Source organism: Pteronotus mesoamericanus, unplaced genomic scaffold (genome assembly GCF_021234165.1).
Source record: "Pteronotus mesoamericanus isolate MK-2021 breed Mesoamerican mustached bat unplaced genomic scaffold, CSHL_Meso_final contig_25, whole genome shotgun sequence".
Classification (NCBI taxonomy): Eukaryota; Metazoa; Chordata; class Mammalia; order Chiroptera; family Mormoopidae; genus Pteronotus; species Pteronotus mesoamericanus.
The window spans coordinates 7,692,421-7,906,046 of NW_026555105.1; the positions used below are offsets into that span (position 1 = coordinate 7,692,421).

General features: G+C 42.4%; 5 protein-coding genes, 1 long non-coding RNA gene and 3 other non-coding genes across 14 annotated transcripts; 2 read left to right on the top strand and 7 right to left on the bottom strand.

Annotated features, from left to right (window-relative positions):
* Positions 1-19,099: 19,099 nt before the first annotated feature.
* LOC129070431 (somatomedin-B and thrombospondin type-1 domain-containing protein-like) lies at positions 19,100-34,974 on the bottom strand. The gene is made up of 5 exons (XM_054573378.1): positions 34,731-34,974; positions 27,933-28,127; positions 25,419-25,497; positions 22,761-22,937; positions 19,100-19,217 (listed from the first exon to the last, which is right to left on the bottom strand). Exons 1-5 carry the CDS (start codon positions 34,972-34,974, stop codon positions 19,100-19,102), a joined length of 813 nt encoding a protein of 270 aa, XP_054429353.1.
* Positions 34,975-50,332: 15,358 nt separating this feature from the next.
* On the bottom strand, positions 50,333-53,780 carry LOC129070629 (uncharacterized). The gene is made up of 5 exons (XR_008529140.1): positions 53,659-53,780; positions 53,209-53,324; positions 51,716-51,852; positions 51,334-51,411; positions 50,333-50,484 (listed from the first exon to the last, which is right to left on the bottom strand). It is a non-coding gene; the product is annotated as an uncharacterized LOC129070629 (long non-coding RNA).
* On the bottom strand, positions 51,557-51,649 carry LOC129070996 (small nucleolar SNORD12/SNORD106). Its single transcript, XR_008529166.1, has one exon. It is a non-coding gene; the product is annotated as a small nucleolar SNORD12/SNORD106 (small nucleolar RNA).
* LOC129070995 (small nucleolar SNORD12/SNORD106) lies at positions 51,926-52,016 on the bottom strand. The gene has a single exon (XR_008529165.1). It is a non-coding gene; the product is annotated as a small nucleolar SNORD12/SNORD106 (small nucleolar RNA).
* On the bottom strand, positions 53,397-53,486 carry LOC129070997 (small nucleolar SNORD12/SNORD106). Its single transcript, XR_008529167.1, has one exon. It is a non-coding gene; the product is annotated as a small nucleolar SNORD12/SNORD106 (small nucleolar RNA).
* Positions 53,781-53,922: 142 nt separating the features above from the next.
* On the top strand, positions 53,923-80,246 carry ZNFX1 (zinc finger NFX1-type containing 1). The gene is made up of 14 exons (XM_054573617.1): positions 53,923-54,349; positions 56,396-56,510; positions 59,328-61,130; positions 65,890-66,021; positions 67,347-67,495; positions 68,101-68,250; positions 69,535-69,649; positions 70,983-71,233; positions 72,746-72,885; positions 73,896-74,050; positions 74,423-74,568; positions 75,617-75,727; positions 76,054-76,149; positions 76,797-80,246. The coding sequence occupies exons 2-14, from the start codon at positions 56,450-56,452 to the stop codon at positions 79,236-79,238; spliced, it is 5,751 nt and encodes a 1,916-aa protein (XP_054429592.1). The 5' UTR covers positions 53,923-54,349; positions 56,396-56,449; the 3' UTR covers positions 79,239-80,246.
* Positions 80,247-81,320: 1,074 nt separating this feature from the next.
* On the bottom strand, positions 81,321-98,484 carry DDX27 (DEAD-box helicase 27). The gene is made up of 21 exons (XM_054573618.1): positions 98,313-98,484; positions 96,517-96,663; positions 94,924-94,983; positions 94,525-94,687; positions 93,881-93,927; positions 93,668-93,754; positions 92,867-92,972; positions 92,183-92,356; positions 91,378-91,528; positions 89,264-89,363; positions 88,971-89,112; positions 87,960-88,113; positions 87,051-87,132; positions 86,764-86,941; positions 85,222-85,328; positions 84,926-85,028; positions 83,230-83,324; positions 83,010-83,133; positions 82,404-82,491; positions 81,740-81,814; positions 81,321-81,478 (listed from the first exon to the last, which is right to left on the bottom strand). The coding sequence occupies exons 1-21, from the start codon at positions 98,403-98,405 to the stop codon at positions 81,460-81,462; spliced, it is 2,295 nt and encodes a 764-aa protein (XP_054429593.1). The 5' UTR covers positions 98,406-98,484; the 3' UTR covers positions 81,321-81,459.
* A 7,621-nt stretch (positions 98,485-106,105) lies between these two features.
* Positions 106,106-156,649, top strand: STAU1 (staufen double-stranded RNA binding protein 1). 6 transcript variants are annotated; one of them, XM_054573622.1, is made up of 14 exons: positions 106,106-106,333; positions 116,531-116,601; positions 125,024-125,148; positions 130,209-130,347; positions 131,495-131,660; positions 141,206-141,304; positions 146,479-146,691; positions 148,407-148,550; positions 150,763-150,909; positions 152,227-152,302; positions 152,527-152,846; positions 153,453-153,575; positions 154,318-154,403; positions 155,324-156,649. In XM_054573622.1, the coding sequence occupies exons 4-14, from the start codon at positions 130,247-130,249 to the stop codon at positions 155,337-155,339; spliced, it is 1,491 nt and encodes a 496-aa protein (XP_054429597.1). In that variant the 5' UTR covers positions 106,106-106,333; positions 116,531-116,601; positions 125,024-125,148; positions 130,209-130,246; the 3' UTR covers positions 155,340-156,649. The 6 variants fall into 6 exon arrangements, with proteins under 6 accessions (XP_054429597.1, XP_054429595.1, XP_054429599.1 ...); XM_054573625.1 differs by lacking the exons at positions 106,106-106,333; positions 116,531-116,601 and adding exons at positions 123,142-123,430; positions 126,967-127,027; XM_054573620.1 differs by lacking the exon at positions 125,024-125,148.
* A 5,032-nt stretch (positions 156,650-161,681) lies between these two features.
* On the bottom strand, positions 161,682-201,687 carry CSE1L (chromosome segregation 1 like). The gene is made up of 25 exons (XM_054573626.1): positions 201,579-201,687; positions 191,567-191,662; positions 188,524-188,666; positions 185,791-185,892; positions 185,570-185,715; positions 185,134-185,224; positions 183,090-183,197; positions 181,632-181,724; positions 179,655-179,822; positions 179,413-179,542; positions 177,776-177,841; positions 177,197-177,399; positions 176,725-176,809; positions 175,718-175,779; positions 171,759-171,895; positions 170,521-170,624; positions 168,842-168,939; positions 167,335-167,485; positions 166,982-167,190; positions 166,500-166,597; positions 166,312-166,397; positions 165,824-165,905; positions 164,096-164,242; positions 163,099-163,330; positions 161,682-162,271 (listed from the first exon to the last, which is right to left on the bottom strand). Exons 2-25 carry the CDS (start codon positions 191,649-191,651, stop codon positions 162,182-162,184), a joined length of 2,916 nt encoding a protein of 971 aa, XP_054429601.1. The 5' UTR covers positions 191,652-191,662; positions 201,579-201,687; the 3' UTR covers positions 161,682-162,181.
* Positions 201,688-213,626: the final 11,939 nt, after the last annotated feature.

A 213,626-nucleotide genomic window follows, 5' to 3' on the forward strand; every position in this document is an offset into this window, starting at 1 on the left:
TTTTTTTTTTCTGGCAAATAAATAGGATATCCCATTCAAACCCTTTGAAAGTCTGCGCCCAATGAAGTTAAATCCAGAAGGGTCAAAAGAGAGAGGCAGCTGTAATCCAGTTTCACGGCAAAACAAGGCTTCGGCTGCAACCAGGTGGAATGCCATCTCCCTCCTCTGTAGCCCTTCCCAAGGTCTGGATACTGCATTTTTCAAGAGCATCTGATAGATGCTCTACTTGATGCTCAAAATGGTCTAAGGTTCTGAAGCCCCCTTTAATTTGTGTATGGTGGTTTGGAGGAAGCAGTCTCCGGTGGTTTTATCACAAGGTAAGGCAGGATATGTTTGAATGGACAGACTGAGCAACTGCCAGTTTCCAAGATCCCACTTTGAGGCTCCTTCCTGCAGGAATGGCTTGAGTTAGTGGCTGCAATGATATGAAAATCCTGAAAAATGAAGGAAACTCCCGATTCTGTCCCATCAGGATGCTCTCGAGGCTCGTGCATGGATCACCCCATCCTGCTTGCCTCCCTGAGCTAATCCAGTTTGGAAAACAAGGAGGGAAACACAGGAGAAGATGCCCAAGAGAGTTGGACTTCTCCATGGCTTGGCTTATTGACCCTGGTCTTCACTGGGGCTTTGGGCTCTCGCTTAGATGACCTTGAACTCTGAGCTCAGTGTGCCTGGTGGATGGGGAAGAGAAAGGTCAGCAGCTGCTGGGCTGGCCGCTGGCCCCTTTTTCTTCAGACCTATCCTGGCTTTCACCCAAGGACAAGGTCTGGGAACACCATTTTCTGCACAAGGAACTCAGGGTTATCCCCCAGTGTATGCTTTTGGCACGTAGTGGTCACCCAACCTGTGTTTTTGAGTGAGTGTATGTGTAAATGATTGACTTCTGAGTGAATGATTGATGAGCGAATGTGAGTGAATAGAGGAGTTTATTTTTTCTTACCTGGCTTGAGGTATTGCTAACCAGGAAGGAAGGAGAATGGGGGCCCCTCCGATTAAAGCCTATAATAGCCCCACCAATGCCATCTGTTCTTTGACTCAAGCAGGGATCAAGATGGTGTCCACATTTGACACTTGCCTGCCCTAAGGGCCACAGCCTTCTCTGAACTGCACTTCCAGGGGACCGATGGGGCAGCCCCAGCCTCCTTCCTACTCGCCTACTCTGCATTTTCAGCCTCATGATCTAGTTTAGCACACACATAGCCCATGGGGCGACCACAGAGTGGCTTCCCAATGAGCAAAGCCAAGGGTTCAGAGTAGAGGCTTTCCCTGGTCTGGGACTTGCTGGGGGCAGGAATGTGGGAGCTGAAATCTGGAAACTGGATTGCATTCCCTGAGCCATGGGAGTCCAGCTGGAAAAGAGGGCCAGCCTGTCCTCCAGCTTTTAGAGCCAATGGTCTTCCTTGTCCCCAATACCCCCGTGGCAGCATGTGCCCGATCCCATTAGCTAAGGCCCTCCGACTGTCCCAGGAACCGTGGTGTGAGGTTGAGGTTTTTCTGCCAGCAAAGCCATTCTGATCGCCCCGCCCATGATGGGGGCCATGCCAAACACATTAGCCATAAATGACCAATGTCCTTAGCTGCTCTTTTCTCGGGGTCACGTTCTTGGGTCCTGTTCATCTCCGGTCAGTTGACGTCTCCAGTCCTTCCTGTAAAGATGAAAATGAGCATTCATAGACACAAACAAATACACACACACACACACACACACAAACTAAATAACAAAAAATCCAATGTCTTTTTATGCATGTGATGAGATGAAATTGTGACCTCCAGCTGCTGTCCTGTCTTGTAAAATACGTCCAAATGTTTAAGAATTTCTAAGCAAATGGTCCCTTAATGAAGTCTGCAGAGTTCAATAAAAAGGTATGGAGAAAATAAGCTTGGTGGCGCTTGTCTTATTTTCTGGAGGGCCTGGCAAGGCAGAGGTGGGAAGATCTGCGGGGGAGGCTGAATTAGGGAGCTTGGAAGGATCGCCCTGGCTCTTTCTCTTCACCTGAGTATGAAAATGTCATTGGCTTGTCACACCAATGTGCAAGAAGTGGTAACCCACCCCATGCTGTGCCCATGGACCAAAGCCCTGCTTTGGCCATTTGGCCCTCACGTCAGTGATAGCTGGGTATTCTTGGCCCTACTCTCTGTCTCATAAGGACGTCTCACAAGACCTACAGGGGCCATGCACTCAGCTCCCACAGTGCATCCCTTTCTCTGCTTCATTGTTCTCCATGACGCCCACCAGCTCTGAAACAATATATTTTACCTATTTATTCTGTTTATTGCTTATCTCCCTCCAATAGAACATAAATTCGGAAACTAAAAAGCAAAGAGAACAAGGACTGAAAAAAAGAAAACAGAATACTCATATTCAAGGACTGTGTGTGTGTGTGTTTGCTTTGTTTCGTTTTACCCCACACACATAGTAACATATCATATACACTGCTCTGCACTTTGCTTTTCTCATTTCATATTGTATATCTTGAAAATCATTCTGTATTAATACAAAGAGAACGTCCTCATTCTTTTGTAAGCCTACGCCATGTGTTGTTGTACACAGTAATTGTTAGTCGCTTACAGCTGAGGGTTCAGGTTGCTTCCCAACTTTTGCTGTACCAAACGGAGCTGAAATGAATGGCCTGTCAGTGGTTTCCATGGGCTCTGCCTTCAAAACAGATCTGGAATCTGCCCTTCTTGCCCCTCCACTGTCACAGCTCTGGGCCACACCATCACTCTTGACTGCCTACAGATTGCAGCGGCCTCCAGACCAGGCTCCCGGTTTCCTCCCTTTCAGACTCTTCTCCACACAATGGCCAGAGGGATTCTGTCAAACTGTCACTCTGATTATATCACTTCACCATCAAAGCCTTTCAAAGGCTTCCCATCACGTCTTGAATAAAATCCAAAGTCCTTGGCATAGTGTGCAAAGCCGTACATTCCTGGGCCCCTGCCTGCCTCCTCATTTGTACCTCCCCTGCTCTCCCCCGAGGGGACTCTGCTCTATTGTCACTGTCCTCCTCACTGTTCCTTAAACATGCCCCTTTGAGCTCACCTAATGCCACCCCTTTCCAGCCACCCTCCCAGACTCCTCTACCCTCTCTGATCTCCTGCCTCTTTACTCTTTACCTCCCTCCCTCCCCTTCAGACGCATTGACCACCAGTCAATTTTCCAATGCACCAAGCAAACTGCCACTGCAGGTCTCTGCTCTGACTGTCCCCTCTACCTGGAACATCCTTTCCAGGCTAGTCACATGGCTCACTCCATCACCTCCTTCAGGATCATCTTCTCAGCAACCTCTTTATCTGATAATCCTGTTTATAATAAAAACCTCCCACTCACCACACACAGATCTCACGATCCTTCCCCTTCTCCGTTTTACTGTTCTCCATAACACTTACCACTTTTTGACTTACTATATGGTATTTATTTTGTTTACTGTTTATCTCCCTCCAATAGAATGTAAATTCCTCTCTCCAGGAGAATATGAATCGAAAAACTGAAGAGCAAAGGACAAAGACTGGAAAAAAAAAGCCAGCATTTTCAAGGACTGTGGACAACTACAAAAGGGGTAACATAAGCATAGTTGGAACTCAAGAAACAGAAGAAAGAGAGAAAGGAACAACAAAAATATTTCATGCAATAATAACTAAGAATTTCAGCAAATTAATGTCAGGCAACAAACCACAGATCCAGGAAGCTCAGGAAACACTAAGCAGGAGAAATGCCAAAAAGACTATACCTCGGCAAATTACAAATCAAACTACAGAAAAATTTTAAAGGTAAGAAAAAAGCCCTGAAAGAAATCAAAAGAAAAAGAGGCCACCTATAGAGGAACAAAGATGAGAATTACATCCACCTTCTCCTCAAAAACCATGCAAGCAAGAAGGCAATGAAGTGAAACACTTATACTTAATGTAAGTGTTGAGAGAAAAAAACACCAACCTAGAATTCTGTACCCTGCACAATTATCCTTCAAAAGTGAAAGAGAAATAACAACTTTATCAGACAAACAAAAGTTGAAGGAATTTTTTGCCAGTATACCTGTCTTGCAAGAAATGTTAAAAGAAGTCTTTTAGAGAGAAGAATAATGATATAGGTCAGAAACTTGGATCTACATTTTAAAAAAAGGAAAACCATCAAAGAAGGAATAAGTGAAGGTAAAATAAAAACTCTTCTTTTTATTATTCTTAATTGATCTAACAAATAACAGTTTGTCCATAACAATACCAACAATGTATTCAATTATGTATGGTTTTGTATACATCTTACATATATAATGTGCATATGTTTATGTATGCTATATATAAGTGAACTGAATGACAGAAATGATGCAAAGGACAGGAGGGAGAAATTAGGATTCTTTTGTTATTACTAGGTACTCACACTACTCTTACTCATACTACTTCTTGAAGTGGTATAGTGTTGTTTGAAGGTGGACTTATATTAATTATAAATGGATATTGCAAACACTAGGGCAACCACAAAAAAAGGTGTTTAAAAAAGCATAATTAATAAGCTAAGAAAGGAGAGAAAATGGAATCATAAAATGCTCCATTAAAACCACAAAAGACATGCTCTGGCAGGTGTGGCTCAGTGGACTGAGTGCCAGCCTGTGAACTGAAAGGTCACCAGTTCAATTCCCAGTCAGGGCACATGTCTGGGCTGTGGGCAAGGCCCCCATTTGGGGGCATGGGAGAAGCAAACAATGTATCTCTCACACACTCATGTTTCTTTCCCTCTCTTTCTCCCTTCTCCTCTCTCTAAAAATAAATAAATAAAATCTTTAAAAAAACACTATTAAAAAACACAAAAGGCAGAAAAAAGAGGAGGACAAAAATACTGTAGGAACAAAGAGAAAAGGCAATAAATAAAAAACAGTAACAAGTATGGCAGATATTAATCCAATATTCAATAATTATTTTGAGTGTCAATGGTCTAAACACACCAATTAAGAGACAGATTGTTAGAGTGGATCAAAAAGCAAGACCCCCAGATGTGAGGGCGATCTGGCTGCGACATCTGTCACCCCATTGATCACCAGGGTTGATTCGGCTGATCTGGCTGGCTAGGCGGGTGTCCCCTTCCTCCCTCACCGATCCATGTGCGTCCCTCCTGAAGCTGCGCACTCGGTCGAAGAGGACGACCTTCCCAACTAGAGGAGAGGACCGGTCTTTGGTCAAGGGTATACGAGTAGCTGCGCTCCCCTGCTAGAACCTCCAAACAAGCTCTCAAAAAGCAAGACCCACCCTGACTGGTGTGGCTCAGTTGGTTGGGCATCATTCTGCAAAGCAAAAAAAGTTGCCATGTTTGTTCCCAGTCAGAACACATGCCTGGGTTTTGGATTCAGTCCCCATTGGATGTGGACGAGAAGCAACTGATTGATGTTTCTCTCTCACCTTGATGTTTCTCTCCCTCTCTTTTTCCCTCCCTTCTCCTCTCTCTAAAAATAAATGAACAAACAAATAAATAAATAAAAAGCAAGGCCCAATGCTATATGCACCGCCCCACACACACTACCATGGGCAGTGAGTGCAAGTCTTTGCAGATGGCTAGTGAGCACACATGGCAGGCTGGCCTAACTGCAAGACTGGAAGAAAGCACACACACTTGAGCATTCAGCACTGCCCTAGGGAAAGCCAATGGAATCTTAAGAACCTCAATCTTAAGAACCTCCCCACCCATAGGGAACAAGAAATGTGAAGCAGCTGTTTCCATAGAAAAGGTCTGAGAAAGCCTCTGAATCCCTGGCAGGACTGACAAGTAAAGGCATTTTTTCCAAAGGGCGTCATAAAGACTGGAGCGGTTAACTGCTTCTCCTAATGTGAACAGCAATGCAAGACCTCAGGGAACCGCTCCCCCCCCAAACAAAAATCAAGAAAACATGATACCACCAAAAGCATACAATAATTTTCATGTAACTGACCCCAGAGTTATGGAGAGGTCTACAATTTCCTGAAAAATAATTCAAAATAACTGTTTTAAGGAAGCTCGGTGAGCTATAAGAAAATGCAGAAAGACGAATCAGCAAAATCAGGAAAATAATACACAAACAAAATGAGAAGCTTGACAAAGAGATAGAAATCATAAAAAAAGAACTAAACAGAATTCTGGAACTAAAAAACATAATGAATGAAATTAAAATGCAATAAAGAGCATAAACAGGAGACTTAAACAATCCAGAGAAAGAATTTCTGAACTCAAAGACAGATCATTTGAAATTATCCATTCGGAGGAGAGCAAAGAAAAAAATAATGAAAAAGAGTGATGGAAGCCTATGTGAATTATGGGATATCATCACATGAAACAATTTATGCATTATGGGAGTCCCAGAAGGAAACAAGGAGAAAGGGCAGAAAGCTTATTTAAAGAAATGTGGCTGAGAACCTACCAAATATGGGGAAAAAGATAGACATCTAAGTTAATGAAGTTTATAGGTTACCGAACAGATTCAACCCAAAGAGATCTTCTCCAGCAAACATTATAATGAAACAGTCTAAAATTAAAGACAGAATTTTGAAAGCAGCAAGAGAGGGAAAACTTGTCAAGGATTAATATACAAAAGTCATCCTCTTTCTAACATACCAACAATAAACAAGTGAAATATGAAATTTAAAAAACACAGTATCACTTACATTAGTGTCCCCCAAGTTAAATAGCTATAAATCCAACAAATGTGTATAAGGTCTATCTGAGGAAAACTACAAAAGTATTATGGATGAAATTAAAGAACTAAATAAATAGAGAGATGTTCCATGCTTGTGGATATAAAGGCTTGATATTGTCAAGATATTGGTTGTTCCCAACTTGATCTAGGGATTCCACCAATCCCAGTCAAAATCCCAGCAAATTATTTTGTGAATATCAACAAAATGATTCTAAAATGTATGTGAATAGACAACACAATATTGAAGAAGAGCCAAGTTGAAGAATTGGTGCTTCCCAGCTTCAAGACTTCACTATAAAGCTACAATAATCCTTCATTCAGCACATATTGGCACCTACATGACAGCTTGGGTAAGCAATGCAATTCTGAGATAAATTAAGACATTCTTTCCCCCTTTTTTTCTTTCTATTTCCTTCCTTCCTTGCTTCCTTTCTTCCTTTTTTCCCTCCCCTTCTTCATTTTCCCGCATTCTTCATGCCTTTCTTCTGTCCATAAACATTTATTGAGAATCGCATGTGCTGTGGACGCCCAAGGCAGGCCAGTGAAGCCCACACACCCACTTCTCAGAATAATAAGAAGTGCATAAAATAAAACACAAAAGTTTATAAAGGAACCATATTCTATTGAAATTCAGTTATCAAAATATTTTAAAAGATGTGATATAACAATATATTATTTCCAAATTAAATAACAAGATCTAGCAGTGAGTATAGTAACCATAATTTCAAGCTAGAGGAGAGCATAAATGCTGTTTTGAGACATCCACAAAGGCTATAATGAGATACAAAATAATGTTTGATTTTTATTGGTGACAATGTCACAAGTACTGCTAATACTATTATGATTTGTTGCCTCTATTGATAACTGAAGGAAAGACTACATTTCAGCTAGAGGTCAGTGAAAATAAAGACACAGAATTTTGTCCCATCCAAGTTCACAGACCCAAAGCCCTGCATTAAGGGACTTAGAAATCTACTTTATGGATCATGACTAGCATGCTTTTAATGGATGAAAAATATAGACTACACTAGACCAGAATAAAATAGGTCAGCATGCATTGCTCATAATACCAGTGAGTACAGAATTATAAAACTTTCATTTCAGTTGCATGTGCATGCATGGATTTTACAGGCCATGGTGCAAAAGTACTTCCTGCAGTTCATGGTCAAAAATATCTGGGAAGCCATAGCCTGGGGGAAAGCAGACCCTGCACAGCCGCTGCCACATTGCAGGTGCAAAACTCCTTGTCCCCTCCCTCTGGGCCCCGCCAGCCTTGGTTGGCCCCTTCTGCCTACACACAAGTAGACACACAAGACTCAAGCTCAAAAAAGGCTGTGTTGTCGGTGGCTGCACAACTATTTCCGCCCTCCTCGGGGAGAGGGGCAGGTGTGGCAATGCCCATGTCCTGAGCTCATTGCCTCTCTAGGGGACATGCCCCTCCTGCTGGCCACATGTTCCCACAGCAAACGTTAGGAGAGCTGTTTGAGAAGAGCCAGCTGGCGGCATGTCTGGAGGTGTCACGCTGCAAAGGTTTGGAGCGTGGGCTAATTAAACTGCCTCTGATGAGGCATGGTAGTGACCTTAGACCAGGCAGGTATTTTTGTGCTTTTCTGTACGTGCGTGTGTTCTTCTTATTCCCAATCCTGGATGTCGAAGGAGAGAGTCCAATCAGAAAAACAGAAATTCTTAAGGGAATCTTCTCCCTGGTCTCTCCCAAGGTGGGAGGGAGTTCGACACTCTGCAGATGGGCTATGAGGGAACAAATGATTTGGTTGTCAGGTGTGTTGGCAATGAATCCTGTGTAATAGGAAATCGCTAATGGGGAGATATGGGCTTTGGGGGGATCTTAAGCTGCAGCTCAAGCCAGTGGTTCAGAAGGTAAACGTTGGTGCCTGCAGCATCTGAGTTCAAATTCTGACGACACTATCTCCTTGCTGTGTGACCTAGGACAAGCCATTTTCTCTCTCTGGTCTTTGGTTGTCTAGTCTGTAAAATGGGAAAATAATATCATCTACTTCAAGGGACTGCTGGAGGGTTTCAATGAAAAGGTAGAAAGTGCTGAGCCCAAGGCTTGGCATACAGTGAGCGCTCAGTAATGGTAGGTCTCATTGATACCATCACTATTATTTCCACTGTGGCTTGGTGCCTACATCTCTTCCTTAATGCAGATTTATTGTCCAGCCTGACCTTCTCACAATGCCAGAAATCACGGAGAACATAAAACCATACTGCTTAACATTTTATTTATTGTGTGCTGGTAGTAGTTCCGAGCACCTCTCACATGCTAATTAATTCTTAGCAGCAACCCTGTGAAATACAACCTATGAAATTATCATCATAAATTTAGCATCACCAACAACTCTGTGAAATTGTCATCATTCTCATCTTACAGATGGGCAACCATGTTATCTATTGCCTTATAACACATTACCCCAGCACTTTGTGACTTAAGACAACAATAAACATTTATTACCTCACCCAGTTTCTGTGGCTCAGGAATTTGGGGGTGACTTGGCTGCATGGTTCTGAGGAGAGACAGCCAAGGTTTCCACCAGGGCCATAGTCATTGGAGGCTTGACTGGGGCTGGCGGATCCCCTTCTAAGGTGGCTCCCTCACATGGCTGGAGGTTGACGTGAAACTGCTGGCGTGTGGCCTCAGTTCCTCACGAGATCCAGCCTCGGGTTTCTTCAGTGTCCTCCCAAGATGGCTGAGGGCTTCCCCCAGAGTGAGTGATCCAAGAGAATGACAGAAGCTGCAGTGTCTTTTTTTTTAATTTTTTTATTTTAATTCATTTTAGAGAAAAAGAGGAAGAGGAAGAAATGTTGACTTGTTCCACTTGTTTATGCATTCATTGGTTGATTCTTTTTTTTTAATCCTCACCCAAGGACGTGTTTCCATTGATTTGGCGGGGAGTGGGGGAGATGTGTGAGGGAGACATTGATCGATTGTCTCCCGTCATGCCCCAACCAGGGATCAAACCCTCAATCTAGGCATGTGCCCCGACCAGGAATCAAACCAGCAACCCTCTGGTGCATGGGATGACGCTCCAACCAACAGAGCCACGTGGTCAGGGCTCATTGTTTGATTCTTGCATGTGCCCTAACCAGGGATCAAACCTGCAACCTTGGCTTATTGAGCCAAGGCTCTAACCAACTGAGCTACCCAGCCAAGGCGCCACAATGTCTTTATCCCCTGACCTTTTTACTATGAAAACCTACACATAACACGAACTTTGCCATCTCTAGTCATTTTTAAAGTGTACAGTTCATGGTATTAAGACTCATACTTTTGTGCAAACATGGCCACCGGCTGTCTCCGGAAATTTTTCAACCTGCAAAACTGAAGCTCTGTACCCACCGAACACTGACTCCTCCCTCCGCACGTCCTCTGGCCAGCACCGTTCCACCCTCTGTCTCTATAACTTTGACTGATTGAGGTACCTCACATAAGTGGGGTCATGCAGTCTTTTGGGGACTAACTTCTTTCATTAAGCGTAATTTCCTCCAGGCGCATCCATGTTGTAGCATGCGTCAGAATTCCCTTCCTTTTTAAGGCAGAATAGTATTCTCTTGTCACAATGTCTTTGTATTACCCAGCCTTGGAAGTCCCACACACTGTCACTTCCCCAGCATCCTATTAGTCATACAGGTCAGTCCTATCCACTGTGAAGGGGGCGACACAGGGAGTGAATACGAGGAGGTGAAAACCACCGGGATCTGGCTTTGAGCCCAGCTACCACAGAGCTGAGTTCCCAGAGGTTTAGTAACTTAACCTCAGGTCACACACCAGGCAAGTGACAGACCTGGAATTGAACACAGATCACATGACACAAGTGCCATGCGGGACCACCCGACAGTCTCACCGCCCCTCAGTCCACACCTCGACACAGCTTCCACTGATGAAGGAAGCAGCACCCGGTGGGGTGGAGGCTCCCTCAGTGGAAGGTCAGGAGGCCTGGGTTGGAGTCTCCATTCTGGTACTAAGGCACCATGTGACCTCGGGGAAACCATTGCCCCTGTCTGAGCCTCAGTTTCCTTATTTGTCAGGCAGGGGCAATAGTAACTACTTCCTGTGATGCTGAGGTGAATAAAGAAAATTAATACAGCCTATAAAGCTTAGTCCACAGGCAGAGAGGCAGAAAGAATATATTTCCTTCCTGTAAGTTGCTCAAATATTCAGATATTGACTAGGTAATAATTTCTTATGGTACCAAGTGGAAAGGTAGGAAAGGGTCTGCAAGGAAGACCCTCCCTCTCACTCCATCCACCAGGCACCCAGTTTCCCTCTCCAAAGGCAACTCCTGTTACTGGTTTCTTGTTGAAATATCATATTTCTTTATTTTCTTAAACCAACCTAATTTTATTAAACCCCCCTAGCTGAGCTGGGAAGAATGTCGGCTCAGTCCTTCTTTGGGCTTGGGGTCCTGGCTCCCACCTGGCGCCAAGGCATGGAGGGTGGAGGGGGGCAGGACCTTCTAGCTGTCAATTATCTAACCACCTCAGTGACTTTGGGGACGCCCCTTGTTCCAGGCATGTAGAACCCTGGGAGCCAAGGGGAGGAGCTGGGATTTGAACCCGGGTCTGGAGCCCAAGCTCTGCAGCATTCCATTACTCCATGAAGTGCAGGGAGTGGGTCTTGGCAGCAGCAGGGAGAACATCAAAATTGCAAGCGTGCCATTGCCCAGCAGTGATGAATAGCGCTGCCTCTCATTGGAATAATATGGTTGACTTAAAATTTTAATTATGGATAATGTAAAGATATTAAAAATTCTTAAACTATAAAGTTAAAAATAAATAACTCTAGACATAGCTAAGGCACTGCAGAGGTTCTGCCGATCCCCTCCCCAATCAACGGCAAAATCAGGTTTCTTCTGGGCTCCCATCGCCTCCGGAGCCTGCTCCGTCACAGCCCGTCTGGCGCCAGGCTCTTACTTCCTGTGATTTGGGTGATCTGGTTAACCCAGCAGATATGGGAACCAGACAGCCTGGATTCAAATCCTGGCTCCTCTCCTTTCCATCTGTGTGACCTTGGGCAGGTCATTTCACTTCTCCGGCCTCTATGAACTGGTACTAGTAACAATAGTTCCAAAGACTATAGTGAGGATTAAATGTGTTGTCTCTTGTTAAGTTCTTGTCACATAGACGTTAGTCACTGTGGCTTGTCCCCTCTCTACCAGACTGTGAGCTCCATGCAGGCAACAACCTTATTTTATCTGTGTTCTGAGCACCCAGCACAGAACCTGGCATTTATTCCACAGGTACTTATTGAACACCTTCCCTGTGCCTGGTCCCAGGGAGATAAAGGTAAAGGAGACCTGGTCTGTGCTCTCATGGGGTTTATATTCTCATAGGGGACACAGCCAATAAATAAATAGGCAACTAAGTAAACAAGAAGACATAGGCTAGTGCTCAGCACTATGGAGAAAATGAAATGGGTGTTGATATAGGGGGAGTGAGGAGTGTTATTCTAGATGGGCAGTCAGGGAAGGCCCCCCAGAGGTGGGGATTGTGAGACAAGTTCTGATAGGAAGAAGCTAACCACAGGGAGATCTGGGGGAGCAAACTTTCAAGCAGAAGGCACACCAAGTGCAAAGGCCCTGAGGCAGAAACAGTCTCTGGGAGGCCAGCTTAGCTGGAGAGGATGAGTGAGGAGGAGAGAGGTGGGTAGGAGGTGAGAGATCAGCAGGAGCCCACCACACAGCGCCCTGTCAGGCAGGGTGAGCAACGTGGAGTTTTCGCTCCATTGGCAGGTTGAAGCCAGGGAGCTACATCGTCACATAATGAGAATGGCCCCAGCCCAAATCTAGAGCCCCTCCCCGTTTAAGGCAGAGTCCAAACTCAGCCTGGAGCAGCTCAGCCTGGAGCAGCTCAGCCTGCAGTCACTCCCATCCATTCTTGTCTCAGCTCTTTGCGAGCCAGACTCAAGCCCCCATTAATATAAATGAGGCCCTTGGCTGACTTGATTTCCAGATGAGTCCAGCCGCTCAAGATCTCTATTCCGGGAAATGTGAAATTTATATAATGAAAATTAAAAGAGAAACTGGGGAAGCAGCTCCTTAAGTGCCTTCTTCCTGGGTAAGTGAGCCAGGTCCGTGCAACTGGCAGGAGACAGATGAAGGCACCACCTGAGGCTGCAGGAGCCTGCAACCCCCCGGGGAGGCAGGAAGTGCCGTGGCTGTGGGCTGGGGAAAAATCCCATGACAATAGCAGCCTGTGCTCACTGCTACATGCCCAGCCCTATTTGAAGCACTTTACTTACACAAGTTCTCTCATTTAACCCACACAACCACCTGAGGGGGGAGGCACTACTCTTTTCCCCATTTTACAGATGGGGAAACTGAGGCTCATATGGGAGAAATTACTTGATCCAGGTCATACAGCAAAATAATGGCCAAAATGGGACCCAGGTCTTTACCCTCTTGTCCAGAGCTCAGACAATGTGGAATAGAAGAAAGGCTCTGGAGTCAAAGAAACCTGGGTTTGAATCCAAGCACCAACTACTGACCTGCTGCGTGGCCTTGAATAAGCCATTTACCTCCCTGAGGCTCAATTCCTTTATAATTATAGCCCTTTCTCCACAGTGTTTATCTCTGAATTACAGGAGATAATGCATAAATTATCTCAAGCACAGGATTGCAGATGACCTCTCAAACTGACTTATGAAAAAGGGAAAAAATGTAAACTCTTAGAATGTAATAGAAGATGGCAGAGGAGCAAGTGGAAGCTACACTAACCTCCTTCCAGGACCAAACTGGAATTACAATTATAGAAAAATCATCCTGAATAACCCTAGCTGGACACTACCTGGAGAGAAGCCTTATAACCAAGGACAGACAGAAGAAGCCACATCACCACAATGAGACCAGTAGGGAGTGCAGATAACGTAATAGTGTTAGGGTAATGGCTTCAGGTATGGCTGGATCCAGGAGCTCCAAAGATGTCAGTAGAGCTCAGTTTTTTCCCTCTCTCTTCATATAGTAGACCCTCACTAGGAGTTCCAGGGTTATATCGTTATTACAGCTAGAAATCTTGATTCAAAGAGAGCTTCTTTTTTCCAACAGAGCAGTAAAAATTCTAGGATTCACTCTGACTGGACCATTCTGGATCCTATGCTCATCCCATAACTCATCTCTATAGCCCATAGGAGCTGATTGGGCCACGTGGGTCACACACCCGCTGCTGGAGCTAGGGAAAGGCTGCAGAACACCCAGGTTGAACCACTTACGAACTCTAACACTGCAGGTGGAGAGAGTGAACATTGACAAGGGATGGGGCTTCAGGGGGCAGGAGGAAGTGACCTCATAGCCTCCTGCTCCTCCAGCTTCCCGCTCCTGGGGAGGTGGCTCTCAGACTTGAGGCCTGAACCTACGCACCAGGTGAGACTAAAAAACTAACAATAATATGTCCTAGATGCTTCCTGTATATTAACCTAATCTGCACACGCAAAAGAGAGGTTATTATGATCATCATCAATTCCATTTCACAGGTGGACTAAGGCAAAGAGCTACTTGTCCAAGGCCAAATGGCTGTTGAGTGGCAAAGCTGAAAGCATGCCTGGCAAAGCCATGACCCCAACTGCCAAGTCTGATGCTCGGAAATGAGCAAAGGGACTCAGCTCAAAGCCTCCAGGAGTGCTGGGCAGAAGCGCGTGCCTTATGCAGAGAGCTCCGCAACCCAGCGCCGGCCCATCATGGCGGCACCCGGGAATGTTAACCCACGAAGGCAAGATGTTCTAACTTTCCAAAACACATCAGAGTTTTGTGTGAACGCTCTTGATTTTCAAATGTGGACTCAGTTGTTTAATTTAAACATCAGGCCATCTGATAAATCATAGCATCATTCTAGATGTCTAGGCAGGGCCAGTGCAAACTAACAACTCAGGGTCCCTTGTTCAAAAATTATTAAGAATTTAAAGACAGTGGTTGCAGAGCATTATACCAAGCAGTTGCCCAGGGTGCACATCTGTGAAGCCAGCTCTGCCTCTAAAGATTCCTAAATACTTGTTGAATCAAATGAAAGGGAAGGAAAAAGGATGTGTATTCGGCATGTACTACACATCAGACACAGCTTTATATTAAAATGAGCAATAATTATTACCAAGCACTCATTATGCGCCGGCAGTGTATGTGCAAATACATTTAAATCTCATGGCGGCACTATCCTATTATCCCCATTTTCCAGAGGAGGAAACTGGGGTTTAGGGAAGTGCAGTCACTGGTTATTGCTAATACTTGACAGAATTGTCTGAGGCAGCCCGGTGAGGGAGCATAAACGGGAAGGACTGAAATAAGAGACAGAGGGAAAAGCAAGAGGGAAGGAAGCCACTCGAGCCTGACTCCCAAGCTGGGCTGCACTCTGGTCTCTGCCACGACCGTGTGGAATTTGGGGAGGCCACCGCACCCCCGAGAAGGGCCTGTGGCATTTCTGAATCATGGTGCCATCCGCCCTGGTTTGGCTCCTCTCCGGCGATCCAATTACTAAATGCAGCCGCATTCTTTAAAAATGTCTTTCCTCTTATGTAATGCAGTAGTGACAAACGCCAAACAGATGGTGCTATGACAAGCTTTTTAAAAGTTGATTAGGAGCTCATCTTTCAAAATTAATGTATGGGCATTTAAACGAGCTTCAGCCAGCCACAAAACTCCATCAAGATAAGTCACTTGATGAATTAATTGGCCGTGCCCACCTCCTCCCAGCCAGGGTTTGACACGAGTGACAGGTGGTCAAGTTGACTTGTGAGCAACAGTCAGAAGATACCCGGTTCAGATGGAGTGGAGAAATGTCTTGGGCCTCTCCAAAGCCCCAAAAGATGGAGCCTCTTCAATCTACTACCAAGACTTTTTTTTCATACTTTTACATAGTCTTCAAGAGAGCGGACCATCGCCCTCTCCTGCAGGAAAACGGGTTAGTCACATACTGTCAGATGTTGCCAGGGAGCTCTATCCCCCTCCTTTCTCAGCATTCAAGGATGAGATCATTTCATTCGGAGCCAATTATAGATGGAGAACACTGGGGATGTGCGAAGAAACCTCCTCAGAGGCCTCTCCTCCCATCATAACAGGCTGTACCATGCCAGGACGGGCAGGAACAGGAGGCTGGATGTCCGGTCCTAAGTTCAGCCATGGGGTTTGTGAAGGCCATGCATTCCTAAGCCATAGCTCGGATCTGTTAAGCTAGAATGCTGGGCCATTGGCTAAATGAAGTAGGCTGGCCTCAGAAGTTCAGAGCTAGATGAGTTTGCAGAGATCACCACTGTACAGATGGGGAAATGGGGGTCTCAGAGAGGGGAAGAGACTTGCTCATGGTCGCACGGCAAGTTGGTGGCAAAGCCAGATAGCTTGAAGGTAGCTCTTCCACCTCCCATGAGGAGGATGCCTGTTGTCCGGGACCTTCCCAGCCCCCATTCCTGCTGTTTCTGATACGAGCGCCCTGAGTTCTCCTTGGGGAACTATCTTTTTCCCATTCTTGGTCCATGTGGTTGAAGCTGAACTGACCACTCCCCGCTCCCCTACCTCCAGGATGAGCACCTGGCCCATCCCCAGACAATCAGAGCAGTCCATTCCCCGCTGCCTGGTTGGTTCAGGGAGGAGCCTGTGAGATGTGCCACGTCAATTAGCAGTAACCCCAGGACTTGAGCTGAGGCTGAGGCCATCAGAAATGAGATGCTCTCTTCCTCTTGGCAATGCTGGGCTGGCAGGAAGAAAACCTGGAGCTCCTGGTGGCCGCCTTTGCCACCATGAGACATCTTCCTGAAAGTGGAACCAATGCAGAGGAGAGCAGGGCCCAAGTGACATGACAGCGTCAAACTTTAAACCCCTGGATCCAGCTCTACCTGAAGTTGGATCTATCCTGGATATTTTAACTACATGAGTCAAAATTTTCCATTTTTTCTCAAGTTGGTTATGTTTCTGTCACCCACCCCCTAAAGGGTCTTGACTTGAGGGCCTTAGATGTGGGGCAAGGTTCCAGGGACATCACACTGCACACTCCCCACCTCCATCCTCACAATATTTCTGACCTTTTTTTTAAAGTACTTGCTGGATGAAGGTACCGCCCTGTCTACCGTAGATTCGCTGACTCTGCACAAGCTCCAGCAACACACTCCAGAGGGAGCACCCAAGGTAAATGTCACATTTCATAGCACCCAAGAGATGGCTGTACCTTCTCAGTACCCATAACTGTTCCCACCACAGCCTCTGTCTCCCTGTTCAGTCAAGAGCACAATCTTTGGAGTCCGGTTCGAATCCCAGCTCCAGCACTTCCTAATCATGACAGTTCATGCAAGTCACTGGACTTTCCTGAGCCTCAGTTTCCTTGTCTGTCAATGGGGGAAAGATCACCTACCTTACAGGGTCATTGAGGGTATTAAACCAGGCATTACTATTTAGGGGTGAAAAATGGTAGCTATGAGGGACTCCAAAAAGTATATACTACAGAGCCTGGGCAATTCAAACACTTATAGTCTGCTGAGGAAGACAACACATACACACATACAACGATTTCCACATAAAACGGCCTCCTGCGGCCAAAACAAGTATAGGCGCAGAGACAGGGAGAGCTGGCTTCCAGGGAGCCTGGCCGGGATGTGAGTCTGGCAGCCCCGGCGCTGGCCTCCCGGCCCATCTGCACCTTCTCCCCTTCACACCCCAGCACCTCGCCCCAGAGCAGCGTGCACAGGTGCTGCAGAAAAGCCTACCCAGTGACTCACTCATTCTCTGAGAAGCGAGCAGACAGCGATTCCCAGAAGTGCCCAGAGTCCTGATTTAGGAAGGAGGATCGAGTAGCAGCAACATTTGGGGCAGTTCCTGCCCAGCCCCAAGGACAGCTGAAAGATACACCCTTCCCCCCAACTCCGTGCTCCATGCTCCTGGGTCCAAAGGCAGGGGAAACTCAGCCGGCACATGCCTAGCAAGGTGCGGGAATGAGTCACAGCTCCCCCAAAGCTCTGTATCCATCACAGCGGTGCTTCCCCAAGTGGGGGATTTGATCTGAGGTGGTTTTACATCAACCCAGATGGAACGTGAAATAACCGACTACCAGATGGATGGACCTTGAAAACATTATGCTCAGTGAAAGAAACTAGGCATAGACCAGTTGTAGGATTCCATTTATATGAAATGTCCAGAATAGACAAATCCACAGTAACAGAAAGTAGATTAGGTGGTTGCCTAGGGCCGGAGAGGTCTGACCCGTGGGGAGCAACTCTTACTGGGTATGAGATTTACTTTAGTGGGGGGATAACAATTGTTCTAAAACTTGACCTTTATGATGGTTATACAATCTTATGAATATACTAAAAAGGACTGAATGGTACACTTTACATGAGTGAATGGTATGGTACGCAAACGGTATCTCAATAAAACCGTTAAAAATACATTAATAACAGTTGACTCCCAAGGGGAGAAAAATCAGCCCCTTTTCAAGTCTTGTGACTCTTCTAATTTGTCAGGGATCCAAGCTTCCATGAGATACCAGTGTGTCCTTACTATCTCTCACACATGTGCACATTTCTCATTTGAACAAGAAGAGAGTGGTTTACATGCTCAGCTCCTTGGGCAGGCAACAATGCCTAGCCACACTTGTTTGGTTTCTATTGTATTCATTTCTCAGATTGTCTTCTAATTATGGCAACTGATCATTCATCCATTCCTTCATTCATTCAACAAATATCTACTGAACATTATTGTGTGCCAGGCACTGTCCTAGGCACAGGGGACAGAGCAGGGAGTAAGACAGACCCAAACCCTGCCCTCATGGCGCTGATGTACTGCTAGTGTAGGGAATCTTAGCAGATGTAGTTGATGGGTTTCAAATCCCTGCTATGCCACTCATTAGCTGTGTGATCTCAGGCAAGTGGCTTCACCTCTCTGTACCTCAATTGCCTCACATGCAAAATGGGGATGCAATTGCACAAAACTTAGGATCCAATGAGCCAATATGTATAAAGAGCTGGAGCAGTGCTTGGGACACTGTAGGTACTTAATAAATGTTGGCTACTATTATTTTAGTTTCCAGTTTGATAAAACATTTCCTCTTTAAACACACGTATTCAAGATTGAGCTGTCTTTTAAAATAAATTTATTTAAGTACAAAAGGGGAGAGGAGTGGAGAGTCAATATGGTGTTAGTGTTCAGGTAAGGAGGACAGAGCAAAAACCGCGAGTGGTTGTTTAGAAGAGGACATTTGGGAAGACCTGAATTGGGACTTCCCAAGTATAGGGACATGTGAGTAAGGCTATGGCTCAGCTGGTACCGCGTGGACACATAAAGCTCTTTTCAGTGTCGACATAAGAACAAAGCTCGTTCCTTCGGCCTCAGAGTTGCAGGCTTCCCCTCGCTCCCTGGTCCTGCAGGGTCCCAAGCCCGGGTTGGGCGGGGGAGGGGTTCCCTGCCAGCCAGGGAGGCTTTGGGAAGAAGGGGTCTGGGTAGTGGGGGGTCGCAGCCCTAGATGAACACGAGGCTGTGGACCTCCGGACAGGAACAGTCCGGGAGCTGCCCGAGCCTCTCCCAGGTCCCTCGGCACCGGGGGTGGCCGGCCGCTCGCCACAGCAACAGCTGGTTCCTGCAAGAGATGGGGTGGGCTCGCTGGCACAGGAACCTCCAGGCTCCAGGGACCTGTGCCTGTGTGGCCCCTTGCTTCATGCAAAAAATACTTTAAGTCATAGTTTACATCAGCATTGTATAAAGATGCATATACTCCAAGCTGGATTCATTATCATCATGACTGTTACAGCTTTTTTTCTTGTAACTTTAAATTTTAAACATTGGAAATTTTCATGGGCCCTGAAAGTGGGCAGGCACTGGCCCTTGTGTCTGTTGCGTCTGATGGGGCACGGCGCTGAGTGGCCAAGTGCGCACCCCAAAGGCCATGCGGGCCCAACCAGGCTCAGTTCTCAGGGTCTGGTGAGGTGGCAAACCAGGAACGTCGCTTAGCCGCCCTGCACCCCTCTTCCTCCTGCTGGGAGGCAACGCGGTGGAGTCCTCGAGAACACAGGCCCTGGAATCAAGGCAGGTCATGTCCCAGCTCCTAGGAGCCCCTGCGATCCTTTCAATGGCCAGCAGAGGTATCTCCGCCTCTCTGGAACGCTGGGAGACTCTGTGCGATGCTGTGCACAGAGAAAATAAAAACAAGCACAGCGTAACAACTGACCACATCAGCTACAAGAGGGAAAGGTCTAACGCCACAAGGCAGCCACAGGGGCAAACTTTGCCAACCTCAGAGACAGCAAAAGAAGCCAATTCCAAAAGGCACACCCTGCATCATTCCATGCATGTAAAGTTTGGAGGGAAAAAGCAAAATTAAACTCTAGTGTTTAGGGATCCAAGTAAAGCTATTAAGAGAACTGTACAACGGATTGGTATGAAAGGGCCATGGTCTTCTTTATGGGGAGGGAGGGGCCGTGGTGGGGAGGGGCCAGGGGCTGGCCTGGTTCTCTTCCTTGCCTGGGTGTGTCTCCATTGCAAACATTTGTTAACCTATCCATATATGTTTTAGCCAATTCTCTGTAGGTATAATTTAAATCTTTGAAAAATGCAACATCATGACGATAATAACAAACACTACTTAAGCTCTTGTTAAGTGCTGGGCACTGTTCTAAGCTTCTGAGCACGGTGCCTGGCACACACGGGACTTCACCAATGACAGCGTTTAAAGTTACCGTTACTAGTGCCATCCTCATTCTATGATGTGGAGCTAATGTTTCTTGTCTCAAAAGGGCTTGAGAGGCCTGAAGGATATAAAGCACCTACCTGGTGCCCAGCACACCATAGGTGCGTGACCATGGCAGGTGTTCCTCCTGCTTGCCTCAAACTCAGAGACCTTTCTAAGGCTAACTAAACCCTCCTAAAATCCCCAAATGACAAGCTAATCCCTCCTGGGCCCGTGCCCTTTGCACGCCCGCCCTCAGCTGCCCTCGGAAAGAATCCAGCTGACGGCTCGTCTCTGTCCTCACTTTGATCCCCCGCCTCTGCCAGTCCTGCCTGGTGAGCTCATGCCCCAGTCAGCCCTTCCGCCACCTGTTGTGAGCCTGGGTGTGGTGGGAGCGGGGAGGGATGGCTCTCCCTGGCACAGCCCTGGCTCTGCTTTCCATTCTCACCCCCTCCCTGATGGAGCCAGGGGTTCCCGCCACCCTCATCTCAGCCTCACCAAAGTGCCATGTCCCTTATCCTAAAATATTTACATCCAAAGGAGAAATCTGGGATTAATTAGAGTTTTAGGGCTAGAAAGGCTTATCTAAAGATAGGAGGATAAACCAAGGCTCTAAGAACTGAGCATCTAGCCCAAGGAATGAATCTCTAATGGTAGAACCTCAGGTTTAAGTGGGAGAGAGATTGAACAGGGGCGGGCAGAGAGGGCCTCTCTAGAGTGTGATGATATTGTTTGCCATTTATTTACTGAGCACCTACTATGTGCCAAGTTCTTCACATCCATTATGTCTCATTTTCACAAGGTATGTATTATGATATCCAATTTTTGTTAGACATCACAAGAACAGTTTCCGCTATTAAGCATCTATGAGGGGCCAGGTGCTGTGCAAAGGGCATGGGATCCTTCCCACAACTCGAGTGATGGGGACTGTCAAGGTCAGGTGGAGGGCTGGCCCAGAGTCACACAGCTAGGAGGGGTTAGAGGTGGGGTTTGAACCTGGGTCTGTGAGGTCCCAATGCCTCTTGTTCATGTACATCTGTCTATAACATCCCGTTTGTCACTGGCACTCCCTGCTCTAGGTTTGCCGTGAGCAGGGCGCTCAAAATTAAAAGGAAAGAAACTAACATTCTTTAAGATGGGAGGAGAACTCCCTGGACAGACAGACCCCAGAGGGTGCTTTCACTCCTACCATGTAATAACCTCTGCACTGGGAAAGCACAGTCAGTGGAAACAGTCTAGACTAGGGTTTAGACTTGGCTCAGGGATCTGAAGAATGTAGGTTCAAATCCCATTGCTGCCACTTGCCAGGTGTACGATCTTGGGCATATCTTTGCAGCTTAGTCTCCTCATCTCAAAGGGAGGATCCATATCGGGTTCTTGGAATGTTTCAAGGGCATACTGTGTGTTCATGTGTCCTTACCTCCTTCCACGCTCCCCGCCGCTCACGCCACAATGGCCTCGCACTCCCACCGCCGGACCTTTGCACTTGCTGTTCCCTCTGCCTGGAACACCTTCCCCCAGGAATCCACATGGCTGCTCTCTCATTCCCTTCAGATCTCTTCCAATAGTACTGTCCTACTGTCACCTTCCTTAAAAGATAGTGACCGCCAGAACTCCCCCTCGTTGTGCTTTGTTTCTCTAACATTTATGTCTCATCTGACAAGTTACAAATGTATTTGCCTAATGTCTGTCTCTTCACAGCAGACTGTTGTTTCCATAAAAGAAGGGACCACATCTGCTTTGTTCACTGCATCTCCTCAGTGCCCAAAACATTGCCTGGCACATGCTCAATAATAAGGATTCAACAAATATTTATTGAATGAATGAATGAGTGAATGAATATGTGGATGGATGGATGGATGGATGAATATAAAGATCTTAGAAAAATGCTCGGCACATAGTGAGCACTCAAAACATATTAGCTGCTATTATAATTATATGCTAAGTGCTTTCTGAGATACCTGCCCTGGGGGGGCAGGCTAGGGGGCTGTCATAAGCCATATCTAGGTCAAATCCTGCTGTGTGACCGTGACTGAAGCACAATGCCTCTCTGAGCCTTGCTTTCCCCATCTATAAAATGAGAGTAACCAGACTTGGCTTTTAAAGGAATTCTGAGGATGCAACAATAACGCCAACTCCCTTTTCTGGAGCAATGCTAAGTCCTTGGCTTGCCCAATCTGGCTTATCCTTCCCCATTGTCCCATGGGGAGTTCCTCTTATTATCTGCATTTTCAGATGAGGACATTGAGGTTCGGAGAGGAGATGAGATTTGCCCTGGGTCACATGGCTGGAAGTGACAGGGGGTGCTCCTCCTCAGACACTGAGACCAGGACCTTTCTGGGCCTCGCTCTGCCCAGGGAGCAGCATCTCACTCCTGCGGCACCGCCATCTCTCAAGCAGCAGAGACGACCCGGGCTCTGCAAGTCACGCTTCCCACGCCCCAGTCCCACTGCTCACCCTCTGGCCCCGCCGCCATCCCCATAGCAACGTTGGCTCCTGGCATCCCGGGCCGGCCACTCACACTTCACACAGACCACGTGGCCCTGGGTCAGGTACTTCGTCCACTGGGCATGGGCTGCCCTCACCTGCCGGCAGCTCCCCGGAATGGGCCCCAGCCGGAACTGGACGCAGTACCTGCAGCCGCACAGGGAGACACCACCCCAAGCACCTGTGAGCATCTATGGCGCACCTACTGGGTGCTCAGCCCTATGCAGGCCCTGGCGGATGCAACTTCTCCCTGATACAGGAAACTCTGAGGCAACCCAATCTGCAAAAACAGGCTGCATCCAACAAGAGGCTTAGCCCCTGCTCTTTTACATTAACCCCACAGAGGGCTTCCATGTGTCAGGGCCTCTTCCAAGCACTGCACCCAAGACTGTTTGGTTCTCACCTGTCTCCCCACTGGAATGTCAGCCCCACAAAGGCAGGAATTTCTGTCTGGTCTGTTTACTGAGGTATCCAACTCCTAGAACAGTTCTGGCTCAATAAAAATGTGCTGAATGACTCATTTGATCCAATGGAATAGGGAAATCCTGCAGGGTGGGTGTTGGCCCTGTTTACAGATCAGGAAACTGAGGATCAGAGAGTTAATTTGCCTACGGTCACACAGCTAATAAGTGCTATAAACCCCAAAAGCCTAAATTGACATTCCTAAGGACTCCACTGGAGTTTACAAAAGATTCTATTTTATAGAAGAGATTCTCAATGAGAATTATTTAAAAAGGAAAGTTCCCACTCTGGGGTATTTGAAGAGTCAATTTGCCAAAATTTTACGTCTACCCAACTTTTCTACAAATGGCAGTAAATGGCTCCCCCTGCTGGAGGAGATGCAGCTTTACAAGGACTCAGGGGTGACAGCGTGGGGCTCAAGTTCCCTGGTGGCTGCAGCCTCCAGGAGGCCTAAAAAGTAGACAGTTTCCTCCTAGGACAGCCCAAAAGTTGTCCCCAGCCCCTTCATCTGAGCTGCCCTTAGAACTCCTCAGGAACCTGTCCCCTACCAGAAACCTGTGATAAGTAAGTGAAACTTGCATCTTCTCAATTCACTTTCTCTTCCCTTTTTGTAGTTTATTTAGGAAACTCTTGCCCTCACCCTATTTGGTCTTGGAGGGGCAATCAATCAGAGTGGCTGGTCCTGGCTGCCCACACCTGCCACTAGCCTGGGCACATGATTAAAGCTGACCAATCAGAGATCCTGCCCTCCCAGCCACAGTGATTGGTTCAAGGGTGGGCCAGGCATCCAAGTAGGACCAATTAAACTCTCCTCCAGAAATAACACACTAAGACCGGCAGGAAGGCCTCCTTCCCCGGGCATCGCTAAGCTGGGAGGATGTGAGGCTTCTGGTTCCCACGCTGGCCGCTGCAGGGAGCACGGCTGCTTGAGCATGAAGCCAACATATAGGTGGGGGGAAGGGGGGAGGAGAATAAATATGAGTGAATCCTGCCATTATTTGACTTGACTCCAGCCATGCTTGAAGTGACATTATTTCAAAACTTCCTTTCCAGTTATACTCATATAAAGCAATATTTCATTTCACCAGAGCCAGTTGGAGCAAAGTTTCTGTCACCAGCAATGAAACAAACCCTAATATAGCTCCTACTCCACCTCCATTGCCATTGCTTTTGTTCAGCCCTTATTCTTTCCATTGATATTTATCGAGTACCTGCCACGTGCCAGGCAGTGCCCTGGAAACCTGACCTCGTCACCGCCTTCCCAACACACTGGTCTGCCTCTGGTCCTCGCAATTCATGCTTCACAAGGTGCAGGGCCACCACCCGGGTCCGAACCACCTTCATCTCTCGCCTGGATCATTGCAGTAGCCTCCCCACTGGTCTCCTGATTCCCCCTTGCCTCTCTCTCCAAATATCACTCAAAGGGACCCCGCGAAAACTCCAGTGAGACCATGTTACTCCTCTGCTCAAAACCTCCATGACTCCCAGCTCTCGTGAGACAGTTGTCCGGCTTCTCACCACAGGCTGTGGGCCCCATGAGATCTGACCACACCCCTTCCATATATGTCTGACCTTATCTCCTGCATTCTCACTCTCCCTGCACTCGAGCCACACTGGTCTTGCTGAGCCTTGAACACACCAGGCATGCCCTGCCCCAGGACCTTTGCACTTCCTGGTCCCTTTCTCAACATGCTCTGACCTCAGGAAGCCTCCCCCAGATCTCAGTTCAAATATCGCCTCAGTGAGGATGTCGCTGGCACCCCCGCCCTCTCCCCTGCTTTATTTCTCTCCATAGCACTAAGCACCAGTGACATGCTCTTTGTTGATTGTGTGTCCCCTCCAACTAGACTGTTGACTCTGTGAGGACCAGTATTTCTGTCCTTTTTATTCCTTGCTGTTGCCCCAAGGCCTATCACAGTGCCTTTCGTATACTGGGCACTCAATAAACGAGTGAGTGAATGAATGGATGGATGGATGGGTGAATTTGAATGGAGACCAGTTATTAAGGACTTCAAAATTATGTTAATGAGCTTACAAATGTATCAGGACAAAAAGTGGGGAGATATTGAAGCTGCCAAAGTAAGAGAAAGACATGATGAAACTTTTCTTTCGAGGAAAATGTTCACCAATTTTAGTTTGACTTCAGGCTCATTAGCTTCTACTTACCCCACTGTCTCCTGCCCCTTGGGGACACCGCGCCTTCTCCGCTCTTTCCCATAGCTGCCTGTGGTTATCAGAGCAGGGACTGTGGGCCAAGGACAAAAGAGAGTTAGGTAGCTCAGCAACCCCCAGGCTGTGACACCACAGGAAGCTGGGTTAGGTCCTCCTGGCCTCCGAGTTTATATGGCAAGACCATGGGATCCTGGAATGGTCCCCACTAGCAACTTTTATAAGATGCCAAAGGCAGGAGGACCATATTTACCTCTGAGACGCAGGGCCTGGCACGGTGGGTCTCACAGGTTTTTCAAATGAATGATTTTTATAAATAGATGAGTAAAACAGTGGATAAAAGAGTTAATAACTGAGTGGATGGATGGATAGCTAAAAGGGAGAAAGAAAGAATGGAGGGTGATGGGTAAGTAAACAAGAAGACAGGAGGACAGAAAAAAAAGAAGAGACAGATGATGAATTGAAAGAGGGCAGATGGAGAGAAAACAGGTGGATGGACAGACGAATTAATAAAAAAGGGATCGGTAAATGAATGCGTGGGAAGATGTAAGGATGGAAGAAAGGAGGTACAGAGGAATGGGTAGATAAGTGAATTAATTATTGTGTTGAGGCAACTTCCAAGTCTCTTCCTTCCTAGAGCAGATTAAAAATAAAACACACATATACACACAGAGAAAGGTTGGTGATTCCTTAGGGGAAAAAAGTCCAGAGGAGTCCCTACTCCTCCCCATTCCCTGAGTGATGGAGGCAAGTCAAAGCTTTGGAGTTGGACTAATGCTCATGGCCTAGAAGAGGGCCACGCTGGGACATCCCAGGACCCTTTCCCTGTGGCTGCCACAGCGACCGGGCTTGGTCTTTGCAGTTTCCCTTCCCTCCTCTCTTTTAACATCCATGGCATTTCTTTTTGTGCAGCCTACAGCAGTGAGGAGAGCCCCAGAGAAGCCCGGGTTCTAGCCCCAGCGCTGCCTCTTAGAGCTGCGTGATCTTGGTCAAGTTACTGCACGTCTCTGAGTGCCAGTCTTCTCATAAGCAAAACAGGGATAACACCAGTACCTATATCATGGAACTATTGTCAGACTTAAATACGATGATTTATCGTGAGCCACATATCTTGGGCAAGTTTTGTGTCTCTCTGAGCATTGGTTTCCCCTTCTAAAAAATGGAAGTAGTATCACTGGCCTCACAGAGTTAAGGAACGTGGCCAAATGCTTGGCACATAGTAGGGAGGCAGTCAGGAAGGTCTTCCTGGGAAACTGACATCTGGGCTGGAAATGATGGGCCAGGGAAGGTTTGATGCAGGTGGTGGGGGAAAGGGAGAAGGATTTCAGGCCCAAGAAAGGACATTGCTACTCTCAGCACCCCATCGCCACCACCCCAGTCCAGCCACCATCACCTCTGAGCCCGACTACTGCAGGCACCTCTTTCCGATCTCCCTGCTGCCTTCTGATCCACTGTCCCCATGACGATCAGAATGATCCTTTAAAACGTGGGCAGGGGGAGGTAAGAGATGAGGTCACAGAAGGTGAGAGCCAGAACACATAGAGCTTATGGACCATATGAAGCAGCTGGGTTTCACCCTGAGGGTACTGGGTAGCTATTGGAGAATTGAACGCAGGAGGGAGACACCGTGGAAAGCTTTATGGTGCAGTTGTAGAATGACCTTCTTTCCCCAGCAGCCTTCAGCATGGGGAGAGATCAGAAGGGGACCGTTGAGCCCTACTGCCTGCTCTCCTACGCCTTCAGGAAAACCACTGCACTCTGTTGGTCAATTTCTTCAGCTGCAAAACTGCTATCACGTACTTTTCTGTAGGTGCATAAAAACCTTTTGTTCAGGTGTGTAATGTGGCCAACACCTGTCGTTTTGCCTGCCCTGCATCATTCAACCCAATTTTCCTTTGGAGAACACCCCTCCCCTACTCTCACTCAAATGGGACCAACCTCCCTCCCAGCTTCAAAGGGAGCACATGCCCAGGCTTGGCCAATCAGCATATTCCATTGCTCTGGACATATTGATAAGTTCAGCAGCAGACTCAGGTCAAGCTAATGAGATATCATCCAGGACATTTGTTGAAACTATGAGAAAGAGACCTTTTCTTCTAGCAGCTAGGTTGGATGGATGGAAGCCTGGAGCTATCAAAGACCATTCCCAGTTGGCCTGCGAATGAGGCCAGGCCAGAGGAAAACAACTGAGAGGTGGAGAGAGAGTCCTGGCCACATTGCTTGAGCCCCTGGATCCAGCCACACCGGAATGCAGCCACTGGAGTTTTAGTTACATGAGCCACACATTTTTGCACAAGTCAGTTTAAGTTGGATTATGTGCATGCAAAGCCATGACTCATTTACACTGGGAGGTGGAGCAGAGAGAAGACAAGATGTCTGGAGAACGTCAGAGAGTCTTTCCTCATTCACAACATCGGGAGAGGAAATCGGGGCTGAAGGAGGGCAGAGTCCCACCTCAAACGCAGACCCCCCACAGAATTGACAGTCGCCCCGGTGGCCGCCCCAACTCACACAAGGACTGTTGGCACTGCATTCCTTGGTGGCTCCGGTACTCCACGCAGCCAGCTCGCTCTTCCAGGTGGGGGCAGGGAGCACCCCCATTCCTTGGCTCCTGCAGGACATGCCTCCTGCGTACACGGTAGGAGACCTGACAGGGTTTGGCACAGCGACTCCAGCCACTCCACTCCGCCACGATGCAGGAGACGGCTGGAAGAGAAGGCAGCATCTCCAGGAGCAACGTGTATGGATTCGGGCTGGCCAGTGGGCAGATCTTCTCCACCTTCCCCAATAGCCGGACCCTCAAAAACACCAGGACTCTTGCAACCCTGAGTCCATGCCCTCCCCGAAAGTTTCTTTACGAGCATCACTGACACATCTACCCGCATCCCACGCTTTATCCTCCACCCTCCTTCTGGCGATCATTTAGGCCTTTCCTGTCACTCATTCCTTCAATAAACATTTCCTAAGCACTGAGGACAATTGATTTCACCTCTCTGTGCCTCCATTTCTTCCTTTGTCAAATAGGAATAAGAATAGGATGCACCTGATAGTGTGGCTTTGAGGGTTCAATCAGATTTGACATAGGAAGAATATGCTTGTGGCACATAGTAGGTGCCCAGTAAGTAGAGCCATTCCTCTGCAGCAACCACATGAACCACAGCTACACCACCAACAGCACAGAGTGGAAAGAAGCCTCTAACAGAAGCTATTTCTGGTGTGACATTCTCACATACTGTTTTAACAGCTACAAAACAGAGCTACATGGCATTTAAGAATTCACCCAGGTATTATATACAACATACATAGTTGATCCTCATTATTTACAGATTCTGTGTTTATGAATTTGCCTATTTGCTAAAATTTATTTGTAATCCCCAAATCAATCCTTGAGACGCTTTGCTGTCATTCACACACAGCAAAAATTTCCAGTCGCCCAAAGTGCACGTCCACGGCCCAAGACCAGTTCTGCCTAGTATGGAGACGGCAGATGGGTAGTGCAATGCAGAGCAAGAGGCTCCACTTCCGGGGCCAGCTGGATGGGGATTGTATCCCAGTTCACACACACATACACATACATACACACACGTACACACCGTCATGCACACATGAGGTGGCTCCTACTGTCAAAATTAACTCACTCATTCCCAAATATTTATCGAGCAACTACTGTGAGCCAGGAGACGCAGTGGTGAACAAGACAGATCAGTCCTCATGAAAAACACTTCCCAGCTATGAGCTAGGACATGAAAATGTGAGAAAAAGTACATCCTTGAACTGAGGGAATGAGGTCATTGTTATGCAAGCACAGTGTTGCTTCTGGCACCTCAGGAAGTCACATACCCCTTGGACAGATCTCCACTGGTAGCAGAGTTGAAATGTTCAGAGGAAGGAAGGAGGGAGGGAGGGAGGGAGGGAGGAAATCAAGCCTGACAACCTACCAATCATGATTGCTTTCATCATTCACCTAATAATGACATCCATTTTGTCCCTGGTGCTGGGCCAGGCAAATCACGTGCTCGACCTCACGTAATCGTCACAACCACCTCAGGAGACTGTGCTCCCGGATCCTCTTTGCGCTGTGCCCTCTGGGAAGCCTGTGATTCACAGAGGCTCCTTGACCCGCAGGTGCCAGTTGATTTCAGCACATGGGGGGCCCTGGCAGGGAGGAGAGTGTGACCCAGGCATTTGTTGCCCTGACCCCTTAACTCCACCTCAGTCCTAGTGACTGAGGGGCGACCCTCAGCCATGAATCCTGCTCTCACCAAGCTCCAATAACACCTTTTCCTCCTGTACCCCGTTGTGAATAGAGCCCTCATCAAATTCTCTTCCATTTAACTCTTCTGGGTGTACCATCTGTCACTTGCCAGGACCCCAGCTCCTCTATGTATGTGTACTATTGCCAAGTCATCGCACAGGAAGGCAAGTGGAGCTTGGGGGGCAGAATGTCTGAGTTGAGCCAAGGTGTTGGAGTCAGACAAACCTGGATTTAAACGACAGGCTCACAGGAGTGGTGCAGTGACAAATGCGAAGCACCGAGAGGGCTGTAAATGCTCAGTACAACAGCGGTCTTTATGCATTTAACAACTATTTAGGGCGTACTGTGTGCCAAGCACCAGACTGAGTGTCGGGAACACAGATGAGCAAAGCAGAAAATGCCCCTGCCCTGGAGGAGCTGACATTCTGCAGGAGAAACAGGCAATAGACAATACAACCTATGATGGAATTTTAACTAGCAACCCAGGCTCTGAGAAAAAACAACGCAGAGTAAGAACAGCAGGGGTTGGGTGCTGAGACACTGTTTTAGATGAAAGGGTCAAGGGAGGCCTCCAAGACAAAGAACATTTGAGGGGGTGAGGGAGGGAGCTGTGCAGGTACCTGGGGCGGGGGGGAGTGTTCCAGGCAGAATAAACAGGCAGTGCAAAGGCCCTGGGGCAGGGTCAAGGTTGGATGCTGGTGGGGCAGTGAGGAAGCCAGTGTGGCTGGCTCAGAACAAGCAGCAGAGAAAGTGGTAGGAGGTGATGTCAGAGAAGGAGAAGGCAGGGACAGCATACCAGGCTTTGATGATTATTATATGGACCAAAGGGGAGCACCGAAGTTCCACCCTGATTCCCTACCCTGCCCTGCCTGTCAGGCAGGTGAGAGATTTTGCAGAAAATTAGGCAGATGCTACCCTGCACATATTCTTTTCATGTTGCCGGCACCTGTGAAGTCGCCAAGCAGCATGTGTATGTGACATCCCCAGGGAACTGTCTAGGGTTGTAACCTCCGTACATTCATGTGGTTATTCATATCTTGTTGGCCTCCTCCACTCGTGTCCGTGCCACGGAGGCAAGGTCCTTGTTCCCTGCTGAATCCCAGCACCAAGCACAATACCTGCCACGTGAGTAAGTGAATACTGAATGAGCAAATCTTCCCTTACGCACAACAAAGGAAATATGACCACAAGTTGACATTGCTAAGAGATACCACCAGATGGCGGTGTTTCTCAAAACAAAAGCCATCCCACCTTTTTCTACAAAGAGGAGAAATTCTAGCTTATCAGTGCAGCTAAAAAAGAGGAGAGAGAAGAGGTGGCAGGTTTAAAGGTTGTTTGTTCAGCCCTAGAGACCCAGATAACATCGTGCCAGCTGAGCTTGCTGGAGCCAGACCGAATTTCTCATAGTCCCCTCGGATCTCTCCGCTGCGCTCTGACAAGCCCAAGCACACCAGGAAATGCCTGCCTAGACCATCCAAACCTCACCTTCTTCTCTGAACCTCATTTCCCAGCCCCCTGACCATCCATCCCCCTCACTGCCTACCAGAAGGACTTTTCTGGAATGCAATTCTGACCTGTCACCTGAAATCCTGGCGTGCTTCTCATATCCTATTGAAGTGATTCACAGGGTTTTTTTTTTGTTGTTGTTTTTGTTTTTTGTTTTTTTTGATAGTGGATTATAACCCAAGCCTAGTGGCTAAAAATCTAAGTTGTTCCCAAAACACACCCTCAGTCCCTCACAACTTCCTCCTCCTATTTAATGTCTCTCTCAGCACCTTCTACTTCCAGTTCCCAGAAACGCACGGCCTCCCACAGCTTAGTGGTGGGCAGCTGTCATTTCCACCCTCCCAGTCTCCTGCCCTCCTTCTTCTGATAACACTGCCTCAGTCTTCTTTGGAGGAACCAACCCTCCCCACACTCAGTCCACATGATTTGGATAGAATGACCTCACCCTCATTCCTGAGATGGGGCTTGTGACTCAAAAATGGTCAATTGGCATATTCTTTCTCCTGGGCTAAGTGATTGTCTGGATCATAAACGAGCATGTTGTAGCTCCAACAAATGGGGAAAGGGATGCTCTCATTCCACTAGGGACACCAGTTCAGAGCTACTAGGTACTACCTTCGCCAACATTTGGTGACAGCAGGCCTGAGAACAAAGGTAACCTGAGCAGAGCTGAAAGGTGGAAAGAGATAGAGCCCTGACAATATTCTTAGAGCCCCTGGATCCAGCCATGCCTTAAGCCCAGATCCATGCACTGGTTTTTAGTTTCCCAAGCCAATCAATTCCCTTGCCAACCTAAGTCAGTATGAGTCATGTCACAACCCCAAGAGAAGTGACTAGTGCAATGAATGTAGTAAGTGCACATAAGTAGGGGCATTGATGCTTACAGGGCTGAAGTGAGAATTAAAGAATTTAAAATACATGAAGACAATCAGTAGGGAATTTGAAAAATGTGAAGCAATGGTGTCCATCCTGTAAGGCCTTACTAGTCACTCCAGCTCCACCCTCTCCTGGCCTCCACCCCTCCTTCACTGATCATTTCCAAGCCTCATCTTGCTATCTTGCTCTGACTAAAATTCTTGCACAGCTACCCTGTCTCCCCAAAATAAACTGTGAGCTTGAGGCGGATCAGAGCCCCATCTTTTCAGCCTCCATGGCTTCTAGCTGAGCTTGGCACACAGCAGGTAGCCAGCAGTGCGACTGACCTGAATGGGGGCAATGCCAAGGGCTCGTCTTCCACCTGCAGACTCAAGTTTTCCTCCCCCAAATGCTTAAATCCCTCCTCCTCATGAGCAACCGTATACTATTGTGATCTGGAGCAAGACTGCTGGGGTTTGAATCCCAGATCTGCTGTTTAATAGCTTGCAACTCCGAGCAGGTCACTACCTCTCTGTGCCTCTGTTCCTCATCTGTAAAATGGACATGAAAACATTATTCCATGGAATTGTTATGAGGCTTAAAGGAGGCAATGTATTTAAAGCACTTAAAAGAGTACCTCCCTGGCACTTGATAAGTACTCAGTAAATGTTAGGGTTTTTGTTTTGTTTTGTTTTTAAGTCATCCTCAATATCTCTTTCTACCACAATTACTGAAGTCTGTCAACGCTCTCCCCTAAATCACTCATGAAAAACACATGCTTCTCTCCATCTCTTGCCTCCCAGCTGGTCACCATGTCCCCTCCTTCCCTGCTCCTCTGGGAGGTAGAAAAGTGAGCTTCTCCCTGGTCGATTAGTAAGATGGATGGCTCCAGCCAGCCCAGACAAGGGGGGACAGATCCTAGGTCTACTGCCTTTTTGACACCTTCCCAAAGGAGCAAAACAAAGAGGGACTGCAAACTTTGCAGGTCTTGGGCCCACCAGCCCAAGCTCTTTATAAAACAGAAAAGGCTGGGGGAGCTGATAACATCGTGTGATTCTGTGGATGGGGGAGGGTCAGACTGTGGGAAAGCGTCACTGATCCCTCTGCCTGGTTCCCTTCCTGTCCCCCCGCCCCCCCACCCCCACCCCCCGCGCCGAGCCTGGGCTAAGGCGGGGGAGCCCCTGTGGGTACAGCCCCACACTCTGAAGGACGCCATGGCCCCGCATGCCCTCTCTGTACAGAAAACAGATGAACATAAAAGTGTTTCCAAGACAGTCCATCTGCAAGTTTATTCCGGGGGAGTCTCATGTACTCCGATGTGGGGAGATACCACACCCAGATTACTTCTTCTTCTCACTGCTGCCTGAATTTCCACCGTTAGCAGGGCGCTAGAAGACACAGGATCCAACGAGGTTCAAAACCTGCTGGATCACCTGGGCTGGCCAAAGCCCTTTCCTCTACAAGCCCCGCTTTTCTCATCTGCTGAACAGGGATGTTATTACATGCAGGACTCCCAGAGTGCTGTGAGAAAGTAATCAGGTTTGATAAAACACCAACCCAGTTCTTGGGCACAGAATTGGTAAGTGATTGATAAATGTTAGAGGTCCCTTCCATTTTGAGTTTTTAAAAAGTGCCTCCTCTTTTCAATGTAAATTCCTGAAAGACTACTGATGTCTCGGGATAGAAGGGTCCAATCGCCGTGTCCCCCCAGCCCCCGCCACCCCCCCGCACCCGACAAAGGACAGTTTAGTCTTACCCACTTTACAACGGGACAGAATGTAGACTTTTGTCCCCAGTGTGAAAAACTTACTACTGAGATTTAAAGAAGACAATCCTCACTACTACTGACTAGACAAATCAGCCCCTGATTTCAGAGTCTGGTGGGTACCGCTCCGGCGGAGGGAGGCGTTACCTGCGTTCGGATCCGGCCCCTCCGCCCGCACTGGCCGCCCAAGGTTTAGTCTGTTCCTCGTCCCATCCCGTCCCCAGTGTCTCCGCCCCTGGTATCACCCAGCCCGTGCTTTTCGGCCCCTTTCGCGTTCCTCCACTCCAGGCCCTCTCCAGGCTTCAGCGGTTCCCTCGGCCTTCTCCACGCCCTCTCCCTTGGCCTCGTGAACCCCCTGCCCACAATGCCGAGCGTGCGCCCAGTCCTCCCTTGCGCCCCTCCCTGCCCCACGCCCTTCCCCCAGCTAGGACTGCCAGATAAAACACAGGACGCCCAGCTGGATTTGAATTTCGGAAAAATAATAACTTTTAATAGAAGTATGGCTCGCACAATATATAGGACGTACTTGTACTAAAAAACATATTGGTTGTTTATCTGAAATTCAAGTTTAACTGGGCATCCTGCATATTTATTTGCTAAGTCTGGCACCCTACCCCAACCCAAGTGCCCTCTCCTCCCTCGCAACCCTCCATGCCTCCCACGCGCCCCGTGTCCTTCGTCTCACCCGGGTGCCTGGCTGGCGGGCTTCTTCCACGAGCCCCCACCGTCGCGCCGACTCAAAGTCCCGGGCACAGTCCTTTCGCCCCTCCCGAGCAACTCTCCAAGCGTCCCTCTGCATTTCGCCCCAGGAGACTCACGCGCCCTGATCCACGCCCCGCGCATCCTTCGGTCGTCCACGGCATTCCCAAACCCCCGCTCCCCAAAGCGCCGAGCGCTCCGCCCGCACATCGTGCTCCCAGGAGCGCACCTGGGCAGGCCCGCGCGTAGTCGGCGCAGCAGTCCCGCACCGCCCTGCACGCCTGGTCGCAGAAGCAGCGCGGAGGCCCCGGGGCAGCGCAGGTCGGGTCACGGCCGGGGCAGCAGAGACCCAGCGCGGAGCAGCCCTGCCCAGGCCAGAGTGCGCCCAGCGGCCCCCGCGCCCGGGATACCGCGGCCACCGCGGCCAAGGAGAGTGCCAGGGGCAGGACCCGCGCGGCTCCGTGCGGGGCCATCGCCCGGCTGGAGCTGGGAACCCGACGCCCACAGGGGCCGACCCCAGCGGCCCGCCCCGTATTGGGGCGGAGGCTCCCCGCTCGACCCCTCCCCTACCTGCCACGGAACTGGTATCCACCTTCATTCCTCCCGTCCAAACGTTGCACAGCTAGTAGAGGTGAAGTATCAAGATAATGGTGATAATAAGCACAGCAACTTTGCAGGGTTCCCCCAGATTCCAGGGAAATGGAGGCGACACAGAAGTTCATCAAAGCAATATATAATAGTATAAAACAATCGTTTATTGATATAGCAATCATAGTAATAGTCACTATACCGTAAATGTATTTTTAAAAAACGCTTACTCGAGGAGATGTTTTTATTAATTTCAGAGAGAGGAAGGGCAGGGATGGAGAGAGAGAGAGACTGATGTGAGAGAGATGGGTTGCCTACCCTAGGCGCCCCAACCGAGGACGAAACCCGCAGCGTAGGTATGTGCCCTGACCAGAATCGAACTGGCAACCCCTGGTGCACGGGACTATGCTCCAACTGACCACTCGGCCGGGGCACTACACCCATAATTATAATAGCAATAATACCAATCATAGGTGCCACTATTATTAAAATAGTGATAATAGTCATAATAATTGCCAGGTAAGGACCCTGGCAGCCAAGCTGTGTACCAGGCTCAAGTATTAGCCAAACCTGAGTTCCTTGTACCTTTTTTTTTTTTTCTATTCCTACCATCTTGACTGCCATTTCCGGAATATTTCTCTTCAAATTGACTTATTTTTAAAATTTAAAGTGATTTATTATTTGTTACAAACTTGCATCACACAAGAGAATGAGAAGACAAGACACAGTCTGGGAGAAAGTAGTTGTAAAAGACACATCTGATAATGAATTGTTATTCAAACTATACAAAGAACTCTTAAAACTCAATAAGAAAACCAGCACTCCAATATAAAAATGGTCCAAACACCTAACCAGACACCTCACCAAAGAAGATACACAAATGGCAAATAAGCATAAGAAGAGATGCTCCACATCACACATCATCGGGGAAATGCAAATTAAGATAATGACATACCACTACTCGTGTGTTAGAACTGCCAAAATCTACAATACTGACACCACCAAATGCTGCCAAGGAGGTGGAGCAACAGGAGCTCCCATACATTGCTGGTAGAAATGCAAAATGATACAGCTCCTTTGGAGGGCAGTTTGGAAGGCTAAATAAACTACGATACCATCCAGCTATCGTGCTTCTTGATACTTACCCAAAGGAGTTGAAAACTTATGTCTGTACAAAAACCTGCACGTGATGTTTATAGCAGCTTTATTCATAGTTGCCAAAGCTTGAAAGCAACCAAGATGCCCCTAAGTGAGTGGATAAACTGTGGTGCATCTAGACAATGGCCGGCATGCCATTCAGCACTAAAGAGAAATGTGCTATCAAGCCATGAAAACACATGGAAGAATCTTCAGTGAATATGAGGAAGTGAAAGAATCCAATCTGAGAAGGCTACACGCTGTACAATTCCAAATATAAGACATTCTGGAAAAGGCAAAATCATGGAGAGCAGTGGTTTCCAGGGATTAAGGGGGAAGAAGGGATGAATAGCTGGACCTCAGAAGGTTTTTAGTGCAGTGAGACTACTCTGTGTGGTATTCTGATGATGCACATGTGTGATTATACATTGTCCGAACCCACAGAATGTACCACACTGGAGTGAACCTTAATGAAAACCATAGACTTTGAGTGAGGATGTGTCCATGCAGGTTCATTGGCTATAACAAACGTTCCACTCTGGTGGGGGCGGGGCGGGAACAGGCAGCGGGTGTATGGGAATTCTCTCTACTTTCTCCTCAATTTTACTGCGAATCTAAAACTGTCTAAAAAATGAAGTCTATTTTAAAAAAGAATAAAAAGAAAAGACATCACTACTATCAATGCAAAGCTGGTATTATTTTCTTCATAAGTAAAAGGAGAAGGAAGGAAAGGTAGGAAGACAGAAGGAATAGAGGGGGTCTGGCAGAAGTAAAGCCTTCTTGTGTGTGGTTGGTAGGGCAATAATATGGGTGTAATAATTTATAGTTTTAATTTGAACATTTCACCTAAAATGTCATATGGTGTGCTTGAGTGTGATATTGTTATGTTCCATAATTACATGCTTACGATTTTGTAATAAAAGAATTTGTAATTTTTTAAAAAGGGCGTTATTTGTGCTGCGCCCTGAATAAATTTCATTTACCAATGTTTTAACTACCAAGAAAGAGATAAGAAGAAAGGAAAGAAAGGTGGATATAAAAGGAGAGAGAGAGAGAGAGAGAGAGAAGGGCTCTGTTGATGTAAGCTCAAGTGGGTGCAGGCAGCCACTCCTGACCATGACACGTCCCTGAAAAGTCCCCATGAAAATGCCCAGGAGCCTCCTGTATTTTCCAGCCTCCTTTATCTGGTTTCTCTGTTATTTCAGGTTTGAAGCCTCCAAGTAACTGGTGACCCAGTTCCCAGAAAAATCTCCCTTGCTGTCCTTTTGTAAGGGCCCTGGGGACTATGGGGTTTTTGGCCGATGCCACAATTGTGGGCACAAAGAGAAGCTTATTCTCCTCTCAGCAGGGGGGCGGGCATAGGATGCAGAGCTGTCCAGCTGAGCTTGAGCACCCCTCTCTGCACGAGTCTGGGCTGCAGGGTGCTATGCTCTGGGCGTGGGCAGGAGCGTGCTGGTCAGTCTCCCTTCACTGTTCCCATGTGTCTCTGTTATCGCTGCATAAAAAACCACCCCAGAGCTTAGAGGTTTAAACAGCAATTTATTATTATCCTTCATAGTCCTGTGGGTGGACTGGGCTCAGCTGGAGGCTGTTGCTTAGGGGGTCTGTCATGCAGTTGCACTCAAAAAGCAGCTGAGGCCGAAGTCATCTCAAGGCTTCATTGGGTTGGAAGTCCAAAGTGGCTTTTTCACTCACCTGTCAGCTGCCCCAGCTGAGATGGCTGGAGCAACCAGGGACTCGTTGGCCATCTTTTTCTCTCCATATAGTCCTTCTGCACAGCTAGCTTGGGCTTCCTCACATGATGGCAGTCTCAGAGTAATCAAACATCTTCAGTGGCAGCTGGCTTATCCCAGCGCAGCATTCCAAAGGTCAAGGTGAAAGCTGCAGGGTTTCTTGGGACCTAGCTCAGAAGCCAGTCGTGTCACTTCTGCTGCTACATTACATTGGTCACACTGAGCCAGCCCAGAATGAAGGTGGGAGGGGCTACTCAAGGGTGTGGCGCATTGATGGGCCAGCCACCACAATGCTGCGTGCCTTTCAACATTTCCTTCTCTTTCTTCTACCCTACTGGCCACTCTGTAGCCTCCCTGAGCCTTCCTCATCTTCTGGCTTCAACTTCATCAAATGCCTCAGAACTCAGAGCTAGGTCTCTTCTCCCTCTGACTGATCTTGGCCATTCTAAATACCTATATGCTGACAACTCTCAAATTTACATCTCCAGCTCCGACCTCTCCTCTGAAGCCCAGACTCCAGTCTCCAACTGCCTACTCAACACCTCTGCTTGGATGTCTCACATAGACCCCAGCACTAGCAGCTCTAAAACCAGCCCCCACCCCCTGCTCCCACGCACCTCCCAAAAGAACATACCCAAATAGCTAATAATTGCACATAAAAGGATACTTAATATCATTAGTCATTAGAAAAATACAGGTTAAAATCACAATGAGATACCACTACACATACATTAGAGTGTCTAAAATTAGAAAGACTGATGACTACACGTGTTGGCAAGAATATGGAGCAACAGGAATTCTCGTGCTGTTGAGGGGGGTGCAAAATATGGTAAACCACTTTAGAAGATGGTTTTGGTAGTTAAACATGTACCTACCACATGACATGACCCAGCCACTCCATGCCTAGACATTTCCCCAAGAGAAACTAAAGCATTTGTCCCCCAGAGACTGAGGCACGCAAATGTTCAGAATAGCTTTATTTCCAATCACCAGAAACTAGAGACAACCTAAAAAGTCCATCAATAGATGAATGGATAAACAAACTGCGGTACATCCCTACAAAGGGATACTACTCAGCAATAAAAAGGAACAAAGTATTGATACCTAAGACATGGGAGGATCTCAAAATCATTATGCTAAGTCAAAGAAGCCAGCGCCCACCACCCAAAAAATGATTGCATACTGTATAATACCATTTAGATGCATTATAGAAAACGGGAACTAATTTATAGCCACAGAAGTCAGTCAGTGGTGGAGAAGTGGGGGGAGGGGGAATTGCCAAGGGACTCAGGGTTGGATGATGGATTTGGGGGGTGTGGGTATGTTCACTATCTTCATTGTGGTGAAGGTTTCGTGAGCGTGTACATACATCAAAACTAATCTAATTAGACACTTTAAATATGCCCCAATGGTGTACTTCAATTGTACCTCAATAAAGTTGGAAAAAATGAATCAAAAGAGAAACAACAAAGAACAACAACAACAACAAAGATACATTGGAAGAATACACACCAAACTCTTAACAACAGTTACCTTCAGGGAGTTGAAAGCGGGGCAAGAACTATCACCTGTTACCTTCCAGCAGCTTTCTAGTTTAAATCATTTACAAGCATATATTACTTTCAAGTTTAAGAGAAAGAGCAAGGCATTTTTTTGCCCCTGAGCTTCTGCCTAGCCCGCAGGCATCTGTCGCATGCCCCCAAGCAGACCAGGTCGTTCTGCCAAACAAAGATACCTCCTGGATTTGAGCCCAGGGTTCTTGGGGGCAAATTCCCATCCGGAGACAATGGCAACTGTGCTCCCTCAGAACAGGGACTTTATTTACACCTTATATCTACATTCCGGGCTGGGGCCCACATGGGATGATTGCCCGGGAAGATAATGGAGTCATTAATCTCTGCCCAAGACGGGGCTCCCCTTGCCAACTTCCCATCTGGGTAATTAAACCAGTTGGCAGCCTCATATCAGTCTTGAGGGCGTCTGCAGGGCTGAGGAACAGGGCCGCTCTGGAAGCCACCCTTGGCTTCTCCAGAGGGGCAGTTTCCTGGGTGATGTTAGGACAAGCAAGCTGAGCCCCGACTGGGGTCCTCGGACTTGACTTGGCTAGGCCTAGGACTGAAGCACGTGTGGACCTCCTGGCACATCAGGATGCTGGGAAGAGCTGTCTGAGCTTCTGCCTTGTGCGGTCGCCCACGTGCTCACTCCTGTTTTTCCTAACCTCACTCCAAACGTTGGTTCCTTGAATGCCGCAGAAATTGGCTACCCCTCAGCTTGTCCACCTCCACCCGCCCCATGAGTTTCCTTCCTTCCTCGATAACAACCCCAAGATATTTCAGGGGAGCACCACCTCTCCCTGGCCCCAGATCCAGAATATAAATTTTTTTTTGCCTAATTCAGCGGAAGGTGGTGCCCTCTCACTTGTTATATGAGCACCTACGTGAGGAAATGTTAAGTAGCTGCAACTCGTTCCTTGTGGGGTTTGAAGATCTCACTTGAACTTAAACTTTTTGGTGTTAAGAGTTAACTTAGCAATGTGCAGCTTCTTTTTTAAAATGTTTATTAGTTTTTAATATTTATGTATTTACTATTCCTATCTCTCCCACCACTCCCCTTTGGCAACCATCAGCTGGTTCTTTATACCTATGGATCTGTTTTTGTTATGTTGATTCATGTGTTGTTGTTTTTTTTTTTAATTCCACATGCAAGTGAGGTCAAATGGTATTTGTCTTTCTCTGACTTATTTCACTCAATACAATACTCTCTAGGTCCATCCATGTTGTCACAAATGGCAAGATTTCATTCTTTTTTATGCTGAATTATGTTCCATTGTATTTGTGTACCATGCCTTCTTTATCTGTCCATCTATTGATGGGCATCTAGGTCGCTTCCTTTACTTGCCTATTACTAGTAACACTGAAAGATAAATCTTGATTGGGCTTAACCTTCACTTCTCAGAGCATAGTCCAGCAGCAGCATACCCTGGGAGCTTGTTGGAGATGCAGGATCTCAGACCTCACCCAGCTTACTGAACCAGAATCTCCATTTTAAGGAGATCTCTGGTTATTTGAACACACTAGTTCTCAAACTTGGCTGGACATTCAAATCCCCTAGAAAGAGTTTTTCCTCACACCAACACTTGGATTCCTCTGCTGAGGCTCTGAATCAATGGATCTGGAGTATGATCTGGACAACAGCATTATTATTATTTTTTTTACAGTATAACATACATTTAGTAAAGTGCACTAACTTTAGATGGATATCTTAGTATTTTTTACACATGTGTACACCCATGTAACCAGCAGCCAGATAATGACAAAGACCATTCCTAGCACCCCAGAAAGTTCCCTCTTGTCCCTTCAAGGTAGGGTGATAAACCATCTCATTCTGTCCAGGAAATGAGGGTTTTCCAGGACATGGGACTTTCAGTGCGAAAACCGAGGAAGGACTGGGCAAACTCAGACTCGTTGGTCACACTGCTTCAAGGTCTACACTCCCTCCCACCTCCAGGTAACCCCTATTCTGATTTTTATCTAGTGCTAACTCTAAGAGTAATTTTAAGATGACCCTGATGTGCATCCAGGGTCGACTCCACTGGGCATCAGCATCCCCAGGAGGCCTCGTGAAAACTAGGGGTGAGGCTCAGCCCTAGGCTTTCTAATTCGGTAGGGCTGGGGTGGAGCCCCCAAATTTGCATTTCTAACAAGGTTCCCAGGCGATGCTAGTCCTGCTGGTCCACGGACTTCACTCTGAGAACTGCAGGTCTAAGCCAATCACGGTAATTCTCCCCTTGCCAAAGACTGGCTTAGACCTGAGCACGTGATGCACTTATGGCCAATTAGACGTAAGGAGAAGACCCCTGGGAGCCGCCGAGGCAGCCTTTCCGAAGGGTGTGTGAAAACGGTACCTCAGGATTGTGCATATCAGCACCCCTGGATGGGGACCGAGGAAGGGGGCTCCTGGGAGGATTTTCTCACCGATAGAGTGATGCGTGGGAGGGGGTGCTCTCCTCGTCCTTTGAAAGTTCAGTCGTGTCTGGGTGTGGCCCCTGGAGTGAGGCAACAAGCCTGAGGACTAAACACCCACCACCCAGGAGAGAACCCGAGTCCTTGCAGAAGTTGAACTGCTGAATGACCCCAACCCTCGCCCCTATATTTGGCTTCTTTCTCTCTTACTTGTGTTCAAAAGAATGTGATGCCCTGCTCTCCGAAGTGTGGTCCAGCAACCAGCGGCCCCCGCAAAGGGACACAATTCCGGAGCCGGGGCAGCACAGTGCCTCACCCGGCAGAGGGCACTGTTCCCGGAGGACTTGGGGGTAAGAGAGTTTTAGGGAGACTTAGAAGAGGCCACACGAAACAGGTTGGCTCGCAGGCCCTGTCTTCTGGGGTAAGGTAAGCTAGCTAACGCTGAGGTGGAGCGCTGTGACTGGTGTTATGTTAGGTCTCCTTGGCAGGAAAGTGTTTCCAGTAAGCATAGGATGATTTAGGGTTAGACTTGTGACAAAGGCGGCCTCTTTGTGAGTCTTGTTATAAGAATTAACTTGATCACTAAAAATACAGAATCTCAGGCCCCACTGGGGACCTGCTGAAGCAAGATCTGCACGTTAACGAGGTACCCACCGGAAGGGCGGAGGAGCAGAGCTCTAACCTAGACAGCAGTGCATAGGCCTTGGATTTTCTGGGCTTTTCTGTGGGCCGCCTCCCCCATCTAATAGCTGCGTGAAATCATGTTATTGTTGATAATCGTGTGGAAAGATGCCACAGACACCTCATACAGAAGCCTTCTGGTCAGGTTCCCCTTGCATCTTATTGGTCAGAAGTAGGTCACATGCCGCAATGCAAAGGATGCTGGGAAGGTGAGTGGCTTCCTCTGCCTGTGTCAGGGGAGTCAGGCTCTGCCATCAAGGATACGCATTGGGTGGCAGCCTGCAGCGTCCACCACAGATAAACACTATTCATGACCTTTTTCAGAGTTGGGACAAGACCCAGAGGCATACAGTCGCTTGCCTAAGGCCACAGAATTAGAAAGTACTCGCCACTTTGTAGCAAACTGGTAAATTGTTATAAATGAGGGTGGCTGAATCCGTTAGTGCCCAAGCTGGGCCTCAAACCCAGATCCCCCGACGACCAAGAGAGTGATTTTGCCACTTCCTCGAGCTGCCTTGCTCTTGCCCTTGGTGTGCATTTCTGTCTTAAATAACATTTTGTTTGTTTTTGGTTTTTTTTTTAAGGACAGAGCAAACTCAGTGAGCAAAGGGATATCTGTGTGACTTCTTGTGTGGCTAGCCCCAGTCAGGGAGAAAAGATAGGATGCCTGATAAAACTGGAATTTTCTTAGCTGCTTTTGGACACTGCCCAAACCCAGAGTACATAAGACACCCTTGGACACACAGGAAACTGTTATTTTTCACCATTTCCTGCCAAATGTCCAGCTGGCTCCACTGGTAAATGATAGAGTTTGGGTGGAGCCGGTTCCGGACCCTCTCTGCCTGGTTAACTTTCCAGCTCAATTTCCTTCCCAGCAGAAAGGGTCTGGGAATTGGGGTTATAGACTAGCAGAATTCCTCCTAGTCCGAAGTCACAGCCTTTTTGTAACCTCATCTCAGAAGTGACATTCCATCACTTTTGCCATAGTCTATTCGTTAGAATCAAATCACACTCAGGAGGGAATTAGAAAAGGATGTGAATACCCAGAGGCGAGGATTGTTGGGAATGAATGTAGACGCTGCCTAGCATGCCACATTTTGCACCCTGAGTTAAGAACTCCAAAATCCATTTTATAATAAAAACAAACACCATTATTAAGTGTTTATGTGCCAGGCATTGTGCTAAGAGGTTTACATACTTTTTTGCCTACAGTCCTTACAACAACCAAATGAAGTAGATGCAATTAGCATTATCCCGTTTTTCTATGACAAAATAGGCACAGAGAGGCTAAGTAACTTGTCCAAAGTCACCCAGCTATTGGCACAGGACTTGAGAATTACAAATCAATTTCTTTTATCCTCCCAACACTGTGAGGTAGAGATCATAAGTTACATTTTTACACATAAGAAAGCTAAAATTTAGAAATAAAAATGATAGACATTATTGTGTGCATACTTGCTACATACTAGCCATCTTTTTAGTGATTTACATTCATCATTTCACTTTACACTCCTGCTAAACCACCAGGCGCTGCTATTTAGAGATTCAGGATGAAAAAAAATCATTTAAATAATCCAGTGCTCCTATATGGATGGTTCCTTTTTCTCTTAATTTTTTTTTTAATTTTTGATTTTAGAGAGGGGCAGGGGAGAGAGAAAGAGAGGGAGAGAAACATCAGTATGAGAGAGAAATATCAATCGGTTGCCTTCTATACGTGCCCTAACCAGGACAGGACCTGCAACCCAGGCATGTGCCCTAATCTGGAATAAACCGGCGACCTTTCATTTTGCAAGACGGCGCCCAACCAACTGGGCCACACCAGCAAGGGTGGTTTTACTTTAACATCTTCTATGGGTTAGGCACATCTCGCTCAGGATCTGTTTTCTACTGCATCAAGAGAGTTTTTACAAGCTTAGCATCATGTAGGATTTGGCATCAGATAACATTTATTGCTTGGACAAATAATATCAGGCTGAGCCCTTTTCACTGACTTCAGCTGAGGTCCACCAACTGGCCAGCTTTTTCAGTAATAATCAGCAAATTAGGAGATTTTTCACTTGGGAGAACTTTCTGGATTCAAAAAAAAAAAAAAAAAAAAGCCCTAGTGGCAGCACCCATGGTTAAATTAAATTAAATAAGCATTTAAATTAAACTAAATCACTCTCCTATTTTGCTACTATGTTTGGTGGGTATTACGTGTTTGTCCGTCGGACAAATCTTTTCTGAGCATCTTTACTGAGCTTTCATGCCAGATGTTTTCCATACTTAAATCTTTGCAGCCAGCCAGTGAGACATCTTTGAGTTCCATTTTACAGGTAAGAAAACTGAGGCAAGGAAAGATTACATAATTTTCTAAGATCACACAGCTGGGATGTGATTGATGCCAGGATGGGATGCCAATCCAGGGGAGTTTGTATATGGGGCGGGGGTGGGAGAGGTGGGGGACTGAGTCTGACGCATACAAACATCTTTTCCCTTCTTAGCCACACTCTGGCTCCCACAGCATTGCCTGGGGCTTTTCCTAGCTGGACAATCTGAATAAAGAGTTGTTTTGTATCTTAATATTAGTTCTGTTTTCTTTTCTAAATTTTACATATTTTTCATAACAGCCATATATTATTTTTATGTTCTGAAACATTGAATATTTTTATGTCCTTCCTGACTGGCTGTAAGAATCATTTTTTAAAAGATAATATAAAAAGGTTTATTTATTTATTTCAAATTTTCCCTGGAAACCACTTTGTCTTCAAATGGAAGCTTTTTTGAAAACGATATAGTCTAAGGATAAGTCCATCTCGTGCAAAAGGACCTTGGACCAGATATCAGGAGAAACCCACTATGTATTCTTGGACAAGTCAAGCTCTCTCTCTGGGACTCCGTTTCCTAAATCCATAAAATGGGGCTAAGGTAGGGGAAAAATTAATTTCCAACAGCTCCTGTGTCTCTTGCAGATGATGGCTAAAAATTATCAAATACACCTTAAGCCATGAAACAGGAGATACAAATACTTTTCCTCCTAAAGGTAAACTCGTAAGAGTGAAAACCAGAGGGACTAGCTCTAAGACGAGTTATGTGAGTGGAATTCTTTTTAGGTCTATGTGTGTCATGGAAAGTTACTTTTTATGTTAACACTGTAATGGGTACTGCTCCTTCCATATCACCAGAATCCATTGTTGCCATTGAACATTTTTTTAAAAGTTGTGATAGAAAGATGATATAAAATGTACTATCTTAACCATTTTAAATGTATATAGTTCAGTAGTGTTGGGTTATGTAACCACCTTCTACTTTCTGTGTCTATGAGTTTGACTACTCTATGCACCTTATATAAATGGAATCATACTTTTTATTTTTTTTCTTTTTGTGACTCACTTATTTTAAGGATGATATCTCCAAGCCTATCCATGTGGTAGAATGTGTCTTTTGTATGTATATACCACATTTTGCTTAATCCATTCATCAGTTGTTGCACATTTAGATTGCTTACCCCCTTTTGCTATTGTGAATACCGTTACTAAGATGGGCGTATAACCATCTCTGAGACCCTGCTTTCAATTCTTTTGGGTGAATACCCAGAAGTGAAATTGGTAGATCACATGGTAGTGCTATTTTTAATTTTTTGAGGAACAGTGTACCATTTTCCATAGCAGCTAAACCACATTCCTACCAGCAGTGCACAAAGGTCTCAATTTTCCCATTCTCATCAACATTTGCTACTTTCTGCTTTTTTGATAGTAGCCATGGCTGTCAGGTGGTATCGCGTTATGGTTTTGATTTGCCTTTCCCTAATGATTAGTGATGTTAAATATCTTTTCATGTGCTTGTTGGCCATTTGTCTATCTTCTTTGGAGAAATGTCTATTCAAGCCCATTGTCCCATTTTTAAATCAGGTTATTTTGTTGTTGAGTTGTAGGAGTTCTTTATATATTCTGGATATTAACCCCTTATCAGATACATGATTTGCAAATATTTTCTCCCATTGCATTGATTGGCTTTTCACTCGGTTGAACATGTCCTTCGATATGAAGAGTTTTAATTTTGATGTCCAGTTTATCTATTTTTAATTTTGTTGCCTAAGAATCATCTTTTATACTGTCACTTTTAAAAAATATGTGCAATACTTATTTTTAAAGATTTTATTTATTTTTTAGAGAGAGGGGAAGGGAGGGAGAAAAAGAGGGAGAGAAACATTGATGTGTGAGAGAAACCGATTGGTTGCTCTCACACATGCCCCAGCTGGAGACCTGGCCCACAGCCCAGGCATGTGCCCTGACTGGGAATTGAACTGGCAATCTTTTGGTTTGCAGAAGAATGCCCAACCCACTGAGCCATACCAGTCAGGGCTCTATCATGTGTTTTAATTACATAAGTAACACAACATTGAAGAAAGTTAGAAAATTCAGAAGACATACAGATGGCAAATAAGTTTGTGAAGAGATGCTCCACATCATGTCATCAGGGAAATGCAAATTAAAACAACAATGAGATGCCACTCCTCATCAATCAAAATAGCCAAAATCTGGAACATTGATACCACCAAATGTTGGCAAGGGGGTAGAGCAACAGGAACTCATACATTGCTGGTGGGAATGCACAAAGGTGCAGCCACTTTGGAAGAATTTGGTAGTTTCATTCTCCAGTCCCCCTTTCATCTCCTGATGAAGCTCCCACTCCAGGGCTGAGGGCTGTAGGTGCGGCTGGTCCATGCTCCAGGAAAGCTGAGCAAGGTGGACCAGGGTAAGCAGAGGATCTGGGCAACCACGGCAAGACATTGGCATGGCCATGTACTACTGTTTGGCTTCGGTAAGTCATTTCCCCTGTCTGAACCTCAGTTTCCTCATCTGTAAAGTAGAACTAATAATATCACCTCCCTTTAGGTTTGAGGTAAGAAATAAGTTATTGGTAACATGTAAAGTACCTAGCATGGAGTCTGGTAGGAATTTTCAATAAAAGGCAGTTGCTGTTGTTATTGTGGTTGTGATGAGGATGACTCAAGTAGGGAGAAATGGGGCTTAGTGAGGTCGTTTGGAACTGATCAAATAGTGGGACAGTGAAATGTCTGAGGCAGCCGAGCATACACTGATAAATACCACGACACTCAGTAGGTGTAGCTCCTTTAGCTGTAAACACATCAGGTCAACCTGTGCCAAAAGTGACATCAAAGACCCAGTCTGCACACATCATCATTTTAATTAACATCGGAGCAAAAGATGCCGTCGCCCACTAGGACCACCTGCATCCCAAGCCTTCCCACTTGTAAACTGTGGCCCTCAGGTGCCAGTTTGTTTTAGCAGAAGGACCATTTGCTTAAATGAGCCTGCCAAGTGAGAAGATCCAGATTTTTCCTTTTCTTTTTTAAAGATGCCACTGATATAAATAAGCCCAAGATGGTCTGTTTCTGCCACAACTAACAGATAAAAGAGAGTTGAAACAGACCTGCAGTTAATTGACATTGGGACACTGGGAGAAATCGATCAGGGGACGTGCCAAATCCACCCACCCAGGCTTTGAAGCCAGTTTGCAAACTATTGGGAAACTTCACAAACCCCCGTTTCCTCCCAGACAACCTTGGAGGAAAAATCCAAGTCGACAGAGAACATGAAAGTTACTCCATTGGGGCTTTATCTTAACAGATGCCATTGTCTTAAGACCAGTGCTCCCAGGAATGAGGTTGCCAGATGTAACAAAAAAAATAGGGCCCAGTGGAATTTGGGTTTCAGATAAACAGCAAATAATTTGAACTATCTGCCAAATATTGCATGGGACATAACTTACACTGAGCTATTTATCTGAAATTCAAATTTCATTGGGCATCATGTGTTTTATCTGACCTAGGAGTGACAAGGGAAGTGCTGAAATTCTGGGCCTTACGAGGCCCACATACATGCTGTTCAGTCTTAAGTTTATAAACTTGGAATCAGTTGCCAGTATTTTAAGGATTTCAAGCTTCCTTTAAAAATGGGGAACTCCCACCATGCTGGTAGTAGCTGCCTCGCTATAGTAACCTAACGGGGACAAAAGGGAATGTGGGAAAATGGAAACTGATTGCTGGCATATTAGATTGAAGGGATGGGGGTAAATTTGCTTCTAGTTCATCTGTTGCATGATCAATCTGGTGGTCGCGCTTCAGCAGCCTATGCTTCAGGCCTGGGGAGTTGGCCCTTTTTCAGGCTCCGCTGATGCAGTAGATTCAAGTGCTGGCTTGCAGGATCTAAAAGCTCACCCATCTGCAACGCCCCCGCCGAGCCTTGATCTTCCTCCTCCCTTTACTGAGGGCGGAAGCGTCCCTCCGCAGGCTGGAGACATGTGCGCTCACAACGCCCCCTGTTGACACAGGTTGGAGCTGCAAGTCCTAGAGGAGACTCCAGCTCCACCTTCACAGGCAAAATCTAAAAGGTGGCAAAAGAAAAACGGGTATGTGGGGGGCGGGAAGTGATTAAAAGAAACCTAAAAGTAGCATTTGAAAAGCACTTTGTTTCAAACCGAATTCTACGTGTTCCTTTACTCCTGGAAACATCCCCATATGGTGGGTACCTTATCCCCCATCTTTCTGGTTAATAGGCAAGGGAGCCAGGATTCTAATCTGAATTTGTGCCCAGAGCCCATGTTTGTTATCTAACAAACTTGTTCAGCCTTTTGAATTTTAACACATGTAGAAATTTGTGTAATCACAATAAGGTCACCTCCCCTTGCCCCATTCCTTCGTATTTAAACCCCTTAACCATCTGCATTTCTGGCAGTCATGAATCATGTTCCCCATCACTATAAGTTTGTCTTTCCCAGAATGTCGAGGATGTAACCGCTTGGAACTTGATTCCCTCCCTCAGGGTAATGTCTTTGGGATCCCTGCACTAGTTCATTCCTTTGTACTGAAGACAGCTATTACTCATTGAGCACTGACCACACTTCACCTTTTATAATGTGCAGTTTGCCCAAATTTTTGAGGGACAATAAGGATGCACATTATACATGGGTAGTGCTACTTCTGTATGTAAATATCAAAAATTTGTTACCAGTATATAGTTTCTTATACCATAATGTTCAGAAGTGCTCAAATTCCTTTATAATACAAAAAAAAAGCGCATCTAAATACAATTGAATTAAAACGAGTTTTTCCTGAAAAATTCCTTTTGGGCCGAAAACATGGGTGTGCCTTATATACTGGAGCACATTATACATAGCAAAATACAGTACTTTATGCCAAGTGCTATACTAAGCATTTTGGTATCTCATTCAATCCTCGTATTACTCAATGTCATGCCTTTTATAGGTAGGAAATTAGAAGCGGAGAGCTGATGGGAGCCACGAGCTGTAAACTGTGTCCCTACTATGCTAGGCCCTAGGCTAAGCACTTTACAGACATAAATTTATAACCTCAACACTCTCTTAAGTAGCCACTGTCATGAACCCCATTTCAGGTAGGAAAACTGAGGCTTAGAGATGCTAAACAATTTGCCCAGGAACCCTTAGCCCAGAGGACAAAGCAGCAAACAAAGTGTCTGGTGGGACTGAAATCAGGATATACGGGGGGAGCTAAAGGAAATCAGATTAGCCACGTGTCATTGAAATTTTCCAGTTTCACTAAAAACTTCGGGCATAGCCCCTTCCCACCTATTAAATCTCATGTATCACCTGTGAAGCAGATGTGGGACCCACCCTCTACCCCTGGAATTTGAAGTCTGTGCACATTTGGCTGTTAATTACTCATTTAGTGTTTCTTATTCCCCAATGATCAAACCCAAGAGCATTCTGATTTCAGGGATTTTTTTATTTTCCTTCTGCAGATAGGAAGCCTACAAAATTACATTATGCTTTCTCAGGAAAATAGAGGGTCAATCTTTTCCAAGAGGCTTTGTACTCCAACTCCACCAATGAGAAACTCCTTAGAAAGAAAAAAGGTAGATTATAATCAGTACTTCATTCTGCAGTGCTATTTGTTTGGGATATGGGAACATCTGGTTAAAACTTTAGGTACTAGGTGGAATGACTATCCAATTACCAGAGCAAGATTTCCTATCTTTAGACAACCTACCTCTTTCTGCACCTCAATGAAGCCTGTATGTTGTAACCATGTTTAAATGTTCAAACTCAGCCTAGTCTAAATCCTAATTATAAGGAATAGTCAAGGAGAAATCCAGGAGCACACCAAAAAGTTTTTATGTTGATTCTAGAGTAACACAGCACCAATGCAATGCATACAAGATACTTTAGAGACTAACAAGAGGTATTTAAATATGAAACAGGTAAGCTGGCACTAAGGAACTACTAATATTCTTAAAGGTCAGTTATGTGGGAGAACAGTCTAGCGGTTCAAGGTCAGTAAGATACTAACTTACCAATCGCAAAAACTGCATTTATACACAGACAGCAAACATTTTAAATAGCTGCTTCTGAGTACTGCCCTGACCCTGACCTTAACTGGTGACTCGCTTTGTGGGACACCCAACCAGCTGAGCCACATGGGGTCAGGGCATGTTGTTTTGTTTTAAATTGTCAAAACAAAAAACCGTGTCTGGAAACACATTTTTTTCCCTTGTAAGACCTAGCAGTACCAATAGGTCAATACAGTCTTCTATTGAGGACTTAATTCTACCCTTCTGTATTATATCCCCAGCTTGGAACTGGGTCCCTAGGTTACTCCCAAGCAGGCAAACTCAAAACCCATCTACCCTGGGCACATGCAATAATCATTTTATCAATGACTTATTAACATCATTTGCAGAGACCTTACCTGTTACAGACTGAGCCAAGGGGAAGATCAAGCTGCAATCAACTTACTTTCTGCCCCTTGACACACAGGGCTCTGGACCTGCAGCAAGTTAACAGATGAAACTAAGATAAATGACATGAATATAAGGGGGGAAAAAAACCCAGAGCAAGTCCAACCCTCACTTTAAAAAACCCACATATAAAATCATTTGTGAGTGATAAGCGGAAAACAGAAGTTATCCGGGGCCAATGCATCAGACAACAACTGGCTAATAGTTTAGTTGGATCAACAGGGTCGATCTGATGGGGAAAAAAGTTATGTCATCACCTGCAATGGCCACATTTGAGTCACAGAAAATACAATGCAAGGATAACCCCATATTTAAAAGAAAAGCGATCACTACCTCCATTCTCCAGATTCTGTCTGTTCAGCCATGTGGGCATGGGCACTTAGGAAAAATGTGCACATCGCTTCCCAATTCTTTCGCACTCCTTGATTCATCCTGGTCCACGCAAAGTCTGCTTTCTGTCAACAGTAAACCTGAGAAGAAACATAGAACATGAGCTCCAATCTGCTAGGTACCTAAGGAAATGAGGGGTTAGGAGCTGTTCAAGCTGGCATATCAGACAGAAACTGGCTTAGAGAAGTTAGATCAACATGGTCGATCTGTTGGGGAAAAAAGATCAGTCATCATACATGCCAGCACAAAGCTCCTGGCCTCTACACGAAGAGCCCTGAACCAGGAATAAGATCTGGTTGGTCTGCTTTACACTTACAAATTCATTCAGTATTCGAGCACTTGTGTTCCATTTTTTGGCAATAAAAAAATAGCAGCTAAGACAAACACCCCTGCCTTCTGAGCTTTTATTTGATACAAGCCAGCATGGCTGGCAAGAGTTGTGGGAAATGCTTGGCTTTTGTCCAAGTGTCAGGATGTTGCATTTTAATGTTAAGGCGTTAATCACTAAAAACCTGGGACATTCTGGAACAGCAAGAAAAACATGCTCCTCCCCTGCCCCAACGTCCTGCCCAGGCATGTAAACAAGTGCCTAGTAAACAGAATTAACAGTTGACTTTCCTTTAAAAAATGCCGACACATCTACCCATTTGCAAATTTAAGTGCACAAGAAAGCGGTTTATCAAGAAACACATGAAGGAATGTAATCTGAAATGTGCTTTAAAGGGCATTAAAAAAACTTACACACCAGACACAGAACAGAACTCCTCACTGTTACCTTGTGCCCCGCACACCATCTCTATGGGCTGTAAATGGTCATGTTTCTCCACTTTGCATTTTATCCAATCCTAGACCTTTCCTTGCTAGGCTTTCTCCTGCCTCCTCTGACTCTAATGCAGGGATTTTCAACCAATGTGCCTTAAGAATTTTTAAGGCATGCATTATCTGACTAGCCAGTGGCACTGACCTCTTTTCTCTTAAGATTGTCAAATAAAAAAATATCGAGAGCCAACACAATAGCTGTCCAGTGTGAATGAATCAAAATTATACCCATTTTTTAAAATCAAATAGGCAAAAGGTGTATTTTCTGGTGCGCTGCTGAATTTTAGTAATTTATGTGTGCCATGAGACGAAAAAGGTTGAAAGTCACTGCTCCGATGTATACAATATACTCCAAAACTGCCATTCTCTGGAGCATTTTCTCAATCCATTGAGTTTTTGCTTTCCCAGGTGTATGTAGTCAATTTGGCTCAAATAAACTCATAATAGGTACGTTTTTGGGAATTATAATAAAACATTCAGGGCACTTTATGGACTACCTAATTAATACACGCTCTACAGGAATTAGCTGTCGTTAAATCATTTCCAAGTTCCGCTCGCACAAGGAAGTGGCCCCTCCGAGCACGTGTTTCCCAACGTAGGCCAGACGACTTGCTCACCAAAGGTCAGGAGGCCAAAGGTTCTCGCTGTCTACACGACGTCGGCGTTCCCTTGGAGGCCCGGCAACGACCCCCTCTCCTTCGAGATCCATTCTGTACCCTTGGATCACACTAATCTGCAAAACAAAGGGAGGGCATCAGTTGCCATCTGCCCACCGTAGGAAAAGAACATGGCCGGGCCTTTTGAGGCTGGTGTATCAGAACTAACTGGCAAGTATTCAAAGGTATCAGCATGGTCGATCCGATGGGGAAAAAAAGTAGTCATCATTTTCACCAGCCAAGGACTCCTCAGGTCCGTACACTGGGGGGCGGGTTTTTCCAGCTCTAACTGATCTCCCGCGAGGCCCGAAGGCCTGTTAGGGTCAGAGCAAGAGGTGTTACGGGCAGAGGCGACGGCAAAAAAGAGAAAAGGAGAAACAAATTTTGAAAAGAAAACTGGTCTAAACTCACCACATATGGTAATAACCCGGAGTTCTCAGGGCGGGATGACATCGGATGAGGACGATGCAGGAGACGAAAAGCAACGACACCCAAAAAGAGCTGCAGGCGCGAAAGAACGACGCGCTCCGAAACGGCGCTTATATAACCAGAAGCGGTATTGCGCCTGCGCACTGGACCCCAGGTGCTTCCTGTTCCCCCAGCGCCGCCTGGGAAATGTAGTCTCGGATGGTACCTAATAGTTGTCAAGACCGGTCTAGCACCGCCCCCTTCCTGTACACTCTAGGCCGCCATGTCGCGCTGCACACGCACCAAGAATTCCGCCGAGTCCCCCCTCTTTCGGGGCCGGCGGAGGCTTGCAACGGCCTGGGGCGCTGTTCACCGGCCCCCCGCAGTCCCTTCCCCTCAGCCGCACCCGCCCGAACCGCCGCGGGAAGCTGAGGCGACGCCTGTCCGCCCCTGCCGGGTCTGAGGGCGGGGGAGCCGGCAGGGCCAGGGCCCCTCCTCCTCTGTCCTCGCGGCTGCCGGCCCGGCCTTCTCTCCCCGCCCGCCTCTCTCGCCCCTCCCGCCCTTCTCTCCCAGTGTTTGCGAGGAAAGGAAACCGAAAGTCCGCGGCTCTAGGCGGAACCGCGGACCTGCCTAGACCCGAACTCCAAAACCAGGCGGCGGCGGCCGCGGCGGCGAGAGGACGCGCCGGAGCCGGGTGAGCGACCCCTGCCTCGCGCCCGGGCCCCCGCGACCCCGGGCGCCCCCTGCCCCCTGCTCAGCGCCTGTCACTTCCATCACTCTCGATTCTCATTTCTCTGTCTCACTTCCATCCTCCTCCTCCTCAACGCCCCCGCCTTCCACCTCAGAGTCCCTGTGCCCTCTCCTCAGCGTTCCCGTTGCCCCTTCAGCTCCCCTGTCAATCTACATCCCCAGCCTCAGCACCACCTCGGCCCCCAACTTCACCTCCTCTGCCCTCAGCGCCTCCATTGTCCACCCAGAGAGAGCCCTCCACCACCACCTCTACCTCCGGCCTCCTCCTCTGGCTCGGCTCTGCCGCCCACCCCCGTCTCTACCTTCACTTTCTGCCACAGCCAGCTCCTCTTTCTCTGTCCTCACCCCGTCCATCGCCCGTCTCCTACGAAGCACCCTCAATATCTAGCCTCCCCACCCTTGTTTCCAGGTTCCCCATCACTTCAGCAGGCACCCCCGCTGGGCTCAGCCCCCCCCCCCCCTTCTTCCTGAGGCCCCGTACCGCTTCAGCTCTCCCACTTCCCTCCCACTCCCCGCCTCAGCCTGGCCAGGGCACCTTCATGCCGCCGCACAGCCCCGGCTCCCCCCGACCCCTTGGGACCACTACCGGGCCCCGGAGGGCTCCTGGGGCCAGAGGCTCCTCGGTCTCAGGACCCTGGAGACTTCCCCCGAAACCCAGCTCTGGCCCCTCGTTGCGGCCTCTTTGATCCCGCCCTGGTACTTGCCGTTCGCCTGCCCTTACATCCCTGTACCAGCTTGGCCATCAGTGATTTTCTTCTCCCTGCCCTTTAGGCCTTGATTCCCAAGGAAACCCACTTTAGGCTGCTTTTGTCATCGCATTTCCTGTTTCTTTCAGCCCCTTCCTTGCCTTGCCTTTCTTTTTTCTTCCATTCCTTTTATCTCAGAAAATTTCTGAGTTTCTGTTTTAGTGTTTTGTTTTCCCCCCAGCACAAGAGGAAGAAGGAGTTTTCCCCTGGGACAGTTTTTTTTTTTTTTTTTTTTTTAAATGAAGACAAAACAAACCTCAATATTGAACTTGAGCCATGAGAGTTGGGTTTGATACGATGAAGGAAGAGATTTGCCAAAAATTTTGCCAGCAGGAAGGAAAGGGCCTCCTTTTTCTGATGAGGATAAAAGCTACTCCTCATATAATGCCAAATCTATTCACAGTTTCCAACCATGAATATTTAAAAACTTAGTGAGAGGGACAGTCTCAAAAATCCCCTTCCTGAGGACTCCGAGCCACCCACTTTCTCCCAAGCCCTAGTCCACAGGGTGTGTATGAGTAGCGTTGAGCAGTTTCTTTAATGGGTTCTCTTCCACTTACCGGACCATTGTCAAAAATCAAGGTAAAAGGAGGAGAAGGAAAGAACTGAAAATCTGTAGGGGATTGAGGAAACAGCATCCCATAGATGCTAAGCCTCCTGATTATTGAAACGTAGTTTTCTTTATTTCAATTCACTAGAATGGAGAACTTAGTTTGGCTGCATCCAAAGAGTAGGACAAGGGATAACTACTCAGTAATTATTTACAAACTATAGAGTACTGTAAGCTGTAGAATGCTATATGGTATAAATGCTGAACGGGGTGGTACATGCATAGTTCTTGGATTAACCAGAATACTTCATCCTGTCCTGGCAACAATGTTTATCTGCTTTATAGAAAAGGAAAATGAAACCTAACAGGTGGTTAGGTAATTTGGCTAAAGGCTTTTAAACCAAACAGTAGTTTTGAATGGGAATAAATGATACATCCTCTATCCTGAAAAAGTACAGGAATAAAGAGAAAGGGGGAATTTGACCCCTTGAAGTCACCTAAATTGTGAATTCAGTGTTTTTATATCATAATTGAATGTTTAGAGTTGAACATGGTCCGTGATTAAAATCTGCATTTAACTCTTGGTTAACAAATAACTAAGATGTACAGGCAGAAGGATGCCCTTAATGCTGTTTTGGTTTTTTGCTGCTAGATGCTGTGTTTGAAGGGCATTAATTCCTCTCAACCTGTATAGATTTCCAGGCAACTTAAAGGAATCTGAAGGTGGAAGAATTCAAGTGACTTAGACATGGAAGACAGAAGACCTTGTCCAGATGCCAGGCCCAGAAATCCCAATACCAACCACAGAGGTGAGCAAAGTTTTCCAACTAATGGCAAGGAAACTGAGTTCCCTGTGAATGAGCAGGCCCACCTATGATTGACTGCATCTTTCAAGTAAAGAAGGGCTTATTTCTTAGCTACAATATGATTGACTCTGAAAAAAAACAGATAGTCCTCTGCTTTCCCTAAGAGAACTGATGAATAGGTGTGCTTCAACAAAGAGAGTAATGAGGTATTAGAAGTGGAAATAACGCTCTGCTTTAGAGCAGCACTGTCCAGCAGAAACATAATAAAAGCCAAAAATATAATTTAAAAGTTTTCTAGTAGCATTGTTTAAAAAAGCAGAAAGGAACATATAAAATCCATTTTTTAAATGTAATACTAATGTAATAAAATTTAATGATTTATTATTTGTTTTATGTAAGCCAATATATTCAAATATCACTTTATTATAATTGAATATAGTATTATCATAATACTTTAATAATTTTAATGTTTTTATTTATCTCCCATATATTCAGGTATAATTTTAAGATTTTATCAATATAAAAAATTTTAATGAGATATTTAACTTTTTTTGGTATTAAGTCTTTAAAATTCCGTGTGTTATTTTATACATCTTAATTCAGATTAACCACATTTAAGATCCTTTATAGCCACAAATACCTAAAGGCTTTGTATTTGATAACATGTGTCTAGAGTCTTAGCTACAAAAGCAAAGTTAGTTCCAAAAGCATTACTCTATAGCAGTAATTGTTCTGTTTGCTAAGAACTTTCTAAAACAAAACAACCAAATGGATTTTTGCTTTTCACGAAGTTTTCGATGACATCATCTGAGTTTAGCTGTGGAACAAATGAGGAAGAACTGTAGAATTTTATTTTATGAGCTGTATGAATGTTGAAAAGAATGAGAAACAATCAATTTTTCATTTTCCCAAAACATCTAGTTTTTTAATTAGATCAGAATATTATAAGTAGGATTTCTTTCTGATATCTTGGGAATTTGAAAGTAATAATTATAAAATTTTAAAGCTCAGTAGTATAAAGTATTTATACTTTACCAAATATTCCTTTATGTTTCACATTAAAATTTTCTTTAAAAAATGCAAAACAAGCCCTGGCTGGTTTGGCTCAGTGGATTAAGTGCCAACTTGTGAACTAGAGCATTGCCGGTTCAATCCCAGTCAGGGCACATGCCTGGGTTGTGGGCCAGGTCCCCAGTTGGGGGTGTGTGAGAGGCAACCACACATTGATGTTTCTCTCCCTCCCTTTCTCTCCACCCCCTCAAAAACAAATAAATAAAATCTTTTTAAAAAGTGCAAAACAAGGAAAAATGTACGTAGGTGGACTTAGCATTAAATGGAATAATCATTTTGAATATAGTATGCATTTGAAGTTTTTACCACATTTTTTATCATCAAACCACTGTATACAGTCTTATTTTTTGTTTGTTTGTTTCTAAAATCTCCAAGTCATTCTGCTAGTTGGATTAGCTCCAGAATCAGTTTTAGAAGAAAGGAAAGTGAAAAAAACTGGGCATGGGTTTGCAGGCCAAGATTACTTATGAAATATGTGACAGATCAAAGGAGACAGTTTGGCTTCATCCACTGGGTGGTGGTAACTTTCATGTGTGTACTGTGTGTTTCACCTACCCCCCCTCTTCTCTTCTGAGTGTTGATAATAGATAAATACTATGTACATGAACTTGTGCTGCAGAAAGGAGAAACACCGAAAGTTTCACTTTTTAATTTCCTTTACTTAGAAGAGGAGGAGCCAACCTGCTGAGAAGGCATCCTAGGGCCAACAACCATCCTGTTCGATACTGGCAAAGAGAAGAGAGTTTCATTTTTCAGTTTCCTTTACTTATAGTCTATTGGTTAGCTTCAAGACGTCTTAGTAAAGGAAATCCCACATCCCCCTTTGCTCTCTGGGCAAAGTTTAAGAAGCATTTCCTTTTATAGTTTTTATCTGTCTTGATGCCTCTGTTGCCTATGATGTAATTGTTCAATGGCAGAACCAATGGCTCTAAAAATCAATAGGGTAGGCCAATAGAAAATTTTTACTAGTGCTACCAGTAATAATTAACATTAATGAGGATTATATGTCAGGTACTACACTGTTCTAAGCATATCATAAATATTTAATCTTTACAACAGCCTACATACTGAAACTTAGAGAAATTATGCAATTTAGCCAAGGTAAAAACTGAGGAAATGCCCAGGTCAACTTTTGAATCAGGTCTGTTTGGCTCTGAAACTAATACACTGACTGTTGTTTGGTACTGGTAAGAAACTATAAGCAATGAACTGATCTTTTTGATCTTCTGAAATAATCCCAGCTTGTGAGAATTAATTGATATACTATAAGCATGTCTTCTCTAGCACGTATTAGACGCTCAAAAATGTTCATTCCTTTTCCCTTTTGCACCCTCTTAAAAATATTTTTGTAAAGATTTTACTTATTTATGTACTTATTTTTGGAGAGTGGGAGAAAGAAGAGTGTGAGAAACATCGGTTGGTTGCCTCTTGCACGCCCTCCATATGGGGACCTGGCCCACAACCCAGTCATGTGCCCCAACCCAGAATCGAATCGGTAACCTTTTGGTTTGTAGGACAACACCCAATCCATTAAGCCACATCAGTCATGGCAACAATATTTTTATCATATATACAGCAACAAAGTAATCAATTTTATATTTACTATATGACTTGGTAGGAAACCTTATTTCTCTCCAAATAAAACCTAAGCTCCTCTGTTGTTTTGGAAAATGAGAACATGGTCATTGTCTTACTGGATTTCCTTGCATCTTGATTTTTGTGCTTACCCAATATTCCCTTTATGTTTAGGGTCTATCGATGGTGGATTTCCACCAAGAGCTAGAAATCAAGCCAATAACCCACCAGCCAATGCTCTCAGAGGAGAAGCTAACCTGCTGGGAAGGCATCCTAGGGCCAACAACCATCCTGTTCCTTACTGGCAAAGAGAAGAGAGGTTCGCAGCAATGGGAAGGAACCCACATCCGGAAAGGAGGAACCATGGGGGACATGCCAATGATGAACCTAGAGGCCAAAGACATGGTCAGGAGAATGACGCCAGGCAGAGAAATGGCAATCAGGAGGGGAGGAACCGCAGACCACCATGGTCTGATGAAAACTTCCAACAGCGGCGGACCCCCTACCAGAAGCCTGTGGGACAGCCACAGCAGGTGAAGAAACTGGGCTATAAGTTCCTAGAAAGTCTTCTGCAGAAAGACCCCTCTGAGGTGGTCATCACACTTGCCACAAGTTTAGGACTGAAGGAGCTTCTGTCTCATTCTTTCATGAAACCCAACTTCCTTGAGCTCATTTGCCAGGTTCTTCGAAAGGCTTGTAGTTCCAAAATGGATCGCCAGAGCATTCTTCATGTCCTAAGCATATTGAAGAACTCAAAATTCCTCAAAGTCTGCCTTCCGAGTTATGTTGTAGGAATGATCACTGAACCCAGTCCTGAAACTCGAAACCAGTATCCGGAACACATTAGCAACATCATCTCTCTCCTTCAGGAGCTTGTCAGTGTCTTCCCTGCCAGCTCTATGCAGGAAACTTCCATGCTCATTTCCCTCTTGCCAACTTCTCTTAATGCTTTGAGAGCCTCTGGTGTTGACATAGAAGAGGAGACTGAGAAGAACCTAGAAAAGGTGCAGACAATCATCGAACATTTGCAGGAAAAGAGGCGAGAGGGCACTTTAAGAGTGGACACCTACACTTTAGTACAGCCTAAGGCAGAAGACCATGTTGAGAGCTACCGGACCATGCCCATTTACCCTACCTACAATGAAGTGCACTTGGATGAGAAGCCATTTCTTCGCCCCAACATCATTACTGGAAAATACGAGAGCACCGCTGTCTATCTAGATACCCACTTTCGACTCCTGCGAGAAGATTTTGTCAGACCCCTACGAGAAGGCATTTTGGAACTTCTGCAAAGCTTTGAAGACCAAGGCCTGAGGAAGAGAAAGTTTGATGACATCCGAATTTACTTTGATACCAGGATTATCACCCCTGTGTGTTCATCATCAGGCATTGTCTATAAGGTGCATTTTGACACAAAACCCCTGAAGAATGTTCGCTGGCAGAATTCCAAGCGATTGCTCTATGGGTCCCTGGTGTGCATGTCCAAGGATAACTTTGAGACATTTCTTTTTGCCACTGTGTCTAACCGAGAGCAGGAGGATCTCTGCCGAGGATTTGTCCAGCTCTGCTTCAATGAGCAGAGCCAAGAGCTGCTAGCAGAGGTCCAGCCCTCTGACTCATTTCTCATGGTGGAGACAACTGCCTACTTTGAGGCCTATAGGCATGTCCTGGAAGGACTCCAGGAGATCCAGGAGGAAGATGTTCCCTTCCAGAGAAACATTGTGGACTGTGACTCTCATGTGAGGGAGCCAAGGTACTTGGTAATGGGAGGCAGATATGATTTCACTCCCTTAATAAATAATTCGTCAGCCACCAAGGAATCGCTGAAGGATAGCTTGAGATATTCCAGAGTTAATGTCTTAGACCCCAGCCAGTGGCCCTCCAAAGAAGCCCTGAAGCTAGATGACTCCCAGATGGAAGCTTTGCAGTTTGCTCTCACAAGAGAACTGGCTGTTATTCAAGGACCTCCTGGAACAGGTATGTGAATTTTTCAGAGCATATGTCATCTGCCTTAGGAGATAGGGAAGGGATTCTCGACTCTAGGTTTCTGAATATCTTGATTAGAAACATTTCCATGATGGAATGGGTGGAGGTAGAAGATGGCATGAAAGGGAAAAAATGGTGATGGAAGGAGACTTGGGGTAGTAAACACACAATATGATATACAGGTGGTGTATTATAAAATTGTACACCTGAAACCTATATAATTTTATTAACCAATGTCATGCCAATAACTTCAATTAAGAAAAAAAAGAAACATTCCCATGAAATGGGCATCAAACTTGTTTATAAAGCCACTGTTTTTGGTGCTTTCTCAGTAGAGATCCATTGCTATGCTTAGTAATAAACCAAACTCAAGATTAGAAAAGACTACTAGGGGTCAAACTTCATATTACCTCTGCTTTATCAAAGGCTATATTCGTTTGGTTTTTATATTACTTTTAATTAAATACTACCAAGTACAGCAGGTTCTTGAGTAATATTATTTCACTCACCATCATTTTTTAAATAATACTGATCGGGGAAAAAATCAATTCCAGAAGGGGCCACTGTCTGTGGAGTTTGCACAGTCTCTCCACGTCTGGGTGGGTTTTCTTCAGGGACTCCAGTTTCTTTCCACATCCCATAGATGTGCACGTGCGGTGAACTGGCCCGTCTACATTGTTTCAGTCTGAGTGAGTGTGTGAGTGCGCCCTGTGATGGAAGGGCATCCTGTCCGAGGTGGGTCCCACCTTGCCACCATGAGCTGCCAGGATCAGCTCTAGCCACCCCTGACCCTGAACTGGAATAAGTGAGTTGGAAACGAATTCTCTTACTTGTTTTTGTTCATCTTTCTTAAATGTATGTATATAGCTCAGTGTTTTTTTCAGTGTTTAATGTTAGGAGTATTTGGGGTCTTTATTTAAAAGTTTGGTGATGTTTTTGTGACCAGAAATATGCCGTAGAAACTTAGTCATGTTTCTATTAGTCAGCCTGTGGGAAAATTGGTTTTGTTATATGTCATTTTGCATAAATACCCAGTTTCCAAGAACCTGTCGACAATGCTAAATGAGAATTTACTATATATAATAATAGTACTATGTGCCAAATACTGTTTTACGTAGTATACATACGCGAATTCATTGCATCCTCACAATAACTCAATGAGGCAGAAACATTCCATTTTACACATGAAAAAGCTAAGGCATAGAGTATGAATAATATATTGAAGCTCACATGGATGGTAAGTGACAGACCTAGGTCTTGAACTCAGGCATTTTGGCTCTAGAATCTTGGCTCCCCTGTAGTATACTTGATTCTCATGAAAATATACCTCCCCATACCTTTCTGCCCTTGTGCCATTCACTGAATCTACTCTGGGATGATAACTACTATTAGCAGTTTGATATGTGTATTTTCAGATGTTCTCCAAGATTAGCACTGATATTTCTTTGTATTTATGTGTGTATTTATATGTTAGCATACATATACTATACTTTCTCTATTTTTTTAATAAAAATGGAATTATGCTCTTTTATTGGTCTAAAATTTATATATATATGTGTGGGTATATAGATATATATAAATTATACATGTTATGGACATTTTTACATTCTTTACAGTTACATTTAGAAATGTACCTCACTCTTTTTTACTATGCCTGCCTTCACTGTAGGGTATGAATGTACCATATCTTCATGTACTCTGCTTATTATTTCTGTGATTTTTTTTTTCCTAAAGTAGGAATTCACATTAATAGTTACATTGGATACTGCTAAATTAGCCTCCCAAAAGGATGTACAAAAAAAAACAAAAACAGGAAGAGATCTTTAAAAAACACTGATAAAGTTGTGGCAACTCATGATAAAAAATGAATATAACAGATGGAAAGTTCTTTCTAATAAGAAACATCTATATGATGGAAAAATATGCATTAAAGTGATGTTTTGAGGATTTTTAAAAAATGTACCAGTTTGTACTCTCACCAAAATGAATTTGCTTACATTTCCCATTTCCTTACATTTTTTCTGGCATTGTTACATGTTTTCATTCTTTTTTTTTTTTCCTGATCAGCAGTATTTGCTAATCTGAGAGATTAGAAATCCTGGCTCATTATTAATTTTAATTTTATGTTTTAATAAAAAATGGTTCAAAAAAATTTTAAGTCCCTGTGTTCCTCTTTCTAACCACCTCTCTCAGTTCCCTTTTCTAAAGCAAACAATGTCATCTTCCTGTGTATCTTTCCAGAGTTATTCTTATGAACATTCAACCTAGTACATACTTACACTTATTTCCCCCCATTTTTTTAACCCACTATGCTAGAAACACTCTTCTGCATGTTGTTTTGCTCCTTTCACATTCATACATAGAAATGTCTGTCTCTTGTTTGTGTATTTAGTATATTCCATTGTGTGGATAATGCATAATCTAACCAGTTCCCTGTGGAAAGATCTACTGATAGAAATATTTCAGTGAGTAGCCTTGTTTGTGAGTCATTTCACATACAAACAGTATACCCAGAAGAGAAATTCCTAACTGAATTTATAATTTTAATAGACATCGTCAAATAGTCCTCCAGAACTGTGTGTCACAGTGGTTAATTTGTATTTCTTTAATTAAGAATGAGGTTAGCCCTGGCTGGTGTGGCTCATTTGGTTGGGCACCATCCCGCAAACTGAAAGATTGCCGGTTCAGTTGTGGTCAGGGTGTGTGCCTGGGTTGCTGGTTTCGTCCCGGGTCCGGTCGAGGGACCGACCTGCAGGAGGAAACCAATCAATGTTTCTCACATATATAATTCTCTCCCTTTCTCCCTCACTCCTCCTCTCGCTAGAATCAATAATAGAAAAAAAAATTGTTTAAATGAGGTTAAATATCCTTTCTTGTGTTTATTAGCTATTTATGTTACTGCTTCTGTGGATTGCCTTTTTAAATTTGTTCATATTTCTGTTGAATGGCTTTTCATATTGATTTGTAGGAGCTGTTTATAGGTTCAAAATATTTATGTTGCAAATCATTTTTCCTAATGTTATCACTGAATTAGGACACTTTAGTTCCAAGTGTAGTAATCATTTCAGGCTAGCTCAAGTGACACACACATACACACACATATAGCTAGTACTAGGAAAGAGCCTATCCAAGAGCGTAAGAGAGAAGTAGTAAAGGGGGTCATTTTTGAAGCAGAAATCCCAAAAAGTATCCATTCTAAGGAGAAGGAAGCAATGGGAGGCCATAGAGTAAATACGGAAATATAAAGATTTTCTTTCTTCCCGAGGTTCTCTTTACCCATCCAATCCTCCAAACTAGAAGTCTACGAGTTATCCTTTTCTGGGTCCCACTCCAGCAAAACCATCATGAAGTTGTAGTCAGTTTTACCTCTGAAGCTTCTCCCCAGTCTACGTATTTATCTGTACTGCTGGGTCCAGGCTTCAGCTTTCACTAACCTAGAAGATGGCAGGAACCTCCCTACTAGTACATCCCTGTTCCCTCTTGCCCACTGTTCCTCAGCTGTCACTTCCCCAGAGAGGCCTCTTCTAACCTCACTGACTAGGCCAGAATCCCAATTACCAGTGTGTGTTTTCTGGATACCATGTGTTTCTCATTTCCCACATTTATGGTTTTACGTTTACTTATATGATTATCTTTCTCTTCTATAAGAGGTCTCTAAGGTCCAGGAAAATAAGAGTCATGGCTGTTGTGCTCACTATTTTATTTCTTGCCCCTGACACCTATTAGACACTCAATATATATTATTTGGAGGGGTGGATTAGGAAGAAGGAAGAAATTGTTACTTACCATGCTATACTGAAATCTTTGATTTTCTTGTATCTTTTCCTTCCTCAACTGAGTTTTGTGAGGACAGTGGCTACCTTCTCAGCCTGACACAATGTAAAAACTTAGCTGTTTGTAGACCTAATTAGTTAATTAGTAGACATTTGCTGATGAGCCCATAACCGTAACTCTAGTGTTGATTTCTATGAGTTTTTCCCTCCTGTTATAAAGGCAAGTCTACTTTATATTTAAAACATTTCTAAATAATTTACACATGAGATTGGAAACAAACGATATGTCCATCAATAGGAAATAGGCTAAAAAACACCTTACATCTGTGAAAAACAAGAAGGGAGGATTCTTTCTTTCTTTTTAATATATATTTTATTGATTGTGCTAATTACAGTTGTCCCTTTTTTTTCTCACCTTTATTCCCTTCCACCCTACACCACCCAACCCCGGCCCCCCCCCAGCATTCCTCCTGCCCTTGGGTCATGTCCATTTGGCTTCTCCATTTCCTATACTATTCTAAACCTCTTCCTGCCTATTTTGTACCTACTATGTATGCTATTTATTCTCTGTACCTTTTTCCCCATTCTCCCCCTCCGCCCCCCATTTTACTCTTCATAGTTTTTGCTCAAGAAGGGGGGATTTTTTAAGTGAAAAAAATTAAGATGTAAAACAGTGAAAATAGTCCACTGCTATTTGTATGACAGAAAGAAAGAAAGAAAGAAAGAAAGAAAGAAAGAAAGAAAGAAAGAAAGAAAGAAAAAATTGTATATATTCATATTGCCTATATATGCATTGAATGACTATCTCTAGAAAGTTACACAAGAAACTGGTAACATGGGTTGCTTTTAAGAGAGGAGGAGGGTGGCTGGGGGACAGAAGAGCAAGAGGGCTTTTAAAAAAATAATAATGTTCTATAATTAACTACTCCTTTTAGTAAGTCTCAAGTTTTCTAACTCTCCTTTTTTCTTTCTTATAGGCAAAACCTATGTGGGTCTAAAAATTGTTCAGGCCCTTCTAACCAATTACCCGGTTTGGCAAATTAGCCACCAGAAGTTCCCCATCTTGGTTGTGTGTTATACTAATCATGCTTTGGACCAGTTTTTGGAAGGTAATATATGCAAAATTGTTTTCTGTCAAGACTTTTATAGTTGAACCATTAGCAACTTCAGTAGCTTTCTATTGCTCTTTGAATAAAAGTCCCCAGTTTTCACCGTGACTTGTAAGGCTGTATGTCGCCTGTACCGGCCTAACTCTGAATCTCATCTCCTACCCTTCCCGTAGTCTTTAGTTCCTTGAATTCCTCACCTTCCTTGACCCATGCTGTCCCCCCTGCCTAGAATGCACATTTTCTCTCTTCCTCTCTGTCCATCTTGATCCCATCCAGCCTGGCTGGCTCCAACTATATTCATTCCTCAGATTTCACCTTAAATCTCTCAGCAGGTTCATTTTAATATTGCCCTAGGCCAAGGTTAAATCTCCTTTTGTATTTTCCTTCAGAGACTTAGCACATATGTAACAATTTATTTTTATGTAGCTCATCCCTAGACTATAAACACCATGAGGCTTGGTCCTGTTTCTTGCTATATGCACAGACCCTGGCACATACTAGGCACTGAAAAAATACTGATTGCATTAATGAATGAAAAAGTATATGCTTTTCCTTTTGCTTAGAATATTATTTTCCATTCTTCTATATCCTCCTTTCACCTAGATTAAATCTTCCTTATTCTTGGCGTCTCAGTTCAAATATTAGATCCTCAAGAATTAGATCCCTACCTCATCCAAACTAGGTAAGGTCCCCTGTTACATACTTGCAGCATCATGTATTTATAGTACTTAACTGCATTTTCACTATAGTGATAAATTGTTTAATGTGTATGTTCTCTGCCAGACTGTGAGACATGAAAACATGAGAAACCGAGTCTGTGTTTTCACTGCTATATCTTCAGAGCCTAGCACCTGTCTGGCACATAATAAGGAATCCGTAAATATAAATGTGTATAGTGTATAATAGACAACATTTTCTAAGAGCTTATTCTATGCCAGGCCCTACCTAGGAGCTATAAAGATGTTCTCTAGTTTTTTCAGACTGTAGCCCTATAAGGAAAGTTCTGTTCTCAAATCAGATGAAGAAACTGAGGATCAAGTTAACTAACTTGCCCCAAGTTACATAGCAATAAGTTGTAGAGCCAGTAAGTTGGGTCCTCAATTATATGATCCTAAAGCCTGTGCTCTTAAGCACCACACTTTACTGCTTTGCAGATCATATCATTTCTAGGGCCATATTGCTCATTGGTGGGGTAGATTTCCTGTAAACATCAGTTTGTTCCCTAAGGGACCAGCTGACACAATACCCCAAACACATAAAGCTCTCACGTGAGAGAATCCAGCAGAGCTCCCCTCAACTTTGCTGGGCTCCACTTTTCTCCACAGGTATCTACAAGTGCCAAAAGACCAGCATCGTGAGGGTAGGTGGAAGGAGCAACAGTGAAATACTGAAGCAGTTCACCCTGAGGGAGCTGAGGAACAAGCGGGAATTTCGCCGAAACCTCCCCATGCACCTCCAAAGGGCCTACATGAATGTAAGTCCCAGCTTTGGATATTGGAGGTAGCTTAAGAGGGAGCTAATCAAGATAGCATTGGCTTTCTGGGTAGGCAGTCCAAGGCAGATAGGGAAGCTCCCCAAAGCTGTGAAGTAACCAGATTTATTCCAGCATTACATTCTGCGAATCCTATGGTGTGACCTTTGCCTTTATAATCCAAGGTGGAGAAAGGACAAGAAAGGGCATGCTGCCCCCTCCCAGCTCCTGCCAGAACCTTGGGCTAATTCCTCCAAACCACCCACAGCACTTCTACTTATAGCCTATTGACCATCTTCTAGCTGGGCAGGCATATACCCAACCAAAATTCTGAGTTATTACAGAGGGAAAAAGAGAGAAGTCTCCACCACAGTATCCTTGACCTATGTTTCTATAGTAGTATTTCTTGCCTTGTTGATTGGTTAGAGTCTTTTAGACAGTTTAGATAATAAACCTTTGGTTATAAGACTACAGTAATGTGCTTTGGGAAACTGGTTTATTCTCCATTCTTGCTATTCCTATTTCAGCTTTGATTTCCCTCAAGGCAGGGACTGAGTTTGGGAGATGGTGATGCTTCCTGATCATTTCTTTACCACTGTTCTGAGCAGATCATGACACAAATGAAGGAGTCAGAGCAAGAACTGCATCAAGGGGCCCAGACTCTGGAGTGCACCATGCATGGCATAGTACAGGAACAGCACCTGGAGAAGTACATTTCCTCCCAGCACTGGAAAAGCCTGACGAATGGACCAATACAGGTAGGGGTCATCCTGGGGGGCCCAAACATCTGTCTAAACTCAATACCTTCAAGAAGCCTTCAACAGAAGCAGCAGTCCAAAATATTAGCTGTTCATAATCTGATGCTGCCATAATGTTAGAAATTCCATTTTCATGAGAGACAGGTGAGTATACTAGTCAAGAACAATACTCTGGAGCTAACTTTCTGGGTTGGAATCCTGGCTTTGCTCTGGGCAAGTTACTTGATTTTTCTGTGCCTGTTTCCTTTTTTATAAATTGAGAATAACAACAACATTAAGTTGAACCATATGAAATTGCCAGTGTTTGTAATTTTGACTTGCAAAAGTGGAGTTTCTTAGAGATCAACTTAATTCTTAAAGGATTATTTGGAGAAACAAGTTAATATTTGCAATCCTCTTAATAAGTTTGCAGTAAGTGCTTGGTAAATGAAATGTAACAAGACAGCCTAGCACATATAGAGAGCCTGGGGTCAACAGACCTAAGTCACACAGACACTGATTGTGTGACTTGGGCCAATGTGATCCTCAGATCCCTCAACAGTCACAAAAGGATAATAGCAATGCCTGCCTTCAAAAAAAGTTATGATAAGTAACTAACACAACCTCTGTAAAGTGACTGGCCAGGAACCTAGTGAAATGGTACCCTGTTACCAATGGTTTGGTACATTCCAGGGTTACAAACCCAAAAGCCAAAAGAGGTCAGTTAGGTTCTATAAAAATGACTGAAGCAGGCTAGATGTGAGACTTTGGGAAGTAGAGAGGACTGTGGCAAAGTAGAAAAAAGCGGTGGTAGCTACTCACTTCTAGCCATTTCTTGTCATTCAGGAACAGCCTCTTTGCTGACATAGCTCCTGGTTTTGTCAAAAGAGGCAGGAAGTTTTTATTTTTAAAAGTGTATGCAAGCCCTGACTGGTGTGGTTCAGTTGGGAGTCGTCCCACAAACTGAAAGGTTGTCCGTTTGATTCCTGATCAGGGCATGTGCTTGGGTTGTAGGCTCAGTCCCCAGTTGGGGCATGTGGAAGAGGAAACTGATCATTGTTTCTCTCTCACATCGATGTTTCTATCCCTTTCTTTCTCCCTCCCTTCCCCTCTCTCTAGAGAGAATTAAAAAAAATGTTTTTTCTTTTAATCTGTGCGAGTCATTTTAAATGATCCAGTTTCCCAAGTGTTATCAATTTGAAACCTCTAAATTTTAAGGGTATTACTTTTGATCTGCCAAGGAGACCTTTTCCTTCACATTGGTTGTCATAGAATCCTCATGACTGATCATTCTTCCTTCCTCAGGATGGTGAATGGGTTTTTTTCCAAAGCTGGAAGCATTCCATGATGCTGGAGTGGCTGGGTCTGGGTGTTATTTCTTTCACCCAAAGTGTTGCTCCAGCAGGACCTGAAAATACAGGTAAGCCATGCATGTCTACCTAGAATCACATTCTGAAGTGGAATATGATAAAGACTGAAGAGCGGAACTTAAAAGTAATACCCAGGATATTTAAAGAGCATTAATGAATCAGAAAATACAAATAATTGCTTAATAAGAAAATAGATAAAACACTTTTAACAGGTACATCACAAAATGGTCAATAAACATGACAGGTGCTTATTAGAAACTAGAGGAATTAAAACCAAAATGAGGTACCGTTATGCACCCACCAGATTGCCAAAAATTAAAAAGTTGTATATAACCCTGCACTGACAGGAATATGAAGCAGTAGGAGCTCTGATACACTCACTGCTGGTGGGAATAGCAATTGGCACAACCACTTAATAGAAAAACAGAACTCAAAGGTCTGTCAACATTTGTACAACAGATGGATCAATTATGATCTATTCAGATAATGAAATACTGTACAATAGTGAAAAGGAAGTATAGGATACGTGGCAACATGCATGAATATCAGAAACATGCTGAATAAAAAAAGGCAAGTTAAGGGAAAATAGAGAGCCGACACAAATAATGCCCCTTTTTTATTACAAAATCATAAGCATGTAATTCTGTAACATAACAATATCACATTCAGACACACCATATGACATTTTAGGTGAAATGTTCAAATTAAAACTATAAATTATTACACCCATATTATTTCCTTAGCAACCACACTCAAGCAGGCGTTACTTCTGCCGGATCCAGTATGTACAATATGATTTCAATTACATAGAGCTGCAAAAAGACAAGGCTAGACAATGTGTTATTTAGAGGTATATATACATTATATACAGAGTAGGGCAAAAGTAGATTTACAGTTGTGAGTACATGAAACAGTTTATTCTTGTATTATTATGTATTGTGTTATTTTCTATATGGACAACTGTAAACCTACTTCTGCCCCACCCTGTATATGGTAAAGATTTTTTTAAAAGGGAATGTGTAATATACAATTGTAACAAAAAATTATATAATGAAACCTAAGTCTCCACCCCCTACCTCTTGTCAGTGCCCTCTTTCACCCTTTGGTTTCAGGAGTCTGCATCCTGCCCTGGCTGGTGTGGCTCAGTGGGTTAAGCACTGGCCTGTGAACCGAAGGGTCACTGGTTCGATTCCCAGTCAGGGTACATGCCTGGGTTGTGGGCCAGGCCCCCAGTAGGGTACATGTGAGAGGCAACCACACATTGATGTATCTCTCCCTCTCTTTCTCCCTCTCTTCCTCTCTCTTTAAAAGTCAGTCAGTAAAACCTTAAAAAAAGAAAAAAAAAAAGGCCTTATCCCTGTCCTGCCTGTTTTCCTCTCTTAGCCCAGGCAGAAGGGGAGGAGGAGGAGGAAGAAGGGGAAGAGGAAGGTTCCCTGATTGAGATCGCAGAAGAGGCCGACCTGATTCAAGCAGATCGGGTGATTGAAGAGGAAGAGGTAGTGAGGCCCCGGCGGCGGAAGAAGGAAGAGAATGGGGCGATCCAAGAATTGGCTAAAGTGCTTCTGGCCATGAGGCTAGAAACCGATGGCCCTGGGACAGCAGCTGGGCAGGAGCAAGCTGAAGGAGAGTGGGAGGTAAACTCATTTCCCTTAAAGCCTTAACAGAGTGGGGAATGGGAGTTCACTTATTACTGCCTGGTTGATGGAGGTTAGACTCTCCTGAAGTAGGCCTGAGAACATCAGTTCTGACCAGAACTACAGCCCCTTTTTATAACCCACTTTTGTTGTGGTGTTTTCATGTTATCCTCACGATGAGCTGAATTTACCCATTTATAACCAGACCCTAGTGTATAGGATGAGTCTAATTCCCAAGGGTATAAAAATTATGACCCTTCAGAGGAGCCCTGGCAAGAAAGGCCAACTTAGAAAGACAGAAAGCAGGTAGCCAAGTGCTTTCTTTGAACTTTGAGAAAAATGTAGTACATATGGGTCAGATCAAATAGTTGTGGTCTTAGTGCTTGGTGCTTCCATGGATGTTAACCTGCTACAAACTAGAAATTACAGGCAAGTCTGAACATGCATGCATTAAGATTTTAGAGGACTGAAGTAAAATGGAATAAAGCAAGCCAAATAGGCTGGATGGGATACTTCCTTCACCCTGGAATTTGATATTTCTCTTGAAGTCAGAATAGTGTGAATATACACATGGCTACATATGGACTTTCCCTCTGCTCCTCCCTTTGGTAGAACCCAGAGATCCTCAGAATTTACTATGCATCACTATGATAATAGAGGACTAGATACTCAAAATGACATTTTCTGAACCACACTTGATTTAGGGGACTTTCAAGGTAACTTTGCATGCATTTTTCACGAGTCTGATGACTTTGAACCTGATCTCTTAGTTCAACATCACCATAAATGATGGGTGGAGTCATGATCCTAATACTTTGAAACGTGAATTGGGCATCTCTATGCCATGTGGCCTCTGGAGGAGTTTGGTTTTGAAGTGGGATGAGGTCCATAATATTGTGACACTTGTCTTGCATGCCACTTGTTCTAATAGTTCATGGCCTCAGACTCAGTAACACATCCAGGGGAGTACATTTCTCCAAAATGGTGCCTTTAATCTACTTGTTAAACATACTATCATGATATGGTGGTGTTAAGACCATCTTAGCAGGCTCTGTATGGCATTCAGCAAGAAAGGCTCAGCTCCATACTTTCATGACTCATGTTTTAGGAATGAGAAACAAACTGTGGTCAAAAGATACTCCATGGTAACTGGTGCCAACACTATTCTAAGTGCTTTCCATGTATTTACCCCTTCAGCCAATCCAGCAATCCTATGACTAGGTACTATTACTATTCCCATTTTATAGAAGGGATGCTGAGGCTCAGAGGTTCAGTACCTTATTCTAGGTCCTACAACTAATTAAAGGTAGATGGGTCTTTGAATCCAGGCACACTGGCCCCAGAGCCCCCATTTAGCCACTCTGCAATGGAATATGTTGAGAGAATGTGAGACACTTAAGTTCTTCAGAGGTTGCAGCCCGTTTTTTTTACGTGCTGTGACCCCTATTTAGGGCTTAGAACAGGGCCTACCTCTGCTCATATGGTGACCCTGGCTGGTATTGATGTCAACAGATGCAGCCTACCCAAAAAAAGAAAATGAAGAAGAAAGCAAAGGATGAGCTTCGCAAACTGAACACCATGACTGAGGCCGAGGCCAATGAAATCCAGGATGTTTGGCAGCTGGATCTGAATTCTCGTTGGCAGCTTTATAGGTACTGTGTCCACCTCCCCCAACTAGCCCATGTGATTCCCCAGGAGGTTCTTTTTCTGTTCCTAGAATATAACCCCCCCGCCCCCCAGACCTTCAACAATGTTAACTAATGATGGATTCAGCCACTTCATTGAGCTGAGTCCTAAGTAATGCAGCCATGGGATAGAAGACACTTGGCTCTACCTCCTCATGGAGTTTAGAGTCTATCCAAGGAGACAAATGAGTTAATTCCACAAAGAAAATGTTACAAATGGGTATAAACACTAAGGAAAAAAAGAGCAAGGAGTGATAGTAATATTAATGTGGATCTGAGCTGGTCTGCCTAAAGTATCCAGGAAGATGACATCAGAGGCAAGCGCTGAAAGAGGAATGAGTAATTATAAGGCCAGTGGAGAAAGGAGAACAGACGAGATTTTAGGGACCTCATAGGTAAAGGCCTTGCGATGAGAGGAAGCGTATCTGTTTGAGAAAGTGAAAAAGCCAGCCAGCGTGGCTGTGGCTCAGAGAAATGCAAAGTCAAGTCAGAGAGGCAGGCAGGGGCCAGACAGTGCAAGGCCTCGAAGGGCTAAGGTAAGGTAAGGTGAAGAGTATCAAAAAGCCATTGGAAGATTTTACAGCACTGTAGTGACATGATCTGTTTTACCTGTAAAAGAAGACTCTCTGGAGAGTTAGGAAGGGGAGAAGACTCAGCCAGGGATGGGGCAAGAAGAGTTGGGAGAAATTCTTCTTGAAGCTTTTGAAGTCCCTTACACTCTTTCCAATATTTAACCTCTGTTCTTTATCCTACTCCCTTCTTTAGCTCCTCACCACTTAAATACATGTCTCTCCACATCTTTTTGTTGCGCATTTTAGACTCTTGGGCCCCTGCACATCTGGGACTTTCTTTTTCTCTGTGGCCTGTAAGCTCCTCAGCAGTCTTAGGTTTCACTTCAAACACAGGGCACAATGAAGGGTTCTTCTGCCTTCTCAAAGAGCTCATGCTCCCTCTACCTGGTTCTTCACATTCTTCAGGTTGTGGCTACAGAGGTACCAGGCTGACACCCGCCGAAAGATCCTTAGCTATGAGCACCAGTACCGCACATCAGCAGAGAGACTGGCTGAGCTAAGACTCCAGGAAGACCTGTACATTCTGAAAGATGCCCAAGTCATAGGAATGACGACCACAGGTAAGAAAATAAAAATAAATTTATGGTTCCATTCACTCCTGGTGCCAAGCTCCTATCAGGTGATCTAGGACAGGTAAAGAGAAGCTTCTTTAGTAGGTTAGAGGAAAATACCATGAAAAGCTATTGAAAGCAAGCAACCTGTATTTAGAGAACTGTTGGTGAAATCCACCTACTTGCTCCTGTTGCATATGGAACCCCAGTAATGACCAACATAGGTATGATGCTCTGGTGACCATCCAGTAATACTTGTTCTCTCATTCAGTAGTCACCATAGCCCTGGGTGAGGGGTTCAGTTGTCACAGACCCAGATGCCCAGTGGCCTGCTGGGTCCAGTACATCATCTCAGAGGAGCCTCTTCTCTCTTCACTTGAGGTGCTGCCAAATATCGCCAGATTTTGCAGAAAGTAGAGCCTCGGATTGTCATAGTGGAAGAGGCTGCTGAAGTCCTTGAGGCCCACACCATTGCCACGTTGAGCAAAGCGTGCCAGCACCTCATTCTGATTGGGGACCACCAACAGGTAGGGCTGGAGCCCCTGGAATATGGGCCTGCTGTCTGGCAGGTAGAATCAATCAGGAAGACCTGCACCTTTGCTTCAGTTGTTCGTAAGCCTATTAATGGCTTTCTGTGATTCCTCTTTTACCTTTTACGTTCAGTTGAAGAGTAGGTGCTCTTAGATTTGGGGTATATTTTAGAGGTAGCTTCATCCATTTCATCTGTTCCCTCTACTACTTTTCTTACCCACCATGGCCTTTTAAATGGACTATTGCAATACCATGTTTCCTGTCCCTCTGCTTCCATTTTTGCCACCTTCTGATCCATTCTTTTTTTTTTTTTTAAAGATTTTATTTATTTTATTTTTAGAGGCCGGGGAAGGGAGGGAGAGAGGGGGAGAAACAACACTGTGTGGTTGCCTCTCACACACCCCGTCTGGGGACATGGCCCACAACCCAGGCACATGCCCTGACTGGGAATCAAACCAGTGACCCTTTGGTTTGCAGGCTGGCACTCAGTCCACTGAGCCACACCAGCCAGGGCTGATCCATTCTTAAAGGTGCCAAAATGAATTTAAACAACAACAACCAAAAGTAAATCAGATCATGTCACTTCCAGCTCAGAACCCTTCAGTGATTTCCTACTGCACTTAATATAAAAATCAAGTTTCTTAAAGTGGCCTGCAATATTCTCAGGGTTCAGCCTGCTTCTCTGACTTCACCTCACACCACAATCTCATTTGATTACTGTTTTACCACCCCCATCCTTCCTGCTCCCTCTCATGGCTTGCTTTTCGAATGATTGGAAACATCTTCCATGCTGACATCAGTTCAGATGTCACTGTTCAAAGAGGTATACCTGAAGAACCCGCACCCCTGGGCACTGTGTCACATCACCATTATTTCTTGCCTTCATGGCCCTTGTCACTCTTTATTCTTAACCTGTCAGCATCTATAGCAGTGTCTGGCACATAGAAGGCACTTAAAAGATGAGTGGGTGCGTGAGTGGATGGATGGATGGATGGATGAATTATGTTTTCAGTAGAGAATTCTCAGCCATGTTTCTTTTCTCAGCTGCGCCCCAGTGCCAACGTGTATGATCTGGCCAAGAATTTCAACCTTGAGGTGTCCCTCTTTGAACGGCTAGTGAAAGTGAACATTCCCTTTGTCCGTCTGAATTACCAGGTGAGAAGCTGGGCCTCTGTTATTACAAAATGTCTAAGAGAAGGCTCCTGGGAGCCTGCCAACTGCCAGCAAGAAAGTTCTCATAAAAATAAAACTGGTTTAGTAATTAAATGACTCTGTCAGACTTATTTTGTTTTCTGTTTTAAAATACAACAAGATCAGCTTGTGTTAAGTTTGTGTTGGGTGAAGGAGCTGTTTACATTTTGCTCTTTTCTTCCTATTATTATTTTCAAATGTTACCTCCCTGGATTTTCCACCTACTCTTTAGAAAAACTGTGTGTGTGTTCTCTGCCTATGTTTATAATGACATACATGTTCTGTTTCAGCACCGCATGCGCCCTGAAATTGCCCAGCTTTTGACCCCCCACATTTACCAGGATTTGGAGAATCACCCTTCTGTTCTCAAATACGAGAAGATTAAGGTAAGTCTGCCCTACTTGATCTGCTGCTGCTGTCAGCAATTTAGGAGCCTATATTTTCCTCAGGATTAAAAGGGGATTTCAGAAGGGAATAGAGCCAGCTTTTTAAAAATAGTTTTTAAGAGGAGGACTATTACAAAATTTGATAGTACAGACCTGGGTTTGGAATTCCAGCTCTGCCAGTTAGTAGCTGTGTTACATTTTAGCAAGTTATATACCAATTCTCAGTGTTAGGGTCTTCTCTACACTGAGAATAATGGCTGCTGCCTCATTACATGATTGGATTGAAAGAGATGAGGTATGTAAAGCAATCAGCAAAGTAGAGTGCTTATAAGTTAGCTCCTCTCTCATCATCATTGCTGCTGCTTATACCCTGACCCATAATGGTTGGATTGTGGATGGCTATTATAAATATTAATGTCAAACAAGTATCTTGGAAACCATAAAATTCTTTATCCATTTCACTATTCGTCAGTGCTGCAAAACAAAGCACATGGTGACTACAGAATTAAAGATTGTGGTACAGAGTACACAAAAAGCCTTCAAGGTCTCCTTCTTTCCAGAACAGGGTCAGTAGTCAATGAATGTGGAGATAGAAAGAAAAAGCTGCCATGAGTGAACTTTCTCACATGTCACATTTTCTTTTTTAGGGGGTCTCTTCCAACCTTTTCTTTATAGAACACAACTTTCCTGAACAGGAAATTCAAGAAGGCAAAAGCCACCAGAATCAGCATGAGGCTCGTTTTGTGGTAGAGCTATGCAAGTACTTTCTGTGCCAGGAATACCTGCCCTCCCAGATCACCATCCTCACCACCTACACTGGGCAGCTGTTCTGTCTGCGCAAACTCATGCCAGCTAAGACATTTGCTCGTGTCAAGGTCCATGTGGTAGACAAATATCAAGGCGAGGAGAATGATATCATCATCCTCTCACTAGTACGAAGCAATCAGGAAGGCAAGGTGGGTTTTCTTCAGATATCCAACCGCATCTGTGTGGCCTTGTCGCGTGCCAAGAAGGGAATGTACTGCATTGGAAACATGCAGATGCTGGCCAAGGTACCGTTGTGGAGCAAGATCATCCATACCCTTCGAGAGAAAAATCAAATAGGCCAAACGCTCCGGCTCTGCTGCCAGAACCACCCCGACACCTACACTTTAGTATCCAAAGCTTCTGACTTCCAAAGAGTGCCCGAAGGAGGCTGCAGCCTACCCTGTGAATTCCGACTGGGCTGTGGGCATGTTTGCACCCGTGCCTGCCACCCTTATGACTCCCTGCACAAGAAGTTTCAGTGTATGAAGCCGTGCCAGAAGGTCATCTGCAAAGATGGACATCGGTGCCCCCTTGTTTGTTTCCAGGAATGTCAACCCTGTCAGGTGAAGGTGCCCAAAATCGTTCTTCGGTGTGGCCACCAACAGATGGTCCCTTGTTCCATGCCTGAGTCTGAATTCTGCTGCCAAGAGCCTTGCTCCAAGGTCCTGAAATGTGGGCACAGGTGCAGCCACTCATGTGGTGAGCTCTGTGTGCGGTTGTGTTCAGAAATGGTCACTGTGAAACTCAAGTGTGGGCATAGTCAACAGGTGAAGTGCGGTAATGTGGAAGACCTCAAGTATGACCTACCAGTCAAGTGCACCACCAAGTGTGGCGCCATCTTGGACTGTGGGCATCCTTGCCCTGGCTCCTGCCACAGCTGCTTTGAAGGGCGCTTTCATGAGCGCTGTCAGCAGCCCTGCAAGCGTCTGCTCATCTGCTCACACAAGTGCCAGGAGCCATGCATTGGCGAGTGCCCACCCTGCCAGCGGACCTGTCAGAACCGCTGTGTCCACAGCCAGTGCAAGAAGAAGTGTGGGGAATTGTGCAGCCCCTGCGTGGAACCCTGTGTATGGCACTGCCAGCATTACCAGTGCACCAAACTCTGCTATGAGCCCTGCAACCGACCCCCATGCTACGTGCCTTGTACTAAGTTGCTAGCTTGTGGCCACCCCTGCATTGGTTTGTGTGGGGAGCCATGCCCCAAGAAGTGCCGTGTCTGCCACCAGGAAGAAGTCACCCAGATCTTCTTTGGCTCTGAGGATGAGCCTGATGCCCGCTTTGTACAGTTAGAAGACTGTAGCCACATCTTTGAGGTACAAGCCTTGGACCGCTACATGAATGAGCAGAAGGATGATGAAGTTGCCATCAGGTTGAAAGTCTGCCCAATGTGCCAGGTGCCCATCCGCAAAAACCTGAGATATGGAACCAGCATCAAACAGCGGCTGGAAGAGATTGAAATAGTCAAAGAAAAGATCCAGGGCTCAGCAGGGGAAATCGCAACAAGACAGGAACAGCTTAATACCCTGTTGGAGGGGAAGAATTTCCTCCAACAGGTACTTCCTGAAGACTTCCTGATGTTAACAGAGAAGCTGGCTCAGAAAAATCTGTCAGTGAAGGACATGGGCCTTGTTGAGAATTACATCAACTTCTACGACTACTTGGCTAGACTGTGGGATTCCTTGAAAAAGGTGGATTTCTCAGAACAAAGCAAAGTGAGGACTCGACTAGACCAAGTCCATGAGTGGCTAGCCAAGAAGCGTTTGAGCTTCACCAGCCAGGAATTGGATGACCTCCAAAGTGAAATCCAGAGGCTTACATACCTGGTGAACCTCCTGACCCACTGCAAGATGGTGGAGGGGAGAGTGAGAGGTACTATAGCAGAAGAGGTCTTCAATGTCCGCAAAATCCTTGAGAGAACATGTAAATTCACCCAGGAGGATGAACAGCTTGTGCGGGGAAAAATAGAAGCTCTGAAAGCCTCTCTTCCCCTCTCTGGCCTGGGCATCTCAGAGGAAGAGCGTGTACAGATCGTTAAAGCCATGGATTTACCTCTTGGCCACTGGTTCAAATGCCGCAATGGCCACATCTATGCGATTGGTGATTGCGGGGGAGCCATGCAGACGAGCAGATGTCCTGACTGTAAAGAAGTTATTGGGGGCATGAATCATACTCTGGAAAGGAGCAACCAGCTGGCTTCTGAGATGGATGGAGCCCAGCATGCTGCCTGGTCTGACACGGCCAACAACCTGATGAACTTTGAGGAGATCCGCAGGATGATGTAGGAAGATGGCACACTGCTGCCTTTTGCCCTGACCACTGTACGGCTGGGGTTGGCTCCTTTTTGAAGGAATCGAAGTTTGTTTTTTATTGTCCTTTAGTCTTAGTACCTACTTAAGGATCCACTTTTAGGGCTTGCCCACATTTGTTTCTAGATTAACCCCTGCGCTAGAGTAAGCACTTTACCTCCAGAACTGAGAACAAAGTTAACATTTCTCTTTTTTTCCTCTCCTTGCAAGTTAGTGGACAGACTCCCTGGAGCATATTTGGGGCTTCCACCTAGGGCTACACAGTGGTGTCGCTGGGTCCTGACTCGGTCAGATGTTTTTTCTGTACTGCTCTGGGGACAGTGTGAGCTCAGTGAAGCAGACTCTTAAGTGCCAGGCCTTAACTTGCAGACTAACTTTCATTCTAATAAACAGAGGCTCAGAGGAGTTATGAACTGCTTATCCTTTCAAGGAGCACAAGAATCCTTCTTGCCCTTCTCAGGCACCCTCACTCCAGGAGATGGAGGCATGTGGTAAGACAGAATTTACTGACTAACTCTGACCCAGTTACATATTCACTGAGAGTGGGGAAAATGCAACTTCCCACAGCTGGGTGCTTATGCAAGAAGCCCAGGCTAAAGGAGTGATCCTCATCCTGTACCCTTTCCTGTGACTTGCACTTTGGGATGGAGGTTTCTTTGCATGTAACAGGAAAGGTTTAGTAGCAGTGCTGGTTCCCTGGGGTCCTGAATGGAACTAAATTCATGTTTGGTAGCGGCAACACCTAACCTAAATGTGACCCTTTATCCCAACACCATCTGTTGCAGCTTTTTGCCTGTGCAGGGTTAGCATGCCAGCAGCTTCTGCAGGCCCCAGACCCATGCCAGAAGCCAGCCCCCCCAGGCCTGCCTACACAGTCCCTCAGTCCCTTGTTCCCTAGAACAGACACTTAGGTATCTCAGGTCTTTCTAATGTTGGCAAGAAAAATATCTTTCCTATGTATGCATTTCCTTTTTTGTCTTTACTATGCACTTTAGCCTATAAAGCTAATTAATAAAAACATTGCAAGAAATCAGTGGTCCATGTTTGTCATCAACTGTTAGTAGCTCAGGTGGCTTAAGACAGTGAGGATGCAGGCAGTTTTATTTCTGTGGTTTGGGGTTTTTTTGTAGCTGGTGAGTCATTTTTACTCATGGGTAAAAAATTTTTCAACACGTACAGAATGGTATGTATATATACTTGAAGTTTGCCTCTTCAGAGGCAGCCTTGTTAATAGCGTCATGAGTCCTTCCAGAGATAATCTATGCATATGCAAGGTATAGCCCTTAAGAAAAAAAAAATAGTTCTGCATTTGACTTTTTTAGCCTGATAATCTAACTTGGGGATCTTCCTGTAAGCACATACATATGACGAGTCTGAACTACGTTCCATCATGCAGGTGTCCCATTATTTACTGAATTAGAACCTTCTGTTGGCAACTGTTAGGGGCAGCCTAAATGAATAGCTTTGAGCAGTCTTCACCGTGAGGGTACGTGCTACTAGGTAACACAATTTTTTGAGCTGGGGGTAGGGGTCTTATGAACTTGAAAGTATAAACTATTTTCTCAAGAGGTGCCCCCTAGCTTCCATCTAATTCTCAGAGGGACTCATGATTCAGAAAAGGATGAGAACCACAAATATTTGGGGTAAAAGCTTTTTTTTTAAGGGTATGGATTCAGGTAGACCCTGGTTTGAAAAACCTGAATTCCCAACTGCAGTGGAAGGTTAATCCATCTCCAAGCCTGTTTCTTTATCTGCACAATGGTGATAATAGTACCTGCCTCATAGGGGTGTAGTGAAGAGACAGTGTTCAGTACACAGAATATCTCATACACAGGTCATGCTAAGTGACAGCTTTTAGTTCTAGGCCCTCAACAGAATAGAGTAAGAATTCCTCACTCCATGGTGCCAAGTTAGTGGTCTGGGGGCAGACGGTGCTATTGAGGGAAGAGACAGGAATACAACAGACTGGTTTTTTACCCCAGCCCCCAAAATACTTCTTCCACTTGGTATGTTCTTTATGTAAAAACTAAGCAGCAAGAGGGAGCTTTGGCAGACCGACTGTTTTAATATACAAATGACAGAGACTTCAAGTTTTAAAGAATTTTTTTTTACAAACACGGAAAAGACCAAGCCAGGATGACTTCCCACAAGGAAGTGATCTAAAGGCCACCCCACGAACTTCTTCAGGCCACTGCAGCTACTTCCTCCTCCTGTACCTATTAAGAAAATCAGAGGGGGTCAAATACATGGTGACAGAAGAAAACTAGACTGGGTTGTGAGCACACAAGGCAATATACAGAAGATGTATTATAGAATGGTACACCTGAAACATGTCATTAACCAATGTTACCCCAATAAATTTAGTTTTAAAAAAATCAACAGAGTAAAAGACCAACCCCTGAGGCCAGAAACCCATGAAAGTTTTCTCTAATCTCCAAGAGTCATAACCTTGGGTTCCCCAAAACTGCAAACATTACCTGGAATTAGATTTAAAGTTTCCGCCTCGTCTCTGGTGCGGCAAGCCTAACTGTTTTCTTTCTTCAAAGGAGGGGCTGTGGGTGAAAGGACAAGACGCTGAAATGGCAAGCTGTTGGAAATGTGGGTGGTCTCACCCTCACCCCAGCCAGCTCCCACACGAAGCAGCAGGATCAACAGGTGCATCATTTTCAGGTCCTGAGGTTCTCAGTGTGTGTGTTTCAACCTGATAATACAGGTTTGTGGAAATCAGGGCCCAGCTTTAAAACAAGACTGGAAGAGGCCCTCCCTTCTCATGTATAATATATAATAAAACTACTTGGGAAGCATAATCTACCCCTACCCCTACCCAGGCCTAGAAGATGAGTGGATAACACATTCCCAGGAGGAAACCAGGATCCATTGGGGTTCTATCACTCTCCTGAGGTAAAGCTCTATTACTCAACCAAAAATGTGCCATTTTACCTTCAAGGCAAGAGGGCCTCAACACCTATTTCCTCCTGTTCTCACCTTGGGATCCACAGGTGGGTTGGTGGGAGGGCAGGCAGACAGAAGCCCTTGAAATGATACAAGCTATAGGTATATGAGAATTGGGACTGAGGAAGGAGGGATGGGACTCAGCTTTCATAAGAATGCCAAGAGCTCCATAACGACTTAAAACCCTACCCAGCTCGATACTGTTTCAGGGCCTTCTTGCTTGTGTTGGTGAGTTCTTCATCAAATACAGATTTCTTCACCTGTTTTTGCTTCTTGGCTGTGCAGAGAGAGGATGGGTTAGATAAATCCTCTTTGGCTCAAGCTCCTAAACCCCTTAAGCTCACGGTGATGGTTACAAGTTCAGTGGATGCTCTGGACTCATGATTTATTGATATGAAGGTGAGACATAAGATTCTGGCAGAAAAGAGGTAAGGAATGAGAAGTGCCAGATGTGAAGGAACCACTCCAAAGTGAAATGGACCCCTTACACGTGAAATGGGCCAAAGACCATCCTCACTTCATTCTACCCTGATCCTCATGTACCTCCAAGTGGCAATTGGTAAGGACTTAGGCTTCAGTGTCCAAAAGACCTGGTTTCAAATCCTAGGTATTCCTCCTAACCACAGGGTCACTTTACCACTTGGAGCCAATAAAGGTACAGCTGTATACACTAGTACATATTTCTGACTCAAAAACTATGGGTTATCATCAACCCTCTAATTTTCTCCCTGACCACAAGTACAGATTTCAGAGAGAGCCTTCCTACCAGCCCCTGTGGGCTCCCCATATGCCTACCAGGGCCTCTCACTGGCTCCTCCTCAGGCATTGCTCGGGCCCGCTTGGCTCTCCGATTCCTCTTGGCCAGCCGCTCAGCAAACATCTGTGCCTTGAGGATTTCAAACTGGGACCTTTCCTCTGCCTGGAGAGAGGATGACATGTGAGTATGGGACAGACCAGGCTGCTTTTGACGCATTCCACTGGGCAAGGGCCCAACTCCAAAGGGGAAGCCACTCACCGTCATCTCCCCCTTTTTCTTGGCATCCTTTATAAACTTCTTCCTTTTCTTCTTTCCTCTTAAGGCCAAGTCAAACTCCTGAAGAGCCTTAGCAACTGGGATGAGAAGAAAGCATGAGATTTCAGGTACTGTTTTGTATCCTTCTTTAAACTTACATTAAGAAGTGCACATGTTTTAAAAAGATTTTATTTATCTTTTAAGATGGGGAAAGGAGGGAGAAAGAGAGGGAAAGAAACATGGATGTGTGAGAGAAATATTGATTGGCTGCCTCTCACAGGTCCTCAACTGGGGACCCAGCCTGCAACCCAAGCCTGTGCCCTCACTGGGAATCGAACTGGCAACCTTTTGGTCCGCAGGCCAGTGCTCAATCCACTGAGCCACACCAGCTAGGGCAGAACTGCACGTATTTTAATATGGTGCATAAGGGCTTAAAATGAGAAGCAGCAATCACTTCCTTTCTTGGTGATTAGCTCCATCTCACTAATTAACATGTTTGTTCCACAATTTCTTGACTAATCCATTTGAGACATTCATTATCTACCTTGTGTTGTGCAAGATGAGGATTTAGTTCACTTATTCCCCCACACGACTTCCCACAATATAGTCATAACTCTATTTTTAACATAGAAATTTAACATACATATACCCTAATGTTTTGTCCTATCATATATAGGCAATATTTCTTAAATTGCTGGTACAGTCTCTTTGGAGGGTAATTTTACAATCCCTAACAAAATAATATGTACATATAACCTCTGACCTACAAATCTACTTTAAGGAATTTATCCTGCAAATTAAATATATTTACTTAATTGTGAAAGGGCATCTGTACAAAGTTACTCACTATATGGCTTGTTGATAATAGCTTAAAGGATTAGAAACAATCTCAATGTCTCTCAACAGGGGACTAATTAAACAAATTATAATTGACCCATTTGATGGAAGACCACATAGGCATATTTGTTAAACAGAGAAAGAAAAGAAAGAAAGAGGCTATATGTGTGCCTATAAAAAATGATCTCCAAGCTATAAAATCAGCTGAAAAAAGCAAGGTGTAGAACAATGTGAATTCATTTGTGTTCTTAAAAAATAGAGTGAAAGGGAGTATCTAAAAGTATCTTTCTGATCTTTCTTTTTAGTTGTGGCAAAATATATAACAAAATTAGTCAATTTATCCATTCTTAAGTGTACAATTCAGTAGCATTAATTACATTCACAGTATTGCACAACCATCACCATTGTCTAACACTTTTTCATCATTCCAAACAGGAGCTCTGTAATTGTTAATAGCTCCCTCCCCTGACCCCTGGTAATCTCTATTCTACTTTCTGTGTCTATGAATTTACCTATCTAGGTATCTCATATATATTTGGAATCATATATATTTGTCCTTTTGTGTCTGGATTAGTTCACTCAGCACATTTTCATGGTTCACATTTGCAGCATGCACCAGAACTTCATTATGGCTGAAGAATATTCATTGTATGTACACACATTTTGTGTCTCCATTCATATGTTGATGGACATGAGTTGCTCTCGCCCTTTGGCTATTGTGAATACTACCTTCAATGAACACTGGCATATAAGTATCCATTTGAGTTCCTGTATTCAGTTCTTTAGGATATAGACCTAGAAGTGGAATTGCTGGGTCCTATGAATTCTATGTTTAGCTTTTGGAGGAACCTTGCCGACATACTTTTTTCCTTCTTCCTCTCTTCTTTGGTCTGGAACCAGCTCCTCTCAGGCTCATGGTTCTGTGCCTCCTTCCCCTTCTCCAGGAGCCGCTTTGCTGTGTTAATCTGTGGGGATAGCAAGAGGGTGCCTGCCATGGAACCTATATTTGATAATATAGAACATGGCAGCTGCAGGAAGCCACCATCTGCAAATGCTCAGGGCTCTGATGATCTGTTCGCAAACACAGGATTTCAGAGGGGCTGATGCAGTGGGCTTACCAAGTGGCACTGGGGACTAGAGCCCTCCATACAGCCTCACCTGGGCTTCCGACTGCTGCATCTCCCTTTCTTCAGCCTCTAGCTGTAGAACTGCATACACGTCTTTCTCCATTTTCTCAATCTTGTCCCGAAATTTCAGGATGACATCTTAAGGGAGGATAACAAAAAAGATTTTAAAATAAGGGTAAAGATTATGTAGCTTATGAAAATAATATAGATGTGTACTTAGTGACTTAGAAGACTGGTTTGTTTGTTTTATGTGTGACTTCTCTGCTTAACAAGCCACCAGGCCCGGCCAAAGGTCTCATGTTGCCCTTAAAATAAATTCCAAACTCCTAAGCATGGGCCCCGCTGACCTCTCTGACGTTCTGTCTCCTTCTCACTCACCATGCCCTGGACCCTCCCATCTTCCTTCCCTGTATGCACACACGAAGTCTGTTCCTGAGTCAGAGGCTTTGCCCTGGTGTTCTCTGCTTCACACGCTCTGTCCTCAGACCACTCGTGGCCACCTCATTCTTGTCAGCTAAGACTCATTTCAAATGCCATCTGTTCAGAGGCCTTTCCTGAACAGCTTTTCTAAAGTAGGCACCTCTCCCCCTGTAGTTCTCAGTCACAACTTAGACTGCTTATTTATTATGTCTGTCTCACCAGAGGATCAGCTGATTTTTTTCCTGCTGTATCTCCAATACCTAAAGTAGCATAAATAGCACGAGGCACAGAGCAGTACTCAACAATTGTTTGCTAGTTAAATGAATTAAATAAAGAAAAAGACAGACATATTACGAATGGAAAAAACATCAGAAAGGATATGTATGGCCCTGGCTGGTGTGACTCAGTGGATTGAGTGCTTGACCTGTGAACCAAAGGGTCGCCGGTTCTATTCCCAGTCAGGGCACATGCCTGGGTTGTGGGCCAGGTCCCCAGTAGGGGAAGTGCAAGAGGCAACCACACAGTGATGTTTCTCTCCCTCTTTCTTCCTCCTTTCCCCTCTCTCTAAAAATATATAAATAAGATCTTTAAAAGAAAAGAAAGGATATGTATCTAAAATTACAGTAGTGAGTTCCTTGCCATACAATTACATTATTGTTCTTATTTACTAATTTCCAACACCAAATATGTATTATTTTTGCAACTTTAAAAAACACTAAAAAAGGATGTGCATTATATGACTCCTATGGATAAGAAGAACAAAAAGTATGCAAGATAACCAAAAAGAATGAGTGCTGATCTCCTCCCTACCTTCTGCCCCTCAAGGACTAGGGGCAGGAAGAAATCAGTGGGGATTTTGCCCTAAGCAGAGCTTTTTCCCCGCAAAGGTTGGAAAATACCTACGAATGAGGCACTTGGGACACAAATCTATCTTGAGTCTCTTTCACACACAAAGAGACTGAGATTGGGCGAGGTGCAACCTGTCCAGGGTCACTCAGCAAGGAAGTAGCAGAGATTCAAATCTGGCTCCTGACTGCAAAGCTCTTGCTCTGAGCCATTATCTCCTGCCCCTGCCCTGTCCCACAGGGTCTGACCTAGGACCATGCCCCACCTACCCAAACCACCCTGAACTGCTGCAGTGGTGCCTGCTTACCTTGGGGAAGTATCCGGGCTTTCACGGGGGCCTTGGCAGCCTTCACGATCTCCTTCAGCATCTTTCGCTCCTCTTCTCCCACCAGAGAGACTGAGCGCCCAGCTCTGCCGGCACGTGCTGTTCGCCCCACCCGGTGGACATAATGCTTGATGGTGTTGGGCATTGTGAAGTTGATTACCTGGAAGGTCAAAATAGATCATTGGCCATACCTGGGAGTTAGGGAAGAAAAGGAACACAAGGAGGCAAAAAGACTCCCACCAAAAGTTCAAGGAAGATAGTCTGCTCACCGTTTTGACCCCCTCGATGTCAAGCCCACGGGCTGCCACATCTGTGGCCACAAGGATATCAATCTGTTCATCCTTAAAGCGCCTGGAAATAGCCACAGAAAGATGTTCATTCAGATTCCCAGCCCCAATAATGCTCTGCAAGAGCCTGAGCCCACAGAAAGACCACAGATCCATTTGAAGTCAAGCAGCAGAATGCAGACTACCATAGTGGGGACAGATCCTAAATGTTGGCCCATTGATATTTATACTCCCCCTTGGTCCATAAAGTGGAGCAAATATCATTTTGTGTGTACCCCTTATGCAGTAATTCCTATACAGATAAAAGTTTGGAAAGTGCAGAGCTAGGCTATAGGATGTAGCATATGCAAATATCTCAGCATTCAAAGCAGCTTTTCTTTAATAAACAATTCTCAGCTGCCTATGATAAATGGGGATAGGTGGGAGAGCTCTAAAGGGTTCCTCCTTGCCTACCAGGCTGACTCCGTTTTGTGAGAATTAAACAGAATCACACATAAAGGCACACCACACAGGGCCTGGCAAAGTAAATGGTCAAGAAATGGCAGCCAGCTTTGATTCCAACTCTCCTTCTATCAGACCCAGGTTGTCCACTGCTCTGGAGCAGCTGTAGAGAACAACAGAAGCCAAATTGTCCCAAGTCAGAATCTCCTGCTCCACTTGGCAGCTCCTGCGCCCAAGCCCTGGGGCATGAGTACCATCTTCTGTGAGACCACAAAGTCGGAGTTCTGAATGTATCTAAGACGTGACCTTGCAGGGGGACTGTGCTACCTGCGTCCCTGCTATTGCTCCAACATGACTTCTGGGGGTATTTTCCCTCTTTCAAATGATAAGAACCCCTGTGACCTGCCCACAGAAGGGTGGATGGGAGCCAGCCCCCACTCCAGGCTTTACCGGAGGGCCTCCAGCCGCTGTGTCTGCGACAGGTTGCCGTGGAGCTCGCCCACCTGCAGCCCCATGAGGCCCAGGAGGATGTGCATGCGGTGGGCCTGCTTCTTGGTCTGGGTGAACAGCATCACGTGGTCGGTGAAGGTCCTTGTCAACAGAGCTGGCAAGGAGAGAAGAGTGAGCCAGCAGCCATCTCCAAAACATACGCCCCCCCTCACCTGCCAAGTGCTGCTGTGCCTGGCACCAGGGAGGCAGGCAAGGTCCCTGCCCCTGTGAAGCTCACATTCCAGAGCAGAGAGAGAGAAGCGGGCCCCTGATCGCCGAGGGTGATAAATGTTGGTGAGAGGGTGAAGGGAGGGTGAGGAGGTAGCTTCGTCACTGGTCTCTTTTAATCTGAATGACACGGCAGGCTCACCCAGGAGAAGGTTTTGGGAGAGACTCCAGCCACAGGAGGGAGCAAACAAAGAGGCCCCGAGGAGGACAAGCTTGTGGGTTTGAGAAAGTGAAAGCAGGCGAGTGTGGCTGGAGCTTCAGGAGCAAACGCAAAAAGGCCAGACCCAGAGGGTCTTACAGGACTCACTAGGGAGTGCAGATTTTAGTCTGAGAGCAACGGAAGGTACCAGATGGCTTTAAATAAAGAAGTAATGGGCAAATGCTCATTTGTAAACAAATGTTTTAAATGACCTGCAGCATGGAGAGTGGATGAAAGGAGAACAGCCACCTAAGAGGCTGCTGCAATAGCAGTGGCCTGGACTGAGGGCCAGAAGGGCAGTGGGGGAAGTGGCTGGGAGCTCAGCAGGACATAGGGACTGGATGGTGGGAGGGAGGTGAGGCGATAGAAAAAAAAAAGGCTCACATTGAAAGTGATGGGCTGAAGGAACGACAGCACCACGCACTGGGTCGGGGGACACTGAATGGAGGCGGCTTTAGGGCAGAACCCCAGTGCTCCAGTGTGGCACTCGAGAGGCCATGGGACTCAAGCACCCCAACCTGCCCAGTCCCATCCAGGGCTTTCACCTGCCACGATGGCTTCCCGGTCCCCTTCCCGATTCGGCCGGATCCGGATGAATTCCTGCCGCAGGAAGGGGGCCACATCCGTGTTGCTGTTCACAAATATCCGAACAGGGTTCTTCAGGGAGACAGAAGCCAGATCTTTGACCTGCCAGGCACAAAGACAGGCATGCTCACCAGCCTGCCAGCGGGGCAGAGAGGGAGGCAAGCCCGTGCTCGCCCCAGGTCCCGTCCCCAGCCCAGGCTGGGTCACTGTACTGCCTTCTCCATTCACCCCACCCAGATTCCCCATGGCCCACCTCATCCGTCATTGTGGCTGAGAAGAGCATGGTTTGGCGATGGTGGGAACACATTCGGATGATCTCCTTCATCTGCTCCTCAAAGTACTCATCCAGCATCCTGGTGAGCAGGGAAGGGAAGGAATCAAGAGAGAAGCTCGCTCCTGTCGCAGCGAGGGGCAGAGAACAATGTTTGATGTTGTCATTGATTATGTTTCAGGCTCACTTATTTACTTATATGAGCATCAACAAGATTCACTAAGAATTATCATTTGACCACATTTGCTTAATCTTTTTTCTTTTTTGGTTTGGCTGAATTATTTGCAAATAGTTGTAGACATCATGACACCTTATGCCAAAATATTTCAACACACATTCCCTGAGAACAATGACCTTCTATCACACCCAAGAGTTTTAAGGGTTTGAATAACATGTAAAGTACAAAAGCTTCCTAACCTTTCTTAAGTATCATTTTGTAGTTGTCTTTTTAATTTTTTTAGTCTAGGAGCCAAAATTCCTGTGTTGCATTTGGTTGGCATGTCTCTTTAGTCTCCCTTAGCCTAAAAAAGTCCCCTCGGCAGGAAGAACGTGCGGGGATACGGATGTGCACCTCATTCCCACTGCATCAGGAGACAAAGATCTTCAGTGAGTCCCAGAACCACTGATGTTGAGTGTGATCCGTTGGCTAAGGGGGGATCTGCCAGCTCTCCCTTCTGGTTAAGGAACCTTTCTCTCTTTGTAGGTAATAGTAATCTGTGAGATTACTTTGACTTTTAACTGACACAGTCCTTTATAGTATTTCTGCCTCCAGGTCAGGTTCCTGTTGAGAATCAGGTATTAATTACATTTAGTTGTCGTGTCTCCTCAGTCACTTCAATCTGAAACTTCCAGAGCCTTTTCTGGTCTTTTGAGAGGCTGATATGTTTTGGGTGTTTTTTTAATTTAATTTTTTATACATTATTTTTTTTTATGATTCTGATGTATTTGAAGAATATAATTCCCTTTCCCTTTAAAACCTAAATCAGATCATGTTCCCTTTACTTCCATTAGGCTTCAAGAATGGTTCATTTGCTCTGTCGGTCAGTCAGTCATTCAACACTCACTGAGCATCTGCTAGATTCCAGATGCGGCCCTTGCACTGAGATGAGCAGCAAGCCGCACAGAGCTGGCCCTTGATGGATAGGACATTGTAGGGGAGAGGCAGGACACAACTGCCACACGAGCACTCAGGTAACAAAGAGGGGGCCAGCGAGGCACAGCCCCTTGGAGAAGGTAAGGTAGGAAGGGGAGGGTGAGGCGGTGGTGTTTGGGGAGGCCAGGACTTGTTACGGAGAGTGGCCAGTAAAGACCCTTCAGAGAAGTGACAACTGGAGCAGAAACCTGAGGAGGTAGAGGAAGTCATTCCAAGCTGAGGGAATGACAAATGCAGAAACCCCAAAGTGGGCAAGTGCTGACAGAATTTATCTATGGGCGTCTTGTGGGTGTGGAAACAAAGAGGTAAGCGTGATGTCAAGAATTTTGGCTGGAACAATCGGAAGGAATGGGCTGCTGTTTACAAGACGAAAAGAAAGAGGGCGAGGCATACTGATCAGAGCTTGGTTAATGGAGATGCTGCAATTGGGGGTAAACCTGAACAGGTTTTTGTGGCTTCCTTCCCCTGCCCCCACCTCTCTCATTAGTCTAGGTCATTAAGACTTTATTCTGTTCGGTCATAAAGAAAAGAGGTGAGCAGCTGGGACACACAGGAGAGAGAGAGGAGGAGGAGGGGGCGAGCGAGCCCCTTGGCTGTCAGTGAAACGCGCACTGTGCCCTGGCACTTAACCCACCAACCTCCTGCCTGAATCCTCAACACCATGAGGCTGGTGCTATTCTTATCCCCTGCTGACAAACCAGAAAAAGCTTTGCTTTGAGAATCTAAGTGATGTTTCCAAATCTCAGTTAGGAAGTGGCAGAGCCAGGATTTGATCTACCTTCCCTTTTAACCATCATCTTACAGTAAGAGAAAGAGAGCAGGACAATCTGGGCTAAGGATAGATGAAGTGTGAGCAAGCGAACTAGGGAGAGCCACGAAGAGTAACACAGGGTGGCAGGTTCCTGTCGGGGGGCTGTGGCCCTTCGGGACCCTGGATGAGTACCTATCGGCCTCATCCAGGATGAGCACCTCGATGCTGCTCAGGTGGAAGGAAGGACAGTTGTGGAGGTGATCAATGAGCCGGCCCGGGGTGGCGATGAGGATGTCCGGTGCTGCCCGCAGGGCCGCTTCCTGAGACTTTACATCCAGGCCGCCTGTGAAGAAAAGAGCCCCACCAGGCAGCCAGTTCAGTCATTCAATGGCATTGACCGAGCTCTGCCACCTGCCAGGTCGCACACCAGATGCAGAGGAAACAGCAGAGAATACAACTGACAAAGGCCCCATGTATGTGGATTTTACAATCTGTTTGGAGAGACAGATTATTTAATTACAGTTGTGTTAAATGCAAAAGTCAAAACAGAGGATGACACAAAGGCACTTCGGATTCAAGCCTCTAGGGCCTGAGAGGGGCAACTGCAAAACTGATGTCTTTCTGTATTGTCTTTGATGCCCCATGGCACGAGGAGGGTAAAATGAAGTTAAGTAACACTATCATGTAACATCGTCAGAAAAATTCTGCCCAAACAGAGTTCATGCAAAGCAGAAATTATATCCTAAATTTGTTTAGTACCAAGAAAAAACTGTTTTACATAATTTTGAAGTTTCATTCTGTAAGACTGGTTAAGTCTCAATCAAACCCCTTTGCTTCCCCTTCCCTGCTATCTACTATAAAAACACACTGTCCACCTAAGTGGATTCAATCACATAAAGGCTTCCTTGGCACCTGTGAACCTCAGATGACGGGGCAAATCCATCCTCCACCACATCATGCTGCCTCAGGGGCTGGCTGCCCGCAGCCAGACACTCACCCACAGCCAGGCAGGTGGTGATGTTGCAGAACTGGGCCAGCTGCCTGACGACCGAGTGCACCTGGATGCCCAGTTCTCGGGTGGGAACCAGCACCAGCACGCGGGTCACTGGAGCCTGGCGAGGTTTGTAGATCAGACGCTCCAAGACAGGCAGTGCAAAAGCAGCAGTTTTACCTGAAGGCAAGAGCAGGAAGAAAACAAGGCGAAGAAACCTTCATTCCCTTCAAGGTTTTAGGTTTTCACCTGTGCAAAGAAGTACATTACGGGTCACTGGTTGCAGGGGAGCCAGTGAAGGTCCTCTTCATTTAATTCTATCAGGGTATCTTCTTGGCCAGGACCACCTATCTCTTCCATAATAGGCCCTCATCATAGGAGTAAAAATTTTCTAAAAGGATGTTCAGTGCAATAGTGTATATTAGTGCAGTTAACTATATAGTAAAAAAACAGTCATCTAATAAAATACTCTGCAACCATTTTTAAAAAAGGAAAGAGTATTTAAAGAAATAGGAAAATATAGAGTAAGTTTTTTAAGAGGGAGCTATTAAACAGAGTATATACTGTTTTATGTTAAAAATTATATTTACATATTTAACAAAGTGGCCTTTTGGTGAGTCAACCTAGAGCCTGTTCTAGGTTGAACATCCTCCTCCTGCCTGTTGCCCACCCAAGTCCCTGTTTTTTCACCTGTCCCAGTGGCTGCACAGGCACAGAGGTCCTTCCCCAACAGTCCCACGGGGATACACGCCTTCTGGATCGGGGTGGGCTGCTTGAAGTTCATGGCTGTAATGGCCTGAAGGAAAAAGAGAGAGTTAGACAGAGGGGCAGGGGGAGTCTCAGGATGAAACAAACAAGGCAGGTTTCCAAACAAGTGGCAAGTATTTCAGTCCATCCCAGCCAGTCAACCTGCAAACACTCGCTGTGCCGCTTGTGTGTGGGGCACTGTTCTCGGCACTGAGAATATAGCAGTAAACAAAAGAAATAAAAACACTGACTTCAGCAGTCTTACACTTGGATGCGGGGAGGGGGGAACAAGAAAAAACAGACCAAAAACGAACACATGTCATATGAAGATAATTGCCATGGAGAAAGGCAGGAAGGGAGGGTGGGTGCAGGGAGGGAATGAGTGCGGTTTACAGTAGGGTTGTCAGGGAAGGTCTCATTGAGCAGCAGTTACTAAGTAGAACCCCGAAAGCAGCAAGGAGCAATGAGAGGAGATTTGTGAAAGAATCTCCCAGGCAGGGGGAACACCAAGTGCAAAGGCCCTAAGAAATAAGATGCCTGACATATCTGATAGCCAGAGCAGAATGGGTGCTGAGAGACATCATCAGAGGCACCTAGAAGGGGCCAGGCCTTACAGGCCACGATGGAACTTTCTGGTGAAGAGATTCTCTGGCAGCTGTGCAGGCGACGGAGTTTAGGGAGGCAAAGAGCCTAGTTACAGGGCAAGGCTGCAATGATCCCATGGTTGTCAAAACAAGCGACTACCTTCAGGAGAGGGCGGGAAAGGTTCATGTCCTGGAATGAGAGGTTTTCATCATACTGAGACGCATCTTCAAAAAATCCTCCTGCTTCCTACACCAGAAAAATCAAAAGACAGAATGAGAACTTGGCAAAAAGGGCCCAAGAAAACAAACTGACCTTAAAATCCTCTGCGGTTGCAAAAGCAAGCTGCACACTTTTTCCCCAGCCCATGCTCACCTGTCCCGTCTTCTTCTTCTTCTTCCGCTCCTTTACTTTGAGTGTGTCTATGGAGAAAAACAGAGCCGATAACCAAGGGATTATACTTACTGAGCACTTACAATGTACTAGACACTGTCCAGAGTGCTTTACGTGGCTAGCTCACTGAATCCACTCAACAACATGAGGGTGCGACTGTCATTAGCCTTGTTTCAAAGATGAAGTCACTGTGCAGCAGCGCAGGCAAGTGTCTCATTTAAGGTCAGACAGGAAGCAAGCTCGCCAAGTTCCAGAGACCAGCATCTCAACCACTATGCTATGTTACAATACTTTGGCTCTCATTTCTGCAATAAATATTTACAGAGCACCCACTACATGGTTGGACCCATCTGAGGTGGGATGTGGGAGACCTAATACCCAAATAAATTTGAGTCACAGAGGTTGCTGGCAGCTGTGTGAGGCTGGAGATGAGGAAAAGAGTCAACTCTGCCTACAAGGGACAATGCTAACAAAATCCCAAGAAAAAAGAGAAGCTAAAAGAAAGTAGTTCAACATGGAGATCTAAAATTTAACTGTGTAAAAGAGCATAGGAAATCCTACCAAGTAAAGGCAGACATTTTCCAATGTCCTCTTCCTGTTTCTAACAGCACCACAGTGTCACCTACCTGCTTTGGTGAGGATGTTCTCCTCAGCTGACGAGTAGTCAGTCTCTGATTCATCTTCTGAGCCTTCCTCATCTTTCCCGTCAAGGTCTTCCTGCTCCTCCGGATCAGATCCCTCCTTTGCTTCTTTCTCCTTCTCTGACTTCCCAGACTTGGCTTCTTTATCCTGGGGAGAAAAATGTATGATAAAGCAAAGCAACTACAAGCTTTAGGAAATCCAGAACCTATGAAGAGCAACAATACGCTCTGTGGATTCTTTGTGAATATTAACGGTGGTCACACGGAGAAACCAGCCTGCACCAGCCGGACTTCAACCCAGGCTTGAAGAGAAAGGGTGCACCGGGATCGAGAGTGCAGCTGCAGGCTCAACTATGAAGGGAGGTAACCGATTTGCTTTCTCACTTCTGTTTTCCTTTTCTTCCGAACTTTCTCAATCTTCTCATCTAACGTAGTGGCTGCCCTCTGCAGATAAAAATACAGAAATTAAAAGAACATGCATATGGGAAAGAGACAAAACAAGGTTTCTCTGAGGGTCAGATCTCAGCTATTAATATAGGAAAGGGTTGTCTGTCCTTGGGAAGATTAATCAATCCACAGATTATTCACAGCCAAAAGAAACATTGCATAAGCGGTCTACTTGTGAAAAAAACTTTAAATTATCTGGAACCAATAAGAACATCCATATTTTAGAAGGTGTTTACTATTTAGAATAATACAATTACCAAGAGATGTGGCACTTTATCTCAATACTACTTAGAAAAACTTCCCCTTGCCAGTCAGACATAATTTAGCCTATTAATTAAAATGTTGAAATCCAAGCAAATTCAGGTAATGCTGGATAGGGCTAAAATTTTAGAGAGAGAAATAGAAGGCTCTCTTTATGCATGCTCCAAGCTCCCTGAGCTGCTAGGGCACGTACCACAGCTACAGTTAACTGTGTAATTATTTGTCTAGTTATTTCTACCTTGCTAGACTGCAAGCTTTATAAGACCAAGTCTTTAATTACATTGGGTCCATATGAATAGAAAGAAAAAAAATAAAACCCTCTCAAGATGACCTTGAAGACAATGCTGTTTTATTTCATTCAGAACAAGGACCAGCAGAGTCTGGATTAAACTGCTCTGAGCAGTTTATCCGAGCAATATTTCTCTTTGAAATGCATGAAATAGAAAATAACCTTCATGCATCCTCTCACTTGTTAACCAGACCCAAAGAGAAGCATGGGATCTTGGCAAATAAGCAGATGACAATGGCATCTGTGGAGCTTGGACAATGCTTTGTGGGAACCAGAGACTCTAAACAGTAAGGTCACATGAGATTACCTGGCAAGTGACCGAAATGACAGTATCTGTGGGGCAGAGTCTGGCTGTCAAAAACATCTCTACCAAGGGTGCCGGCTAGATTGTTCTTTGTTACAAAGGTTACTTTCTAATATTCAAAACAAGGAGTGAATATCTAAAAAACAGACCATTTTTAACACAGCTATGTACATTTTTTTAAAATCAAACAACTTTTACGCAATGTTTGGTATTTCTAAACCGTTCAACTGGTATTATCAGATTTCCTTTAAGATTTTGTTTTTTCACATTTCAGTGTGAAAAATATCAAGAAGGGTCTCTCATCATATACACTAACGTTAGTCTGAGGTCACCATCCCCTCCTCCAAGAAAAGCTGTCATGGACATTTTTTTGGAGGCAATATTATTGATACTTTCAAATATCTGTAGATCTGAATGTGTTTGTAACTAAAGTCTGCAATAAATCTATTTTACGACATTTTGCACTTGTTTGGTTTTAACCAAGACTGTGGGTAACTTATGATCACTTTTCCCTAACCCCCATCAAAATGACACCGCATATTTCCAAAGGAGTTCCAATATCTGCTGAATTGTAAGCAGATGGCAAAAGGCAGCGAGCTCAGGGTTAGACCTTCTAACACACTGTCCAACCCCTAACAGCCCAAGGTCCGGAACTGCCTATCACCGTCAGCCTCACCTTCTTCTTGAGCTGGCTCATGATATCGGCCATGGCCCAGCTGCCATCGTACATCCCCTCCTTCTCAGTGAAAACGAAGTCAGGGTTGAAATCGGCACTGCGGTTCTTCTGCAAGGCTTTCTGCTTTCTGCCCAGCACAATGGGCCCCTGAGAACAGGGAGAAGACGGGTGATTGAGGGACTAAGATGAGAGGATGCTAGAAAAGGAAGAAAATGAGGGGACCCAACAAGAAAAAAGAGAACTCTACCAGGCAAAAATTGACAGATGACAAGAAACCAACCAGTCTATAATTGTTATGAGAGATTTTAACACACCTCTCTCAGTAACGATCAATCAAGCAGACGAAAACATGAGTACATCTGTCGAAAATGTAAACAGTACAATTTTTAAGCTTCGTTTCAGTGAACATAGGGAACACTGCACCTACCATTTCAGAATGAACTTTCTTTCTGAGCATGCATGGAATCATTGCAAAAACAGATCATGTGGTAGACCTTTAAGCAAATCTTTAATAAGTTTCAAAAATCAATATTATATAGAATCTGTTCTCTGACCACAATTCAATTAAGTTAGAACCAATAACAAAAGGATAACTTTAAAAACTCATACATTAGGAAACTGGAAAGAAGATTGGCTGATCTATGGCTTCAGGAGGATAAACTGAGAAGAAAAAACCTGGACCACCAAAAAGTGCTATATTGACTTTTATTCTTGAGTTAAACAATGTTATAAGAATTCTGACCCTAAATTTCATTGTTAGTAATGATTATCATTTCTCCGGCACCTAGTTTAACTACTGACAGTTGTACGGCACTTCATACTTGAAGTTTTGCTTTATCATTTGCTTTATTCATTTTTTATAATAGTTTTCCATTCAAGAATTAATTCTGGTTGCTAAGTGGAGAATACACTAGAAGGGGGCAAGAGAAAGAGCTGGAGACTAGGTATGTCAATACAATATTCTAGGTATCCAGTCACAAGATGTCTGTAGCCTGGACTAGGCTGGAAGCAGTGTGGATGGACAGAAAGAGAAAAGATTGAGATTCCTAAACTAACTTTCAGAACACTGAAGGACAAAGAGGAGGAGGAAGCTGTCAAAAATGACCCCAAGGTTTCTGGCTTGAGATGGAGCAGGTTGGGAGGTTAAGGGAGAGAGCAGAGTCCAGCTATGGAACAGTTAAACTTGGGGAGGCCATGGGACACCCAAATGGGGATATCAGCAGACCCGAGATCACAAAGGGGAAAACACTCCCCCTGGATCTTTGAAGAGCCAGCACTTTTTTCATGATATTGATCCCTTTTCAACTGCCATACTACTTAATGTCTGTAACCCCCTCCCCACTGCAACATAAGCTTCAGGAGAATGGTGTCCTTCTCCATCTTCTTCACTGTCATGTCCCGAATGCTCAATACGAGGTGTAACAAACAGAAATACTGAATAAATACTGGCCTAACGAACGAAAGGATAACCACAGCTCCTTAAGCAGGAACCAGGACTTGCCTCGCCTCTGGATCTCTATTACAAGGCTTACATTAAATATCAGTTCAGCGAATGAGTACTGAGTTCACCAAGGCGACACGGAATGGCACGGGCACAGTGCGGAGGTGAGGAAAAGGTAGCAGCGAGCTATCTGAGGAAGATCTTGGGATCCCCGTGACTCCCTTCTATGGATACAAGCCAGCCTGCCCCCAGGGGGATGCTGAGGATTTGGGGGCAGAGGAATCACAGGGAAGGGAAGCTAGTCAAGGAAACTTGACTACCCGTCGCTGCGCCCCAACCCCCGATCGGCTCATACCTCCTCCGCCTCGTCCCCGGAGTCAGACTCGGGATCCACAGGCACCTCGTCATCTTCGCCTATGGTGCCGATTAAACCCAGCTCCGCAAGCATGTTGCCGCAGCGGTTACTTCCGGAAACCAGCACCGCGGGGCAAGCCGGCCCGAACTTTTCCGCCACCGTCCCGCCGTCACTGTTTACATCACTTCCTTTTTGAAGAGGTCCACGCCAAACAGCCGTGCCCGAATTCTTAAGTGCGCACGCGGCAATACGGGGCGTGGTTTCTTGTGACAAAATCAAGCGGCGGGGCTCTGTCTTAGTCAAATTTCATTGTCTTGGTGCTCAGACATGATTGGAAACGTTGGGGTGTGCGAGGGGCCACAAAGTTCAAATGGGTGCGTGGATAAGCTTTCTGTACGTGTATATGTATGTACGAAAAATTGTGGAAGGTAATACAATAAACGTTAGCAGTTATTGTCTCTTGGGTGGTAGAGTTATGTTATTTTTATTTTCTTCTTAGATTTTTCCACAATAAACATTTTCATAAAAAAGATATAGGAATAACTAAAACACTTATAGGATGTTTACTATCTGCCAAGTACTGCTAAGTTCTTTTCCATGTGTTAATTAAATTAATCCTCACAGCAACCCTCGCAAAAATTACCATCACTCGCCATTTTACAGGTGAGGACGTAGGGGTAGCAAAGCCACAGAGACAGCTAGTAACTGAGCCAAGTTTAAAACCTAGGCAGTGGCTACAAGGTTCTTAGGAAAGTAAGTCTCAGGCTTACCAGAAACCTTTCCTCTCGTTTCTGTTTGTGGAAATATTGCTCTTAAATGCAGATTGTAATTATTTCCTCTGGACAAGGTTTCCTAAATATCACCTCCTCTGTCAAGCCCTCCTCGATTGCCCATCCTCCTTCATAGACCTTTGCTCCTTCCCTATCAACACATTCTACTTGCAACAGAGTTGTAGTTATACCACAAAGTAGGTTCAATTGTCTTTTCTTTTAACCACTAAAAGCTTTTCATGGGCTTAAACAGAAACTCTGTACCCATTAATCAATAACTCTCTATTCTCTCCCCAGTCCTTAGTCAACTCTTGTCTACTTACTATCTCTATGAATTTCCTATTCTAGACATTTCATATGAGTTGCAGTATACAATATTGGTCCTTTTGTGTCTGGCTTATTTCACTTAGCATACTGCTTTCAAGGTTCATGTGGAAGCATGTATCAGAATTTCATTATGGCTAAATAATGTTTTGTCGTAGTTCTGTACAACATTTTGTTTATCCACTTTTTTGTTGATGGACACTTGGGTTGTTTTCACCTTTAGGCTATTGTGAATACTGCTGCAATGAACATTGACATACAAGGATAAATTTGAGTCCCTCTTTTCAGTTCCTTTGGGTGTACATGTATACCTAAGAGTGAAATTGCTAGGAAATATGAAAATTCTGTTTACCTTCAGTGACTACATTATTTTACATCCCCACTAGTAAGGTATGAAGTTTCCAATTTCTCCACATCCTTACCGTTATTTGTTATTTTCCTTTTTAAAAAAAAAATGTTTTTTTAATTATAGCCTCAGATTTATTTTAATGGTGGTTGTGATGGTGGCAAGTTTCATGCCCTGGATTCAGACACAGAGGTGAATGAAGAACACCTCCTGCCACTTCATTGAATGTTAGTTCCTAGACCAGCAATTTTTAACCTTTTTCGTCTCATGGCACACATAAACTAATTATGAAAATTCTGCAGCACACCAAAAAGTATATTTTTTGTCGATCTGACAAAAAAAATAGGTGTAATTTTGATTGATTTTCTTTTCTTTTTTTTAAGATTTTATTTATTTTTTGGAGAGGGGAAGGGAGGAAGGGAGAGAAGCATCCATGTGTGGTTGCTTTTCAGGCACCCCTTACTGGGGGCCTGGCCCACAAACTAGGCATGTGCCCTGACTGAGAATCAAACCAGCCACCTTTGTGTTTGCAGGATGATGCCCAACCCACTAAGCCACACCAGTCAGGGCAACGGAGAGGTCTTTAAAAATCCGAATCATGTTGCCTTGGCCCCCTGCTTAAACACTGCAACGCACTTAGGTTAAAATCCTGACTCCTCTGGACAGGCAACATGACCTAGGCCCTTCCAACTCCTAGAGCTTCTATTGCTGCTCTCCACCTTGTTTCTTGTACTCCAGCCACACTGGCCTCCTTCCTTTTACACAAGCTGGTCTCCCTCCCACCTTTAAGACCTTTGCACAGGCTTCCCTCTGCCTGAAATGCTGTTCCCTCCATTCAGTTCATGTCTGGCTCTTTCTTATCCTCAGGTGTCAGCTCAAATGGAACTTCTTTGGAGAGTCCTTCTCTGAGCAGCATGTAAACCAGCAGTGCCCATCCTGCAGTCACTCTCTACCTCATTCATATTTATTTCCTTACAGCACTTAGCACTCTTCGAGATCGTTATATTTACTTATTTGGCGAACTTTTTATAGTCTCTTATACTGGATGTGAGCTCCAAAATGGTGAGGGCCTTGCCTATCTTGTTCACTGCTCTATCCCTAGTGCTTAATACAGCACTTGGCAATTAGTAGGCATTCAGTAAATACTAGATGAATAAACTAGCGAGTGAATGTCTTTATGTGTTTTTGAATTGTTTTCAGGTGTATATGACGTCTGTACACAGTGTTTGCTCATTCAAATAGACCTTATGTCAACTTTGGCTACATGAGCTCTGGAGGGCAGGAACCAGTTCCAACTCATCCTGTACCTTGGAGCAGTGCTGCAGGTGCCCTTCCTGTAGTGAACTCGGTTAGAGCATTGTCCCCAAAACTGAAAGGTCATGGGTTTGATTCCTGGTCAGGGTACATGTCTAGGTTGTGGGTTGGTCCTGGTCCAGCACATGTGAGAGGCAAGATTTCTTTCATGTCGATGTTTCTCTCCCTCACACCCTCCCCCCGCCCCTCTAAAATCAATAAGCATGTCCTAAGGTGAGTATAAAAAATAAATAGATAAATCTGGTTGCATTTCCACTTGTAAACTAAAGAGACATGAAAAGCTATGTGGATAAATAAACAATTTTTTAAAAGACTTTTAGACATGGTTCCAAACAAAACCTCCAATTCCAACATCTAATTCCAAACAAAATCCTGTTTGTCTTTTTATTGTGATCTCATCAAATGTCTATCTTAATGACACACAGTCTTGCTGGTAAGAACATAACTTATGTTTCTATTTCAAGTTTTTTTTCTGAATCCTTCTGTAAACTTAAAATTTTTTCTCCACACAGATATTGTGCATTGTTACTGTAAAGTTTATTCCTAGGAATTTTTTAATTGCTTTGTAAGTGGGGCCTTCCATTATACCTTTTTAAATTATATATATTTAAGATTTTATTTATTTATTTTTAGAGAGAGGGGAAGGGGGAGAAAGAGAGGGGGGAAACATCAATGTGTAATAGAGACATCAATTGATTGCCTCTTGCATGCTCCTAACTGGCCCGCAACCCAGGCATGTGCCCTGACTGGGAATCGAATTGGCAGCCTTTTGATTTGCAAGCTGACATTCAATCCGCTGAGCCACACTAGTCAGGGCTTTTTTTTCCATTATATCTTGTAACTGTTGCCACCCTAAAATGCTGAAATAAGCCTTAGGGAAGCAGTCCGCCTCAAATAATCTTGAGGATTACTCATCTAGACTAACAAGTAGTTCTCAACCTTGTTTCCCCTTGCAACGCATAGTATTGGTGACCTTGACATACACCAATCAATCCGACAGGTGTTCCTTGTTTTTTAGGGATTCAGCAAAGATAAGAGAGGCTGTAGTTCATCAGCAGTTAATGGACATTTATGTGTACTAGGCCCTGTGTTAGGGGCCAGAGACACCATGGTGACTAAAATAGTGTACCTGCCCTCATGGACATTGATTGCATAGTCCTAGCCAAACAGAGCAAACACAGCAAATAATTGAATAATTATTGTATAAAGATGCAAAGTTGTGTGAGAGTAGAACAGAAATAATTTGTCAGGTGTTAACAGCCACCGAAAACCACACCCGAGGCTTTGATTACCTCCCAAATGATACTCTCAGGTTGTGCCTCCAGCCCTGCCTTTCCTCTAAGCTCCAGACCTGCCACTTCCACTCCTCCATCAGGAAGTTGAGTCTAATGCCCCTGCCCTTGGGTCTGGATGGCTTGTGTCTTGCTTGTAGTCAGTAAGTCACAGTGGACAGGGCTCTGTGTGACCTCCAACACTGTCACACAAGGCAACACAATGCAGCTCTGCCTTGCTCTTTGGGATACTCCCTCTTGAAGTCTTCAGCTGCCATTCCACTGCAGCTTAAGTATCGTTTGACTATTCCAGATTAACAACTGGAGGGCCCTGAGGAAGCGCAAACTAGCCCATGCAGAGACCACATGGATAGGCCCAAAGGGACCCAGCCAAAGCCTAGGTGCTCTATCCCCTGGTGGTCCAGCTTCTATGTTAGAGATCCCAAGTTAGAAGAACTTAGCCAAACTCTTTCTGAATTCCTGACCCCCATCTATGAGAGATATAAAATTATTGCTGTTCTTTTAAGCCACTAAACTTGGGTGTGATTTGTTTGGTAGCAATAGCAGCTGGAGCCCGGGCCACATGCTGTCCTGACATAGGGTTTTGCACACGCCTTCCACCCTACTTGGACTACTTAGAACACTTCTGTCATTGCTTTTGCCCTGTTACCGCCTTCATATCCTTTAAATCTTTGCCACAACTATAGTGCTTCAGGATGCTAATAACGGCCCCCATGACACCATGTACCTTTTCTTCCTGTATTTATCACAACTGCATTTGGAAATTCTTTGTGCTCCTGACAAGTTTTCAACTCCATAGACCAGCCTTCAGCCCATGCAGTTACACAGTTGACCAGGTATTGCAAACTTAAATGTCAACAAACAGGAAAGTAATATAAATGAGAGATGTGGGCAGAGTGGGGACTGTGGTGAAATGAAAAGAATGTCCATTTTCAGGGAGCAACTACCACCCACAGGCTCTGTGCAGCCCAATCTGCCTGACTTTTATTTATTTATTTTTAGAGAGAGGGGAAAGGAAGGAGAAAGAGAGGGAGAGAAACATCAATGCACGAGAGAATCATTGATCGGTTGCCATTCTCATGCCCCCAGCCAGGGAACCTGGCCTGCAACCCAGGCATGGGCCCTGACCAGGAATTGAACAGACGACCTTTTGATCTGTGGGACGATGCCCAACCCACTGAGCCACATCAGTCAGGGCTGCCTAATTTTTAAAGAGATGATACAAAGCCAGGTTATTATGTGACTATTATAATGATAGCAACTAATTAAAACTAAAAACACAGAAGAAAAAGAGAGAAAATAAAAACAACAATCTGAAGATTTAATACTCCTTGTTTTTGAAAATGACTCTGAACTCTCACTTTGTATAACTAAGGAATAGTGGTTAGAGGCATAGGTTAGCCATGGGGCTGGCTGGGGTTCAGGAGTGGGTTACTGAGATTTGTTTTTCTCCATTTGTACATAGAGATTGCCAGTCATATTCTCTTCTGGGGATATAAAGACTTCTTGACTCTTGCCAAATAATAGAAGTACTTACTTTTCTATAGAAAGAAGACAGAAGACACTATGACTATAGTAATTCTGTGTGTTCCTTCCCAGAGGATAAATTATATGTATTTGGAACAAGGAATGGGAACACACAAATCTCATAAAATCCCTGTGAGAAATTGGTTTTTATCTAAAAATTAACGTATCTATTAAAAATAGGAGAAGAAATGAGCTATTGAGGCATGAAAAGACATGGAGGAAGCCTAAATGCATATTACTAAGTGAAAGAAGCCAATCTTAAAAGACTATACTGCCCCATTCCAACTATATATATGACATCTTGGAAAACAACGAACTGTGTAAACCATAAGAAGATCAGTGGTGGGGGTGGGGGTGGGGGGGTGGGTAACAAAGTGCTGTAATGATGCCTGACCCTGGAACAGGTGTTCAGTCACTAACAGGAGCAGATAGTAGCCAGGGCTGCTCAGAGCGCCACACTTAGGACATCACAACACTAAGGAGAATTCTATCCTTCTTCAGGTGGAGAAGATGAGACAGGGTATCAAGCTCTACTAATTCTTATGATTTTTGGGTAACACAGGAAATCGTTGCTCCCATTTTAACTAAGAGGGATACAGAGGCCCACCTGTACAAGGTCCAAGCCATGGAATAAAATCGAAAGTCTGCATTAAAAAAAAAGTGATCTCTCCCTCAATGCATGGAGTAAGGGAAAAAAGTTAAGACTGGTAGTCAAAGGCTCATTACCTGAGTTCTCACGGAGGATAGTAAAGTGGGTCAGAACACCACCTTCTACCTTTACAAAACCTTTGAAGAGATTGTATGATTGTGCAGGGATCCCAGCTTTGGGTTCACCTCTGCATCTTTGGGAAACACCTCCATGTCTGTTCCTTTGCTCAGGCGAGCTGTGGGATCATCCAGCTTGGAAGTTAGAAAGAAAAGAAATTCGCCTTCAGTAGAAGGCTGGACGATATCTGAATGTTATTGTTTAGTACTGTCTTGGATGGGTACTGAAGGACAGTGAAAGTCCTTTGTTATTGGTGTCCTGAGATTAAGTTTCAATGAATTTACGAGAAGCAAATTAAGGAGCCCTGATCCATGGAAAAGAGTCTTCTGTGGCTGAGGCAAGGTCCCAAAGAATTGTTTGGAGAGGCCCCTTCAGTCACAGCACCTCGTATTGTGAACTTACACAAATTAAATTATGCTGCCTTAGAAAGGAAGATTGAACAACAGTTGGATTGAAAAAGGCAGAAAGAGAGAAAATAAACTTTTTCCAATAACAGGGAAGCAGCCCTGACTGGTATGGCTCAATGGGTTGGGTGTCCTCTTAAAAATGGAAGGGTCACTGCTTCGGTTCCGCCGCAGCCCATGCCTGGGTTGTGAGCTGGGTACCCAGTTGGGGTCATGCAAAGAGGCAGCCGGTTGCACATGTCTGTCTGCCTGCCGGTCTCCCTCTCCCTCTTTCTAAAAAGAAAAATAAATAAAATCTAAAAAAAGAAAAGTAGGGAAGCAGGTGAGAGGAGGCCTGGATATCTGCGGGTCCTTTGCTCAGTTTCCTGGACCTGTCACAAAGCTGCGTTATTCTTCCCTGTGTGATTCTAGAGGTCAAAGATTCCCCATCCCCAAACCCCAACATGCCATTGAAGGTGGCTGCTAAAATGCACTTAGTTTATCTAGAGCTGTGTGAGAGAAATAGTAATCTGGCACTTCTTGCCTTTTAACCCACTATAAAAGTTACCGATTTTATTTTTGTGTTTTACCCCCACTAGAACGGAAGCTCCATGAGGGCAGGGATTTTTGTCTGTCTCTTTACTACCATATTCTCAGCTCTATACACACACGACAGGCGTTTAATAAACAGTTACGAGAGGAGGACTTGAGGGAAAGATAAAAAGGTGGAACCGAGGTCGGCGAAAAGAAGGACGGAGAGAAAAACCGGAAGAACGACTGGGGGGGGGCGGGAGGAAAGAAGAAAAGGCCAGCCCCGCTTCCCCAGGGCAGCCCACATCTCCTGGCTGAACTACAACTCCCAGCAGGGGCCACGGCGGGACTAGGCGGCTTAAGAGAGACCTGGCCCCAGCCGGCTAAGCTCCCGGCGTGCCTTGCGAATGCATTTGTAGCCGCAGCGCCCGCCGGAACTTGTGGTCCGGCTCCCGGACGGGGGGGTGGGGCCGAGCAGGGAGGCAGCCGGGGACTGGGGGCGGGCACAGGCCCCTCCCCCGTCACTTCCTGCCGAGCTGCGGGCCGCCGGAGCGGCTTCTCAGCGTTTGCGCCCGCGGCGGCCGTGTCTGGTTTAGCTACCCCTTCCTCTGACCCCCGGCCCGGCGGCGCCCGCCTTCTCCGCGGCCACTCCGCCTCTTCCCTCCAGCCGTCCCTTCCTTCTCTCCCTTCTTCCTTCCTCCTTCTCCTCCTCGCCGCCGCCGCCGCCCAGGACCGCCGGTCGGGGGACGAGCTCCGGGCAGCAGCCAGGTGAGGCGGCCGGGCCGGGCCTGACGGAGCCCACGCGGGCGCCGCGGCCGCGGGGAGGTGGGCGGTGAGTGGGGGACTAGGCCTTGGCGGGACTGCGTACCCGGCCTCTTTCCGCGGGCCTCCTCTCAGCCCGCGGGGCCTCTCCGGAGGAGGCGGGTCCTCCCGCGCCCCCCGCGTCGGGGCGCCCCGCGGCCTGGACCCTGGCCGCTTCTAGTCCCTCCACCCCTTGTTGGGGCCAGAAACAGGTGCCACGCCGCCTTTCCCCATTCCTGCTCGCGCGCGGCGATGCCGAAGCGGTTCCCGTGGCGGGGGCAGAGGGTCTCCGCTTCAAGTTCTTGAGGTTCGCCGCACCTAAATGTCCCCTGCCGGGTCTGTAGCGTAGTAATTAGGAGCATTGCCCAGGTGTCCAACGCGGGTACAAATCCCAGCTGTGCCCCTTTGGGCAAGTCACTTAAACTCTTTGTGTCTTGTTTGGGAAAACGGGCTAATGCCGCCCCTGCCTCTTAAGGCTGTTAAGGTTCAGTGAATTGGGGCGTGCAAAGTGCTTATCAAAGTGCCAGACCCACAGCGTGTCCCATTAAACCGTCTGCATAATTTATTAGCGTGATATTATGCTATAACTTAGTAGGTAGAGTGGACAGAAGTTGACCTACCTCCCCGTTTGAATTTCCTTAGCGGCAGAAATGTTCAGTGTGCCCGCTTCCAGCGCCGTTTTATTGTTTTGGGTGGTTCGTATCTGAAAGGGGGGTACGTTTAATTGGGACACTCTGTGAGTAGGCAGCCTGTAAAAGATGCTGTTATTTCCATCTCTTCGTCTGAGCCAACCGCAAGATTTTCACCAGCTCCCTGTTTTCCTGCCGTCATCCGGCTTCTTGTTGACAGTCCATTCCTGGGAAAGTTGCTGGCAGAAGCTTTCCTTGCGTCCAGCAAACCTTTTTGGAGTACTTGCTGTGTGTCAGGCCCTGGAGGGGGGGTGGTGTACAAAGCTGGAAAATGTCTGTCCTTTCTCGCGCTACATCTCTAACTTCTAACTTTTTTTTTTCACTGCAGCTGTGCTTTTATTCCCTCCTCCTTGTTGGCCGACTTTCCTTTTAAGCCCTTGCCCCACCTCCGTGTCGCAGTATTGCTTATGTGGAAGTTTTCTTCTGTTCCGGTGAAGCTGTGTGCTTCAGTCTCTTCTGCCCCTGTTCTTTAGCTCTGGGGACGTTTTTAAGGTCACTCTTCCCTTCTGTTTGTAGCTGTAATTGTTTAGAGGGTGATGGATGATGGAAAGAGAGTTAAACTAGATTTTTTTGGTTGATTTTGGGCTTTCAGGATTCGGTGTGCTTACCCAATGTAAATTACGTTGCTGCTTGTTGAAGTACAAACTAAAAATACAGTTGGATTGTTGAGGGAGTAGTTTCACTCATCCTGGTGACAGGTGGGATTTATAAAGCAGCAACTTTAAGGATACTGCGTTTCTTTGAATTCTGTACTTAGTTGTTTAGGTGTACCCTTCATTAAAGAAATGCAACTCATGGAAGTTCAAATTTACAAAAGGTTAAGATGTGTGCGTTCTATTGAATGACTCTCCTGTACTTTGGATCATTTTAGGTAAATTTTCTTAAACTGTTTTTGATTTACACCCATCCTAATAACACACATAATGCAAAGTGGCCTCCCTGGTTTTGACATTTACTTAGAATTTTCTGACACACAGTCTTGCCATCATTTCTAGTTTAAAATCTTTGTTTGGATGACTCTTTAAAGCAAAAAATTACACAAGCAACAGAAGATATAATTGAAAATTGTAATGTTTGGGAAATGATGTTTTAATATTGCAGTAGATAACCTAATTTAAAAAAAAACCCAACTTTATTATGGAACTCATACAAAAGTTGAGTAGTATAGAGAATCCCCAAATATTGGTCACTCAGCTTTGACAATTGTTAACTTATAGCTGGGAGTCAATCTTGTTTCATGTAGTACCTGTCCCCCAGACTGGGTTATTTTGAAACAAATCCTAAACATATAATTTTACCAGATTGCCCCAAACTCTTAATTTGTCACAAAATTTACATTTTAGTAGAATTACAATTCTCATTTTGTTTGCTGGGCTTCTCATCCTTCTACATGATTGCTATACAGCAGGGGGGAAAATGTGCAGCCAAATTAGCTCTTGATTCAGTGTTTACCCCCTTCAAAGTCATATACAAAAGTACTTCCTTTCTGCTTTATGTACAAAAACAACAATTCTTAAGCTGGTAATGACTATAATTGAAGAGCAGTCAGAAAACAGACACCCCCAAGCCTGTTTTGGTGGAGAGACCTGTTAAACCGCTTTTAATGGAGAATAACTGTGTCAAAGTTAAACAGCAGTTAATAATTCATAATAACTTTCAAAATTTCTGTATAGTTCTTGTGTAAATATGCTGCTATCACCTTAGGTTAAGAATTAAGCAAAGGAGCCCTGGTCAGCGTGGCTCAGTTGGTTGAGCGTCGTCCTGTAAAGCGAAAGGTTGCTGGTTCTACTCCTGGTCAGAGCACATGCTTGGGTTGCAGGCCAGGTTCTCTGTTGGGGGTGTTTGAGAGGCAGTCAGTTACCTTTCTTTCCTTGTCTTTTTCTCTCCCTTCCCCACTCTCTAAAGATAAATAAATATATATATTTTTTAAAAGAATTAAGCAAAGTATTTTATTCCAAAACTCTTGTAGAATTATTTTCCAAGGACCCGCATCTCCCTATCTGCTGTATTTACAAATTTAGTAAGTATGAATTCATAGCATAGATATTCATGTTTTTCTTTCTTTCCTAGAATGGAAGTTGACAGGAATATTGTTTGTCATTATTACTTAATTTTCACATTTCTGGTCATGAACAGTTTCCAGCTTTTAGACATGTGACATTGTTATTTCAGTTGTGTAGGTTTATTTTTGTGCTTGATCAGGTACGTGAAAATGTATCTTCTGTTTCAGTTATTACAACCTAGGAGATGAGGAAGGTTATCCATATCTCTTAAAATTAAGTTAGGGTGCCCTGGCTGGTGTGGCTCAGTGGATTGAATGCCGGCCAGAGAACCAAAGGGCCGCTGGTTCGATTCCCAGTCAGGGCACATGCCTGGGTTGCAGGCCAGGTCTCCGGTAGGGGGCGCATGAGAGGCAGCCATATGTTGATGTTTCTCTCCCTCTCTGTTTTTCTTATTTTCTCTCTAAAAATAAATAAATAAACCTTTAAAAATTAACTTAGGGGAAGAAACCAATTTGGTATCTAAGAAAGGACACAAAATGTATTTTATTTAAAAAAAAATGCTTAGTGCTAGCCCTGGCGGGTGTGGCTCAGTGGACTGAATGCCAGCCTGCGAACCAGAAAGTTGCTGGTTTGATTCCCAGTTAGGGCACAACACAAGCCTGGGTTGCAGGCCAGGTCCCCTGTTGGGAGTGTGTGAGAGACTGATGTATCTCTTACACATTGACGTTTCTCTCCATCTCTTTCTCCCTACCTTCCCCTCTCTCTGAAAATAAAATAAAGTCCTTCAAAAAATGCTTTGTGCTAAAATGGGGACAGCTGTAATTGAACAACAATTAAAAAATAAATTTAAAAAAATGCTTAGTGCTTCCCAGTAGGCTTCAAGTAAAACTTTTACGTTTTTGGAATTGTAGCCCTAAATACTGTACAGTTTGTTCAGGTTAAATTGCTCTCTTTTAAAATTCGTCCTGAAAACTCATATATACTGATTACCTTAAGTTTAGAAATGAGCATGACTCATAGAATTCCCTCCCCTCCTCCAATTCTGAAGTCCAGTCATTAACATTATTCTGGGTGTAATCATTAAACATGGGACTGTCCTGTGCTGCTTCATCTAGCCTGTTCCCCATAAAACAATGAAGAAGCATTTAACGTAGGAGGCACAGAGTGGGACTCAGCTTTCAGGGCAACTTCCTATGATGCCCTTTTACAGGATGGAGTGAAATTTACCAGTATAAAGATGAAGCTGTCATTAAAAAGGTAATTTTTTGTGGGATGTCATGGGGCCTTTTTTTTTTTAATTTTGTGGTTGGCAGCCAGCAGTGGGGTGCTGGCTCACCTCTAAAATAAGACTTTGTTTTTTAAAAAGATTTTATTTATTTTCAGAGAGAAGGGGAGGGAGGGAGAAAGGGAGAGAAACATCAATGTGTGGTTGCCTCTCACACAGTTCCCAAAGGGGGCCCTGGCCCGCAACCCAGGCTTGTGCCTTGACTGGGAATTGAACTGGCAACCCTTTGCTTCACGGGCCGGCGCTCAATCCACTGAGCCACGCCAGCTGGGGCTATTCTTATTTTTTATTTATTGATTTTTAGGGGGGGGAAGGAGGGAGGAGAGAAACATTGATTTGTTGTTTCATTTATTATTTGTGCATTCAGTGGTTGATTTTTGTATGTGCCCTGATTGGGGATTGAACCCACAATCTTGTTATGTTGGGTTGACACACTGCAACTGAGTTACTTCTTCAGAGCCTGGGCCTTGTTTTTATGAGCTTGCAAACTGGATCATCTTATTTGTTGTCCAACTTAGTGACACAGAATTGCTCAATTTGGGGAAATGTATACTTCTACCCTCAAATGAGAGCTTTTGGCGTTGCTTTCTTTCTCTCAGAATGGGATTTTGGAGCCTTCAGAAGTTTTTAGAGAGTTTTATGACATTTTGTTTTTTACTAGACCTGTGACAGGTTGTTTTAAATTAACTTTTGGTGATGGAGACCTTTGGGGTTAATATGCTTCTGGTGTAATTTTCTATCTGCACTTTTCCTTAAATAAAACTTTATCAAAATCAATACCGTAGCATTTATTTTAGTCCCCAAAATATAATTTACAAGTTAGAGATTGAACAATGAGAAGACATGGTTGCTTTGGTTATTTTTACCAAATATTTTATTATGAACAATTTCAAATATATAACAAAATTTAAAGGATTTTAATGTTACCCCTGCATTTATCACCTACACTCTGCCATTAACATTTTACTACACTTGATTTATCACCTGTATTTCATCTGTTTATCTCTTTTAGTCATCCATTTTATTTTTTGATTTGTTTCAAAATAAACTGCAACATCAGCTTATTAAATACTTCAGCATGCATATTTACCACAGTTAATTTGAAATTGAGACAGCTCTGTAAGGTATTCCTAGATCTTTTAAAAGCTTTGTGGGTGTTTCAAGTTTTATTTTGGCTCCAGAACTCTGCTTTTTGAAGGAAGCGATTTAATGAATTTTTGCACCAAGATGTGCCTATTGATAAATCAAGTATTACAGAGCTTGAATAAAGTTGACTAAATCCTATGTTTTCACCTACTAAGGAGAAAATAGGGTTAAAACATATAGCTGTGGTGATTTTAAATGCCTCCGGATGATGGCTTGGATATCTGTTTTGCACACAACTTAATGCTCTGAACTAAAACATTGTCCGAAAGAAAATTATTAATTCAAAAATAGTGAAGTTACGAACTTACTGCAAATAGCTTAACGTATTTTAAAAATATTTACATTCTCTTGGTGGTAAATAAAATTTATGTATAATAAAAGTGATTTATGTCACCAGAAAAGTGGAAGTAGAAGCAAATTCTCTGCAGATTTAATTATGTTTTCTGGAATTACACACATTTGTTTATTTGTTAAAGGAGTGTATTCAGGGCACTCAAAATATACTCACTGAGAGCAAAAATAGGAAAATCTATTCAAGAAAGTATTTGCTTTTGATTAAAAATTAGTCTTCTAAATATTACATCTGTGGTTCATTTGATTCGATTTAATCTGGAATCTGGTTTGGGAGAGAAGTGGGATGACTTCGTGAGTTTGTAACAGTAATACAAGCAAAATAGATGATTCTATTATAACATGATACAGAGGTCATGACTGTCCTAGAGGGTTTTGTTTTGTTGTTGTTGTTTTGGTCATGTCTACCAGACTACAAAATCTAAGAAAATCTATTTAAGTGTCCTGGTATCTTTTCCCTAAATCAGATTTTCTCTCTATCTGATGTAGCTTTAGGACTGGTTGCCCAGTGAGTAGGTTGATTTAGTCAGCATGTTCTCTCTTCCCATTTAAAGTATTTGTTTTTACAAGTGGTGTGTAACTATAAGTTTATATTTATAGATGTTTATGTGACTGAGCACAGGATTAGTGAATTTGCTGGATAATAACATTTGCTACTATTTATTGAGCCCTTCCTTATCATGTGCCAGGTTAGGATTACTGGGTGAGGGTTATTTGATGCAGGAAAGGAATCTGAAAGGTCAGATTGAATTTAACTAATAATATAAAAGCTGCTCTTCATTGAGCTCTTCTTGTGCCAAGAGTTGAAGTAGACACTCTATGTTGTATTCTTTTTTAAATTGAATTTATTGGGGTGATATTGGTTAATAAAATTATGTGTTATGTTGTATTTCTTATGCTTGCAAATGTCTTTGCAAAGGAAGGGTCATGATTGCTGAAGACACTGAGGTGTGTCTGGGAGGCCAAATAACGAGTGGAGTCCTGAGAGCTCTTTCCACTAAACCACACGTTAGCGCTAAATATGCTCAGGTGCTTTTTGTTAGGATAATTCATTCTCTCCCTCTCCCACCCGTGGCAGCCAGGATGGATTTTGTTTATTAGGACTTGGGGCCAATTTTGGGGGGAGAAAAAAGTCTGATTTAGTAATACTCAGTTTTCAAAATGAAACCTATTTGTCATTTCCTTGCACTAGTTTGAAGATTTACAGTTTATTTTTGTTTGTTGTAATAGATTGCTGCAGTCAAATTAAAACTTTTGAGCTGATTCAAAGGTTTGGGGAAAATACTTAGAAAATGGGGAAGAGGATGTTTTAGTAATTTTTGTGTTGAAGGAGGCTTTCCCCTAAATTATTGCTATAATCCTTCATGAAGTTTCTTAAAAATGATTCATTAACTATACACAAGGTTGTTGATAAGAAAATTAGTTTCTTCAGAATTATAATATTCTGCTCAATTCAAAGTGAGTTAACTGAGCTTCTAGATTAATTTTAGGATTAGATGGTTGTTGCTCTCATTGCCTCCGAGCCATTGCTAAGGTCCATTTCAGGACTAACGGTATTAGGCATATTTAGTGTAACATTCTCTTTGGTGTTGAACTGCCTTCTGAACAATTTCTCTGAGTCAGCGGTTGTCGTCGTCATCTTCTTTTTTTAAAGATTGTATTTATTTACTCTTTTTTAGAGAGAAGGGAAGGGAGGGAGAAAGAGGGAGAGAAACATCGATTGGTTTTCTCGCCCACCCCCAAATGGGAACCTGGCATGCAACCCAGGCGTGTGCCCTGACTGAGAATCGAACTGGTGACTTTTTGTTTTGCAGTCCAGCACTCAAGCCACTGAGCCACACTAGGCAAGGCTGTAGTGTTCTGAATAAGGAGCTTCTATGCTTGTCTGCCAGGCAGTAGTCATCTCTTATGGCCAGCCTTAAAAGGCTGCTAGATCAATGAACTTAAATCTGCCTTTGGATATGGAGCTTTAGTGAGATGGTGTATGAATTTCCATTCTGTGTTTAACCTTAACTGAGGTAACTGTGTAGTCTTTAATGACATACATGTTCTCATTAATCATGAAAAGGTGTTGGAAGTGTATTTCTTGGGTTGAAGTGAACAGATAATGCTTCTTAAATTGTTACTATATTGGCTTCCCTCAGGCATGAGCTTTGTGATCTAACTAGATTTTATCTGATTCTTTCACATTTTTGCCTTTTTAAAGTTCATGCTTTCTATAGGTTAAAATTAAGTGAGGCATGAATTTTCTATCCTTGCAGATTCCACCCTGATACAAATAAGGCTGTTGTCTGCTGATGCCATTGTGATTTTGTACAAAATACTAGGCAGTCCCTTCCTCTGTCAGAAAGAAGATAATTTATATTTAATGATAAGTCTGATTATGTTCTTTGTTGCACAGTTTAACCAACCTGCTTATTAAGGCTCCATGACCCTTTACCTAGATGACAGTGAAATGTAGTTAGGTAAATAAGTTTCCTTCTAGTTTGTAGAAAAACAAACCTTTACAGTCTGCAACATTTAGAGTATGACTATTTCTAGGTATTAATTTCCCTGTTAACTGAGAATGTATCAATTTAAGCACCAAACATAAAAAAGAATAAAGTAAAAAAATTTCTTTTGGGGGTAATGAGGTTTTTTTTAAGTTTGCTACATTTCTTCTTTCATAAATAGTGTGTTTCGAATGTGATTTATTAATATTATCTTATAGTATTAGTTACTGTATATCCTAAGAAAGTGATGTTTAAAAGTTAACTTTGGTATGGCATATCACACATAGTTTACAAGTATTTTATTTACATTACCAGTCAGTTCACTCAAGAACCATATGGTTACTGTTTTATTAATCATGAAATTGGTGGTGGTAACCCCATTTAATACATTAAAAGGTTGAGGCCTACAGGAGTAACTTGGTCAGGGTTATTCACCTGAGCACCAGGGCTGGGATCCAAACTCAAATCCCCAGTTCAGAGCTCCGTCCACCATACCCGAATGGCCGTGTGCTAGCTGGTTTGCCCTTACCCTAAGTCAACATTTTGCAGCCAAGAGCTCTTTCATGGTCCCTTGTGTCTTCTTAGTTATGAGGTCATGTGTATTATAAATGATTTGTTACTGCTAATTAAAATGCCACTGTGAATTATTTATTTAAATTTGTGTTGGGTTCAAGGTTATTTCTATACAAATGTGAAGTCAACGAGGACGGAGCCTACATCTTATTTGTGTGCTCCTCTTTCCCCAATGTCTAGAATAGTGCCTGCACATAGTAGGTGTTCGATAATTATTTACTGAATGAATAAAGCAATGAATTTAATTCACTTTCTTGGATTATGGCATGCTTTCTTGAGTGGGAAAGAAAGGGAATTGGACTTAACCCACAGTCTTTTTCTCTGCTGCTGTTTGGAGGCAGTGCTATATACATATATTAGTAATAATCATGATGGCTTTGGATTGTCATTTGAAAATGTTTGGAGGATTTCAAAAAATGTTTACTAATGGAAGTGTGAGTGTGTATGTGAATGTAAGCTATGACTTATGCAAAGATGTTTGAAATCCAAATGTTTGCAGACTGATACTGCTCTCCCCTCCTTTTTTTTACTTTGCTTTGAGTTCCTGGTGGTGGTTTCTTACCATTTTTGTTATGTCTGACTTTAGCAGCTCCATTTGTTTCCAATCTAATTACTTCTGTTTTGGGCTAGAAACCTAGATACCTAAAATGTACTATAATTGTTCAGCATAGATGGGTTTGAATTGAGGAAAGCCCCCTTGGTAAAAGGCATGGGCTCTGTTGGGTGGGTGGTCATAGACCTCTGTGTGGGCTACTCAGAGGCCTCAGTTTCCATTCATGCTAGTCTTTTGAATGGGCCAAATTATGGCACAAAGGGTTCTAGACTGGAAAATTGTTAGTATTGTATACTGTTCACAAAAAGAGCTTGAGTTGTTAAAATCCTGTAAAGCAAATAGAGCACCTGATTTTATTTTTAAAATCATTTGGATGGTCAATAGCTGGTTTTTTGTTTATTAAGTCACAGTGGCAGTGAAAAATTGAAATGAACAAAATTATGTTGTAAAAATGCAAAAAGCATCTCAAGGTAAGGAAGTCTATTTGCTATTGACTACTATCATTTAAAAAGGAGGGAACCTCTAGATAAAGCAGACCTGAGAGTTTGAGAATTAAACTCTTGTATCACTTGAAATCCATTTGTAAAGAAGGCTTCTGATTTGGATTTACTAGAAGTAATGTACTTTTTCATATTTTGCAATTTGATGTAAGAATATTTATGTGCAAAGTGCCTTTTTATAAAATTCTTGTGTAATTGTATTTGCATTGATAAGCACATGGTAAGGACATTCATAAATAATTATTTAGCCAGTAGTTAAAAGTTTAAAAATTAGGCTTGTGTGATCAGGCAGTAGATGATGTCCGGTTCTTTTTTAAAAAAATAAGTCTTAGGTATTCACAGCTCTCTTATCAGGGAGTAACTGAAAAGGAGGTTTCTACTGTCTCTTATGTTCATGTCTCTTGCGTTTGTGCCGTTTGTAGATTCTACAGTGAGCTGCTTCAAGCCATCACATCATATTTTTGGAAGGTTTCCTATTTGTAAATTTTAGGTTTCCCCCAAACTTTAACAATATATATCTTCATTTTCAGAAAAAGGTCTCCTCTAGTAAATTATTATTTCTTATTTTCCAGGAGTTTTCTAACCACATAGCCTCTCAGATCTGAATCAAAACAGCATTGTTCCTGGAGCACCTCTTTTTAAGGTACACATAATTTGGCTGTATAATTTCAGGCCTGTTCATAATCCATAATATTTTTAAATTCTTCAGTGACTAGTGTGGAAAGTGACTTTTATTTCTGGCTGTTATATTAGAGAAACAGAAGAGATTTTATACAGTTCGAATTTCTTTTTACTCTTGAGATTTAATTAGAAAGTAATTAAGTGCAGGGGAAATTGTTGGCAAGAATGTAAAACCCTCTGGCCAGCAATGCCATATACTTTAAGTGTAAGAGATGTGAAAATTGACCACTGAAGTTGTCATTAACGTCATTCAGTCAATAAGTGTCTTGGTTATAGCAACTTTTGTAGTTTGCCTCTGATTTCTCAGATTGTTTACATTAAACTTGGTTTTCAAACCTGTAGAACTAATTCAACATTGTGTACCGTTGTGAGATAGGGTTAGGAATCAAGGTCCATTTACCACTGGCTGCTTGTGACCATCTAGACCAAAAAATTGGTATAAGAATGTTCCTAGGATTTTACAGTCTTTTATCTGCAAAGTATACTACTTGCATTGACACTGCTTTGTGTTTTTTAGCACTTTCCCTCTAAGAGCTGAAAGCACATTATCATATCATATCTCTGAGGTGGGAATTAGTAGACAAGTTAACCCAGCTTCTTTTGGAATGAGGAAATTGAAGCATTAAGGAAATTAGACAAGTTGTACAAAACCCAATGAATGGATTTATACTCATTACAATGAATTTGTGTAAGGCTTTTCTTTTCAAAGAACTGAATAACTTACCGAGTCGCAGGATTCCTTCAGGGTCTTAACTCTCAGATTGCTAGGGCTGCAGTTTTGTCAAACATCCAGTTACAAAGTCATTTGGAGAAACCGAGTCACTGGGCAGTGGATTGCTAAGAGTTGGACATATAATTGCTTTCTGAGTTGGGAGTAGAACTGAAAGCCACAACTCAGAAGTTTGGTCTGATTTAACATTGTTGGTTGCTACTTAGCAGCAAGGCTGGTTTCTTAGAAACTGGGTCTTGGCACTGGTCTGCTTTGCATAAAGACGATAGTAAATGCAGTCATGTTTCTAGGTACATGGCACATGGGTACGGACTACAGTTTCCCTTTTCTGAAAAGAAAAGCCTAGTTAACTGTTATGTTGAACCAAGCCCCTTTTTACGGATATGTCACAAGGTATTACTCTTAAAAATCTCTACCATATTATAAATAGATATTTATTTTGGTTGGTTTAAAACATTTTTCTATGTTTTTGTACTTTTAGATTTTAAAAACACTTCGAGTTTACAAAAATAATGTGTTTAAATTTAGTTATTTTTAAGAATTTCTCTAGGGAATGGAAGAGGGGAGCTTGATAAGGTTTCAAAGCTAGAAGAGAAATTACGGTTTGCAGCTTGTTAGGCTGAAGAGGTAATTTTTTTTTTTTTTTCCACTTTAGTACACAGTATAGTGCGATGGTTTTTCTAGGATAAACAATTAATAATGAATTCTCTTTTAGGAAGTGTTTCTTTAAATGGACCACCCAGTGGTTATATTTGTGTGGAATGAAAATCCTCCCTTGCCTAGTTGGCATAGAACCAGTTGTGAGACAGGGGCCACATTCAGTCACTTGTACTGGATGCAGAGGTCTTGAACAGCCTGGGTTGTTTCCAGGCATTATTTTTGGCTGATTTTATTGTCTTGTAAGTGATTGTGCCTCCTCAGGACCACTTTTTCTGTGTCTTTCTCTTGAGCACCAAGTACATAATGGGTTTTTTCCTCTTTTAAGTAGTTTGGTCATATTTCTTTTAAAGAACATTTTAGTATTGTGGCTTGACATACGGGTCTACTATTGCACGTTCTTTACTTGATATTGACATTGTCTTTTTGAAAACAATTATGTATAATAGTGATTGCCATGTTTTTATATTTGTGGGTGCCCTGTCTACAGGCGTTTGGATAATTGTTGGAGTCAGTGAATCGCTCTTCCTGGGGGACAGGGGATGGCAGATACCGATGAGGGGTGGAGTTGGAGAGTGAGCTGACTTGCAGAAAGCATGCAGCCGTATTGCAGCTAGAAAGGTGTGTCAGAAAAGTGTCTTGAAAACAACTGTTGGATGTAAAGGTATTTTAGGTGTATTTCAAGGCTACTGTAGGAAAAGTGGTTTATTCCTTAACTTTTTTGGTGGTGTTGACAAAGTTTCTCTGAGAATGGAGCCTCTCAAAAATTAAAGAGAACAGATGAATAGATTTACAGTTGGTTGCTTAAAGGTCTCTTCTGTATCTTTGAGGAAAAGTTTTAACAGATTAATTCTTTTTATCACTGGAGAACGCACAATTTACCATATAAGGGTTCATATGTAGTAAATGCTTAATAAATTTTTGTTGAACATTGAATGAATATTCCCTAAAATTGCTGTTGATGCTGCTAGTTCTTTACTGTGGCAAGAACTGGAGTACTGCTTTCTATTTATGTCCTCATACTACACAAGATTTAATAAAGGGCTTCGGGGAGATATTTAGTGAAATGTTTGTGGCTGTCTTAAAATCTTGTCTAGAATTGGAATGACTTCTTTCTTTTTTTAAACATTTTGTTTGGAGACATCACCTATTACAATGGAAAATGATGTGTTGGTTACACAAAAGTATAGCTGTTTCATTATAAATCATAAGTTAATCCAGTAAAAAATTAGATATTAAAAGATGATGTTTTTCCATAGTTGTTAAAGTAGCTATGTCATACTACAGTGATTTAATAGTCTGTTAGTTGAGAGTGAATAAAACTAAGCATTAGTGCGGATAGCTCTGTTAACTATTTCTAGAAGATTATGCCTTGTGTATTAAAACATTCAGACTGTACTCAGTATGGCCTACGCTTGACAGAGTCACTGCTTAGTGAAGAATATGCATATTCTGCCTGGTCATTTTTTAGCACATCATGTATAATTTTTTAAAAATGCTTTTGTAGAGTTGATGTGCCCATATATTCCTCTTCCCCACAACCCACTAAAAAGTACTTGGCACTTGTAAAATGGAAGCTGCCAGCCAATGTAAGGCTTGGTATTTATGAGATTTTTTTTGTGTCACCAAGCCAAAGTTAGGACCCTGGAGGGGTTGGAGTGTGGGGGCTTGGGATTAGGAGTCTTTTCAAAAGAGTTACCATAATTCTGTTTTATCACTTCTCTTTGTGTTATAGTGCTGATACTTGCTTCATGAATTTAGGATTTGAGAATAAGATAAATTTTTTTTCCTGAATTGGTGTCTAAAGATCTTTAAACAGGAAAAAAAAAACCCCAAAACCCAAGGACCTCATCTGTGCTGGAGGCAGGAGACAGGGAAATAGCAGCACAACAGAGGCTTAACAGTCAAAGGTGTTTCCAGTGCTGGAGAAAACTGAGGAGTCTTTGTGTTTCACACTTTACAACCCAATTTACTGTGTGTAAAATACTGTTCTTCTATAAGACGACTCCAACATAGTATTTTAATCTCTCTCGAATCCCTAATTTATCTGGTGGAAAACAATCCTTAAAGATAGGTTAAAAGGAAAAAACAAGTTTTCTCTTAAGGATTTAATCCTCAGGACAGAGTACTGTTGAGCAACAGGTTCTAAATTTATACTGAAGTAATATATCCAAAATTCCATGATTCCTCTGAAGGCTTCTGTGAACTACATAAACAGCAGTACTCAAAAGCTTTATTTGTTCTTTGAATTATGAGGGTAAACAATATTTTCTCCCCATTTATAACTATGATGGCTTCTTTTTGGGAGAGGAACATCTGTTTGGGTAAAACATTCGTATCAGTTTTTCTAGAGCCTTTCAGGTGAAAAGGGGATTTTCTTTTTCTATCTAAGAATATATAAGCAATTTGTTACATTAGTAAGATTTTATTTTGTGGGTTAGTATATGTGTGCTTAGAACGTTATCCTTGACCACTCTACCCACTAGATACCAGTAGGTCAGCTTGACCCCTACTTGTGACAACCAAATACTATCTCCAGACATTGTCACATATCTTTGGGCAACAAAATTCTCCCCTCTTTAGAACCACTGCTTTAGATTCTCTTTTCAGGCCTAAAGACACATAGGAGTATTAAATTAGCAAATGACTAAAAATTTATTAGTAAATGAGTACTGTTTTTTGGATTTTAGTATTGGTCATGTTGTAGGAATTAAAATTTTGTAAAGTACACAGCCTTGTTAGGAGGGTTTAACATTTTTTTATTTCCAGTTTTAGGAACTACTTGTTTCAACCAATTGTTATAAAGATGTAACTTCTCCACGTGAACTTGAGGTTAACATTTTTGGGACAGTCTTATTTAAAAGCCTCTTTGTTCCCTTTCTCAACTTCTAGAAAACCTATGTATTTTTGTTTGTGATGAAAATTCTGGCAGTGGGCCTGCAATGGATAGCATTAGCTAAAAAAGATCTCTTTGGGCCCCTCCCTTTCTAAATTTAGTTCATTCATTCAGTCCCAGACTCTCAGGGACACCAAGAGCCCAGTTGGGTTGCTCCTTCTGTGTTATGGGTAGACCCTGAAGCAGACACTTGCTTTTGGCCACTTTTTAACCTGTGGCCTGTGGTTGGTGTCCTGAAGTTGTGAGTATATTATAAATGACTTTGGAGGGAGGTAGAAAAATGCTCTCAAGGCAGAATTTAGGAAGACAGGGAGAGAGGAAAGAGCAAGAGAGAAATATTCATATTTTGGCAGCTGAAGGAAATAAAGACAATACAACAAGGTCACAGCTGGCTTCAGGGATGTCTAGCCTGCAGCCCAGGGTGGCTGTGAATGCGGCCCAACACAAAATCATAAATTTACTTAAAACATTATGAGATTTTTTTTGTGATTACATGTCGCAATGTATTTACTATGTGGCCCAATACAACTCTTTCTCCAGTGTGGCCCAGAGACTCCAAAAGATTGGACATCCCTGCTTCATATGGTTCTAGGCTAGTTTCTGACCGTGGCAGCTTGTCTGCTAAGGTCATCTTCTAGGTCTTCAGTGGGACTGTTATTTTGTTCTGATTCCAAAAGTAAACAAAGAACAACTGCAATATCAGGCAATTTTTTTGAAGAGGGTAATGTTTATGCTTCTGTGATCCAAAGTCATATTTCAGCAGAGGTTTTGATTTTGGTGTTTGATTTGGTTTGGTTTGGTTTGGTTGAGTTTTGCAGCCCTTTTTGCTCTAAGCAAGAGAGAATGTGCCAGGACTCCTCAAGTGACTTAATTATTCTAGTCATTCTCTTTCTAGAGGTCCGGTTTTCATTACAAATCATTTAGAGACTTTTTAAAAAGTAAAGAGACAATTACTCTGTAATAAAACTTCATTTGTTAGTTTACTTGTTTCTGCTTTGGTTGGATTTTTCTGTTCTTTGTTGCTGCTAGTTATTTTTGAGTACTTTTGCCTTCAGTATTTTCAGCTTTTTTGAAGGACAGTCATGAAGATGAGCAAAACTGTTGTTGTTTTTGACTTGTGGAGAAAACAAAATGTATTTAGAAAGAATGAAGGCCTTTGGGGCTTACAAGATGCAGTAGAACATTCTCCTCTGCTTCCCCAGGCTCTACCTCCCACCAGCCGCAGGAGTAAAATTGCCAGTCTGAAATCTGTTTCTCTCTTCTTCATCTTCTCAATTTTTGCTTTTAATTATACACATACTATAGAATGTTCTTTGCTATTTAGATGATTTTTCAGGATCAAGCATTGATGTGGATGCAACAGTTTACTCTGGGGTCAGTAGTTAAATGAGACCATCTCAAAACAAACCTCTTAGGAGAACAAATCGATCTTTTATCATTATATACAAAGAAACAGCAAAAGTAAGAAAATTTTCTCTCTCTTCAGTCAACTTAAAGGAAAGCTCCGAAGGTGCCAATCTGAGTCCTTAATGAGTCCCTTAAATGGAAACAGTGTTTACATTCACCATTAATGGTGTTACAACCCAGTTTGCTTTTAGCTTCTTAGAATCCTGAGCCCAGAAACCTTTACCATGTCCCATATACTATGAAAAAACCTTTCCGTATTTTAAAATTTGTATTTTGAATATAAGCTGTAATTTATAATTCTTAATACTCACCAATAAGTAGTATTATACCCTACTGATTTTCTTCCTTTCTTCCTTCTCTTTAGAGAGAGGGGAAGAGAGGGAGAAAGAGAGGGAGGGAAACATTAATATGTGAGAGATACATCAGTCAGTTGCCTCTCAAATGCCCCCAACTGGGGATCAGGCCTGCAACCCAGGCATGTGCCCTGATTGGCAGTCAATCCGGCGACCTTTCAGTTTGCAGGCCACCGCTCAATTCACTGAGCCACACCAGCCAGGGCCTGATTTTCTTCATAAAATGAACACGCAGAGCATGTGGGTATTGTAAGTAATTGAAAGACACTGAGAAAATCACAAGGCCAGGAACGTTATTGTATACCAAGGAGAGACATTTATAATACATCAACATACTTACATGCTGAATGGGGCTATTTTTCATACTTGAGAAGGTGACACCAATTTTGACTAAATATTGGCAATTACATATCTCCTCTATAATTCACCTTTTTATTTTCTTTTCCTTACAACTTTTAGGTAGAACTTTAGACTTCATAGTACTGAATTAACCTGCACTGAAAGCTGTTTACCTGCAGTTGTTCACTTTTGTTGAAAGTGACCATGTCTCAAGTTCAAGTGCAAGTTCAGAACCCATCTGCCGCTCTCTCAGGGAGCCAAATACTGAACAAGAACCAGTCTCTTCTCTCACAGCCTTTGATGAGTATTCCTCCTACTACTAGCTCTCTGCCCTCTGAAAATGCAGGTAGACCTATTCAAAACTCTGCTTTACCCTCTGCATCTATTACATCCACCAGTGCAGCTGCAGGTAAGCGTATGAATCCAAGTGTCTTCTGTTTCAAATGTGTTCTCAGCCTGTTTTTCGATCTGATAAGTAGATTGCAGATGTAGGGAGCTCTCACATTTATCTTCAGGAAGCAGAAGAAACTATTACTGCCCAAGCTTCTTTATCCCAGATGTAAAACACTTGATTGTGTATTGGGTTGATGGAGGCCTCGGTTGACAGGCCATTTCAGAATGTAAAAAAGAGAATTGAAAACTATGAAGCCTAGTCTGTTACAAAGTGGTGGCTGGCAGGGAGAATTGAACAGTAAATTCCACGTTGGATAGTTATTGTTGTATGGGAAAATTTTGCTTTTAAAATGATGTCCCAGAACTGACAAAGAACTTTTGTAGGTGTAAGCCCCCATTTTGTATTCCTGTAAGATTTTATGTCAAGAAGGGGGCAGTCAACTTTACTGGCAAGCAGAAGAGTGCATTGGCGTTCGTTAATTTTTATTTTGAAAAAGTAAATTTAAATTGAAGAGATTCCAGAGGTAATTCAGAAATCGTAGGACCAATTAGAGATTGAACAAAGAAGCAGAGATTTTTTGAAAAGGAAATAAGCTTAGAAGCATTCAAATCTCATTAGGAAACTAAAAACGAACAAAATGTGCTTATGGATTAGGAAAGACTTGAAATACCTCAGTAAAAAAACCTAAAAAGAGTATTCTCCCTCCCACCCCCCTGAAGTGGCAAAACCAGTTAAATGGAGTGTCAGCATGAGTGTCTCTATGCCAGAGTCACCTTATAACAAATGGCTTTCAGTCCCTCGTACCTGACAGTTTCCTTTGCATTCCATTCTCTCATTTCCTTTACTTTGTAACCCTATTCTTAGAGTATTAGCTTGCCCCACTGAGCTGCAGGGTTCTAGACTTCGTTGGACCAGCTTGCCAGATAGTATACAGCATTCTTGACTTGTCATAATCCCTAGAGATTCAGTTTTCCCCACATTTGCCATTTGAGACAGTCTTAAAAGGCAATGGCACTGACTATTTCTGTCCTCTGGGATTTATTGCTTTTTCTTCTAATGTGTCTTACGGCTACATCCTCTTGACTTTGTAAAACTGCCACCCACCAAGGCCATTTTATATTTTTCTTTTATAATTTTTAGAAGTAGGTAAGGTCTGAGGATGGTAGCCTCTGGAGATCAGACTAGGGACACCCAGTAATGAGAAGTTAAGTGTGTGGAGAACGACATTTATTGTTTGAGAAATGGTGTTGGCATGTTGCGTTTTGTGAAATAACGAACAGACTACAGCTCACAGCTGTTGTGGTGTCTGTTCAAAAGACCTGCTTGGCCGCAATTGCAGTGTTTCATCTGATTTCAGATCTTGCTTGCCCGCCGTGGTTTAGTTATTCCCTTGATTTCTATTCTCTCTCTTTTGAAGACACCCTCTCCTAGGCGTCCTGGCCTTAAATGGTTCAGCTGTCTTCAGGGACATGCCCCAGTGTGGTTTGCAGATGTGCATCACTGCTGCTCTGAATCCTTAGACCTTCGGTTGTTTTCCTTCTCTTTTCATATCCATAGGAGAGCAGCAGTCTATACACTTGACTTCAATGCTCTTACGTTATTTTTCAGTTCCTTCTAGCATGGCACACCCCAAAGAGAAAACCCCAATGTGTCTTGTGAATGAGTTAGCCCGTTTCAACAAGATTCAGCCTGAGTATAAGCTTTTGCGTGAGCAAGGTCCGGCTCACTGTAAGGTAAATATTGTCGATACTGCTTGTGCATTTATAACCCACCAGGAATGTTTTCTGTTTTTTTTATACTGTTCCAAGTGGTACTGTGATTCAGAATACATATTTTCACACTGCTGAGGTTATTTTAAAGAGGTGCAAAAGTATAGGTTTTTGGCAAGTGATTTCCTTTTCTAGCCTTGTAGAATGGGTTAAATAAAAGATATACTTCTGTTTAGGATATTTGGCTTTTAAAGCTCCAGTTAGTGTATAGTGGTTCAGGGTTCTGCATAAAGACAGTTCCAAGCACCTGGGAATGATTTCCTATGAGTTTTCCAGGCTCTGGCCCTCCTGGCTGCAGCCTCCCTCTGGCTCCTTTCCCGCTTGTTTGCACATGTACCTTAGACTGGGCAGGGAAGGGGTGAACTGGAAATCAGTTTTGCCACTTGTTAGCCATCAGGTAGGTAAAGGTTTGAAGATGAGAGGTAGAAATCGGTCTCAAAGTGCGTATTTGGATTGTCTCCGTTGTCAGTTTTCCTCATCATTTCCTTTAGAAAATGAAAGACTGACTATAATTTGAATATTTACTATTTATTAGGAATTCAGTCCTTTAAGCTTGTTTGATATTCATGTTAATGCAGATCTTGGAACTTAAATGTTTGCATATTGGCTTTATCTTTTGCCACTCTAGTATGAGAGGATATAATTTGAGATGTTAAGTATGAGAGTTAAGGAATTGGCCTCCTGTTTCTGATCCTGGCCTTCTAGTAACATATATAATTAAGGATGAGTTATCCGTCTATGCCTCATTTTTCTTGACATGCAAACCTCAAGCCTTAAATGATACCAAGTTTCTTTTTTCATTTGACTAAAAGTAACACCAAACACTATCATAAATAGGGCGATTAGGTAAGTGGCCTTTGAGGTCAGATCTGGGTTTGAACCAGGGCTTCTTTCTAACTGACCTTGAGCAGGTTACTGCTTTTTTTGAACCTTTGTTTCCTCATCTGTAAAAAGGGGGTAATAATGCCTACCAAATAGGCCTAGTGTGAAAATTAAATGAGAGAATGTATGTTAAAGTGTGAAACACAATGCCTGGCATTTAGTAAATGCTTGAGAAATGGTAGCTATTATCATTAAGCAATATGCATTTAAGAAAAAACCAGAAATTTTCCACTTGAAGCTAATTTAACATTATTTTAAAGCATAATTTGAAATTTTTTTATTTTCAGCAGGTAATTAATTAGTCATTTGCTATCATTGTTCTGTTTCTCCTACAGGATTTTTTTTGCAGACCTTAACTTTGGGATTCCCTTTATACCTGTTTTGGTATTTTTAAAATATGTATTTTGTCTCGAACTTCAGTACTTTAGGTAATTTGGTTGTGTATTTAATCTATAACTGTATTTTTTTTTAAACCTACAAATCATTCAAAGGGGAAAAGGTATTTCCTCTTAGATGACTGTTAGACTATTTAAAAAGTCAGAGGTCTGGTGTACTCTTAATTCTATGAAAGCCAAGATTCTAACTTGTTACCAGTCGTCCACACAGAGGCAACAGAGTGACAACCACCACCAGATGAGTAGGGTCCTGGAGAAATGGAATTAACTATTCATTTTGTTTTTTAGCATTTTCCCCTTCAGTGTCTTTCCATGAAAGGATCACGAACATGACCCAGGGCTTACACAACATTGCAGGCTTGTGCTCAGACTTTGCAGACCAGCCAGGGGTTTGCGTTCATGCTATCGATGCTTAAATGACTAACCTTGTGAACTGCATCATAAATACAGGGGGGCCCCTCATGTTTCAAGGGGGATGAAGGAATCTTCCATTTTTCCCCTTTAGTGGAAGCCGTGCACTGAGGGAATCCTGAAGTTAAGACCTACAAGAAAAATCAGCTGTGAAGGCAAGTTGCCCCTATCCCTTTAGCCAACTCACTGAAGTGACCTAGCCCTACTGAAATCAGCATTTCTCCTGTAAATTGTTTTGAATGAAATAAAGTGATAGTGATAAAATCAGGAAAATAAAAGCTCCAAAGTAGGGGGTCTCAAACTTTGGAGTGCATCAGGATTACTTTGGGAGCTTATTAAAATTAGACATGCTCAGTTGTCCCTCATGTTATTAATTTGTAATTTCTGGGCATGTGTATTTTACCGAGCTTACTAGGTTGTTACTCAGATGCACACGAAAATTAACAAATCACAGTGCTCTGGTTGGTGGGTCATCATTTTCTGACAGTATTACTTCAATACTAATAGCATTAACATAACCTAATTTTAAGAGTGGAATGGAGTCACCTTTATACATAAAAAGGGAAAAGAGGGTTGCCTTTTTTTTGAGAACGAAATTAGCTGTTTGGATGCTTCCTTAGAATGGAGTTCAGAAACGTTTTTTAACTCTTATGGTGGATCTGATTTTCTTTTGCAAGTGGAGGCAGCGTCTGAATAGTGCAGTCTCAGGAAAGTGAAAGGCAACATTTTACAACCTGGCTGACATTCCCAAATTTACTCAGGTTTTTGTCCTACTGGGGTTGTGTTTTCAGACAGGAGTCCACAAACACATTACAACATTAAAACAAATATTGTCTTAACTTGTATGAGACGTTGTTATGTGTCTAAATCAAGTTTGCTAAATTTCTTCCATGAGAAGTAATTGGAAGACAATTTTTAACTGGATGGCTTCCAAATGTGTCTAATGTTTTAAAAGAAAACATTTTAAAATCAGTATTTACTCCCATCCTTCAAACATAGTTTTTTCATGTAGTACTATGCATTATTAGTCATATATATGTATATACACACACACATACATATTTATATATATGTGTGTATATATATCTTTTTGTGTTGTATTAACAAAAAAGGTGGTGATAGGATAAGTTACCAACGTAATGACCAGGCCTTTTAAACCATGACCATAAAAAATGTTCAAGGTCCAAGTGACATATTACAATTAACATCAGGTTTCATGAATTGAGAGCTCACAATTTTCATTTGTAGGTGTTTACAGTACAGCTAACACTTGGAGATCAGCACTGGGAAGCTGAAGGAACTAGTATTAAAAAAGCCCAACACACAGCTGCTGCCAAAGCTTTGGAAGGAACAAAATTTCCTAAACCCATAGTCCGCCCTTTTCGTAGCGAAGGAAGGAATCCAGGTATTATGCGTGGGCCAAGACAGGTTCCTTTAAAAAGTGTGTCTAGAGGTACCCATTTAGTATGTATATGAATTCTTTCTTAACTAACTTGTTGATTTTGAAAGCACAGATTCTGCACTACCAGTGGCAAATACTTATCCTGAGTCTAAAGCAGTGGTTCCCAATCGATGGTCCCTTGATTCCTGATGATCTGGAGAGGTAGTCATGGAAGGTGGGGGTGTCATCAAACAGTCAATAAAATTTCAGAAAAGCTTAGTGAAAATAACATTTTCCTTGTTAAGGTTGTGCAGACTGCCAAGAATGTAGGCTTTAGCTAGATTCACTTCAATTCAGTGTGCAAATAGTAATTATAGCATGTTGATCAGAAACTCTGATTGTCAATTATGTGTCTCCTATTTTTAAAAAAAATGAGAAAATAACTTAAATACAAATCAGTAGATAATGTCTCTTCAAACAAGGGAACCAAGTGAGAAGAATACAAATAAAGAAGAGTGTCTGCTGAAAAGTTGGGAACCACTGACCTGGTGGCTATAGGAGGAGTGGCTGTGTTAGCAGTTACCCCTGGAGTACTTGAAGTCATCCCAGGCCTTTTGTATGCAGGAATGATCCAGGAAGACCTTGGTCACACCTTTCTCATTGCTTTTGATTTCTTTGTGGCATTATGTCTTTAAATTAATTCTCTACTGCAGATAAATTTGATGTGTCAGAACTGCTCTTAAATGATTCGGATTATATTTAAATGCAACTATGTGAATTATGTAAAAATAAAATTCTGATGTTAGGTGGAGAAAGGTTGGTTATTCATATGACCCTCTTTATTTTGCAGACCCAAAAATATTCTTATACATTTTATTTATGCAGTAAATTTAGATAGACCAGTAACAGTACAGAATCAAGTCATTTTTATTGTCCTCTATATAATGTCCCAAAGAGGCATTTTGAAGTGGATTTGTGTGTGCATTTAAATTGAACTTTGCCATTGCTAGTGTTGTTCTGTGTTTGATATGAAAGTGTTGTTTTTAAATGTGATTGTACATTGACACTAATCTTTCCAGGTTGGTTTTCTTTTTAAAGGTTTATAAATTGGATGAACCTAGAAAAAATTAGAAAATGAATAGTGTGTATTTTCTAAAGTTTATAATTCTGGGGTAACCCAAGATATACTTGCTCGTGTTGTATGTGAAAACAACTCATTTTCCTAGCAAGTATTACTACATGATTGATTGGTCAAACCCCAGTATAAATAGTGAGGATGGAAGTATCTGAATGTTTTGTGGGCCTCATCTGACTTCAGAAGAATTTACTTGCCTCCTCCTCCTCGGTGATTCTATACCTGTCTTTATAGCATCTCCTGTTGCATTGTCATTCTTTGAGTGTATTTTGTGTTCTTTGAGCGCCTCTGGGGCAAGCATTGTCCCTCATACTTATTAGCACAGTGCTTTGCATCCAGTTAGTACTTAATAAATGCATTGTTCTATGAAAGAGTGTGTACAAACATACTTCTAAGTGTAAGCCAATTACCCAGTAAGTCAGTGTAACCCAAGTTATATTGGTTTAAGTGTTCTCAAACAATAAAATGATTTGGGCAGTCACCTGGGATTTTTAATCATGGAAGTTGACAGATACATATTGGAACTTACTTCTGACCACTGGAATGTGTGGCTTTCACTGATAACATATTGTGTTGAGTTGCTGCTCCCTCTAATAGCCCCATAATACATTTTGTGCTGTTGACTATGAATTAATATCTAGAGATCACAGCAGATTCTTGGATTTCCTGACTTGATGCCTAGCGGTGCTGTATTTAGACCCTTTCATGCGGTGTACCATGAATTCAATTAGTAAAAAGCATGCTATATTTTTTATTTTATTGACTCTCATTCTTATGTCAGAAAAAGAAAAAACAGTTCTTGTATTATTCTGTGTTGCAGACAGCATAACCCCTACTGTAGAGCTAAATGCACTGTGCATGAAACTTGGAAAAAAACCAATGTATAAGCCTGTTGACCCTTACTCTCGGATGCAATCCACCTATAACTACAATATGAGAGGAGGTGCTTATCCCCCAAGGTATGTGTGTGTTAAATATGGGTGAAGATTTATCTGATGTTTTTTTTTTCTTTAATTAATTTTTGATAGTGGAGGGAAAGGAGAGAGGAAGAGAGAAATTTTGTTTTGTTGTTCCACTTATTTATGCATTCATTGGTTGACTCTTATATGTGCCCTGATTGGGGATCAAACCCTGCAGCCTTGGCGTATTGGGACAACACTCTAACCAACTGAGCTACCCAACCAGGGCCATCTGATCTTTTACAAAGAACAATGAAATCTATAGATCGTGGGGCAGTGAGGATTACGTCACCTTTGGCTTGCCAGGTGTTGAAGTCAATCTTCAATGTGTTGGTATCTTTGGAGTATATTTTGATGCTCTTTTATCTGCTGTCGTTGTAAAGGGCCTGAACATATTCCTCACAAGTAGTGTGGCTTGTGCCCCCAAGTGGTCTATTTAAAGATCGCCTTTGGAACTGCTTCATGTAACTGAGTCATATTTGAACATGAGTCCCACATTACTGTGATTCTCAGCGTTTATTGATTTCCTGATTATTATTTACTGGGTACTTTTTGACATTTGAACTTACGTGCTTTGCAAATAGCCTTGGTGTACAGGTGTAATAACAATACTTATTGATACCTGAAAATGCCGTGTGCTAAAATCCTCCTTTTGCTCTCATCATAAGACATTAGTGGATAGAATGATGATCAGAATTGGAAGTCTTTATTTTCCTGCCCTACTTGGGAAAGGGACAACCAAAGCCATTTAAAAAATATAAACTGAAGTTTGTAGCCTGGCCTCTGCCAGGCAGGCTCTAGGCTGGTGGAATTTACAGCAGTGAGGGTCCTTTAAAAAAGACCTCAGTTTAAAAATTCCCAGCCTTTTGTGTAGACTCGCAAGTGTGACTCTCAGATATGAGAAAGTAGAACATGTTAAGTTTTCTGATTCAGCCAAAGTCTAATCCATTTTAGATTTTGTAAACACTGTGTGACAGTTCTAATCCAGAGTAAATTTACTCTGCATATATGATGAGGACCTCACTGGCAAGCAAACACTAATGCAGTTAGAACCCATGATGAAGAAAATACCTGGAATTTTCCAGAGACTGTATGGGTGACTCATCAATCTGAGATTGTAATTTTCTTCACCCCCTTTTATTTTTAGGTACTTTTACCCATTTCCAGTACCGCCCTTACTTTATCAAGTTGAACTTTCTGTGGGAGGACAGCAATTTAACGGGAAAGGAAAGACGAGACAGGCTGCGAAACATGATGCTGCTGCGAAAGCTTTGAGGATCCTGCAGAATGAGCCCCCGCCAGAGAGGCTGGAGGTAAGGAGAGAGCAGAGTTAAAGCTCCTCGACACTTCAGGGCTGAGCAAGAGGGTGGTATGGTAGACATCGCCTCAGGTTGCTTTTTCAAAGGAGATACATTAAGAGCTGTCTATAATTTTTGTTATTTGATAGCTTACAAGATTTTGTATTCTTGTAGCATTCCTGCCTTTATTCTCCTTTTCAAAAAAATTTCTCAGCAAGAAAATCAGATGCCTTCTTTTTTACTCTATGGCATAGTTCTGTGTGAACATGTTAGAAAGATTGTGACTCAGTTGAATTGTGAATAACATGCATGGATGAATTCTTTGGTGCTAAAGATTATGCTTGTCAGAATCTACTGTGATTTATGGTACCAAGTTAGAGACTTTTCCAAAGCCATTTTTGACTAGCCACTCTTCATTATATTCAAGTGCCAGTTCTCTGTGACTGCATAACAAACCATCACAAGGCTTAGTGGCTTAAACACACACAGGTACTTACCTTGCTCACGAATCTGACTTTCAGTGGGGCTTGTCAGGGAGAGCTTGTGTGTGCCATATAGCTACGGCTGAGGCAGCTCTCCAGGGGCTGGAGAACCCACTTTCAAGGTGGCTTCCTCACATAGCTGGTAACGTATTGCTGGCCGTCTGCTGGCTGTCGGCTGAGAACTACTGGGGGGCTCTGGCTCAGAGACCTCAGTTCCTCTCTTAGTTAACCTGTGTAGAGGCTGCTTACATGTCCTCACGGTATGGTGACTGGGTTCCAAGAGGGAGCATCCTAGAAAACAGGAAATGGAAGCAGCTGCCAGCGTTTCTTAAGGCCTGGGCCCAGAATTCAGCATAGCATCGCTTCTGCCTTATTTATTCTACCAGTCTAGCAGGCACAGAGCCCAGAGTCAAAAGGAGGAGATAAAGAATCTCATTTTTTAGAAATTCAGGTAAAATTCACATAATATAAATTCACAGTTTTAACCATTTTTAATTCCATAGTTCATTGGCTTTTAGTACATTCACAGTATTGAAAATACCACTTCTGGATGAGAGGCATATCAGAGAACTTGGCAGGGGGGCATGTTTTAAAACTACCACAATAGGAAAAGGATTTTTAACTCTGACTAAATAGCACTGTGGGTCTTAGGAAATCAGCAGCTCCACGCCACTGAAGGGCCAGAGCCTAGTAAGTATCTCTGGTAAGGCAGAGTCTTAACTACCACAGGTCCAAAAGAAATGCACTGAGTGGGAAGCATTGAGACTTCATGATTCTGTTGAATCACAGCACAGAATGCCATCTGCAAATATCTCTGGGAAGCATTTGATTTTTCCTGTTCAAGGAGTAAGTTCACAAATAAGATCTTGCACAGAACATTGGTCTACATATTTGATAATAGGTATGAACCCGAGTGGACCCTTAGCAGGGTGCTTGCTGAGCTCCATCGTATTGAGGCTGTCCCCCAGGGTGTCCTAGCTCAGGATGGTGCTCTGTGGCTTCAGGACTGGCCACACGTGGACAGTGGGGAGTGGGGGAAAGGTGGTTTTGTTACAGTGCATTTCCATCTTCTGTTGTAATCACACATTTTAACAGAGATCCACGGATCTCTTTCCAAAGATCTGTTTCTAGGGTCCACTGAGGACCGAATAAAAGAGAATGGACTGTAACTTAGAAGAGGGGGATTCAGTGAAGTTAAAAGAATGATCTTTTTAGTGGTGAGATTTGGTAAAACAGCAAAAGCTAGTGTAATTTGGGTCATTTTGGTGGCTTCTCATTTTTTGACTTGACTTTAATGCTAATCTAACTGGAGTCAGATGGAGTAGGTATTTCTTGGTTCCTTTTAGCCAGCAGTTGTTAAAAGTCGCTGAATACTGATGTGTGGATTGTCTGCTTCAGAATCATTTGAAAAGTTAAAAAAAAAAATCTTTTGGCCCAACCCTCATGATTCTAATACAGTAGGTCTAGGGTGAGACCCAAGAGTGTGTCTTTGCCTTTTTTCTTTTTTAATGTGCTGTTGGAGTAATTCTAAAGCATGGTCAGGATTTGGGGACCACAGGTCCTAAGTATTATCAGTGCTTTCCAGGCAATTTTCCCCCCTTTGACTCCTCCTTGGGAGTACTCAGTTTATTGTTAGAGAGGGAAAGTGCCTGTTGGTGTCTCTGAGCCAGTCCCTCACTTGCTGGAGTGGCAGTGCGTAACTCAGGCCTGCAGGCAGAGGCTGTCGTCGGTAGACGTGCTCTTTTGGGCTCATCTCACATCTGTAAGGAGCTTTGTCAAGAGTAATGTTCAGATCTACTTGTGCCCTTTGTTTCCTCCACTTGGCCCCTTCTCTAGTTCTGTATGGTTTGAGATAGAGACAGTGCCCTTCAGAAATGGTTCAGAGGCTGGCCTTCACCAGTGCTTCAGAAATAAGGATCATTAGCAAGGGTAAAACTTTTTCTTCGAAATAGTAAATGAAACACTTGGCCTCCCACTGTAACGAGCTGCCTCTGATTTACCAGGCCCCCTGGTAGGTAGGTAGTAGAGGGTAAAGAGAGACATTTTCAAGAGCTAACCTGTTTTTGTTTTCTTTTAACAAGTAACGCATTTGAACTATACAGTTTTTTTTAAATTCACAAAATGAAAAACAAGTGGTTTATAAATTTACCACTTGGAGATGATCATAAACATTTCGGTAGTTATCAGTGCATATATAAATAAATACACAAATGGGATGATACTGTACAGTAACCACCTTTTTTCACCAATGTGTGTATCATGAATATATTATCATGCCATTTACTTACTATTCCATGGAGGACTCAGATTCAGCATGTATCTAAGCACTTTTCTAATGGCTGCAAAGTGTTGCATTGTATGCATATACCAGTTTATTTTTTCAACAGAGGCTTGGTTATTTAGGTTGTTTGCAGTTTCTCCTGTTATAAAATAGGTCATGAAGAACATTGTTGTAATTAAATCTTTGCGTATGTCTGTGGCAGTTTTCGTGAAACACAGTCCTAGAGGTGGACTTGCACGGTCATGTATGTGGCCAAGTTCCCCACCAGGAAGATGGTACCATTTTAGACTCTACCAGTAGGGTGTGAGGATACTTTCGGCTAACACCAGCATTGGAGATTGTCTGCTCTTGAAAAAATTGAAGCATGTGATTGTGTGGTGGATCGTTTCATCTGCTCTAGACCATAGTCAGTAAAGGAAGCAGTTTTTGTCTACAATGCAGGTGTAGCCTGGTGCCTTGACAACAGGCATTGTGCTGGATCCCTTTCCCTGTGGGGCTTAGTTGAAGGGAGCTGACAGACCTTAACATAGTATCATCAGAAAGTGCAGTGAGTGCTATGATGGAAAAGCAAGTATTATGAGAGCATAAAATGCTTCGCTTAGAGTGGAATAATGGTGGTATACTCAGAGAAGTTCTCTCTGAAGAAGTCATTTAAGCTGACTGTTAAGATGAGCAAAAGAGCAGGGGGAGGGAAGTACCTTCCCAGCCAAGGGAGCATCCCATACAAAGGTCCTGAGTTGAGACAGCACTTTTACTTTATTTTAAATCTAAGGCTTTTGCTAATGAAGGATGACTTAGTGTCTGAGCTGTTCGAATAAAACAATTGTAGTTATAGTAGCCGTAATAGAGAAAAACAGGAACTAGGAACTAACGTAAATGTCCATTAGTAGGGAAATGGTTAAATGGATACATTTATTGAAGGGAGTACCTGAGTGTGTTAAATCTGTTATACATGGGCATGAAAGGAGGGTCATAATCTATTGAGTAGGGGAATCAAGATCCAGACCTGTTATTATGTATATGGTGTGATCCTGTTCATGTTTAAGTAAGCAAAAAAAGTCATGTGCACACGTGTGTGGTGATTACATCAAGCTTTTAAATTCTTTAAAAATATGTTTATTGATTTTAGAGAGAGATGAAAGGGCAGAGAGAGAGAGAAACATTGATGTGACAGAGAAACATTGATTGGTTGCCTCCCATACACACCCCGACCAGGGATCAAACCCACAACCTAGGGGTGAGGCCGACCGGGAATCGAACCCCCAACTTTTTGGTGTATGGGACGATGCTCCAGCCAACTGAGCCACACTGGCCAGGGAACAAACTTTAAAAGTTTTCTAGTGGTAGACCACAGACTTTTTAAAAAATTGTACCGTTTGAAGTTTTTTCCTGGTCTCAAGTCCCTATCTTCACTTGGACCAGAGACGTATTTGTTTGGACTAAAACTAAAACTGGAGACTTTAATCCTCATTATATGATCAGGGTCCATTGAACTCAATTTTCATTTTTGTGGTTTTTTTTCCAATTTCTGTAAGGATTTACATTTTATGACTTTTATTCTTTTTAGAGGTCTTACAAAAGAGAAAAATATACTTTTAAAAAAACTAGAATAAAACTTACTCTTACAATGATTACGTGGGTTCATAGGCCCTTTTATAAATCTTTACATTATGGAATCTTAATTTTTCTAGTTTTGAAACATTTTTGATGTTTGTCATTCTACATACCATTTCAGTACTATTCATCATATATTCCCAAATATGCTAATAAGCAAGACTAAAATGATAAGAAAATGGAAGAATGGTGAAATCCCTGGGTAGATGATACAGTAGTAAAGTAATTGCCATTATTGCATCGTCCTTTAATGTTCTTATTGCATTGCCTGATGTATTTCATTGTCTTTCAAGAAGATACAAAAGGAGAGAAGAGATGCCGTCTTTTTACTCTACTTTTAGCTTTCACCGAACCCAGATGAGAATTGAGAATTTTTTTTTCCATCCTTACTGACAAAGAGAAGAAAATTGACAGTGGTTCTGTTATTAGACAAATCAGAAGATGAATGCAGAGAGACAAATAGCACTCTAGACTCTTAATTGTGATGGTGAGATTGAGTGTTTAAGTGAAATCTCAGACTGTGAGTCTTCCGATGATGATACCCTTGATAAATTTTCCTACACTGAAGAATCGGTGACTGAATAGTATAGTTCTGTGGTGTGCAAAAAGGAAATGTGTATTCTCTTCTGGTCATTCAACAGGAAGAACTGCGTCACACAATATTTTGTGACATGACCTGGACCATCCCATTTTGATTTTTTTAAAAAGTATGTGTGACAACATTCTTTCATTCTTTGTTATGTTTGGCCACCAGAATGTTTTATCATTTACTCCACAAAATAAGTAGACAAATGCAAAAGGAGGTGTTATGTACAGAGATGATGGACAGGAAATAGATGATGTAACAGTGAAAAAGATCATTAGATTGATCCTTCTTTGGAGTTTATAAATGTAAAAAACAAAAACATTTTTTTAGTTATGGGACAAAGAAGATGGCCGTTCTCCTGTCAACAAAATTATGAGTTTTGAAAGTAGTGTCTTTTGATAATACCGGGACAAGAAGAATCAGAGTCATGATAAGCTAGAACTTTACTGGAGATGGGTTTGAAGTCTGGCGTCCTGGCAGGTGGGCTGTGCTCTGGGTTCATGTGTGCCAGCTGATGGACAGTTGGTTGTATAAATGGACCTTGCCCATTTCAGGTACATATGTCTTCCAAACTACAAACCTGGGATAAAAACTTGGGTTTGCTATTTTACATTCTTATTGAAATGATTTTTGTTATCCTTTACTCTGTATATTATTTGGAAAATGACTTGAAATATGGAAAAATAAAAAGGGTCTTTTGGAGCCAGATGGTAAATGGTGATGACTATTTTTTCCTGGCATACTGAGGGTTAAGCATGGTTCAGAGTCTTTTTTTCTTTTCTTAATGTTGCCTAGATTTTATTGCTGAACCATACACTATGGGATTGATGTTAACAGTAATTCCCACTTCATGAAGGTAAGACTAAGGGCCTACTACACTTTCCCCATCTTACTGGGAATGGTATTTGTGGATTTGTTTTGAGTCATTTGCTGCTTCCCCATTGCAACATTTTGTCCAATTCAGATAATATCAAAATTATTTATGTAAAAGAGCAACATAATCGCACTTCCAAATAAATGTATATCTTTGTTTCCTCTTTTCCATTTTTATTTTACTGGCTGCTTTGTCCCTATTGAAATTCTTTTGGAAGCAATGGCTTAGAACAGTGAATCTCAACTCTGGTTGCTAGTAAAATCACCTGGGGACTTAAAAACAAAACAAAACATACTGTAAACGGAATGGGTATCTAAGCCCTACCTGTAAAAATTTGAATTCATCTGTCTGGAGCAGGGATTTGACAGCTGACTTTGTAAAGCTCCCAAGTGATTGTCATGCTGCTGTGGTTGAGAGCCACTGGCTTGGAGTTTAGATTTAGCAGTAGACCATTGTTTTCTATCAGACTTATGTGGAACCTCAATATATAAAATAGAAAAGTAGCATTTCATAGTGCAAACTTAAAAGTTTGAATTTTATAATATTAAGGCAATCAGTTAATTTATGTGAATTTTCACAACACATAATTATACTATATATTGTTTTCACCCATTAAAAAAGAAACACATGGCTGGGAAAGGCACAGTCTCATTTTAGAGCAGTAGTTAACTCTGCCATGGAAAGGAAAATGCAAAGGGTGTCATTGTGCTCCTTAAAAAAGAAAAAAATTCAATGTCAATAGTACTTAATGTTGACATTTGTTAAATCCAGTTGCCTGTTACATTATTTATATTTTTCTGCATGTTTAAAATAGGTCATAATTAAAAATAAAAGTTAAAATTAATTGGGCTGGTATAATGAACAAAAAAATTGAAAATTGGGTACAAACACGGCAATTGATGTCTTATATCAGCCTTATCACCGAGCTTATTTCCAACTTTTGTTTTGGTTGCACATAAGGAGACCATTCTCATTGACACAATTCCTGAGCATGGGAGTGGACCTTTTTTTAAAGCTCATTTATTTAAAAAATCTCTAGATACTCTTCAAATGAACAGCTGTCAAAAATTTTGTTGTGCACAAAAGTGGGTTAACCTGTTAGCACAAGTTAATGTGTTGACAGTCTTCTGTGTGTTAATATTTGGTGTGAAACACATACTTTTTTGTTGCTTTAAAAAACATTAAGATAAAATATACATAATAAAGGTTATCATTTTAACCATCTTTAAGTGTACTGTTCTGTGGCATTAAATATATTCTCAGTGTTGTGCAACTATTACCATTATTCATTTTCAGAACTTTTTCATCGTTTCACATAGAAAATCTAACTGAAACAGTAACTCTCCATCTTGCCCCCGCCCCCTGATAACCTCTGTTCTACTTCTGTCTCTCTGCATTTGCCTATTCTAGATACCTCATCTAAGTGGATATTTGTCTTTTGTGTTTGGCTTATTTCATTTATCATAATTTTTCAAGGTTTATCCATGTTGTAGCATGTTTCAAAATTTCATTCCTTTTTAAGGCTGAATAATATTTCATTGTATGAATATTCCACATTTTGCTTATCCGTTCTATTGATGGATGTCTGGGTTTTTATATTTTAACTATTGTGAATAATGCTGCTATGAGCTTGGGTGTACAAGTATCTGTTTGAGTCCTTATTTTAAATTCTTTTGAGTATATATCTAGAAGTAGAATTGCTAGATCATATTGTAAATCTATGTTTAACATTTTGAAAAACCATCAAACTGTTTCCCACAGAGGTTGCACCATTTTGCATTCTCAGCAACAACGTACAAGGGTTCCAATTTCTCCACATCCTTCTTGCCAACACTTGCTATTTTCTGTGGCCATTCTTATGGGAGTGAAGTGGTATTTCATTGTGGTTTCGATTTGCATTTCCCTAGTGATGTTGAGCATCATTTCACATGCTTTTTGGCTCTTTGTATATCTTCTTTGGAGACATGTTTATTCAAATCCTTTCCCTATTTTTGAGTTGGGTTGTTTGTTGTTAAGTTTGTAGGGGTTCTTTTTATGTTCTGGGTATTATTTCTTTATCAGATATATCATTTGCATCTATTTTGTCACATTCTGCCGGTTGTCTTCTGTTGATAGTGTCCTTTGATGCACAGAAGTTTTGAATTTTGATGAAGTCCAATGTATTTTTTCTTTTGTTGGGTGTACTTTTGGTGTTACGTCCAGTAAATCATGTGTCTTGAAGTTTTTCTTTGGTACTTTTTCTAAGACTTTTATTATTTTTGCCCTTACGTTTAGGTCTTGAGTTAATTTTTGTATATGGTGTAAGGTAAGAGAGGGGGTTCAGCTTTCCTTTTTGTGTGTGTATGAGAATATCCGGTTTTCCCAGCACCATTTGTTGAACATACTCTATTTTAAAATACCAGGTTTTTTTGTTGTTTGTTTTCTTTTGTTTTTTAGTTTAAAACCTATTTAACAAATAAATGTCAAACCAAACCTCCATGGAATCCATGCCTTATAAGGTACCTTGCTTGAAGATTTCTGGCTTTAAGGATTCACTCATAAAAAGGCAGGCCTTTCTCCTTAGGATTTAACAAGAATAGAAGTGTGTTTAGCTTAATGAGCCACCGGAAATGCTATGCAAATAGTGTTGACCAGGCAGAGAGTGAAGGGAAGCCAGATTGGAAAGAAAACAGTGGTGTCATGGAAGGGAGGGGAGGAATTATAAATAGTGTCTGGGATAAACGTGTTTGTACAGGACTATACTCTTGATTGTATTCATTTTTTTTACAAAACTTTGAGTTTTATTTCTTTTAATTACAGCTTAAAATGATGATACAGTGTAGGTATAGTTTTTACCTGATAAAACGTAAGGAAACCCTGGATAGTCCTGTACTGTTCAGCAATTTCAGCCACAGGTTCCTGTCATACACTTCTAATCTTGGAAATAGGATTTTATAATTTGTTGATTAAAGAGTCCCAATAATAGGAAAAGCACAGCTTGCTTGCCTGCAATGTTTTGGGGGCACTTTGCTGTTACCAAGCTTACCTAATTTCTCCTGTTATCACGGCAGCACAATTTAGAATCGTGCTATCAGCATGCACAGAGAAGGTCTCTGTCCCACTCTAGGCTCCGCCCTGGCTGGAGGACTGTAAATGAGCCTGATTACAAAGGTAGAGTCTCAGCCTTTGTTCAGGAGACTTTATTAGTTTGCACCTCTCATTTTTTCCAGCAGCAGTGAGTATGAGATACTTGGCGCTTTTATAATAATAGTTCCACTGCATTTTTTTTTTAAAGTGGTTTCCAGGGACTTCATGTCCAGATAAGAAACCTGCATACGTAAGTGGAGAAACTTATATTTGACCTTGCCATGTCCCACACAGATCTGTCTGATTTTGCCTTTTTCCAAAATGTGACTTGTCAGTCCTCGAGGAGGGCTTGGGCAGCCAGCCCCTCTTTCTGAGCAGCACGGCACTTCGCTGCACCATGACTAGGCTGACTTGTACGCTAAGGCCTGTTACGTGTGCATTGTTTATGGCGGATTGGTACAATCTGACCCAAGTGTGAGAGAACACTTTTTTTTTTAACCTTTTACTCACTGACACATGGTACGTGTGTGGCCTCGTTCACTGGTTTGACACTCAATCCATAAAGCCAAGGTTCAGTGCTTTTAAGGTCTATCATCTCAGTTGGGATGTTGATGGTTTTAATAAGAGTTAATTACTAAACAATTATTCTTGTTTTAGGTGAATGGGAGAGAATCAGAAGAAGAAAATCTCAATAAATCTGAAATAAGTCAAGTGTTTGAGATTGCACTTAAACGGAACTTGCCTGTGAATTTTGAGGTAAGTTTATTTTACATGTAGGACTCTGTATTATAAAATTGTTTTGGCAGTCATTGTTGGAATTATATTTTTCCTAAATAACATTGGAATCATAATCACCCACATGTGAACCTTCAAGTTTAAGATTCAAACTGTATATTTGGCAAAGCAGTGTTATCTTCTTCTAGGAGTTACTAGGGGCAGCCTCGGATTTCTAGATGGTCCACAGATGGCCTGAGTAGGTCTGAGCCTCCTAAAATGGCCTGGAGAACACTGGTTTATGTCCACATGGGTATTCTTCGGTGCGGGGGCGAGGGGGGGGCGGTCCATTAGACTGTCTGAAGCATCTCTACCCCAAATATTAAGAATCTTAATTGGTTCCTAAAAATCTTACCAGAGTAATTTTATAAAGGACAAGTTTTGTCATTGTCCATCATCTGTTCCCCTAGTTGTTGGAGACTTTGTGGTCTAAAAACAGTAATTAATGGCTGTTAGCAGAAAATGAACAGTAAGTTACCTTTAGTGTGCATTTCCTTCAGAGACACAGTGAGTCAAAAACTAGGCAGATAAGGGAGGATTTTTAAAATGTTTTCCTTAGAATTTGACATGTATCAGACTATTTCGATTTCCGTGCTTGGTTATGCAAAGTTATGTTTTAATATACAATGCAGATTTCTTTTTCACTTGTTTGGTCTTTCAGACTTACAGAGAGTATACTCTCTTACAGAGTATGCTTAGTCTTCTGAAGAGCTTTAAACTCAGACATTGTTACTTAGGCAGATGTAATTTACAGTGTAACATCTGCTTAAAACAATTTAAAGTGGTTCATAAGCTTATTTTGTGGCATTTCTGCAGTTACAAGTAACTCCCAAATTTTATGCCTAACCTTCATAAAATACATGTATCTCCTTACGTATATTATATGCTAGCACCCCAAATTGGGAACTGAGTTTAGTCCTTAATCCATCAGCTGATTGATGATGATTTCTGACCTGCAGCTTGGCCGCGCCTGCCCACGTGCCATGGGGGCAGGGCCACCCCGCCTCCCCCATACCCATCCGTGCCCCGTCCTGGCAGGCAAGGTCAGGTTTCTTTGGTTCCCCTCCCGGAGTGCAGAGCACAGAGGGTCTCGGGCTCTTGCCCTGCCCTTCCTCCCTTCCAACTCCCCGCCCTCTGTTGGGAGTGGGAGGTGGAGAGAGGGGAGGCGATGAGACGGGCGTCACACGGAATTGACAGGACTGGTTGTTGGGTGGGAACTCAGTGGGAGCTTTACCCCAAGAAGCCACAGGGTCTCCTTGGGCACCTGTTGCAGGAAAGGGAAGAAATGTTCCTTCTCTCTGCCTCCTGGGGGATTAGTCTGGCACACGCATGGATTTGCAAAGATTGGAGGGAGCGGTACCAAGACGGTTGGAGTCAGAGATGTTTGACTTCCTGGGTCCCCTCAGGGTTTCAGAGATGACTGCTGGGGCCAGGGCCCTGAATCCCTGGGAAGCTTGCCGCCTGCTCACACTAGTCATTGCCTGGCTTGAGAGTCATGGAGCTTTCTGGAACTTGAGTGAGAAATTACCATTTTAGGCTTGGCTCTGTGGGGTTTGGGGACCGGGTTGCTTTCATCGACTTGCATTTTTGTTTAGGTTTCGGATTTGGCTTTCAGACGTTTGTTCAGGAATATGTAGCATGCGGTCCAGAGTTGTCAAGTAGTCACAAGAGAAATTGTGGGAGTGCCTTCTGGTGGTGAATATCTTTTAAAGTAAAAAGCTTTTTTTTTTAATCCTCACTCAAGGATATATTTATTGCCTTTTATTTTTTTTTAAGAGAGAGAGGGAGGGAGGAAGCGGGGTGAGAGAGAAACATCAATGTGAGAAGCATTGGTTGGTTGCCACCTGTACCCAACCCTACTGGGGATTGAACCTGCAGCCTTTTGATGTATGGCGTACCAAATAACTGAGCCATCCAGCCAGGGCTAAAGTAATAATTTAAAACATTACAGTGTGTGTTCAGTTTGTGGCTATGAGTTTGTTGATGTGAGTGCTTATATATTAAATACCTCATCAAAGGTTCCTATTGACTTCCATTATTAGGTTGAGCAGAGGCTTCCATATTCCCCCACAGCTCTGTCTCTTGCACCTGGAAGATTACCTGGCATATTGTGGTTGCCAAGCAAGTATTTAATAACTAAATGAACAGAATAGTTTTTTTTTTAAAACTAAGTTTTCGATAGTAAAATCTTGTTGCGTAGGAAGCTGAGTTAAGTGTTTGGTAGAAGACAGGAGCCGTTTACAGAGTTCTTTAGAAAAATGTATACAGCTTGATATTTCGATAAAATACATAGTTTTAGTTGGAAACTGTGATGGTGCTGATTGATACAGTCACTGGGAGGCACTTGTGACTCGATCACAGTAAACACATTGCAGGTCAAACTCCAGATGTAGGTGGGATCACACTCTGAATAGACAGCGACAGTGTTTGCTGAGGGGCGAGGGTGGAGCTGTGAGTAGGACGCTAGCGGTCAGGGTGGCTGCTGCTGCGAGGACAGGGAGAGCACTGTTCAGAGCCGGAGGGTTTCGGAATCTGGGCTGCTGGTGTGGGAGGTGTAGTGTAAGGGCGGCGGGGGGGGGGGCGGTGAACTAGGGGAGCTCGCTCACACCCGTCTGCGGGGCCCTGGTCGGTGTGGCTTGGTTGGAGCATTGTCCCATAACCGCAGGGTTGCAGGTTTGACACCAGTCAGGGCGCATACCTATGTTGCAGTCTGATCCCCAGTCCCGCTATGTACCAGAGGCAACCAGTTGGTCTTTTTTTCTCACGTCGATGTTTCTCTCTCTCTAAAAGTAATGAAGACATGTCCTCAGGTGAGGATTAAAAAAAAAAAAAAAATCGAATCGGTCTGCAGGGACTGTGCAAGCCAGGCCCTTCCAGCAGGCTTCTTCCTGTGTAGGGCAGTCGAGGCCTCTCGGGGCGTGACGTCTCTTCATTCCCACCTGGGGAGCATAGCACTGATGGTGGACACGCTCTTTTTTTAGGTTTTTTGTTGTTCTTGGGTTTGTTTGTTTGTTTGTTTGTTTTTAAACAAAGGGGAAGGGAGGGAGAGGGAGAGAAACATCAATGTGTGGTTGCCTCTTGCACGCCCCACACCAGGGAACCTAGCCTGCGACCCAGGCCTGTGCCCTGACTGGGAATCAAACCAGTGACCCTTTCGTATGCAGGCTGGAGCTCAGTCCACTGAGCCACACCAGCCAGGCCAGGACACTCTTTTTATATGCTTATTGGCCATTAAGAGATCTAATTTTGTAAAGTACCTGTTCAAGCATTTCTTTGAGTAGTTGATCTTTTTATTATTGCCTTGTAGGATATCTTTAAATATTCTGGATATAAATCCTTTGTCAGATACATATATTGCAAATATCCAGTCCTTCTATAGGTTCCTCTTTTCACTTTTCAAGTGTTTTTTAATGAGCAGTTTTTAATTTTGAGTTAAAAATTTTTATTTTCTTTATGGTTGTGTTCTTTGCTAATAACTTCATGGTCATGAATTCTGTTTTCTCAAAGCTGTATAGTGTTAACTTTCACATGTAGGTCTGTGTTCTTGTGCAAGTTAATATTTGTTGGTGGTTGAGTTTGATATCATGGTTCAGGGGTTTTTTCTCGTGTGGATATCTAGTTGCTCCAATACTATGTTTTTATTTTATTTATTTATTTATTTATTTTTAGAGAGGAGGAGGGAGGTAGAAAGAGAGGGAGAGAAACATCAATGTGCAGTTGCATTTTACACGCCCTGTGCTGGGGACCTGGCCTGCAATACAGACATGTGTCCTATACTGGGAATTGAACCTGCAACCCTTTGGTTCATAGGACGGAGCTTAATCCACTGAGCCATACCAGCTAGGGCCCATGTTTTTATTTAATTTTTTAAAAAATTCACCAATTTTAGAGAGGGGGAGGAGAGAGAGAAACATCAATTTGTTGTTCCACTTATTTACGCATTCATTGGTTGATTCTTCTGTACCCTTACTGGGAATCAAACCTGCAACCATGGCATATCAGGATGACACTACAACCACCCAGGCTACTTGGCCAGGGGACTTTGGATTTGCTTTGGTGTGTTTGCCCAAAATCAAGCAACTATATGTATATGTATAGGTCTATTTCTGCATTCTGTCTGTTTTATCGATCGGTTTGTCCTTCAACAATACCATCGTGCTGCAGTTGCTGGAACTTTATTGGAAGTCTTGAAATCTGGTAGTATAAGTCATCTTAGTTTTTTTCCAACAGTGTCTGGTAGGATTCAACTTTTACTTTCTTTCTGTGTGAGCATGTAATCACTTTGATATGCATTAAGTTTCTGTTCATGTTCCATTTTAATGTTTTTCCCTATCTTTGTTGATTTATTTTTATATTTTTAGAATTTAAAATACTAAATGGTTCCAAAAGTCCAAAGTGGACAAAAAAGACACATTCAGAAGTGTCACCTTGGCCCCGCTCTACCCCTAATCCCTCCCACCTGCTGTAGGGAACTAATTCTATTGCTTTCTCCTTTCTGTCCCCCCCCCCATCACCATATAAACACATGTGTCTATTTATATGTGTGTGTTTACATATATGTAAAACTTTTTAAAACACAGATGTTAGGGTACCATCTAGGCTCTTCTTCAGTTTGCTTTTGTTTGTTTACTGTGTGCTGGAAATCACACTCAGTGCTTAGAGATTTTCTCATTCTTTTTTACAACTGCATAGCAGCCAGTATTTAATATGGTCAATTTTGACCAAAGGGTCAGAGCAAATATTACACTTGAATTCATTTCTGCTCTAATTATTTCTGGGCATTGCTGGGACAGCTTCCTTTCTGCCATGTGCAGGGGATCGCCCTAAACTCAGAACAGTCTGTGACCGCAGGGAGATGTGAGCCATCCTTACGGAAGGGTGGCGGTAGAACACATTGTCCTCTTCCATGCCTCACTGTGTGGGGCTCCTCAGAGCCCAGAGCATTAACACGTTTGAAAAAAGAAAAAGTTGAAGAAAAGGCATCCAGCATGATCACTGTTTCCTTTTGCTGACATTTATATTCCCTTCACTTTATGGGTTTTGTCCCTAATTCCCCTTCACCTGTGTCTCATGTGAAGTAGTGTGCTAACCAGTGTGCCCTACAGGTTGTATTAAGTGTCTGTCACGCTTTCACGCAGTCTTTCCCTCTAAAACAGGTCGCCCGGGAGAGTGGCCCGCCCCACATGAAGAGCTTTGTGACCAAGGTGTCAGTTGGGGAGTTTGTGGGGGAAGGTGAAGGGAAAAGCAAGAAGATTTCAAAGAAAAATGCTGCTATAGCTGTTCTTGAAGAGCTGAAGAAGTTACCACCTCTGCCTGCAGTTGAGCGGGTGAAGCCCCGAATCAAAAAGAAAACAAAACCCATAGTCAGGGTAAGTGCCTTTCTGGATGAAGAGCGTGTTTCCATTGTGACATTTGGGGAACTGGAGAGACTAGTGCTGACGCTAGTGGAAGTGGAGGGAGCTAATGCACAAATGCCAGACCCGGGAGACTCTATACAGGGGCCACCTTGTGTAGTTCTCTTGGGAGCCCCAGGTGAGGTAGGTAAGGCCACTGAGCTGGGTTCAGGGGAGTCACCTGCAGGCATGAACATGCAGATGTGGGTGTTCGCAGCCCTGTGGTCATGAGGGCGGTCAGTGCCTGCCTGCGGGGAGAGCCGTGAAGTGAGCGCCCTCCGATGGACTGCTGCGCCCATGCACCGGGAGGGGGGTTCGTGGGCGGAGAGATGGCCAGGGGCAGGTGTAGGAGGAAGATACCTCACTATATGCGGGGGGACCCCTCCAGAGAAAACTGGAATTGTCTTCTCGAGGGTGGCCCCTTGTAGTAGAGGGTTCCCCCATGACGTGAGTGTTCTAGGAGCCCATCTACATCAGAGTGCTAGTTGGTGGGGGTGTGAGAGGCTGCATTTGGCTTCAGTGAATTTTTTTTTGAAGACTCAGCACTTTTGCTCATTTCATGATGGGTGATTTATGAGCTCACTTGCTTACACTGTGCTGAGTGTTCCTCAGTTTTTGACCAAAAAATGGCATGACCCCTCTACCCCACCCTCCCTATTTACCCAGCCTCGCCCTGAGCGACATTTTTTTATTTCCCTGGATGAAAAACATCCTCAAAGAGAAACGTTTTGCCGATGTGGAAGAGGCAAAACAAAAAACCACAAACACTAAAAGGCATCAAAATCAACGCGTTCGAAAACTTTTTGAGCAGTGGAAAAGATGTCTTGATAGATATATTGCATCAAATGGAGAGCACTTTGAAGGTGATTGAAGTTTAAACATGTAAGAATAAGTACGCAATTTTTTATAAATAAATTCTGGGTTTTTGGGCCCCTCATCTTCTTGTTTTGGAGTTTTGGGTCTTGCCAATAGACCTATCGAACACTGTCTTGTCCTCCACCCCCAGCCTCAAAGCTGGGACAGGAGTCCATGGAGGGACGTTTTATGAATGTCAGGACTGTCACTATGGTTTCATGCAGTATCGAGATCCAGATTTTGGGTACACACATTAGCATACTGTACATAGAAAAGGTAGCATACTTTTGCAATTTCCTTTTTTTGCTTAATACATCCTGGAAATGCTTGTCAGAGTGGGTGAGGATTCCTTGACGCCGGCGGTGATCACTGTGGGGTTCTTGGGTTCCTCTCTCTGTGTGGCATGAGCTTGATTTTATTTTATTTTTTGTATACTTTTAATGGTTTCTGGATTTTGAGTCATTGTTAAGAAAGTTGGGAACCCATCTTATGGTACAGAGTTTTGGGAAATTTTAGGAATAGTGTTCTTATTTTTTTCTACCTTTTTAATCACTGTAATATGTTGAAATTGTTGAAAAACAGTCATTGCAATGATGCTTGCCCACTCATAGTGAAATGTTGATGTTGGTTTGCTAAGAAGTCCTTAAAAATCACTTTAGAACAATAATAGAAAATCATTAATCATCTTACAATTTAAAAAAGGTTTAAAAAGAGCAGATTAATTCTGAGCCATTAGAGCAACAAAAAGTAACTCTTGTCATGTCCTAACCTCTGAATTGGCCAAGTCCTTTCTGTGACTCATATGGTACATGGTTTCCGCAATAATTGTTCCTCAGGTACAGAGCGGCCCGGAACATGGCCAGGCGATGAATCCCATTAGCAGACTCGCCCAGATCCAGCAGGCAAAAAAGGACAAGGAGCCGGAGTACATGCTTCTCACAGAGCGAGGCCTCCCGCGCCGCAGGGAGTTTGTGATGCAGGTGGGTCAGTGTGGCTTGTGGACGTCCCTTCTCTGACTTTGTCCTGTCTCAAGCCGGATGATATCCAGGGTCAGACGCCTTCCTGAGGAGGCCGGGTCTGGTGCATCAGTCCAGTGGGCCGCTCCCTGCCCTCAACATTGTCGCTATTAAGACCACGTTGCTTGCAGTAACTTGGTGCCTCGAAGCCTTATTTCTGCATACACCGCAGGTGCTGTCAGTAGGTAGGAGTTTGGGCACAACATGCCAATTTAGAAGAGTGCCGGAGTGATGGAATTGTGGGTAAATTTTTTCTTTTTTTGAAGTTTTTATTTTTTAGAGAAAGGGGAAGGGAGAGAGGAAGAAAAGGAAACATTGATTGGTTGCCTCTCACACGTCACCAGCCGGGGACCTGGCCCACAACTCAGACATGTACCCTAACCTGGAACCGAACCTGTGACCTTTCGATTCCCAGTCTGGTCCTCAGTCCACGGGGCCACACCAGCTAGGGCTAGAGTTGTTTTCTTCATTACATGTACCTTAATGTTTATATCCTTTTCAGAAGATAAATTTTATAAGTTGTATCAGATTATCTCTTCCTGCTTCTCCTAATCCTTCTGTAGAATCTGGAGTCCAGGTTGGCTCTTCTTAGATTGCAGTGACACTTCAGAGTAGCACAGAGGGTTTCTCCTCGTGCCTAGCTTATTAAACAGATATTCACATGGGCCGCTAATTTGTGATTTGAATCTAGTAGTGTTTTCTGCTGAAAACCAAGGCATTTAACTCTTGTGTATCAGTTTACCACTTAAAGCATCACCACTTAGCCTGGTGCGTTTCACCTCCCCCATGGGAAGGCGAGAAGAGTAGTGATTGATCCATTCTGCAAGAGGAAACCAGCTGGCTGAGAAGATCAGTAATGAACTTGCCCAAGCGCAAATAGCTGGTAGATGATTAGTCGGGATTCAACCCCAGGCCCCTCTTTACAGGCCAGGGAAGGTTTCCCTGACTCTCGCAGTTTTGTGACATGGGGCTTTTGGTTTTGGTCAGACCAGCTTGCAAGGGGATTGTAGACTGTGGGTGTTCTGGAATATGTTTCACAATCAGCTCTTAGGAGAGAGCAGTATGCTCGAGGGGTGCATGTGTGTGGAGGTGTTCACACCTACAGGGTGTGGCAAAGGTAGTTTCCAGTTCATATGGAAAATAATACAATAATTAGTAAATAATAGTACAAGAATAAACTTTCATATACTCACAACTATAAACCTACTTTTGCCCCACTCTGTATATATAAACATACAGATATTTTATAAATTTTATTAATAGAAAGGATGTGTAGCACAGAGTTTACAAATAATATATTTCATATGTATAATATTCTTTAAAGTTCATACATCACTTTAGTGTGATTGTCAGTAACAGTAGTGTTATAAAATCAGACTATCAATCAATGCTTGTACTATCCAGGCTGCTCATGTCACTGACAAGTGAGTGTAGTTCTAGGATGAGTATTGGTTGGTATTTTTGTTCACAGTAGCAAGTGAGATGAAAGTAAAACAACAAAGACATGTCGGAACTTTTCTCACTTGTAAGCAATATTAGTGACTTCTCTGCTCAATCAGATAATTTTCGCTGACTAGAAGAATTTTCAGTTTTTTATACTAGTTACAATGTCTTGGTGAGACTTGACATGCATTTAAGCTTAATCTGCCTTGTTAACCTTTTCTCTGTCATTTAAGTCTAGAATAGACATTCAACAAAACCTGTCTTGCTCTGTAGTGTTCGCAGATTTTGGTGGTGGGAACCCTACCATCGCTGTCTTTACTCCTGGTTATCGAGTCGGGAAGAGATGAGCAGCAGCACACAATTATGTAATATTTCCACCATACAAATACAATAGACGTAAAGAACTTCAAAAGCATAGGTAACTCTGAAATGTAGTCAAATTAGGAAGTGATGAGTCTTAAGTATTCATTTCCTGTTTGTTGAACTAATTTATTTCACTATAAGCTTATACAATATGAGACTGTTTGGTAATGGTTACCTTTAACAAGTTCTCTCAATTCCTGCATATTTACCAATCCGCTTTTGCAGGCTGGTGCAGACCAACTCCTGGGTGCTGCTGCTTAGCTGCCTGGCTTCTGACCAGTGCTGGATTCTTTGGCCAGCACATCAGTTCCTGACTGGTTTTTACTGTGAAGGTTTAAGCACTAATATGAGTCTTGTCTTCTTCATGCAGGTGAAAGTGGGAAATCATACTGCAGAGGGAATGGGCACCAATAAGAAGGTAGCCAAGCGCAACGCGGCTGAGAACATGCTGGAGATTCTTGGTTTCAAAGTCCCACAAGCTCAGCCCACCAAACCAGCGCTCAAATCAGAGGATAAGGTGACTCCTTGGGGCTGTGTGTCCTTGTCTCTATTTGCAAGATGACCTCCCCCTCGTCCTGGGGACTCTGGTACCTCCAGAGCCAAGCTTCAAGGCAGGCCTTGGCCCTTCTGGCTGTGAAGCAGCCCTGCCGATCAGCGTCTTCTCCATTCAGGCCATTATAAGGTGGTCAGAAGGGGAGACGCTCGTCCATGGCCGCAAGAATGCTTCTGAGTCAAGTTGTTACTCTCACGGTGTCTTTGTGGTCTAGGATGCTTTGCTGGAGGGCAGCTTGCTTCTCTGTTGGTAAATTGGGCTTGAAATTAATGAATCTGTGATTCCACCATTTGCACTCATAGAATGAGGCCTGCATAAAAGATTTCTCAACTTGGGCTTTTGTTCGCTGTGGAGCAGGCTTTGGTTTTTCTGGGACACTGAAATAGTATGATTTTAGAGGCAGGGCCAAATCTATAGTTTAGACTTGAGATTTCTTTTTTTCTTTATAAATTTAACACTAGATAAGAAACAATCCTGTATTGAAAATTTTACTCCTCCCAAGACTTTTAAGCGGTGCCCCACCGAAAGCCTTGCCTGACCTTGTCTCCAGTCTCTGAACGCTCCTGTCGGGATATGCTTGCAAAACCAAGGACTGATTCACGGCCCTCGGCCAGTTGTATCCACTTTGAGAAGCAGCATCTGCTGTGGCCACACAGTTAATAAGTAGGACCCCAAACACTTGTCAGAGAATCTGTATAGATTCTGGACTTGGATCTGGGTTTTTTTATTCCAAAACCTTGTAGAGCATTCATAGGCATCCTTACCTTCTCAGAAAAGAGACCTTGTGTTTGACAAAATTTTTATCTAGTAACATTTCCCTCTCAGTTTGTCATCTCTGGAAATGTCACCTTACTAGCTGCAGGAAATATTTTTTAGCTTCAGTGTAAAAGCATCTTTTCCCACCTTGGGCTCTACCAGTATAGTGTCTTCTGGCTCCTTCTGATTTCATGCTCCCTTCTCTTCCTGTGCAGACGGAGGCCCAGCATTTGGTCTGGTGCATCTGTCTGTGGACAGGCTGGGGTCTGTGTTTGGGGGCCTGTGTACTGGGAGAGAGTGAGACTTTCTTTGCCTTTGGGTTTGCTGGGCGGCAGAAGCAAACCAGTGGTCAGGCTTTGGGAGGAGGGCTTTCTGCGGATTGCCTCCTTATCTTTCACACGTGTCAAAACCAAAGACAGATGTTAATTGGAGTTTATAATCTGTAGACGGCAGGAACTAATGGAACTAACTTTTCAACAGTTTGACTTATATTCATAACCCCCCTCTTTTTTGTTTGTTTTTAAGACACCTATAAAGAAACCAGGGGATGGAAGAAAAGTAACCTTTTTTGAACCTGGCTCTGGGGATGAAAATGTGACTAGTAAGTGTGATGTTAATATTGTCTCGATCTAAATGTGATTTTGGGATTTGCTTGGTTCCTGATAATAGCAGGTGCCCATGAACAAGTTTCAGCACATTCAACTCTGCATCATCCTTGTGCCAGTGTGTATGCTGAGGGTGGGCAGGTGGATGGGGTTTGTAGTATCTTTCCAGGCAGGCAGTGCGTGTGGACTTGTGTTGATTTGTCTGTGTGTTCCTCCCCAGGCAATAAAGAGGATGAATTTAGGATGCCTTATCTTAGTCATCAGCAACTGCCTGCTGGAATTCTTCCCATGGTGCCCGAGGTGGCCCAGGCCGTAGGAGTCAGTCAAGGACATCACACCAAAGATTTTACCAGGGCAGCTCCGAATCCTGCCAAGGCCACGGTAACTGCCATGATAGCCCGTGAATTGTTGTATGGGGGCACCTCGCCCACAGCCGAGACCATTTTAAAGAATAACATCTCTTCAGGCCACGTACCCCATGGACCTCTCACAAGACCCTCTGAGCAGTTGGACTATCTTTCCAGAGTCCAGGGATTTCAGGTAACTGCTAGCCCAAGCTGTGGGGTCTGTACCTCCGTGCAGTCATATTTGGGTTTCCCTCAGAAAACGAGCTTTGTACCTGATTCTGAAGAGTCGAGTTCTTTGTCAAGGGGGATGGGTGGAGAAAGCATGGTAAGAGGGTCATCCTAAGGAAGGGTAGAGAGGTATGGGAAGTATAACAAGCCTATAGGGTAAGAGAAAATCCTTGACCTTTGGTAATAAAAGTTTAAATATCCAAGCCAACTGTAATAATAACAAAGCCTCTGATCTAGTGGTAGTTATAAATTTAGATTTCGGTGAGAACAGACTCCTTGTGCTGACCCTTTCTGCCTGGTAAAGACACGACTTCTTTTAGACCGGGGTTTTTGAGTAGACATTTAGGCTCCTGGAAGACTGTGGAGGCTGTGGCCATGACCTGCCTGCAGCCCCCGGCACCCCTCCGCAGCAAGCCCCCCGGACAGTCTTGTACTGACTGAGCAAAAGATGACGTCCCATGTCAGGCTGAGACTGGGGAGAGAGGCGCCATTCCCCTCTTTGCTAAGCCCCATTCCCCCATTCATAGTCACCTCCTCCCTACCTTTGCCTCAGTTTTCTTTTCCCCCTTAGGTTGAATACAAAGACTTCCCCAAAAACAACAAGAACGAATTTGTATCTCTTATCAATTGCTCCTCTCAGCCGCCTCTGATCAGCCACGGTATTGGAAAGGATTTGGAGTCCTGTCATGACATGGTGCGTTCCCCCACACAGCGGGCCTAGTTCCGACCTGTTGCAGGCCGCAGGGTGACACATGAAGGGGTTTCCCGCAGACGGAGGGGAGTTGATTGTTTCACGGATTTCATATTTCTGAAGAACTTTTTTCTTAGTTTACTGGGCTGATGTCACATCCTGTTTATGAGAACTTAGCAGCTTTAGCCAGCCCTTCCCCTGCGGACCGTGGATTCGAGAACCGCTCCAGAGATCGTGTTCAGTTCACCTCTTACTAGAAGCAGGAATTGCAGGCCCGAGTTCTGGCAGCTGTAGAAGGCCCTTACTTTGGTATTCTGCTCAGATGAAATTTTTGTTGTGAGAAGTGCTAAAACCGAGAAGGATTGCTTAATGTGCATAAACTTAGGCACATTCACCTGATGGAATATTATGCATCCATCAAATTAATGTCTCCAAAGATAATGTATTCTAACAAGGAAGCATGGTCGGTTTTTGTTTTAAAGGAGGATATAAAATTTGTCCAGTCCACTTACCACGAGGTTAAAAATACTAGCAGGAAATGTGTAAGAAAATTAACAGGTGATTTAATGATGTAACCATAGATAATTTATTTTTTAAATTAAAAATTCAAACATTAAAGAAGCTTACTTAGTGGAACCACCTGCTTTGTTGGATGATAGGAAAACCTCCCCCTCTATAAGCAGTGTCTTATGCTGTGGTCCCAGGCAGTGGCTGCGGTCTGACTTTTCTTTTTGTTCCCTGCTAGGCTGCACTGAACATTTTAAAGTTGCTCTCTGAGTTGGACCAACAAAGTACAGAGATGCCAAGAACAGGAAATGGACCAATGTCTGTGTGAGTGAGCTGATCTGCATGGGAAGGCAGTTCTAGTCCTTGTTTGCGTTAAATTCACACTGGTCAACTCAGTAGTGAAACACTTGGCCTCAGTCACTCCCTGCCCCGTTCCCTGGAAACCTTTCCAAGTTTGGAGCAGAGAGCTCCACTTTGTAAAAAATTTTGAATACTGTATTTTGCTGTGTATAATGCGCTCCCATGCATAATGTGCACGCACATTTTTGGCCCAGACTTTCAGGGAAAACAATTTTCTGTTTTTTAATTTTTAAATTCAGTTATTTATTTATATTTAGGACAAAAACCAATTACTGTATTCCAGGGTATTATTTTGCATACGGATATCATTATTGCTGTCTAGAGTTACACTTTTAATGCATAAGCATAAATAAAAGAATTAACATTTATAATAGATATGGAATTAGTACTACCCATGTGCATCCTTGTTTCTCCCTCAAAAATTCAGGCAAAAAAGTATACATTATACACAGCAAAATACAATAGATAATATATTCATAGGATTCCAAAATCAAAATTATTTTAAAAGGTACGCCATGATAAATCAGTCTGGCCCTCGTGCAGGCCCCATCCAGCTCATTGTTCCTGCCCCATCCAGCAGTCACATTTTTATTAGTTTCTTATGTATGGATACTTCCTCTTTCATTACGCAAATATAATCTTACACTTCCTTATTTTCTTCCCCCCCCCCGCCGCCGGAGATGATATGCTGTGTACATACTCTCCTCCTTGCTTTTTTCACTTGACAGTATATATCCGGTGAAAACCTGACTGTAATCCAGTTATCATAAGGTCGGGCCTATGCTTTTTGGCTTCTCTCAGTGTCTGTGAATTTCTTTTTAACATGGGTTTAATTCTCATAAATTTCAAAACTAGCATCATTTTCATTTTTTTCTTCCTTAAAGGTGTGGGAGGTGCTGAACCCCTTCTGGCCATGAACCATTATAAAATCCCCAACATATACTGAAAATACTGAGACTGCTTTTGAAAATTTGGAATTTCTGATACCTCCAGTGGGCCGAGAGACGCGATGGGTAAAGAACTGGAGACAGCAGTGGTGACCAGGGCGGGAGGCTGTGGCCGCTTGCACGTGCTGTGGCCGGTCCCCACACTGCAGCAGCTGCTTTGGGGGAAGGCGGGCTCAGTTGTGAAGCCAGCAGGTCCGTGCCCCAGGCACTTCAGTGCTTGGTTTTGGGTTTTTTGGTTGGTGTATTTTTTGCTGTGTGAAAGAAGAAAGCAGAAAGCATGACCCCTTCTCAGACTGGCCCACTCAAACACTTTGGGACAAATCCTGGACGTCCACGCCGGAGAGAGGCCTTAGACCAGCCGGCCCAGAGCTGCAAGCACCAGAGAAAAATCACATGCTTCCTACTCAGCGCGAGCTAACCTTTCCAGCGCGCTATGGCTCACCGCCTCCGTGGTTCTCACACCATCACCACTGCTTTCTCTTCCAAAAGAGATACATATTCTTAGTTTTATTATTTTCTTTTGATTGAAATGACACTATATAAATTTTCATTTGAGTTTCTCAATTGTATCTAGTTACATAGCACAGTTTAGAAACTTATGAGACTGACTTTATCAGTAATTTAACCGGCAAAAATTAAATCCATGTGTATGTGGTTATACCTTTTTATTCTATTGGACTAACCCAGGACCATTTCAGTTATGCAAATTGTGTGCCCTCTGGTTTAGCTGAAACAGTCCTGGACTTCTCAGAAACTTTGATGAAGTTTCCCACAGTTGTATAAATTGGACAATTTAGGAATTTTAAACTTTAAACGATCATTTGGCTCCTTTTCTATTTCATTTTTGTTAATGCAACAGAACTTAAATGAACTTTGATCTCTGTTTTAAAAGTTATTAAAATCGTGTATATATACCTATGGCTCTTGAGAACACATAGCTTTCACTACACTACAGGACGTGATCTCCATGTAGTACATATGAAACTGCGGATTGGTTTCCCCGAGTGCTTTATACTGTTGATTGCATCTCCATGTAGGGCTGAAAAGAATGACATATCTATGTGTATTTCTAAAACTGTGTTGCTTTTGATGTTGTGTTACTGTGCACAGAAGTGTGTGCGGTAAGCTTCTGCACATGGTCCAGCTGGAAAGCACGGTAGCCTAGCAAGTACTGCTTCGATTCATTGTTTACGCTGGAATTTTTTCTCCCCATGGAATGTAAGTAAAACTTAGTGTTTGTCACCAATAAATGGTAATACTAAATTTTTTTTGTTAATTTATTCTCAGTTGCCACTACTGCTAGGTTGGGTCCCCTCCCAACCTGCCCCATATCCTTTTTTTAAGAAAAAAAAATTTGTAATGCTTGTGATTCCATTTGGGCAAAATTCTGAAGACCTGAAATAACTTTATACCAAACTGTTTATCAATAAACAGCTACTAATGAATTTTTTTGGTTCTGTTGAGCGGTAACTAAAGGGAAGATGGAAGGGCACTAAAGCACGGTGTGGGGGGCATTGCTGCAAGGGGCGCGTGGGCACCGGGTGCAAGGGAGACGCCTGTCATCTGAACCTGACTCTGCTACCCAAAGAAATGACCCGGAGACTTCCCGACAGCCCGAGTCTCCTTCCTTCCTGAGGCGCGCTCACACTCAGCAGGAAAGGGAGGTGTTGCTCTCTAGCCTGGCCGAGGAAGGGACTGGTGGTTTTCTTTTAATTTTAGAAGACGCTCAAAAATGTTGATCACAATAAAACCAGCCTGTGGATTGGACTGCTGGAATAACCAAAAGTCATCAGAAGGTTATGGGAAAATGCGGAGGAGTGGAGGGGATTCAGCACTACAGGCATAAAAGCAGTGAAAGGAAAAGATGTTTTCCCTGCCCAGTCCTAGATTCAGCCATTTCTCCAAGGAGCCCTGGTCCCCTTTAGTGACAGAAGCATTTAGAAACCAAGATCTGGATGCTTGGAGCACTCATTGCTACTAGTGTGCTATTTCTAGGCCATTCAAGCAGACACCTCAGAAACGTGTCTGTATTATGTACATACGTGTGTGTGTATGTACAGGGGTGGGCAAAGATAGGTTTACAGTTCACGTGGAAAGTAGTACAGTATTAATAACAAACTTTCGCATACACCTGTACACCTACTTTTGTCCACCCATGTATATGTATACACACACCTATTTATTTGTATATATATTTAAAAGCCATGCATTTATACTGGTATCTCCAGCATCTCCGAGTTCTTCACAACTTTCTCTCTGGTACTTTCTGCAACATGGAGTTTGTAGCCAACCTCCCAGCCTTGCTAACTACATCCTCCACTTATCACCTACTATGCCTTCTCTTGTGTTCTTAGCCATCGGTTCAGGGCACACTGCCTACGCCTCACAGTAGGCACACTGGTGACAGGGCAGGAGAATTTTAAATAACTGAGAACTTCTGGTGGCTGTTTCAAGTTGGCTCTCATTGACAGCACTCCAGAAAGTGACAATTTCCACTTAACATCTGGGATGTTAGGAAGAATTTCTGGGTTTCTTTGGTAAGAGGTTTTTCAAAGGTGAAACATCATTGGCTGCTTTGGAAAGCTGTCCAGATGGGAGGTCCTTGAATGGTCTGATTGTAAACTCAAAGCAGCCTTGCCTCTGGACAAGCCCTGTAGCTGCCGTCGGCTGCGGAGGGCCCACTCGTTCTGCAGTACTTCTTGTCTCCATGGGCTTCGAGAGAGCTGCCTGGGAATCCAGTTTGCACTACATTTTACCCCAACATGATCTCTTTCTTGAGTGGCGAGAAACTTTGATCCCAAACAATGTATTTCTGCCCTTGGGACAACAGATACAGTCCTGATTTTCAGGATGCGGTCAGAAAAGCAGACAGGAAGGCCTGAGGCAGGTGTAAAATTATGGATGGTATTGTGGGTCAGCCAGAGTAAGACTGGGTCTTTGGATTTGTAGAGCATTGGTCCTCGAAGGCAGAGGCTCCTTGGTGGTCCTATGATTGACAAGCTTGGGACTCCATCACCCCATAGTGGTGTGCGGACATCAAGTTCCTCCTACTACAAGATGTTAATGAGTGAAGATGATTTCCTTATAGCTGGTTTTTTTTTTTGTTGTTGTTGTTGTTTCTTAAAGTCTTACAGAGTGTCACTTCTGAATCTAGGTTTCTTTCCACAGCTCACTGAGCTAATGTGCATGGTTGCAGGGCACATGCCCTGTGACAGACGCTTTGGCCAGGATTCCAAGGTCTGTTGGGGTAGGAGGGAGTCTGAAATGGGTGTGATGAATGGGAAAGGAAACCAGCTGTTCCCAAGCAGGGTGCTGCTGCTTGCTGTGTAAGAGCCAACATGAGCTCAGGGGAATATGGCCGCCCAGGGAAGAAGGATGGAGTGTGTAGCTTTCTGTTTGCATGTACCTTTATAAACTTCCAACACTACAGCTTTGGTTTTAGTGCCTAAATGTCTGTATGCCCTTAATAACAGACCAAAAAGAAAAAAAAATTACTCAAAACTTCTAAATCCATTAATAATGATTTAGTCAAGCCCTTAAGTGTTCTGGATTGGCAAGGAGGAGTTAGCAAATACAGGCTTTTAAAGAAATGTGTGTTCTAAGCAGCAGTGGCTAACTCAAAGACAGGAGGCAGCGGAGTTTTCAGTTCCTGAAATCAGTTACTTTCTTGGAATGTGTCATTCTGTGTATATAATATACATGTGAAACTCATTCACCATATTCTAATCAGACTTAGTACTTTAAGCAGCATCCAGTTTTTAATAGCAAAAATTCAATGTCTTTTAGGAAATTTGTACTCTTTGCTTAATACATGCTTAATCCGAGTTCAATTTAAAAAATATTTCCTTTGTACATTCTTTTACAAAGATTCATCAAAACCTGCTTTGATGGCAGCACCCACTGGTCTTGCAGTGACAACAGGAAATAGAAGTATTTGTGTAGAGGCAATTTTCTGAATGATATTTCAATTTCAAAGTAAATTGTGAAGAATTTTAAAGTGTGCTGTGCACACTTGGGAGTCTCCATTCTAAAGCTGGGTGGTGAGTTATGCTCCGAGCACCTGGAGCTTTGCAGAATGAGGTCTGCCAGCCCCACTCTGCCAGGCCCAGCCTTCAGCCACCACGAGTGTTCTCACTTCCTTTGACTGTAGCAGCAGCAGCAGCGAGGGTCTCTCTCTGACCTTTGACATTGCTGATGGATCAATGGGCAGTTGGTTTCACTTTGGAGGAAGGATCTGTCAGGAGCCTGTGTAACTTCTTCAGACTTCTTATGAAGTAATCTGCTTTTCTGTTGTGTATTTGCGCTTGATTTTTGTCCCAGGGGTCAAACTTTTTTGTTGCTACGGTTTCTGATTGGGTGTTTTCTGCTACCTTGTTTTCCAGATAGCTGACTTGATCCTCAGCTTCATCTAATCTGTTAATTCCCTCTATGTACTCTTTATTTCTGACCAGTTTTGTTGTCGCCATCATTCTAAATTTACCTGTTCTTTCCCTAAGCTTACTGGAAACCCTTATAGCTGTTTTGACTTTGTTCTTTCACTTGGGACAAGTCTTTTGTCCTCTCTTTTTGGCTGACTACCATGTTTGTTTGAGTGTTAGGTAGATCTGCCACATCTCCCAGGCTCGACCAAGCAGCCTTACGTAGTTATGTTCTGAGGCCTAGTGGCAGCCTCCCTGGTCACTGGAGCACTCCACCCCTTTGCGTAGGCGGTGTGCCCTCCTGTTGCATTTGAGCCTTGATCGCTGTTGGCACGTCAGTGGGTGGGACTGACCCTCCAGCTGACGAGCTGTGAGGTGGCCATAACTGTTATGTGGGGGTTGATCCCACAAAGCGGAAGTTGCTTTAGTGGGGCTCTGGTCCTAGCCAAGTCCAACCTTCAGGTGTGTCGTTTGTGGAGCTGGTCAGGTGGGGCGTGGGTGCGGTCTGAAGCCAGCCGCCAGATGTGTTAGTTCTGGAGGGTCAGGAGTGGCTCCAGTGTAGGCCAAGGTAGCTGTTCATAGGGCACAAAGTGACCTGCAGTTGGTTCCACTGGTGCTGGGCTTACAGGCTCCTGGAAGAGACTATGCAGCAAACCAAGGCCGGCTGCTGCTATATTTGGGGCTACCGAACAGGAGTTACCACACTAGCTGAGATTTGTCACCTGTTGTACCAGGCTTGGGGTCAAAGGTAGACTGAGGACAGCCGCTCATTGTTTGGGGTTCGTGGACTAATTCCTCAGCACCCAGGGAGGAAGGTCGTGTGTGTGGAAAAGCTGCTTGGTTGTGCCCATTGGGTGGGGTCTCAGAAACAGAGAGGCCCCTGGGGCAGAGTGGAGATTCGTGTTGGGTTAATGGAGAACCTAGACTGGCGCCAGCTCAAGCCAGCCAGGGGGAAAGCAGCGGTGCCAGCCGGCTCTTCCAGCCCTGGCCCTGAAGCTAGTCGGTTCCATTCCTCCCCGCGGGCCCCTGGAGCATTCTGGGCGGGTGCCCCCCACTCCTCTGCAGGGGACCCTCCCACAACTGACATTCCTCACAGGAGTGTGGGACCTTCCCATTCCATGTCTCTCCCCTCTTACCAGTCTCATCCTGGGTTCTTCATGCCCTTAATAAGAGGATTTTTGTTCATGTAATTTCCAAGTTTTCAGGTCGTGGTTCTATAATTCAGCTGTAACTTGGATGTGGTTGTGGGAGGAGGTGAGCGCCCTACTTCACTATTTTGTCTGGGAGTGGCAAGGCCTGGTAGGTACTGGGCTCTCTTCTCCTGCTGCGGACTCACTTCAGACAGGTCAGGATGCCTCCTCGGCTGGCATTTGCTGCAGGAGCCCTGGTTCCTGGAAGCAGTGATCGTTTGCCCCGCCAGATGCAAGGGCTGACTCAAACTGCAAGATGATGGACGATTTCCTGGTGCAAGGTATGTGTACCTCGCTTACTTGTTTCTTACCACCTTTTGCAGTGGGTTTGAGAAACCTTTCCACAAACCTGTCTATTGTGGTTGTGTGTTTTTTTCATGTGGACAGTGCTTCCCCATGATCCAGTTCCTCTCTCCCACTATCCAGGTTTATGAGGAGGCAGGCCAGGAATAGATAAACGAGTTCACGGCTGCCTTCTCCCAGCACTGGCTTTACCACCTAGAATGCGGCAACCCCGAAGTAGGGTATTAATGTTCCCTTGTAAAAAGATACGTCTTCTGAGTGAATCACTTAGAAATAAGGATTTTTATGGAATCCAGAAGGGAGGAGGAAAAAGAAAAATGTAAAGAAATTCATTATAAAAGTATCAGTGAGCACCAAAAACCTGTCCTTGAGAAGCTCTTAGATACATAAAGTTTAGGGCTCTTTTTATTGCTGATTACAGATTTAAAACTATGTAATGTGCACTTCTTGTCAAGTCATACAAGTGAGTACTTACATTGCAAATAAAAGCTTAAGGAAACAGACAAAAATACAAAGGACAAGAAAACCACAAATTGGCATCAACCTCAAAACAAAAGGATTTAGGAACAGAAAAAAGTCTCCACAGTTAAGTGTCTGTCAAAAATTTTAAATTATCCAAACAGTGCAAATGCTCAACTCAATGTCATATAATGAACTATGAATACTTGTCCTTGAAGCTGCAAACTGGAAAAGTCAACCACTTACATTTATGATCACACAAACCACCTAAGTTGCTCAAGGTTCAGAGTAAAGCAACGTTTAAATATTTTTTAAAAGATGGAATTTGTGGCGTAAAGAGAAAACTTTGTTTTTATGCATCTGTGCTCAGAAGTCTACCAACTTTCCTCAGAAACCATCCAGGGCTTTATCAGCCAAATTGCAGTTCAGAGCAGTGTCACGCTGGCCGCCTGAAGGTACCCTTGGAGGTACTGGAGAGCTTCTGCATTGAGGCTGGTACTCACCATTGATGGAACCTACAAGAGTCAGGAAACACAAACCAGCTGCTGGAGACACCACCACACAAACCCTGTCTCCCCAAGGGCACCGCCACGGCTCTGGGCAGGGCAGTCCCTCACCTACGATTGTCCAAGGCGTTACCAAGTAACTCAGCTATGTTTGTGCCTTCAAAAAGGAACAGGTTTAAAAGTGGAACCATAAGGAATTACTATTGTTCACTGTGGCAGAGGCAATGTGGTTATGATATTTTTAAAAAAGTACTTATGCGACACATAATGAAATGCATCATGGGTAAAATGACATGCTGCCTAAAGCTCTAGAATTCTCTAGTGAAGGGAAAAAAAAGGAATGCATGAAACAAGATCGGCAGAAAATGATAATTACTGAAGGTCAGCACATGAGGGTACACTGTGCTATTTCTATGTATTTTTGAAGTTTCCCATAAAACATTGAAAAATAAAAATTTATCTTCAGACTCTAAAAAGCTAATGGAACAATAACAATACAGCAATTACTAGGTTTACCCTATATATTCCATTATTTAATTTCTGAGTATGCTTCAGTTAAATGCCTGCGTCTTAATAATAGGATTATTTCAATCTGGGAAATAATACATTTCTAGTCGAAGGGCTTTATCCCTGATTTACTCCTAAAATCATTCACTTAAAATATTTTTGTAGCCCATCATTTTAACTAAAGAAAAATAAGCCTTGATTACAACTCGGTGGGATGTTGTTTGATTATGATGACCAATGACAACAGGCACCAGAACAACTACTGCCCTCTCACCTTCCCATAAAGGTCTCTGTTAATCACAGGGCTCTTCAACAACAAAGATACTCACTCTTCCTGGGCAGGCAGTAGACAATTTGTGAAGTGACTGTGCCAAATGAATCTTGGGATTGGTCACCATTTGACCTACAGGATCATGCTCTTTTTTCCCAGCAAATGCCAACTGTGAGAAGGCAGTCTGGTACCCTGGCGTATCTTCTATGTCAATAAAATGTTCTTCATCAGGAATGGAATCATCTTCAGGTAACTCAAAAAGGCCAATCAGAGACTGCAGTAAAGGAGTCCTGGGTTAGATAAAAGAAAGACAAAGGATTAGTATTTTGAAGATTTAAAGAATAAACAGCAATTCCTCAGAAACACAAATTATGGACTCAAGAGTAGCCAGGGACCACTGCAATTAAGAGGGACCTCAGTACACATGGCTCTCCAGAAACAGCTGTCAATTCTTTTGGCCACAGCACCCCAATTTCTCTTTGGTAAACTACTCCATCCCTAAGAGCTCTCAAGCTGGCCGTGTGACCGAGGCCTGACTAGTCAGAAGGCCATGTGACTCAAGCCAAATGAAGAAGAGTCAATGCTAGAAGTCAGAAGTAAGCCTCAAGTTGTCAGATCATTTTACGGAAGGGCTGCCTGAGTGAAACCGTAAGAAAAGGAGAAGGAAGAGGTCAAGAAAAGCTAGGTTTGCTGGACATTCAGCACAAGCACGTAAGATCTTCTCTTAGCCTGTTCAGCTTAAGACTGAAGCCAGTTTACCTGGGCACCTATCACAAAACTCTTAGAAATCTCAAAACAGGGACTTCTGCCAGACTCTCAAGGGGTTCATGAATTCTCCCCCCCCCCCCGCCCCATCCCAAAAGTTAAATCAGGAAACAAGATCATCGTAGGCCCAGAAGGATCCACAAGTCATGTCTTGGACCTGACGGTTGCCAGTGGAGGAGCTGAAATCAGAACCTAATTCTCTTGACCCTCCACAGAGTAAGCTTGGTTGATTTTGCAGTCCTAGTGAAAGGAAGCTGTAATTTCTAAGAATTTTATAACGCAGTACTTGCCATAGCTTGGTATACTCAGTGTCCATCATTGGGGGACATTCTGTTAATAATTTGGTTATGCCAACCGCACAAATCTTCTTCTCTACGTTTCCAGACACTTTCTGAATTTCAGGAATAATGATTTTTTCCAAAACCATTCCAAACATTCTGTTAAACAAAACAAAATAAACCCAGTCAATATTAAATTAGATTACTACCATAGTTCATAGTTAAATGCTAATTAGATTTTTTTATACACCTCATGAATATAAAAATACAAAATAACAAGGCTGCACTGAATGAAAGAGACTTGGAGATGGCAAAACATCAAACCTCCACCCTGTGGCGAACTGCCATCATCTTTTGTGAATGTTAAAGCCGATGCTCAATCTTCATAGCCATTTTTTGGTCTTGTATTTTTTTTTAATTAGTCAAGAAGTCTTTAAAAAATCAGAAACTAGGCAAAAGGGTAAGGAACAGCAAAAAGAACAAAGAATCACTCACCACCCAGCAATAACTAGTTTTAACATTTTTGGATTAAAAACCTCCCCACCTTTCTATGCCTACATACCTATAACTGTATATGTTAATGGCTAAAAAATAATAATTTAGCCTATCATTCTATGTTGTTGCAAACACCTAGAAGTTTTCCATGATTCTAAATGATGCAAGTATCTCAGATTATACAAGTTAATCCTTTGAAGAGGATATAGTGGGTATCCAAAAGTATGGGCAGTTTATTGCTCTGCAGAAAGGGTGCGTGTCGTTAGCTCTATAGGAAGAGCATGCAACGTTCAAACACCCACTAGCAATGCATGAACTGCTGCCTTCCCCACAGTCCTTTATTGCTAGAAAGCATATTTTCTGGTACTGCTCTTCAGGTTAATTCACTTTTTTTTAGAGTGTATTTTACTATGCTATTACAGTTCCATTATTTTTATCTCCCTATATCCCCCCACTGGCCAGCATTCCCCCCTACCCTTAGTTCAGGACCATGACTCATACATTTAAGTTCTTCTCCATTTCCTATGCTGTTCTTAACCTCCCCCTATTTTGTGCCCAGCAATTATGCTAATAAGCAGCCCTGCACCTCCCCACCCCCTTTCTCCTCCTTTCCCCTCCCTGCTGAGAACCTTCCATGGGCTCTCCATTTCTATGATTCTGTTCCTGTTCTACTTGTTTGCTTAGTTTTTGTTTTGGGTTCCATTGTTGTAGCTGTCAGTCTGTTGTCATTTTACTGTTCATAGTTTTGATCTTTTTCTTAGGTAACTTTTGCATTTTATTCAACCTGGAATTTTTTTTTATACAGTATAGATAAAAAGATCTAATGTGAGTTTTTCCTCCATCCTTTATCATTTCTTTATATCCTCCCTTTCCCTATTAAATGGGGAATGCCACTCAGCTATATTTTTTGCATATACACTAAGCAGTCTCATTGATATAAACTTTTCTCATTTGAAAAATCATGCTATTAACAAAGGCAGGCTCCTGGAGACAACCTGGACCATCTAATATCTCACAGGACACTGGCTGTGGAGGATGCCAGAGTGGGGAGTCACTTTGGGAATTAGAGAAATGTTTACAGGGATTTTCTTCCTTAAGACAACATTAAGAATATTTTGAAAACCACAAATGCTATACTGTCACTGCACCAGTAACTATGAAATCACGTATAAAATAGAGATACTGGTGTATGCTTTTCTGAAGTCTAATTTTTTCACTTTAAAAAATATAATAAAACAAACTTACTTTGGTTGTATACCATCAAATATTTCTTGTAGTGCCAGTGCCCCATATTTTATGCAATACAAATTAATAAAAACTAAGAAACCTGTGGAAAGAAGATGTAGATTATTAATACAGAGGACTTACTGCACTAAAAAAGTGATTCAGTGAAAGTCTGCCAGGTGACTAAGCATCAATACTTGCCTTTTAATACAATTAACATACAGAATTTCTGCTTTTATAGTACAAGCATAAAAAGTCTACATGCAGTCTGATTTAAATTTCTTTATATTTCTATTAAAGATATTTTGACATTTAAACGTATAAACTAATCTTTGAAACTCAACATATTTGAAACCGATTTAGTGTTTGAGGGATGCAGACATCTTAAAGTATTTTATAGATGATGTTTTTAACTAATAAAAGGTTTATTATATGTAACCATAACGCCTAAGGGTTTTAGCTACTTTGCTTCATTATTTCTGCAGAAACACCCATATGATTTTACTTACTTTTGATAAACTTTGTTGTTTTGGAATTTTGAAGTCTTTGGAATAGCAGAATGAAGATTTGCTTCCTGTATTGGTCAACTGAGTCACTAAAGAATTGAAAAAAAAGCAACAATATAAATTCAGCATTTTTCTGTGTACCTAACAGAATCCTTGATTAATGTATAACGAGGTTATATATTCATACTCACGGAGGCATGTGCTCTATTATACTGTTTAGAAGATAAAAACCTTGGTGGTCATTGGCTTTGGATGCAATGAGCTTCTGGAAAACACCTAATAACCCAGGCTACAACAAAACAGATCAAATATTAATCAGTTAAAGAGGGAAGGAATAACTATTCCAAAAGTTAAACATGTAACAGAGCTTGGAAAAGAGTGTATGCTGTAATAATCTAATTAGCAATTTCTGAAATGCAGAGAAAAATAATGCCACCAGAACAAGCCCTTGAAGTTCTTGAAATTAACCTATTTGGCTCCCATTTTTTTGTTTCCCCCCATGGAGATAACTAAGAGATACCTAAGTCTAATAAAATATACATTAGCATTTCCTACTAATTAGTTCCCTTCTTACTAAATTTATTTTAATAAAGAATTTTTAAAAATCTATCATCCTTATTTTCTATCAGCTACCTTAGAAAATTATGGTTATATCAAAATAAGTCCTACTCACGATTTTGTCAGCTGCAGTGCTTGCTATTGTAGTCGAACCTCGTTCTAGGAATGCTTGAAGAAGCCTCACTAGAGCAGGGATATTTCCTGTTCTTTCCCAAAGCACGGGCTGAAGGAGATGAGGAAATAAGGCCATATAGGAAGACGGGATATCATTTTTGTGTGTTTCCAGAAGCAAAGACATCACTTGAAAGACATATGGAATAAACTCTGTTGAGGAGAGTGAAATCAGCTGTCAGCTTCAGAATCAATGGCTCTGACACAAAAAGTTCTTATTTGTTATGAAGTCTGCATTTTATAACTACTTTAATGATTTTATTCAATTAGGAAAAGAACCAACTCTCATTAACTTACCTTGTACATCATTTTGTAAAATTTCAGTAAACACCAGAAACAAAGCCTCTTCAAAATTTACAACAGCAGCAGGGTTGGCTTTGCAAGTTATTCTTATGGATAAACATATTGCTTCAAACATGTAGTGATTAAAGTGAGGTTTGCTTGGGTTCTGAAAATTTTTTAAAAAAAGTGAATTATTCTAATAATCCAAGTGACTGTATTCAATGACTCATTGCCATTTAGATTAAAATACCTAACCACTGTAAACCGTTCAAAAAGATGCCATCTTCTTAAATTCAGTATTCAAAGAACCAATTACACTAAAAAGCCTGCATATATGTTAAAATTTTACATTAGCCCTGGCTGGTGTGGCTCAGGGGACTGAGTGCCAGCCTGTGAATGAAAGGATTGCCAGTTCGGTTCCCAGTCAGGGCACCTGTCTGGGTTGTGGGCCAGGCTCCCCATCAGGGGTGCGTGAGAGGCAACCACACGTTTCTCTCCCTCTCCTTCCCTTTCCCCCTCTCTAAAAACAAATAAATAATATCTTAAAAAAAAATTTTACATTGACTATAAAATTCAGAAAATAAAGCAATACTTGCTAATACCTATTTGTTTGGACTTTTTCTTTTAATGACCAAAAGTCTGATACTAAAATATACTTGACAGCCACAGGGAGGTGACCATACAAGCCTCAGTTGCCCGTACTTTAAGGATCTTGTCTTGAACCCATGCATTCCTGTGCTGTCACTGTCAGTGGTGGAAGAAACGAGCAGGTACATCTGTCCTGGCTCCCTACTAGCCTTGAGCAGGACCTGAGCTAAACCTTAACTCCCACAGGCTTCAATGTCTGTATCTACAGAGCGATAACCCCTGTTGGCAGTTTTCCTGGAGGCTACTACCTATATAAGCGTGATGAGCCCAGCAGATGAGTGCAGGACGGGGGCAGGCAGACACTGCCAGATGGTACCCTGCCTCTCTTCTCCTACCATCTCCAAGGCCCTAGGAGTCTGAGGACCCTGACCCAGACCTCAGTGGAAAAATAATCACTGTTCTCTGAAACCCCTCTAATACTTCCTATGAATATCTCCTTTTCAGTTATTAGGAATAAGAATCTAAAAAGGAATTTTGTCATCCTTAAACTGATTTTCTAAAACTTAGAACATTTAAATATGAATCAAAATATCTGTAAAATCCCTGATCAAAGGAGTGAATAGCCCCTTCTGTGTCCACTTTGTACAAAGCCTATTTTCCTAAGATCATTTCATATCACCTGCACTTTCTTAGTTATCTTCAATGAACATGTTACTTGAAATTGTTTTAATGCTTCTGAGCCTATTCTTAAAGGCGAGTGCTGCCACGTTGGCAATCTAATATCATCCCCACACTTTCAGGAATGGACATGAACTGCTGGGTCAAAAAGACTTCAAAGCCCTTTTCCTAAGTCTGACCTATTGCAGGGAATCCTGACACTCCGTTTAGAGCATAAATTAAAAAGCAGCTGTACTTTCAAAAGTGGTTCTGTTACCTTACTAACAGCTAACAGCTTCTGTGTAAGCTGAGTGATGAGAGTAGGGATGTAAGGGATTATGGCTTCTTGTAGGAGGGAAAAACTTCTCATGATAGCTGTAAAATACAAAAACAGTGAAAACAAATAGTTTAGTTAAAATTCAGAACAAAACATTGACTAGGGGGAAAAAGTCCACTGACTCATCAACTGAAATTTTAAGACTCTTAACCCCCAGGAGAGTTCTCTACATTTAAAATAATCTAAATTTCCCTTCATTTTAAAATTTGGCCAAGGACTGACAATAGAACTTAGCTGGGAAATATTATTTCCAGAAGGCATAAAGCTTAAAGAATTAAAAAAGGGACAATAACAAAAATAATGAAGTAACGAAAGAGACAAAGAGGAGAAGAAAGTAATGGCACTATTTTGAGTCTTTTTCACTTAAAAATTAGTGGCAGAAAGGGTTTGGTCCTAGCCTACTGGAGACATGACTGCAGCCTACTGGAACCAGAAAGACAAGGCCTCCTCTGCCCCGCCTCCAAAAGAGATTAGGAGCATAAGAAAAATCCAAAAATACATACAAAGCCACACGTATTTATAGCTTCGCATATAAAGGGAGGGCCCATATTGCAAAAATATTGCTCATTAAAAGACTAAAAACATTTCAGATGGGAGATACATTAGCTAAAAATGTATGATAGCCATTTCTGCACAAACAGAATAGATGTTTACTAAGTAGAACACCTACTATATGCCAAACACACAGGATAGAGAGTTTTCCTCTCATCTCCTAAACTTTGCAATGATGTTTCCTCTATGTGAGCCAAATCCCTCACCCTGCAACTATCTAACTGCTACCTATCCCTCACCTCAGACACTGCTTCCTAGAGAAAGCCTGTCCCTGAGCCAGGTTAAGGGGGTTAGAGGATGGATCATGGTCCCCGCCCTGGGCTGACACACAGCCTTCCCATTCACTCGTATACGGGTATTTACTGAGAAGGTATTATATCCTGGGCGCTCTTGCATAGGCTAGGAACACAGCAACAGAGACCAAGGACTGGGTAGCTGCCTCACAAAAATTGACATTAAATCACAGTCATTACACATCACTGTTAGAAGTACAGTGCTGAAAACACACACTTAACACACATATAAACACATGTGCACACGCATACACACTCCAAGGGTCTTGACCCAGAACAGAGGCATCGGTTTCTTTGAAGAGCATTGCCTATGACTCCAACACTGTGCTGGTCTCTTGGAATATAACGGTGAATGAGACTATGACTGCTCCTGAAATTCGAGCTGCCACTCTTCTAATGTAGCCCCTGGCAGATGGCTATAGCTGTGTGTGCCCCTGGCAGTGTCAATGAGGGCAAGCACACCCAGGTTTCCCACCGAGAACTAGCATAGCGTGGTACCACTAAAATGTTGTCTGATCTAACCTTTGCCCTCAAGAAATTCAATCCAGGAAAGGAAAAAAGGAGTTTGGTACTTTTTCTTTAATAAGAAGAGTTCTCTATCAAATTAGTTAAAACTTTTTTCCTGAAAACACTGTTAATAGTAAGAAAACAATATTCTTCATTTAAAAATATCTACTCCTACCTAATTCTTGGCTAACAGTATACAACTCAGTGTTTACTCTTATGATCAGAGATTAGATACTTTAGTCTGTGTACACCAGGGAAACGGCCTACCTTTCATAATATATTCATTTTCTGAAGAGCCAGGAAGTGTGAGAGCTTTGAAAAGGTTTGTTAGCAGAATCTCAACAAACGGTGCGATTTCTGCAGCTGTGAAGCTATAGATGAAAAAACAGCTTTCAGTCACTGCCAACCCTTGAGCTTGTCGCTTTGGATTACCCTTGGCAACCACTAAATCACACTTCTTGGCACAAAAGTGAGCCATCTCCCACCGCTGACAATCGATAGCTTAGGAAAGTAATGTTTTCTATGAGCTCATGTTAAATCCCTAAGAAGGCACACCTGAGACCAATCATAAGTAAACAAACCTAAACCTGAGCAAACCCAACATCATCTAAAGCTTTAAGGTGTCATCCTTGGTTCGTATCACCATCCAAACCAGAGCTCAGACTCTCAGGGGGCTCAGTCACCTCATCTTTCTGGAGGCAGAGCAGATTCAGAACTATTTTCTGCATAAATTCTAGTCCTGAACACAGATACTGGCTTGACTCACCTCAAAGAATGTCCTTTCAACCCCTAATTGGCCTCTGGGAGTATCTGCACTTCAAGTTCTGGATGAAGAGAACCTAGATTTGTTTTCCATCTCTTAACCCCAAGCTCAGTTTCAAGAAATAACATTGTTGATGAATGGCCTGAAAGACATGCAGACCACCCGTTCCTCTATATTTTAGCCCTAGACAAGGCCAGAAAAGCAGCTGTCTTAGACCCTGCTGTGTCCTGTCTCAGCACTGATTCAGAGCTGCCCGGTGAGATTAACTGCACGTGAGGCCGCGGAGAACACGGCTGCTGCACACACTTCCTGAAGGCCCACTTCTGAGGTGACTCCTGAGTTAACTGTTTTGATCTTTAATCTCATGGACACCGAAAATTTGGACTCGCCAAGTTTCCCTCTTTGCCTTGGTTGCTAGGAGACTCCACATAAAATTCAAGAGTTTCTTAACTACTGTACAGGATCCTGACACACGTTTCTGTTTCTTGTTTATTTTATGAGATGCACCCCCGTTATTCCTTTGCTCCGATTTCCTCTACTTAACTTGATTACCATAACGCATCTATTTTGGCATGCTGCCTCAAATCCTTTCCGACTGAGAGAGTATAAATGAGTAAAAGGTACACAATTATTTTTCTAACTACTAATGAAATTACGAATGCATGCAGAGATATCCCTGACCAGTACAGAACACCCCACCCCAATCTGAGAAAATATAAATGACGTAGAATTCAATACTTACAGAGTGGTGTGGTTAGGCCCCCTCATAGTGAACAGCCTCTCAAGAGCATGTGCTGCATAAGTATGAACAACAATACTTTCAGCTTGAAGATGATTTATCAAGAGAGGAATAGAGACTAAAAGCTGCTCTTTTGGTACCTGAAAAATACAATTATATACACGCTCTTTACTCAATGATGCTATCTTTGAGTAAAAGGTAACTGGAAGATAAGGGCTCGCTGATTCTAAAAAGTGTTCAGCTATTACAATGGAAAATGACATGGTTGAAAAACCTAAACTTCTACCCCAACACAATGGTTCAGTTCACATTCACTTTTCTAATTCTCTGAGCATAAAAATTATGATTAGGATAAAATCCTGCATATCACAGAAAAATATCATGGAGAAGCAGACTAAGATTTCGTTCATCGTAAGAACTATACTTTTCCTTAGCGGGCATTTCTTGGAAAAGTCATTCAAGCTTTGTGCCTCATTTTCCCTTCTATAAAAAGGGGGGAGGACAAAAAGAGGAATACTAATCTTCATGAAAACTCTCTAAGATTTTTAGACTATCCCATTAGTCTTTAAAATATAACAGCTTCACAAGGTTGCACATAACCTTGGGTTACGTACTTGCCAAAGACAAAAAAATTATAAATCAAGAAATTAAAGAATCATACATAGGGAATAAACCATGGCATGTTCTTATGATGGAATACTACACAGCTATTAAAAATGAACACTTCTACTAAATGAGTAACTCTCTAAAATAATACCAAGCACACAAAAAACAAGATGTGTGGACCAATAACTAGTATATCAGTTATATGAATAAAAAATATAAACCTAGAAGGAACTATAGAATTTTTGTGGGAACAAATATGTAGTAAAACCATAAACACTTGCAATATCGGGCACAAAACATACTGAATTCATTACACCTCCAGGAGAAAGAGACTGGAAAGGGGATGGGGAGGAAGTACCCTGGGTGCCTCCACTGCGTGTGTACATTTAAGGAATGATGGCACAGAGCTGTACATTATACAGGGTGGGAAAAGTAGGTTTCAAATTGTGAGTCTGCCAAAGTTTATTCTTGTATTACTGTTTATCAATTATTGTATTATTTTCCACACGACTAACTGTAAACCTACCTTTGCCCTACACTGTATTATTTTCTATTCTTGCTTGTGTATTTAAAATAATTTGCCAGATGGTTGTTATTTGGCAGAGGTGCTAGACAAGTAAGATGACTTTACACGTTCTGTTTTTTGTCTCACTAAAATTAAAGCGACTTAAAGCGATAACAATCAAAAGGATCACGTAACACAACAGCAAAAAAACAAAAACAAAAAACCCCACCCAATTAAAAAATGGGCAGAGGATCTGAAGAGACTTTTTCCAAATAAGACATACAAACGGCCAACAGGTGCATGAAAAAGTGCTCAACATCACTAATCAGGGAAATGCAAATCAAAACCACAATGAGATATCTATTATCAAAAAGATAAGTAATAACAAGTGTTGTTCAAGAGTCAACTTACTTATATACAAACATCGAATCATTATGTTGTATACCTAAAACTAGTATAGCCCTGGCCAGGCAGCTGAGTTGCTTCGACAGTAGCCTGATACACCAAGGTTGTAGGTTTGATCCCTGGTCAGGTCACATACACAAAGCAACCAATGAATGCATAAATAAGTGGATCAACAAGTCAATGTCTCTCTCTCAAAATTAATAAATTTAAAAAACTCATAATGTTTTATACGTAGACATATAAATAAAATATAACTCATATTTCAATTTAAAAAAATGAAAGAGATGAGGAACTGAGACGCACAGAGGGACAGTAGATGCTGGCGTCTTCCCTCTGGGGCCGTAGGCTCCCCAGGAGGCATGAGTGGTGGAATTTCCCTTTTACTGCTTTCCTTCCGCGGATCCAGGGTGCTCCCGATGGGCTGGGGCCTGGGCATGAGTGATCAAAATGGGGAATGATAAAGTTTTACAAAGGGGCTTTATGGTTGTATCACTAAATACTTCAGGATCCACAAATTCTTATTCAGAGTCCAAACTGTTTGGAAAATATACAAATCAATGAAAAATTTTAAGAGTATTTTGTTATTGACTTGAACATGTTCAGGGAGCTATTGTGATGAAATTTAAGAAGGGCTGTGACCAAAAGAATGAGTCAGTGACTTGAGGGGGTGACCCAGTATCTCTGTTTACTTGTTAGACTGACTTTTAACTTTTACTGGTCCTGTGGAATAAAGAAAATTGATCATGTCCAAGAATATATAAATATAAACTAGATCAATGCTTTGTCAATTATAATAAAAGCACTCTACGCTTGAGAGTTGCATGAAATAAAGAAATAACGTTTATTTTAAAAAATAAAAATACGTCTCTTCTAAAAATTAAGACCAACATCATAAACATGGGAGAAAGTATGACTAAATAGTTCACAGAAAGTAAATTTTTAAAGAAATGCAACATGATACAATCAAACCCCTCTGGAGGCAAGTTTGGCAACATCTAGCAAAGTTACAGTGGACATTTTACCTTCTAATCTAGCATCCCTACTTCTAGGAATCTATCATGTAGTTACAAAGGCAAAAGCAGTAAGTGCCATGTACACATAAGGCTACTGAAAGTATTATTTAAAAAACCTGGCATTATTTCAAACAGCAAAAGGTACAAAACACCCAGGTTATTTATCTATGAGGGGACTGGTTGAGTAAACCATGGGGGAGCCACCCAATGGAATACTACAGCTATTAAAAAAAAAGAGGAAAATCTACTAATACTATTATATAATGAATGACATCCAGGATCTATCAGGTGAAAAAAGCAAGGTGGAAAACTATGTTTAGTACACGCTCTTCTGCATAAAAGGAGAAATACAGATAAATATAGAATAGGTATTAGGTTGTATTTTTCAAAATAAATAAATGAAAACCAACCAAAACATGGTTACAAAACAAAACAAAACAAAGGGTTGCCTTTAGGAAGAGGGAGAGAACAGGGATGAAGCTACACCTTTCTGAATACACCTTGCTTTAATACTGTCTGACTTTGGAGGCGAATAACCCTTCTCATGCCTCCCCCATCCCCAATAAAAACAAAAACACACAAAGAAATGAACCTAAGTGTTTATCAAGTTTGTGGCAAAAATGCACAAATAATTTCAAGCTGCTTTGAATACAGTATTATTTTTACTACACATACTTAATAGGGTATTAATGTAAGGATATTAAAACCACCAAGAGATGAAAACGAATTTGACAAGTGTTATTTTACTAGTAATCATGTTGCCACTGTTATTTATTTCCTGATTCTCTCCTGTGAAAAAAGCCTAGAACCAATGACACTTCATTAGCAGTCTCCCTAGCTCCCAGGCTACGGTCTCAAAACACCCCCCTGCCTCCCGTAAGAGGTGGCTAATTGAGGTCTGGAGCGGGAAGTGTATGGGAGAAGCCCTTAGAGGTTTAGCATGAAGTTTATGTCAAGCGGGCACAGGAATCTACATAATGGGGCCCCCACTGGCCAAAGATGGAACAAGGGTATCAAAAATACCCTCTACTGTCATCTTTGGAGGTTGGTAGGGCACTGTCTCATTACTATAACAATGTATCAAGAGGGAAAACCAACACACATTTATCCTGCTTTTCCCAAACAAATTGATAATTAAAACATCTATGAGACTGTGGTAGTTGCTGCATGAAAGTATGACTATATTAAAAACTATGTAAGTGCGCATATTAAAATGGTGAATTTTATATTAGGTGAAGTGTATCTCAATAAATAAGTCAATGATGGAAAATTCCTCTTGACCTGAATCCACTGATCACTCTCACCATTACTAAGTGGACAACCAGACCCAGTATATGTCCTAATAAAATGAAACAAAGTATAACTACAACAAATTCTTGCCTCCCTCCCAAAGGATTAAGTGGCATATAATATATAAATGAACAGCTACTTACTTGATTCCTAAAAATCATAATGTATTTGATACCATCAGCTTTAAGAACAGGAAATTCATTCACTATTAAAAAAAATAAGTCATAGTTATTTAAGTGCTAAGGACTATTACTCCCAAATTGGTGACAACATGATCAGATGTTTAAAAACATGGTTTTGGTAACTGAAATGTCAAGTAATTGAAGCTTAGTTAATTATCTAATAGTCTACTATGTAACTATTAATTCTGGTAAGATTACAAATAATTTCATTTCCCCCCTCACGTTTAAGTTTCATTATAAATGAACATGAATTAATTAATTGAATAAAAATGATTTGGACCATGACTAATAACCATATCATTTTCTTCCCAAAACTGAAGCTATTATAAATCAAGAGCATGTCTCTTCTGGCCGGGATTTGCTTTAAATTGCTCTAGTGGTGGGAAAATAAATCAGTGAAAGGGATAGAATATTGGCCAAGTGTTAAAAATTCTTGCAGTTGGACAATATTAACATGGAAGTTCATTATAATACTCTCCCTACCTTTTTTAATCTGTTTAAATTTTCCATACAAAAAGGGACTATCTATGTACCTTGATCAATACTGTTTCACTGAAATAGGAAGTTATCCTTACTATTTATTACTTTCAAGTACTTTAAAGTTTACTTCAATTTTATTTTTCAAATGAGAAAGAAAAGAAAACCAGAGTATAATTCCTAGACTATAACAGGATAACAAAAAGCTGAGTTCCAACTTAGTCTTGTTCCTATTTTCCTTTCTCGATAAGGCAACATTTTCTTTATAAAAAGTTAATTTCACCTGGGCAAAGTCTGGACGAACCATTAGAGATTCTATTCAATAAAAAAAATACCTGCAACAAGCATAGGAGCCAATGTTTTGAATACAGTGACATAGAGCCCCTGTTATGAATATTGCCATGTTCCTTATTTTATTACATAAAATAACATTGCAAATAAACGCAGGTACAGCATTATAGGTTTTGTAAATAATTTTTCACAAAACTCACCATTAGCCGATTTTAAATCAGGGAGAATGTGATTCACAAAGAACTCAGTCAGGTTTACAAGTTCATTTGCTTGAGTAATTCCATGCTGAAAAATAAATTTGTTACAGGGTAAAATAATATGAAATACCTGTTTGTATCTACTACACTGGAAATCTGGGTAACTTCAGGAAACCAGGGTAAAATAGAGAATAATGTTTCAAAACACAAACTGCTTAAATATAAAACAAGACTATTTTAATAGACAATAAAGAAACTTCCTAAATTAGCAAGCACTAAGTCTAAGGGAACAAGTGTGGCATCTGTCAACTTTTTGGTCTATAAGAAACTTATGTGCTTAATACAGCAACACAGTCATCTTTGGAGACAGTGTGAATTCTCATCAAAACTAACAGTTTATCTGGCAGGACAGTTTTGACTTCCGTGGTCACTGACAAGTCTGTTTTAGAAATAAAACTACATTGAAAAGATTCACCTTCTGTGTTTGCGCTTTTGATGCCAAAGATGTCACTAGATAAATGGCTGCATCCTTGTGTTTCCAGTTGACAGATGGATTTTTCGCATATTCCTGCAGCATGGAATTAACATAACCAGAGAAGATTCCTGTCACGGGTCCCTCAAAAAACTTGCATAATCCTCGTACTAGATCACAAGCAGCTCTGCGTCTAGTATCAATATCTATAAAATTAAAGGAAGAAAGATTGTGAGAGACAAACACGAACCAAATCATCAAGTTTATAAGGAAACTGCTGACAGCTATCAGCAAAATAATGAAAAAATATTTTTTTCAGAAGAAACAGAGTGAAAACTACAAAGATCATAGTAATATGAAAACACTAATAAATACATTAAAAAAGAGAGAAGATAAATGATTCAACTGATACAGCTTATCCTAACAGGTGCTTTTTAAGGTGTGGAAGTTAAACAGTTCTCCAACAAGAGCTACTTGAAATAACTCTCTAATCTTTACTCCCCTTCATCCCATATTTACTAGAAAAAGAGTAAATTTAAAACTGGCTTGCTAGGATTAACAGTTAAAAACCAAAATACATACCAGATCCTTCCAAATCTCTTCTTATGTACTCCTCAGAATTATCTTCAAAGGCTTCTTCATCAGCAGCTACAAAGAAAGGTAACATTTCAGATAACCCCTCAAAAGACATGACAATGATTGTATTTTTGCAGCTGAGTATGCAGAAAAGTATGTAGAACTGGCATGTTTTACAGCAGAGTATTGTTTCCCAACATACGACAACTTCATATATTATTAATCATTACTTAGAGCAGCAAGGACTGCCCTGAAAGGTTAGGTAACTGGTAGTTCACAATTACCTGTGATACAGGCTCACTTGTTACAATGTGACAGTGTCCCCCTAATTGGGCTTTTTCACCAACTTTCAAAAGTGACTGTTGCCCCCCGCCCCCCAATTAGATGGGTAGCTCAGCTGGTTAGAGTGTCGTCCCTATACACCAGAGTTGTAGGCTCAATCCCCAGTTAGGACACATAGAAGAAGCAACCTCAACGAATGCATAAATAAGTAGAACAACAAATCATGGTTTCCTTTTCTCTTTCTCTCTCTTTCTCCCTTCCTCTTTCTCTAAAATCAGTCAATTAAAAAAGTATTAAAAAAAAAAAAAAAAAAAATGAGTGCCCGGGATGGTGTGGCTCACTGGATCAAGTGCTGGCCTGAGAACCAAAGGGTCACCAGTTCAATTCCCACTAAGGGCACGTGCCTGGGTTGTAGGCTGGGTTTCCAGTGGGGGACATGTGAGAGGCAGCACTCATTGATGTTTGTTTCCCTCTCTTTCTCCCTCTCTTTCCCTCTCTCTAAAAATAAATAAATATTTTTTAAAAAGTGTTGGGAACCAATCTAGGAATGTCGCTTTTTATTTTGCCAGATAAGGACACTAGAAAAACAAACAAGATAACAACTACAACTATCGTCATTTCACAAAAATCATTTCAATATCAAGAAAGGTGGAAAGGCAGTATCAGAATAAAGATCTGTCCTTTAAATATAGTTTTATGAAAACACAAAAGGAAATAAAACTTCACTTTATATTGTTCTTTATTTCCTCATTTTGTTCCAGATAATTTGAGAACCACTGATCTAATGATTGCTGTGTTAGAGAACACAATTCCTTCCATATTTACTACTTGCTCTTCCCAGTGGGAAGGAGAGACATTCTGTTTACAAACAAATACATTCTCTTAGGACTATCTTAACCTTAAGCACAAACTAAGTGGGCTTTCACTCTATTTAAAAGTTATCAATCACTTCTAATCTCAAGTCAATTGTTGGAAAACAGCTATTTGCCTTGGTGAAAGACCAAATCAAAAGAAACCAAATTATTTCCGTAAGTTGAGATCCCGGATAATTTACTTTCTTCTCAATGTAATGGTACTGTTAAAGTCTTATTCAATCTTTCTATGAAAAACCTCTGCAGCACAGAACAAAGTTCCTCACAGCAGTACTCATTTCACAAGAGCCTTTTATACCACATTTTCTGTCTTGGTTTAGAAAACAGGCAATATGTGATCAACAAAAGTTTTATTTAGCAATAAAAAAATTAGAATGTTACAAAAGCCAACAGGGAAAAGACTTATTAAATTTATACTAATACTCCTAAAAAAAAACTAAAAAACAAGCTTTTGATCTCCTGAAAAGCTTTACACTTCACTATAATTACCTCTAAATTCCATGTTAGGCACAATAACCTTTTCACAGATGCTTGTCAGCGTGTTCTGGTCCTCAAACAGATTCTTGTAGTGAGGTCTCTCACATACTGAAGCCAGAAATTGAATTGCATTACTTACTAGCTGGAATAAAACACAAAAATAAGCATATTTTTAAAAGCAAAACTGAACCATTTATTTCTTGGGGAGTTAGGGAAGGGAATGTCTGAATTATCTGTCTCCATCATCATCTTACCAAGTCATATTTGACCTCTTGACCTGTTGTAACTAATAAATTCCAGATGGCTGTGACAAAACGAGGCAGGTACAGTTGAAATTCTTCATCATACTTTTGTGCATATAGTGCGGCATTATCACAAATCTGGGATTTTAAGAGCTCCAATAAGCCTGCTTCCTCTTCGTCCTCACATAAGAGAAAACAGAAAACTCAGACATACAACTTTAACGCTACCATAAATACAGAGTAGCTATAATGCCTATATTAAATTTTATTTACTAAAATATATACTAAATTAAATTTTTAATCCCAAAGCCAAGTATCATATACTGCATCTATGCCGTCAACATTTTCCTAGTCTTTTAAATAAATAAAGATGAACTATTTCTCATTTATTAATCACTAAGAACAGTGCAAAAATTTTCAAGTTAAGCCCTGACCAGTATGGCTCGGTTGGGTGTCATCCAGCAAAACGAAAGGTTGCCAGTTTGACTCCTGGTCAGAGCATATGCTTGGGTTGCGGGTTCAGTCCCAGTTGGGACATGTGTTAAGAGGCAGCCAATTGACATTTCTATCTCACACTGATGTTTGTTTCTTTCTCCCTCCCTTCCCCCTGTCTAAAAATAAATACATAAAAAGTTTTTTAAAAGTATTCAAGTTAAATAAAGCCTTCCCTTCTGGTTGCTGAATTATAAAATATTTACATATCAAACTGAAAACATCTTCCTTCAGAAACCTGAATGATAAAGATCATAACACACTTTCTTTTGTAACATGGTTAGTTGTACTGTGTCTTGCTGTCTCCCAAAAGATTCTTATTTCCAGTATATTAAGATGTGTCCAACCCCTTAATAAGGTAATGCTATAGGACTCTCAAAAATATTTTGGTTATTATAATATAAACAAAACAATCTAAATCAAGGGTCAGCAAACTAAATCAAAGCCTGCAGGTCTGCTGCCTATTTTTGTAAGTTAAGTTTTATTAACACAGTCATGCTCATTCCTTTTTCTCATTTATACAATTTCTAGTATTGCCTGTGGCTGTGTCCACCTACAGCTGCAGAGCTGAGTTGGAATGGAGACCATATATAGCCCACAGAGCCTAAAATATTTACTTACTGGGCCTTTACAGGAAAAGTCTCTGCCAACCCTAATCTAACCCATGACAGTGATTATCTAATACTCTGAACTGTCATAGCAATCTGCTAAAACCTGTTGAGCTGTACTATGTGCAAAACAGCTCATTTGTAAAGGCATAAATACAGAGGATGCTACAGTGAGATGACAAGGTGGTACATGGTTAGGTGGGCACAGGGCTTCCCATAAGAATCTCTGCCGAAAAGCCCCTTTAGAAGTGTGAAGACAAGCTTTGGTTTCTGAGAAAAGGTTGTTTCCTAATGGACTGACAGAATTATTTTATGGAATCCATCTCTTTTTTTTGTTGTTGGTGCTTTTTATTTAATAAATCTTAGACAAAATTTGCTGTACATTCATAGTAATGACTCTCCTCTGCACCCCACTCCAAAAGCTGACCTGAATCCCCCAATTCTAATTTTACTTTTATTTGGTGACATATTCTCAATATTTTATTTATTTGTTTTCCCTTGGGAAAAAGGTAGATCATAAATATATTAATAAAAAACAAAATGAGTAACAGAATAAGTGCTTTACATTGAGAAGCACATTATTACAAAAACCAGGTCAAAAATTTAACACATTATAAACTTTCATCATGCCCACTATTTCCTACTCTGCGGATGGCTTTTTAAAGAGACTATTATTACAGAGGTCTAAGTTTTAACTTATCTTAATGCTAAATGATCTCCAATAACTTTATTTTCTGAAGTCTAATGAACGATCCTCCAAGATTTTGAGGGCACCCCAATAATTTTTTAATTAAAAAAACTGAGATATAATTAATATATAACATTATATCTCAAATAATTCTTAATTTTAACAAAAGTTTACTTTGGAAAAATTTTAAACAATACTTACATCAGTTTGTAGAAGCTTATTATCTAATGTCAAGAGGGTATGAAAATTGTTCATCCAAGTTTCCATATTATCTTCAAAAAATTCAGGGAGATCCTAAAGAATAAATGCTGACTTCAGATTTTAATTAAAAAGGTATGCTATTTACATAAGTCACCCCCCGACCACACCCCTTCCATGTCCCTACAGACAGTCCACATTTCTCAGCCTGAGCCAGCCGTTATCTATTGCGACAGGGATGCTCTGCTCTAACTAGGTCTGGCAGCGGAACAAACTCTGTCTCTGTTTATATGCTTTCAACCAGAAATGATGTTATCTAGACTTCCTGTCCCAATTTAAAGCTATTTATTCCTTCAAGGTCAGCTAAGACTACATGAAGCCTTTCCTTACGAAACTTGGTGCTTGCCAGTATATTCCTTTCCTTCCTGAATTATTGCATTTAGTGTAAAATGACCACCAATTAACTGTCTTATCCAATCAATGGTTTCCTGTGGAACGGCAATGCCTTCTTAATGAGGCTGATAAGCTCTCCAAGGGTAAGATTATGCCTTTGGTGTCCCTGACTATGCCTCATTCTACCTAACTCTAGGAAGCAGAATTCAAAAGAAGGTATAAGCAAAAACAGTGGCCTCCTTTAATTAAGAGTTTCCCAAACTGGTATCTGACCGACCCCTGACGTGGGTCTGCCATTTTGGGCTGTTTGCCCCCTACTCTACTTAGCCCTCCTGTGGAACGCTCTCCCCACCACTGCGAGTCAGGCGGTAAGGATCAAGTCCAAGTGCCCGGCCCTGACTATTCGCAGCAAGTCCAGACCCTTTCTCTTGCCGTTCAGTAGAGTAATCTGTAGCAGTAAAATCTCCTGGTTCCTGAAGCCCTGAATCGTGAAGTAATGATTCAAGAACAGAAAGAATGACTGAGTGGATGCAACAGGGGGATTAGGCATTTTCTGCTATAAAACTATGGCTTTGTTTCCACTAAGAGGACACTGGTTCTTCTTACCTTCTAAAGCCTGGTTCTTCAGCCTTTTGTCTCCCAGATATGTTTCCAATGAAAGCCTTTTTGCATAAGCTAGCCATAGACCTCTAGTCTAAACATGGCTCGCCAAGTGTTAAGATCCACTTAAGTGAACAAGAGGAAAGCCTGAGAATGTGATCTCTCAGCATCTTCAATGAAAGAGAAGACTCTCCAAAGCACTGACTGAGGATGTGGGGTTTCCCTAACTTTCTGGTTTACAAGAGAATGCTACTTTTCCCCATGAAATAGCCGCTAGCAATCTCCAAAAACTACTATAAAGTATAACACTATTTGATTAGACAAAGAGTGGGAGGAGTCAGAAAAAAACTAACTTCTTTCAGAAAAATCAATGCTGACAAAGAAGTCTTTATCAAATGAAAATCTGTACATTCCACAACAAAGAATAAGAATCAAAAGCAAGTAAAAACAAAACAAAACAAAGCTTACCTGAAAGTTTAAGCTGTAGAACAGTTTTGAGATCAGGATCAGGGAAGAAAAAAGAATCCTCAGGGCAGAGGCATCATTCGCATGGGTATTACAGAGTTCAATGGTGGCCTTGGAAAGAAATTTAAGAACATAGTTTTAGTGTTGTAAACCTTCATGAAATAGAATGCACTAGGCTGAGACTTCCTCTACCTCTTCTCCAAAAATTGACTTATAATTAAGTAGAGATTTTGAAAAATAGTTTATCTTTTTAAAGAATTTATAGAGAGATGGGAAGGGAGAGTGAGAGAGAGGGAAACATCCATGTGTGAGAGATACATTGACCAGTAGTCGCCTCTTGTGCACCCCCAACCAGGTACTTGGCCCGTAACCCAGGCATATGCCCCGATTGGGAGTCAAACTGGCGACCTTGTGCTTTGCAGGCCAGCACTCAATCCACTGAGCCACAACAGCCAGAGCTCGAAAAATATTTTAAAGTATATATATATAACTTTAATCCTCACCTGAGATACACTTATTGATTTTAGAGAGGGGGAAGGGAAGCAGGGGGGAGAGAGGAACATCAATACGAGAAACACTGAGCTGTCACCTCCCATATGTACCTGGCCAGGGATCAAAACCACAGCCTTTTGGTGTATGGGATGACGGTCCAACCAAGCTACCAGCCAAGGCTTAAAGTACTTATTTTGAAAATGTCTATCATGGCACTACTCCAATGTTAGTATTTTGGACTAGATCCTTCTACTACTCGTCTCTGTACATATTTAGAAATATACCACACAAAACTTCTTTATATGCTCTCATTAAATAATTCCCCTGTCACTTGGCATTAGGTTGTTCCCAACTGTTTATTATTTTAACTGTAATAAATAGGCTTATCTAGAAAACTCTGTGCACTTCTGATTTTCATAGGTTGATATTCTAGAAGAGCGTTACCAAAGCAGAAGAGTTGGCTATAAGCACAGATTTTGGAAGCCAGAAAAATATAACCCAAACTCTTGTTACGATAAACATTACTTTGAGCAAGTTATTTTATTGAGACCAGATCTCCTCAAATGTAATGAGAATAATGCCTGCCTCATAGATAGAATATGCAAATTAAATGAGAAAAACTACACAAAAGGTCCTAGTGCTTGCATGTAACTACTATGTTATGGACACTCAACAAAATGTTATTTCCTATATCCTGGAGTTAGGAAAAACTGAATATTAAGGTTCTCTTAATGAAATGTCAAACTGCAAAAAGCTGGTACCATTTATAATCCAATGTGCAGGACACAGAATTTTCATTTCAATGTACTCTGGCTAAGACTTTCAGCATCATTAAAAAGAAATAAAAAAATCTTTGCCAATTCAATAGGAGGAAAAAATTGATCACGTTTTGTCCAATGTTGTTTTCTAAAATAAAAATGTACCATCAGTAAGACTCCCTAACCATAAGAAATCTTGTGTACACTCTTCATTTTAGAAAGTTGTGATTACCACACAACTTTCCCTTTCGGAACTAGGAAATGAGCACCGTTTTGAGAGCCAGCAAAGAGATTTGAGGTGTGTGATACTTAACCCTCTTTCCTCATCTGGGGGAAAAAAAGGTTAACAATATCTCCTTCCATCTTACAGGATTCTCACAAAGATGAAGAAGATGTTTAGGAAAGTAGCCTGTTCACCATAACATGATGCACAAAAAGACAAACAGCCAAACAAAAATGTGGATTGATTCCTTTAGAGACAAATATGCAATTACTTGAGTGAAATAATATGATGCCTGGGATTTGCTGTTAAATGTTCCTTCGAAATGAAGGGGAGAAAACAAATTTAAAAAGAACTAAAATGCTAGTAACTATTTACCTTGTATAACAGAGAGTTCATTATATACCATCTGCTCTATTTCTGTGTAGGTTAGAAATTATTCAAAAGAAATGCTGCTCTAAATATTACCTATAAAATAAGTTTTCAAAGAATTCTCTTAAACAAGATTTATATAAATATTTTAAAGCAATTTTAAATATTAAGTAATTTAAAATAACACCAAAATATTATCCCATACCTTAAATAGATTAGTCAAAGGCAAAGCAAAGGCATCCAGAACAAGTTTAATTTCAGTCCATAATTCGTTTGACTTAAATTCATGGCGGTATCTAGAAAATTAAGGTAAAATAAGTAAGTTACAAGTTTTTGTTTACTGACTTTAGTTCTTCAAGGATAGATTAAAGAAAAAACCATGGCTAGGCAGTTTTCTGAAATTCTTTTTAAAGGAATGAAGCAACTTAAGGCAAGCAGGTGTTCTGCAGGTGATAGGGCAATATGAAATAAACATCTTGCTTAATAAGAAACAAACACAGTAGTGAATCAAGAGGCTTATGCTCTTATTCCAGGATTATCATATTCAAAGGAGTGACAATAGTCACAGAAATATAAGTGTTTACACAAGCAAAAACATTTGGAAAAAAGTATTTTGAAAGTATGAATTTATACATCAATACCTTTTAAAAAGAGAATGTGCTGTACGAAGGACCCCATTAATAACGTGAAAATCACCACTCTGAAAGCGATTCACCATTTCCGTCAACAAGTCAGGCCATTTCTGAGGGAAATCTTCTCTGCCAATAATGCTAATGGCATCACTTAACTGAGGGGAGGAAAGATATTAATTAGACAAAAGCTCTACAAACAAGTCTACTTAAAAAGCAGGACCTTATATTACCTGCTTCTGAATTTGCTCTGGGCTACTAAGCATCAAATGAACTATGTTGGCTTTAATGGCTACTCGGTCGGCTTCACAAATTTTGTTTGGTTCATCTTCAACCTAAAAACAAAACATCCATGAGCAAGTAGCATAAAATCCATGTTCAGGACCAGATGGGTTTGTAGATAAAATAGAACTGTTTCTTATTTCCTGGTTTTCCAGGAAAAGCAGAGAGAAAGGTAAGGCATTCCCTCCACATGAATGGGCCACAGATTCCTTTAGTAACTTCATGAGAGCATGAACCCCTTGCACAAAAACTGTACGTTCCATCCCAAATGCAAATACTTTGCATACAAATTAATGATCTTCTGACTCCCTGCTGTCAAGTAAGACTCAGTTTTATACGTAAATTAATCAGAATATGTGGTTAAAATCTTTGTATGTGCTACTAAGCCCATACTCATTTTCAAAAGCTTCAATTTTGACCCTCACTTAAGTCTAAGGTCTTTTCAGTGAAACCTCTTGACCATGACAAGTTTGAATGCCTCCAAGACTTCAGCCGAAATGGTTCCGAGAGTCCTACCGGTTTTAACAAATCGAGATAGAGGTAGAGGGAGGGGTTTTTTTTTTTTGTTTTTTTTTTAACATTTTAAGATTCACCAGATCATTTTTCTCGCATGTGGTTATTGAAGAAAATACAAGCTTAAAATGACACTTATTTACTATTTTTAAACTTTTATGCAATGAATAAAAAAGATTCTAAATCAATACTTTAGAAGATTTAAAGTTGACTTTTTTGGTTACCCATAGTACTTTCTAAATGAATATCATTACTGCTGTCACTATAATACAATTCTCATTTCTCCCCTTTTTCCTAAGCCATGGTTTCCTCAACCTCGGAATACTGACGTTCTGGAACAGATAAATCTTTGCTGTAGGGATCTTTCTTGTAAATTGTAGGGTGGTTACCAACATCCCTACCCACTGGTTGCGATAACACCCCCCATCCCCAAACTGTGACAATCAAAATTTCAACAAATAGCACCTTGTGGGCAAAATCAACCCCAATTGAAAACCACTGTCCCAAGCTAAAGTGTGGAAAATACCAGTTTCTTTATTTATAATAAGTTTGTATGAGTCATAAAACCTTTAGGCAGTAAAATTCATCTTAAAATTAGTATATATTTACATATCCCACAAGACATAAGGCACAATCCCTTATCAAAAACTTCAAAATAGCCCTGGCTGGTGTGGTTCAGTGAATTGAGCGCCAGCCTATAAACCAAAGGGTCTCCAGTTCGATTCCCAGTCAGGGCACATGCCTGGATTGTGGGCCAGGTCCCCAGTAGGGGGTATGTGAGAGGCAACCACACACTGATGTTTCTCTCCCTCTCTTTGTCCCTCCCTTCCCCTCTCTAAAAATAAATAAATGAAACCTTAAGAAAAAAATCTTCAAAATAACTTATTTTGCAGTCTACAAATTTTCATATATAATGCAGTTTTCAGCTTTATATAATTTTTCCCAGTCTACAACAGAAATTGCTTCAATGATTCAGTTAGACTGTGTCTTCCCACATGCCTCTTCAGTAGATAATGAGCTAGAGTTAAATTTCAACCATAATAGAGATTAAAACAAAATTTTACAACCCTCAGGCAACCTGGGTTATAAAACTGAAGTAATCCTTAAGAATTCAAATGAGACACAAGAACTTTGGAAAAGTGTGCTGTTTCACTTTTGTTAGTTCTTTCAGACTTTCTACATAGATGATCATGCCATCTGTGAAAAAAGAGTTTTATGCCCTCCTTTGCAACTGATAATACCTTTTATTTCCCTTTCTTACTGCATTAGCAAAGACTTCCAAGACAGTGCTGGAAAAGAGTGGTGAGAAGAAACATCCTTACTCTGTACCTAATCTTAGAGGGAAAGGCTTCAAGTTTCTCACCAGTAAGTATGATGTTAGTTGTAGGTCTTTCTGTTTTTTGTTTTTTTTAGATAGTCTTTATCAAGAAAACTCCCCCTCTATTCCTACTTTACTAAGAGGTTTTATAATGAATGGATGTTAGATTTTGTCAAAAAATTTCTCCTGAATCCACTGATATGATCATGTGATTTTTTGTTTATTGATATGATGAATTACATTAATTAAACTTTTTGTTTATTCTTTTTATTGAATTTATTGAGGTGACATTGGTTAATAAAATTATATAGGTTTCAGGTGTACAGTCCTACAATAAATCTTCCATATATTGTACTGTGTATTCACCACCCCAAGTCAAGGCATTAATTTTTGTTTTTTGGGGTTTTTTTAAGATTTATTTATTTTTAGAAAGAAGGGATGAGAGGGAGAAAAAGAGGGAGACAAATGTCAATGTGAGAGAAACATCAACTGGTTGTCTCTTGTACTTAACCTGAACCAGGACTGAACCTGCAACTCAGACATGTGCCCTGACCAGGAATCAAACCACAGACCTCTTGCTTCATGGAACAACCCCTCCTCCCCAAAAAACTGAGCCACACCAGTCAGTGCAAGAGGTTAATTTTTGAATGCTGAACAAGCCTTGCACACCTGGGATAAATCTCACTTGGTCATGGTATATATTTTTATACTCTTTTGGATTGAATTTTCAAATATTTTGTTGAGGAGAGTCCTATTTAATTTTATCTTCAATATGTGTCTGAATCAACGGCACTGCAAATAGAAATCTTATAAACATACAGGGTATTAAACTATGTATTCACAAAATACTTACAATTCTCCAGTTTCTTTTAATATAGTTCTTGAATGTTACTGAGGCACACACTTTGATAACATTATCCTGGGACTTCTCCAGTAATGTTAAAAGCAACAGTGGATAATTCTGACTTCCTTCTACAGACTCAAGAAACTTCTCAGCTATAAAAGAATTTCCATGTTAGATTTGTTATTATAACCAAATCTTTCCACATGATACATATGTGAACTATGTGTATCTGATTGAAGCATCAAAAACAGAAAAGATTAAGCTATTTTTTTCCTTAGGGAAACTCAATATTCTTACCTATTAAATGAACTATATATGATGTTATATTAAATTCACATAATACCTCAGTTTTCAAATCACTTAACTCACCTGATTCTCACAAACCTATGAAGTGGCCCAATCGGATGAACATCCCATCTGATGGAGAATATGCTCAGAGAGGTTACTGACTTTAGGGCAAAAGTAATACACCCTGTCTTGTTCCAGAAGAATTAGTAGCAGTAGTGGCAGTAGTAGTATTCAAAATGTGTTTATTGGGATGGTTCCCCACTCATCTTGATTCAGGGTGCTTTTAGCGCTGCTCCCTTCTGAAGGAGCAGCCCAGAGGATTATTTTTAGTACTATTAGCAATGGTAGTAGTATTTCTTTTACAGCACCACTGTGGACAAATGAGCTACTTCACGCTAATATACAGGGTCTGGCAGGAGTATTGCTTGAGTGTGGTTGGTAAGGTAACATATGGGTGTAATAACGTATAGTTTTAATCTGAACATTCCACCTAAAATGTCACATGGTGTGCTTGAGTGTGATATTGTTATGTTACAGAAATACATGCTTATGATTTTGTAATAAAAGATTTTGTAATAAAAAAGGGGCATTATTTGTGCCGGATCCTGTACATTATTACTAACTATAAGGCTCTGGTGCTTTACCACAAAAATTATTTCACTAGGTTGTCATTACTACACAGAGAAGTAGGTAATAGTATCCTTATTTTAAAAACAAGGTCACCAACGTTAAGTAACTTGTCAAAGATCACGTAGCTAGAATTATCACCGAAAAGTTCTAGTCTAGTCCCTATTTGACGATACCTGACTTCAGTTTTCTTCTTAAAATAAACATTTCTAATACCGGCAATAAATTTATATAGATTTTAAACTCACTCATCACTTTATGTTCCTAAGTGTAATATGAGTGTATTTACACTTAGGAATATTAAATCTCCTAGGTTTACTGATCACACAGTGAAGGTTTATAGAACTTCTAATTTTTCTTATCTTAAGCCTCACCTATTCCAAGGATCCAATACTTATTGCAAAGGTCTACTGTTAACATTTATTATTTCCTACAATAGTATGATTTAACACTTTTCTTCTTTCCAAATTGAGTCCCCAGAGTTTAATTCCTATCCTCAAACTTTCCCTGCTTTGTGTCCCTCGTGTCTTTCTTGAAAGATGAGAAATTAACCGAAACATGTTTTTAAGTAGCAGACAGTTTTGTATGAGTCTGTCAGGCTTTTACTGTTTCCTATTCGTGGTCAGCATTTTGTACAGGGGAACACACTGTATCCGTGATTTGGGGGAAAGCCCATAGACTGCCAGGTCTCTTTGCTAAATTGTAATTAATATCCTGGTAGCAATTTTCTCATGAGTTTAAGTCTATTCCCTTCTGTATTCATTCATATCCCTCAACTTGCTCACAGAGTATCCACACTTACATATTTCTACACACTCACTGAGTCTCAAAATGTCTTCGAATTCATCTGTAACACTGTCACATCTCAATAACCCATACAGCATAGTGGTATCTGTAGACTGGGACCCACTACGCACTGGTACCTCCGGCTCATTTTATAAAAATGTTGAGACAGTCTACTACCAATCCCTGAGAAACAGTTTGTTACAACACTCTGCCCTGGGTTCATAAAACAACAGCACCTTCACCTTGAAAGACATATTATTAGAAATCATTTTTAATAGACACTGTTGACAGAGGCTTTCTGGGAATGGCTTAGAGTCATTAATTTCCCTTTATCCAAGAACGCATTACTTCTTTAAGCACTAATGGGAAGATCACAAATTTTCCCTCTCAGAAACCACAAAGACTTTTCTAGAATAGGATGGATGCATTAACATGTTTACCGTTCTGTTATGTATAACATCAGTGATGACACACATGTGCGCGCGCACATTTTTGTCTTCATGGGGCACTTCCAAAGTATTTCTAGTTAAGATGGCTCACACCAAGGATCATCAACTAACTACTCACAGTTTCATGTGTATGTATATCAAAACTATCTGAAGTTACTAGTTGCTATCATTTAAAAATAAGGACACTTCATCTAAACTGCCTTATTTTTCAGGTAAAGCTGGAAATCTGATCTTGCAAAACAGGTTTGAATCCCCCAAAGTTAGCTGGTTCCAAATAGTATTTGCCCTTAACCAAGGCAAACAGTCACAGAACATTCCTGGCCCTCACTTGGCCTGCCTTCCTCGTTTACCTTCACATGTGATTCCTGCAGGCACCTGAACTTGCAATTCTAAGTTTAACTAAGTTTCTAATGGAAGCTGGTCATATTCAGGAGGATGGGAGGAAAAGAGGAATCCTAGGTCTTAAAATACATTAATTAAATCAAATCCAGCACGGAGATTGAGAGAGTGTCTGATTGCCTGGTTTCATTCACTTTATCATTTTTTAGGCAATTAACTCTCATCTCTATGCCCTAATTATTAGCTCTCTAAAACTGGCAGGTGTAGAGAATTTCCGAAAGATTAAGAGACAAAGCATTCTAAACATACTAGTGCTTTTTATTCCAGAAGAGGCCAAATAAAAGCCATTTTACTCAAAAAACAAAACCAAAGAAACTCCCACGCCACCATCGGCTATAAATACCCAACCACACACTTTACAGCTAGAGAATGAAAAATAAACTATGTCTGAGACTCCAAGTGTAATTTTTTTTTTAAATTTATAAACAGCAACTTGCACAAAGGTTTCTTTCACCTGTCCTTTAAAAAGAAATCAACCACAAAACAATATTTATTCTCTTTACCTGGACGTCTGATGGCAGGGTCAGGATCAAGAGTTTTCTTTAAATATTCTGTTAGTGTCTGCAAATTTGCATCACTGAGCTCCATTGCAATAAAACCTAAAACAAGAAATGAGGTTTGGGTAAGTGGTCACAAGAGGACTCAGTAATTTGCATTAAAAAAATCCTTTTATATTATCAGTCTTCTCTCTGAAAGTCATCCATTTGTTATGTTTGGGCATGGGCTGTAAGCCTGACTCTTAGCTAAGATAAGATGAGCTTTTTTTGAAACTGTGGTGAGATAATTTTGAGGTAAGGGAAAAGAAAAAAACATACGATTTCAAAAAGATAGGCACAGAAAAGCAAAGTCGAAGAACTGATCAAAGTCACGAAAAATTTGATCTAATTTAAATGCCATGAAACAGCAATGGGTTGGAGACTCACTAGAAATTTTTTAAAGGCCCTACCATAAGAAATTATAAATTTAAGCAGTAAGTATCCCATAGAGTTCTGAGAGTAAGGAAACCCTTTGTGTACAACATTCCATCACAAGTATGGACAACAAACTACTATTGAGAATTTGTACCTGGGGAGATAATTTTGGGGTTCAGATGATGACATCTGTGGTTAAGATTAAAAAGTAACTTCCTATACCAAAAACAAAGACAACAAAGCAAAAATATACAAATGGGACTACATCAAACTAAAAAGCTCCTGCAGTGAAGGAATCATCAACAAAATGAAAAGGCAATCTACGAAGTGGAAGCAAGTATTTGCAAATCATATATCTGATAAAGCAGTGGTCCCCAATCTTTTTGGCACCAGGGACCAGTTTCATGGGAGACAATTTTTTCCACAGATGGGGGAGGGGGTTGGGGAGGGGGGGACAGGAGGCAGAGGACAGGCAGTAATGCAAGTGAAGCTTTGCTAGTGTACTCACTGCTCCCCTCCTGCTGTGCGGCCCAGTTCCTAACAGGCCACAGACTGGTACCAGTCTGAGGTGGGGGTGGGGGGGTTGGGGAACCCAGTGATAAGGGGTTAATATCCAAAACATATATAAAGGACTCATACAACTCAGGGGGGAAATACAACCCAATTTAAAAATGGGCAAAGGATCTGAATAGAAATTTGCCAAAGATATACAGATGGCCCAACAGGCACACAAAAAGGTATTCAGCATCGCTGATCATCAGGGAAATGCAAATCAAAACCATTAGATTTCACCTAACTCCTGTTAGAATGACTATTATAAAAAACAAACAAACAAGAAATAACAAATGTTGACGAGGGTGTGGAGAAAAGAGAACCCTTGTATACTGCTGGTGGGAATGTAAATTGGGTCAGCCACTACAGAAAGGAGTATGAAGGTTCCACCAAAAAAACCAAACAAACCCGGACTAGCACACAATCCAGCAATTCTACTTCAGGGTATTTATCCAAAGGAAAGAAAAACAGTTAACTCAAAAAGATATCTGAACCCCCACGTGTGCTGCAGCATTATTAAACAATAAGCAGTCGAAGTATCGATCAACAGATAAATGGACAAAAAAAAAGTGGTATATATACACAATGGAATATTATTCAGACACACACACGCGCGCATGCACGCACACGAAAATTCTGCCACTTGACAACATGGGTGGACCGTGAGGGAATTATGCCAAGTGAAATACTGGGTTGGCCAAAAAGTCTATTATTTTTTCCATATGATGGCTCTAGTAGTGCTTTAGTTGTCTTTAACTTGATTTGAAACAATTTTGTTAGATTGTATTGTGACAGCTGTCATTATCAGCCAGCTTTTAAAAAAAACAAACTTACCAAAACTGGTAAATTTTTGTGCAGCTATTTAAATACTGAAGGTGGAAGAAGATAACACAACATTTTTGGTGTTTTATGCTTTACTTTTTCAAGAACAGTAAAATGCAACTGAAACGCAAAAAACGATTTGTGCAGTGTATATACAGAGAAGGTGCTGTGATTGATAGAACATATCAAAAGTGGTTTGGGAAGTTTCTTGGTACTAGTGACATTTTGGCCAAATAATTCTTTGCTGTTGGCCTGTCTTATGCACTGGAAATGTTCGGCAGCACCCCTGGCCTCTACCCACTAGAAGCTAATAGCAGGAAATAGCCAACAAAATATCCAAATCAGTAAAGCTATTGGTGAAAATGAAAAATGTGTCTTTTTATGGAAAAAACTAAATGGACTTTTTGGCCAAACCAATAAAGACAAAGTATGATCTCCTTTATATATGGACTCTTTTAACGACAACCTTAACTCATAGACTGAGAACATATTGGGGGAAGATGGGTGAAAGGGGATCAAAATGTACAAACTTCCAGTGATAAAATAAGTCACGGGGATGTAATGTGTAGCATGGTGACAAGAGTCAGTAACTGTAATATACAGGGTCCAACACAACACCCTTTTTAATTACAAAATCATAAGCATGTAATTCTGTAACACTCAAGCACACCATATGACATTTTAGGCAGGATGTTCAAATTAAAACTATAAATTATTACACCCGTTTTATTACCCTAGCAACCACACTCAAACAGGCCTTACTTCTGCCAGACCCTGTATATTTCAAAGTGCTAAAAGAATAAATTTTAAAAAGTTCTGACCACAAGAAAACCGTAATTATGTGTGATGACAGATGTTAACAGTTTATTGTGGTAACCATTTTGCAATAGACACATAAATCATTATGTTGTACACCTAAAACTAATGTCAATTATATCTTAATAAAAAGCAATTTTCTTAAAATATACAAAACTTAAACTAAAGATGAAGCACAGAACATGTCATAACTTACCAAAAAATTCACATCTAATACATTACAAATAATAAACTAAATAAATGGGTTATGTAGCTACACCTCATAGCATAAAGCTAAGAAATATACACACAAAAAATAGCACATACATACAGATTACAAGTGTGCGTGTGCACACAAGTGCTCATCATTACCAACAGATGAAAATGCTTGAGAATGCTATAAATAGGGCTTTATGATTTCCAATTTGTTGGTAAATACATAAAATAGATAAAATTGAGTGTGATGCGAGAACTTTTCGGGGTGAAAGACGTGTTCTGAAATTGGATTGTGGTGATGGACATACAACTGCAAAACACTCACCAAACAGTACATTTAAAATGAATGAATTCATGGTAAGTTATACCTCAATAAAGCTATTTTTAAAAACTCCACTTCTGCTTAGATCTCCATAGGCAGCTTTTAGGGACAAAGCCATATGTAGCTCTTAAGGAACTTGGAGAAATGTAGCCTTTTCAGGGCAACCATGCACCAAGTAATTCTGGGGCCACTACGACAAAGAAAATATTAAGTACCTAATAATTATTGTAAAATGTATGAAAGCTAAGTGGAAAAGAGGTCAAGTATACCACAATTCAAACTGTGTTAAAAAATTTTATATATACCCAAATGAGGCTTGGCCAGGTGGCTTAGTTGGCTGGAGCATTGTCCCGTACACCAAAAGGTTGCGGGTTCAATGCCCAGTCAGGGTACATTCAGGAGGCAACCGATCGATGTTTCTCTCTCACATCGATGTTTTGTTCTCTTTCCCCCTCCTCTCTCTCTAAAATCAGTAAACATATCCTTGGGTGAGGATTTTTAAAAAATTTTATGTACACCTAAATACATTGAAAAAACTAAAAATACACACCAAAATATAAAGGGTGTTAATGTCTATATAATGGATACAGGGATTTTCTCTTTATATTCTTCTGGATTTTTCTAACATCCTACAACTACATGTATTACATTTACTATCAGAAGGTTATCAAATTCAGGTGCTCAAAGGAGCTTACAGACTAGTAAGAAGACAAGACACAAGTGAAATACTAACTACAAAAAAAAAAGAAAAAAGAAAAAAAAAGAAATACCAACTACAGACTTACAATCCCTTTCCTTTCAGGCAGCTAAACAGTGGCCTGATCGGCCTAAGGCTATAAATTTAGTTTTTATCTCACCTAGTATGTAAATTTCTTTTACTAAAGAAATAATGTGTTTGACTGCAGGGTACTACCCCAAGTGCCACTGGGGATGTTGTACAATCCACAGTAAAAGTTCTGAAACACATTTGTTCCCTAGAGTAGAAGGATCAAAAGAATCACGCAGATAGCAACTTAACTGCTAGGAGGTTAAAGAGAGAGTCACTGGGTATTCAGCAGTCCAAGATGTTCCAGAAGCTGTGAGTCTTAAGCTGAACTTGAAAAATATATAGTTTTGGTTAGGTAAAGTACAACGAGGGCTGAGCTCGTGCAGGAAATAGTGTGAGCCAAGTTATAGATACCAGAAAAGGACATAGCTCCTTTGGGGAAGAGTGAACTTGGAAGCTCAGATCAGTTCATAGAGGCTCCTCAGTACTTAGCTTAAGAGTTTCATGATTTAATGTACAATAATCGGAAGCCACTAGAGGTTTTTAAAAAAAGAAATGGGTAAAAACTTAAAGTGGACCTTTAAAACAAATAGGACTTTTGGGCTGGTAATGGTTTGCAGAATGGAGAAGAGGAAGAGGACAAGCAAAATTGTTAGGACGCTTTCTAAAAATGGGGCCAAGGTCACAAAATTGGACCAGGCACACTGCTAGATGTTTTATATGCTTCTTACTTCACATAATAACCATTTAACACACAAGGAAGAAAACTCAGAGAGTATAGAGTAAGTAACTAACTTGCCCCAAGTCACACATAGTTAATAAAGACCAGATTCAAATCAGTCTAACTATATAGGTCTACCCTCTTTGTAGTACTTAAAGTTAGTCTCTGAAGCAGAAATAATCACAGAGGACTGAACGAGAGTGGGACACACTGACAACAGCAATAAAAAAAAAGGATGAAGTGAAAAGAGCAGCCAGATGGAATTAGGGAGAGGAGGAAGTCAAAGATGACTTGGAGATTCTGAATAAGACTGACTCGACAACAAAAAGGCCAAAACCTTTTATCTCATACTTAAAAAGGGGGGGGGGCTAGAAATGGGCGATAAGCTAATGCTGTGCTGGTGCAGAGTGCTACTCCACAGCCAGAGACCACACCACTTCAGAATGATCTATTTTAAACCATCTGTATTCTCCTTACGACAGTCCTTTCCTGTAATTAGAAAACATTTTTATCACAAGGGAAGTCAATATTCTGACCGATTTAATAGATACCACCACCTGTCCACTTCCTTTGACCCAGGACAAACCAACTCTATGGGCATGAATATCAAATCCCACTCAACCATACACACAGTTAAGAGGCTATGTTTTCTGGTTTTTATGTCAAAAGTTTGGAAAATGCTCTACATTATACTCCCCCCTTTTTGGAGATTCACTGTTAACTGTTTCAGGAACACCAACAGTAAACTATCAGCTTAACATTGTTTAATCTAGAGTTCCCTCCATTACTTGGCCACTTTATTATGGAACATGTTTTGGAACGCAGTGATTCAATCAATTCATTTCCCATTCTTTTTTCCTATATTGAAATTCTGACTCTGAAATCTTGAAAGTCTGCCATTGCCAAGCAAAGTCATTTACATCAATGTATATGAGATAGAAAAAAAAACCCCACCTGGTCTTTCTTTGCCATATGAAAATTTAGTCTACTTTTTGGGATTTATGCGAGGCAGCATATTAGAGACTCTGTGTGTGTGTGTGTGCGCGCGCGCGCGCACACACACACACACACAGGCTAATGACCTATTTTGTTGAGTTTTTAAATATACTCCTACAGCACTGTTCATACCTCAACCAAAATCTCTCAGATGCCTCATAATTATCTGTATTAAAAATCCAAACTCTTTCACCATAGCAAAGAATCCCATGCAATCTGGCACCTGTCAAACTCATTTTCTACCTTCTCCTTGTTTTACCTCACACTATGTTCCAGCCACAAAAGCCTTCTTTCTTTCTGTTCCTTGAACCAGCCAAGATGGTTCTTCCTGCCTGTAATAATGCTCTTCCTTCTAATTTGATATGGAGGATCATTCAGCTGTCAGCTATCAATTCTTCAAAGGGGCCTTCCATACCTATTATCTACTCATCCCTGTTACATTGTTAATAGCATTAATCCTCATCTGAAATACCTTTTGATTTATCTCTTATTTGTAAACTCCTTACAGCAGTGGCTTTGTATGTCTTTGTACTCTCAGGACCGTCAACACTGCCTGGCACATAGAGGCTCAGAAAGCATTTGCTGTATGAACTAATGGATGAGTCACTATGTCAAGACAGCCAGCTAGAACATAAATTCCCAGTCTGAACCAGAGACTATATTTCTTTGAGGACTAGCTATTAGCAGCCCCAACAAAATGTAGGAACTCAGTTACATCTGTCAGATAAACAGATGACCAGCCTGCCTGCCATAATTAAAAATTCTGCTCATTCAAAAAATCTTCAAGAAAGAAGTGAATCTGAAATCTGTCCTACATTACTGTTCATGTATGGCAGTGCTTCTCCTTCTGTCTCAAGGCTTTGCACTTACTGTCCCATCCGCTGGCAGCTTTGTGGCTGGAGAGCTGCATGGCTTACTGCCCACTTCATTCAGATCTCTTTTAAAGTGTCACCTTTTTTCAGAGCTGCCTTCCTGGACTGTCCTCCCTAAAAGAGCACCTACCGCAGCTGCTCTCCATTTCCATACTGTATTTTTCCAAGTAAATTTTATCAGGTATATGAATTTCCTTTGTTTACTGTGCTTTCCACCACCCCTGCCCCCACTAGACTGTAAGCCCCAAGGGTAGGGACTTGGTGTTTTGTTCGCTGCAGTCTTCCTAGACCTTTACAACAATGATTGGTATCTACTATACATATTTGTTGTACTATTTTCAAAAGCTACATACTCTTGACCAATTTCTCCATCAAAAGCACTATCATTCTTCACCTTTATTCTGGACAATTGTGACGAACAGGAAGAGGTGGAGACAGCTGATTCTAAGATCACGTGATAAATAACCGTGAAGTGACAAAGCTGAGGTGCTACGATAAAACTTTTTTTTTTTTAAGTGTGCTGGCGGGGGGAGTGTATGTGTGTATGGGGGGGGTGGCATTTTATAAATATGCATGCTACAATCTCTGAAAGTTAAAATACTACACAGACCCTAGAATTTTAATGTTAGATCAGGGACTAAGTATTTGTCAACAAACGCTTTTTATAATTCCCTAGTGATAATGTCTACAAAACCAAATTGTAATCTTAGCCCTGATTTGAGAAAGTATAACAAATCAGATAATTTTAGCGAATACTCCACAGGGATTCCCAATATATCAGCAAGATCAAGGTCTAATTAAGTGATCTTCTTTGGCCACAGGTGAAGGTACTTTGACACTCTAAAATATTAGCAATAAAAAAAGTAAGCGTTATTAACTTCAAAATAAAGACTCAAAGTAAAAATGAAAAATTCATTCTTTTGTCTTTAAATAAGGGGTGATACTTTCTCCAGCTATCTTTGGAAATCCCTACCAACAGACAGACACACACACACACACACACACACACACACGCGCGCGCGCGCGCACAATAAATCAATGACAGACTTATCTAAATTCTAAGTTCCTCCTGTTGAATAAACGGCTGGACCTAAGTCTAGCTTCTTCTCACAGGCCCTCAGTTATAGAGGAAGATTTCTGGAACAAAAGCTTTGCTTTCCAATGCCATTTCAGGTATGTGACACGAGCTAATCCAAGATGCGTGCCTTTTCCTTAGCTATTTCCTTCACATTAGAGAACCACCCCCGAGGCCTTACATCTGGGGAAAGGGAAAGGGATCCAGTGTACAAAAACTATGTGGCACACACACACATCAAGAACATACCCCAAACCTCCCCCCGCCATCCTCTGCTTTCTAATCAACAAATATATGACTTAGATTCAAATTCAAACTCTTCACGTTCCTGCAAAGCTCTATATGATTTGGCGCCTGGATACCTCTCCCTTCTTCATACACTACTCGAGCAAGCTGGATTTTCCTCAAATATTCCATTCTTCCGAGCTTGCACCAGTCCCTGAGCTCTCGTACAATAATTTCTATTCCCTCTGCCAGGAATGTTCTGTCCCCTACCATTCTATGACCAGTCTCAGCTCAAATGTCACCACCTCAGAGAAGCCTTCATCTGTCACATCACCCTGTTCCTTGTCACTGCCTGAAATTATCTAATTCCTTTATCTGTATTCTTGTTTCTCTCTCCCACTGAACATAAACTACCCTAAGGAAAGAACCTTGTCCATTTGTTTATTCACTTTATTCCCAGAGATTAACTGGCTGCTCAATAAAGTTATGAAATGGCCCTGGCTGGTGCGGCTCAGTGGACTGAGCACTGGCCTGCGAACCAAAGGGTCTCCAGTTCGATTCCCAGTCAGGGCACAGGCCTGGGGTGCGGGCCAGGTCCCCAGTAGGGGGCGCGTGAGGGGCAACCACACACTGATGTTTCTCTCCCCCTCTCCCTCCCTTCCCCTCTCTAAAAATAAATAAATAAATAAAATAAACTTATGAAAAGAGGAAGAAATCAACTCCAAAACTAGAGTAGTGTTCTCAACTCCATTTAATCTTGTATAGAAAATGGTTTCCCTCTGTCCCAACCCCCGCCTAGGAGAAATCAAAGTAACCACAAGCGGGGAGAAAATCCCCTTACATTAAGGGAAAGAAATGAAAGACGAAGTGTCAAGCTAGGTCAAGAGTTCTAGGAATTATGCAAAAAATGGAGACACAAAAGAGGGGCCAGAATTTCGAGTACGGGGGCCCCAAGGCAGGAGAAAATGAGCGCTGCTGAGATCCAAGAGTCAAAAAAAAAAAACACCCAACCACCCTCTGTGCCTCCAAGGAATACTACTACTTGTGCACCCGCTGTGTGGCCAGCACTGGCCACCTGCAAACAGCAGTAAACAAGACAGGCAAAAGCAAGGTCCTTGCTCTTAAGCTGTACATCGTGGCAGTTGAGAAAGACAATAAACAAGTAAACTATCAAGTGATTATAGATAACGTTCAATGGTACGAAGTCAGTAAAACTAGGGTGATGTGATGAAGAGCTGAAGACAAGAGGCTGGTCAAAGGCGGCCTAAGGGGAATAAAACCTGAAGCATAAAAGCCAGCCTTGCAAAGATCTAACGCTGGTAATTCCAAGAAAACATCAGGCACCAAACGCTTCCCGGTGGGCAGGTCGGTCAGCAGGGCTTCCGTGGCTAAAGAGATGGGTGGGGAGGCGGAAGGTGGTCACGTGATGTGGGACGTGCTAAACCACGGTAGAAACTCAGGGCATCCTCACAGCCACTTTACCAGACTATGTTTTCACCCCATTTTGCAGATAAGGAAACGGAGGCTGGGAGAGATGAAGTGACTACTCCCCGGGAGAGGCTAAATCTGGAAACGAGCCCATGCTCCCACCAAGCCATACAGCGTTTCCCCCAAGACGAGCACCCCACATTACTGGGCAGGTGCATGGAGTAGAATTTATTCCTCACAGGCAACTCAGCAAAGTGAGAGCATGATGCCCATTTTGCAATCGAGGGGACTGAAGCACAGGGAGGTTACGTTTCTCTTCCTCCTTAAAAAGGTAAGTCCAGGGAAACGGCGGGCGGGCGGCGAGGCCCGAGAGGCCTCGACGCTGCACTCCGCTCACGTTGCGGATGCCCAACAGTCCGGGGAACGGACGCGCGGCCGTGACCAATGAGAGGCGACCTCCCCGAGGGACACGGCGGCGGCGCGACCAATCAGAGCGGCGCTGGAGGGGAAGGGGCGGGTAATGGGGCGCGTTAGGCCGCGCCACGGCTGCCCTCGCCTCTCACAGGCCCGGGAGCCGCTGGGCCCGGGTCTGGGCTTGATACCTGAGACGCCGCGAGATGAGGGGTGGGCGGGAAATGGGCGAAGGCAAAGACCTCATCCGTGGGGTCTGCCAGACACACAGGCCCACATTCCGCTCTCGCCCAGAGGCGCGGTCCTTGCTCCCCAGCGCTCGTAAATGCTGGGAGCGCCTCATCCCTCTCTCACCGGGGTTCCCAGAGGCCACCCTGCCATGCCGTGCCCTCCCGGGCCTTACCTCGTGGGAATACGGGAACGGAGAAGAAAATCTCAGCTGCGGACTGTACCCGCCACTACCCACTCCTGCCGCCTCTCCACCTCACATTCAAACCCCGGCAAAATGGCGCGGCGGCGAGGCTGCGGTAGGAGCGCATGCGTGAACACGGCAGAGGCAGGGGGCGGGGCTAGGGGCGCTGGGGCCCCACCCAAGTTTTCGAATGACCGCTCTGGCTGGCATGACCCCTCTCAGTGTTTGCGCTGACGTCATAGGCCACAACGCCCTTTGGTTCAGACAGTTCCAACGGGCATCGCAATCACCGTTTTCCTGAAACAAACCGATTCAGAGAGTGGCTGCTGTATTGTGACCTCTTTTGACGTCAGGACTTGATATCAGTCGCGTAGTAAGTCTTACGTAACTTTTGAACGCACTGCCCAATGTCCTATTCATAGCATCTCGGACAGAAGAGAACTTCGGGGCCCTCATCGAGCTTATGTTTTGGAGGGAGAAACAGAGTAAACAAGTAAAATTTCTGACCGGAGAAGTGCTATGAGGAGAAAATTAAAAGCAGGATGATACGGCAGGCAGTGACTTGGAAGGTCAATGGCGTAGTAAGATAAACCTCTGAACAGGTGAAAAGGGACCTGAATTTCAACAAGCAGACAGCTGCATGCGTATCAACCTGGAGAGCATTTCAGGAGGAGGGGATGTCAATAGCAAAGGCTTTGAGACAGGAATGAGCTAGGATGGGGCTTGATGAAGTGGAGCGTGTCAGGACGTGATGCTCAGCCAGCCCAGGCCAGATGATAATAGGCCTCGTAAGACAGTGCTTGAACTATGTCTTAAGTACATGACCACCACATGTATATATTTTTTCTTCTTTTATTTATTTTTATTGACTTTATTTGGGTGACATTCGTTAATAAAATTATGTAGATTTCAGGTATACAACTCTACATCATCTGTATATTGTATTGTGTGTTTACCACCCCAAGGCAAGTCTCCTTCCATAACCATTTATCCCTCTTTTACCCTCTTCTGTTTCCCTCCACCCTGCTTTCTTCTGGCCATCACCATACTGTTGTCTGTGTCCACGAGTCTTTTTTTTCTTTGCTTAATCCCCTCACCCTTCTCATCCAGGCCCCCAGCCCCCTCCCTTCTGGCAGCTGTCAGTCTGTTCTCTGTATCCAGGAACCTGTCTCCACTTTATTAGTTTATTTTGTTCATTAGATTCCACATGTAAGTGAAATCATATAGTACTTTTTTCTATTTATTGATTTTAGAAAGACAGAATCATTGACTTGTTGTCCCACTTACTTATGCACTCACTGGTTGCTCCCTGTATGTGCCCTGACCAGGCACATACAACCTTATTGTACTAGTAGGATGCTCTAACAAAATGAGCTACTTGGCCAGGGCTACTAAATTTATATTTTAAGAGGCCCACCAGTTGCTGCTTTGAGAAATGACTGTGTAGAGGGAAGAACTTGAAGCAGGGAGATGAGTGAGAAGGCTGTAGGAGGTTTCAGGAAGATGTTATAGCCTGAACTAGTGTGTGTAGCATGAATATGGAGAGAAGTGGACAGCTTCAGGATATGTTTTAGAGGTAGAGCCCTTAGGAGTTTATGATACACTGAATGTGGGAAACAGAGGAACCAGTGGTGACTTATGGAAATCCCAGCCCTTAGTTTTGGCCCTCTCCTCCTCCTCCTCCTTCTCCTTCAACAGGCCCAGCTGTCTGTCCACTCAGAGCGCATCCCGTGGAACGGCTAGCTTGCTAGTCCTGGGACTGAAAGTCACGGTATTTGGTTATGATTCAAGGAAACAAATACAAAAATGTGAAATTATATAGACACTGAGAACTGCGGCGTTCTCAGCACATAATAAATGACTGTCCAAACACTTCACGAAAAGTTGACCAAGCTCCAAGGTGGCTTCTAGCAGCAGAAGGCCATTTCCCTAGGATGAGTGAAGCACAGGGAGCTCGATGCTACTGGGAAAGTTTACTGTTTCTCTAGCCTACAGCTGAGAATAGGCCCTGACCTCCCTTTCTTACAGCATTTGCCAAAAAAGGGCTTACAATGGTAAACTTTTCCCCTGTTTCTTACAATTGAGGAGTGTCCTTCCTAAGGACCTGAAAGCTATTCCTTTGAAATCTAATCAGGAAGGAAGGTAGATCCTCTGGAAGCCTAACTTTGGTAAATACCAGCTAGCACATAGCAGACACAGCTGGCCTAATCACTATTTTTTAAAAGATTTCATTTATTTTCCGAGAGAGGGGAAGGGAGGGAGAAAGAGAGAAACATTGGTGTGAGAGAGAAACATCAGTCGGTTGCCTCTTGCACACCCCCAGTCAGGGACCTAGCCTGCAACCAAGGCACGTGCCCTGACTGGGAGTTGAACCAGTGACCTTTCAGTTTACAGGCCAGCACTCAGTCCACTGTGCCACACCAGCCAGGGCTGGCCTAATCACTTTTAATACCCATCAGCCCTCTGTAACTTTTCATTTGGCCCCTGCTTACTCCCCTACTCCCTCATTTTCCCTTTAAAACGCCCCAACAACTCTGCAGAAGTCAGAATGGAGCTCAGCTTTCTCCCCTACTGTCAGTAGTTACTGCAGAAAATCTGTTTTCTCTGCTTTAACATGTCCAGCTGTGTTTATCTTTGACAACAGCCTGTCACATGTAAAATCAATTCCTATGGATAAAATGTAAAATGCTGTTCTAAGTAAAAAGATTATAGAATATGGGTTTTTTGTAAAGATTTTATTTATTTTTAGAGAAAGAGAGGGAGAGAAACATCGACTGGTTGCCTCTTGCTCTGGCCCTGACCAGAGATCAAACCCACAACCCAGGCATGTGCCCTGACTGGGAACTGAACTGGCGACCTTTCCTTTGTGGGATACTGCCCAACCAACTGAGCCATGCACGTGAGGGCTAGGTATAAGTTATTGATAAAAGCACACAATTTCTCTTATCATAGCCATGAACCCTGCAAGATCTGACCCCTGCTGACCTGTCTGAACCCATCACCTTCCCCCTCCCTCCCCTTCACATTCACTCAGCTCACCCGCCCCTCCTTCCTTCAGTTCTTCCATGCTCCAAACTTATTCCTACCTCAGGGCATTGGTACTTGCTCTTCCCTCTGCTTGGAATGCTCTTCTTCTAGATCCCTGAATGACTAGCTCCCTCTATACATTCAGATTCTCCTCCTCAAAGAGGCCTTCCACATTGTCTGAAATTGCCCACTCTCCACCACCCGATAACATGACATTTCAGGTTGCCAGGTTACAGGACATCCAGTTCAATACGAATTTCAGAAAAACAATGCATAATTTTTTAGTATAAATGTTGCATGGATCATACTTATATTAAAAAACCATACATGGTTTATCTAAAATTCACATTGAGGTGTCCTGTATTTTATCTGGCAACCTAGCTCCATTATATCATTGTTTTTTTTTTACATTTTCATTTATTTATATATTTTTAAATTTGTTTATTGTATTTTTTCCATTACCATTATCTCCCTTATAACCGCCCCCCCCATCACCACACTGTTGTCTGTGTCCATGAGTCCTTTTTTGTTTTTGCTCAATCCCTCCACTCCATAACCAACCCCCCAACCATCATTCCATCTTACTCATAGTACGTATCACTTCTACAACTAATTGTCTCTTTGTTAACTGTTTTCCCCCTACCTGATTAAGGACTCTATTAGAACCAAGGACATTATCTTATTTACAGCTGTACCCCAGCACCTACCACATGGTAGCTGCTCAAAAATATTTGTTGAAGGTTGAATGAAATGCCCTATACAATTAGGCAAAGTCTGTTGAAAAATGTATAGATTAGAACATTGGGGAAAAAGGTGTATTTTTACTGTCACAGCAAACGTACAAATAATCATCTTAATTATACTAATTTGCTCTCCTGGACATTTTCCTCCAGTCCCGGTGAGAGTGACCCTGGTGACGTAACAGTTCCATCTCTGACAGCTCATTGGAAGGAGTCTGGCTGGCACCTTGCATCAGCCTGGCATCCCTGCCAGTTTCTGTAGGAAGCCCTCAAGCTGTGCCAAGATTATCATGTCTGTGGACACAGCTCTGGCGGTGCGCTCTCTCCTCACCCTCTGCAGCCAGAGTAGAGTGAGTTCTGATTTTTTGCTGGTGGAGGGTCTTGTCTTCAACTTGTTAAAAATGCAACATCTTTGAGGACCAGTAAAGCAAAGTGCTGTGAAATGAGGTATGTCTGTGTTCATGCAGTTTTCTTTCTTTCCAAACCTGGATAAAACTCATCTGTCTAGTATATGGAAAGAGTTTCTGAAAAGACGAGTTACCTATGGTGTATTCCACACGGAAGATAATTTTACCTACTATGTGGGTTCAAAAGGGCATGGGCACATCTGGCTGTGTTTGGAAAGAGCAAGTCTTTGTTTTGGTTCGATCTGACTTTTAAAGCCCACCCGGATGCAGAAGAGTATTGACCGCTGAACTTGAGAGGTGTCAGATGGTCGTTTCCTACCTTTTTCAAAATGGAGGCAATTTTCTTTCTTTTTAAGGAAACACATAGTAAATAATTCACACAGTAACACACACACACACACACACACACACACACACACACACACAGCCTTTGACCTTTCACTAATCAGGAAATCAGCTGTAAGTCCTTATTTTTAAAATGTTCTTTATCTGATGTTCTCTGAGTTGCACATGAGCCTCCCATCAGGATTCTGGCTTTGTCATTGTGAGAGTGTACTTTAGTGGGCTTTTGGTTTCTATTTGAAGTTATTAGGTATTTAAAGGTTTGTGCCATTTCTTCTTAATGAAGGCTACCATTTGACAATGTGTTTTATTCAAAAGCATATTAGATTGATATGAAACCTTTATCTACTTAGACTTATTACATGTGAACCCACAGTTTTATCTCTGCTCCAGAGCTGGCAGTACTGTGCTGTGCACTCAGCCCCCTGGGGCTGTGCCCTAAGAGATCTCCACCTGTCTGCAGATCCTTTGTGGGAGATCCCTCCTTAGGGAGGGACTGAAGGGAGCATCAAGAATGCAATGCAGGAGAGATATGGGAACAGGCGCTAATGTCTCTCAGCGGTGTGGGCAGCGTTTAAGAGGCATGTTCTAGCGCCACATTGCAGGCTTTGAATCTAGCTGCGTGGTCTCAGGCAAGTTCATTGACTTCTCTGAGCCCCAGGTACCACTCTATTAAGAAAATGGGGTGTGATGATAATAGTACCTAACCTCATGATGTGGTTCTAAGAACTAAAGGGGAAGATCATGGCAAGAGCATATCAAATGATCAATAGGGGAGTCTAGCAAGAACAAAGTTCTCTTTCTTTTTCCCTCTGGGGGAGGGAGAAGGGGAAGAGGGGGAAGTTAGACCAGAAGGAATGTAGAAAGTCCAGGGAATGTAGAGCTTCAACTGAGAGCTCTTTGGAGATCTCTGGCCTTTGGAATCAAGGGCTGGGCACCTTGAAAGGAAGTAAGTGCCTAGGGCAAGTACGGAGGGGAAGTGGGCCTTTAGGCGGCAGCCTCCTCTTCATGCTGAGCATGGCAAATGGAGAGCGGAAGTGCCAGCAATCCAAGAAAGCAGAGGAACTGACCTAATTCCCTTGAATGTATGCACTGTCCTGTGATCATCCTAGAATTTCCACTTAAAAAGGAAATCCCTGCATTCTTTCACCAAAAATTGACTGCCCATTAGGTGTCTGGTATTGTCGCACACAAACCAGCTATGGTTCCTGCCTTCATGTACTTACTTTCTAGTTGGGGAAGACGGACCTCAAACAGCCCACAGCAGCTGGCGTGGGCTCTAAGGAGGCACGAAAAGGCAACTGAAGAGTTTGTGCTTGGCTTTGAACCCTGGAGGAGGTCGTGGAACAATCTAAGGAGAGAGCATTCCACGCAGGGGAAGAGCAAGGGCAAAAGCCCTGAGGTAGGAGTGAGTGTGAACTCTAAAGTCAGAAACTGGCGCATTTTCAGTTGTTGAGTAAAGTGGAAGGATGAAGGCAGTTTATGAATTGGCAGAAAAGAAGCGAGACTAAGGCCAGGAAAAAACAAGGGCTTTACTGGCCCAACCTCAGCACCTGCTCACTTCCCCTTACATTATGTCTGGTAGTCAGCAGCTTTCCTCTACTAAATAACCGTGAAAAGGTCTAAGGTTCCCTCCAAAAGCTAGTGTAAGAGATCTGGTAAATATTGTTTTTAACGCAGGTGTTCGCAATACCCCAGCAGTTCAACTTAATAAACGGCCCTGGAACCTGAGCTCCTCAGACCACCACCACTCCTGCCGCGTGCCTTCCTTGCTTGGCTTCCCCAGGCTTCCCACCGGATTAGCTGGTGTGTTCTGAAGGCAGAGTCTGGGGCTGAGTCTCAGCTCTGCCACTCCTCAGCTCTGTGATCCAGTTACACAGCCTCAGTGGGCCTGTCTGGGCCTCTGATTCCTCATCTAAAAAAGGTGGGTCTCACACTGCTATATATACTTCATAGGGTTGTTTTCAGGTTTAAAGGACTTCCTGTATGAAAAGCACTTAGTGCCTGGAGTACAGTAAAACCATCAACAAATGTTAGTTCTTTACAAAGAGATATTAATAGCCTGCTTATTGCTCATGCCCTAAAGAGCAGAAAGTTCACACAGCTTTCTCCTGCACAGAGTTCTTTCCTCCAGCTTCCATGGTCTGGCCACTGGCCTCACCTGCCGGCTGTGCTTGGTTTTTGCCTGCTCCTCAGAAACCCACAGCACTCTGGAGAGGAAAATCAACTTGTCATTTGAACTCAAATTCACTTAAGTGAACACATTCACTAGAACACATGGCTATTTTTCTCCCCCGTTTTAAAATTTTTCAAATACAGTTGACATTCAATATTATATCAGTTTAAGGTAACATGGGTATTTCTTAGACATAAATCAAGATACATTCTTGAAGCAAATCTAAATTAGGTTAATGAAGAGGAAGGAGGCTATAGAAGCTTCAATTCAGAGATTGGGAGTCTCTGGAAAAAATGAAAATTGACTTATATAAAACTCAGCCTTCAGTTATCAAATAAGGCTAACTTTTGTCTGGAAATAGTCACTTAAAAAATACTAAAATAATTTTGGCAGAATCCTTGTGGTGGCCCCACTGCTTTTTCCTTTCCTTTTGCTGTGGGCATTCAGTTGCATTTATTAAGATGAAAACTCCTGAGAAATGACACAAATAACCAATGACAATTGAGCAGACTTCTTAAACTGGACAACAGGCATGTTTACATAGGTTTGCAAAAATTCCCGGGAACCACTCTGGTCCTCTGAAAAAGGAAATATAACTTTTTCCCAAAATGTGTTCCAGTCTGTTGGCAGAGTACAGATGCAGTATAATGCTGAAATTACCTTTCAAAATGCTAAAATATGAAGAATCAAGGTGGCAGAAGAGTTAATGGAAGTCATACTGACCTCCTACCAGGACCAATCTGGAATTACAACTAACTTGTGGAGAAATCACCTGGAACAAACAACTGAACAATAGTGAGAGAGGAGCCTTAGAACCTCGGGCACACAGAAGAATCAGCTTTAGTACAACCTAACTGGTACGAAGTGTGGTAGAGACTTGAGAAGGTGGGCGGGATGCCCATGGGTGGCAGCACCAGAACGATATTGAAACGGCCAGTTGGATCCCCGAGAAGAGTGGGGCCTAAACCATAAGCGGGGATCTCCAGCCTACAGCACCAGAGCCCAAAAAGTACACAGATAACAGCCAGCTGTGAAAAGTGGCACGGTTGCTCTCTATCAGACAGGCAGCTAGAGATGTAAAGAGCTGTGTAAAGGGCCAATGGATACATTTTTATCTGCAGCCACTTACCCTGGTCTCCGGCAAAGGTCGGGGCAGAGTGGGCTAGAGACCTTGGAGGAGAGACTGGGGAAGGAGGCTTTGGGGAGAGAACTGAGAGAGTAGTCAGCAGGATCCCGATGCTGACTCATTCCCCATACAGTAGCCGCCATCTTGCTCAGGCAGAGACCACTCCCGTGAGTGACAGCAGCATGAAAGGACCCAATATCCCTGCCCCCAGGAGGGACTCTGCCTCACCCCATGGTGTCTCTAAGCTGGCCTGCAGAGTGCAGAGTGACTAGATTAACAGCTGAAGGAGAGAGCCACTGACAGTATATTCCTGGAAGTCTTGAACAGACTGCCTAAGGTCACTCAGGGTCAACATCTGACATCAGAGGCAGATCCAGAAAGAAAAGAACAGCGGTCTCCTACCATAGAAGTTAATGCCACAAAGTCAGGAAACCAAGACAGATCAATTTAAGAAGCAGAAGCAGAAGAGTCCCACAAATAATGGGAAGACAAAGAAACACCCCCCAATTGGAGGCAAAGGAGGAATCCCCAGAAAGAGAACTAGATGAAATAGAGGCAAGTAAACTACCAGATATTGAGTTCCAAACTACAGTTCTAAAGAAGCTCAATGAGCTCAGTGAACTCAGAGAGAACTACAAGAAACTACAGGGAAACTACGAGGAACTTACTGCAAACTATATTAGCATGAAAAAGGACATAGAAACTCAATAAGAGACAAGAGGAAATGAAGAATACCATTTCTGAATTGAAGAACACAGTAGGAGGAATCAAAAGCAGGCTAGATGAAGCAGAGAATCAAATCAGTTAGCTGGGGGATAAGGTAGAAAAAAGCTCCCAGAAAGAGCAAGAAAATGGGAGTCTCAAAAGGAATGAAGAGGCATTTAGGGAAATACCAGACAACCTGAAACATAATAGTATCTGTATAATAGGTATCCTAGAAGAAGAGGAGCAGGGGATAGAGAACCTGTTTGAAAAAGTAATGATGGAAAACTTCCCGACTTTGAGGAGAGAAAAAGTCATACAAGTCCAGGAAGCACAGAAGATCCCATTCAAGAGGAACCCAATGAGCCCCACTCCAAGAAACATAATTAAAATGGCAAATATCAAAGACAAACAGAATCCTAAGGGAAGCAAGGGAGTAACATATAAAGAAGCCCCGGTACACCTTGCAGCTGACTTAACAGAAACACTACAAGCCAGAAGGGAATGGCAAGAAATATTTCAAGTAATGAAGAGCAAAGGCCTGCAACCAAGACTCTACCCAGCGAGGTGCTCAGTTAAAATGGAAGGTTTTAAATAAGGAGTTTCCCAGACAAAAGAAGGCTAAAAGAATACACCTCCACCAAACCAGCACTACAAAATATGCTAAAGGAACTGCTTTAAGATGAGGAAAATGAATCTATGAATACCCAGTTCCTTTCACAGTCACCAATACTTGATATTACCAATATTTTTAATATTTAATCTGATTGTGACAATGATGTAATTTTAATGGTTACTTTATTATTGAAACTAAACTTGTTTTTGTATATTTCTTGCTTATTTCTATTATTTTTTAAAAAAGCTTTAAATGACTTTTTGGTATTCTTTATCCACTTTTTGATTAAATGTTTGTAGAATTTTTTCCCTAAAAAAAAAAAACCCACTATTAACCCTTTTTTAGATGTGTTGCAAATACTTCCCTATTCTAGTACTTGTCCTTTAACTTTTTTAATACATATATTACTATAGTCTTAAATATTATAGAAATATTATAAATATAGAAAGTATTCCTATATAGTCTTAAATGCTTGATATGGTTATATTGTCAATATCTTACTTTATAGCTTCTGGATTTGAATATGTTACTTCTGGGTAAGAAAAATATTATTTTATATTTTCTCCTAAAACTCCTTAGATTTTACATATTGATTTTTAACTCACCTGAATATTTTTTGTATCATGTGTGAAACAGGGCTCTATATTTGTTTTATTTCAAGTAATAGTGGTCCATGCACCTTATTTGTTGAATAAGCCTTATTTTCCCCATTGATTTGAAATATCAATTTAATCATATATTACATTGTTACACAGATAAATATGTTTCTACAATGCTCATTTTATTGATCTACTTGATTATTTCTGTGCTGGTATCATGTTTTAATTGCTGAGACTTTTTATAATAGATTTAAATTTTTTAATATTTTATAATGGATCTTGACATTTAAAAAATAAATAAAATCAATCTGCTTTGAAAAAGAGAAAAGAAAGAATGAGCTACCTTTTGCAATAACATGGATGTAACGGGAGAATATTGTGCTGGGTGAAATAAGCCAGTGGTTGAAAGACTAATACCGTATGATCTCATCTATAAGTGGAATCTATTCAGCAAAATAAACTAACGAACAAAATAAACACAGGCAAGGAAACATGGAGCAGACTGAAAATTAGCAGAGAGGATGGGGAAGGAGGACAATGGTGGAAGCAAGGAGAAGGGACTAAACGAACACATGTATGAATGACCCATGGACATGGACAACAGAGTGGGAACTGACTGTGGGTGCGGGGGGCAGGGTGGAATGGGTGGAGGAGGGCAAAGGGGGAAAAATTGAGACAACTGTAATAGAACAAATATGATTTAAAAAATGCTAAAATAAGTAGTACTTTAAATATAAAGTAGAGCTGGCCCTTCCCCAACCAGTAACCTTAGCATGTGCTCTCCTTCATGAGATGGGTAAGTAGAAGTGACTTTTTTTTGTAAAGGAAGACCAAAGAAAGCTGAAAGTATTTGCCATAGATGGACTTGTAGGTCCCACACCACCAAGCTGAAGACTGCTTAGACTCAGAGGAAGAAAGCCATTTTAGTTCAAGTCTTTTCAACCTGAACACTACTGACATTGAGACTGGGTAATTCCTTGTGGTGGGGGGTGTTTAGTAGCTTCCTTGGCTTATTAACTAGGCATCAGCATCAAATATGACCCTCCCATCCCAGCTGTGACAACCAAAAATGTCTCCAGACACTGCCACTGTCACCCAGGGGGGCAGAATTGGAAACCTCTGCTCTAGATAAAACCCAGGCACTATCTGCCCTGAAGAGATGGACTCTAGAAACCTTTTCCAAAAGGAAAGGCTGTCTTCTTGCTCTTCACTGGAAGCACCTGAAATGTAGTACCACAGAGACTAGTTTTACTCCAGTGAACTAATAAAGATGACAAGGTATTAGTCAATTTTGGCAGTGGAGTATTTTAACCACAATACTGATTTACAACTTTAGATTCTTTCAGAAAGAATGGATTTTGCAACACAGTTGACTGTCTTCGCATGTGGGCGCCGTGTGGGAACCTCAGAACTGCTTTCCCCTCAGGACCGGCTGGCTCCCCTGCAGGCCGCCCTCTGTGCCAGCACGAGGAGGGGGAGAGGAGGTGGCAGTTTCCGTCTGGTCTTGGGAATGAATGCACTGATCAAACTCATGAGTCAAAGTGGATTCAAGAGATAAATAAAAATCTCATGACTGGATTTTTTCCCTTTTCATGGAGTGAGGGGGAGAAAGGGGAAAAGGGGAACTGTACTTAAAAAAACCCTAAAACTCACAATAAATATTCTCCCATTAATAATTATATTTGTTGAGCTACAAGCTTACAGCTGTCATAAGAACAAAGTATGGCTTGATATACAAAGTAATTACTACATTAGAAACAGTTTTACTTTTTAAAACTTTATTGATTTATTACCTGATTAAAGCATGGGATTTTAACAGTATTATACATAATATTTTTACATAGAAAACTTTACATAGCATTTCATATTATATAATTCTGCTTATTCTTTCAAAAATGTATACATCCATTGGGCAAGGAATGCTTTTCATTAAATTACCAATATTAAATGCACTTAATCATCATGTATAGATTAAACAAAAGTAGCTATTAACGTTTAGGCATTTTAAGGAGGTAAAACATACATTTTGCACATAAAGAAATATTTGATGCAAATATGCAGGTAAAATTTTTAAAAAATTAGAACACTGAGAAAAACTATACCTTTGATGAGTGTCTTTTTTGGACAGCAAGGATTTCCAGATATATTCATTCTTTTAAATATTCAGCTTTGGTTTCTTTGTTTCCCAAACTACAAAGCTGCTGATAGCAAAACTCCAGGATGTGAGTTCAAGCTATGTCTACCTTAACACAAATACAGAAAGAGAACTGAGAAAATGCAATATTGAGAATCCAGCTTCTATTT

Coding starts and splice junctions, on each gene's coding strand:
- LOC129070431 (XM_054573378.1), bottom strand. CDS start 34,974: ATGGCCCCGCACGGAGCCGCGCGGGTCCTGCCCCTGGCACTCTCCTTG. Junction 28,128..34,730: donor CTACGCGCGGGCCTGCCCAG/GTGCGCTCCTGG, acceptor CTTCTCTTCCAG/CCGTCTCCTGCATCGTGGCG. Junction 25,498..27,932: donor GCAGTGCCAACAGTCCTTGT/GTGAGTTGGGGC, acceptor CTTGGCCCACAG/TCCCTGCTCTGATAACCACA.
- ZNFX1 (XM_054573617.1), top strand. CDS start 56,450: ATGGAAGACAGAAGACCTTGTCCAGATGCCAGGCCCAGAAATCCCAAT. Junction 56,511..59,327: donor TCCCAATACCAACCACAGAG/GTGAGCAAAGTT, acceptor CTTTATGTTTAG/GGTCTATCGATGGTGGATTT. Junction 68,251..69,534: donor TGACGAATGGACCAATACAG/GTAGGGGTCATC, acceptor TTCCTTCCTCAG/GATGGTGAATGGGTTTTTTT.
- DDX27 (XM_054573618.1), bottom strand. CDS start 98,405: ATGCTTGCGGAGCTGGGTTTAATCGGCACCATAGGCGAAGATGACGAG. Junction 85,029..85,221: donor TGCAGCAGTCGGAAGCCCAG/GTGAGGCTGTAT, acceptor CTATCCCCACAG/ATTAACACAGCAAAGCGGCT. Junction 83,134..83,229: donor AGAAAAAGGGGGAGATGACG/GTGAGTGGCTTC, acceptor TCCTCTCTCCAG/GCAGAGGAAAGGTCCCAGTT.
- STAU1 (XM_054573625.1), top strand. CDS start 123,226: ATGTCTCAAGTTCAAGTGCAAGTTCAGAACCCATCTGCCGCTCTCTCA. Junction 123,431..125,023: donor ATCCACCAGTGCAGCTGCAG/GTAAGCGTATGA, acceptor GTTATTTTTCAG/TTCCTTCTAGCATGGCACAC. Junction 152,303..152,526: donor TGGGGATGAAAATGTGACTA/GTAAGTGTGATG, acceptor GTTCCTCCCCAG/GCAATAAAGAGGATGAATTT.
- CSE1L (XM_054573626.1), bottom strand. CDS start 191,651: ATGGAGCTCAGTGATGCAAATTTGCAGACACTAACAGAATATTTAAAG. Junction 181,725..183,089: donor TCTACAGCTTAAACTTTCAG/GTAAGCTTTGTT, acceptor TTTATTCTTTAG/GATCTCCCTGAATTTTTTGA. Junction 167,191..167,334: donor TTTACAAAATGATGTACAAG/GTAAGTTAATGA, acceptor TCTCCTCAACAG/AGTTTATTCCATATGTCTTT.